Raw genomic sequence first — 243793 nt, 5'->3', positions numbered from 1 at the left:
CTCTTGTGTCAAATGAATCTCTTGTGTCACATGACTCGCTCTTGTTTTTCATGACTCTCTTGTGTCACATGACTCTCTTGTGTCACATGACTCTCTTTTGTGTCACATGACTATCTCGTGTCACATGACTCTCTTGTGTCACAGGACTCTCTAAGGCGCCACCTACTGAGCATAATATATATGACACTGTTTCATGAAGCTTCATCAGTAGGAAGATGAAGTGACAAAAAACAACATTAAATTTAAAAATCATTTTAAAAACCTTCTAGATTCCATAGTGTTGTTAAATCCTCTTTATTAGAAATTCAGTTTAAAAAGACGCTCTAGAACAAACAAGAGAAGAAACACTGAAATACTGCTGGCATTATAAAACTAAACACGTTAAAAACATCAAAACGTTCCGTCGTTCAGGGACTGATTTCTTTTAGAGAAGGATGTGATGCGTTCACTGTCAGACACTTTCATGGGTTTTCAAAACCCCTTCCTCCCACACACACACACACACAACACTCGGCCTTCAAAGTAAACGACAAAACAGTCTCTTCTTCCTCCGACAGAAAAGCGCTCAGAGGGAAGATGGAAATGCAAGACCTTCACCGTTCAAGATGGCGTCCAATCAGATTCAGGAGAAGGTGCGACATTAAATCACTGGTTTTATTGAGTTGATTCTAGCGTCGGATCTCGACCGACAAACGGACAGAAAATGAACCGTCGATTAACGCTCCATATCTCGGAGGAAACGAGGCTCGTTCACCAACCATTCTCCGCCATCTTTTTAAAAAAACTTTATTTATAATGTCGACTAATGTATTGCCACGCCTTCCTCTTCGTTGGCACAGGGGCCACATTATATACTGTCAGGGGCCAATAGAAAGAAGAAAAAAAAACTTGGAAAAAAACGAAAAATATGTCATAATGACTTTAAATAACAAAGCTAAATACGCTACAGGGTTTTATTTTTTATAAAAATAGCTAGGCGTTGCCTGGAGTATATTATAGGATAAAAAACTGCAAAAATATTTAGCGTCATTTTTCGGTGGATCACATCGGATTTTTTTGAAAAATGACGCAGAAGCTAAAACAGCTAAAAGTAGCCCAGAAACATGGGAAAACTTGGGAGTTTTTAAAAGGCTGCAACTTGGTAGTTTTTTGATCCTCAGAGCTCTTATTTGGTTTTAAACCTGTCTTGGAATGAGATGGAAAAAAAAAAGGTTCATATTATTTAGCAGACGACTCACACATTAAAGTAAACAAAAAATAACACAACATGAAATTGTACGTTGGCACTTTATCTGAGTCCGATCTAATATTTAAGATCAACCGTTCCAGGTGAAGTTTGTAGGAAAACCTTTGCACTCGTGATTTTGTTTCAAGCATCGTTATAAAAGTTGGCAAAACGCTGATTCTTCCCAGAAGCTCCCAGTTTATCGCAAATAATTGTGCCATGATTCAACTGTACAAAGAAGACGGAACTGATAGACCCTGAAGTAAACTGTACATTTAAACTAGTGTACATGTGCACAGACTTAATGATTTCATAAAATGCTTTGAGACTGTGCGTCAAATTATCATCTACGTAAATAAGTTGTGTTCTTTATTACGACGCGTTTCCCAGATCGCGATCTCCCGGATCGTGTATCGACACTCCTTACAGTTTCCCATTAAAAAAACATGTGGGATCATGTGTCCAAGGACCAGATTAACGTAGCGTGTACTTTCTAGATTATATAGTATATCGTTTATTTGTCCGAATTAGTTAAGGCATCAGAACCATCAAAACAAAGCAGATCATGCCGTCACACATGCGTTCACAGTTGGCGCACACTTCCTGCGTCTTGTACTCGAAGATACTGAACTCGAAAAACGGTCGGCCATAGAAACACTGCCGATCATAACATCGCGTTAGGATAGTGTAGGTTTCCCAGTTCATATACCGACCAGAATATATTCGACTCTTTGTTAGTCATTACTGGTTGACCATTCAAACATGGCGGGTCAAACCATTATACAGGATTTCCTGTATCTTGTACACAAAGACACCGAGCTCCCGTTTTTCTTGTCTGCCGTATAAACATGGTGGATCATACCATTGTGTAAGCGCTCATTGATAGTGGAGATTTCCCGAAAGATACAGCTCCTTTTTTGGGGGGCGGGTTTAAATTGGGCTCCCATTAAAACATTGCGGTTCATATCATTGCACATGCGTTCACTGGTTGAGCAGATTTTACAGAATTTTGCACCGACACGAAGATGCGAATCGGTCTGCCATAGAAACATGGCGGATCATACCAATGCGTAAGCGCTCATGGATGGTGTAGATTTCAGGGATCGTGTACTGATTCAAAGATACAGTACTTTTTTCTTTTTTTTGTACAAAATTGGCGGATCATACCATTGCGTAGACCCTTAAGTGGTCGCGAATATTTTCTTGGATCATGTACTGACCTGGATATATTGTGCTCTTTTTTTTTGTTGCCATAATTGATCGTCCATCAAAACATGGTGGATCATACCATTGCATTCATGGATCACGCAGACTTCTTGGATCGTGTACTGATTGGAAGATACAGTACTTTTTTCTCTTTTTTGTACAAAATTGGCGGATCATACCATTGCGTAGACCCTTAAGTGGTCGCGAATATTTTCTTGGATCATGTACTGACCTGGATATATTGTACTCTTTTTTGTTTTTAGTTGTCATAATCGGTCGTCCATCAAAACATGGTGGATCGTACCATTGCATTCATGGATCACGCAGACTTCTTGGATCGTGTACTGATTGGAAGATACAGTACTTTTTTTTATTTTTTGTACAAAAATGGCAGATCATACCATTGCGTAGACTCTTAAGTGGTCGCGAATATTTTCTTGGATCATGTACTGACTTGAATATATTGTACTCTTTTTTTTTTTTAATTGTCATTATTGGTCGTCCATCGAAACATGGCGGATCGTACCATTCCATGTATGGATCACGCAGAGTTCCTGGATCCCGTAGTGACACAAAGAAACCGTACGTTTTTCTCCAAATCAACTTCCCGTAAAAAAAACGTGTCGGATCGTATCGTTTCACATTTGATTTACAGGATCTCGTCCCCACAGGCCGGGAAATCCGCGACCAGATTTCCTCACTTCATAAACCTTTTTGGTGCTTCCTTCTGGCTCGACTCACAGCGTAGTTATTTTCTGCTCGTGCTTTTAAAAAACCTTCATCAAAAGATTTGCAGTTCTGACAGAGAAACTTTGCAAAAAAAAAAAGGGAACTTTCTTTTCTCGCTCCCTCATGAACAATGTGCTCGCGACGGCTTCGCTTTTCATCTCTCGGCAGTAGCTGTGGGAGCGAGTGCCATCTGGGCGTCCCCCCAGGGACACGCACAATCCCTTTTTCTTTTTTTTCCTTTCGGTCCGATTCCTCAGTCCGAGTCGTCGCCGTCGTCCTCGTCGTCCGAGTCGTCTTCCTCTTCCTCGGAGGAGCTGGAGTCGCCGGTGCTGGGGTCCGAGATCATGCCGTCCGAGCTGTCCATCTCTATGGAGGTCTGGGACATGTAGAGGTGGAAGGACCGGGACGGGTGGCTGAGACACAAGGGGGTGCGGAGGTGACGTTTAGGAATCTTTTCAGGCCCAGAACAAAGGGAGCAGCGAAAAGGAGGGGTCGACGGCAAGAACTTCTGAAGGAGCGTGGAGTGTGTTTACCGGTCGCCATCAAGATTCAAGAAAAACCATTTCCTCCCTCGGAGAGCTCGGTTTGAAGTGGGATTTGAATGAATCGACCTCGTCTGTGAGAGACTTTTGAAGTTTTTAACGTCTGCACGCAGATTTAAAATCCTTCAACAGACAGATCTGAAAACCCAAGAGAGACCAGACAAAAGTCCCGGAAAAAGGATATGACATCATAATCAAAAACAGGCAGAGAACACTTTGGTATGGAAGTATATCAGTGTGATCAGAATATTGAAGTATTTCATTTAACATTTCAAGTATTGATACTTTTAATGTTGTTTTTAAGTATTTCTTTTTGTTTTTTATTCAATTTAATTATTTGCATTTCGAGAGGTTGAACTTGTTTGGGTTTTTTTAACAATTCAAAATGTATGATTTGTTTACACATAGTCATAATCTAATATTTCAAAATACATTTTTTACCTACTAAATAAATAATCTTTAACCTTTTAAATTCTATATTAAAAACTTTTTTCTTTTACATATTGGAATTAAAATAAAAAAAATCTTAGTTCGGAAATTAACCGAATTTCATATTTATGAATACAATAAAAATAATTTAATCCAAAAATACATTTTATAATTTCAATATTTTTTATTGTAATTTTAATTATTATTGAAAATAGAATGTAAAACTCTGAGTTTAAAAAAAATACATTTATTTTCAAAATATTTGATTGTGTGTCACAAGAGGATACAGTGATGACTGAGGACAAGAGGATACAGTGATGAATGAGGTCGAGAGGATACAGTGATGACTGAGGACGAGAGGATACAGTGATGAATGTGGACGAGATGATACAGTGATGACTGAGGACAAGAGGATACAGTGATGAATGAGGTCGAGAGGATACAGTGATGACTGAGGACGAGAGGATACAGTGATGAATGTGGAAGAGATGATACAGTGATGACTGAGGCAAGAGGATACAGTGATGAATGAGGACAAGAAGATACAGTGATGACTGAGGACGAGAGGATACAGTGATGAATGAGGACGAGATGATAGAGTGATGACTGAGGACAAGAAGATACAGTGATGACTGAGGACGAGAGGATACAGTGATGAATGAGGACGAGATGATAGAGTGATGACTGAGGACAAGAGGATACAGTGATGAATGAGGACAAGAAGATACAGTGATGACTGAGGACGAGAGGATACAGTGATGAATGAGGACAAGAAGATACAGTGATGACTGAGGACAAGAGGATACAGTGATGAATGAGGACGAGAGGATACAGTGATGAATGAGGACGAGAGGATACAGTGATGAATGAGGATGAGAGGATAGAGTGATGACTGAGGACAAGAGGATACAGTGATGAATGAGGACAAGAAGATACAGTGATGACTGAGGACAAGAGGATACAGTGATGAATGAGGACAAGAAGATACAGTGATGACTGAGGACAAGAGGATACAGTGATGAATGAGGACAAGAAGATACAGTGATGACTGAGGACAAGAGGATACAGTGATGAATGAGGACGAGAGGATGCAGTAATATATGATGACGAGAGGATACAGTGATTACTGAGGACGAGAGGATACAGTCGACTCGAGCAGCTTTTAAAGCTGATGTTTGGACATATTTTGGTTTGAAATGTTTTTATCAATTCAATTGTTTAAAAAATCCATCGTTCAATACAGAAATTGTTGAAAGAAATGATGATCAAATGCTTAAAAAACTATTTTTCAATAAATAAATTGATTCCGGGTTTTTAAAATCCAGCGATTCAATGTTCTGTCGGCACTGATATACTTCCATATTCTTCGACAGGTAAACTTCCGATTAAAGTGCTTTTCAAATTTGGATGTTTTAAGTTTTGTTTTGTTTTTTTATTTATTTTTTCAAACAGAAACGTTTCAGTTCTTTTTGAATCTGCGTGTTTTCAACAAGCACATCTTTGAAAGCACATTAACATCGTTACAGTACATCTGCACCACAGTGAACCAACATCAGCAGTGAAACAAAACAACCAAACATTGACTCAAGAAAAAGAAAGCGTTTGGAACAGATGCTTCATATTGTTCCATTGTTAGTCAGAATAACAACATATTGCTCCATGTTTGGAATATATTAGTAGGGAAGTTCACAGCAGGAATAAACCATTGTTTCGCCTCCACAGTACAGAAACACTCGCTCTAAACAGGAAATGTTTTAGGGACGCATTAACTTCAAGTCCAAAAAGGCACTTTGTGACGTAAAAAAAAAATCAGTCCGTGTTTATAAAAAGCTTCTAGAAAAAGGCACTTTTGTTAATTTGTTTTTGTTGTTTTTTTAGATTTTAGCTGCCCTCGATCCTCTGTTTGGGATTCAGAACGAAGATGAAGAGATCAAGTCCCAGGAGACACCACAGGCCCACGTCCCAAGAGTCAGAAGGAGAGAGAGGAGAAGATTCCCTTCTTCTGCGGCTCCCGTCGCCTCGTTCTTACCACGCCGTGGGATCTTTCCTCTCCTTCCTCGGGACCTCCTCCTCGTCCCCGTCCCTCCTCTGGCTCTTCTTCTTGCACCTCCTGCACGACACGATGAAGATGAGCAGAACCATCGCCGCCGTGATTCCTCCCGCGATCATCAGAGCCAGCTTCACGATCCCGGAGAAAGAGGCTGGAGATGGAGACGGAAAATATGTCTTTTATTCAGGAATACTTGGACTAAGACTTCATTTTATTGTCATTGCACAGAAAAGAAAAACAGTGAAACTGGCAACGAAATGTCTTTGCTCGGCAACCATTAAAAAACACAGCATAGAATTAATGTATATTAAAAAATATATAAATATAAATAAGTTAAAAATCGTGCAATATAGTATAAATAGAATAAAGAAAAATGTTTTAAATATTGCATAGAATGAATGTATATTAAAAAAGAGTATAAATATGAAAAAGTTGGAACGAATGTATATAAAAAAGTGAAAAAATAAATATTCATATTTTAAAATTAGTGCAATATAGTATAAATAAATGATGTTTTAAATATTGCATGGAATGACTGTATATAAAAAAGTATAAATATGATTATGAATAAGTAAAAGATTGTGCAATATAATATAAATAGAATAAATACATTTATTTTAAATATTGCTTAGAATGAATGTATATAAAATGTATCAATATAAATATGAATAAGTTTAAAATAGTGCAATATAGTATAAATAGAATAAATAAATAATGTTTTAAATATTGAATACAATGAATGTATATAAAAAAAAGTATAAATATAAATATGAATAAGTTAAAAATAGTGCAATATAGTATAAATAGAATAAAAAAAATAATGTTTTAAATATTGCATACAATGAATGTATATAAAAAAAGTATAAATATAATAATGAATAAGTTAAAAATTGTGCAATATAATATAAATAGAATAAATAAATATGTTTTAAATATTGCATAGAAAGAATGTATATAAAAAAGTATAAATATAAATATGAATAAGTTCAAAATTGTGCAATATAATATTAATAGAATAAATAAATTTATTTTAAATATTGCATTGAATGAATGTATATAAACAAGTATAAATATAATTATGAATAAGTTCAAAATTGTGCAATATAATAGACTGACAGACTTGTCAATGAATCTTCCCTTTTTTTTATACACACGACTAAAGCAAAAAAAGCCAAGCTCTTTATTTTAATTTAAAATCAATCTTTAAAGGGAAAAAAAGTTTTTGTTTGAGTTTCTGTCTGAACCGTTTACGGCCAATAAAAGAAGAAAGAAACTTCACTATTTGAACCAAACATTTCACAGGCTCAGGAATTTTGTGGAAAAACTCCAAGAAGACAACAAGAAGAACATGTTTGTAAAACTCTGATTCCTCGAACGATGATTCAACGTATCCTGAGGAAAACTGATGACGATATAAAACTCAAACGTCTGCAGAAGGTGAAGAAGACGACGAGCAAAAAGATCAAGAATTCTGTGTGAAAATGTTGCAGAAACTTGAAGAACACAAGTTCGAAAAAACGTCTAATTATTCTTAAATGTTTAATTATTCATATTCGAATAAGAATAAAATGGCTTCTCTTTGGGAAGAAACAGCTGTTGAAAAATAAAATGTACAAATTTGAGAATATTCCAACAAGAATTGACAAGATTATTGGTTAATATGCTAATAACGTGTTGTTCTTCTTACTATTTGCAAACATTTTATGTCCATTCATTAGTAATGCATCTTTTTCTACTTGACATTGAAATGTATTTATTATTAAAACTTATTTTAATGACATATTTACATAAAGACCAACAAGGAGAAACCTGTAAACCAACCAAACCTCAAGAGGGTTATTTCTTCACCGAGAGTCTAAAAAAAAACGTCCTTGTTTGTGCGACTCGTCGCATGAACGTCGACAGCGTGATGTTCTGACCTGTGGTGACGACTCTGAGTTTAATCTCGCCGACGGATCCGTGAACGTCCGGAGGATTCTTCACCTGGCAGATGTAGGTGCCGTTGTACGTGAACTTGACTTGGCGCAGTATGATGGAGGCGTCGCGGCCCATGATGTCTCCCGCCCACGCCGCCCGGTTCCTGAAGATGCCTTCCACGGGCGGGTACGGCCGCTGCTGGTAATAGAACACCTGGATGCGGGGAAAATGTCACGGATATAAATACATACGTGAGTAACGAGGAGGAAGACGGATGGCGCTCCGAGGTCGCTCTATTTCTCACCGATTCTTCTCTGCCGGGTTTGAGCGGCCGGAAGCTCCACGAGATCATGATGGCGTTGGGGTTGACGTTAGACGAGCTGTGGAACGTGCACTTCAGACGAACGTCGGTCCCGTTGACCGCCTCCACCTCCCCGGACGTGTAGATCCGTATCCCGCTGACCATGCCTGAGGGAGAACGGTTCAGAGATCCAGGTCATTTGAGGACGAATCATTGGTCTGTATTAGGGGCTTTATCGTCAAGAATCTGGAGATATAGTGATACTGTAGTAACAAGTATACATGTGTAATATTGTCCAGTACTTGACTCTGGTGTTGTGATAGTGTAGTAACAAGTATATATGTGTAGTATTGTCGAGTACTTGACTCTGGTGTTGTGATAGTGTAGTAACGAGGATATATGTGTAGTATTGTCGAGTACTTGACTCTGGTGTTGTGATAGTGTAGTAACAAGTGTATATATGTGTAGTATTGTCGAGTACTTGACTCTGGTGTTGTGATAGTGTAGTAACGAGGATATATGTGTAGTATTGTCGAGTACTTGACTCTGGTGTTGTGATAGTGTAGTAACAAGTGTATATATGTGTAGTATTGTCGAGTACTTGACTCTGGTGTTGTGATAGTGTAGTAACGAGGATATATGTGTAGTATTGTCGAGTACTTGACTCTGGTGTTGTGATACTGTAGTAACAAGTATATATGTGTAGTAGTGTCCAGTACTTGACTCTGGTGTTGTGATAGTGTAGTAACAAGGATATATTTGTAGTATTGTCCAGTACTTGACTCTGGTGTTGTAGTATTTACAGACCACATGACTCTTGACGAAGTCGTAACTGCTTTTATTTGTTTTGAAACCAAAATATGTCCAAACATCAGCTTTTAATGCTGCTGGAGTCACTGTATCCTCTCGTCCTCAGTCATCACCAGTATCTTGCAGAATTTAATTGTTCCTTTAGCTGCAGAGGACGTAATGACTGCCGCCATCTAGTAACCCGTAATTTTAACTGCCACACAAACATGAACAAACGCGGTGAAATATTTGCATTTTAATTATGAATAATATATTATTATTTTAGTTCAGTTCTGTCCTTGATTTTATTTGCAACAAGTACAACGAGATTTTTTTAAAAAAGTGTCAAACAGTTAAAATAGAGGAAAAATACCAAATGATTGTTATTAAACTGTAAATTACATGTTATAAACTACATTAATACATAATTAAATAAGAAAAACAGTCTACACAATCCCAGTACTGCAGTAAAACACAAGCATATCACCCTTTATACTGTCCTATTAGTATATTACTGTATACTGCACGGTCCGTATAACATTGTGCTAATGTTAATTGACATGTAAACAATAAATGAACTATGATGAAAATAAATGTGATTAAATAAATACATTTTGAATTAATACAGTGCTGTTGAATGATCGATACAGTATCGTAAGTCAGTAAGTCATTTATATTTGTAGAGCGCTTTTCCAGACCAGGGTCACAAAGCGCTTACACAAAAATCAAAATAATACTCAATAAAATAAATGCTTAAAAGATCAAGATAACACCGAGACAAACACAGGAGTTTCAAAAATCAAGGAAAAGCCTGAACAAACAAAAATAAATATCAACGTATCGATATTTTCTCACAACCCTAGACTCTTGTTTTCTTAAACTATATATATTTTTTTTTAAATTTTCAACGATAACTTCTGTGTGCAAAAAAAAAAGAAGCTAATTCCTAATGAGTCACCGACAGCCGAAGAAAACCTCTGTGTATTCTGTCGACATAAGAGCGAGTCGAGCTGATTCTATATAAAGAATCCGACGAGGAACTCACGAGTTCACGTCTTCGACTTCGCTCGGTGAACCCGGTGACGCTCCACAGCGTGCTGCAGGAGAAGCTCGCCAACTTGTCGCTCCATCAAATATTTACTCCTACATCCTCCTCGACCGATGCGTCACACGCCGGCGCTGACCTCCCGTCAACCGGCGTCGTCATTGCATTATTGATTTCCGATAAGCAGAGAGAAACCTGCCACGTTTTAATGAGCGATGGCCGCCGTCGCCCGGGCGGCCGCGATGCTACACGAGCGTGGACCGCATCAATCTCTGCAGAGTGTGGTGGACCTGGACCGACAAAGCACGCCGACGGATATTGGCAACAATTTGGCTCCTGCACGCCGTGATGGATGGATGGACGCACACTTAATAAAAAACTTTTTTTTAAGGATGTGTTAAGTGGTGACAATCCGACCTTCTTTGTTGAAAGTGTGTCTGGGACTGAATCACCGGAGCTATTTATAGACGCTTCCATACACCTTGATACCAGGAGAATTGTCTAGACTTATTGAAGTCGAGTGTGCGGCAGATGTAAAGTGCAGTCGCTGCTGCTGCTGTTGTTTGTGTCTTTATAGTAACAAGTATATATGTGTAGTATTGTCGAGTACTTGACTCTGGTTTTGTGATACTGTAGTAACAAGTATATATGTGTAGTATTGTCGAGTACTTGACTCTGGTGTTGTGATACTGTAGTAACAAGTATATATGTGTAGTATTGTCGAGTACTTGACTCTGGTGTTGTGATAGTGTAGTAACAAGTATATATGTGTAGTATTGTCCAGTACTTGACTCTGGTGTTGTAATACTGTAGTAACAAGTATATATGTGTAGTATTGTCGAGTACTTGACTCTGGTGTTGTGATACTGTAGTAACAAGTATATATTTGTAGTATTGTCAAGTACTTGACTCTGGTGTTGTGATACTGTAGTAACAAGTATATATGTGTAGTATTGTCCAGTACTTGACTCTGGTGTTGTGATAGTGTAGTAACAAGTATATATGTGTAGTATTGTCCAGTACTTGACTCTGGTGTTGTGATACTGTAGTAACAAGTATATATGTGTAGTATTGTCCAGTACTTGACTCTGGTGTTGTGATACTGTAGTAACAAGTATATATGTGTAGTATTGTCCAGTACTTGACTCTGGTGTTGTGATAGTGTAGTAACAAGTATATATGTGTAGTATTGTCCAGTACTTGACTCTAGTGTTTTGATACTGTAGTAACAAGTATATATGTGTAGTATTGTCCAGTACTTGACTCTGGTGTTGTGATAGTGTAGTAACAAGTATATATTTGTAGTATTGTCCAGTACTTGACTCTGGTGTTGTAGTATTTACAGACTACATGACTTGACGAAGTTATAACTGCTTTTATTTGTTTTGAAACTAAAATATGTCCAAATGGTGCTGCTGGAGTCACTGTATCCTCTCGTCCTCAGTCATCACCAGTATCTTGCAGAATTGAATTGTTCCTTTAGCTGCAGAGGACGTAATGACTGCCACCATCTAGTGGTCATAAGTTTAAGTTTTAAATGCCACACAAAAAATGAACAGACACGATGAAATATTTGCGTTTTAATTATGAATAATATGTCATTATTCTAGTTCAGTTCGAATGTAAAGTGCAGTCGCTGCTGCTGCTGCTGTTGTTTGTGTCTTTTAAACCCAGCAACACAACATTTCTGCACAATCAACTCCACATGTTGTCAAGACTGAACCAATAACAGTCGCTTTGAATCAATCGGTTCCAGAACGAAACGACCGCTGCGGAAAATCGTTAACAAATGTTCACCGTTTTTTTTATTTTGTTTTGCCTGAAAACAATGGTGAGGAATTCAGTCAGGTTTAGTGATCAGGGCTGTAGGAAAATATCAATAATAATATATTGATATTCAACTGTATCGAGTTTTTTTGGCTTTCAAATCATATTTTATGTTTATCATTTGTGATTTATCTAACAATAAAGTGTGTAGAGAATAAAAATGGCAGCAGTCGTTCTCTGCGGATATAAAATCTTGCAACATCCTGGTGATGACTGAGGATGAGAGGATACACAGATGACTTAGGACGAGAGGATACAGTGTTGACTGAGGACGAGAGGATACAGTGGTGACTGAGGACGAGAGGATACAGTGTTGACTGAGGACGAGAGGATACAGTGTTGACTGAGGACGAGAGGATACAGTGTTGACTGAGGACGAGAGGATACATTGACTCCAGCAGCTTTTAAAGCTGATGTTTGGGCATATTTTGGTTTGAAAACAAACGAAAGCAGTTACGACTTCGTCAGAAGTCATGTGGTCTGTAAATTCTGCAACACCAGAGTCAAGTACTTTAAAATACTATACATATATTCTCGTTACTACAGTATCACCTTATATTGAATTGCTGCCCTTGTATCGTGCGTGATACGTATCGCTGAGATTCTTGACAAAAAATACCCAAGTTTCAATCCAAGAAAGAAAGTAAATTAGACACAGATTTTTGATGGTTAGAATGTTTTTAACGATTGTTAAAACTATGTTAGATACAATGGTAATATTTTTATTTGCATTACTTTGCACTAGTCTGAGAGAAAATAAAAATGTATACAAAGAAAATATAATATAGAACAAAAATATATCTCCTGAAAAATAAAAAAGGATTTAAAAAATGTAATATGAAATAATAAATACAGTACAAAAATGTCTGGTTCCATATGTGTAAAGTAGATGTTCTTTTTATTTCATACGTAGAAATGTATAATTTAAGCTAAAGAAAATCAAATAAAGTGACACAATATTGAGAACAATAAGAAAAACATTATTCGAGTTAATAGATAAAATATATAATTAAGATTAAGTTCTATTGAAATGTCTTGAAACAGTTTTGTTGGTGAATAACAAAATAAATTATATTAAATCTAATAAATTGGCTATAGTGTATTAAGATAAGCTATGGTGTCCCACAAGGTTCTGTTCTTAGCCCCATCCTGTTCATAATCGATTTGCCTCCACTATAAATGTGATCAGAAATAACACTTTTATTGTTCACTGTTATGCTGACGACACCCAATTGTATGAGCCAGATGAAAGTAACCAGCGTAGACAACTACTTGTATCACACATAAGTCCTGAATGACCAAACACCTTCTTTTACTGAACAAAACCGAGGTTCTACTACAACATCTTAGACATATATTCATCTAAAACACATATTTAATTTCCTGTTTCTGCATTCCTTAAGCCATTAAAACACAATTTTGTTCATAAAATAATAATTACAAGTGACTTACTACAGGCTGTAACACATCGTTTGCAAATTCCCCGCAACCAACCCGGTGCATGAATCCAAACAAGCGTGGCTAATCTCCCCCCGAACAACAACTCGGACGCCGTCGACTGTGCCGTCCCTAAACGCAAGCTCAGCGGATTCAGAATTAAGGGTAATGAGGACGTTTTGAAGACGAGATGAATTAGCGGAGCGAGGGTCTTGTTAGAGTTATGTATACAGTGTACCCTGCAATTACTGCGCTAATGTCTCCCCGTAGCTAAAAGTACACAATCGCAGTTTAATCAGTCATTAGCTGGAGCTAATAGCTGCGGGGGAAGCTGCCATTACGTCGTAATTTCTGTTCATTTAGACAAAGAAGGGCGAGATAAGTGACGAGGAGGGTCGGGATGAAGGAGTGGCATCCATGATGATGGGTGGACGCGTCCACACTACGGCTCGGGATAATGACGTTAAGTTTGTTTATCGGTTTTCCCAGTCAATCTCCACGTCTTGGTATCTCCAGTGTTTACGTCTGAGCATCCTGGTCAGCGCCGACCACACCCAGGCTTCCTACAGACGGAGAGCACTTTTCAACACGCCAGACCAGAGCCAACGATCGGGACGGCGATCGCAAACCAAAACATACATCATCATTAGCTCGTTCGGGAACTCGACGCGGTTTTTCGAAATGTACTTTCTCAAACTTTTCATCTCCGCTCGGGTCCGACCCGCCGTCACGAAGCCGGGCCGCGGCGCCAAGAACCACATTACGCTCTCGTCGAGTGAGGGATAATCAAAACCTGCCGGAGGGTCGCTCGGCTCGCTTGACTTGGCAGTTTTCCAGGAGCCTTTGAAAGCTTTCGGAAAATATCAAGTCGTATTTGACCCGCACATGTAATAATTCATCCGATGTCAAAGACTGTTGGCGGAAGATTTAAGTACTTTGCACTCACTTCCTGTCGCGAAGGTGATTTTAAGAGAGTGTTTATTCGAGGCTGTTGGACGGGAAACTTTTCTTCTTTCAACAGAAACAAACGCAGACATGAATAGACGTTGAAAAAGTGTGAAAAGGTTTGTTTCAGAAGGTTTTATAATGAGCTCAGTTTGCGGGTCCCTGCTCAAGGACAGACATCTGCATAAGTTAACTGATGAATTGATTCTCTCTAAAAGAGATCAACTGCGGTAACTTTCCACCACGACTATGCGGCCATCTTAGAAGCCAATTGTTTAGAGTTGCTGTCCAATGATACAAACCACACTATAAAAGATCAAGCATTCAGTAAGAACTTTGCGCTCGGCACTCAAAGACGTCTCTGCTTTGACGAGGCCCATGAATCGTGTAAGTTGTGTCAACCACGTATCAATACCGGGGTGCGTTCGGTTCTTCGGAACGAATCCCTGACAAAGTTTCAATTATTTTCTCCATTACATCCGATAATAAAGGAGAATTGATCGCGATAATTCCAAACATTGTGTTAAAACATAAGGCTTCGTAAACAGAACAAGAAAAAGAAGAAATTATAGTACGTCAAATGTTAACTTGGATATAAGAAACAATTATTTTTTACTGACTTATTTTTCACATTTTCTATAATGGTTGGTTTTAATTTAAAACATTTAAAAAAAAAACGTTTTTTGCATTTCTATAATAATGCAAATATGGTGAATTTGCAAAAACCGGAACAGAGATTTCATAACATTGCCAATGTACGTTTTCGACACAAGGGGGCGCCAAAAATAAAATGATCAATATTATGTGTTTGGGCTTTATGACACATGTAGATTTTGGTTTATTTACAGAATATATACCTTTTTTTTTAATTATTCTATTTTGGATGGTTCTGCATCTTGTCCCAGCTTCATAGGAAGTGACACAAGGGACACTCAATACAAGGAGTGAGTAAATAAAAGTGCTACTCTGTGTGAAACGTTGATTTACCTTAGATCATTGCTACGATACAGCAGGAAAACATTTTTAACCGTTTATTTTAAAAATATATTTCTGGTTATATTTACTTAACATAATAATTTAACAAAGATTTTTTTGCATATGCAATCCTTAATTCATATAATTCCATAATCGTGAGTTTCGAAAAACAAAACTTCTTGTCAGCAAACATCACACATTATCATTTTTTTTACATTTAAAACCAGATTATGAATCCAATTCTCTGAAACTGATAACTTGTTTATGGATTTATTCATATTTCTGTTTGTAAATGTTTATATTTTAGGTTCTCTGTGGCTATAAAATCTTGCAACATCCTGGCAATGACTGAGGATGAGAGGATACGCAGATGATTGAGGATGAGAGGATACAGTGATTACTGAGAATGAGAGGATACAATGATGACTGAGGACGAGAGGATACAGTGATAAATGAGGACGAGAGCATACAGTGATGACTTAGGACGAGATAATACAGTGTTGACTGAGGACGAGAGGATACAGTGTTCACTGAGGACAAGAGGATACAGTGATGACTGAGGAAGAGAGAATACAGTGTTGACTGAGGACGAGAGGATACAGTGATGACTTAGGACGAGATAATACAGTGTTGACTGAGGACGAGAGGATACAGTGATGACTGAGGACAAGAGGATACAGTGATGACTGAGGAAGACAGAATACAGTGACGCTTTTGGTTTGAAAACAAGTGAAAGCAGTTACGATTTCGTCAAGAGTCATGTGGTCTGTAAATACTACAACATCAGAGTCAAGTACTGGACAATACTACAAATATATACTTGATATTACCCTATCACAACACCAGAGTCAAGTACTGGAGAATACTACACATAGATACTTGTTACTACACTATCACAACACCAGAGTTAAGTACTGGACAATACTACACATATATACTTGTTACTACACTATCACAACACCAGAGTCAAGTACTGGACAATACTACACATATATACTTGTTACTACACTATCACAACACCAGAGTCAAGTACTGGACAATACTACACATATATACTTGTTACTACACTATCACAACACCAGAGTCAAGTACTGGACAATACTACACATATATACTTGTTACTACACTATCACGACACCAGAGTCAAGTACTGGACAATACTACACATATATACTTGTTACTACACTATCACAACACCAGAGTCAAGTACTGGACAATACTACACATATATCCTTGTTACTACACTATCACGACACCAGAGTCAAGTACTGGACAATACTACACATATATACTTGTTACTACACTATCACAACACCAGAGTCAAGTACTGGACAATACTACACATATATACTTGTTACTACACTATCACGACACCAGAGTCAAGTACTGGACAATACTACACATATATACTTGTTACTACACTATCACAACACCAGAGTCAAGTACTGGACAATACTACACATATATCCTTGATACTACACTATCACGACACCAGAGTCAAGTACTGGACAATACTACACATATATACTTGTTACTACACTATCACGACACCAGAGTCAAGTACTGGACAATACTACACATATATACTTGTTACTACACTATCACAACACCAGAGTCAAGTACTGGACAATACTACACATATATACTTGTTACTACACTATCACGACACCAGAGTCAAGTACTGGACAATACTACACATATATACTTGTTACTACACTATCACAACTGTCATGTTTTGGTGCTTTCCTGTTTTATTTTGAAGTCGGTTTCCTGTTTTGGTACGTGTCTATGCTTTTGTTTGACAGACGCGGGCAGGTGCGCGGCTGGGGGTGATTGAATGGCGGGTTCTTCCCACAGAAAAGGAGCGTCGCGGACCTGAAGAACTCGCCAGAGAATTGAGTTTCCAGACTAGGTTGGCATCGCAGATTCTCTATGCTCGTGTTCCGTATTAACTATTTCCCGAAGACCCCTGACGTTGTCAGCGCCTTGTTTTGCTCACGTGAGTCTTTTTTTCTCTTTTGTTTTAGTTCCGGATCTGAGATCCCGATCTCCAGCCGCGTCCTGCCTTCGTCCCGAGTTCCTGATTTGTTTTTTGTTTCAGTCCTTTCCGACCGCTTGGAGTATTGAAAGACTTTGCTTGAACATTTGCTCCGAGGAGATTTGTCCACTTCCGCTTCTGGGTCTCCTGCCGAGTTCCACCCGTGACAACAACACCAGAGTCAAGTACTGGACAATACTACACATATATACTTGTTACTACACTATCACAACACCAGAGTCAAGTACTGGACAATACTACACATATATACTTGTTACTACACTATCACAACACCAGAGTCAAGTACTGGACAATACTACACATATATACTTGTTACTTCACTATCACAACACCAGAGTCAAGTACTGGACAATACTACACATATATACTTGTTACTACACTATCACAACACCAGAGTCAAGTACTGGACAATACTACACATATATACTTGTAACTACACTATCACAACACCAGAGTCAAGTACTGGACAATACTACACATACATACTTGTTACTACACTATCACAACACCAGAGTCAAGTGCTGGACAATACTACACATATATACTTGTTACTACACTATCACAACACCAGAGTCAAGTACTGGACAATACTACACTATCACAACACCAGAGTCAAGTACTGGACAATACTACACATATATACTTGTTACTACACTATCACAACACCAGAGTCAAGTACTGGACAATACTACACATACATACTTGTTACTACACTATCACAACACCAGAGTCAAGTACTGGACAATACTACACATATATACTTGTTACTACACTATCACAACACCAGAGTCAAGTACTGGACAATACTATTGCTGCCCTTGTATTGTGATAAGTATCAATGAGATTCTTACCAAAAAATACCCAAGTTTCAATCCAAGAAAGAAACTAAATGTATTCATCTTTCTGTTTGTAAATTTTTATATTTTAATCATGAAACCATTAAAAAAATCAAATAAAAACATTATCGATGAATTTCAACTACCTTTGCTTTAACTCTGTGTTTAACTGATTTCTCTCCAATCACACTTTGATTGACGCTGCCTGTCATGTTGAATTTGTCGTGGAAAAAAAAAGCCGCTGGAGCTCAGAGGTAATAAAACGAGAGGCGAGGATTTGTCTTTTCTCCGTCGATCCTGATGTCTCTGGCAGCAGCGAAGCATCAGGACCTCGTGTCATAACAGCTCCGCAAACATTCCCTCTGGTATCGTCAATATATTCTCTTGGAAGAAATATTAAAAACACTGCTATGGTCTGGAGCTTGGATTCTTTTCCAGAATGTTGAATATGGTTATGTTTAGTATCAGGTTTCCACACAGTAAACACCTGATGTTTCAAGAATAAATCCAGCTCAACCCAGGAAATGGTTTCGCCGCATTATTTCCTGAGTTTGTGCCTTTCCTCACTTCATTATGTCTCGGGAACAAACGGTTCCTCCCGAAGGAAACCGCCGTCTCAGTTACTCCGGCCTCGGGAGGAAACACTTCGGACGGTCGTCCGACACACAAATAACCGCGGGTTCTACAAAGTCTCTTCTGTGCTCCGGGGGGGTCACACGGACCAGAGCCTCTCAACAAAGAGGGTCTCTCAAAGAGGGTCTCTCAGAGATGGTCTCTCAAAGAGGGTCTCTCAGGAGCAGGTTCAGGTGACAGGGTCTTGCAGAGGAGACAAAATGTCCAAGAGTAATAATGGAGTGTTGTAAACAATCACCGACGGCTACGAAAAGACGGTTCAATACAGTCATCGACTCAATTTTTCCTCTTTTTTAAATTAAATCCTATAAGAAAATATGCATTTCGTAGACCATGTTTACGATAAGACTCACTTTCAGAAACTCTGTTCGTAGAACATGTAATCAACACGACATAAGTACTGTAACGATGCATATAACATGTAATAAACACGACATAAGTACTGTAACGATGCATATAACATGTAATAAACACGACATAAGTACTGTAACGATGCATATAACATGTAATAAACATGACATAAGTACTGTAACGATGCATATAACATGTAATCAACACAACATAAGTACTGTAACGATGCATATCACATGTAATAAACACGGCATAAGTACTTTAACGATGCATATAACATGTAGTTAACACGACATAAGTACTTTAACGATGCATATAACATGTAATAAACACGACATAAGTACTGTAACGATGCATATAACATGTAATAAACACGACATAAGTACTGTAACGATGCATATAACATGTAATAAACACGACATAAGTACCGTAACGATGCATATAACATGTAATCAACACGATATAAGTACTGTAACGATGCATATAACATGTAATAAACACGACATAAGTACTGTAACGATGCATATAACATGTAATAAACACGACATAAGTACTGTAACGATGCATATAACATGTAATAAACACGACATAAGTACCGTAACGATGCATATAACATGTAATAAACACGACATAAGTACTGTAACGATGCATATAACATGTTATAAACACGACATAAGTACCGTAACGATGCATATAACATGTAATAAACACGACATAAGTACCGTAATGATGCATATAACATGTAATAAACACGACATAAGTACTGTAACGATGCATATAACATGTAATAAACACGACATAAGTACTGTAACGATGCATATAACATGTAATAAACACGACATAAGTACCGTAACGATGCATATAACATGTAATCAACACGATATAAGTACTGTAACGATGCATATAACATGTAATAAACACGACATAAGTACTGTAACGATGCATATAACATGTAATCAACACGATATAAGTACTGTAACGATGCATATAACATGTAATAAACACGACATAAGTACTGTAACGATGCATATAACATGTAATAATCACGACATAAGTACTGTAACGATGCATATAACATGCAATAAACACGACATAAGTGCTGTAGTGATGCATATACAGTATCATCTCTTCACCAACACAGTTTATTTCTCTGGCTAATATCCATCTACTCCCAGCATCTCATCGTCTCACATCGACCAACTGTTCTCGCAGTAAAAATGCAACTTGGCTGACATTCCTCCGCCGACACGTCGACTTATACGAGATCTTTACGATCTGTAGGACAAGTTATAACAACTTTTATCGACACTATGGTTCGACGTGTTGTTTAACGACCGACGGCTACAGTAAGAAGTTTTTTTTTTATTCACCGTCTTCTTCTTCTGCGACACAATGTAACTGTAGGTTTTCACCAGTGTTTGAACTCATTGTAGGATTTGACCTTTGAACGATTGTATTTCTGAGAGAAGAAGGTCTGACCCTTAAAATATTCAGCTGCTCTGGGAAGAACTTTCAACATCTCTGGATCGTGAACACTGAAGGTATTTTGTCAAACAAATACTTAAGAGTGTATCTTGGTTTCAGTGTTGGATCCTCGAGGTGGAAAAAACCCATAATATTTTCATGAAAGATATAAATGATCAAAGGCAAGAATAAATGTTCAAAATAAACATTAGTGTTAGTGTGAAGCAAATAGAAAAGAATAGAATGAACAATGTATTCAATCTGTATTTTTCAATCTCTAAGAATGTTATTATATCTGTTGATATTTTTTGATTATAGTTAAAAATTGTTTGATTATAGTTGAAAATTGTTTGATTATAGTTGAAAATTGTTTGATTATAGTTGAAAATTGTTTGTTTATAGTTGAAAATTGTTTGATTATAGTTGAAAATTGTTTGATTATAGTTGAAAATTGTTTGATTATAGTTGAAAATTGTTTGTTTGAATTGTTTGATTATAGTTGAAAATTGTTTGATTATAGTTGAAAATTGTTTGTTTGAATTGTTTGATTATAGTTGAAAATTGTTTGATTATAGTTGAAAATTGTTTGATTATAGTTGAAAATTGTTTGATTATAGTTGAAAAGTGTTTGATTTTAGTTGAAAATTGTTTGATTATAGTTGAAAATTGTTTGATTATAGTTGAAAAGTGTTTGATTTTAGTTGAAAATTGTTTGATTATAGTTGAAAATTGTTTGATTATAGTTGAAAAGTGTTTGATTTTAGTTGAAAATTGTTTGATTATAGTTGAAAATTGTTTGATTATAGTTGAAAATTGTTTGATTATAGTTGAAAAGTGTTTGATTTTAGTTGAAAATTGTTTGATTATAGTTGAAAATTGTTTGATTATAGTTGAAAAGTGTTTGATTTTAGTTGAAAATTGTTTGATTATAGTTGAAAATTGTTTGATTATAGTTGAAAAGTGTTTGATTTTAGTTGAAAAGTGTTTTATTATAGTTGAAAATTGTTTGATTATAGTTGAAAATTGTTTGATTATAGTTGAAAATTGTTTGATTATAGTCGAAAATTGTTTGATTATAGTGGAAAAGTGTTTTATTATAGTTGAAAATTGTTTGATTATAGTTGAAAATTGTTTGATTATAGTTGAAAATTGTTTTATTTTAGTTGAAAATTGCTTGATTATAGTTGAAAATTGTTTTATTTTAGTTGAAAATTGTTTGATAACAGTATAAAATTGTTTGATTATGGTTTAAATTTGTGTGATTACATTTGATATCCGTTTGTTTTTGAATGTTTGATTCTGAACGATTTAATTGTACAACTTTTAAAACTTGCAAATATTATTTAAACAAGAAGAGATTTAAATCAACTAAAGAGGATCAAAACACTGCAGAGATTTAAAGTCCTAAACCGTGAGCTGAAGAATCCTTCAAGGATTCAAATGATCTCAAACAGTTTCAAACAAGCGTCAACCACGTCGTCCATCATCAGGCTGTGAGAGAATCAACGTAGAAAACGTCTTCATTTGTAAACAAGCTCTTCCACTGAGAGCGATTCATCAGACGTCTGCATCCACTCGCCGAGTCTGAGCGAGGATAAGAGTTTAATCCATCAAACGCTCCCGACGCCGCTGACTCCACAACTTCCCTCCTCTCTGGATTACCAGGAGCGTCGCGGCTGATGGATCCGACTCCACAAGCTGCTCGTGGACGGATCCCTGAGGCTCCGAAATCAAACCAAATACACTAACAATTGATCCGTTTATGGAACTTGAACGTTACCATGTCTGTCAATCAAGTTCAAAACCTTAAAACTGAAGTATGTGACTTAATAATAATCTTAAAGGTATTTTTTTATTCATGTTCTATCAGTCGTTGACATCTTCGTTTCGGACTTAATTTACTTAATATCTTGATCCGACAGATAATATTAAAACATCTTTAAACTCTCAGGGAAGGCAGACCTCTGCCAAGCAGCTCCACCCGTATTATCGTCCGACATTTTGTGTATTTTATCAGTATGATTTTAGAACCTTTTTTAGCATTTGAAATAAGTGTCGATATGGTCTATAGTTCGGTCAGAAACACTCGCACAACCCAGTAGAAACACAGCGAGATCTGCCCGACGATTTCTCTTGTATCGATTAATTGCGTCTGAAATATGTTTTAGTTTGAAAAAACAACAACATTTTCTCCAAAATAAGATCAGCCTAAGATACTTTAAGACTATTGAGTCTGTCCATAAATCAGCCTGTTTATACTGATGACCCTGAGACAACAACAGGGATACCACAAACGCATTTGTATTCAGGCCTTCAGGTCACCTTGACCCAGAAACAACACAAGGGATACCACAAACACATTTGTATCCAAGCCTTCGGGTCACCTTGACCCAGAGACAACACTAGGGATACCACAAACACATTTGTATTCAGGCCTTCGGGTCACCTTGACCCTGAGACAACACAGGGGATACCACAAACACATTTGTAATCAGGCCTTCGGGTTACCTTGACCCAGAGACAACACAATGGATACCACTAACACATTTGTATCCAGGCCTTCGGGTCACCTTGACCCAGAGACAACACAAAGGATACCACAAACACATTTGTAATCAGGCCTTCTGGTCACCTTGACCCTGAGACAACACAAGGGTTACCACAAACATGTTTGTTTTCAGGCCTCCGGGTCACCTTGACCCTGAAACAACACAAGGGATACCACAAACACATTTGCAATCAGGCCTTTGGGTCACCTTGACCCAGAGACAACATAAAAGATACCACAAACACATTTGTATTCAGGCCTTCGGGTCACCTTGACCCAGAGACAACACAAAGGATACCACAAACACATTTGTAATCAGGCCTTCGGGTCACCTTGACCCTGAGACAACACAAGGGTTACCACAAACACGTTTGTTTTCAGGCCTCCGGGTCACCTTGACCCTGAGACAAGACAAGGGATACCACAAACACGTTTGTTTTCAGGCCTCCGGGTCACCTTGACCCTGAGACAACACAAGGGATACCACAAACACATTTGGACAAATAGGTCACAGGATCAACATGAACATGTATCTCCTTTGATATCAAACACATTCAATAACTAGTAAAGTAACAACACAGTAATAATGAAGTCGATCCTCCGGTCAGTTCTCAGGAAACACGATTGTTTCTCTGACAGGAAACACATCATCATCAGTTCTTCACGACAAACCCACGGAGAGTATTTGCTCCTCAGTGACGCTCGGTGACGCCTCTGACATTGTCTCTCGCTCCCGGACACACCCGACAACCTCTGACACCTTCAGACAGTGTTCAGAGGAGGCGTCAACACTGATGTGACGGCAGATTAAAGAGGTTTCAATGAATTATTGATCTGTGTTTAGTCACGATGCCAGTGATCAGGTTAGTCCAGTAAGAACTGGAAAATTAGTTCAAAATGATTTGATTATAGTTGAAAATTATTTGATTATAGTTGAATATTGTTTGATTGAACTTCAAAACTGCTGAAGTTGTTGTTTAACAACATAAATTTAACAATTTATCAAATAACTCTCAACATACTTTAGTTAAACGATGAGAAAGGACGATAGAAAGAGTCAAAACAGACACTAAAACATTAACTTAAGAACAAACACACACTAAATTCGATGTGAATGAGCTTCAACACAAATTTCTAGTCATTCAGCATTTTTTTTCTGTTGAATTTTACGATCTGTGTTCACTTCACTGAACACTTAGTCTCTGAAGTTGTTTTACATCATCGTCCTTTTGTCCCGAAAACATTTTTACTTTTTTTTTTAAAAGACAGAAGAAGAAGAAGCTGTTTTTAAATGATTCTCATCTTCCTAAAACTAAAAGATTAAAGAAACAGTGTCATTGTAAGAGCCACATGTTACAGTGGTGTACTGGAAATGTTCTGATGCTTTTATTGTAAGAAAATACTTTTATTTAAAAAAGGTAAAACTCAGTCAGGTGTTGGTTCTTTTCGGACTTATGTTTCAATTGATCAAAATGACAAAAAAGTGTAGATTAAATTAACTGTGTAATAATAACGATATTAAACAAGTTTTATGTTTTTCACAAACAAAATTCACTTTTTTTTTCCTAAGAGATTATAGTATTTTTTACAAAAAGCATCAGGTTCATACAATAATCTGGTTATTGATTGATTTATTATTTTACACGCAGTTACATGTCGACTAGTGGTTGAAAATATGTTTAACATATTTTGTGTAACTTAGAGTTATAGGGGTCAAGACGAGTTATAGGGGTCAAGACCCTTGGGTTAAGGTCGACAACCTCCCTGGTTTCCATTTATACATATAAGGTGGTGGCGGTCATTCAACTTGACCCAGAGACAACACAAGGGATACCACAAACACATTTGTTTTCATGCTTTCGGGTCACATAGACCCAGAGACAATGCAAGGGATACCACAAACACATTTCTTTTTTCAGGCCTTCGGGTCACTGTGACCCATAGACAACACAAGGGGGTACCACAAACACATTTATTTTCAGGCCTTCGGGTCACCGTGACCAATAGACAACACAGAGGATACCACAAACACATTTGTATTCAGACCTTCGGGTCACATAGACCCAGAGACAACACAAGGGATACCACAAACACATTTATTTTCAGGCCTTCGGGTCACCGTGACCAATAGACAACACAGAGGATACCACAAACACATTTGTATTCAGACCTTCGGGTCACATAGACCCAGAGACAACACAAGGGATACCACAAACACATTTGTTTTCACACCTCCGGGTCACCTTGACCCTGGGACAACACAAGGGATTTCAAAAACACATTTGTTTTCAGGCCTTCGGGTCACCTTGACCCACTGACAACACAAGGGATACCACAAACCCACTTGTTTTCAGGCCTTCGGGTCACCTTGACCCAGAGACAACACAAGGGTGTCACATCATGTCACATCATTTCATCTAATGCTTTTGGTTTCACTAAATAAAACAGTGTCATTGTAAGAGCCAGTTTACAAACGTCTCAGTGGTTTCCGACAAACGTGGAGCGAAAACAAAACAAATCCTTTTTTCTACACATCGCGCTCAAGTACGTTAAGCTCCAGGCCTTCGTGTTCAAACACTTCACACACTTGTCACACACACACACACACACACACACACACACACACACACACACACACACACACACACACACACACACTCCCTGCGACAATCCCATCAACACAAAAGCTCGACCTCGTCCGAAGGTGTGTCGACACCAGCGGCCCGTCAGGGACTCGAAAAATGACCTGAAGATACGTGTGTGTGTGTGTGTGTGTGTGTGTGTGTGTGTGTGTGTGTGTGTGTGTGTGTGTGTGTGTGTGTGTGTGTGTGTGTGTGTGTGTGTGTGTGTGTGTGTGTGTGTGTGTGTGTGTGTGTGTGTGTGTGTGTGGAACCTGTCGGTCAGGACGAGCTGCCGCTTGTCATGAGAGTCGAGGCGACGATTGTGAAAATGTGAAAACTTTTTGTGACTGAAGCTCATAAATATTGAGCTGGTTTTGTTCTCAGCGTATAAAACTAAGACTTGTTTTTCTCAAAGTTAATGAAGACGTTTTTAAGCTTTTCGGTAAAGACTCTGGATCTCTAGTGCGAGACACGTTCAGTTTTTGTTTGAACCATTTGTGACATTTTTGTTTTCTTGATTAATCCATTAAAAATGTTGAAAGTCTGAACAACAGATGTTAAAATCTTTCAAATAAAACATTATTTTTGTTCTTAACAGCAGAAAATATACGTTTCAGTTTCTTTTTCTGTCGATGAAACTCCTAGAGACTAGTTTTCGAGTCCAGAGACAACACAAGGGATACCACAATTACATTTGTTTTCATGCCTTAGGGTCACATACACCCAGAGACAACACAAGGGATACCACAAGCACATTTGTTTTCATGCCTTAGGCTCACAAAGACCCAGAGACAACACAAGGGATACCACAAGCACATTTGTTTTCATGCCTCTGGGTCACATAGACCCAGAGACAACTCAAGGGATACCACAAGCACATTTGTTTTCATGCCTTAGGGTCACATTGACCCAGAGACAACACAAGGGATACCACAAGCGCATTTGTTTTTATGCCTTAGCGTCACATAGACCCAGAGACAACACAAGGGATACCACAAGCACATTTGTTTTCATGCCTTAGCGTCACATAGACCCAGAGACAACACAAGGGATACCACAAACACATTTGTTTTCACGCCTTCGGGTCACCTTGACCCAGAGACAACACAAGGGATACCACAATTACATTTGTTTTCATGCCTTAGGGTCACATACACCCAGAGCCAACACAAGGGATACCACAAGCACATTTGTTTTCATGCCTTAGGCTCACAAAGACCCAGAGACAACACAAGGGATACCACAAGCACATTTGTTTTCATGCCTTAGAGTCACAAAGACTCAGAGACAACACAAGGGATACCACAAGCACATTTGTTTTCATGCCTCTGGGTCTATGACAACTCAAGGGATACCACAAGCACATTTGTTTTCATGCCTTAGGGTCACATTGACCCAGAGACAACACAAGGGATACCACAAGCGCATTTGTTTTTATGCCTTAGCGTCACATAGACCCAGAGACAACACAAGGGATACCACAAGCACATTTGTTTTCATGCCTTAGCGTCACATAGACCCAGAGACAACACAAGGGATACCACAAACACATTTGTTTTCACGCCTTCGGGTCACCTTGACCCAGAGACAACACAAGGGATACCACAAACATATTTCTTTCCACTCCTTCGGGTCAAAAAAGGTTTTAATTTGTGAGAATTTCCCCTTAAATCAAATTAAAAATAATCCATAATAAACCAAAATTCATTGTTTGTAACCAAATCAAGTATCAAAAACTGAATTAATTTAAAACCAAATTATGTAAAACTAATAAAAACTAATAAAGGCTATTATTGGAAGTTTATTTTGAAAAGTAAGAGGGTTTTATTTAATATATATATCATTAAAAAAAACACATAGAAAAAAGGAGATAAATTGACAGGATCAAGAACAAATTTCACAGCCAAGAAATAATAAATCGTACGAACTTCGTGGCTAAGAAATATTAAAAACTTACAAATTTCGTGGCCAGGAAATAATTAAAAGTATGGATTTCGTGGCTATGAAACGATAAATCGTACGATTTTAATGGCTAAGGAATAACAAATCATACGAATTTTGTGGCTATGAAATAATATATTGTAGGGTCTAAAGTTAGTGGAATGTCAAAATGGTGAATGTCAACAATGTGGTTTCATGAAAACATTTCGACGCTATCGTCTCTGGTTCCATCCGAGGCTCCTGAGACGTTACGAGCCTGAGATGTTTCTTTCTTCTTCTTCTTCTTCTTCCTGTTTTCCTCAGTCTCGGCTCTGATTGGTTAACACGCGGTGAACTGGTCATGTGACTAGGTTTGTCTCTTGCCACAAAAAGTGGCGGCCAAAAAGTGCAAAAACATTTTCCCGATATTTGTGTGTTTGATATTTGTGAGGTTTTAAAAAAAATAGTTGTTTTCATTATTCATGGGTGGATGGATGGATGGATGGATGGATGGATGGATGGATGGATGGATGGATGGATGGATGGATGATGGATGATGGATGGATGGATGGATGATGGATGGATGGATGGATGGATGGATGGATGGATGGATGGATGGATGGATGGATGGATGGATGGATGGATGGATGGATTGATAGTTGGATGGATTGATAGTTGGATGGAAGGATGGATGGATGGATGGATGGATGGATGGATGGATGGATGGATGGATGGATGGATGGATGGATGGATGGATGGATGGATGGATGGATATAGAAATATATAAATCGTACAAACTTTGTGATTAAGAAATAATAAATCGTACAAACTTTGTGATTAAGAAATAATAAATTGTACAAACTTTGTGATTAAGAAATAATAAATCGTACAAACTTCGTGATTACGAAATAATAAATCGTACAAACTTCGTGATTACAAAATAATAAATCGTACAAACTTCGTGATTACGAAATAATAAATCGTACAAACTTCGTGATTAGATGGATGGATGGATGGATGGATGGATATAGAAATATATAAATCGTACAAACTTTGTGATTACGAAATAATAAATCGTACAAACTTCGTGATTACGAAATAATAAATCGTACAAACTTCGTGATTAAGAAATAATAAATCGTACAAACTTCGTGATTAAGAAATAATAAATTGTACAAACTTCGTGATTAAGAAATAATAAATCGTACAAACTTCGTGATTAAGAAATAATAAATCCTAATTTCACGGCGAGAAAATAATACACTGGACAAATTCCATAGCCAAGAAATAACAAATCATACGAATCTTGTGGCCATGAAATAATAAATCGTACAAACTTCGTGGCTAAGAAATAATAAAATGTACGAATCAAGTGTCCAAGAAATAGTCAATTGCACAAATTTTGCGGCCTGGAAATAATTACTTGTACAAATTACTTGTAGAAATTATCAATTGTAAGAACTTCGTGGCCAAGAAAAAACAAATCAGACCAATTTTGTGGCCAGGAAATAATAATTCGTTCAAACTTCGTGACTATGAAATGATCGTACAAATTTCATTGCCAAAAAATAAACAATTCGTACGAGATTTATGGTAAAAAAAAAAATGAATCATACAAACTTTCCTGGCTACGAAAATATAGATAATACGAATTTCGTGGCTAAGAAATAATAAATCGTACAAACTTCGTGACTATGAAATGATCGTACAAATTTCATGGCTAAGAAATAATTAATTGTATGAATTTCTAGACATAATAAATCGTTCAAATTTCATTGCCAAGAAATAACAAATCATAAGAGATTTATGGTCTAAAAATACTGAATCATACGAGCTTTCCTGGCTACGAAATCATAAATAATACGAATTTCGTGGCTAAGAAATAAAAAATCGAACTTTTTGGCCCCAAATGAGTTCCAATGTCACGTCCGGAGTAAGAAACAAAAACACAACTTGACTCCAAGAAAACTCTCAAAACATTACGACAACTCTACGAGACTCGTCACCCTCAGATGACGTCGTCTCTCTCCCTGAAGAATAAACAAGGATTGTGGGTAAAAAATAAATCCGCCCTGGAATGAGATGTTCCTGATGTGTGTTTGGTTTTTAGAGAAAACGATTGAACCAGATCCTCTTGTGATCACGTGACCAGGAGAGTATTTGTGTCTCCATCTGCGTCCACATAAGCAGCTTCTTCACTATAATCCACTTATTTACCTCAAGGTTAACCGACGTGCACGGATGACCAGCGACGCGCGGGATTACAGAGGAAAGTGACTTCAAGCATCTGTCAAGGGAGGGAAAGTTGGACGCCATCCTGGGATCTGGGAGGCGCGGATGCGCATCGGCGGGGGAGGAAAGAAAGGCAGGAAAACACAACGTCGTTTGGATTTTTGATGGAGTTTTATGGCTTCCAAGGAAGAGGAGGAAGAGGAGGAAGAGGTTCTGAGAAAAGCCATCGCAGTGACGCACGGAGCTCGGCTTTAGAGGTCCCTGGAGCCCCGGACTTGAGGAGGTCTTGAGTTCAAGAGGATGTTTGTTTGTTTTTGTTTTTTTTGGGTTGGGTTGAACTTTTAAAATTCTTCTCGAATACAAGTTGTTTTTTAGTAAGAAATAAAAACGTGTCTCACCTGTGAGTCCAAGCAGGACGAAGAGAAGATCAAGTCTGTTCCCGCACATGGGGATTCGAACCAAAGACCCCCCTTTAAAAAAAAAAATTGAAAATAAAAAGAACTCCTTCTGGGTCGAGTCTGTGGTGGGAGCTCGAGGGTCTCCTCGGTTGTTTTTTTTTTTTTTCCTTGTGAGATCCAGAGGAAAAGACGCGTCTGGACTCGTCGCCTTCAGGACTGGTTTGAGGATCAGATCCTCCCACCGAGGAAACGAGTCCAGCGAGTCTCGGGTTCGAGTCTCTCTCTCTCCGCGCGTCGAACCCAAGAATCTCAGGATTCCTTTGCAAAAGTCCTCGAACCTGTTTGGCTGCTGCGTCAAACTTTTTTTCTTTTTTTTTTCTTCTTATCGTTCAAAAGTGTTACACAACTTTGACAAGGATCAGTTTTCACACAGCTGTGATTGACACTTTGATAATAAATCGTACAAGATGTAAAAAAAATATTAACTTAAATTAACGTTAATTATATCGTTTTTTTAGTGTGTTTTTGTCATTTATCATGTTATTATTCTTTTGATATTATTTATATTGGAGCCGGTTCTTATGTTCCAAATTATTCTTTCATTCATATTTATATATTTTTATTTATTTTATTTTGTAAACCGAGGTTCACTTAATCTCCTTGGCAGGTGTAATACATATTTAAGAGGAGGAAACCATTAAACTAAAGTATATGTAGTCGCAAAAAGGTAATATATATATATCACAGAACCCACGAATGAAAAATGATTTACAAACAACTGTGATTTACAAATATATAACTTATATATATATATATAAATGTATAAATATATATATATGGTATATTTGTGGTGGGAGCTCAAGGGTCTCCTCAGTTGTTGTTGTTTTTTAATATATATATATATATATATATATATATATATATATCACGGAACCCACGAATAAAAAAGTACAAAGTACAAGTACAAATATATCCCTTTTTAAAATAAACTATTAACTTAACATGTAGTTGTTAGTTTTACTCTCAATCTCGATATTATTTACATTGTTGTCGATGCTTAGGTTCCAAATTATTATTACATAATTTGTATTTATTTCTATATATTTATAAATATATTGTTAACAGATAAACAGACAAAACACTTAATAATCTCCTTGTCAGATGTAATAATCTCTCATAAATAATTCAAATAAAATATTTAAGCGGATGAAAACATTTTAAATAATAATAAAGTATGACTACTTTAGTACATGTTCCGCAGAAGATAATACTGTCTGTTGTGTATTCGCTGATATATATACTATATATATATACTGATAAAAAAAGTTGTTGATAGAATTTTTGGAAACAGTGATTGTATATTTTCATTAAAACAGTGAACAGTGAACACATGAATCCAAAAATGTTTGCATTATAACAAAGATTGGCGTTTTTTTTCAAATAAAATATTAACTTAAAATATATATTTGATTCTGTTATATGTGTTGTTGTTGTTTTTATTGTCTTTTGGTGTGTAGTTGTTAGTATTACTGTTGATTATATTTTGTGATCATTTTTGATAAATTTTGGTCGATGCTTATGTTACAAATATTGGGAAAATATTAGAAACTGAGTTAATATTTAAACAATGAACACATTCTTACTTCTATGAATAAACAAGTAAGTGTATTTACAAGTACTATAGTATTTATGGTGCAAAAGGTGGTAAAAATGAAACGATTTTTAAATATAATATATGTATTTATTATAATATATATATATATATATACATTAAAAAAAACAATTTTGTTTCAAATATTGACATAAAAATAAATTATTGAGAAAGAAAGTAAATAAAGTTTAATGTATTATATAGAATTAAGACAGTGAGTTAAGGACACATTAATTATATCTTAAAGGCTAATAAACCGGCTTGTTACGAACTTCACGATGAACAGTTAATTTTAGTGTAAGTTATTGTGTAAATTAGTAAAACAAACACATTATTTTCTTATATCTGGGCTTTAATGAACGAATGTAATGCCACGTTTTCGCCACTTGGAGGCGAACCAGGACCTCGAGTCATGGACTGATGTTTCTAAACACGTTACTTTAAAAAGGGTTTAATGTCAAATTATATTAGTTATTGACGGAGTTACTACAATACAAGTAGCTTGTAGTTGTAATAACAGTAGTAAACCATATAAGTGGCATCAGCAGATGTGTTAAAAAAAATGGTTAAAAGAATTATGTTTGTATTTGCTGTTGTTTTAAAGTTTCCTCGTCATATAACCTGACAAGATATTATTTTAAATGATTAACGGATTTGAAATAAATCAAAATATCTTGTTGTCGTTATACATTAGTAGCAGTTCGTCTCATGTGGCTTTTCACCATTTTTTTCACCTGTTCCATTTTATTTATTTTCTTCAAAAAAAAAACCATGAGAGATGTGTGCGATAAGCATCTGAGTTTCAGGTCTGAGGTCTAACTGTGACTTCCTGTGAGGTGTTCCACACGTGTGTGATGGACCTGAGATCTTCTTCTTCCTCCGTCTCAACACACAACGTATTCTAAACTCTTTCTCTCGCTCGGAGACACAAAAACTTCTTTGACTTGGAACCGATACATGCTTGAGTATGAGGCGGCAGACCGGGGTCGTCTTGCTCTTCTTCACCATCTTCAACATCGGCCTGGTGAACGCAGTGGATGGAGGTCGGTATTTGTGTTTGTTATAAATAACCGTTAGACTTGTTTTAATCCACGATTAAGTTGATGTCAACCATTCTCTTGTTCTTCTCTTTAAAGCTGATGTATCTTTCTGGAGGGAGACCTTCAAGATGACATACCCCAAGAAGGGAAGCTGGTTTCAAGCTGGGAAAATAAAACAAAATGGCACAGAAATGACCCTAAAATATGATGAAACCAACAGAGGTCTTTACAAATGGCAAAGTGGTGACAATAAATATTATTTCTACGTGGAAGGAAAAGGTGAGTGAAAGTTACTCTTAACACGCTTTTTGTATTTTTAGTCGACATAGAGTTTGTTCAATTTATTCTTCTCGATGTGTTTATAAAAAATACTTTTACCAGTGTATAGTCGTATAGCTTTATCGTTAGCGTAGCAATAATACTTGCTTCTGATATTATCGTTTTAATCTGCTACAAGAAAATATCTTTCAGGTTTTCATACTTTGAACCCACGTAAATAAAATGATTTCTTAAGTCATCCTTTACACTCTTTCTCTTCGCCATACGTTGTTTTTTTGGGTTTTTTTGTCACGTCCTCCTCGATTGTTTCCGAAACAATGACACTCGGCTCATCGGATGAGCAACGGCGTTCCCCTTGGCTCCGTCTCTGGGCCTCTGCTATTGATCTGCCCACGCTGAGCAATATTTAGAAGAAAAGCTTGACTTTGTTTTGTTTTGTTTTTTTGATCAGTGCCCCTGAAAAAAACACATAAAAACCAAGAATGAATAAACACAAATAATGCGTTCAAGCTATCAGCGAAGCAAAAGACCAATAATCATATATTTTCACACGCATTGGGAAAGTCCAAAATATGATGATTCAAGCTGATACTTATAGGACAAAATCCAGGCCCGGGGGCCAAATCCGCCCCCCAACTCACTTTATGTGGACCAAAAGAAATTTCAGACCCCAGTTAGAGGGGGAAAAAAGTGGTAAATGTTCTTCTCTTCAAGATGCAGTCATTTCCTCATTTTGACCAAGTTTTCCAATTATAAGTTTATAAAGTTGCTCTGAAATATGGGCGAACGAGAGGTTATGAGAGTCCATAACGATGCAATAATGGCTTCACTCCTCCTCTCCTCCAGCCAGCTGTAATCACACCCCGCTTTGTTTATACAACGAGTCCCTTGGAGGTGCAGACTTCCGGGGGTTGATGACGTGCGGTGACAAACCTCCATGTTTGACCAACCACGGCAGAGTGGGTGTGGTTATGGTCAACAAGATTTGATCTCCAGAAGTGTTTCAAGTTGGTGGAGCTTAAGATCATTTTCCGATGTCAATATTTCAATGAAAAGAGAGTTTTGTACAAACACACACTGAAGAGGGTGAAAAGTCACGATTCCTGCTCATTGGCAGAAAATCCAAACTTTCCAAATCATGATGTTTTGCCGTAAATGTTCAGTTCTACACTCTTTCATTTAAAAGACCATAAAAAAAAACACGAAATCATCATTTATTTCAAATCTATTCTTCAACAAAATATCAACTTCCTTTCGATTCTCACGTTAACATGCGAGTTGTATCCACGCCTGCAGGATCCAAACCTCTGCTTCCTCTTCTCAGTCTGCGACAACTGTTTCGAGCTGGACGGCCTGACGTTTCTCGCCGCCATCGTTGTGGACGTGTTGTTCACCGTGGTCCTGATGGTCGTGGTCTACAGATGCGGTCGAGGCAAACGCACACAAAGTGAGTCAAACAAGGGTTTTTAAAAGTCAAAAAATGAGGCGATGTGTTGTCGCGCGCTGGTCACAACGAGTCTAAACACATTTTTTGTTGAATTCAACCGAGAAATAACATGTATTTTTCTTTGTTTCGTTACGAAGAATCGACCAGTTCTGGAGGCCGAGTGCGGCCGACGCCGTCGCCTTTGTACGAGGTAAAGTCTTCAATCTCTAGAAGTTAAAATCATGATGATGCTGCCAAAATAAATGATTGTAAGTTTATTTAATAAAGACAAGGATGTTATGAAAGGGTAAAAAAAAAAGATATTTGAGAGATAAATGTCAAGCAAACGGTTGTTTTCCAAAGAAATCAAAAGTATAGTTTGTAGATTAACGAATAGATGGAAGTTATTCAAATTAAAAGAAAAGAAAGGAAGAAAAAAAAGAGAGATGTAAACGATAAACGACATTATTATTATTGACATACCTTTACCAGAGACAAAAATCGAAATAAATATATTGGATCGATCCTGCCGTGAGGTTTTCATGGTCAACACAAATGTTTCCATTAATAGCAAGTTAACCCATAGTTAAGTGAGTAAGTGAGTAATTATTATTGTTTAGGGGTTTAGTAAAAGTGTCTTGAGATGTTTCTTGAAGGAGTCAGTAGATCATCAAACACAGATGTTTCTTGAAGGAGTCAGTAGATCATCAAACACAGATGTTTCTTGAAGGAGTCAGTAGATCATCAAACACAGATGTTTCTTGAAGGAGTCAGTAGATCATCAAACACAGATGTTTCTTGAAGGAGTCAGTAGATCATCAAACACAGATGTTTCTTGAAGGAGTCAGTAGATCATCAAACACAGATGTTTCTTGAAGGAGTCAGTAGATCATCAAACACAGATGTTTCTTGAAGGAGTCAGTAGATCATCAAACACAGATGTTTCTTGAAGGAGTCAGTAGATCATCAAACACTGATGTTTCTTGAAGGAGTCAGTAGATCATCAAACACAGATGTTTCTTGAAGGAGTCAGTAGATCATCAAACACAGATGTTTCTTGAAGGAGTCAGTAGATCATCAAACACAGATGTTTCTTGAAGGAGTCAGTAGATCATCACACACAGATGTTTCTTGAAGGAGTCAGTAGATCATCAAACACAGATGTTTCTTGAAGGAGTCAGTAGATCATCACACACAGATGTTTCTTGAAGGAGTCAGTAGATCATCAAACACAGATGTTTCTTGAAGGAGTCAGTAGATCATCAAACACAGATGTTTCTTGATGGAGTCAGTAGATCATCAAACACAGATGTTTCTTGAAGGAGTCAGTAGATCATCAAACACAGATGTTTCTTGAAGGAGTCAGTAGATCATCAAACACAGATGTTTCTTGAAGGAGTCAGTAGATCATCAAACACAGATGTTTCTTGAAGGAGTCAGTAGATCATCAAACACAGATGTTTCTTGAAGGAGTCAGCAGATCATCAAACACAGATGTTTCTTAAAGGAGTCAGTAGATCATCAAACACAGAGATGGTTCCAAAGCTTAGGAGCAACAGTCTGGAAGGATTTCTCTCCTCTGGTCCGGAAGTTCAGGAACCATCAGTAGATTCTGATCCACAGACCTCAGAGCCCGAGCTGGGGTGTAAGTCTGGATCAGATCACTGATGGAAGGTCTGACCATGAATAGATCTGAAAGTAAGAACCAGAATTTTAAAATGATCCTGAAAGAAACTGGAAGCCAGTGAAGAGTTTTAAGGATCGGAGAAATGTGAGTTCTTCTACTAGAGTGGCTCAGAATTCTCGTTATCGTACAATAGTTTTTGTTGTTGTATGGAAAATAATATACTCACAAATGCTGGTTTGATTGTCTCGACTTGCGTCATCGTCACAATTTAAGACATGACTCATGATTAACACTCGTCCTGACAACTACTGTTTTCTACAGAATAAAAAACAGGAAGTGTTGACATGAAAAAAGCAAATCAAGAGATAAATGTAAAGTTTCTGTAATACTTTGTTAGAAATGTGACGGTTAGAAGAAGGAAATCAACAAAATAAAAGGAAATATAGTTTTGAAAACATAGACAAATATACATAGATTAGTTAGTTTTTTATTATATAATAATAATACATTTTAATTAAAAGCACAAGAAACTCAAGTTCTGTGGTCTTCTCTTTATCCTTCATCGTCTCCCTGAATTCCATCCCTCTCTCTTTCTCTTCTTCTGTTCTGAATCTTCTGTCTTTATTACAGTTTCCTTCAATCGTTTTCTCCGTTGTTTACTATTTGTTCCTCCTTTATTTTTCCCTCCTTTACCTTAGACTTCATCATTCTCTCCTTCTTTCATTGATTATTCCATTGACGATTTTAATCTAAATCTTAATTAAAATTGTATTAAAAAACTTTTTTTTTTACGTAACAAAGTAATGGATGGATTAAAGTAGGAAACATGAGAAAATTGTTAAAGAAAAAAAGGCATAAAAATGAATAAAGAAGGACTAAAAGCTAATGTGGAAGATGCAACTGGAAGAAGGACGAGACGTGAACTGAAGACGCAACGAAGGTGAAGTTTTGAAAAACTGAAAGAAATACCAGAAGTAGTTTTCAGGTCTCAAAGATATGAATCATAGACAGTTAAAATACTAGGTGAACTAAAAATTCCAGGTAAAAGAGAAAACAAAAGTAACTATTTACAAATAAGAGAAAGAAATAAAACAAGTTGTCTAGAGACGAAAACAAAAGTAGGATGAAAGGAAATAAAAAATTCAAGACGGAAGATGGAAGAAAAAGAAACTGCTGAAGGATCAAAAGAAGGAAAGAAACCAATGAAATAATCAATGAAAGAAGGAGAGAATGATGAAGTCTAAGGGAAAAAGAAAGGAGGAACAAAAAGTAAACAACGGAGAAAGATTGAAAGTAATTTGGTAGTTGAGAGCAGGAGAAAATCACTGGTGAAAAGAAGTGACTTTGAAGGATGAGATCAAAGGAAAGATGGAGTTGATAGTTAGTTTTAGTTCTTAGTATTTTATACTGTATATTATTACTTTTTAAATTTTAAACTCACATTTAAAGACCTTGAAACTACTTCTGTTGTTTCTTTCATTTTTTCAAACCTTCACCTTCGTTGCTTCTTCAGTTCACGTCTCGTCCTTCTTCCAGTTGCATCTTCGACATTTGCTTTTAATCTTTCTTTATTCATTTTTATGCCCTTTTTTCTTTGACAATTTTCTCACGTTTCCTACTTTAATCCATCCTTCGCTCCTTCCAATTATTCATTATTACTTTGTTACGTAAAAAAAAAGTTTTTTAATGACATTTTAATTAGGATTTAGAATAAAATCATAAATGGAATAATCAATGAAAGAAGGAAAGAATGATGAAATCCAAGGTAAAGGAGGAACAAGTAGTAAAGGAAACTATAATGAAGACAGAAGATTCAGAACAGAAGAAGAGAAAGAGAGAGGGATGGAATTCAGGGAGACGATGAAGGATTAAGAGAAGATAATGATGAAGAAAGGATTCATAATAAATGATGGAGGGAGAGCAGGAAGAGGTGAAGGAATCATCCGTCAGATAGAAAAGTGAAGATAAACAGACGACAAACGAACAACTGATGTGTTTCAGGGTCTTTCTCCTCACACTCGCTCCGACGACCCCTACTCTATGAGGACCGGCTGAGGAACCGACGGAAGGAAGATCATCTTGAGAAAAAAAAAGGACGACGAGATCCTGGAGAAGAAGAAGAAGATGTTGAAACGAGCGACACAAGCGTTTATTCTAAGAACAGATTTGTTTGTAAAAATGTTACTTTTTAACTTGTATTTCCGATCGTGTCCGAGATGGAAGGAAAAACGCAACATTTGGATCGAGAGGTTCTCGGAAATGATCTGTCGCTCGAGAGGAAGTGGCTTCTGTGAGGTTTGAACAAACCTTTGTCGCAGTCACTCGTGCTCAAGGTTTTGTGTGGGAAGAGAGTTTGTGCGACGTCTCGTCTCCTTTGTTTGTGTAACTGAAAGTTTGGTTGTTGTGAAATAGTGTCTTTTTGATTTTCAACTGTGTGTCAACAGTTCCATGGAAAAAATCTAATGTAAAATTTCAATAGAAAAAAATATACATAAAGAAATTCAATTTTTATGTAACATTGATTTAGTTTTAAATTGAATTTATTTAAAAGATGTTTCATTTTTTGGCACATTGGATTTTACACTAAATGTTTTAATGCATGAGCAAAAAAAACAACAGAAATTAGAGGCTTTTTTAAATTCAAAGTTTGAATTTGATGCTGTAAAAAATAAGTGATACAAATTCATATCAACTCAATCAAGTGCAGAAAACATGATTTAAACCTGGCAACAGATCGAACATGTCACTACAGTATACATCGATAGGTCGATCGTAACCGTGGAGACGGTCGATCACACGGCGTTCAAATATCGATTCGATCATCTATCCTAACTATACCGTTTGTCACTGTGGCAAAAACACTTGTTGACACGCAGAGATTTGTTTCCTAAACGGAGGACCTGGAGAATTTCGGTTCTTCACGGAAAAAAACACGACAACTGAGGCTCACAGCTTTCCTAGTATCTAGAAACAAACACCATATATTTTATGACACAAACCACAGACGAAAACCTGTCATAGTGAACCACAGTGAAGGAAAACCTCAAAGTGATCATGTGACTAATTAATAACGTAGTAAACGACGCAACACGTTATACTTCAACAAAGATGTTCTCCTGAATTTATGCCAAAATTTATGGCGACAAAGAACCTGCTGTAGTTGTCGCGCAAGAATATCTGGTGCAGGCAGATTTTTTAAAAAGTTTTTAAAAAGTAAACACAAGAAGAGAGAATTAAATCTTTGTCATTTTATTTGTTGATCAATTGAGACGGAAAAGGTGAATCTATTTACAAAATAATTCAGGTTATTACATGTACAAAATAAAGTTGTGTTTTTCCAATGGAAGTAAATGTGTTACATAAAAATTTTGATTTCAATGTTTATCACCAAACTTTTGCAGCATCAAAATCAGACTTTGAATTTGTTTTTTAAAATTAAAATTTAAAATGTGTAAAAAAAATCTTAAAATTATTTAGTGTTAACAAGTCAGTTAAATCAAATGTGATGTAAATAAATTCAATGAAATACATTCGGTTTAACAATGATTTTATTTTACAACAAATCTCTGACAATTAATTTTGTTTACATCGATTTTTTTCTTCCATATTCAATTTTACACTGAATTTATTAATGTATTGTGAAAAAAAGTAAACAAAAAATGCTTGAAATATGATGTTTTTTCCAATAAAAAGTGATTTTGATCCTGTAAAATTGTTACAAATTCATATTCACAGTCCGACGGAACACGTTCATCATTCGTGACTTCATGTGATTGTCGAGCGTTGCTAGGAGACGATTGATTCACCACAGAGCTGTCACTCAAGCTCACCTCATCGTAGCACAGAACGGAAAACTTGACGCTCAAGAGAAGCAAACAAATCGATTTGGTTTCGATAGTCATTTTTCAAGAGCAGCTGGAAGGATAAAGTCTCAAAGCAACTTTTTTTAATTCATCATTTCTTTAGTTTTCTTTTTAATTTTTGTGTGATTTATCCCGATGTAAACTTTGGATTTCTAACTAAATGCATCTTCTGTTACCAAAAGATTTCAATTTCATTATTTTAAGATTGTATTTTTGTTTTCGATTAAACATATATATATGTATTCTTGTTTAGATTATTGTAACAGTTTATGTTTGTGTCTAAACAAGAAGGATCTGTTTCGCCTGCAGTTCATACAAAACTCAGTGAGAATTCTGAGCTGCTCTAGTAGAAGAACTCACATTTCTCTGATCCTTAATACTCTATCTCTTTTCTTTGTCTCGGTGTATTCTTGACCTTTTAAAGTATATATTTTATTGAGTATTGTTTTGATTGTTTAAGCGCTTTGTGACCCTGGTCTGGAAAAGCGTTCTATAAATATAAATTTCTTACTTATATACAAGAAACAACTTAAGACTCACACGGATGGAATTCATGTGTTATTCAGTTTGTGGCAGATTTAGTCTAAATCTTTAAAAGACAAAAACAAACACATCATTTACAGTTTTAATCAAATCATGTTTTTTATTTTCATTTCATCCCAACATGAGTCAAATATACTGGCACCCTGTTGGTTTTCAAATATAAAGATAACGAATAAATGTTGGCGAAAGACAGAAAAGGAAATTCAAGACGAGTAAATGGAAAGAAAACTCTTCAAGAGAAAGGAGAGAAGATGTAATCAAGTCTTTCATTTGACTTCAGGTTTGCGACTCCGCTTGGGTTTGTCGTACGTGTCGGTGCGCTTGACCAGTTTCTGAGGGAGAAAAGTTCCGAAAATTATTTGATTAAAAAAACTTTAAAAAAAAACTGTTCACGAGTCAACGTACCTGGTAATGACCTTCGGAGCTCGACCCGGGCGTCGCAGCTCCGCCTGCTCCTGTGGAGGTGAATTAAAACTTTAAACATCGTAAAAATACTTAATTTTATTATTTTATTATTTTATTATTTTTTAGTCATTTAAAGTGAGCTTTGGAAGAAAGGAAGACAGGAAGACAGCAAAGGGAAGAAATAAAGAAAGAGAGAGACAGAGAGAAAGAAATACACTAAGAAAGAATGAAAGAAACACAAAATTGGGAAAGACAGGGAAGAAAAAAGGCGGAGAGAAAAACTGAAAAAAAGAAGAACAACAACAAAGAAGGAGGAAGTGAGTTGAGAGAATTATGGTTAATACGTTTGTAAAAAGTGTGATGTAGGCGTGAAAGAGAGAGAATGAATGAATGGAGGGTAAGAAAACAAACTGTAATAAAGAAGGAAAGAAGGAAAGAAAGAAAGAAAGAAAGAAAGAAAGAAAGAAAGAAAGAAAGAAAGAAAGAAAGAAAGAAAGAAAGAAAGAAAGAAAGAAAGAAAGAAAGAAAGAAAGAAAGATAGAAAGAAAGAAAGAAAGAAAGAAGGAAGGAGAATGAATGAATGGAGGGTAAGAAAACAAACTGTAATAAAGATAGTAAAGAAGGAAAGAAGGAAAGAAAGAAAGAAAGAAAGAAAGAAAGAAAGAAAGAAAGAAAGAAAGAAAGAAAGAAAGAAAGAAAGAAAGAAAGAAAGAAAGAAAGAAAGAAAGAAAGAAAGAAAGAAAGAAAGAAAGAAAGAAGGAAAGAAGGAAGGAAGGAGAATGAATGAATGGAGGGTAAGAAAACAAACTGTAATAAAGATAGTAAAGAAGGAAAGAAAGAAAGAAAGAAAGAAGTAACACCAGAGGACGTTACTTATTGGGGCTTTAAAGGAAGTGAAAACAACGAACCCTTGGACGCCACCAGATAAACAGAGAATCCGATCATGATCGTAGCAACAAGGTTTCCAACGAGCAGACCTGAGATGGAGGCGACGTCTAGTTCCACACAGTTGTCACAGGCTGGACACACACACACACACACACACACACACACACACAAACACACACACAAACGCACACACGCACAAACATGCACAAACACGCACAACCATGCACACAAACACACACAAACGCACACACACCCACATATACAAGGACGCACATACACACACACACACACAAACACCCACACACGCACAGGCAAACATGCGCACGCACCCACACAAACACACGCACAAGCACACACACACACACGTACACAAACACACACACACGCATACAAACGCACACATACATACACACACAAACACGCGCACACCCACACAAGCACGCACCCACCCACACACATAAGCACAAACGCACACACACGCATACAAAAGCAAACACACATACACACACAAACAAGCACACACCCACACAAATACGCATACAAGCGCACACACACATACACACACAAACACGCGCACACCCACACAAATACACATACAAGCGCACACACACATACACACACAAACACGCATACAAGCGCAGACACACACATAAACACAAGCACACACACAAACAAACACACACGGGACGTAAAGACAAAAGTGTACATTAGTTATAAATCTTAAAAAGACACAACATGATAGAAACATAAACTCTATTGAAGGAACAAAACAAACAAACTTACTCCTGAACTTGACAAAGATCTTTGTGTTATCCCCTCTCTTGTCGTTCTGAGCACATTTGTATTCTTGACTGTTCTCGTCCTTGAACTCCAGCAGGCCTTTAACTACTTCTTTGTCACCATTCATCAACGTCCTGTTGCCGTCGCACACGATCTTGTAGCCTCCAGGTACGACCGTCACCTTCACGTCGAACGACTCGGAGGCCTTCACACCTGGGTCAGCGAGGTGGGTCACTTCATGTCGTTAATCGTCCGACGTCTGGTTCGAGACGCAAAACTCACCGCCGAGGCTCCAGAGCAGCAGCAGGAAGACGTGAAGAAGACGCTTCATCTCCTCCGAGGGCTGCCGACGACTGGCGCCGACAGGAAGTGAACCTGCGAGCCACTTCCTGTCACTTCACTCGCGGCGCACAGGAAGTAGAACGAAGAAGACACGTGAGCGTCACTCTTCGCGACAGATGGTGTCAGGAGGAGGATGGACGCGAGAACGCCGACGCTGAAATTGATGGTTTGCTTTTGTGTCAAAATCCCTCGTAAAAAGTTCGTAAAAATCCAAAAGTCAAATAAAAACCACAAAGTGTCGACCAAATCCTAAAAACTGATTCATTTATTTTTTGTCATCAGGTTGTCTTAAAAAAGATGTAATTTAAGAAGTAGGAGTTAATATATGGTCAGGGTAAATTATACACAATATTTTTTACCAAAATGAAAAGTTTTTCTTGAAGATTTATCACTCAACTTGCAATTTGCTGACTCAGGAGAAAAAATACACACATATTAGGTATGTATTTGGTGTTTTGTCAAGAATCATGCAATATGATACGATATATCTTGATTTTGTTGGATTACTACTGGAAGGGCTTTGCTGTTAGTGGGATCAGTAGGTGTTTAAATAAAGACAGATCCCTCTAGTGGTTGAATAGCGCTATTAAAAGTATTACTTACCATAGCATAAGCATCTGGTGATCATCATAATACAGGTGCAACAATACGATATATAGCGATAGTGTAGTAACAAGGATATATGTGTAGTATTGTCCAGTACTTGACTCTGGTGTTGTGATAGTGTAGTAACAAGTATATATGTGTAGTATTGTCCAGTACTTGACTCTGGTGTTGTGATAGTGTAGTAACAAGTATATATGTGTAGTATTGTCCAGTACTTGACTCTGGTGTTGTGATAGTGTAGTAACAAGTATATATGTGTAGTATTGTCCAGTACTTGACTCTGGTGTTGTGATAGTGTAGTAACAAGTATATATGTGTAGTATTGTCCAGTACTTGACTCTGGTGTTGTGATAGTGTAGTAACAAGTATATATGTGTAGTATTGTCCAGTACTTGACTCTGGTGTTGTGATAGTGTAGTAACAAGTATATATGTGTAGTATTGTCCAGTACTTGACTCTGGTGTTGTGATAGTGTAGTAAAAAGTATATATGTGTAGTATTTTTCAGGTGTTTGTATTTGTGTCAGACTCACATATAGCATGTGATGAGAAGAAATAAGCAGGATGCTCCCAGAATGCATCACTTTTTCCGGTGTGAAACATAAAGAATACCGCATAACCTCGTGACCCACAAGCACACACACCTGCACACACACACACGCACACGCCCTGACAACGAGCTCTCTTTTGCTGGCGCCCTCTGGTGTAGAACTGGAGAATAACAGGTGAAGAGATGAAATTCAACAACACGTTTAATTACACATTCTTTTATACACATTATACATGTTTTTTACATTATTTTGTGCAAGATATTTCATGAGAATACATTCAATCCATTTGATGAGTTATACATGAAGTAGATTTGACGTCAGGCCTGGAAGGACCGGATGCAAAAAAATATAACATTTGTAACGACTGATGCAAAATCAAACTTGTTAAAGTTTTTGTTGCTTCCGTTCAGAGCGACCGAGGCGTCGTTGTGCATGCAGACGGGGTCTGGGGTTCAGAGCCAGATCTCCTCGCTGCTGGTGCTGCTCACCTTGTAGATGTAGCCCACCATGGGGTATCTGGCGAAACCTGCAGACCAGAGAGAAGAAGAAGAAGAAGAAGAGAAGAAGAAGTGAAACGACGGGAGGGAAGACGAGTGCGTGACTCACAGCTCGTGGCTCACGAGTCCAGCATGAACGTTGAAGGTGTCCAGAGGATTCTCCTGACCTCTGGCAGCGTAGGCTAACGACAGATCCTCGTCCTCCTCCTCCTTCTTCCTCTTCTTCTTCTCTCCGACCACGTTGTGCTGAGCAGCTTCTCGAGCTGAAAATCAAAAACACATTTCAGAGTTCAACGAGTGACAGATTTTTAAGCTGTTTGTTTTAGCTTTTGACCGATGAGTGTGACGTGGGAAAGGAGACGATACAATTTGACTGATAACTACTGGAAGGGCTTTGCTCTTATGGGATTAAGTAGGTGTTTGAATGGAGATAGAATCCCTTAGTGGTTCTATAGTGTTACTGCAGCGGAGCTACAAGACGGCTACAAGTCTCGACAACACGTTTAGCAAAAAATTGTAAACCGTCGCATTAGCATTAGCATCTGGCGACACTATACGTATCAGGATACAGGGTCAACGATACGATATATAGTAACAAGGATATATGTGTAGTATTGTCGAGTACTTGACTCTGGTGTTGTGATAGTGTAGTAACAAGTACATATGTGAAGTATTGTCGAGTACTTGACTCTGGTGTTGTGATAGTGTAGTAACAAGTATATATGTGTAGTATTGTCCAGTACTTGACTCTGGTGTTGTGATAGTGTAGTAACAAGTATATATGTTTAGTATTGTCCAGTACTTGACTCTGGTGTTGTGATAGTGTAGTAACAAGTATATATGTTTAGTATTGTCCAGTACTTGACTCTGGTGTTGTGATAGTGTAGTAACAAGTATATATGTGTAGTATTGTCCAGTACTTGACTCTGGTGTTGTGATAGTGTAGTAACAAGTATATATGTTTAGTATTGTCCAGTACTTGACTCTGGTGTTGTGATAGTGTAGTAACAAGTATATATGTTTAGTATTGTCCAGTACTTGACTCTGGTGTTGTGATAGTGTAGTAACAAGTATATATGTGTAGTATTGTCCAGTACTTGACTCTGGTGTTGTGATAGTGTAGTAACAAGTATATATGTGTAGTATTGTCCAGTACTTGACTCTGGTGTTGTAGTATTTACAGACCACATGACTCTTGACGAAGTCATAACTGCATTCTTTTGTTTTCAAACCAAAACATGTTCAAACAGCAGCCTTAAAAGAAATGCTGGATTCCACTGTATCCTCTTGTCCTCAGTCAAGGCCGAGATTTCATTGTTTCTTTAGCTGCGCAGGACATGAAAGCTCCATATAGTGGAGTGGAAGTTTAATTTCAACAAAAAATTGAATGAATTATGTTGATGTTTGCAGGTTAATAATAAAATAAATTAAATAAAAAGTGTAACTTTGATTTCTGTTTTTTAAATGCTTTGTTTCTTTTCTTTTAATTGATTGGATTAACAGTTTTATATTTAGGAAGTTTTAACTCGTTTTTAATGAATAATTAAATTAAATTGCTTTTGTTTTAATCAATTAATCTTTTATTTTTTGCAAAATTCATTCATATTTTTGTTCAGTTAAATAATGGAGGTCAATCCAAGACAAATAAAAATAAACTGAGGTATTTAGAAAAACAAAAGCATCATCTTTGTCGTCTGTATTTGCAAAGTTTAACTCAATATAACTCGATAAACAAAGAACGTTCATTGAAGTATTTTGATGTACTCTGTGAGATTCCATAAAAATATTTTTTTTAAAAAGTAAATATTACGTGAACTTTTCCCTAATATCTGATTTTTTTCACTTAAATCTTTCAGCCTTGAAGATGAGAATAAACACCAAGAAGGTGTTTATTATCATCTTCTTGTTATCGTTAACAATCAAAACGTCGATAAACTTCTGTTGAGATACATATGGACAGGTCCAGGTCTCACCTCTCCTCAAGGTGCCGAGGTCGTGGAGCTTCATGTTGGCCGGCAGAGACATGTTCTCTCGGGGGAGGCGAGTCTTCTCTCTCCTCAGGTTGGTAGAGTCACTGGTGAGATCAGATCAAACATCTTGTTTCTAACGTGGAGCGACATCAAGTATTCATGAGAGAATCACTTTCATCCGCTCACTAGTGTTGCCGTGGCGATGATGATGATCATCATCATGTGAGCGGCTTGTTCGATCAGCTAAGGTAAGGTAAGGTAAAACTTTATTGATCCCTTGAGTTAAATATTTGGTAAATGGTTATAAAAGCACATTAATGTGACCCTGGTCTGGAAAATCTCTCTACAAATATAAATTACTTACATTAATGTTTTTATATTTTTTGGTAATTAATGCAGTTCTCATTTTCACCATCGTGTGTCGCTAAAACACCATAAAAGACTTCCTCGGTTATATTATAATTATTTTTCTACGGAAGAGGATTAAGACAAAAAAAAACATAATTAAGAATAAAGTAATAATTTGGATTTTTTCTATTTATTATGTGAAATCTTTATTTCTTATCTAATACAGAGATCATTTTTATATTTATTTTATTTATTTTTATAATATTTCTTGGGCTGCTTATGTCTGGCCTTGAAACAGAAACTTGAAAAAGAAATCGGCTGAAAAATAATAAAAGTATAAGTTGACGTAAAATAAAAAGAGCAGCTAAATGACAGAAAAACATCATGAAAAAGATTTGACTTTTTAATTTTTATTTATTTACGCATTACTTTGTGGTTTAACTTTAATACGTTTTTATATCCAACCTTTATATTTCTAATTCCAGTTTATACTTAAATTCTTATCCCATACGCATGAATCATTTTTTTAATACCTTTTTTACAAAAATGTTTATTTAAAATGAAGCGTTTAACACAATCGGACACAAAAATTATAATTGTATTTACAAATGTACTACTGTATGTGATTGTGTTATTTATAGACCCTCACGAGCTCCAAGTTCACATAGAAACTAAGGATTTTTATATTGTATTTATGTATATTATTCATTCTAAATATGACTTTAGTGTTTCCACTCCCTCGTTTCTATGAGTATCTATTGTCCTTCAAAAAGATTTAAGAGAATAAAGAATATATTGTTGCTTGAATATCAGATTGTAAAGTTAAAAGATACAAAAAATACAATAAAATATGTTAAAAAAAAGGAATGTATTTATGCATATTTGGCTCCATTTTATTCATTTATTTTGTACTTTTTGTTCCATTTCTGGCACTTCACTGTGTACAAGTGTGGCTCCTTGAAAAGTACTGAACTCATGTCAATGAAATCATCACTGAAATGATGTCTATGAGACTAAAGTGACAACATGTGTTTTTGGTCATTTGAAAAACAAGTTTTTGTGCCTTGATAGTCGAGATCTTCAGAGTTTAAAACGTGTTTAAGTCAATGTCAGGAACCAGATAATTGCCGAGTCGACACTATTGTATGTTTCTGTGAGATGAGCTTCTCCTGTTTTACTTCCAGACACTTGATTCAACATCTTCTCACCTTTTCCTGGTCATCAGAATCTCCACTGGTTCATCTAAGACACAAAAACAATGTCACTCTTAAAAGTATGACATTTAGAAGCTGCACAGATTTGATAGTTTATCAGAGAAATCGGAATATTTAAGGGTTGAATTTCAACATTTCAAATGTTAAAAACCTTATTATTTCTTTATTTCTAAGAATTTAATTATTTTTTGAATAATTAAAAAAAAAGGAAAACTGTATAGATTCATTTTGAATTCGTTTTTCAGTTGTTTTTTTTGTATCACTGAACTAAAAAAATATATATATATTATTTTATACATAATTCAGTTTATGTTCAGTTAAATAAGGAACTTCAATCAAGCATCTACAGTTTCTTATTAATATTTATTGTGGGGTTTTAAGAAACAACAGCATCAGCAAAATTGTTTAATAGAAGTAAATAATAATAAATAAATAATAATGGAGGCTACGCTGTAGGTCCGTGGGATACTTTTGACAAAAGAAATAAAATGGGAATATTAAGTTTTATTATATCTTATTATATTAATAAATTATATGTCCCTTTTAAAATATAAACATGAACCATTATTAACCGTTGACAAAAAAGTAGAATAAAGTTCAACATCCATGACCTTAAGGTCACAGAGGTCAGAGCAAGATGGTGTTTATTCTCATGTAATGAAGGTTTCATTTATTATTAATTATTAAAAGAAATATATATATACATATAATAACAGTTATACAGAGATAATAAGCATTACAATTATATTTATTAAAATAACAAGACATTTGTACGATTTATTTTCTTCATATTTATGTGTCGACAATAATTTCTATACTAAAATATTAAATCAGTTGTTTAGTTTTTTGTAAATAATTCAATAACAAAAAAATAGCAGTTTATTTTATATTGAATCTCAAAGGAAATACAAATGTTTGACCTTTCAATGAAGAAATGAAATTGAAAACCATTTTAATAAAACAAGTTTCTACATTTCAAATGTGAAATCCTTCACTATTGTGACGACACTGACACACTTACACACACTTACACACACACACACACTTCCACACACACACACACTTCCACACACACACATACACTTCCACACACACACACTTCCACACACACATACACTTCCACACACACATACACTTCCACACACACATACACTTCCACACACATACACTTCTACACAAACATACACTTCCACACACACATACTCACACACATACTCTTCCACACACACACACACTTCCACACACACATACACTTCCACACACACATACACTTCCACACACACAAACACACTTCAACACACACACACACTTCCACACACACATACACTTCCACACACACACACACTTCCACACACACATACACTTCCACACACACACACACTTCCACACACACACACACTTCCACACACACATACACTTCCACACACACACATACTTCCACACCACACACATACACTTCCACACACACATACACTTCCACACACACACACACTTCCACACACACATACACTTCCACACACACTTCCACACACACACACACTTCTACACACACACACACTTCCACACACACACACTTCCACACACACACACACTTCCACACACACATACACTTCCACACACACATACACTTCCACACACACATACACTTCCACACACACACACACTTCCACACACACACACACCTCCACACACTTCCACACACACACTTCCACACACACACACACTTCCACACACACACACACACCTCCACACACTTCCACACACACACACACACTTCCACACACACACTTCCACACACACACACACACCTCCACACACTTCCACACACACACTTCCACACACACACACACGACACTCACCGAACGTCTTGCTCTTGTTCTTCTGCATCAGACACAGAACGATCAGGCTGAGGATGAGGACGACGACGAAGGCCATCGCGCCTCCCGTCACGATCCCCAGCATCGGAACCTCCACCCGCGACTGAAGGAACTCTGAGGACCACAAGTCAGACCTTCAGATGTTTGGCTGACACGATGTAAGTGAGTGAGTTAATAAGTAAAGTTTATTTGTAAAGATCTTTCCAGACGAGGGTCACAAAGATCTTTAACGATCAAAAACAATACACAGTTAAACATACATACTTTAAAAGATCAAGACAACATAAGACAAACACAGGAGTCTCAGAAAATCAGGGAAAAACCTGCAGAAATAAAAAGGTTCTAAAGTTGACATTTGTTGTTGTTTAATGTTTTGACAGAACTTTATTTACACCTGCTGATTGACACAAAACAACAATATTCAGATGAGTCTCAAATATAACAGGAGGTAAATCAATAAACTGCATCTGTTCAAAATGATTGATTACTTCATGAAGACACTTTTCTAATCTAAAATACTTGGGATTTTCCGCTATTTTTATGTGAGATTAAAAACACGATTAATTCGATTAATCGTCTGCTGATGAGGGTGACATTATACGATAGCTCATAATATTCTGACCTTATTCCAATAAAATGAAAAAAATGACCAAATAAAAACAGAGTAAAAACATATCACTGAACTAATAATGAGTTTAAGTCTATAGTGAGAAAATATTTAAGTGAGATTAAAAACACGATTAATTCGATTAATCGTCTGCTGATGAGGGTGACATTATACGATAGCTCATAATATTCTGACCTCATTCCAATAAAATGGAAAACATGACAAAATAAAAACAGAGTAAAAACGCATCACTGAACTAATAATCAGTTTGAGTCTATGGTGAGAAAATATTTAAGTGAGATTAAAAAGACGATTAATTTGATTAATCGTCCGCGGATGAGGGCGACATTATACGATAGCTTATAGTATTCTAAACTCATTCCAATAAAATGGAAAACATGACAAAATAAAAACAGGGTAAAAACAAAACATATCACTGAACTAATAATGAGTTTAAGTCTATGGTGAGAAAATATTTACGTGAGATTAAAAACACGATTAATTCGATTAATCGCCTGCTGATGAGCGTGACATTATACGATAGCTCATAATATTCTGACCTTATTCCAATAAAATGGAAAACATGACAAAATAAAACAGAGTAAAAACGCGTCACTGAACTAATAATTAGTTTGAGTCTATGGTGAGAAAATGTTTACGTGAGATTAAAAACACGATTAATTTGATTAATCGTCTGCTGATGAGAGTGACATTATACAATAACTCATAATATTCTGACCTTATTCCAATAAAATGGAATACATGACAAAATAAAAACAGAGTAAAAACGCGTCACTGAACTAATAATTAGTTTGAGTCTTTGGTGAGAAAATGTTTACGTGAGATTAAAAACACGATTAATTCGATTAATCGTCTGCTGATGAGAGTGACATTATACAATAACTCATAAAAAAACTGCCCTTATTCCAATAAAATGGAAAACATGACAAAATAAAAACAGAGTAAAAACGCGACACCGAACTAATAATCAGTTTGAGTCTATGGTGAGAAAATATTTACGTGAGATTAAAAGTGCGATTAATTCGATTAATTAATCATAGATTATTATTTATGAATCTCTCTATAAATCCACCTTTTAATCTCTTGATAGCACTAAACAGTAGTTGGTATTTTATATATTATTTTACTTTCCTGAACCTAATTACCACCGAGGAGGTATATCTGTGATCTGCATGCAACTCTTCTTCGCCTACTGAGCGCTCTCACCTAAATTCAATCAAATGCCGGAAACAGTTTTGAAATTATACGCAACAATATTTGTTCTGGTCCGGCTCACCCGCCAGCGTCAGGTTGCTCTGCACGGCTCCCACGCTGTTGCTGGCGTTGAGCGAGACGTTCCCTGATAGGCTACTGAGCGCCACCCTCAGCGTGTGATTGGTCGTCCGGGGATAGCTGCGCGAGTCCACCACCAGGAAGTCGGAGGTGTTGGCCACCAGCCGACCCGACTGGTCCACGAAGGTGACGGTGGCCGGCGGGTTGGACCGGACCAAGGCGAAGAGGACCAGGGAGAGACCCGGGTCGGAGGTCTCGCCGTAGAGGGCGTTGACTCGGAGGATCTCTGGCTGGACTGGAAGAAGAAGGCGATGGGTTCATAGTAGTCTAAGAACTTATTCCATTAAATATCGCAATTTCATTTCATTGATATTCAACAGCACTGAATTGATTATTATCATGTTATATATTTTATTTAGTTTTTTGAGGATTATATTTCATTGTTGTTTTATAAGTTTATATTTTTCACTCAGACTTTATACAATTAAAAATATATATATTTTATTTATTTAACAATTAATATGAATATATTTACACATTTGTTTATTTTTGTGTTGCAATAACATTTCCGGCCGCTTGATGGAAGCAGTCATTATGTCCTCCACAGATAATGAAATCCCTCAAGATCCCGACATTGACTGAGCACAAGAGGATACAGTGTCAAAACTAGGAGTTTAAGAAAATATGGATACACTTAAATATCACAATTTTTTTCACAATACAATATCAACGACATGTATGTATATATGTGAGGACTGAGGACGAGAGGATACAGTGGCTCCAGCAGCTTTTAAAGCTGACGTTTGGACATATTTTGGTTTGAAAACAAACAAACGTAGTTACGACTTCGTCAAGAGTCATGTGGTCTGTAAATACTACAACACCAGAGGCAAGTACTGGACAATACTACACATATATTCTTGTTACTACACTATCACAACATTAGAGTCAAGTACTGGACACTACTACACGTATATACTTGTTACTACACTATCACTACACCAGAGTCAAGTACTGGACAATACTACACGTATATACTTGTTACTACACTATCACAACACCAGAGTCAAGTACTGGACAATACTACACATATATCCTTGTTACTACACTATCACAACACCAGAGTCAAGTACTGGACAATACTACACATATATACTTGTTACTACACTATCACAACACCAGAGTGAAGTACTGGACAATACTACACATATATACTGGTTACTACACTATCACAACACCAGAGTTAAGTACTGGACAATACTACACATATATATTTGTTAATACACTATCACAACACCAGAGTCAAGTACTGGACAATACAACACATATATACTTGTTACTACACTATCACAACACCAGAGTTAAGTACTGGACAATACTACACATATATTCTTGTTACTACACTATCACAACATTAGAGTCAAGTACTGGACACTACTACACATATATATACTTGTTACTACACTATCACTACACCAGAGTCAAGTACTGGACAATACTACACGTATATACTTGTTACTACACTATCACAACACCAGAGTCAAGTACTGGACAATACTACACATATATCCTTGTTACTACACTATCACAACACCAGAGTCAAGTACTGGACAATACTACACATATATACTTGTTACTACACTATCACAACACCAGAGTTAAGTACTGGACAATACTACACATATATACTGGTTACTACACTATCACAACACCAGAGTTAAGTACTGGACAATACAACACATATATATTTATTAATACACTATCACAACACCAGAGTCAAGTACTGGACAATACTACACATATATACTTGTTACTACACTATCACAACACCAGAGTTAAGTACTGGACAATACTACACATATATATTTGTTAATACACTATCACAACACCAGAGTCAAGTACTGGACAATACTACACATATATACTTGTTACTACACTATCACAACACCAGAGTCAAGTACTGGACAATACTACACATATATACTTGTTACTACACTATCACAACAACAGAGTCAAGTACTGGACAATACTACACATATATACTTGTTACTACACTATCACAACAACAGAGTTAAGTACTGGACAATACTACACATATATATTTGTTAATACACTATCACAACACCAGAGTCAAGTACTGGACAATACTACACATATATATACTTGTTACTACACTATCACAACACCAGAGTCAAGTACTGGACAATACTACACATATATATACTTGTTACTACACTATCACAACACCAGAGTCAAGTACTGGACAATACTACACATATATATACTTGTTACTACAGTACCAGGATATAATGGTCACTCACACTGGACGTTGAGCGTGACAGTGGCGTTGTAAGTCTCTCCGGACCGAGGGTTGGACGCGACACACACCAGCTCTCGGTCCCACTTCCGGGCCAGTAGAGAGAAGGTACTGTTGTGATGAGACCCTCGGTCCACGACCCACGAGTCCTCCCTCGACGCCTTCGTCACCAGTCGACCGGTGTTCGGAGCCGGGTCCCTCTGCTGCTCCCCGTTCAGGTACCAGCTCAGCAGGGGCGGAGCTCTGGGGTCCCAGCCGTCTGATTGACAGATGAAGGCGTGAGTCCTGTTCTCCTGCAGGGTCACCAGGGCCTGGTGCTGTCCGTCAATGGTGGGCTCCTGCTCTGTCGCTCCTGTGGAGACACTTTTAAATGATGCTCCACAGAGAACTACATGCTCTGGATGTTGAATTAAATACAATATAATAACTAAAAGCAGTAGTAAACAATAAAAAGGAAAAGGAAAAAAAAGTAAGAAAAAGACGAGGAAAAGGGAAGAAAAAGGAGAACGAAAAAATAGAAGAGAAAAATTAATTAAAAGAGAAAAAACAAAGAGAAAAAATTATGAAATATAATAATACAAATAATTGAAAGAGAGAAGAAAAGGAGAAAGAAGAAAAAGGAAAAAAGAGAATGAAAAATGAAAATAATACAATGAAATAAAATAGAAAGATGAATTAAAAGAGAAAAAACAAAGAGAAAAAAATAATGAAATATAATAATACAAATAATAAAAAGAGAGAAGAAAAGGAGAAAGAAGAAAAAGGAAAAAAGAGAATGAAAAATGAAAAAAATAAAATACAAGAGAAAGATCAATTAAAATAGAAAAAAAGAGAAAAAGAAAATAATCAAATGAGAAAAAAGAGAAAAACCAAAAAAATCAAATATAATAAACAAAATCATAAAAAAGAGAAGAAAAGGAGACAGAAGGAAAGGAAAAAAGAGAATGAAAAATCAAAATAATAAAATTAAATAAAATAGAAATAATAATGAAAAATAATAATAGAAATAATAAAAAGAGAGAACAAAATGTGAAAGAAGAAAAAGTAAAAAAAAAAAAAAAAGAATGAAAAAATAAAACAGAAGAGAAATATGGATTAAAATAGAAAAAAAAGAGAAAAAATAATAAAATATAATAATGAAATAAAGAGAATGAAAAATAAAAAAAATAGAAGAGGAAGATGAATTAATAGAGAAAAACAAAAAAGAGAAAAAGAAAATAATCAAAATGAGAAAGAAGAAAGAGGAAAAGATAAAAGCAAAACAAATGTAATGGGGTAAGAAAAAGGAAAATAATGAGTAAAAAAGAAAGAGTAAAGGGAAATACTAAAAAAGGGGGCGGGGCTACATTACCTGTCCAGGACAGGGTAAGTGTTTGTAGAAACACGACAACAGATCCTGAGATCCATCTCCTCACACCTGGACGCGCCATCGTTGTCCAGCACATCAGACAGAAGTCTACCTGCAGGAAGAGAAGATATTCGTATTGTCATTTTTTTTTAAATATTTTTTTTATTTATAAGATAATTGTCGCAGTCAATTAGTGGCCCCCGAGCCACACGATCCTTTCTAACCACTGACATGTGACACAAACGTCAACATTACTTTTATTGCTCCTGAAACTCAAAACATATAAAATATAAAAACATAAAAGTCCTGAATTAAGTCCATCTACACACTTTTACATATAGACCACAATGCTCCCTTCTGACTACTACAAAGACACGATTTCTTTAGGTGACATAAAAAAGCAGGTCTTTCAAAACTATTAATTTGTTTTCAATCCAAAATATGTCCAAACATCAGCTTTAAAAGCTGCTGGAGTCAGTGTATCCTCTCGTCCTCAGTCATCGTCGGGATTTATCTCTCCGATCGCTGAAGAGGACCTAGTGACTGCTGCCATCTAGTGGCCGGAAGTTTAATTTCAACATAAAAAATGAACAAAATAATAAGAATACTAAATAAATGGATTTTGTTTAATACAAACATTATTGAAATATAAACCTTAAACAACTATTGGTTAGGTTAGGTAGAACTTTAAGTAAAATAGAGTTTTAAAAGCCATACATGAAAATGAATATGTTTTTTTTTAATTTAAATACATTAAATGCTGTTGAATATTGAAAGAGAATCTTGAAAATAAATGTTTTCAAGTGTTATCTATTTCTCAAAACACTTAAATTCCTCGTTTTTATGAGAAAAAATGTCAGTAATAAAATTAATTCAATTATTAAGTAGGGTTTAAGTCAGAAATGGCTACAGATTTTTGCTCTAATAATTGATAATAAATTATATATTTATATTTAGATGAATTGAAAAAAATAGAAAATAATTTAGCAGCTAAAATGAGAAAAATAAAGAAGAATATTAAGTAGTGTTCATGTGAGAAGTGGTTAAAGATTGTAGTTATTATAATTAAGTTTGCAAAATGTAAATGGATTTTTTTTAAAAAGCTGATCTTCTACACTTGAGGTCACCAAGAGGAAACGACAACTCAACGCGTGACGACAACAAAGAGCAGCGAGATCCGGTGTCAGAGTTTTTAACATCCTTTCAACAAAAAAAGAAAAGAAAAAAGCCTCTGACTTTCATTTGTGTGTCTCTCTCTCTCTCTCTCTTGCAGGCAGAACGAACATTATTAATAGACTTCACATCTTAGAAGGGCCTCTTGCTTAAGACTCCACTGACAGTAATGTGATACAACACACACACACACACACACACACACACACACACACACACACACACACACACACACACACACACACACACACACACACACACACACACACACACACACACACACACACACACACACACACACACACACACACACACACACACACACACACACACACACACACAGTACCTGAGCAGTGGACTGTGCTGTGATGCAGCCTCCATGGCAGCAGAGAGGAGATGAAGATGATGATGATGATGATAGTGATGATGATGAAGATGGGACCAGCACAGAGATGGGAAACAGCCTCTTCTCCTGACTCAGAGACTCTCCCATCTGCGTCCACTCACACACGCATGTGTTCACTCTGCAGGGCACAGCAGCTCCGATGGCAGCATCCACTCGCTGGCAGGGATGGAGATCTGATGACGTAGGCAGTCACGCTGACTCCAGGTCTGAGGATGAGGATGGGGGGGTGGGATGCGAGGAGAGGTGGCTGAGAGGAGGAGGAGGAGGATTCTCTGGAGAAGAAATGTCAAGTGAAAGGGGGATTCACTGGAGTCATTGAATGCATCGCATCATCTCAGTGCAGACGTGTTTTACACAAAACCAGGAGATGTGACTTTTCTGAGCTCGATTATTCTGGTCTGAGGAGCCTCTGCAGTGTCGCTGCACAGACCAGAGCAGCTGCTCACAGAGCGAACACTCACTTTGAAATTAAAAATTAATTAATTTGTGAAGAATTATAGTGTAGAAATTGAAAAACGATGCTGTGATTACTTCACTGGCAATGAAAGTTTCTGATTGGATTTTTAAAATATATATGAGCAAATAGTTTTCCTTAAAGCTCCAAGTTATGACAGGAATGAATAAAAATAGTGTTAATTTAATGAATCAATTCGAATTTAGAATAGAATAGAAAACGTTTATTCATCCACAGGGAGGGGAAACACACTTTTACAACAGCAGCAGCAGGACAATGAAAAAAAAGTGCATGGAAAAAAAAGAAATAGTAAAAGAGATAATAAAATAAAATGATCTTAAAAATATACAAATTATTTACAGTATTAGAAAATTAGCACTATTAACAGAATAAAATAAAGTAAAATAAGAAATAAAATAAAATAAAATAAAAAATAAAATAAAATAAAATAAAATAAAATAAAATAATATAAAATATAAAATAAATTAAATTAAATTAAATTAAAATAAAATAAAATAAAATAAAATAAAATAAAATAAAAATTAAAAATGAAATGAAATGAAATGAAATAAAAATAAAATAAAATAAAAACAAAAAATAAAAACACACGAGAGGAAAAACACACTACGGATAAGCATCAGGATATTTAAAGTAGAGAGTTAAATATCCTGACACCAGTTGGGATGAAGGACCTTCTATAACGCTCCGTCCTACACTGGGGGTGCCTGAGCCACTGAAGGAGCTGCTCCTCCACGGTCAGGTGCAGTGGGTGGAGAGCGTTGTCCCTGATGGAGGATAGTCTGGAGAGTGTCCTCCTCTCTCCCACCTCCTCCACCGAGTCCAGCGAGCGGCCCAGGACAGAGCCTCGTGACCAGCCTGTTCAGTCTCTTCCTGTCCCGGTCCGTGATGCTGCTCCCCAGCAGACAAGAGCGTAGTGGATAGCAGAGGCTACCACAGAGTCATAAAAGGTCCTTAGTAGTGGTCTGCACACTCCGAAGGACCTCAGTCTCCCCAGGAGGTTACATTTGCAATATTGTGCATTAACAGTTCATCTGACGGAGAAGTGAGTCTTCATTTCACACTCGGGGGGGAAAAAAAAGTAATATTTATATTGAATAATATAGATTTATAAATATATGCCTCAGTGATTTGCTGCTCCATTTCACCTTCACAAACATGTTTTTACATTTATTTACATACAGGTTATTATGATAGAAAACACCTCGAATATGTATATATTATATGTATACATATGACTGCACATTATATGCTTGATAGTACCATTTAAAAAAAAGTACTTTTAAATGGCTTAAGAATGTCATGCTGGTGAAACAAAATGCAATTTATTAAATAACTATTTTTAAAATAGCAGCTGTGATTCTTTTTCAACACCACCAAATAAAAAAAATATCCATTTTATTTTTGCATTAGAAGCCATTCATAGGAATTTGTTTTAATATAGAAATAAATATATTCTACTTACCTGTGGGATGAAGGTAAAGTTTTGTATGACTGCAACATCCCTGCTTAAGAGCACCATAGCAGTCATTTTAAAAGGCAAATGTTATGCTGGTGAAATATATATATATATATACACCTTATAATAATTAATATTTAAAAATATTGTGATTGACCGGCGTTTGCCACTTTACCAAAAAAAAATCCTGTACATGTAGTACACAATTCTGTTATCTGGGGCTGAAGGTAAGGTCTGATATAAATAAATAAATACGATTCCTGCTCTAGTGTACTATAAAAATGTACCTTTAAAGGGCTTGAGAATGTCATGCTGGGGAACAAATAATACAATTTATAAATATTTAAAAAAAAAAAATGCTTTTGTGATTTACCAGCTTTTTCCAATCATCACACAATTAAACCCATTTTATTTTGCATTGGAGGCAATAAACATACTATAATACTTTAATAAAATACATGGCAAGTGTATTGAAGTGTACTATAAAAATGTACCTTTAAAGGGCTTGAGAATGTCATGCTGGGGAACAAATAATACAATTTATAAATAATTATTTAAAAAATATATGCTTTTGTGATTTACCAGCTTTTTCCAATCATCACACAATTAAACCCATTTTATTTTTCTTGCATTGGAGGCAATAAACTACTATAAATACTTTAATAAAATACATGGCAAGTGTATTGAAGTGTACTATACAACAAAAAAACATTTAAAAGGCTAAATAATGTTGATGCTGGTGAACAATTACAATTCATTTAATTAAATAATACATGTTATAAATAAGAAAAAGATACTCGTCAGTTTTTCACTTTACTACAAAAATAATCCTGTGTCGTTTTTACCTTAGAGGCAAAAAACAGGAATTATTTAATAATAATATTTATAAATTCTACTTACCTGGTACAACTGCAACCTTCCTCGTGTACCATTGAAAAGATTTGGCTCGAGAATGCACAGAGATGCATAAGTCATCATCATTTTAAATTATTTCTTTATTTATATATATATTTATTCATCTCAGTTTGGTTGATATTCTTTTTAAACATCGTTGTTGCACTTTAGTATTTTTGTACTGAACAGAAATAAACATAAAAACAAGGAGGCAAGAAAAAAAGAAAAATGTAACCCATCAAAAAGAAAAGAAAAAGTAACAGAAGCAGAGCTGGCTTGTTGAGGTGGATCTGGAGAAGAACGATGTTTTGGGAAGTCTGTAACACAACAGTTACTCATCGGCGTGATGGTTTTAAAGCAGCTCTCGCCTCCACATCGAGCACAATCATCTTCCATCGTCTCTTCCTGCGAGCCTCCTGTGATTTCCACACACACGGTTCGAACGAGACGACACACCTCTGCCGTCTTTACCCGACATTTGGAAACAAAAGACTGGAGCTTTAATTTGCTTCCTGTGACGACACCCCGGGCACCTCTGATCTGTTTTGACAACAGAAAAACAGGTTCAAGCTCGACACCAGAGGTCACAGGATTTGGAAAGAACAAAAGATGCACGTCTGAGTAAAATGTCATAGGTCCGTCTAGATTCATCGCTCGATCCGAGCCGCCCCGACAAACAGGAAATGTCGTGGTGCAAACCAAAAAAAAAAAAGCACTGCATGACGTCAACAACTTTTTTTTTTGTTTTGTTTTGTTTTTTAGTTTTAAGCATATAATAGGCCAACCGTGCAAACAGGATCTGGATTTTGGCGAGATCTACTCTTTGTACTCACGTTTATCCGGCTGGCAAACTACAGACTTCAACACCGAGGGGGTGATAATAAAGCAGAAATGACGGAGAGTCAAGGATGCTTGTTTTTGTTTTTTTTCCCAGTCCCTCAGTGCTGTGCTTTGGATCGACTCAGGGAACTGAGTAGTAGAGATTGTGGTAGTCCAAGACCGGCACGCTTTTTTTTGTTTCTCTTGCTCGAAAAAAGCTTCTTTTTTTTTTTTCTTTCAACATCCATGGAAGTCCAATTCGATTCATCTCCGTCCAAAGACACTTCCTTTGACAGGAAAATCCAGAAAAATGAGATCAAGTCACTGTTAATAAAATGCAGCAAATCCTCTACTTCCAAAGCTAGTGGGAAGAAAGGCAGACATTTAAAGAGGGGGGGGAATAAAGACCCGACGGTCGGGTACCGGTCGAGTCGCTCTCTCCGCGTTGAGGCTGGTCCAGAAGGGTTCTAGTCCACGTGATCCGCCGAGGTCACAAAATGTGGAGGATCACGGCGGGTGATTGAAGTCGGATTAAAGATGTGGGGACGTCCTCCTTCGCACTTTGATATGTCAGCTATTTTACAGGTTATTCCCTTTGTTTGTTTGTTTTTTTTCTCCTTCCAAGTCTTGTGTAGCACCCGAACAAAGCCCGACCCTGTAAAGCCTGCGACAGACACGCTCATAAAACAGAAAAAACGGGCTCGACATGAATGACAGTCACGACAATAACAGTTGAAATGATTCTTTTTAAAGCAAAAAAAAACAAACTAGAACTTCCGCCTCGTATTCAAGTGTCAATAGAATAATATTTAAACAGAACAATCCTTTTTTTAACGACACAGAAAGAGCCACATCCCTTCTCTGTCCTCTCTCTCTTTTGGCTAGAAATCTCAAGGTTTTACACAAAAGAACAAACTTGCAAAACATCAGAAATGAAGGATGATAAAACGATAACACTGTAAAAAAAAAAAAACTGCCAGGAAACATCTAAAACAGTTAAAAAACAAAAGAATACAGAAAAGCAACAGCGTTCTATACATGGCGTAACTGTACAAGAAAAGGAGGAAATGCACGACAAGGATGAGATGGATTGAAACAACGGGGGTGGGGCGGGGTCAAAGGTCATCGTAGAGGGGAGATAGCTTGAACCCAAAGTGCAGAATAGATAAAACGATATTCTCTTGCTTTCAACAAATAACATCTCTCTTCTTTAATTATAATAATATCCATTAGAATAAAAACATCTTGTACAGAATACAGTAATAACAACATGAGTAACAATAATGACCTCATGGACAATAAAACATCAAATAAAAGAGTTTTTTTCGCGATAAAAACGTCAACTGAACGAGAGCTGGTTCGTCACCGCGATGACTCTCCGTCTTTGGAGAAGGTTTGGTTTCGCTCGGGAGCGCCGGGAGGTTACAGCTCGCTCCGGAATGATCTGCTGCAGACGACGAGGAGCGGACTGAACCTCCACCCCCCCACCCCGGCCCCCTCGCTTCATCCTCAGCTATGAATGCAAAAAAACATGTGTGTGTGTGTGTGTGTGTGTGTGTGTGTGTGTGCGCACGAAACAAACACGCACAATACTTTGGATCGGTGGCAGCGCTGCTTATGTTTTCCTTTGTGTCGTTGAACTTCATGTTCCTGTAGGTGTGACGGTCCTTTTTGGCCTAAGAGGCACGTAATGACGCAAACGTGGGAGACCATGAAGAGCGGGGTCAAGGGGGCGCAGGGGGGGGCGGGAGGGGGAGGGTCTCGGGAAGAAGGAAAGGTCAGAAGGGGGGGGGAACGACGACACGCACGCAATCGGAGCTGGGATGAAGATCCACGCGGGGATGATTGCTGGATGTCTTTGCGGAAAGAAATGCTGGCACTTTGACCTTCGGTATCCCAGGTGGCACATGTGACCCCCCCCCTCCCCATCTCCCCACCTCCCACCCCCCAACCTACCTACCTACACACTGCCACTCTCTCATACTGACTGCCCTCCCGCGGTACAGATGGAGACAGACAGATGAACGTAAGACGCCCCCTGCTGGGGGCAGGCGGTGGCTGTGGTTTGGCGTGATGCTAGTCAACTCAAGTCAACACAACTTAAGGATGGTTGATACGAACCAAAAGCTCACAGGGTGAACCTGCGGGGAAGACAAGGACAGGGTTAGATTTGTGATCAAAAGGTGAGGTCGATTCGTTCCACAGTGGGAACGTTTGAATAGGTCAGGGTTCAAAGTTAAAAAAAAATCCATTCATGATCTTTCGGTGTTTTAAAGACCATTAACATGCAGTTCAAGGTATGTTAAAGCAATGTTTTTCAACCTTTTTTGAGCCAAGGCACACTTTTTCCATTGAAAAAAAAATCACGAGGCACACCACCACCTACAATGTTGAAAAAAGGTACTATGTAGATCCCTTTTTACGACTGCACATCAACCAATCGGGCCAATGACCATTTGATTGACATACATAGCAGCCAATCTCAGCTCTCTTCTCTTTTATTTATAGATAAATAATTGTTTTTGACTAATTAGGTCAATTTGATATTCTCCCACGGCACACCTGACGATCTCTCAAGGCACTTGGTTGAAAAACACTGTGTTAAAGTATTATTTTAATTGACAAAGCTCGTGAACAAATGGTCAATAGAGACACGATGACGTATTGACGACTCACCTGCGCTAGACCCCTGCTTGCTCCATGCTGTACTGCAGGTCAGGGGGCTTGTAGGTGAGGAGCATGTCACTGGTGCACGAGGAGGGGTAACAGGACGCTGCATGGAGCTCCTCTTCCACGTCACACACTGTGGGGGGAAAACGCAATTCATTTAGGGTTGATTTTCATTGGTTAATAACAAGAGTCTTCTTGCTTCGCCGACCTGATTCTTCCCGCTGGCGCAGCTGCTGACTTCCCGTCAGCGAGGTTTGGCTGAGAATGTCCGACATGCGAGCGGAGCTGAGAGCTTTGCCGGCCAACAGGCTCATCCCAGACATGGGCTCAGACTGATCCTGGAATTGATTGAGAGTGACGCATTGAAACATGGACTCGGCGGCAGGTTCGCAAGACAAATAAAGGGGAAAAAAAAGTTGCCTTTTGAGATCATTTTCAATTGTTTTATCCAAATAGTCGGATGGTGTTTTCGATCTTTTAGCCGTCTGAGTTGCTTTTCAAACATAAAAATTTGACATTTGTGATGTGATTTTTTATTCTATGGCGTCTCAATATATCTTAATCATCAACATGTTTGTCCTCTATCACACACTTACCACACAAAAATCCTCTAATTCAACAGAATTATTTTTCTATTTGTTCCTTATCTTGAACACTAAAATCTTCATAAGTCACTATATCAACAGACACATTAATCTACGTGATCGCTTAAGAAGACAGAATGTTAAAAACATGTTTAAAAACAACAAGTGATGTTTTTGTAAAAATAGGAACCGCGATGTTTTGCCCTCTTATTACCATGTTTGATCAACATTAAAGAACACGGTCACCTAGGGGTGCCTAGAATACAGTTTATGTTGCACAGGAAAAATAATCATAAAAGTATTATAATTGAATCAGAGCTAGTAGGTTTATAGTTTAACACATTAAGAACATTTTAAAATGACATTGACGCTTATTCGTAGCTGGTAAAAAGCTGTATGTTCCAGTAGAAACATTTTCATTACCTTATTTTACATTTATATATCGTCACGGTGAAGGGATTTATTTAATACACGCGTATTAATCCCAGGAAAGATTGTCCTCCTCTCACTCACATAGGCGTCATCGCATGTCTGGATGGTGTGGTGGCGCTGTAGCTGTCCACGGGATCTGTAGTTGTCATTTTGGGAACCTCGCGAATAGCCGACGCCGTTATGATCGGGCACCTCCATGGCCTGCCCCTGGGTTCTGCACTCCACATGCTCAGGTTCTGAAAATAAAATGAGTTTGGAAAATGTAGTTAATAATAGTAAATGATAAACACAGAAGACTATTGAAATAAATCAGTGCCATAAAAATATTGGATTTAACATTAAAATGTTTTAAAAATATAAAGTTTTCAAGTATTAAATTGTTGTTGAACTGAATTTAATTTTTAATTTTTAAATAAATTAAAAAAAATGAAATTAAGGTTTTTTCACATATTATGTTATACTTATTCCAATAATATATACAGTATATATATTTTTCAATATTTTTTATTCATAGCCTTTTGAATTCAACATAAGAATGTTGTTATAATTATGCCATAAGAAAATTCCAGAAGAGCTACTTTAAAAATCAAAAATGAACTAAATACATTTTTAATATACAAATTATTGAATTAAATTATCCAATACATTTAAAAAAAAAAAAAAATCAACCTCTCAACGTATAAATTATTGATTAATAATTGATTAATTATTTAAACACTGTGTGATTTTAGATAAAATACCTCAAAGTTCGGACATTTGAAATGTTTAATTCAACCATTTAATATTCCGATGGCTCTAATATAAACCCATAAAACTATAAAAATGATAATTTCTTGTTGGAAAAGTTTACCTCTGCTCGCAGAAGCGGGCCTGATGAAGCCATGCCTGTGTGTTGGGGAGTTGTAAGGAGGGGTTCCTCCTCGCGGCGGCCCGAGCAGCTCATGACCTTCCACAGCCTTCACCAGCAAACCCTCGTGTGTGTGATGGTAGCCGGCCGGCAGGTCGTCGTCGTCGTCCTCCTCCATGCTCTCGGAATGGGGCAGGCCCTGCGGCGGCGGCTGCTGCTGGACTTCCTGGGGCTGGATCTGGAGGAGGTGGTGGTAGTGTTGGTTTCCCGGCGCCCCCCCTTGAGCCGCCGCCGGCTCCAGCGTCTCCCCTTGACTCAGCTGGCGCAGGAGCAGCAGCTCGCCGTACTCCTGCGGCGAAGCGCTGGGGGTCGTGGGCGGGACGGGTCGTGGGCTCTGTCTCTTTAAGAGGGCGGCCAAGTCCTGGGGCGACAGCCGGGGGTCGGCGTGGCCCGTCAACGAGTGGCGGGGGGACAGGAGACCCTGGAGCGTGGGAGTCACGTGTTGCTGCGGGGGACGGTATTCCAGGGGTGTCGGGGAGAGCAGGGCCTGCTGTAGTGTTGATGGGGTGCCATAGTTGACGGAGCCTACAGCGCCGCTCGGGAAGCCGCCTTCCAGGCCGGGGACGTTTAGGGTGCCCTGTATGTAGGGGTTGTACGAGCCGACGACACCGCCCCGTGAGCCGACGTCCCCAGAGAAGATGTTGGGGTTGAACTGGGCCTGCTCGTAGGCGGACGTGAAGCGACCGAGGCTCCGACTGAATGGAAAAGCAAACGCCGAGTTAAACGGAGAATTTCTAAACGACATTGATCAACCGAGGTCACGAAAGGTAGAACTAAAGATTTCTTTTCACTGAGAGGAATAAATATAAAGACGGTGTGATTGCTTAAATCAGGAGTGTCAAACTCAATCACACAAGGGACGAAATATTTGAACAGTCCAAGTCGCGGGCCAAACAAAATCTATATCTACACACCAGGAAGTGTGAGTGATTTTTTCTTTTCATTGTATATAAGGTTCAACTTATTATCCCAGTTTCCAGTTTTACTCGTTTAATTAACACCCGTAATCTCTCTCTTCTTGTTTTTTTAATTTATTGGATTATTTAATTCAATAATTGGTATAATCTGTATATAGTTTATTTTTATTTTGTATTTTTTAAAGTAGTTCTTCTGGGATTTTCTAACTATACCTTTGTTTTTTAAAAATTTAAAAGGCTATAAATACAAAATATTGAATTTAAAAACATTTTTTTTATTATTGGAATCAGTAAAACAAACTATATGTGAAAAACCTCAATTCCTTTTTTTTTAAATTAAGTTAAAAATTAAAACAGTACCATATGGAAGTCTATCAGAGTCATGAGAAAATTGAATGTTTTAATTTAACTGGATTTCAAATCTAGAACCTTTGATTTTTTTTCATTAAATATTTATTTTGTTTTTTAGCATCGAATTATCATTTTTTAGTTTAATATAATACAACAATTTCTTTATTAAAAGGTTACATTTGTCCGTTCTTTTTAATACAAATTCCAGCCAATCGATCACGTGATGAACCTAAAATCCCACAATCAAGTAGCTCTGTACTCTGTGCTGTTGGTTTTGTTTGCTGGCTCTAAACTTTTGATAATGAATTATAAAAAAATTGAAATAAAAAATAAAATAGAAATGAAATTATGAAACTGAGTATAAAAAAATAAAATGTTGAAAAGATTACCTTTTTTTAATTCAATTAATATTTGCCCCTTGGCCATGAGTTTTGACACATTTGTCTTAAATCATGGAGGAAAATACTCCCTCTACGCTAGAGTCTTAAAGACTTTCCTCAGGGAAAAGAAAAGATGCTACACATGGAGGCTAAACGTCTTACTGATGGACAAATGCACCACCGAGACACAAACATCCAGTCACTCACCCAAATACAATGAGGTGTTGAATGAGTTGATGAAATCCCAACGAGCCACGGGAGACATTTATAGTATCATGTCAACACAGTAAAGTCAAAGTATATTGAACGGAGGATGATGGAATTGAAGGTGAAATCATGAATTTAAGTTTGAAGCAGCAGCGAGATATACATTTAAAAAAAAAAGAAAAAAAAAAAAAGTTTGGCAATCATCTGTAGGTGGTGAGATGGGGGTTCGGGGTCACCTGTGTGTCTCAGCGTTGTCCGCACTCAGCTGCTTCCCAAGAACTCTGTGTCCGCACGGTGTTGACAAAAACCCCTGCCTCTGTGACCCTCCTCCCAACTCCACCTCCTGCACCTGAATGGTCACCTGTTCCAACAGTTGCCGGTCAATAATCAACATAAAAAACAAAACATTTTAAACATAAGAAGATGAGAAGTGAACCTGCTGCTGTTGAGGAACGCCCTGGGTGAGCGGGACCGTGGGCCGCACAGACGCTGCTTGCTGATTGGGCGCCAGGGAGCCTCTGGGAAGGCTGTTGGGGGGTGGACTCGCGCTCTGACCCTGGTACAGTGCCGAGGCAGCGTGCTGGTATTGTACAGGGGCTGGACCTGTCGGAAGATAAATGCATGTCAAGAAAAAGTGAATCACAATTAAACCAAGAGGAGAGAAAAGGTTTGTTAGTCGCTTTTTCCATCTTATCGATAGTATTGATTAGAAGCACCAGTGGCGAACAGGTGGGATTCGTTATTCAATCAAATTCCTCAATAAACTGGAGATACTTGCCTGCACGCTACAACTTAAAAAAGTAAAAAGAAAGACCTTTTGGAAAAAAGGAACATGATCCACTCAGTAGAAAAATATTGATAAACTTAAAAATCGTTTAATATCAATATGGTATCATGACTAATAGTATTGCAGAACTGTATTGATTCTTGATGAACCACTTACAGGCAAATATTGAAGGAGGAATTTTAACAGTCAATAAATATTTAACTAATTTTGTTTATCCCCTAGAAATCCTGCTAAATTTCTTTATTGTAAAATACAAACATATGCTATGACAATGCTGCTATGCCAATTTCATACAGTGAAATACCTTTAAATAAATACACATACATAAATAAATAAACATCATGTTGTTGGACCTGTACCGTGATACGAATCATCCGATTTCTGCCAATACTCGAGATAAAAAAGAGAGATAACCAAGCCTGCTCATTGTTAGAGGCGTGTATCGGCAAGAATGTGGCGAAACGATACGCATCACGATACATGGGCAACGATACACTATATTGCGATATATTGTGACACTGTAGCAACAAGGAAATATTTGTAGAATTGTCCCTAGGACTTGACTCTTGGCATATTTTGGTTTCAAAACAAATTCTGCAACACCAAAGATCATCTTCAAAAACTGCTGGAGTCAACTGTATCCTCTTGTCCTTAGTCATCAGCTGACAGGACGTAATGACTGCTACCATCTAGCAGCTGGAAGTAAACAATTTATTGAATTGTAAACCATAAAATAACTATAAAATGGGATTTGAAAGCTTAATAATGAAATAAATAAATGATTAAAACAAAACGGAGCGCTGTTGAATATCTATACTGTGAAAAAAAGATTGGGTTTAAGTGCATCTTTTTTTTGTTACACCCTTACATATTAAGTCTGACTGTATACAAATAGCTACTTGTTGTAATCTGCAATGTTATATTCTTTAAATGGTTATAGCAGAACTTCTTATTTTATTTATTTTTTATTATTATTTAATGTTTTTTATTTATAAATATGCTGGGTTGGAAAATTTAAAGTTTACATTTTTTTTTGTTTGGTCAACATAATTATCCTTCAGGCCATTTCAACTTTTCAACTCTTGCTCCAAAGTGAGAAAACATGTTTTACACACTGGTCCAGTAAATACACATTCCTTTCAATGGACACAAACACACTCGACACACTCAGGAGAAGCAACAAATCATCGCGGCTTCAAGGCGTGAGAGAGCATAACTACATTTTTAAACCTCGGGTTCATCACTCAACTTTGCAGTTAAAGTTAACAAACAAAAACCTGTCTCTTCAAAGTGAAACCACACGTTTAATATGTATAACATGGAGGAGCTACAAACCATGCGCTTGCATCATCCCTGCAGAGCTGGGTGGAGAGTTCTGGTTGGGCTGTCTGAAGAGGTGGTTGCTGGGATGTGTGGGTGGAGGGCTGGATGGCTGGATGTGCAACCTTTGAAAAGACAACAGAGTTTTTACTCATCACAACTCCTCAAGTATGAAGGTTTTCACTTGAAATTCAGAAGCAAGAGCTTGCCTTTGCAGCTGGTGGGTGAGGTGACTGGGCTGGCTCTCTCCGTGGCCTAGAGACAGACCCTGAAAAATCAAGTGACAAGAAATGTTTGGCCATTATTTATATACTGTGAAAAAAACGCAATGAACACTGAAGCCTCTATACAATTGTTGAAATCTATAATCTCTTCCCTGAACTTATCTTACATCTGTATGCATCAGAATATCAACATAAACATTACTTTGATTTAACGACAACCATTTAAGTAAGTAAGTAAGTAAAGGGCCACACTTTGGCCTTAAGTTTGACATATTTATATGAAACGGTTTGTTTAAAATTGTAGTTATTTTAGGAAAGGTAGCGAAAAACTTGAATGCAGATATAATTATTGTTTCATTTTTAACATCAACTGCGGTTAAAGGACTTGTCAACTTGTGTCATATTTTTGCCCCCGAGCGACATGTTTGAAGAAAGGACAATATAAAGCCACATTTATTATCATTGAGCTAAATTTAAACATCATTTAAATTGTTTCCAAAAAAGGTTCACCAATATTTAATCTGGAAAAGAAAAGTTAAATTAAATAAAAACCTCTTAAAATACTGATAATCATTGGAACCCAAGTTTTTAAATTGTATGTAACGCAATTGATGTGAGGCAATAGAAAAATGAATTTTGTAAAAAGAAAAATCATAACAAAGTCCTTTTACAGCAATATTCGATTTTTTTTTCTACGACCTAGGCAGCATTAAATGTTGACATAAACTGCTATATTTCCTTCCTACCTGGATTTGCTGGTGGAGGATTTGTTGCTCTTGCTGGTAGAGGATATGCTGTTGCTGGGTGTGCTCTAGGAATCGCTCATCCTGCTGGGCAGCATACAGTTTCTGGAGCTGCTCACACTCCTACGGGAAAAAGAAAAAAAAACATTAATCCAGCAGGAAACTTGAATCTTTTACTTCCTCTTAACTTAAAAGGCAGCAAATTAAAAAATAATAATAATTTAGAGTATACATTTTGGAATTATTGTAATTAAAATATCAAACTCTACGTTAAAAGAAAAAAATCATTAATTTAGAAAACGCATTATTTTGATTAAATTATAAATATTATTTAATAGTAATGAAAACCTTAGAATAACGTATCAATTTTAATAAAAGGTTCAGCCTCAACATTTGAAATGTTAAATTAAACGATTAAATATCCTGATGGCACCGATATACTTCCGAAGATACAGTTTAGTAACAGTAGGATTTAAAAAGTGTGTCTAGCGCCGCTGATTAGTAAAAAAAACCGGTAAAACAATTAATAAATACAGAAAGATCTCCTAAGTACTACATTTACAAGTCATATGTATTTGGCAGAAGTGAGACAGGGGCGTTTAAGGTGTCTTTCAGTGATAGGGTTGTAGGTGTAATCTCTCTTTGACCATATTATCCTTCTTAGCCCGGGGTCATGATCCGTGTGCGTCAATACACGCATCCGCCGTGAACACGGCGACCGTCTTATCCTTACAAATTCCATCCACCTTGGCGAGCTAATCCCATTGCGCCGTCAGCGACAAGGATGAAAGGTCTCGCTCGGGCGAAAGGCGTTTCCAGGCCTCAGACCTGAGATGACCTCGGCACAAGTGCTACGTGTGAGGCCTGAGGTGCTGACGCAGCAGTCGCCTGATGGAAATGATTGACTTACTGCCACCACTTACTGACTTAGGGAAGTTACTTCTTATGTAGTGGCGGATCACCGTCTGCAGTCTCACCTTCGTTTTTTTTTAGTTTTTTTTTTTACAAGCAGTACTATATGTTTTAATGTATTATAGAAAGCTTCAACATTGAAGCTCCTCTTCTTTGTTTACACTGTTACAAATTGTATTTGAACAGTGGATAAATATTAACAATACATAGCACTTATAAACTGTATTAACTGCAGTGGATACAAAACTCTGCAGCCAGAATTCTGAGCTGCTCTAGTAGAAGAACTCACATTTCTCCGATCCTTAAAACTCTTCACTGGCTGCCAGTTTCTTTCAGGATCAACTTTAAAATTCTGGTTCTTACTTTCAGATCTATTCATGGTCAGACCTTCCATCAGTGATCTGATCCAGACTTACACCCCAGCTCGGGCTCTGAGGTCTGTGGATCAGAATCTACTGATGGTTCCTGAACTTCAGGACCAGAGGAGAGAAATCCTTCGAGACTGTTGCTCCTAAGCTTTGGAACCATCTCTGTGTTTGATGATCTACTGACAACAATACTGTTTAAATTATACATCCATGTTGCCATGTCATGAGTGACCGACAGCTGCGATTGGTTGGCTGGGCGGCAAAGCATCAACGTAAGGTAACCGTTACCGAGAAGGTGTCAAAGATGGATGGTACCGCAATTTGAAATTTGCAAGTAAATGTTATAAATATTAAATAGTGATAAATAAATGGTCACTAGTTCACAGATTTCCGAACCCCCGCAATAAACGAGGGGCCACACAATCTTAACATTTCACCATTTGAATAGACTCATTCACATGAACCATCACATATGAAGTGGTACCTGCTTCAGTTGCTTTATGAGGCTGCTGTTCTCTAATTGAGCCTTGAAGGCCTGGATGGTGGCGGCGCCGTCTGAAAATCTTCTGACAGGAGAGAAGCGCTCCATGGGCAGATGAAGGGTGTTGCAGTCTTTATAGCTGGATCTAGCCACACATGACATCAATGAGACAAACACGCACACACATGAAAGGTTTGACAAGCAGTAACACTCTCACCTCAATTGACCAACCTTGAATGCTTCAGTTAACGGTTATATCACCATTTTTTTTTTATCATTTTTTACTAAATTCGATGAGTGAAAATTGCTATTTTACCAATTTAAAAGTACAATCTTCAAATGTTTTATACATAATACAATGACAATCTGTGTTTTTGCCCAAACAATGATTTGTATTTGCTTATAAAATGTTTGCAAAAGCCTCTTAAAATTATAATCCTTGAAATCTATGGAGAGGATGAAAAAAAAAAAAGAAAAAAGGCACATGATCTAAAAGTCCAAGTTACACCCAGCCGCTATTAACTTTCAGGACAAATTTAATAATTAAATTCAGGCTTAGTATTTAATATTACATCTTTCCAAGATATTTTAATTCAATTTAGTTCATGGTTATTCTTGTTTGACTGTTATCTCCAATCAAATTCTTCGTTTTTTTTTAATGAAATATGAAATATAAAATATATATATTTTCTTTATAATGCCGTTATTAGAGTTGAATACATGCTGAAAAAAATGTAGGCACACACACACACACACACACACACACCTGAAAGGTGAGAGAATCAGTTGGTAAACACTTTGTAAACATTTGGACCTACATTTTCTAACTTTGAATGATCCAATAAACCGTAATAGAATAATTTTTTTGTGTTAGTTATTTTAAGTCCAGAATAAATGTAAAACAATGTTCCCCTTTTCAAAGTAAAACAGTACATTCTGTAAATATAATATATAAATGACAAAATATAAAAAATATTTTTCTGGCCAATGAAGGTTTTTGGTTTTGAAAATGTCTGCAAAAAGACTCGTATGATAAAATAAACCCACAAGATGTCTTGTTTAAACCCATTGAAAATATGAATATCCTTTATTCAAAAATTACACTTACCTTCTATTGATTTTTTTGCGAAATTCAATTAAAAAACAAACACTGTTCTAATAACACAAATACAGGCTTAACATTTAATATCTTCCAAGATATTAAACAAAATGTGTTTGTTGTTTGACTGTCACCATCTACTATCAAATTCAAAAAATCTGCTTGATTTCCTATATTTTTTAAACGTGTATTTTCTTCCTTTTTCTTTCTTTTTAATACTTCTAAATCTATACATATTCTGTATCGTTTAAAAATACATTTCCGTCATTAGACTTCAAGGCGTGCTTTACAAAATGTTACGTCATATGTGAAGGGTCATAATCTTTCTGCTAAAACAAAGGTGTTGTGGTACCCCTTGTGTCGTGCTTTACAAAATGTTACATCATATGTGAAGGGTCATAATCCTTCTGCTTAAACAAATGTGTTTGTGGAATCCCTTGTGTCATCCCTGGGTCAAGGAGAACGATCTCCCTGGCTTCCATAAATACATATGAAGTGGCAGAGGTCATTCAGCCTTGACCCAGAGACCACACAAGGGATACCACAAACACAATTTGTTTTCGGGGTCTCTTGGTCACCTTCACTCAGTAATTCTAACCCTTATGACAGCTTAAATTTAGAATAAAGGTGCATCAATCATTTTAGAGAACCGTTTTTAACGCACAATCCTAATCCTATTTCACACTGATTCTGTGAGCAAAAAAATTAACAATGAAATACATTTAAAAATACGTTATAGTAGTGATGGGTTGATGAAGCCTCATGATGAAGCATCAGTTGCTGAATCATGATTCCGTGTCCTAACTTTGAAACGCCACCAGATGGCGCTAATATTTGGCTCTGATCTACAAACTCAATGGCCGTCATGTTTATCCTGAGACATACCGCTCGACCGCAACTTGAAAAAATGGCGTCAAGCACTTTCATAATCTTTGCCCCCCTTTAGGTTTCTTTGGTGTCTTGTTGCACAAATTCATCTCAGACAGAGAGCGGGTGTGTCCCCTCACCGGGTGTGCGAGTCGGTTGCCCAGACCACCCTCTGGCGAGGGCCCTGGGGTCGCTGTGACTCTGCGGAGGGCTCGCCATGCGATGTGCTCATTAGCGGGTGCGTTGTGTGCCGCTTGGAGCGGTTCGCCAGGTACCTGGGCCGCAGGGAGGGAAGAGGGTGGAGGTTGGGGGGTGGGGGGGGTGAGGGTGATAAGACAGGAAGCAGCGCTGGTCAGCTCTCTGTCCTCATTGGCTAACAGAGAGGGGAGAGACCCACCTCTTTCTAGATTTGCCAATGGGTGCCATAATCAATATAAAGCAGCCAATCCATATAAAAGACATATAACAGCATTTCTTCATGGACAGAATCCAAAAGAATGAAGAAAGCTTTTTTTTTTGTCATTTAATGTTTGAATATATGAATTTTTGCAAGCTTTTTAAATTCAGGAAGGCTTTGTTGAGCTGAGAAAGGAGAGTTTGGCACTCACTGGAATAAGAAAAGGTCAAGCATTGGGCTGAAGTGAGCAACAGCAGGGCAGGGCTTGGTGGCAATAAATCCAGTTTTTTGGACCGGAGGAAAAAGGCAGGATGGTAGAGGGAGAGATGGGCTAAAGCACCACAGTCGAGAGGACACCCCCGCGGAAATAAAGCAGAGCAGCCAAACACACTCAGCAAAGACTACAGGAAGTGCTGTCGAAACGAGGTTGACCAGAAGCGACTCTTGAGGGCCTTACATCACCAAAACACCACATCAAGAGACACTTTTGACAAAAAAATAAAAAAATAAATGATAAAACTTTTTTTTTTCCCCAGTAGTCAGGAGTCCCAGCAAAACCAGTCTAGACAGCACATCTGTGAACTAGATCCCATCACCAAGAAGCCAAAGGGAAGTGTTACCTCTGGACTGCTTCTTGATCGGGCTCTCCATCAGAACCTTCTTCATCTACAGGAGCTACAGCAGGGATTGGGTGCTGTGGAAAAAGGATGAAATTCAGAATAAATAAATGAAATTTGGTATTTTACGTTTTTAGAAAATATATTTTTTAAATGCAACAGTAGTCGTTAACACTTGTTATCGTAGTAAGATGTTGATTTTATCCAAGTAACCCACTAAATGACTCAAATATATTTATTTATTCAACATATTTTTCGCACTGGAGTTAATTTAATTTTAATGAAATTCATATTGTAACAAAAAACAATTTGGGTACCAACCACTAAACCAGTCCTGCAGTTTGTACTCACTGGACTTGCAACAAGTGGTGATGGCCCCCGCGGTCTCTTCAGGAGCTGTGCATGCAGCTGGATGTTAGCCCCCCCATCTGAAGCTCTCCGACCCAGAGGACCCATGCCATTGAGCAGCTGCAGAGTGGGTGGCTGCAGTAAACTCTGCTCCTGGAGAACAAAAATCCATACCACGATATTAAAGCACAAAATATTCAAAGGTTCTTTATGGTGTGCAGGTTTGATCGTTCATATCAAATGACCTTGTACTCCAGCTGCTGTGTAGGCTGCAAACTTTGTGTGGGCATGAGGGTGTGCATTTGGCCCATTATAGGAGCCAGAGGAGGAAAAGGAGGCTGAGGCGCAGCACCTCGAGGGAAACCTGGTGGTAGTTTCTGCATGTCCTCCGGCATTTCAGTCCTGTTATGGAAAAAGACAACAAAAAACCCACATAAAACATCCATATACTGTATTTTCTGGACAATAAAGTGCACCTAATATCCTTGAATTTTCTCAAAAAATTTAGGTTTGTCGCTTTACTCCGCGAAGGCCTCGCCGTTTTACTTCCGATACTTCGCCGGGTTATCCTGTGAGGATTGGCCGTATTACTTCGTGAGGCTTCGTCGCTTTACTAAGCGAGGCTTTCCCATATTATCCTGGGAGGCTACGCCGTTTGTCTCCACGAGGCTTCGCCGTTTGTCTCCACGAGGCTTCGCCGTTTGTCTCCACAAGGCTTCGCCGTTTGTCTCCACGAGGCTTTGTCATGTTATCCTGCGAAGCTTTGCCATTTTATTCTACAAAGCTTCGCTGTTCGGCGCTTTACTCCGCAAGGCTTTGTCGTTTTATTCTGCAAGGATTCGCCATTCCGGTACTTTACTCCAGAAGGCTTTGCCGTTTAATTCTACAAAGCTACGGTGTTTTGGCATTTACTCTGCTAGGCTTTGCCGCTTTACTCCGCAAGGCTTAGTCGTTTAATTCAACAAAGCTTTGCCGTTTCGGCGTTGTACTCCGCAAGGCTTCGCCTTTTCATTCTGCGATGCTTTGGCATTTTCTTGCGCTAAGCAGCGCCGTTTTACTTTGCAAGGTTTCATAGTCCGGCGCCATGCAGTAATACTACAAAGCCATACCACGCTTAAAGCCCCTCAGGGTATGGGAAATACATTTCTTAATTAACAAACTCCAGGCAATGATATATACATGTATATAAGAAGGTTCAGAGTAGACTATACTTTCTGAGGAGGCTCAGATCATTTCACATCTGCAGGAAGCTCCTCTGCATTTTCTACCAGTCTGTGGTGGCCAGTGTTCTACGCTGTGGTGTGTTGGGGTGGGAATGTGTCCAAGAGTCAACAGGTTGGACAGGTTGATCAGAAAGGCTGATTCTGTGGTTGAAGCTGGACTCACTGGTGACAGTTGCTGAGAGGAGATCATGGACAAACTACTGTCAATCACTGATGATGACATCATCCTTTGAACACTGTCATCAGTGAGCAGAGAAGCAAATGGAGCACGAATGCTCCTACCATGATGCAACACTAATAGACTCAGGGAATCATTCATTCCTCGGGGCTATTGGATTGTACAAGTTCTGAGTTTGGGGGCAGGAGTGGAGTGAAAGTATAAAGTATAATAGACATTCTGTACTATGTTAATCTTTGTATCCTTTTTCTTTGTCATTTGTCTTATCCATGTTCTTTATTACTTTATTAAGACTTAGATTGTATCATCTTTTTCTTTCTTTTTATAGCAACTATGTTCTTGTTCTTATTTTTATGAATTATCTTCTGTATTGCGGTGTATTGCTATTTGGAAAAACAATTCAATGAAGTTCTATCTATCTATCCATCTATCCATCTATCCATCTATACCATATTTCATTTCTACCACCAAATAATAATCCAGAGAAGTACTAACCTTTGGTCTGGTACTCCGACAGTGTGCCGCCTCATAGAGAGGTACCGCGCCATGGCCTCTGGACAAGGCTCCTCTCCTTCATCGCTATCCAACGCCATGCTTCCATCAGTCTAAGCAACAAAAATGAGACACGTGTTAAAACAAACTATTAATGTGGCTAAAACGTGACCCTTTTTTTCCATCATCACCTCAACAATCTGGTTCTCCGGGTTGATGAGTTGAACATGGGGAACCGTCATGCTGACGGGATTATTCTGAGCATCCACCTGCCAACACAGAGGTCATTTGATGATTGCACTAATTTTCAAACAATCCTCTTAGAGCAGTAGGATTGGGAGATGTGGGTTAAGCTGGAACAGCCCATCACTATGACCCGACATGAAGACCACAAGCCGAGCTGATGGCAACCACGTAAAATAACGCTAGCTCTTATTTCGTTCCACCATTATATTCGCAAAACGCACCTGAATGGGATTGAGGGGATAGCTGATCGATCTGGGTGTCGGCGGTGCAACTCGGAGGGTCTTGTGTTTCTTCAGCCGGTCAGACAATAAGCTGTAGATGGCACTGTAATGATCATAGGCATCTGTCTGCAAAGACTGATGAGAAGATGCACAGAAAAAAAATGGGTAAATACATGCAACACGATTAAACTCAGCATTTGTGCTCACTTGAATTGTACGCTCTCGGTCCAGGCCCATTTCTGACATGGCAAGAAGCACCTGGTCATTAATGAGTTCAGTCTCTCTTTCTGTCTTGACTTGCTCGCACTCAACTATCAACTATGAGAAGAAAAGGAAATGAAAGAAGGAAGGAAGGAAGAAAGATGGGAATTAAAATAAGTTAAAGACCCACACAGAAATAAGCATAAAGAAACACTAATTTTCAGCACTTTATTCTGTTTTTCTTAACTCTAAAGTAGAAAGGAGGAGACTTACCCGGTCGAAGTCTGGGTCCGGATCACCTTGTCTCATCCACTTGTTTTTACAAATCTGCTCCATCGTCAACCGTCTGCTTGGTTCCAGCACCAACATGTGTCTGATCAAGTACTCACAGTCTTGTGGAAAACAAAAGTGGCAGATTAAGAGTGTGAAACGAAGCAAAGTTGTTTCTGGGATTATTAACAACAATTGTATCCGAGTCCTACCTGTGGACATGAAGAAGGGAATGCGGAACTTGCCACTCAAGACTCGCGCTCGCAAGTTCTGTAGAGTGCTGCCGTCGAAAGGTAGGGCCCCACACACCAAAACATATAACACAACACCTAAGCTCTGTCCAAAACAAAAGAGGAAACATGTTAGTTTGTTTGATGTTTATCTAATATCTACATTGGAAACTTCAGTAAGCTTGGTTCTCTCGTATGTGCTACAAAGACCTTCTTGGACTAAAAATGGCTGTCATGAGCGGCTCTCTTTGTAGAGTGAGCCTTTTTCATTTTCGGCCTCATTTGTCGGGAAAGGTACATTTTCTCATTCCAAGGGACGTTTTTAACTAAATTAGAGGTATTTAACTCAAATATTAAGCAGGTTACAGCCTCTTAAAAGTCCGAAGTCATCCAAAATGTTTATCCTTCTTTTAGCTCTTAGCAGCCTCGGCATCATTTCAGTATCAATGTTGATTAATATAATGCTAAACAGAAAATGTATATACATTTAAATAATAGTTACATTATTTATGCAAGCATATTAAAAGGAAAATACAATATTTAAAGCTACATTACATGGCCTTAAATTTTTTATTATAAATATTTATTAGCGGTTTTGTATCTTGTTAAAATCCCAGACAATGATAGTATCCGTAACCAGATGCCAAATACTAGTGAACCAGAAGAAAAAAAGCTTGACTATGTTTTGGACAATTATTTTGCACATCAGGCATACACCCCAACACACTAAAAAAAAAAAATCTAAGGCATACGATGGAGATAAAAAGGCAATTTAACTCAACAGTTACTGTACTAACTATTGTTTTATATGAATAATTGTTTTTTATGTAGTTGGTGCGACTTTTATACAGGCCAGATTTATCAACATCAATGATCTACAGTATATGAAGAATGTAACGGACAGGAAGTAGCAAGTAGTTCTACAGGTCAATTATCGTGAAAACATATTTTATAAAACAATCAATTTTATAATAATACTCTATGATGTAGGATTCATATGAAAGCCTCAAGAGGTGCAACATATCTACTCACCCATATATCTACTTTAGGTCCATCATACTCTTTTCCCTCAAACAGTTCTGGTGCTGCGTAGGGAGGACTCCCGCACCACGTCTTCAATAGTTGGCCTCTACTAAACAGGTTGCTAAAGCCAAAGTCTAGCAAGAGAGAGAGAGAGAGAGGAAAATATACATTTGATTTCGATTTCATCTTAAACAGGAAAAGAGTGTATCCATTCTACATGCAGGCAGTTTTTCACTGACCTGCGATTTTGATGTTGAGATTATGATCCAAAAGGAGATTCTCCGCCTTCAAGTCTCGGTGAACAATGTTGCGGCAGTGACAGAAATGGACAGCTGCCACAATTTGTTTGAACTTTTTCCTGGCGTCTTTTTCCGCCATACGCCCATGAGCAACTAAGTGATCTGCACACAAGTTAATATTTGGAGATTAGGTGTAAGTGGTAACTAGTTTTGCCTCCTTGTAGAACACTTCAAAGTTTACAGCATTCTAATTTACTAAAGTTTTTTTTTAGACATAAAAATGAGTTAGAATTTCTGTCAAACTGGAGTCAATAAATAGCAAATTAAAATAATAATTTTCTTACCAAATATTTCTCCACCACTGGCATATTCTGTAACTAGATAGATCATTCTCTCAGTCTCCATGACCTATAGAGGAAAACAAGAAAAACATAACCACCAGAACATCAAGCCGCCAACCGTCAGCACTGGGTGGTTCACCTGTTACACAACAGTATGAGTAAGAGTGTATTCAGACAGATGGATCTAAATATACAGACGTGTTAAATCTACCACATAACTTGTGGTAATAGCTAATGTCTCATGATTATATGATCTATCATGGATTGCAATTTGTATTTTCACATCAACTTAACCATCCAAAGACAAAATAACTTGGAAAAAAGATTTTCGGTGCACAAGAAATATAAAGTTAATTCGTCGGTTATTCATGTGGCTCTAAAACCACATATGCCTTTTGTACAACGATGACTTGTTACAAAAGATAATTCGACTCAACTCTGCAGTGTTGGAATACTAGTCATAATCGTGGCACATGTGGGTAAGAACAAGTGGGTACCTGGTAGAGGCGGATGATGTGGGGGTGCTTGAGCAACTTCATGATTTGTACTTCTCTGAAGATCTTTTTCAGGTTCTCGTCATCCAACTGGGTCTTGTCCACTATTTTTATAGCCACCTAGAGATAGAGGGATATCGTGATTAATATGAGCGACAAAGAGCCTCTAAATTTGCAAGGTGCACGTTTTGGATTAGTCCGGCAGAATGAAATTCCTGGTGTCGAAGTTTCAAATTAAAACGAAGAATTACCGAATTTGCTTTGAAGATTACACACAAAGGATGTACAAAAAAAATAAAAAATAAAGCCAAATAAAAAACATAAGAAAAAATATATTTCGCAAAAGGAGTAGGAAGAATTAAAAACATTACTTTATAATCCATAAATCTATGCCTGATATTCATGGATCAATGTCATTTTGCAATATCTGTGTCAAACTGTTTTTTAAGAATCAAAAATGTTTTCCTAGAGCTGGTGGTCGTAAAAATTGTATTAACTCAATATTTACCTTCGCCCAATAATTTCAAGAAAACACACGCTTGCTGAAAGCAATAGATGTTTTTATTTTTGCCGTCAGAACCCCAGGGGACTAATGGACATGACACCAGTCCATTGCACAAGCAAAACAGACAACCAGCCTGCTACTGCCAAGTCCGTATTATTTATCATCGTTTAGGTATTCAGCAAAAATGCTCAGCATCAGAAATATTTTAAAAGATGAAGAAGACAACAACACATAATTGACTTACTGCTCTTGTCCGATTCTAGCACGTGAAAAACGCTGTAATACTTGAAGTGCATAAAAGGAATGTCAACAATTTGAGAAATGGGAATTCAAAAATCACTTTGAGGGGATGAAAACCTTTAGCAAAAGTAAAGCGTTGCTTAGCTTATTCTTCATTTGCCTTTTCCTCTGCGATCACAAAGTACTATCTTTGTAGTGACTTCACCGTTGCATTGTCTACCAACTATATACTGGCTACTACATAACTGCAAAATCTAAGACACTGGTTGCGAAAAAGCTAACACACACAACATCTTCCCTTTTTAGTGATCTCATTTGAATGCTAACCCAAAAGTACTTCATCTTGATTGGCGGGAAAGGACGTGAGCACTGACACTAGAAGTTTATTTAGATTATTTTTTTGCAGCCGATGCACATTTGTAAAAGCCAGGAACAACAACACACCAGTAAGAGGTTTGGTTCTATGGCCAGACACAAAGATAATTTTGCATCAAAGTGGCTTAGAATAGTAGCACTATTATTAACTACTTACTAGGTTGCCTTCATATGTTGTCTTGTTTGTATCTTTCATCTTTACCTTATTAACGCTGCACAGTTGTACCATCTCTGTGCGAGTAACCTTATTCGACTCTTCAAACCAGTTTGACAAAAGTTAAAAACATGCATTTATGTTCTGAATGTTACTCACAGTAGAAAACTAAACAAAACCATGCTTAAGTACAGTCAAGCTGAAAATTGTATGGGTAAAATGTATTTCAGTTCAGCTACCTTATACTAGATATCAATATCCCAAAACATTGACATTTTTGTTATAATTGTATTTTTTTTTTTAACTACTTATTGGAAATAGTTCCTTACAGACTTCAAAAAATGTACTAGTCTTTTATTCTTAATTACAGCACATCATCCTCGAGTCCGGTCCAATCGGAGTTGTCCCTTGGACTTCTCGACTAGAACGTTCTTAAATCAATGACAGTTGACAACCATATGACCAACAGAAGCAGGTCACAAACACATTTTTGTTAAGTCAAACAAATGTATATTTTCTCAAACTAGACAAGAAGCGTGAACCAAATTGAATGTATACAAAGGTTATCCTTGCAGCTGTCGCAGATCTGATATGAACTCTTGAGAGAATGATCTTCCTAGTTGTGACCGATGACCCCGTTGTCGTCTCTATTTCCATCATGTTTGGGTTTACACGTTCCCGTCTAAAGCTTCACTACAGATTTGTCTGGACACTAAAGATGACTTCCGTCCTCCTGGCGAAACAAGAAAGGGAAAAGACCAAACCAAAAAGGTCTCCATGGCAGCACAACATTATTCTCCACCCTTCACATTTACAAAAAAGTCCAAAGTATCAGGAGCATACACTAAAATGTGGAGAAGGAAATAGCATATTGTTAGAGAAACATCTGCTCCAGTCTAGACATCCTTCTAAAAATCTTATAATCAAGAAATTGTTGTCCACATTACTCAGAAAATAGGCTTTTACTGATCTAACTGATCTACTTTTTCTCACACCTCCACCCGCAATGAGTGATGAAAGGGCTGAAACTAAACCTTCGACAGTTGCTAAAGCTTTTGCACAAACATTGAAGTCATTTGTTCACAGTTGGAAGTTCTGCACCATGAAGTACACCACACTTCTTGGTACAGAGTCTTACTTTTTACTCAAATAAAAGTTCCAACTGGTGGTTAAAACTCATTTTATCCACATTATTTTACTGTCCAGGAACTTAGTCCTACTGGGGTTATCATTGTGCCAGAGACATCATCGATTAGGAACTCAGGATAGTAAGTAAGTAATATTTGTAGAATGTTTTTCTATACCAGGGTCACAAAGCAATTAAACATAGCACACCTTCATCCGTGTACAATCCATAGACGGAACATAATACCTCACTTGTTGCCATCTGCCTTATCAACTGTTCCATCAGAAATAGGGATTAGTTCCAGTTTTGGAGAAAACTAATAGAAAAATGTATCAATGGGAATATTGTTTTTTCTCCCTCAGTAATTTTAGATTCTTGATCATCAGACCAAGCGCCTCAGGTCAACTTTTATCACATAACGGTAAAGCATATAACACACACGTTTCAAGTCAAGGTTCTGCTATTAAGGCTCATATCAAAACCATAACACAGACATTTAAAAAAGAAAAATGAGAACTGACAAACAATATATAAAAGTTACAAACATTCCCTCATTAAGTTGTACCATTTGCTATCCTGCTGGCTCTTAAGAGTTTGTTTCTTAGATGTTGTTTTAGATTCGAAGCTTTGAGTGACTTGATTTATGGGTCTTGCCCAGACTAAATGTACAATCCACTGCTTCCTGCCTCACAAAGTTGACCTTGATAAAGCACAAATCTAGCCTTTAAACCTTCATTTTCATCTTAAGTTAGAATGTTTTGACTGTCCTCATCTGCTGCTGGAGTTAAAAAAATAAATAATAACAATAGTTTTTCTTGGGCTATGTTGACTGTGTAAACATATTTAGAATGCCAATTCCAGTTCCAAGTTTTCAAAACAATTAAAAATAATATGAATCATATTGGCCTTTTCATGAAATCCATCATTAGTTTTTTTTTAAACATTTTTTTTTATGACTTGAAAAAAGATCCAATGATCCCCTGAATTTCTTGAAGTTTATTAGCATTCAAGAGTGTTATGTCTGAAGTGCAGAAAACAGACTAGTGCAGACATAATAATTGAGGTTAACCTTCATCAACAGGTGACGGGGATTACCGAGGGGGTGTAATGCTCAGGATTAACCCACACCGGTAACTGAGGCAGGAGTGCGAGCACAAAACCTTTCCCTTTAACAAGACGTCTTTACCGACTCGACCCATCGGGAATTATCTGGCCGTGTCAACCATGCGTCGGAAAGAGGTCAACGAGGGCCGGGCCAGTACAAGCCGGGCCATGAGTCCCTTGCGCTTTTGCACGTGCAAACAGTAATGAAAGCACGATTGACGTATGAGTCAGCAATGCCTTGAAGAGATGTTCTACTAGCGTGTTGTGCACTAGCGTGTGCTCGGAAGTGACTCAGCCAAGGGTGCCTTCGCTGGTGACAGTGAGAGGAAAACTTGACAAGACTAATCCATTTAAGGGTTTTCTTTTGTAAACGGTCACGTTGAACATTGTAGTGGGGAATGCTAGCTAGACCAAGTCAAAAAAACTAGAAATCAATAGACAAGAAAATTCAGTTCTACTGTAAAAATGATAGTAGATGAGGTATTGGTGTAATTACTAGGTGTGTTAGAAAATATTACGCTTAAATATTGTGCAGTTTTTTACGTAATAATGTATTAGTATTTACCACCACTGCATCGATTTAATAAATAAACGTACTGTTGTTTCATTGTTTACATTTAAGATAATGTACTGGTTTGATTAATTATAATTTGCTAAAAATCTCTGTCAAGATAATTTCAGCAGTTTGTAAGTAAGTAAGTAAGCAAGTCATTTTTATTTATATAGCGCTTTTCCAGACCAGGGTCACAAAGCGCTTAAACAATCAAAACAATATTCAATAAAGTATATACTTTAAAGGTCAAGATAAAACTGAGAACACAACAGGAGTTCCAGAAAATCAAGGGAAAGAATCTGTCAATACAGTACACATCATGAAACGTTTTTTTTTTCCCCTTCGCGAAATTGTATTTCCAAATAGCAATACACAGCAATATAGACGATAATTAATAAAAAAATGAAAAAAATAAGAACAAGAACAAAGTTTCTAATAAAATAAAGTACAAGATGACACAATCTTAGTCTAAGATAAAGAACATAGTACAAAGACAAATAAAGAAAAAGGATACAAAGATTACCATGGAATAGAATGTCATGATACTTTATACTTTCGCTCCTCATCTGCCCCCAAACTCAGAATTGTACGATGACAAAGTCAATACATCACAAGCAGCTATGGCAACAATGAAATCCTGGTAGATTCCGGCGATGACTGAGGACGAGCGGATACAGTGGACTGCAGCGATGTCGGGGCATGTTTTGTTCTCAAAACAAATTGAAGCAGTTACAACTTCGTCAAGATGCGTGCGGCCTGTAAATTTGGCACAGCCAGAGTCAAGTACTCGACAATACTGCAAATGGAACAGTATCACAATACATTGCATTGTGGACCCGTTCCATGATGTGTGCTGTATTGACAGATTCTTTCCAATACACACCAATACAAACTGCTGAAATAATCTTGACGGAGATTTTTTAGCAAATTCTAATTAATCACACCAGAATATTAGCATAATAACTCACCACTGACTAAAAGCCTTTGAAGCACTGAGGCGACGAGAGCAAATCTGTTAATGTTAACTGCCAGAGAAAGTTCTAACACATTAAAGTACTGGATGGTTCCAAATATCACAAGGACAACTAGCACATTACGCTTGCAAAGCATCCGTGTAAAAGCAGTTCACACTGTGACAGATTTTCCTCAGAGGTACGCCAACTAGCATCTGGTTGATGTCAGTTCCTGTTTGCCAGTCTGAATTGATAAGAGTCACGGGAATTTCACAGATATTTTTGAATACGGTTACATCCCTCATGTCAACATCAAATGGTGTATTGGTGTGTAATTCTGCAGTCGATGATATGGCAGTGAACCCAACATGAATTTATGGGACACAAAACTCACTAGTTTTTGTAATGCAGTAGCCCGCCTAATACAGCATCAAGGTCTACAACAACCATTAGATGTATTTGCTAACAATCATCCTGGTCCAGTTCAGATAAGACTTAGGGCTCAACGGTCAAGTTCTGTCTCCAAATCATTCCTCGGGCTATTAGATTGAACAATTCTGAGTTTGGGGGCAGGAGTGGAACGAAAGTATAAAGTATCAGGACGTTCTATTCCATGTTAATCTGTGTATCCTTTCTCTTTGATCTACGTTCTTTATCTTAGAATTAGATTGCATCATCTTGTACTTTATTTTTATAGAAACTTTGTTCTTGTTCTTATTTTTATTAATTATCGTCTGTATTGCTGTATATCGCTATTTGGAAAAACAATTTCCCGAAGGAGACCTCCTGAGGGATCAATAAAGTTCTATCTATATATCTATCCATCTATCTAAATATAGGTTTGTTGGTCCAGTTATTTCTCATTGGAAAATGGAGCTTGGTGCGTCAGACATTCGGTTTTACTGGTTAATTCTGAATCTTAAGCTACATGACTTGGAAGGCAAGGGTTACAGTTACTCGTCTAGCCTTAGACTCCAAGTCTCATGCAGAAAAAAACCCTCCAATTCCTCTGATCGAAAATTGCTTACCTTTTATGGCATTTAAAATAAACTAACATGCACTAGTATTCAGTGACAAACCAAAGTTGTTGTATTTTCATACATCAGACACTCTATGAAAATTTGCTGGACAATTTTTTTGTGTAGTTGCATAAGAATAGTACTGTACACCCCAGACCACAGAGCTGGGCAAAATTGCTCAAAAATCAAATCTTGATTATTGTTATTATTTATTTACATTTTTAATATACAAATTACACATTTTTTTAACTGAAAATAAAAGATAATTCTGTCCTCCCGCATGAATTGCCCTCCTGGTGTTATAATATATAAAACAAAACAAATAAAACTACACAACAATAAAATTGTCCTTTTTTCTAGCTTCAAAAAACAAAAATGCAATGCATTGTACTATTAGCAAAATAAAGTTGTTATATCAATCGCACTTTATCTAGTATTAACATAATAATCAAATGGTTGCTCTGATGGGAAAAACAACAGTCTTGTAAAACAAAAACCCCACACGGAACTGAACTAAACATTACATTCAATAAATATAATTTAAATAACTTCAACACCACAAATTATCCGTATCGTAAACTTAACTCTCAAATATTTACAGTGCAACTTGTGCCACTGAATATATGAACAAAAATAAAATTAATTTGCAGGACAAAACTCGAACTTGTCGATTTTATATTGAATTTATATTAAAGTTAAAGAATCTGGAAATATTCCGGACAATGTGAGGTTAAGATCATTTACATGGTGCATTTAAAGACAAGACTAAATGTAATACTTGCTTCAACAGATACCACTGAGTAAACTTGTTCATTTGGAATATGAATTATGTTGAACTTGATTATATTATTAAAAAATGAAGTAGAAAAAAAAGTGCTGTCCACAACACAACCAACAAAAGTGCAGCTGATAAAGAGTTGTAGTAACACGAAATACAAATCTGTAAACACCCTCTTGTAATTTATGAATAACCCATGTACAAGAATTCATTTTTCTCCATGTATTTTCCTTCTCATACACTGAACCAAGAAACATTTGCATGAGGACACAGACAAACATAGTGTGGTGTCATTCTCAGACAGCAAATCCCTAATTATATTTTTGGACCGCCTTGGATTCTGAACCGTCTTACCAGTCATGTTCCCAGTAAATTACATGTTAGTCATAACAGGCTATCAAGGACCTTCAAAAAAAATAAAATAATAATTGCCACAGGACACATTGACCCAAGTTTGTTTTGGCATTAGGGACAATGCTGTGTAAATTCCTTGGAATATTTAGTACAAAACAGACAAATGGCCCATGTCCGCCCCGCTGTGCTCAATCTGACAAATCCAAATACGTGTCCACATATCACACGATTGGTTAGGTTTTCTTATTCAAACTACTGTTAAATCTAGGGATAAAAGCTATTGCAGTTAGTGTTAGGACATTCATAATAATACATATTGGGAAAAAAACAACTAAGACTTCCTTTCTCATTAGCCACCATAACTTCCAACAAAAAGGCCTGTGTATAAAAAAAGAAAAGAAAAGTGGCTTGTGTACCGTAAGAGTAACCTGTGATATTTCACCTAAACCATTTCATACAGTAGGTATAACACTACCTTGTTATAAAAACATTATACAATTCAATTATTCATCTTATTGTCGTAATTTACTCCCAGTTTTCTTCTAATCTTACATGTTCTGACTTAATGTGACAATTTTAAACCTGTGAATGGGCGGATGTAGTATTCTGAATACAAGAGAGTGCAACAAAATACACGCGAGGCTAGTGATAAACAATAACAAACTGTGGTGATTGTGGATTAGCGTAATTCCATAGTTGTCAACACTTGTGTTTGGAGTTCACCCTTTTTTAGAAACACACAATTTAATGACGTATGTTTTCCTAGCCCGATACAAACGTCATCTGACAATTACGAGCAAGCCTTAGTGTACTTCAGAGGATCACCAGTAAATGTATATAGTCCTTTAGTTGCACTATGAAGTAAGGTAACGTAAGGTAAAACTATTGATTTTTTTTCTCCAATAGCCACAGAAAATACAGCAATTTTTCATAATAAATTATCAAAATAAAATAAGAACAAGAACAAAGAGAAAGAACAAGATGATACAATCGAAGTCTAAAGATAAAGAGCTAAAGTAGCAGACATAGATATCTTAATTTAATTTGAAGACAACATTATTGTACGTTTTCACGAGCGTGACAGGATTATTACATTAGTTGAACATGTAGTTGTGACTAACTGGGTGTGTGTGTGTGTGTGTGTGTGTGTGTGTGTGTGTGTGTATCCGAGGCGGTGACTGAGGACGAGAGGATACAGCTTTCAACACTGTTGTTTGGACATATTTTTGATTTCCAAAACAAACCAAAGCAGTTACGACTTCGTCAAGAGTCGTGCGGTGTCTGTAAATTCTGCAATACTACAAATATATCCTTACAGTATCACGATGCATCAGTGGCCCCTGTATCGTGATGCATTTATCGTATCGCCAGACTTGTTGCCAATACACATCCTTACTATCAAGACCAACAACAAAAACATGTTCCAAAACAAATCCTGTGGTTTGTCATCTCACTAAAGCTTAAGAGAACCCTGTGACCGAACATCAAGGTTCCAGGGTTCGTGACAGGTCCACGCTGGTGTGTTGGCATGTAGCAGAGAAATAGCGTAAAAAAGCTAATTAGCTTTAAAAAAAAAAGAGGCTAAGCTAAGTTTTTTTTTTCATCTTCGTCAATACCCTTCTCTGCGTCCTCTGTGCTCCGACACAAGGTGTTTGTTCAGTTATACAATCGTTTATTGGATGCGTTTCTCCCAAGTTTTGACTAAAATAGAGGGTTTTTTTAATTTTAACTCAGGCGTGATGCCAGCGTTTATCTGGACGCCTGACCGGGCAAGCGGTGACACCAGAGCGCGCTGGAAGCCTGAAGGCCTCGACGTCATCCTCCGTAAATTAAGGGGAAAAAAGCCTCGAAATGCGACCATGACAGCCTCGTCGGACGCGTCGACACGGCTTCGTCACCGGCTCTCTTACCTTCGCTTTGGTTATGATGTGCGTGGCGAGTTTAACGACCGCGAAATTCCCCTTCCCGATGGTCCGCTCGATCTCGTAGTGGCCCACTCGGGCCGGGGGGGGCCTGGTGGTGTGGACCGGGTTGGAGATGCACCCGCCGGCGGCGGCGGCTGCTGCTGAGGCGGTCCGAGCCGGGTGGCTCATGCCGGACGGTGGCTGCTGGGCCCTGTTCTGAGAGCCCATGACTGCGTGGGTCGGTCGGGCGCTCTGCGTAATCCCGGCCGCGGCGGACCCAGCCGTAGCTCCGCTTGACACGGCCGCCATCTTCTCGCCTCTCTCTGCGGGAACAACAAGCCAAGCTTGCGCAGCGCGCGCCTCTGGCCACGCCCACCCGCCCCTGCGTCATTTCACGTCGCTCCTCCGCAGCGCCCTCTCTAGGTTGTCACCATGGCGACGGTGCGGTGTAACAAATGACTTCATTCGCAGGGACGTGTTGTGGTTGCCATGGCGACGGAGAAGTGCGCATTATCACCCAGCTTCTCGTGATTCGGGTTTTTTTTTTTACCTCCTCGCGAACTGCTGCACAATGTTTGACGAGGAGGATTCACAACAAAATTCATCACACAAATAGACACACTACACGTTCAACACACTCAGACTCGTGAAAGCAAACAAAATAGAGATTTTTAAGAATCCCTTAAGGAATTATTTTATCAATGATGGAAGATTGAAAAAAAATATTGAAATGTTTTCTTTTGCGATACAGTTTATGTATTAAAGTTTTATCTATCTATCTATCTATCTATCTATCTATCTATCTATCTATCTATCTATCTATCTATCTATCTATCTATCTATCTATCTATCTATCTATCTATCGATCGATCTATCTATCTATCTATCTATCTATCTATCTATCTATCTATCTATCTATCTATCTATCTATCTATCTATCTATCTATCTATCTATCTATCTATCTATCTATCTATCTATCTATCTATCTATCTATCTATCTATCTATCTATCTATCTATCTATCTATCTATCTATCTATCTATCTATCTATCTATCTATCTATCTATCTATCTATCTATCTATCTATCTATCTATCTATCTATCTATCTATCTATCTATCTATCTATCTATCTATCTATCTATCTATCTATCTATCTAGCTATCTAGCTATCTATCTATCCTTTTAAATATACTGAACTGAACTATAGATGGATAGATAGATAGATAGATAGATAGATAGATAGATAGATAGATAGATAGATAGATAGATAGATAGATAGATAGATAGATAGATAGATAGATAGATAGATAGATAGATAGATAGATAGATAGATAGATAGATAGATAGATAGATAGATAGATAGATAGATAGATAGATAGATAGATAGATAGATAGATAGATAGATAGATAGATAGATAGATAGATAGATAGATAGATAGATAGATAGATAGATAGATAGATAGATAGATAGATAGATAGATAGATAGATAGATAGATAGATAGATAGATAGATAGATAGATAGATAGATAGATAGATAGATAGATAGATAGATAGATAGATAGATAGATAGATAGATAGATAGATAGATAGATAGATAGATAGATAGATAGAACTTTATTGAATTGTTTTTCCAAATAGCAATACACAGTAATACAGACGATAATTAATAAGAACAAGAACAACGTTTCTTTAAAAAGAAAGAATAAGATGTCACAATCTAAGCCTTAAATAAAGAACATATAACAAAGAAAAAGGATACAAAGATTAACATGGAACAGAATGTCATGATACTTTATACTTTGACTTCACTCCTGCCCCCAAACTCAGAATTTGTACAATCCAATAGCCCGAGGAATGAATGAGTCCTTGAGTCTATCAGTGTTGCATCATGGGAGGAGCATTCGTCCTCCATCTGCTTCTCTGCTCACTGATGACAGTGTTCAAAGGATGATGTCATCATCCGTGATTGACAGTAGTTTGTCCAGTGATCTCCTCTCAGCAACTGTCACCAGTGAGTCCAGCTTCAACCACAGAGCCAGCCTTTCTGATCAACCTGTCCAACCTGTTGACACTTGGACACATTCCCACCCCAACACACCACAGCATAGAACATATTATTTATGATTATGTTATATTATTATATTTCATTGAGAAACCTGGGTGTTGTATTTGATAAAGACATGTCTCTAGTTCAACACTGCAGAAAACCGACCAGAAACTGTTTCCTTGAACTGAGACAAATCTCTAAACTTCGGAAAATGTTGTCGGAACATGATCTGGATCTTATAATCCATGCGTTTCTGTCTTCTCGTCTGGACTATTGTAACAGTCTGTTTTCATGTCTTAACAAGAAGGATCTGTCTCGCCTGCAGTTAATATCGAACTCTACATCCAGAATTCTGATCCGCTCTAGTAGAAGAACTCACATTTCTCCGATCCTTAAAACTATTCACTGGCTTCCAGTTTCTTACCGGGATCATTTTAAAATTCTGGTTCTTACTTTCAGATCTATTCATGGTCAGACCTTCCATCAGTGATCTGATCCAGACTTACACCCCAGCTCGGGCTCTGAGGTCTGTGGATCAGAATCTACTAATGGCTCCTGAACACGGTTCAGGACCAGAGGAGAGAAATCCTTCCAGACTGTTGCTCCTAAGATTTGGAACCATCTCTGTGTTCGATGATCTACTGACTCCTTCAAGAAACATCTAAAGACACTTTTATTTGTGCTTTTCCTTGATTTTCTGAGACTCTTGTGTTTGTCTCTGTGTTATCTTGACATTTTAAGGTTATATTTGATTGAGTATTGTCTTGATTGTTTAAGGTAAGGTAAGGTAAGGTAAAACTTTATTGATCCCTCAGGAGGTCTCTTTCGGAAAATTGTTTAAGCGCTTTGTGACCCTGGTTTGAAAAAGCGCTGCACAAATACAAATTACTTACTTACTTACCTATTAAAATCCCAGTCCTCCGCAGTTAAAGGAAGAATTAAATCCAGTGAGACCCTAGCGATTACTGAGGATGAGAGGATACAGTGACTCCAGCAGCTTTTAAAGCTGATGTTTTGACATGAAAACAAATGAAAGCAGTTACGACACGTCAAGAGTCATGTGGTCTTTAAATCTGCAACACCAGATTCAAGTACTCCACAATACTACAAATATATATTTGTTACTACACTATCACAAATACGCACACACACCCAGTCACAACAACATGTGATAAATGAAGTACAATAACCTTTTTTAATTATATTTGTAACAAATACTGCGAGAGGAAAGGCCGAGAAATTGTAATTTATTCTTGTTACGTTTGGATTACAATAATAGGTGTGTGGACACTACCACACTCTGGCAGAAAAGTGTTACTGCGTCTCTACCGGCTTAAGGTCAGTGTATTTGCAAAGCAAAGAAGCACAAACAACTTTGACATTAGTTCTAGGATTTTATTTATTTTAAAGCTGTCGTAAGAACATTATGATAAAGACTAATCGTCCCCACGTAAATGGACCATTTAGAACTTTAAAAAGAAAAGTCTTAAAAATGTTTTTAATATATATATATAAACCACAGTTGTATATTGATATATATATATATATATATATATATATATATATATTGTATATATTGTATATATATATATACGACTGTGGTTTGTGTAGTAGTTTGGAATACACTATTTATGTCCCAAATGCCAACATTATACAGTGGTTATTTATAACCATTCAAATATTTTTCCTCAGAAAGAAAGAATTCAATAAAGAAAGAAAAAAAAATAAAAGGGAAGCAAAACCTGATAGTTTGGATGCAAAATGTTTTGAAAATGTATTAGTACATAAAACAATCTCAAGCAGTAAGACATTGCATCTTCTTTTATTAATTATTATTAATTTTTAAGTGTCAAATAATGCATTTCGCGTGAAATCTTTTCCCTTGATGGAGTCTACTGACTCTTTCAAGAAACATCTTGACGTTTTTATTTGTTCAGGCTTTTCCTTGATTTTCTAGTATATACTTTATTGAATATTGTTTTGATTGTTTAAGCGCTTTGTGACCCTGGTCTGGAAAAGCGCTATATAAATAAAAATGACTTACTTACTTACTTTATTGCCAAATAAAATGGACAATAGAGCTTTATATCTCAAATTCAACTAGATAAAAGGCAGAATAATATAAATTTAAAGAGGCTGCAGCATAACCCACGTTATTCCTAGACTGTTAAATGCCCCAAAACGTAAACACAGCATTTTTATTTATGCTGTGGAATAAACTTTCCTTGATAAAAATGTAATTACATTCTAGCATAAGTATCTCGTCGAATATTTCCAAACATAAATGTATTTTTAGAATTTAAAAAACGCTTCCCAGCTGGGGGGGCAGCGCCGTGACGTCATGACGTTCCAACTTGTTTACCGTGTGAGCGTGGAGGGGCCAATGGAGCTCCCTCACTGTAAACACTTTTTCACCGTCGTGGCAGGAACGAAGGATGTATTCGCCGTCCACGTTGGATATCACTTGTGACAGTCGAGGCTGTCGCTGGACGGTTCCGACGAAATGCTGTTTCTGACCCGGAAAAAAAACGGTCCCGCAACACAGAGCTGCTATAAAAACATGTAGCATTCTAGGAGCTAAAGATGCTAACGGCTAACAAAACAGTTATCGAAGAATATCACAGTTTCTGGACGATTTAAAAACAAAAATCGTATTGTTTCTTTATTTCCCGGTTGCGTAGTATTGTCAAGAAACAATAAAAAGTGTTGATTCGCTGGATGTAAACATCCTGCTGTCACTGTATACTTCCCGTTATTCTGGTCAGAACTGAAAGTGGGTCAAACTGGACAACACGACGCCATGGATCATGGGGTGGAGTTCTGACCACTCTCACCGCTAGACGAACGTTATTTCTCCTTCTTCCGCCAGCTGACGAGGAAGATGGTGTCCAGGAGTCGCTGGAAATCTCGACACAAAGCTGTCATCTTCTTCTGGCTGCTGGTCCTCGTGACCCGGTTCGGCTGCGGCAGCGGCGACTTTGGCGACACCAAGAACGTGATCCAGAAAGAAGCCCAGTTCGACATCACCTACAATGACACGGTGAACAGCGAGAACCAGACCATCTATGCTTTCAACCACACCGTCTCCTGGAACAAGGCGAGTATCTTGGCCATAGGATGTGAAGTGTATCCTTGACTTGAATCCCTGTGTCATTCTTTTTTAGACCGAGGGAGTCCGGGTGTCCGTGGATGTTCTGTCCCAGGAAATAAGGAGTCCCATCCTGTTTGTGATCCGGCAGAAGCAGGCGGTCCTGTCTTTCCAAGTACCTCTTATCCTCAGAGGCCTGTGAGTGACCGTGTTCCAGTAGTTTTCATTCAAATCTACTGTTTTATCTGAACGTTTTAACAGTTTCAAGATGACAAACCTGTTCCCACAATGACTGTAAGAGCACATTCAATATACTTTAGGTGACCTGACAGTCACACCTAGAGCTGAAAACATAGTGGCTCTAGTTTTAAAATTAGTTTTAGTACCTAGTTTGAGTTGTAAAAAAAAGAAAAGTTTCAAGTCTAGAGCTGGATATCAATTGATAATTCTCAATACCGGTACAGAAACAAATTCCTTCCCTGACTGGTACTTTTTTTTATTATTACCAAGACCAATTCCTTAAAGAAAAGAAAATTACATTACACATTTTACAAATCTTGAGTTCAATTTTACAGCAATCATTTTAGTGGGTACTACAAAATATCAAACGTTTTGATACCCAGACCTTAAGTCCTAGTAAAATAAATGTTTTTGACATTTTAATTCCCATCAATTGATATTATTTTCTTCTTAATTTCACAATTAGACAACTATAGTTTGTGGTAAACAGACTTGAATTTGTCTCTTAACTAAACAGGGTCCTTGGAGTTATGTTTGTAACATTTGTATTATCATTAATTACATTTCATATGTGGTTTTATCTAACAATTAGACAACTATAGTTTGTGGTCAACAGACTTGAATTTGTCTCATAACTAAACAGGGTCCTTGGAATTTTGTTTGCAACATTTGTATTACCATTAATTACATTTCCTATGCGTTTATATCTAACAATTTGACAACTTTATTTGGTGGAAAAGAGACTTGAATGTCTTCAGTAACCATAGAAGGATCTTGGATTTATGTATCATGACGTAACCGGATAGAATTTCACGTGAGACAGCAATTGAAGCTAATGTTTAACCGCTGTCCCACTCTACACTCTCAGTCCTATGACTCTCACAAACTTTTTATTTTCTATTTTATAACCTCACAGTGTAACTTCCCTTCTGTTGTTCTCTAAGTCTGAAATGTTCACTCAACCATAACAAGCTCAATTTGTCGCAACATTTATGGAATAAATTGTATGTTCACAAGGCAAGATGTATGTGTTTTGTCACGAGAGATTTTATTCGGTGATGGGAATAATCGTTGAAAATAGTTTCATTAGGGAAACCACACTGTGCAACGAGAGACTTCTTGGAATTGTTGTGTATTTCTTGTGTTGAGCAACAGCTTCAAGAGCCCTCTTCCCCTTATGGATTCCTGCACAGTTGAATCTGTTCACGTCACCTGACTCTGTAAATATATACCGCAACTAAATATCACGAGGGGCTGAAAATCTTTCAGCTGTCGCCATCGCATTCAAACAACATGTTTATTTTAGCAAACTTTCTTCAACAAGAAGTCTGATAGTAATATTGTCTGAATTTTCTTGAAGGTTCAACATCTCTCGGTTTGACATCAAATTCCTATCCTTCAAAATCAGTCGTATAATCGTTGACATCCATAATCTATTATCTTAACTTAAACAATGGCATCTTTATATGTCACAGAATCGATATTAGAGTAATATTTCAGCCAATCGTTAAGATCGGGCCACAACATACAATAACATGTGCCTTCATTTAAACTCATGTTCTCTATGGTAACTATAAGAAAATGTTTAAAATCTATTAAAGATTATTCATTTTATTGTTTGTAGTCTGTTTTCTTTGGAAAGCAAAGTACTATCTGATGTAAATATTTAGTTTTGCTTTTCTTTTTGGAAATAGAAATCGTTTAATAAATGAATATAAACGATTCTGGAGGCTTTACAAAGAGATATTTGTTTGCTCATTAAACTAACTTGCATTCATTCTAAATGGAACTATTTCTCTGCAGATACCAAAGGAAGTACCCTTACACTCATGTGGGTCGGACCTTGTGTCAGCCTCCGACCAAGGCCGTGTCGGAGACTCAGTACTTCTTCGTGGACGTGTCCACCTTGTCCAACGAGGCCACGAACTACAAGCTTCGCGTCAGCCGGGTGGAAAGCTTCACCCTCCAGTCAGTGCTCATCCACGAAAAAAAACTAGAAATAATTCTATAAAGTAACATTTAATTGACTAAATAACTTGTATTTCAGGACCAACACAATATTCAGCTTCACTGCTTCTCCATCACAACCACAGGTATGTATCAAAATCTACTTTAAATTAACTTAAACAATAATAGCTGAGCCCCCTATTTTATTTATGTACATGTATGTATGCATGTTGCTTACATGTGGAGAATATAAGTATTTTTTTTTATTTTACTTTTTTACACACAGGGTTTAAGATGAGCTTAACATGTCTTGAGTGTTAAGGACGACAATTTAAAAATTGGGATGAAAGTCACATACTCAATGTCTAGGGGCCAAACCTGGGCTAGCAAGTCTAGCAAGATTAATGTCCATATCAGGCACTTACGTTCTTGGTTCTATTTTTTTATTGCTTATTTTGTGTGTTATATTATTTCATCCTTTTATTCTGTAGAAACCATGTAGATGGATGGAACTTTATTGATCCCTCAGGAGGTCTCCTTCGGGAAATTGATTTTCCAAATAGCAATACAGACGATAATTCATAAAAATAAAAATGAGAACAAGAACAAATTTTCTATAAAAAGAAAGTACAAGATGACACAATCTAAGTCTAAGACAAACAACAAAGGATACAAAGATAAACATGGAATAGAATGTTTTGTTTACAACACTGTCAATAAAAGTTTCTGATTCTGATGTTGGTATCGTGTGCTATAGAGTGGCCTGTGTCATAAGATAAGATAAGTGGTTGTCTACAAATAGATGGGGAAATTCCATAGGCTAAAGGTGAAGGAAAGGAATTTGTTGGGGGACAAACGCAGAGATGAATAATAATCCAGAATAAATATATAATTTCACACTCGGTCTTAAAATATACCTTTTGTTTCGCCTGCGACCTTGACTGCTAAAATATTTTCCTCTCTTGTTTGATTAAAGTGGTCCATGTAAGGATATCAGTGCCATTTGAATATTGAATGGTTGAATTAATATGTTTGATTTAATCATTTAATCTTTTAAGTAGTTGAATTAAATATTTTTCAAATTGAAAGGTTGAATTGTATTTATCGTTTATGTCATATTATTACATTCTTATTCTGTGATGTTGTTATTCTTAACCCTAACGATTCCAAATCAAATGTTTCTAAATTCAATTTTTAATTTGTAGGCTTTATATAGAATAATAAACATGTTGGTACATAATGGTGCCGCCAGAGAAGAACCAAATATGAAAAAAGTTTAGAAAATATTTTAATAATATATTTATATAATTTTTACCAAATGCTCTAAATGTAACATTATTGTTACATGTAGTCTTTTAAATTAAATATAAAATGTTTGTGTTTTTTCATTTGATTATTTAAAATAATAATAATTCAACACTTTAATTCGAAAATTATTAAATTCAATTATTCAAGCTTTTTAAAGCTTGAATTCAATTAAAATCATTAAAAAGAAAGTAATTGTTCCAACATTTTAAATGTTAAATTAATTCCTCAATATTCTGATGGCACTGATATATATTTCCATTTAATGTAGATATTCATGTCTCTACTCTCCGATAACAAAAATGCTATTGCATATTTTAATTTATGTATTTCAAAGAATGCTTGTTTTGTTTCCTCCTCTATAGTACTTCAAGTATAACTTCCCAGATGGCGTGGACACGGTTATTGTCAAAGTCAGCTCAGAACTTATCTTTCCCTGCTCGGTTATGTCCATCCAAGATATTCAGGTAACATCAAATACTGATATTGTCAGGATGTGTCTCACAAACGAAATCTTCTCGTCGTGCTTCAGTGTCCTGTGTACGATCTGGACAACAACGTGGCTTTCATCGGCATGTACCAGACCATGACTAAAAAAGGTGCCATCACTGTGCAGGTATGTTCCACCTCCCAGAACGTTCCAACACAAACTTAACCGGAACATTTTATCTCCTGAACTAGAGGAAAGATTTCCCCCTCAACAGCTTCTACGTGGTGGTCGTGGTCAAGTCTGAGAACGAGGCGTGTGGAGGTCCTCTGCTTTTATACCCTCTGCACCCGGACGAGCTCATAGAACCCGGGAATCAAACCAAGACTCTCGACATCGTGGTCTCTCCTGCCATCAAGAGTACGTTTCTTGACCAGTCTTGAAAATGTGATTTTTTCTTTTTTGGATGTTTGACTTCAAGCTCGTATGTTCAAGCTGTTGGCTTAAAAGTTGCTGGTTAAATCTAGATAACATTGTGACGTCGTGTCCATGAGCAAGACACTGACGGCGACTGACGGTGAGCTTACGTACTGCGTCACAGCCTACTCCCATCAGTGTGTGATGTTCTGAATGGATGACTAGAGAAGTCGTTGCTTCGGAGAACAGTGTTATTGCTAAATGCTTGGATGTAAACGTATTTATAAATATGTCACTTTTTCTCTTATGTTAAATAAAAATATTGAAGAGAAAATACATGGAGACAATTATGGAATAGTTATAATTAACATTTCAAATGTTTAAACTTTTTTTAAAACTTTGAATTTAATCCTTTGATTAATCAAAGGTTTAATTTGTTTTTAGTTTCATCTAATTGTATTAAATCAAATATTTTTAAAACTAAAGTTTTTCACCCACATTTTTATTTATTTAATTCTAATAATTAAAAAAAAAAAAAAGATTATATCAAACAATAAAACGTTTACTTTTTTTATTGAAATGCTTTTCATTATTTAGTTTAAATAATTGAACTCAATATATATATTTTTTTAATGGTGGAATTATTTTTTTTTATAATTAAAAAGATAAAATTTGTTTGTAAAATAATTAATAATTATTTAATTAATAATAATTAATAACCTTTTAAATTCAATATAAAAATGTTGGTATAATCGTGTCACCAGACCATAGCAAAAGATAACCGAGCTACTGGATCTAATGTTTGGCCAATCATGCGAAGCACAGACAGTCATGTGACAGTTTTTAAACGTCATATATACTTGAATATTTTCATTAATTCATTTTCTACCGCGTTATCCCTCGTTGGGAAACTGGAGTCTATCCCAGTTTTATTGGGCATGAGGCAGGGGACACCCTGGACAGGACGCCAGGGCACACAAAGACGGACAACCATTCACACACACACTCATACCTACGGACAATTTCCCCAATTTTCATTGAATTGAAATATTGAAAAAAATTGTTAAAAGAAGTTAAACCCTTAAATATATACATTGAATTAAACAATTCATTAAAAACTAATATAGAATTTTTTGAAAACGATGATTAAAAAATATATTTAATGCTTTAAATAAAAGACTCATTTTAAATGTTTAATTGAACTATTCAACATTCTGATGGCTCTAAATATTCTTCAATCGAATGATGTACACATGGATAAATAATAATGGTTTTGTATGAGTTTTCATTTAATTTCTTTATATTTTTTTTAATGCAAATTCATTGTTTCTAATTCATGATAAATCTCCTCTTCCAGCTGAAGTCTATGTGATGGGGATGCTCTTCTGTCTGGGGATCTTCCTGAGCTTCTACCTGCTCACGCTGCTGGTCGCCTGCGTGGAGAACAAACGGTTGGTTCCATCCTCTCGCTCTCCACCAAACATGACGTTTACACGCGTGTGAGGATGAAACTCACGCTCGTCCTCCTGTCGCAGATCCAAGAAGAAGACGGAGGTGTTTGTGAATCCACCCGACATGTCGCCCGCAGAGACCGGTAACCTTAGCGACCGACATCGTTTGAGACGAGACCGATGTGTTCTTTGAAATATTCGAAAAGATGTTATTGTGTCATACTTTAGCACTTTAGTCTTCCTCTCTGTTTACTGAACATTTCTTTCACTCTCTCTCCCCCTCGTGCTAACCTGTGGTGCAGCTTCCCTGCTTGGAAAAAGTGCAGACGGTACAATCGCAGACACTTTTCATGCCTCATGTCACTGCTGTTGCTGTTTTGTTGCTGAGTCAGCAGTCGAGTGTACACGCGTCACATCTTCAGGTCATTGGAACTTCCTGACAGTTTGACTGGAGCGTCAAAACTCATAGACTGTGGACTAAATCCAATTCTATGTGGCTGGCAAGAGTTTGCAACTTAATAGATATACACTGAGTGATGGTATGATAGAAAGAAAATATACATTTCAATCAGGAAACTGCATAAAAAAAATGTAAATTATTGTCTGAAGTTAAGAAGGTAGATTTGTTTCTTGTTACTGTTCAAAAAGTATTTTATTTGCTAAATTAAAATAAATATAGAAAAGAGAAATATACTTAAATATTTTTAAATACATGAATACAATGAGATTAATTATATACGATACACTTAAGTGGGCATATACGGTTGTGTACCCTCCGTTCATTCTACTTTTAATTTTGAAATGTCAATCCAGAAATAAGAAAAGTTTTTTCAATACGTGCGGCAGATTTTTAAAACGGAAAAAAGGGTATTTTTTAATCAACATACAGCCATTCAATTGTATTTTGTCTTGTTTTCCTATAATGGATTATTGTACAGGAGAAAGAATGTATGTTAATCAAAAATTCCAAAACATATTGGTTTTTGAAAAGATGCCGTTGAATTGGATTTTCAATATTTGTTTCAAAAATGGAAATAAAAAAAATGGGTTGCGTTTCAAGATACAATATTGAATGAACAGAAATTACACAGACCATATATAAATGACATTATATATCATTTTGATTTTTGATATTCAATTAAATTAATTCAATATATTACGTGTTCATGATCCGTACAGCAGACGGTAGAATTACGGGAGAGAAATATTCAGGATTTTTTTTTTAAATATGTTCTTTAATTAAAAAAATGATTTGCTAAAATAAAATAAAAATACATTAATCAAAAAATAATATTTTCAATCCATAAAAATGTCCTGCCTAGAATATGGCTCCAACACAAAAAACATTACTTTATTCAAAAAAATTATATATTAATTTCAATTTCTTAATTGAATTTTTATTTATTTTATTGAAGCGTCTCGACTAATAAATCTACCTTCATAGAAAGTGAACTAAATATAAATAAAGCGATATAAAGCCTGGCGTAATTTGGGTCTGTTATTTGTTTCTGGTCAACAAGTGAACGCTCAATTTCGTTTGGTTCACGTGGTTTTAAAACATGTTTAGTCCTGAGGTGTCGTTGAGTTCGACTGACCTCGTCTTAGAGTAAAAGACCTTCTTGTCAGATTCTTTTGTGAGGAGTTTGAAATGACCTGAAGACTCACTCGGGCTAAAGGAACATGTAAAACAATTTAAAAAAAAATTACACAAGAATGAATTGCACACTGTTGCTTTAATATTTTTGATTTAATTTTTTTTCTTCATCACTGAATCTTATTAACACCTTTATATCCTTCTCTTTGTTCTGCATTTCTTGGTGTTCAATGTTCTTTTTTCCACATACACGCATGTTTTCATACTTCCATGTTTTATCTCATTATACATTTTTTGATTCCTGGATGTGAATCATTGTTACAGTAATTTAAACTTATAATATTTGATTGTCGTGTCTCCTGCTGTTTTTACCACTTTATATATATTTTTGTGTATCAACAGGCAAAACTCCAGCGTCGCCGTACGAGTATGGCTCGATGGGTGAGTTGATACAAACTAACGTCTCTTCTTATTCTACCTTTTCTTCTGCACGGATCATGAACAATTTAGTTAATTTAATTTAATTTAATTTAATTTAATTTAATTTAGATCAATTTTTTTTATGTTAATTCTATTTTAGTTTCCCACTAAAATGTACAAATCAATCATTTCCTTCTGTTTGGTGATATTTAATTGTATTAATCTCATTTTATATATGTATTTATTCATATTTATTTGATTCATTCATTCGTTTTATATCCAAAACACAACAACAAATGTTGTTTTTACCCGTTTCATAAAATTATTCTTTTCACAGCCGACAACTGCAGCACCCTGAGTTCAGAGGCCGTCACAGAAAGTGCCACGTCCACCGACAACAACTACGGCTACATGGGTATTAAAACACATGAGTTCATCTCAACCAGAACCCATATATCGAATAAATATCGATATCGCAATATTGGCACGTGCGATATGCATATGGAAAACATGTGCGATAAATTATATATATTTTATTGTAGAAATCAAGTATTTCTTAAATGCGAACTTTCGACCAATCAGTGTCACGTTATGTGAAGCTGAAATGTGTACTTCTATGTCTCGTTGACGGGAAGTAATAATAACTTATGATCTAGTCAAACACTAGTGATCCAGTCACTCGTCTCTTTCAACCTCCTTTGTTAAAGCTACAAATTGTAAGAACTTTTCATCTCGTCTCAGTTGTTTTCTTATAAGATCGTGAACTTCCAAACAAACCTGTCCGTCTTCACCGTATGCTAACGAGCTAAGTTGTTAGCGTCATTTATAAAGTGTTATGTGTGCGTCTTCACCGTATGCTAACGAGCTAAGTTGTTAGCGTCATTTATAAAGTGTTATGTGTGCGTCTTCACCGTATGCTAACGAGCTAAGTTGTTAGCGTCATTTATAAAGTGTTATGTGTGCGTCTTCACTGTATGCTAACAAGCTAAGTTGTTAGCGTCATTTATAAAGTGTTATGTGTGCGTCTTCACCGTATGCTAACAAGCTAAGTTGTTAGCGTCATTTATAAAGTGTTATGTGTGCGTCTTCACTGTATGCTAACAAGCTAAGTTGTTAGTGTAAGTATAAAGTGTTATGTGTGCGTCTTCACCGTATGCTAACAAGCTAAGTTGTTAGCGTCATTTATAAAGTGTTATGTGTGCGTCTTCACCGTATGCTAACAAGCTAAGTTGTTAGCGTCATTTATAAAGTGTTATGTGTGCGTCTTCACCGTATGCTAACAAGCTAAGTTGTTAGCGTCATTTATAAAGTGTTATGTGTGCGTCTTCACCGTATGCTAACGAGCTAAGTTGTTAGCGTCATTTATAAAGTGTTATGTGTGCGTCTTCACCGTATGCTAACAAGCTAAGTTGTTAGCGTCATTTATAAAGTGTTATGTGTGCGTCTTCACCGTATGCTAACAAGCTAAGTTGTTAGCGTCATTTATAAAGTGTTATGTGTGCGTCTTCACCGTATGCTAACAAGCTAAGTTGTTAGCGTCATTTATAAAGTGTTACGTGTGCGTCTTCACCGTATGCTAACAAGCTAAGTTGTTAGCGTCATTTATAAAGTGTTATGTGTGCGTCTTCACCGTATGCTAAAGAGCTAAGTTGTTAGCGTCATTTATAAAGTGTTATGTGTGCGTCTTCACCGTATGCTAACTTGCTAAGTTGTTAGCGTCATTTATAAAGTGTTATGTGTGCGTGTACAAGGAGGTGGATTTATTATTGATTCGGTGATATCGTGACGCGCCGGCGGCTCCTCTCTGATGTCGCTCAGTTTCGCGGAAACCGATGCAAGTCACGCGACACTGAGCGTTATAAGTGATATTTTACTACCATCATGTCGGCACCGAAATAAACGAAAGGGAAATATAGCACAGCTTCCCTTATTTGAACCCCCGGACCTCCTCTACAGTACTCGCAGCTACATTTCTAGGTGAAAGAAAAAAATATTGCATTAATATAAATATCGCAATTCAAGACACCAATATGGAATATCACACTTATTTCCAATATCGTGCAGCCCTAGTTCGTGGGAAAAATGAAACAATGTCTTCTTGTTTTGTTTTCTTAAAAGACAGTGTTTTGAGTGTTAAATAATGTATGCTCGTCCTTCAGAACGGTCCTTGGAAACCGTGGGATGCGGCAGACGCGAGTCCCTGAGCTCGGTGGAGGAGGACGACTACGACACTCTGGAGGACGTCGACTCGGACAAGAACATCGTACGGACCAAAGTACGCGAGACTCGATGACGGATTAGTATATTCCGTACCAGTATGTCAGTGTGATCAGAATATAACGGTTGAATTTAACATTTGAATTGTTGAAACTTTCCTCTTTTTGAATTGAAATTTAGATTTTTAATCATTTAATTCAATAATTTGTTTATTGAAAGATTAATTTTGTTTTATTATTTAAATTAAAATCAAAATGAATGAATGTTCGTTTACACACAGAGTTTGATATTTTAATTTCAATAATTCAAAAAGAAATGTTCTAAATTCAATATTTTTTTAATTCGTAGCCTTTTTAATACAATATAAAAATGTTTGCTATAATAGCATCACTAGACAATACTTTAAAGTACTCGAGCTACCTGATCAATTAAAAACAAATTATTCAACTATACATTTTTACATACAAATACAAATTTTAATATAAAAATGATTGAATACGATTATTTAACAAGATAATTTAATGCTTAAAAAAGCCATCAGTACAAATGTTAAATTCTACAAATCAATATTCTGATGACACTGATAAACTTCCGAGTCAGACCGATGTCTCAACTCGTGTCTTTTTTTTCAGAAATATCTGTTCGTGTCAGATTTGTCGCGCAAAGACAAGAGAATCCTGAGCAAGAAATATCAAATCTACTTCTGGTGAGGAAACGCGTCTAAAGAGCCGCGACTCAAGAGCTGTCGCTTCATTTCTCCTCAACACCGTCTGTTCAGGAACATTTCCACCATCGCCGTGTTCTACGCTCTGCCCGTCATCCAGCTGGTCATCACGTATCAAACGGTGAGCGTCGCAGTCGGCGACTCGTCGTCTCCGATGCTGAAAGATTCCTCCGTGTTTCCTCGTCAGGTCGTCAACGTCACGGGGAACCAGGACATTTGCTTCTACAACTTCATGTGCGCTCACCCTCTGGGCGCCTTGAGGTGAGTGATGAGCCCGGAGGATGAAAGTCAATCATTTCCAAATAAAAGCAGATGTTATTTGTATCTAAATAGGTTTAAAGCTTATCTGTGGAACACATATTATAAACATTATTCATGTAACACAAACAACAATGTTGAAGATAAGCTATTTGACGAAGACAAACTAGATTGTTAACAAATTGATTGAGCCTGACGCCCCACAACAATCATTGAATAAATCGATTAGAATAAATGATTCTTTATTGATTTCAATGTTTTTATTATACATCATGAAAGACACAAGACATGTAGATATTATTTAAAATTTCGAATTATATTTAATTTCATATGAAAATTAAAAAGAAACTCGATAAGAAAAGATGGAAAAAGGAGGAAATTACATTTTAAAACAAAGTACTTTGACCAGTTATAGTTAGTCGACTAGTGGGTCATTTATCGTGTATTTTTTTACTGAATTTAAACGTAATAATGTAAAAACACTGTGAGTCGACTGAGGTTCTGTGTGGTGTGCTCGTGGACAGTGCTTTCAACAACATCCTCAGTAACGTGGGCTACGTGATGTTGGGGCTGCTCTTCCTCCTCATCGTCCTCAGGAGAGACGTCGTCCACAACCGGGCTCTGCTGCGCAACGACACCAACGCTCTGGTGAGACTCTTTGAATCCACCATATTTCCAAATTACCGTATTTTCCGCACTATTAGGCAGCAGTGAAGTTGAGCGCATGTATGACGGCTAGAGTGTGCGTGTGTGAAATGTGGAACGCACGTGTATGACTGGTTGAGCGCGCAGCAGAGTGATTTTGCGCAAAAACTAAAATGTTTTGAGTGTACAACAACCAACTCACTCGCTCAAACCGATGGCAGTAATATCACTCCATAGACCATGATGTGACCTGCGTTGTTAATCCCACCCCGTGATGACGTAATTCCGCCCATGGCGTGTCGGCTCAGTTGGCGCAGAGTCATGAAAGTGTTTGTAAACAAGTCCCCTACCAGGTAATGTTCATATATATGGTGCGCTGGATTATAAGGCGCACTGTCGTTTTTTGAGACAATTAAAGGCTTTTAAGTGCCCCTTATAGTGCGAAAAATACGGTAATGAATTATATTTGCAACCCCTCAGGAATGTGGAATCCCAAAGCACTTCGGTCTGTTCTACGCCATGGGGACGGCTCTGATGATGGAGGGTCTGCTCAGCGCCTGCTACCACGTGTGTCCCAACTACACCAACTTCCAGTTCGGTGAGATCGTCGTCGTCGTCGCCTCCTTTCACGCTCGACCACGAGCCTGACAACCTTGTCGTCCGTGCAGACACGTCCTTCATGTACATGATCGCGGGCTTGTGCATGTTGAAGTTGTACCAGAAGAGGCACCCGGACATCAACGCCAGCGCCTACTCGGCCTACGCCTGCCTCGCCGCCGTCATCTTCTTCTCCGTGCTGGGCGTGGTACGTTCACTCAACCTGCCTCTACGTTGGTTTTTCCACAGGTTTTAACACAATGTGGGGAAAGTACAGAAAAAGTAAATCTTCAAAGTACAGAACACACACAGATACAGTGGGTCCATCACTCTATGGCGCAACTTTCGAGGATATCCCCTTTTTTCGCTGTTTTTTCCTTTGCACACCGCACTATATATATATTTGAACAAGATGCAATAATGGCAACGAAACTCTTTGTTTATTTGAACAGCAGGTAAACTTCAATCACAGCACTCGGTGACACTAATAAGGACACCCACCGTACTTATGGTGCCGACAAAACAGTGAACTCCCATGATGCCTTTCTACACTCTGCTCTATTTAGTGAAGTCTGATGCTACGTCAAAAGCTATCGACTGCTGTGATTGGTTGGCTGGGCGGCAAAGCATCATGGGAGCCGTTCATTTCACTCTAACTGAGGGGGTTGAATGTTAACAGTTTTTGACACAGTTTGGATTTGATTTATAACGAGGAGTTTTCATGACGTAATAAACAAGGGACCATGGAAGAAATTTACTGATAAATTTGTCTAAATTGAGTAGAATATTTCAATGTTTATCCAGATTTAACGCAGAACTTGAATGTGGAATATTATCACCCCAAGATATTTTCTATTATTCCATGCTTTTTTTATCACCAGGGAGTGTGAAGACGATCCTCGTCTGGCCTTTATAATAATAAAATAACAATAACTTTGTCGCCTCCAGGTGTTCGGGAAAGGAAACACCATTTTCTGGATCATTTTCTCCGTCATCCACATCCTGGCCACGCTCCTGCTCAGCACGCAGCTCTACTACATGGGCCGGTGGAGACTCGGTGAGATCTCAAGGTTCAAGTCCTTCAGGGACGAGAACAACTTGTTGTTGTCTTGAACTCAGTGTCTCTCGTGCTGGTCTAGAATAAATGAGCTTAACTTACGGTTTATTGTCGCTCCATTACATTTAGTTGCATGTTTCTGTTACTGGCAACATTGAAACAATCTAAAAAATATATTTATCATATATATTTGGATCCTCAGAAGATTTTACTTGTGACCAGTTAACAAAACTATACGAACATAGTAACACAGGTTTGTTTAATGGTAAATATATATTTCTTGATCTCTTGACTTACTCATGGGACTAATATTGTCGTACGTGAAACTAATAATATTTGAGTGAAGAACTGTTGAGTTAAAATGTTTATATGACATCAAGTCCCTCCATTGAAAAATAGTATTGAACTTAATTTAAAGTCATTCAGAACTTTAACAATATATATGTTTAAAGTTCAACCAGTAATTAAAACTAGATTCATCGTCTTTATCGTGTCATTCTGTTTAATAAATATAAATCAATTCAATAATTTGACTAAATTATTTTGATTGAATGTTGTCTTCAATTCAGGAAATCACATAAGTTTAAAGATGTTTTCCCAGATTTGGAGAATTTTCTTGTATTATTTTGAATTTTATAGTAGAAAAAAATAATAAATAAATATATATATGTATTTATTATGTTATTTTATTGTTTCACTCAAGTCACCTCTTAGTTTAAATTAAAAAAAAATCTTTATTAGTATTAATTTGTTTATTTGTTTTTATTATTAGTATCAGTAGTTTTCCAAGATATAAGAAGTTGTTTCTCTTTTGAATAACTTGTGTTGTTGTTTTAACATCTTAAAACAAGAGTTTAATCTATCAGTAACATCACATGTGTACAGTGCAAAACTTTATTGATTATTGTATACTGACGACTATTAAACGTCTTTGTCGTTCCAGACTCTGGAGTTCTTCGCCGGATGGTAAACATCGTCTACACAGACTCCATCCGTCAGTGCAGCGGACCCATGTACATCGTGAGTATTTAGAACAAAACAAACCCATGTACATCGTGAGTATTTAGAACAAAACAAACCCATGTACATCGTGAGTATTTAGAACAAAACAAACCCATGTACATCGTGAGTATTTAGAACAAAACAAACCCATGTACATCGTGAGTATTTAGAGCGAAACAAACCCATGTACATCGTGAGTATTTAGAACAAAACAAACCCATGTACATCGTGAGTATTTAGAGCAAAACAAACCCATGTACATCGTGAGTATTTAGAGCAAAACAAACCCATGTACATCGTGAGTATTTAGAACAAAACAAACCCATGTACATCGTGAGTATTTAGAGCAAAACAAACCCATGTACATCGTGAGTATTTAGAGCAAAACAAACCCATGTACATCGTGAGTATTTAGAGCAAAACAAACCCATGTACATCGTGAGTATTTAGAGCAAAACAAACCCATGTACATCGTGAGTATTTAGAGCGAAACAAACCCATGTACATCGTGAGTATTTAGAGCAAAACAAACCCATGTACATCGTGAGTATTTAGAGCAAAACAAACCCATGTACATCGTGAGTGTTTAGAACAAAACAAACCCATGTACATCGTGAGTATTTAGAACAAAACAAACCCATGTACATCGTGAGTATTTAGAGCGAAACAAACCCATGTACATCGTGAGTATTTAGAGCAAAACAAACCCATGTACATCGTGAGTATTTAGAGCAAAACAAACCCATGTACATCGTGAGTATTTAGAGCAAAACAAACCCATGTACATCGTGAGTATTTAGAGCGAAACAAACCCATGTACATCGTGAGTATTTAGAGCAAAACAAACCCATGTACATCGTGAGTATTTAGAGCAAAACAAACCCATGTACATCGTGAGTGTTTAGAACAAAACAAACCCATGTACATCGTGAGTATTTAGAACAAAACAAACCCATGTACATCGTGAGTATTTAGAGCGAAACAAACCCATGTACATCGTGAGTATTTAGAGCAAAACAAACCCATGTACATCGTGAGTATTTAGAGCAAAACAAACCCATGTACATCGTGAGTGTTTAGAACAAAACAAACCCATGTACATCGTGAGTATTTAGAACAAAACAAACCCATGTACATCGTGAGTATTTAGAGCAAAACAAACCCATGTACATCGTGAGTATTTAGAACAAAACAAACCCATGTACATCGTGAGTATTTAGAGCAAAACAAACCCATGTACATCGTGAGTATTTAGAGCAAAACAAACCCATGTACATCGTGAGTATTTAGAACAAAACAAACCCATGTACATCGTGAGTATTTAGAGCAAAACAAACCCATGTACATCGTGAGTATTTAGAGCAAAACAAACCCATGTACATCGTGAGTATTTAGAACAAAACAAACCCATGTACATCGTGAGTATTTAGAACAAAACAAACCCATGTACATCGTGAGTATTTAGAGCAAAACAAACCCATGTACATCGTGAGTATTTAGAGCAAAACAAACCCATGTACATCGTGAGTATTTAGAGCGAAACAAACCCATGTACATCGTGAGTATTTAGAACAAAACAAACCCATGTACATCGTGAGTATTTAGAGCAAAACAAACCCATGTACATCGTGAGTATTTAGAGCAAAACAAACCCATGTACATCGTGAGTATTTAGAGCAAAACAAACCCATGTACATCGTGAGTATTTAGAACAAAACAAACCCATGTACATCGTGAGTATTTAGAGCAAAACAAACCCATGTACATCGTGAGTATTTAGAGCAAAACAAACCCATGTACATCGTGAGTATTTAGAGCAAAACAAACCCATGTACATCGTGAGTATTTAGAGCGAAACAAACCCATGTACATCGTGAGTATTTAGAGCAAAACAAACCCATGTACATCGTGAGTATTTAGAGCAAAACAAACCCATGTACATCGTGAGTATTTAGAGCAAAACAAACCCATGTACATCGTGAGTATTTAGAACAAAACAAACCCATGTACATCGTGAGTATTTAGAGCGAAACAAACCCATGTACATCGTGAGTATTTAGAGCAAAACAAACCCATGTACATCGTGAGTATTTAGAGCAAAACAAACCCATGTACATCGTGAGTATTTAGAGCAAAACAAACCCATGTACATCGTGAGTATTTAGAGCGAAACAAACCCATGTACATCGTGAGTATTTAGAGCAAAACAAACCCATGTACATCGTGAGTATTTAGAGCAAAACAAACCCATGTACATCGTGAGTGTTTAGAACAAAACAAACCCATGTACATCGTGAGTATTTAGAACAAAACAAACCCATGTACATCGTGAGTATTTAGAGCGAAACAAACCCATGTACATCGTGAGTATTTAGAGCAAAACAAACCCATGTACATCGTGAGTATTTAGAGCAAAACAAACCCATGTACATCGTGAGTATTTAGAGCAAAACAAACCCATGTACATCGTGAGTATTTAGAGCGAAACAAACCCATGTACATCGTGAGTATTTAGAGCAAAACAAACCCATGTACATCGTGAGTATTTAGAGCAAAACAAACCCATGTACATCGTGAGTGTTTAGAACAAAACAAACCCATGTACATCGTGAGTATTTAGAACAAAACAAACCCATGTACATCGTGAGTATTTAGAGCGAAACAAACCCATGTACATCGTGAGTATTTAGAGCAAAACAAACCCATGTACATCGTGAGTATTTAGAGCAAAACAAACCCATGTACATCGTGAGTGTTTAGAACAAAACAAACCCATGTACATCGTGAGTATTTAGAACAAAACAAACCCATGTACATCGTGAGTATTTAGAGCAAAACAAACCCATGTACATCGTGAGTATTTAGAACAAAACAAACCCATGTACATCGTGAGTATTTAGAGCAAAACAAACCCATGTACATCGTGAGTATTTAGAGCAAAACAAACCCATGTACATCGTGAGTATTTAGAACAAAACAAACCCATGTACATCGTGAGTATTTAGAGCAAAACAAACCCATGTACATCGTGAGTATTTAGAGCAAAACAAACCCATGTACATCGTGAGTATTTAGAACAAAACAAACCCATGTACATCGTGAGTATTTAGAACAAAACAAACCCATGTACATCGTGAGTATTTAGAGCAAAACAAACCCATGTACATCGTGAGTATTTAGAGCAAAACAAACCCATGTACATCGTGAGTATTTAGAGCGAAACAAACCCATGTACATCGTGAGTATTTAGAGCAAAACAAACCCATGTACATCGTGAGTATTTAGAGCAAAACAAACCCATGTACATCGTGAGTATTTAGAGCAAAACAAACCCATGTACATCGTGAGTATTTAGAGCGAAACAAACCCATGTACATCGTGAGTATTTAGAGCAAAACAAACCCATGTACATCGTGAGTATTTAGAGCAAAACAAACCCATGTACATCGTGAGTGTTTAGAACAAAACAAACCCATGTACATCGTGAGTATTTAGAACAAAACAAACCCATGTACATCGTGAGTATTTAGAGCGAAACAAACCCATGTACATCGTGAGTATTTAGAGCAAAACAAACCCATGTACATCGTGAGTATTTAGAGCAAAACAAACCCATGTACATCGTGAGTGTTTAGAACAAAACAAACCCATGTACATCGTGAGTATTTAGAGCAAAACAAACCCATGTACATCGTGAGTATTTAGAGCGAAACAAACCCATGTACATCGTGAGTATTTAGAGCAAAACAAACCCATGTACATCGTGAGTATTTAGAGCAAAACAAACCCATGTACATCGTGAGTGTTTAGAACAAAACAAACCCATGTACATCGTGAGTATTTAGAACAAAACAAACCCATGTACATCGTGAGTATTTAGAGCAAAACAAACCCATGTACATCGTGAGTATTTAGAACAAAACAAACCCATGTACATCGTGAGTATTTAGAGCAAAACAAACCCATGTACATCGTGAGTATTTAGAGCAAAACAAACCCATGTACATCGTGAGTATTTAGAACAAAACAAACCCATGTACATCGTGAGTATTTAGAGCAAAACAAACCCATGTACATCGTGAGTATTTAGAGCAAAACAAACCCATGTACATCGTGAGTATTTAGAACAAAACAAACCCATGTACATCGTGAGTATTTAGAACAAAACAAACCCATGTACATCGTGAGTATTTAGAGCAAAACAAACCCACGTACATCGTGAGTATTTAGAGCAAAACAAACCCATGTACATCGTGAGTATTTAGAGCGAAACAAACCCATGTACATCGTGAGTATTTAGAGCAAAACAAACCCATGTACATCGTGAGTATTTAGAGCAAAACAAACCCATGTACATCGTGAGTATTTAGAGCAAAACAAACCCATGTACATCGTGAGTATTTAGAGCGAAACAAACCCATGTACATCGTGAGTATTTAGAGCAAAACAAACCCATGTACATCGTGAGTATTTAGAGCAAAACAAACCCATGTACATCGTGAGTGTTTAGAACAAAACAAACCCATGTACATCGTGAGTATTTAGAACAAAACAAACCCATGTACATCGTGAGTATTTAGAGCGAAACAAACCCATGTACATCGTGAGTATTTAGAGCAAAACAAACCCATGTACATCGTGAGTATTTAGAGCAAAACAAACCCATGTACATCGTGAGTGTTTAGAACAAAACAAACCCATGTACATCGTGAGTATTTAGAACAAAACAAACCCATGTACATCGTGAGTATTTAGAGCAAAACAAACCCATGTACATCGTGAGTATTTAGAACAAAACAAACCCATGTACATCGTGAGTATTTAGAGCAAAACAAACCCATGTACATCGTGAGTATTTAGAGCAAAACAAACCCATGTACATCGTGAGTATTTAGAACAAAACAAACCCATGTACATCGTGAGTATTTAGAGCAAAACAAACCCATGTACATCGTGAGTATTTAGAGCAAAACAAACCCATGTACATCGTGAGTATTTAGAACAAAACAAACCCATGTACATCGTGAGTATTTAGAGCAAAACAAACCCATGTACATCGTGAGTATTTAGAACAAAACAAACCCATGTACATCGTGAGTATTTAGAACAAAACAAACCCATGTACATCGTGAGTATTTAGAGCGAAACAAACCCATGTACATCGTGAGTATTTAGAGCGAAACAAACCCATGTACATCGTGAGTATTTAGAACGAAACAAACCCATGTACATCGTGAGTATTTAGAACGAAACAAACCCATGTACATCGTGAGTATTTAGAGCGAAACAAACCCATGTACATCGTGAGTATTTAGAGCGAAACAAACCCATGTACATCGTGAGTATTTAGAACAAAACAAACCCATGTACATAGTGAGTATTTAGAGCGAAACAAACCCATGTACATCGTGAGTATTTAGAACAAATCAAACCCATGTACATCATGAGTATTTAGAACAAAACAAACCCATGTACATCGTGAGTATTTAGAGCAAAACAAACCCATGTTAAAAATAAAGCAAAAGTACAAAATAAAAGGAAGGTTTATTGTATTCATTTCTACAGAGATCAGTTTATCTGTTTAACTTTAATATAAAGACGAATTAATTAAAAAAGTATAAACTTCAAAATAGAAATAACCAGTACAAGTAAACGTAAATGTTATTTTGTTTCCTTTGATATTTATTTTGGGAGAAGAAATAGAAAAAAGACAATAAAGGCGTAAAGAAAGTTGTAAAAACAAAGTATTTAAAGACATTTTTTAACTTAATTTGGAGTTAAAATTGTAATAAATCGCCTAAAAGTAACTAATTTAACTAGAGTTCATGTCTCTGTACTGCCGCCTGTGTTCCAGGACCGCATGGTTCTGCTGGTGATGGGAAACATCGTCAACTGGTCTCTGTGAGTAGAAGCGTCGGCGGCGTGTCGGAGCAGTAGTTACCTCGTGCGTCCACAGGGCGGCGTACGGACTCCTGGAGCGACCCAACGACTTCGCCTCGTACCTGCTCGCCATCGCCATCTGCAACCTGCTGCTGTACTTCGCCTTCTACATCATCATGAAGCTGCGCAGCGGCGAGAGGATCCAGATCCTGGCCCTCGTCCTCATCCTCTTCACCGGCGTGGTCTGGGGCTCGGCGCTCTACTTCTTCTTCCAGGGCCTGAGCACCTGGCAGGTAAGGAGGCTCCTCCTCCTCCTCCGACGCCACGGCGGGTTTTTAGCCACTTTTTTGTTCTTTTGCTCAGAAAACTCCGGCGGAGTCTCGCGAACACAACCGCGACTGTATCCTGCTGTCGTTCTTCGACGACCACGACATCTGGCACTTCCTGTCGTCCATCGCCATGTTCGGCTCCTTCCTGGTGAGACTCTGAAGGTTTATTGAAAATGTGTCATTTTTAACTTTTGACTTAAACCGTTATTATAGTTATTTACACACTTTGTAGTTTTACCGTGAAATTCACATTTTTCATAAAAATGACGTTTTCAAAGTTTATAGTTTAGTTAAATGTAAAACATTTACATTTTGAAAGAACATTTTACACAATTGTCTTTTTTCAGAAATGTAAATTTTACAAAAAGTCAAAGGTTAAACTCAGCGTAAAACTATAACATAAACATTTTTTTCCCAAAAATTTACATTTTGCCAAAAAAATGTCAAAGAGCAAAAGTTTTATTTTGGCCTCATGATGGTAAGAATCTGGTGCTAGTATCACGATACAGGATCAACAACACAATATATTGAAATACTGTAGTAACAAGGATATATGTGTAGTATTGTTCAGTACTTGACTCTGGTGTTGTGATAGTGTAGTAACAAGTGTATATGTGTAGTATTGTTCAGTACTTGACTCTGGTGTTGTGATAGTGTAGTAACAAGTATATATGTGTAGTATTGTTCAGTACTTGACTCTGGTATTATGATAGTGTCGTAACAAGTATATATGTGTAGTATTGTCCAGTACTTGACTCTGGTATTGTGATAGTGTAGTAACAAGGATATATGTGTAGTATTGTCCAGTATTTGACTCTGGTGTTGTGATAGTGTAGTAACAAGTATATATGTGTAGTATTGTCCAGTACTTGACTCTGGTATTATGATAGTGTCGTAAGAAGTATATATGTTTAGTATTGTCCAGTACTTGACTCTGGTATTATGATAGTGTCGTAAGAAGTATATATAAGTGTAGTATTGTCGAGTACTTGACTCTGGTGTTGTAGTATTTACAGAACACATGACTATCGAAGTCGTAACTGCTTTCATTTGTTTTCAAACCAAAATATGTCCAAACAGCAGTCACTGTATCCTCTCGTCCTCAGTCATCACTGTATCCTCTTGTCCTCAGTCATCGCCGGATTTCATTGTTGGTTTAGCCAGAAGCTTAATTGCAACAACAACAAAAAAAAAAGAACAAATGCTGTGAATATTTTCATGTTATTTTAAATTTAAAAATATATATTTACATATTTTATTGAAATATAAAACAAAAGTCGATACATTGTTGAAATATCAACAGATGTCTTGAAGGAAAATTATCGTCGAGTCCATATTTTCTACCGACTAGCGAAGCCTATAGTGGTGTAGTTTGATGACCCGCTGCTCTCTGGCTCCCCCTGCAGGTCCTCCTCACCATGGATGACGACCTGGACGGCGTCCCGAGGGACAAGATCTACGTCTTCTAGACGAACGTCTGCCTTAAAAACCACGAGTCGGAGACACTTCTGTGCCAACGAGCGTCTCGTCCTCCGCCGTCTCGTCGTCCTTCGCTCGCGACGCTCGTCTCCAACCTTTTCTACGCCGACGAGTCACGACGCTGCATTTTTGATATGTTTGTAGATCATACGTCCTGAGTATCCCGCGCTGTGATTGGTCGACTCGCACCAAGACATCCAAGATTGTACTGTATTGTTGTTTTGCACTGAATGAGAAACGAATAAAAAGTTAATTTTCACTCGAGGCCGGAAAATATTCACTCGGAGCAGAAAACTGTAAAAACACTGTTTTATTCAAATATTTGATAGAAAAATACTTAATACATGACAAAAATACTTCAGGATGGAAACATCAAATGTAAACCTGAAGACGAAGATAGCACCGAGATTTATTTCACATCGTGACGACCTTCCAATGTTTTTAACGTCGGACGCCATTTTAACGTGATCGACGGTAACATGATTGACAGGTGATGGCGGTCACATGATTGACAGGTGATCGACGGTCACATGATTGACAGGTGATGGCGGTCGACGCGTAAACAAGATCCGTCTCGTCGAAGAAAGTCTTCGCTGACTCAGCGTTTTCCCCTGAAAATCCTGCCGAGTCGGCGCCTCCGTCGCTCGCGGGCCGGACTTTTTCCCAGAAGAACCCTTTGGACCGAGAGGTCACGTGACTTCAGTAATGGTAGACGCGGAGATGCTGGACCTCGTCCAGACCCAACTGGACCCGAGGACTCTTGGTGGGCGGAGCCTGATAGAGCGGGAAGAGATTTCTGAGGAAGTCAAAGAAGACACGAGCTTCTGTTGTTGCTACACTCGATCATTCCAAACATGTTAGAGCAGGAGAAGCTAACTGATACAAGCTAGCACCTAGCATGCTAAAGAATACAAGCTAGCCTCTAGCATGCTAAAGGATACAAGCTACCACCTAGTGTGCTAAAGGATACAAGCTAGCATCTTTGCTGTTCATGCGTTTGTGTTAAATCAAGTGCTAAAGTATACGATGCTAAAGTACACAACCTAGCACCTAGCATGCTAAAGTATACACGCTAGCGCCTAGCATGTTAAAGGATAAAAGCTAGCCTCTAGCATGCTAAAGGATACATGCTAGCATCTTTGCTGTTCATGCGTTTGTGTTAAATCAAGTGCTTAAGTATAAGACGCTTAAGTACACAAGCTAGCACCTAGCATGCTAAAGTATACAAGCTAGCACATAGCATGCTAAAGTATACAAGCTAGCACATAGCATGCTAAAGGATACAGGCTAGCATCTTTGCTGTTCATGCGTTTGTGTAAAATCAAGTGCTAAAGTATACAACGCTAAAGTATACAAGCTAGCACCTTGCATGCTAAAGTATACAAGCTAGCACATAGCATGCTAAAGGATACAGGCTAGCATCTTTGCTGTTCATGCGTTTGTGTAAAATCAAGTGCTAAAGTATACGATGCTAAAGTACACAAGCTAGCACCTAGCATGCTAAAGTAAATAAGATAGCCTCTAGCATGCTAAAGGATACAGGCTAGCATTTTTGCTGTTCATGCGTTTGTGTAAAATCAAAAGCTTAAGTATAAGACGCTAAAGTACACAAGCTAGCACCTAGCATGCTAAAGTAAATAAGATAGCCTCTAGCATGCTAAAGGATACAAGCTAGCATCTTTGCTGTTCATGCATTTGTGTAAAATCAAGTGCTAAAGTATAAGACGCTAAAGTACACAAGCTAGCACCTAGCATGCTAAAGTAAATAAGATAGCCTCTAGCATGCTAAAGGATACAAGCTAGCATCTTTGCTGTTCATGCATTTGTGTAAAATCAAGTGCTAAAGTATACGACGCTAAAGTACACAAGCTAGCACCTAAAGGATACAGGCTAGTGTCCTTCTTGCGCGTCTCCAGCCACCTGGTGTTGCTGTCGATCAGGCCCTGCAGCCTCTGACCGTCCATCTCCACCGACTTCATCATGGATGGTCTGCTCGGCCCAGGCTCGCTGGAACAACACACACAAAGTGAAGAGGTAACAAAGTGCAGATGAAAAGAACAAAGTTCAAATAAAAAGAGCAAAGGGCAGAGAGAACAAAGTTCAGATAAAAAGAACCAAGTAAAACCAAATAAAAAGAGCAAAGTGCAAAGAGATAACAAATTGTTAAGTGAAATATATCTGCGTCACTATCAGTCGATCTAAGAAACAATTAAAAATATCCTCGACAGCCTCTGTGTGAAAACTGTCAATCAAAGTCGAGCTGCTGTTTGTGTCACGAGCAGGAAGTCGAGGATCAGAAGATTTGATTCATAATTTAGAAACGTTTCCAAAATTTCCAAATCCTCGTGGAGTCGTTAAGACTTTTAATTGCATTTTCCTCTGATCGGTTCCTGGTGAAGTTTGACTCTGACAGCACCAGCTGTGTGTTCATCACAACACACACACACACACACACACACACACACACACACACACACACACACACACACACACACACACACACACACACACACACACACACACACACACACACACACACACACACACACACACACACACACACACACACACACACACGTATAAAAGGTCGACTTCAACATGACGATAACAACGAGGTAATGACGACGTACGTTGTTGTCGTGTACGAGGAGTACCCGGAGGAGCTTCTCACGCTGCCGGACGCTGCTCCTGCAACAACGACAACAGGACCAGGATGACATCACTGGATTATTATTGGGGTCACAATCTGAGGCGTACCCGGGAATATCTGGCTCCATCTGCTGTGGGCGAGCGAGCTGGACGCTCTGAGTGCGGTGCTGATGGGGGCGCTGTAGAGCGGCGCCGCAGAGGAGCTCCAGGCCGCCTCGGGCCGCGAGCGCGTCGGCGCGAGCCTGGACTGAACGAAGGACGAGCCGGACACGAAACTCTGGCTCCGGGGATTCAGAGCCGCCAGGACGACGTTGAGGTCGCTGGTGATTCTCTGCAGAGACTCCGCCAGCTGGTGGACGTCGACAGGTAGTGCAGCTGCAGACAGGAAGTCAAGTGAGCGACAGGAAGTCAAGTGAGCGACAGGAAGTCAAGTGAGCGACGGACGAGCCGAGGAAGACTTCCGGCGTCGGGTTCTTTACCGAGTTCTTCCGTGTGTTCCAGTGTGCTGAGGTCGGAGTCTGTGACGTCGAACATGACCTTCCTCTCTGTGACGCCCGGCTGTACAAGTACACGTTAGTATTTGTTTGGTACACATTAGTTTGTACAAGTTAGTATTTAGTTGGTACACATTAGTTTGTACAAGTTAGTATTTAGTTGGTACACATTAGTTTGTACAAGTACAAGTAAGTATTTGTTTGGTACACATTAGTTTGTACAAGTAAGTAATTAGTTGGTACACATTAGTTTGTACAAGTTAGTATTTAGTAGGTACACATTAGTTTGTACAAGTACAAGTAAGTATTTGTTTGGTACCCATTAGTTTGTACAAGTACAAGTAAGTATTTGTTTGGTACCCATTAGTTTGTACAAGTACAAGTAAGTATTTGTTTGGTACACATTAGTTTGTACAAGTAAGTATTTGTTTGGTACACATTAGTTTGTACAAGTAAAAGTAAGTATTTGTTTGGTACACATTAGTTTGTACAAGTACACGTTAGTATTTGTTTGGTACACATTAGTTTGTACAAGTTAGTATTTAGTTGGTACACATTAGTTTGTACAAGTTAGTATTTAGTTGGTACACATTAGTTTGTACAAGTACAAGTAAGTATTTGTTTGGTACACATTAGTTTGTACAAGTAAGTAATTAGTTGGTACACATTAGTTTGTACAAGTTAGTATTTAGTAGGTACACATTAGTTTGTACAAGTACAAGTAAGTATTTGTTTGGTACCCATTAGTTTGTACAAGTACAAGTAAGTATTTGTTTGGTACCCATTAGTTTGTACAAGTACAAGTAAGTATTTGTTTGGTACACATTAGTTTGTACAAGTAAGTATTTGTTTGGTACACATTAGTTTGTACAAGTAAAAGTAAGTATTTGTTTGGTACCCATTAGTTTGTACAAGTACAAGTAAGTGTATTATATAGTATTTGTTTGGTACACATTAGTTTTATAAATACAACTTAGTATTTGTTTGGTACACATTAGTTTGTACAAGTATAAGTTAATATTTGTTTGGTACACATTAGTTTGTACAAGTTAGTATTTGTTTGGTACACATTAGTTTGTACAAGTACAAGTTAGTATTTGTTTGGTACACATTAGTTTGTACAAGTACAAGTTACTATTTGTTTGGTACCCATTAGTTTGTACAAGTACAAGTAAGTGTATTATATAGTATTTGTTTGGTACACATTAGTTTTATAAATACAACTTAGTATTTGTCTGGTACACATTAGTTTGTTCAAGTAAAAGTTAATATTTGTTTAGTACACGTTAGTTTGTATAAATACAAGTTAATATTTGTTAAGTACACATTAGTTTGTAATAATACAAGTTAGTATTTGTTTGGTACACATTAGTTTGTATCTATACAAGTTAAGATTTGTCTGGTACACATTAGTTTGTATAAATGCAAGTTAATATTTGTTAAGTACACATTAGTTTGTACAAGTACAAGTTAGTATTTGTTTGGTACACATTAGCTGAGAATATTTGCGTACTGAAGGAAAGGATCTAGTATAGTTTCTGTATTAAATGTGTATTTTGTGTAAATGTGGTGGATTAAACATGTTTTTTGAACAAACGTGTACAAGTACTTCTCCAGACCTCGTCCACCATGGAGCTCTCCAGCTGCTGCAGATGTTCCTCCTTCCTCTGGAGCAGATCACTTCCTCTCTGGACCGTCTGCTGCATCTGCTCCACGTTCCTCACCTCCTGACGCACAAGAACAAGTTCAGAACCTGTCGATCCACCAGCGGTTTCTTCACACCTCTCGTAGGTTCCTCATGACTTCCTCCGTCAGAGCGTCCTGCAGGTCCTGAGAGGAGCTGGTCTGAAGCTCCTGCAGATCTGACCGTCTCTCGTCCAGACTCCTCTTCTCCTTCTCCAGGAAGAGCTTGACCTTCTGGCAGGAGTCACCGTGCGAGGAGATGTACATCTTGAGTCTGGGAACAGGAGGAATGAAGATCATCGACAGACTTGAGGAGCGACGTTCAAGAAGGTCTTCTCACTCGTCCACACTGCTGCGAGTGTCCTGCACCGGAGACAGTGTTGGGTCCTCCATGTTGTCCCCATGCTGCGATGAGTCCTTCCAGTCGCTAGAGGGCGGTGTTACCTTCAGGTTGACTTTATTCATGTAACGATCAGGTTCTGCAGCTTTTCCTTCTTGACCTTCCTGCGGCCTTTTGGCGAATCAAAAAATATAGAATAAAATTATATTAATAAATCATTGCCATCAGAAATATTGGTTGAATTCGAAATGTTGAAAACTAGATTTTTTTCAGTAAAATTTAAATGTTTTCTTTTGTTTAATCATTTCTATATTTAAAGGTTGAGGTTGTTTTTTTTACACATATTTTTATTTCCATGATTAAAAAAAAACATTAAATATATTTTTTTAATTGATATCCTTTTGTTATTTTGTTGCATGATTGGCTGTAAGTCTGATCACGTATATACTGTATATATATACTGTATATATATATATATATATATATATATATATATATATATATATATATTTTTAATCTTCATTTTATTTTCATTTTCCATTTCCAATAATTCAAAAATATTTTTTCTTAATTAAGTATATATATCTATATATTTTTATATATATATATAAAAAATATATATATATACAGTATATATATAAAATATATATATATAGATATATATACTTAATTAAGAAAAAATAATTTTGAATTATTGGAAATAGAAAAAGAAAATACATTTAATTAAATAAATTAATTTAATTAAAATCTTTCATTTTGAAAATGTGGAATTTATGAATTAAATTAATAACAAATTAAATTCAACTTTTCAATAAACTAATTTAATTATCCAAAAAAAAATCAATACTTTAAGAAAATGAATCCAAAGTTTCAACATTAAATCTCTAAACCCTGACATTCTTACACACTTCTTAACGTAACGACGTGAAACACACACCCGACTCTGAGGCTCCTCTCCTGCAGCCACGCCACCTTCCTTTCCAGTCGCTCCTTCTCCTCCCTCGCCCTCCTGCTCTCCGCCCTGGCCTTGTCTCTCTCCAGCCTCAGCCTCTTCTCCTCCGTCTTGAACTCGCTCTTCTCCTCCCTCGCTTTCAGGAGGACCTCTCTGGCCCGAGCTCCCTCGTCTCTGGCCTCCTGCAGCTCCTGCTTCAGCCTCTTCTCCTCCTGCGAGGCCCTGTGACTCCTCTCCTCCCTCTCCTCCCTCGCTTCCAGGAGCAGCTCCCTGGCCCGAGACTTGTCCTCCCTGAGCTGCTGCACCTCCTGCTTCAGACGCTCTCGCTCCAGGACCAGCTGTGGGAGGAAAATAATGCAAAAAATCACACAAACATGATGATTTTATCGATGGATTCTCACCTCAGTCTGTCTGTCAAACTCCTCTTCGTCGCCCACGAGTTTGATTCGTCTCGTCTTTAAATCTGACGTCTGAACGAAACAAAGTTGGTTTTCAATGAAGGACGTCAGAGAATTTTTACATTTTAAACGTTGATTTTTGTTTGGAAACTTTGTCGTTTCATTCACTCTCTATCGCTTTATCCCTTGTGGGGGGGTCGCGGGGAGACTGGAGTCTATCCCAGTATCATAGGGCGAGAGGCAGGGGACACCCTGGACAGGACGCCAGTCTGTCGCAGGACACACACAAAGACAGACAACCATTCACACACACACTCATACTCTACGGACAATTTCCCCAAAGTTCTCGATCAACCTGCGGTGAAGTATTTGAAGAATTTAATTATTTTTTTAATAATAGAATTCAATGATTTCTTTATTTAAAGGTTCATTAAATTAAATTAAAAAGGTCAATTTAGTCAATTTAGTAAATCTTTTTTAAAGTTTTTTTTGCTTTTTTACACAGACCTTTAATATTATAAATTGAAAATGGCAATTTTCTGGATTCAATATGATTTAATTTGTATTGTTTGAAGTTAAATATAAAATAAATAAAAAACAGATGATCACGTGACTATTAAATATTAAATGATGAAATGTATTCGTGAATAATGGGAAAAGAAATATAAAACTAAATGTTTTGTTTTTGCAGAATTGAATAAACTCGTTTCTATACTGAAACTAAAGGAAAATTGTTGATTCAATCAATCATTAAAACAACAGTCATGTGATCGCCTGCGTGTCACATGATTGGATGAACATTTGAGTCGCTCTGTACTCAATATTTATGTTTTATTTAAAGGGACACAAATACAAAATATTGAATTGAGAGCATTAATTATTTAAATTATTGGAATATCAAACTCTACGTGAACAAAAAACAGAATTAATTTTTATTTCAAATTATTATTATTATTTTTCAAAAAAACATCATTTTAGTAAAGAAATGATTTAATCAATAATAATATTATTAATGAATTATTATTATAATTTAATTCAATTATATATATATATATTAAAAAAAACATTTAAATATAAAAATTCACAAGTTTCAATATTTGAAACGTTAAACTAAATTGTTAATTTTCACACGTTTCTTGATGAACCATCAGAGTCTGAAGACAAACCTGGCTCTGAAGAAGATCCTCCTGGTTCTGAATCTCTTTCCTCCTCAGCTCTAACTGACCGACCCGAGCCTGCAGGTCCGACTCCTGCCCGAGAATTAAAAAAACAAAGAGTTTATCGTTTGAACCGCAAATCATAGAGACGAGTGAAGCAAAGACACGATCCCGGCTCCGACCTTCTCCGAGTGCGTCGACTGTAACTCTTTGAGTCGAGTCTCGAGCTGCGAGCGCAGTTTCTCCAGCTGGAGTCTGTGCGACGACGACAGAGTTTCTCGTTCCTTCAGATGAGACGAAAGCAAGAGTTCCTTCTGGAAGGTTTGCAGAAACAAACGCCGTCACAAAAATAGATTTTCATTCAAGCAACGATCACATCATCCACCGGCTTGTTATCGTCTTTTGAGACTGTAGGTGTGACACGTGTGGAACTCATGGAGTTTAAGATACAGTTCATGTACATCAACAGTTATATATACACACATATAAATATATACTTCCTATTAAGGTAAAAATGATTTCATAGGAAAGGTATTTGATGGCAGTTTTGGGTGAAAACCACAGAAATAAATACGATAAATAAGGCCCAATAAATATGAAACAAAGTTGGTTTTGAATGAATGACAGAGAATTTTACATTTTAAACGTTGATTTTTGTTTGGAAACTTTGTCGTTTCATTCATTTTCTATCGCATTATCCTTTGTGGGGGGGTCGCGGGGAGACTGGAGTCTATCCCAGTATCATAGGGCGAGAGGCAGGGGACACCCTGGACAGGACGCCAGTCTGTCGCAGGACACACACAAAGCTGCTGTGAAGTATTTGAAGAATTTAATTATTTTTTAATAATTGAATTAAAGGATTTCTATATTTAAAGGTTCAATAAATTAAATTAAAAAGGTCAATTTAATCAATTTAGTAAATCTTTTCTTCTTCTTTTTTGCTTTTTACACAGACCTTTAATACTATAAATTGAAAATGGCAATTTTCTGGATTTAATATGATTTATTGATTTTTATTGTCTAAAGTTAAATATAAAATAAATAAAAAACAGATGATCACGTGACTATTAAATATTAAATGATGAAATGTATTTGTGAATTATTGGAAAATAAATATAAAACTAAATGTTTTGTTTTTGAAGAATTGAATAAACTCATTTCTAACTGAAACTAAAGGAAAATTGTTGATTCAATCGACGATTAAAACAACATTTCAGTGAATTATTATTACTATTAAAGTAAAAATTATTTCATAGGAAAGGTATTTGATGGCAGTTTTGGGTGAAAACCACAGAAATAAATACGATAAATAAGGCCCAATAAATGCTAAAAACTAATGTAAAAATGTGCTAAAAGTCTGATGTACACATTTATATTTATGAGTCAATAATAAATCACACAAACTTCAGAGTAAAGAAAAAAGAAGTCAAAGACTCCAAAAGTTCTTCGGCATTATGTTTGTCTATAACGTAATTGAGTTCACTGTGTCTTTTGCTTAAACAGAAAATAAAAAAAGAAGCGTCTTGAGATCACTTTGTTATCATTTGACAACTTAAATCAGGTGTATTTGTGACACTTACATTTGATTTTTAAGTTATTATGTTTGCGGGCCGAGCGATGGCTTCCATCTTGGTCAGTTATAATATAGCTTTGATTACATTTACACAGTTCTCCGAGTAAAAAATAATAATAATCAATTTTGGATCAAATATGTTTAGTAAAAAAATCTGAACGATGCCCCCCCCGCTAGCAGATGAAGTGCACGAATGCCCCTCCCATGATGCAACACTAATAGACTCAGGGACTCATTCATTCCTCGTGTTATTAGCTTGTTTAATTCTGAGTTTGGGGGCAGAAGTGAAAAGATGATTCTATTCTATGTTATTTTTGTATCCTTTTCTTTGTGTTATTTCTGTCATCTATGTTCTTTAAAATTGTACTTTGTTCTTTTGTTTGCACTTTGTTCTTGTAAGTAAGTAAGTAATTTGTATTTATATAGCGCTTTTCCAAACCAGGGTCACAAAGCGCTTAAACAATCAAAACAATACTCAATAAAATATATACTTTAAAAGTCAAGATATATCTACATCTAAGAATGTACTTCTGGAGGCCTACTTTGCAATTGAATGTTTTATTTACTCGCAAACACAAACAGCAATTGTTGAACTACATCTTCGTGCCATTTGGAATCAGATTTCTAAGGCTCTCTGAGGACATTTAAAAGTCTGATTCATTGTTGTGGCTCATTACAGAATCCTGGATATTTTGGCATCAACATTAAAAATACATATATTTTAGTAATATGTTGTTTGTAAATCATTACTGCGGTTCAGCAAAGGCTTCTATGTGGAGTATTGGCTCTTTTAATTAAGATGACTTGAGGTTCATTCTCAGCCTCAATGAATCCTTCAATGAACCGCCAATACACATCCTGAACAGAAATGTTTTTTTTCCATCTCTTGGATCAAACACTGAATCCTCAGGATCAGTTACTACTATTGTTATTGAGAGATTTTGTACTTGAGTTTTATTGACCCAGAGTGTGTCAAGACTTACTGTAATATCCAATCTTTAAACTCTGGGCCACAAAAAAAACTAAAAAGAAATTAAAAATAAAAAGCAAAGAAATGTTTCGACATTCTGACCTCATCCATGTTTTGCTCTCTGACTTTGTTCATCTCACGTCCGTGATCTTCTCTGAGTTGCACTAGTTTCCTCTCATGTTCACGTTGTACTTCCTCCCGCACTTCCTGCAGCACTTCGCCCAGCTGGTAAAATTTAAAGTTAATTATTTTAAAAAAAACTTACAAAACGTATATAAAATATCTTTGATACACCAGAAGAAAAAAAAACATAGAAGGATTGTCACAGCATAATATCAGTCATTAATACGAGTATAAAAGCTGGTTATATTTGGCTTGATTTAAGTTTAAACTCACTCAAAATACTCAAAGAAATCTCTTGATAACCGTGTTTACCTCTTTGTGATAGTTGGCCAACTGTTGCTCAGGTCGTGGACTCATCAGTTCCCGCCTACACCCCACGCTGTTGACCTTTATACACACAAAATACAACAAAATGTTTTAGCCTGAATGGTTCACGTCACGAAATAGCCTCAATTGTTACAGTGAAGAAATACCCTAGATTGTTACATGAATCCATTTAAATAAGAAATAAATGTACAAAAAAAAGTTTTAAAAAGTAAAGAAGCTATTTTTGATCAGAGTCTGTTATATTTGTAATAGGTAAATATTTGGAGACGGACTCAAAGTTCTTGTGCAACACTTCAAGGCCACAAACGGCTGAACTGCTGTGGCAACTGAAATGTAACCGATATGAGAAGTATAAAGGTTTATCTTATTATATCTATTGTTCTCTCTCATCTGGGTAATAGGTTTCCTATGTGTTGTAGGAAGCAGTAAACATTGCCAGTTCACTTCCCTGGTCTTAGCACGTTGTCATCTCATCAAAAGCTTTCAAGGGTTTAGTTATTTCTATCTTCAGTGACTCCCGAACAGGAGGTTGACGACTAAGACATGTGTTGTTTTAGCAGCGCAAACAATTGCACTTTCTGGATTTTACCTCTTGCTTTAAGGCGTTAACTTTCTCCTCCTTTTCACTCTGGAGTTTCTTTCGCTCTGCTTGCAGCTCAGCTTCCGACTCCGCCCTCAAGAGCTCCAGGTCCTTCTCCTTCTGGGATTTCAGTTCCTCGCACTCGGCTCTGCGTTCTTTCTCCAGCGCTTTGAGAAAATCTTCCCTGAAAACATGTTATTCGCCAGCGTTCAGTGTCAGAACTGGATGATGTTTTTTTTTTAAATATATTTTTCGATGGTGTAGATTCTGACCTGAGTTTATGCTGTTGCTCCTGTAGAGATTCTTTATATTTGTCCAGCATCCTGTTGGACTCCTCTTCCAGAGTGGCCTCCTCCTTTTTTCTTAGAGCTGTGAGGCGCTGTTGTAGATCCCTGAAGATTGAATGACAAAATATTATTTATTAAATCACCATCTCGCAGTTTTTATTCTTTTCCTTTTATTCGGGTATTTTTTGATTGTTTAAGTGCTTTGTGACCCTGGTCTTGAAAAGCACTCTATAAATACTAATTACTTACTTACTTACCATCATAGGATATAATATTATACATTTTCAATACAATAAGATAGTGATACCATAGTAACAAGGATATATTTGTAGTATTGTCCAGTACTTGACTCTGGTGTTGTAGTATTTACAGACCACATGACTCTTGACGAAGTCGTAACTGCTTTCATCTGTTTTTAAAACAAAATATATCCAAACATCAGCTTTAAAAGCTGCTGGACTCCACTGTATCCTCTCGTCCTCAGTCATCGCCAGGATTTAATTCTTTTTTTTTTTGGATTGTTTAAGCGCTTTGTGACCCTGGTCTAGAAAAGCGCTATATAAATATAAATTACTTACTTACTTACCATCATAGGATATAATATTATACATTTTCAAATCTAACACTTGAAAGGAAACTTTAGCACAAAACTAAACAATACAACAATAAGTAGGTTTGTGTATTTTAAAGAATCTGGAAGAATGATAAGTATCACGATAGCTGGGCAACAATTAGATATATAGTGATACAGTAGTAACAAGGATATATTTGTAATATTGTCCAGTACTTGACTCTGGTGTTGTAGTATTTACAGACCACATGACTCTTGACAAAGTTGTAACTGCTCTCATCTGTTTTTAAAACCAAATATGTCCAAAAATCAGCTTTAAAAGCTGCTGGACTCCACTGTATCCTCTCGTCCTCAGTCATCGCCAGGATTTAATTCTTCTTTTTTTTTTTGATTGTTTAAGCGCTTTGTGACCCTGGTCTAGAAAAGCGCTATATAAATATAAATGACTTACTTTCTTTAGATGTGGAGGACATTATGACTGCTGCCATCTAGCGGCAGGAAGTTTAATTGAAACACAGAAATGAACAAACGCAGTGAATAGTCGACTGCATCCGCTCGTCCTCAGTCACTGCCAGGATGAATATTTGCATGTTAATTGATAATAAATGAATCAATAGAGTAATGTTAAATATTGATACAGTATCTTGAAGAAAAGGAATCGAGATATTTAAATGTATCAATATTTTCTCTTTAAGTTTAATTTCAAATATTACAGTTTACCTGTGAAATACCATTACGGTTAAGAAACTACATGAATGATGAAAGACATAGAATTTTGTCATAATTGTCCAAAACATTTTCTTTCTTCAAAGTTTGTGATTCATGCAGTATAAACTTTTTGGTGAAGGTTTTAAAACATGTTTTTTATATTATCGTTCTTTACTTTACCTCAGTCTTCTTTCATTTTCTTCTTTCAGCTTCTTCTCTTGCTCTTCCAGTTCCTCCATTAGCTGCGACTCAAGCTCAGAAATGTTCTTTTTCTTTTCATCCATCAAGCGTTTCTTCTCCTCCTCGAGCTCCAGTTCAACGTGTCTTTTCTCTTCGACTTCATACATGTTCCTCCCCTCTTCAGAAACACTCTTAATCTTCTCATCTCCACTTCTTGACTCCAGGCGTCCCCAGTCCGACTCCTCGTCTTCAAGAGGACTCTCCGAACGCCGCGTCGGTGGTTCCTTGGCTTTGGAGGCGAGGGCTTGTCGACCTCTGGAGGTCTCCGGCCTCTGCAGGCCGAAAGAGTTGACGTCCGCCTTGGTGGGATGTTTCCGGACGCGCTCGGAGAGAGAGTGACCCGAGAGAGACGGGGACGAGCAAGTGTCGTGCAGCACCAGTCGCTCGACATTTGGAGTTGGACTAGTTTCTTTGTTTGCCGGACGCATAAACCTAAAATGGACAAAGGAATTGGTCAGTATGAGTCTAAGTTAGAATACTTGATTTGTAATACACTGTTGTCATGGTCACTCTTGCATTTAAGTTAAAAACTTGAGGGTAACTTTTGAGGAATCACTTTATAATAAGCGCTCGCTGAGTTGTTTCCGCTTTCGACAAACCGGTTTAAATGTATTTACATGAACAGAAATGTTAATGTTAACCTCCATAAATGAGCAAAGAAAAAGCCCTTTTCGTATTTCCTGAGTAGTCAATTTATAGTAATATATGTACCAATGTATATGTTCTCCCCGTGGTGCGTGGGTTTACTCCAGGCACTCCGGTTTCCTCCCACAGTCCAAAAACATACAGAGGTTGATTGAGAACTTTAGGGAAATTGTCCGTAGGTATGAGTGTGTGTGTGAATGGTTGTCTGTCTTTGTGTGCCCTGTGACAGACAGGCGTCCTGTCCAGGGTGTCCGCTGCTTCTTGCCCTATGATACTGGGATAGGATCTAGTCTCCCCGCGACCCCGGTAAGGGATAAAGTGGTAGAAAATTAATAAAATAGAAAATAGAAAAATGAATGAATGAATGAAAAACAATATATCAATATATCAATATATATATATATATATATATATATATATATACCAAGACAAAATATAAACCTTAAGATAAACATAAGGTTATATAACAAAAATATGTAACATAGAAAGATGAAATGACACCAAAGTGTGAAAGTACACACCGTTTCAGAGCTTCAGCTTTCTTCTCATGTCTTCGTTCTTCATGCCCGTCCTCCTCTTTGTCGTGGCTGAGTAGTGGACTTCCAGCAGGAGACAAATCGTTGATGTCCAGGACTTTCTCCGACAGCTTCACAAGATAAAATGAGAGTCATGGATTAACACCTGAGTGGAAAAGAGCGAGGGGTCCGAGTGGCTTCTGTCTTACCTTCGCTCCTGAGGAGGAAAACTCTTCCATGTGTTCACTATCCTTCGACTCCTTCAAAAACAAATATATGGAGGAGATCAGTGTCATCGGAATATTGAATAGTTGAATTTGACACTTCAAATGTTGAAAGTTGATATATATATTTAATCAAAATATCTTTCTTTATTTAGCATTTAATTATTTGTTTGTATTTTTTGAGTAAGTATATATAAAGTATTGAATTTAATAATTTAATTAGATCAGACATTTTTATATTTGTTGAAATCAAATGTAAATATGATATTCTATGATATGAGAGAACTTCCTTTATTATAATATATTTGGAATTACAATATCAAATAAGTAAAAAAAAAAAGTTCATAAATTTAGAAAATAATCACATTCTTTAATTATTAAAAACAACTTTTGAATACATAAATTAGTGAATTCAATGATCCAAAAAAAAGATGCGAGTTCTCCTACTAGAACGGCTCAGAATTCTCGCATCAGAGTTTTGTATTAAAATGTGTATTAATATTACCTTTTTAATTAAAAGCTATACAAATGATAAAATTCGTTGAGAATTTCTTTATTTATTAACCAAAATTGAGTCCCTGGACAATAAAGAAATTTAAAGTTCCAACATTGTGAATGTTAAATTCAATATTCTGATGGCACTGACTCACTTCCTCACACATGATCATGGTCACAAGCTCAGCAGTTAAAAAAAACACGAACACACATGCCATTGACAACATGCTCCGACAGACACACAAACACAAAGTGCCGAGTACATGACGACGGAATAAATGCAGCCGACGAGAGATCGACTCATTACGAGGGAGAAGCCAGAAGCTGTCAAAATCAAACCCCTCGTCAGGAGGTTGATTTTGTTTAATCGACTAAAATGAAAGCACAAGAACCAGCAACAGTCTGAGTTCAAAGGGGGAGCTTTTCAAACCTCAGGGGCTCCAACAATAACAGGGTCTAATGAGATGTTTTCGTCTCCGAGGGTGAGCCCCTAAGGTTGGATCGACCACCTGTACATGCCTGAGATGAGAGGGGAACCAACACTACCGCGTTCTACAGCGACCCCTACCTCCTCTGGAAGACATCCTTTATCACTCAGATGTTCCTTCTTAAGGTCACGCAGCATCACCCTCCTCCTCATCTTGGGCGACTGGACCACCTCCGTCTCAAACAGAGCGACGACCTCTCCGTCGTTTCCCGACGCCGATGGTGGCCTGTGGGCGTCGGATTCCTCCTCTAGCTCCGTCCCCTCGCCCTCCGTCGGCCCCGGGTGGCTCCGCTCGGACAACTCTTCCTCTACACCTTCTTCCTCCACTTTCCTCTGGCTGAGGGAACACCTCTCGACGTCCACCTCGCTTTCAATTTCACCCTCTTTTCTCGCATCGTCAGACTTGCCCTCCTCACTGCTCAAGTATTCCAGAACAAAGTCGTTCCTTTTCTCTTTTAAATCCAGAAACTCCACCTGTACATGTTGATTCTCCTTCAGACTCTCCTCTGGATCAGTCACATCTTCCTTTTTTCTCTTTCCTCTCTCATCTTCCCTCTCACAACATTCATCCTCTCCAGACTCTTTTTCACTCGGCATCTCCTCGTGTTCTTCCACCTCTTCTTCCCCGGGAACAGAAGAGCGCGAACTTCTGCCCTCCACTCCTCCCTCTTTCTCACTTCCGTTCTCCTCACTTTCATTCATCACAGCCTCACGTTTTTGACTCGTTTTAACTCCATTTTCAATGTCCTTGTCCTCAACACTCTCCTTTGTTCTCCCGTCACTATCGCCGACGAGGTTTCTGCCGTCCGTCTGAAGGGACGGGTGGACGTGTCGGCCCCTCAACGGGTCCTTGTCGAGGTGCACGAGATCCGTCCATTGGAGAGGGAGACGAGACGGACAAACAGAGGGGACAAAGAAAAGTGGAGGGCAAGTGAAGGATGCAGGCAGGCAAAGTCTGTGGTAAATTTGATCATAGGGGCGAAACTACCGTCGACATAAATGCATGCGTTTAACGGGAGGATTACAGAGAGGAAAACATATTTGATTGACATTTTAACAAAGCAAAAACAACTTAAAACTATTTAATTTGCGACATTAAACTCTTAAGGAAGTACACCGGTGTCATCAGAATATTGAATGGTTCAGTTTAACGTCTCAAATGTTGAAACTTTGAATTTTAATTTTGAAAATGTATCAGGTTTTTTTAAGTGCTCAATTATTAATTAACATTAATGCAATAATTTCTATATTCAAAGGTTGAACCTGATTAATTGTATTCAATGAGTATAATAATTTATATTGTAAGATTGATTTTGTGTTAAGTCAATTATTAAACACAAAATCAATATAAATGATTAAACTTATTATTTGTATGGAATATTTGTAATGGTTTCAACCTGATTTTATTTTCATTTTACACACAGGGTTTGATATTCTTATTCCTATTAATTGTTTTAATTGGTAGCTTTTCAAAATGAATTAAATGTTGGTATAACAGTGCCACCATTTTTCTATTGAAAAGGCGAATAATAATCATTTAAAAAAAAAAAACACTGAATTTAGAAAATGTATTTTCAGAATATCAAACTCTATGTTTTTAAAAAAAAAGCTTTTTTAAACACAAATCATTCTATTAAATATAATAATAATAATAATAATAATAATAATAATAACATTACAAAAAAAATACAACATTTTCATTTAACCATTCAATATTCTTATGTCACTGATATACTTCCATAAACTGTGTACCACTATCAACCCTCAGTGTACTTTTAATTTGGCTACATTATGTGATCTGATTGAATAAACACGATAACTTAATAAAAGTAGAGAAATGATAAGTCATGCTGCCGGGGCTCAGACAGCGAAGCAGTAACAGTGACAGTAGGTAGAGAGCAGGACAAAGAGGAGGGTGCAGTGGCAGCCGTGACCGTAGGACAGATTCCAGCAGCAGAGCAGCTGCAGAAAGACGTCCCGGGTCACAGAGCGAGAGGCAAAGAGAGGCGTGACGTGCGACAAAGAGATGCAAAGAGAAGGATGAAGTTACATCAGACAACGGAACAATCCCGCTACAGTAGTCACAGCCACTGAAACGTGTAAAACATGGAGACCGTTAGAAATCCTCACAGGCACCATCTTATTTATAGTCTCTGTTAGAGCGGGACGTTAAATCTGAACCAAGTAGATCAGTGTCATCACAAGATGGAATGAGTGGATTTAACATTTCAAATGTTTACTTTGAAATGATTGAATTTGATATCTTCTATATTGAAAGTTTGTTCAATAGTTTATTATATATAAATATATATATTATTTTTCCACCAGGCTGTCAGGAGACTCAACTCCCTCCCTATTTAATTTATGCTGTATGTCTCAATACATGCATATTTGACAATAAAATAACTTGACTTATATATATATATATATATGTTTGGTTTGGTTTTAATTAAAATCTAAAAAGGAAAATTATTTAAAAATGTTTGTTTTTATCCACATAGTTTAAAATTGTAATCACAATATTTAAAAAAAATAATTCTAAATTCAATATTTTTAAATTCATAACCTTTCTGTCCAGGGTATTTTTGAAAATGAAGATATTTAAAGAATAATCATTTTGAAAACATAACATTTTTGAATAGAATTAATGAAAAAACTAAAACAAATTTTACCTTCTTATATAAGATGATTCAATTATTCAATTCAAACAAAGTTAAAGTTTTAATACAAATAAAAAATAATAAATGCTTAATCAATTCCTGATCATTTATTTGATTCATCATTTCTATAATTTAATAAATTATATATTAAATATAATAATTTAAATAATTTCCCGAAGGATCCCTGAGGGATCAATAAAGTTTTACATTACCTTATAAATAACATTTGAATTGTTAAATCCAACAGTTCATTATTTTGATGGCACTGACATACTTAAATATTTTCAAATATACATCTTAACTTTGACACAAAAGAAAGAGAAAGAATGTGTATTAGTTACAGACGTGAAGCTGGAAACCACTTCAAGAATGAGGCGACAGTTGAAACGAGCAGGAATTATGCCGTAAGTGTTTCCATCCAGGGCCGTACCTGTTGAGACGGGGGCTCCGGGCTGTGGTCACCAGAGAGAGCCAAGTCTTGCAGCTCTGGTTCAGTCTCCTCAGCTGGAACAGCACTGCTCGCTTCACTGTCCTGCACGAGAAGAATGTAGGATTTTATACTCATTTACTGCACAATAAAAGAAACATAATTGCTCGTTACATCCTGTAACATTTGGGGCCCGTGACATTATTCTGGTTTATTGTCTCAGTTTTTATCATTGAAGGCAAATCCAGGGAGTCAATTTTGTATAATGAATAAAAATGTTCTCATCAAATTTTATCATGTATATAGCTTTAAATAAAAAGGTAATATTAATACACATTTGAATACAAAACTCTGAAGCGAGAATTCTGAGCCGCTCTAGTAGAAGAACTCATTTCTCCGATCCTTAAAACTCTTCACTGGCTGCCAGTTTCTTTCAGGATCCATTTTAAAATTCTGGTTCTTACTTTCAGATCTATTCATGGTCAGACCTTCTATCACAGATCTGATCCAGACTTACACCCCAGCTCGGGCTCTGAGGTCTGTGGATCAGAATCTACTGATGGTTCCTGAACTTCTGGACCAGAGGAGAGAAATCCTTCCAGACTGTTGCTCCTAAGCTTTGGAACCATCTCTGTGTTTGATGATCTACTGACTCCTTCAAGAATCATCTGTGTTTGATGATCTACTGACTCCTTCAAGAAACATCTGTGTTTGATGATCTACTGACTCCTTCAAGAAACATCTCTGTGTTTGATGATCTACTGACTCCTTCAAGAAACATCTGTGTTTGATGATCTACTGACTCCTTCAAGAAACATCTGTGTTTGATGATCTACTGACTCCTTCAAGAAACATCTGTGTTTGATGATCTACTGACTCCTTCAAGAAACATCTGTGTTTGATGATCTACTGACTCCTTCAAGAAACATCTGTGTTTGATGATCTACTGACTCCTTCAAGAAACATCTGTGTTTGATGATCTACTGACTCCTTCAAGAAACATCTGTGTTTGATGATCTACTGACTCCTTTAACAAACATCTCTGTGTTTGATGATCTACTGACTCCTTCAAGAAACATCTCTGTGTTTGATGATCTACTGACTCCATCAAGAAACATCTGTGTTTGATGATCTACTGACTCCTTCAAGAAACATCAGTGTTTGATGATCTACTGACTCCTTCAAGAAACATCTCTGTGTTTGATGATCTACTGACTCCTTCAAGAAACATCTGTGTTTGATGATCTACTGACTCCTTCAAGAAACATCTCTGTGTTTGATGATCTACTGACTCCTTCAAGAAACATCTGTGTTTGATGATCTACTGACTCCTTCAAGAAACATCAGTGTTTGATGATCTACTGACTCCTTCAAGAAACATCTGTGTTTGATGATCTACTGACTCCTTCAAGAAACATCAGTGTTTGATGATCTACTGACTCCTTCAAGAAACATCTGTGTTTGATGATCTACTGACTCCTTTAAGAAACATCTGTGTTTGATGATCTACTGACTCCTTCAAGAAACATCTGTGTTTGATGATCTACTGACTCCTTCAAGAAACATCTGTGTTTGATGATCTACTGACTCCTTCAAGAAACATCTGTGTTTGATGATCTACTGACTCCTTCAAGAAACATCTGTGTTTGATGATCTACTGACTCCTTCAAGAAACATCTGTGTTTGATGATCTACTGACTCCTTCAAGAAACATCTCTGTGTTTGATGATCTACTGACTCCATCAAGAAACATCTCTGTGTTTGATGATCTACTGACTCCTTCAAGAAACATCAGTGTTTGATGATCTACTGACTCCTTCAAGAAACATCTGTGTTTGATGATCTACTGACTCCTTCAAGAATCATCTGTGTTTGATGATCTACTGACTCCTTCAAGAAACATCTGTGTTTGATGATCTACTGACTCCTTCAAGAAACATCTTTGTTTGATGATCTACTGACTCCTTCAAGAAACATCTCTGTGTTTGATGATCTACTGACTCCTTCGAGAAACATCTCTGTGTTTGATGATCTACTGACTCCTTCGAGAAACATCTGTGTTTGATGATCTACTGACTCCTTCAAGAAACATCTCTGTGTTTGATGATCTACTGACTCCTTCGAGAAACATCTCTGTGTTTGATGATCTACTGACTCCTTCGAGAAACATCTGTGTTTGATGATCTACTGACTCCTTCAAGAAACATCTGTGTTTGATGATCTACTGACTCCTTCAAGAAACATCTGTGTTTGATGATCTACTGACTCCTTCAAGAAACATCTGTGTTTGATGATCTACTGACTCCTTCAAGAAACACCTGTGTTTGATGATCTACTGACTCCTTCAAGAAACATCTGTGTTTGATGATCTACTGACTCCTTCAAGAAACATCTGTGTTTGATGATCTACTGACTCCTTCAAGAAACATCTGTGTTTGATGATCTACTGACTCCTTCAAGAAACATCTGTGTTTGATGATCTACTGACTCCTTCAAGAAACATCTGTGTTTGATGATCTACTGACTCCTTCAAGAAACATCTGTGTTTGATGATCTACTGACTCCTTCAAGAAACATCTGTGTTTGATGATCTACTGACTCCTTCAAGAAACATTTGTGTTTGATGATCTACTGACTCCTTCAAGAAACATCTGTGTTTGATGATCTACTGACTCCTTCAAGAAACATCTGTGTTTGATGATCTACTGACTCCTTCAAGAAACATCTGTGTTTGATGATCTACTGACTCCTTCAAGAAACATCAGTGTTTGATGATCTACTGACTCCTTCAAGAAACATCTGTGTTTGATGATCTACTGACTCCTTCAAGAATCATCTGTGTTTGATGATCTACTGACTCCTTCAAGAAACATCTGTGTTTGATGATCTACTGACTCCTTCAAGAAACATCTGTGTTTGATGATCTACTGACTCCTTCAAGAAACATCTCTGTGTTTGATGATCTACTGACTCCTTCGAGAAACATCTGTGTTTGATGATCTACTGACTCCTTCAAGAAACATCTCTGTGTTTGATGATCTACTGACTCCTTCGAGAAACATCTCTGTGTTTGATGATCTACTGACTCCTTCGAGAAACATCTGTGTTTGATGATCTACTGACTCCTTCAAGAAACATCTGTATTTGATGATCTACTGACTCCTTCAAGAAACATCTGTGTTTGATGATCTACTGACTCCTTCAAGAAACATCTGTGTTTGATGATCTACTGACTCCTTCAAGAAACACCTGTTTGATGATCTACTGACTCCTTCAAGAAACATCTGTGTTTGATGATCTACTGACTCCTTCAAGAAACATCTGTGTTTGATGATCTACTGACTCCTTCAAGAAACATCTGTGTTTGATGATCTACTGACTCCTTCAAGAAACATCTGTGTTTGATGATCTACTGACTCCTTCAAGAAACATCTGTGTTTGATGATCTACTGACTCCTTCAAGAAACATCTGTGTTTGATGATCTACTGACTCCTTCAAGAAACATCTGTGTTTGATGATCTACTGACTCCTTCAAGAAACATCTGTGTTTGATGATCTACTGACTCCTTCAAGAAACATCAGTGTTTGATGATCTACTGACTCCTTCAAGAAACATCTGTGTTTGATGATCTACTGACTCCTTCAAGAAACATCTGTGTTTGATGATCTACTGACTCCTTCAAGAAACATCTGTGTTTGATGATCTACTGACTCCTTCAAGAAACATCTGTGTTTGATGATCTACTGACTCCTTCAAGAAACATCTGTGTTTGATGATCTACTGACTCCTTCAAGAAACATCTGTGTTTGATGATCTACTGACTCCTTCAAGAAACATCTGTGTTTGATGATCTACTGACTCCTTCAAGAAACATCTGTGTTTGATGATCTACTGACTCCTTTAAGAAACATCTGTGTTTGATGATCTACTGACTCCTTCAAGAAACATCTGTGTTTGATGATCTACTGACTCCTTCAAGAAACATCTCTGTGTTTGATGATCTACTGACTCCTTCGAGAAACATCTGTGTTTGATGATCTACTGACTCCTTCAAGAAACATCTCTGTGTTTGATGATCTACTGACTCCTTCGAGAAACATCTCTGTGTTTGATGATCTACTGACTCCTTCGAGAAACATCTGTGTTTGATGATCTACTGACTCCTTCAAGAAACATCTGTGTTTGATGATCTACTGACTCCTTCAAGAAACATCTGTGTTTGATGATCTACTGACTCCTTCAAGAAACATCTGTGTTTGATGATCTACTGACTCCTTCAAGAAACACCTGTGTTTAATGATCTACTGACTCCTTCAAGAAACATCTGTGTTTGATGATCTACTGACTCCTTCAAGAAACATCTGTGTTTGATGATCTACTGACTCCTTCAAGAAACATCTGTGTTTGATGATCTACTGACTCCTTCAAGAAACATCTGTGTTTGATGATCTACTGACTCCTTCAAGAAACATCTGTGTTTGATGATCTACTGACTCCTTCAAGAAACATCTGTGTTTGATGATCTACTGACTCCTTCAAGAAACATCTGTGTTTGATGATCTACTGACTCCTTCAAGAAACATTTGTGTTTGATGATCTACTGACTCCTTCAAGAAACATCTGTGTTTGATGATCTACTGACTCCTTCAAGAAACATCTGTGTTTGATGATCTACTGACTCCTTCAAGAAACATCTGTGTTTGATGATCTACTGACTCCTTCAAGAAACATCAGTGTTTGATGATCTACTGACTCCTTCAAGAAACATCTGTGTTTGATGATCTACTGACTCCTTCAAGAATCATCTGTGTTTGATGATCTACTGACTCCTTCAAGAAACATCTGTGTTTGATGATCTACTGACTCCTTCAAGAAACATCTGTGTTTGATGATCTACTGACTCCTTCAAGAAACATCTCTGTGTTTGATGATCTACTGACTCCTTCGAGAAACATCTGTGTTTGATGATCTACTGACTCCTTCAAGAAACATCTCTGTGTTTGATGATCTACTGACTCCTTCGAGAAACATCTCTGTGTTTGATGATCTACTGACTCCTTCGAGAAACATCTGTGTTTGATGATCTACTGACTCCTTCAAGAAACATCTGTGTTTGATGATCTACTGACTCCTTCAAGAAACATCTGTGTTTGATGATCTACTGACTCCTTCAAGAAACATCTGTGTTTGATGATCTACTGACTCCTTCAAGAAACACCTGTTTGATGATCTACTGACTCCTTCAAGAAACATCTGTGTTTGATGATCTACTGACTCCTTCAAGAAACATCTGTGTTTGATGATCTACTGACTCCTTCAAGAAACATCTGTGTTTGATGATCTACTGACTCCTTCAAGAAACATCTGTGTTTGATGATCTACTGACTCCTTCAAGAAACATCTGTGTTTGATGATCTACTGACTCCTTCAAGAAACATCTGTGTTTGATGATCTACTGACTCCTTCAAGAAACATCTGTGTTTGATGATCTACTGACTCCTTCAAGAAACATCTGTGTTTGATGATCTACTGACTCCTTCAAGAAACATCTGTGTTTGATGATCTACTGACTCCTTCAAGAAACATCTGCAGACATTTTTATTTGAGCTTTTCCTTGATTATCTTGTTGTTGCTGTGTTTGTCTTGACCTTTTAAAGTATATATTTTAACCGATTAATCTTTTGATTGTTAAAGCTCTTCATGATCCTGGTCTGAGAAACATCTTTACAAATAATTGCTTTACTTACTATTTTTAGCAGCAAAACATGGACGATACCTCATATTGTTGAGCGCCTGTGAGATGATCCAGATCCATGTAGATGTTTTTCAACAGCCGGTTCGGGCCGTCTTCACTTTGCTTTAGAAAGAAAATCAAAAAGACGGCGATGATTAAAACTCATCTCTACATTTTGAGTTCTGCTTTACTTTTTTCTTCTTGCTTTTCTCCTCTTCAGCAGAACCACCGTCGGCGTCGGCGTCATCGTCGTCACGGAAGCCAGGGAGGGAGAGCGACACCCTTTCCTCTTGCCTGCCGCCCAGAACACTCGCCGCCCCGTTGCTGCGAAGACCCTGGAAACGTTCAGACGTGTGTTAATATTTCATAACATTTAAAACGTTTATGACTTGAAGCCATTACTCCACGTGACGTCTTGAGGGGCTCCAGACCACCAGAAGTCCCAAGTGAGCGCCGAAGAGCAGCAGCGGGAAGTGGTCCTAGTCCAGGAGCATCTAAACTCCTGAGAGGAGCCCGACTACCCAACGGTGATAATGGACCGAGAGTAGAACTAAGAACCTTAACAAGGAGCAGGAAAAAAAAAGGAGCTTATTAGGTTAATCCAGTAGAAATAAAAGATTTAAACACGAGCAAAACCAACATTTTAAGTTCTTAAAATCTTTAAAACGTATTGAATATTGTTTACAGTGTACAGTGTTTACATGGTTGGCAAAGGTTTGAGTAAATACAATTACCACGGGGTGTTAGAAAATATCGATAAAGTACTTTATTTCACAATAGTCTAGTGATATTCTTAAAAATTGAAAATTATATTTCATTTCCCCCCCTTCGTTTTTTTAAGGTTATGATTTCATTTTTGTCAAGTGTATTTAAAATAGAATCACTAGATTTACAATTAACAGGCCATTTATTTTGTTTATTTTTGTGTTGCGATTAAACTTTTGTCCACTAGATGGCAGCAGTCATTAAATCCTCCACAGTTTAAGGAACGATGCAACCTGTGAGATCCCGGCGATGACTGAGGATGAGAGGATACAGTGACTACAGCAGCTTTTAAATCTGATATTTGGACGTATTTTGGTTTGAAAACAAATTAAATCAGTTACGACTTCATCAAGAGTCATGTTTTCTGTTAATTCTGCAACACTATAGTCAAGTACTCGACAATACTACACATATATACTTGTTCCTACAGTATCACTATATACCACAATATATTGTATTGTTGTCACTGAATCAGTACACACACTACAATAAAAATCACAATATTAAGAAAGTATTTTAGCCCAAAAATCCACATTTAACCAAAATATTGAACCAAATATAATATATTTACTCCGGAGCTCTTAAGAGTTTCCTTCTTCTTTTTTTCCTTCTTGTCCTTTTTTTCTTTCTTCTTTTTTTTATCCTTGTCCTTCTTAGCGCCCATGGCCGCAGAAGCCCCGGCTAGCTTGGCACGCTCTCGCTCCTGGACCACGAGTTGGCGGTAGTGCTCGTCACAGGGATGATCCCAGGTGGACTGACCCGAGGAGAAGTTAAAATAGTAGATGTCTCCCGTCACATCCTGGCTACAGAGAAGAAGAGCGTCAATCGTCTCATGTTCGAATCCCTTTCAAGAATGTTTTTTTTGTATTTATTCCAGCTTAACCAAATGGTTTTTATGCATCTTGATAAACATTTTCTGAATTCTTATAAAAGTATTTCAAACTAATTTTGGGGGGAACTAAAACCTTCTGAAAATGTTATAATGTGAGCAGTTATTAGTTGACATGCAGCCAAAGAGTAAATGAGATACGAACGATCATTGTATAACTTCTGTTTGTGATGTGAAAATATTGAGCTGCTGCTGCTGACATGTGCTATTTAAAGAAGTAAGTAAGTAGAAATCCACTTATAACCGTCAGGCACAGATTTAAACTCTTGATGATCCTACACTGTTTTCATTCTAGATCACTGAATGTCAACTATAAAATAATGTGCTTGGGAAAAACTGTTGTTGAATTAATTTCTATATTGAAAGGTTATATTTGTTTGTTTTTTTAATAATTGAATATAAAAATGAAAATATTTTTTAAATGAAGGAATATTTTCACCGTTATACCAAGAATTTAATATTGAATTTAAAAAGGCTTTAATAAAAAAAAGAACATTTATTTTTTAATTATTATTATTTAACTCGATGTGTTAAAACATTTTTTTATTTTATTTTATTTTATTTTTTTAATTAAACCAATTCAACCTTATAATATAAAAATCCTTAAACGTAATTTATTTAAACATATAATTGAATGCTTAAAAAACACTGCGACCACAAAATAAATTCCATGTTGTTTTTAAAAAACTAGCAATAAAGGATTCTGAAACATTCGAAAAAACAACATTTTAATTTTAAATTCAACCATTTAATATGCTGATGGAATTAATTTACTTATTTTTTATAAAACCTCAAAATAAAATATGAATCCATTATATTTTCTGATTTCTGTTTGACAAAACGTTAAACTTACGAACCGACAGCCACACTAGAGGCACATTATGTTCTTGCAATGATATTAAATAAAAAACAACAAAATAGTACCCAATACCGACTTTATAATATACGGCACGAATAATATTCTCCAGCGGCAAAAATACAAACATCTTACCACGGCTTCCACTCGGGAGGCAGCGGCGCTTTTACGCCTTCCTTGGCCAGCCACATGAGATCCGCTTCATTTTTCGGATCAATGCCGATCTCTCTTGCGTAATCGTGAATCTCTGATAATGAGAAAATATGCGAAGGTTAATTTAAAAAAAGGTACTTTATTTAAAAGACAACAAATATGGTTAAAAGTATTACTGATTATTCTAACTTATCTAAAGTTTACTTTATATTGATGACGTTGTGAGGGGGTGGGTGGGTGTGATGTTTGACTTCTTGTATTGCCCTTTTCTTTTCCTTCTATTTTTGTAATATTATTGTTTTGTTTTTTAATTTATTTTATTTTTGTTTTCTTTGCAATGTAAAAAAAAAAAAAAAGTCAAAGGAAGTTTTTTGATGTACACTGTGATCTAATTTGTCGTTTTCCAATAAAAAAATATTGAAAAAGAAATATAAATATGGTGAAGGATTTGGAATATATCTGTACATGTTTTTTTTATAAAAATGTGTAACTTAAAAATAGGTTTTCAAACGTCATCAAGCAGCCAAGTTGAAACAAAAGGCCAGGAGATCATGTTTTATCCATTTATTTTCTCTTCAAAAGCTCACAGCAACCATTTCAGCAGTGGATTCACAGCTAATGAGCCATATTTTTTATTCTCTTCTGCTATTTTCCTGGTTCAAATTGGCAAAACAAACGTGTATGATTTGGGTTGAGGGAAAGTTGCAGGCAGAATGCATGCCAGGTACTTGCCAAAGCCGTATCAATTAAACGAAAGTGACTTGTGATTGTTGCGGTTTCACAGCAGTCTCGTGACTAGTGCTGTGTCTCAAATCACATACTTCTCGAAGTATACTGGCGGTTAATATGCATCAGGATAGTGTTCGTACTAACTAGTAACTAATTCTCCACAGATAGTATGTCTCAAATCACTGGAAACAGGAAATGACGCGACGGCTTCTTTTTCTACTACTATTTAAGGATGATTTCAACCAGCTGTAGGAAAACTATCGACACCTGCTGGCAGAACGTTTGGTTTCAAGAAATATGAGAAATATTGGCGAAATATTTACGACGGTATCCTCAGCGTTGACGTGTCGTCCGCCTACTGCTGCTGAAAATGCACCTGTAAGTATATGAATATATATATATATATATATATATATATATATATATGACGTAACTTCTGTTTACAACGTCAACGTCACTAAGATGGAGCCGTTAAGGGTAGATGTGATCGATCCATACTCAGTTTTGAAGGTGTTTCAGTAACAATTTAGTGTGTATGGAGCACTACATTTCGCATACTAAGAATTGAGACGCACTCATGCACTAAAAATACTAAGTTTAAGTACGCAAGTATGCCACTTGAGACACAGCTCTGGTCATTTTCCATTTATTCTTAAAAGACTGACTTGCTTTGTCACCTTTTATTAGTTGCTTTCCAACGATCCAATGTCAATATAAGACACTTGTGTGATACACTTGTTTACCTTGCTCTGACGGAACATAATTCTCATCATAGTCCTCTTCAAGAATCAGCTGGTCTCCAACCATGGCAGCTGCAGTCATAGTAACTGGGGCCAAAGACAACACAACAAAACAATTAAACCACAAATAAGTATGACATGGAATTAAAGGTGTTGGTGAGAGCAAATGTATTTGCTGGAACCATTACATTTCCAGTTGTTTACGTTCTTGCTTTACGCACAAACGTGTTCATTATATTTTTTATATGATTATTATTATTCTACAGAGAGAAGCTCAACATTAAATGAGTATATAAATAACATTAAAGGATCTAAAATGGTGAGAATAAGCCGCAGGGGTTATTTACATTTTTTTAACGCCGATATTTATTCACGATACGGCTTGTTTTACACAAACGAATGACAACAGAAGCCATTTAAACGAGAGTGACTTTGGTAAAGTTTATGATTTAATAAAAAACAAAGAGGGGGATAAAGAAAGCTAGCAATGCTAGTTGCTACACGAAGCATTATCTGGCGCCATTTCGGCTACTTAAGCCTTTGACGCGACATTTTTCTTGGGCTGAATTACCTTCTGTAATCCTGTCTGTCAAGTTCTCAAAGTGTCACTGAAATACGGGGGTACATGGTGGACAGAGGTTGGGGGTAAATCACGAAAGTTGATGGTTCCAGCAGCATCTCCAAGGACGCTCAGCGCCTGCATCCATTTCCTGTTGTCGGTGGAAACGACGCTGTGAGTGGCTGGCGGACACGAGAGGCGTTCACGGACACTCGGAATCCAATGTGTTCAACGAGAGGGTTTATTTTTGAAATCACCGCGACATTTTTGATGAAAAGTTTTCTCATGGCTTGATACAAATAAAGATGTCATTATTTCAAGCACAAAAAAAACAAAACAAAATAATTCATTGTTGATTAAAAGAAGGGGCATAAAAATAATTTTATATAAATTATTTAATTTGAATTTCTTGAGGTTCAAAGCAATGTGAGATTTAGTTAAGGTTGTTCTTAATCATTTTATTTAAAATAGAAAATCAATTAAGAAATGTTTTTTTTAAACAACATATTAATTGCTTTTGTACATCGTTTGGTTTTTCTTGAATCGTACAGACAAACTCTTTTTAGGTTAGGTTAGTTTAGGTAGAACTTTGATGGATTGAAATTGTTTTTTTTTCCAATTAGACACAGCAATACAGCAATTATTCATAAAAGTAAAAATAAAAATAAGAACAAGAACAAAGAGAAATAAAGAGAAAGAACAAGATGATACATTAGACTTAATAACATTAACATAGAATAGAACATCATGATACTTTCACTCCACTCCTCCACTTTTGGCTTTTTATGTCATCTATAAGTTCTCTCTGAGACAACTAGATCTTCTCCCCATCATCCTTAAACACAATTTGAATAATTTGATGCATCGCTCAATTGTTTACCAAAAAAAAAAAGAAGAGAAAATGAATTTGTTGAGTGGAAAGACAAAGATAAGATAAACCTTTATTTGTCTCAAGAAAAAATTGCAACACGGCACCAGCGACAGGACAGACAGGACAAAGGTGAAAAGTGATAAAGAGGGTCAAGAATCAGACTTCCTGGCCGTTCGTTCAGTCTCTTCCTGTCATCGGCTGGTGAAGATGGCCGACAGCACCGGGATCCTAGTCGATCGAGTCTCTTGATGAAAAAAACTTGTGTCTTCTGGCTTTTTTTTTCAGTTAGAAGTATCCAGTTTGTCTCAAATGGTCACTTATGGATGCCAACATAAAGGGGGGTGGGGGGCGCTGGGGGGTCCTCGGTCTTCCTGGCTTCGGCACAAATCCATAAAGTCAATGTTCAGTTCTGTGCTCTGTCGTCACCATCAGAGACGAGGCCGTCGACCTCAGAGTCACCAGAGATTCGGAGGTTCTTTTTTTTTTCGTTGTTTTTCTGACATAGAAACTTTGAAAAAAAAAAAGAAGAACATGTCAAGTTATATTATCTTAAAAAATCTCACGCCCCTCGACTAATCTCCCGTTTGGCAGCCTGACTCCCAATTAACACCTTGTGGTTAAATACCCCCACCCTGCCCCCCATGGTCCATTTGTGGAGATCCTGTCGTGACTTCCTCTCACCGCGGGAACGACATGCCTGGTCCGTGCTTACAAAAGCAACAAATGGCTTCAACAGTTTAAAAAAAATATAAAAAAAATAGAAGTTAAAATATATTTACGATCCAGGAACACAGAATCTCTTAAGAGTCATTGACATGTAGCTGTTTTTATTCCATGCCGTGGGTGGATCATTTCTGGTAACAGGGTGAATAACCTCCTAATCTTGTGCAATGGTTGTATTTAATTGACAAACCGGCCTTGAGACCCCCACGTAAGATCTGGACCCATATTTGGTTCTTTGTGCTTCTTTCTATTTATTTTGCATAAATAACCAAAAAATGTATTTTTTAACAGAAAGTTTGTTTTTTTCTGATGGAGATAAAATGTTAAAATACTCAGATGTCATGTCATGAAGTTCAATTTAATTAAAGATACTTTCTTTCAATGGAGTGATCGACCAGTTCATTTATACACATCATTTAGAATAAGATGTGTTTATACTTTCAACAAAACCTCAGTTATTATTGAGTAAAAAGTCATTGATCAACACATGAGAGAAAGTTATGATTTACAGTTTTTCTCAGTTGCTTTGGTGTTTTTCTCAGATCAGAATGAAAATTCTCATAACTATTAGTTCGACATTTAGTCATTTGAGCACATCATAGTAGCAACTTCTCCTTCCTCTGAACAAATTGCAAATGCTTTTGAACACGTATCAGTCGCTTGTATACAATTATCTTCTGTTTTATAACTTCGTCATTTGCTCATGTCCCGTCAGTCAAAATTATACTTATGATGCTGAGTAGTCGTTCGCAATAAAACTAATGGTCTTCATTTTATCGCTTGAGTCATTACATACCAAATTGTTGAACTAGTTCAAATTCCGTCAAGCAAATTTTATACCTTTCTTTATAATTTTTTCCCTGGAAATGTCTCCTAAATTGAACAATTCCTCTCAGGTGGACTCAGAGACTCCTAATGAAATTAGGGCTACAATTGTGGACCATGTTGTCAATCACAATGGCTGAGGCTGGTCCGAGTGTGCAACCAAATGTTGGAAGAACCACCATGAATTGAATCATTCAAACGTTCTCATAATATCTCATGTTTACTGTACATTACATTCATTACAGTCATTTATTCTGCATTGCGAGCGATAATATCCGATGTGATTTTTTTATTGCATTGTAAAACAATTGGAATCCAATTGGAATCCAAAGCTTAGGAGCAACAGTCTGGAAGGATTTCTCTCCTCTGGTCCTGAACCGTGATCAGGAACCATCAGTAGATTCTGATCCACAGACCTCAGAGCCCGAGCTGGGGTGTAAGTCTGGATCAGATCACTGATGAAAGGTCTGACCATGAATAGATCTGAAAGTAAGAACCAGAATTTTAAAATTTATCCTGAAAGAAACTGGCAGCCAGTGAAGAGTTTGAAGGATCAGAGAAATGTGAGTTCTTTTACTGGAGCAACTCAGAATTCTTGCTGCAGAGTTTTGTATCAACTGCAGGCGAGACAGATCCTTCTTGTTTAGACACAAAATGAACTGTAACAATAATCTAAACGACACAAACGCATGGATTACAAGCTCCAGATCTAATACTTAATTATCTTAAATTAAAGGTACATTTGTCACTATCTGTGAGGATCAATGAATGAAATACAGTTACTGACAATATCCCGTAATTATAAGTTTATAAAAAACGTTTTTATTTTTGCTATTAACGATCTGTTTTACTTTAATCCACAACAACATCCTCCATGTAATTTACAGCCAATTATCCAGAGAATTATAAAAACTATTTCAATGTAATAAATGTATTCGTTATTTTCCCTATACCTTGACTTTTACTAGTATTTGGACTATTATTTGTATGTTTTGTCATTATCTTTTTAAGGTTAATAAAGGTCAAAATTGAAGTTAGACCCGTGTAATAATTTCGAGACTTTCAGGGATTATTTCAGTTCAGGAAGGTTGTTGTTGTTGCTGAGATTCCCGTCCTGCGGCGCGACACAACCTACAGTCACACAGTTTAACCGCGGCTCCGATCCAAATATCTACAGAAGACGTGACCTCGGCAGATGTTTTGTTGCAAAACCGCCGGACCGCGGATAAGTATATCTTTGTGAAGTGTTTGTGTGTTACGGAGAAATCAAGCGGACTGTTGATTACAGCTGAGATAACCTCCCCTGCTGCTCCGCAACAGTGCTCCATCACCGAGTCAGCTGCAACAATGACGCGACCTCTGAACTTCGACCAGGGCCCATCAAATGGTGCGATTTATGATTAAATATTTATCAGCTGCGGTCGCTTGCAACACAATAGTGCGAGCGTTTTTAGATTCTTTTTACCTTATTTCTACATTGTGTCACATGTTTGCTGAGACGTGTGTTTGCCTTCCAAAGTCTCTTATATTCCTCGAAATATAAATCAATGTGGTTGTTCAAGCAAAGCAGCTTAAAAAACAACTCGAACCACGTTTTAAATCGACATAAATAATTCGTCGATCCATTTAAAAACTCAAGTACGTTGTTGTTGGTGTGATTTACTTCAGCTTTTCGGTAAAATCTTCAGATTACCATTAAAATATTTCTCGTCGCACAAAAAAAAATAAGATGCACTGTCGCCCTCGTGTTATCATGTAACAAAGGAATGATGCCGACTTGTGAACTCTGAGGTTCTTCACTTGATAAAAGTTATGGATGAACCGGTTGACCCAGATAATTCAGTCAAAATGCGACATCAATGTGGTGCAATGCGTCTCAAAGGTTGCTGTTCCAGATAGACGTCAATGCTTTGACAAGGTCCATTTGAGTCACATAACAAACGGGTTTAGACCTCACAAGTCTGGACAAATCCCTGGACCTGATGACATCAACATGTTGGAAACATTGATAAAGATATAGCGCAACATGTTTGTTCTTAAAGTTCAATAAAGTGTGTTTAAAATGTGTGTTTAAAACAAAATATATCAGTACAATGAAAATATTTGCAGCGTTTGTTAATTTTCTCGTTGCGTTTTTCCCTGCGACGACTGAGGACGAGAGGATACAGTGACTCCAGCAGAGCTTTAAAGCTGATGTTTGGACAAAATTTGGTTTTAAAAACAAATGAAAGCAGTAAAGATTTCGTCAAGAATCATGTGGTCTGAAAATTCTGCAACACCAGAGACAAGTACTGGACAATACTACACATATATACTTGTTACTACACTATCACAACACCAGAGTCAAGTACTCGAAATACTACACTATCACAATAATATATTTGATTGTTGCCCCTATATCGTGAATACTATATCCAGCTTTTAGCCAAAACTCTCACCTAATATATACATTAATTAATTTGTTTTTTTGCTTAAAATTTAACTAAAAAACTGAATTAAATAAAAACTTTATAGAATGACTTATTTTATCAAAATAAATACGTTTTTGAATGGCCAAAATGTCAGATTCATCAACAAGTGATGCCTCCCTTTTCTATCATCAACTTATGATCGCAAATCTTGTTTTGTTTGCATGTTTAGTCATAAGCGACAGCAACATAAAACATTCAAATCCTACACAGATTTGACATCCAGTTATATATGTATATATTTTTTCTTCTTAAATTGTATTTATTTATATAGCCTTTGAATTCTACGCAGACACTGACTTCAAACAAATGATTTCATTTCAGTGACAATTGTTGCTGTTCCGTTATAATCCGTTATATATATATATATATAAACACATTTACAGCAAACCTACAAGATTATTTCACTGTAAAGAGTTTCCAGTCAATTAACTTTCTCCCTTTTTCCTGAATCTTAACTCTCCGCCTTGTCTCCGCAAGCCAACCTTGTCCTTTGTATTTTCAAATCGGACTATGATGGCCGGTGGAGTAGGTTTGTTTTTTATTAATCTGAGGGAGCGTACGACAGGCAGAGATATGATTGTTGTGACTATACAGTAAATATCCAAGCTACTGAAAAAATTGATAACCTGAGATTCCAGGGTCTAGGTATTGTGTCTTGAGCATTTCTTCCAGCCGCGGCACTAACACGGTGGAGAGTTTTCAATCCAGAGATATAACAATATCATCGATGCGAGATGATGTCATCCAGTCTTTTTTCTAGTTCTCTACTGTGTCTCGTCTTTCTTCTTCAGTGAAGCTTCATAACCACTTGAGTTTGCAAAGTGTGTACATGTTGCATAAGATTCACAATCTGTTTGTTGGATGCCAATTTTGCCGACTTCTCGTTGGATTGCGGCCAGATTTTTTACAACCTCTTCCAATCGAACCATTTTGACAGCTTTTTTAGCTAAAAAGCTAGCTGCTTTAGCTCACCACGGCGTTGCTTCAGAGTCTCAGTCGGGGCAACGCCCCGCGAAGCTGGATCCGATGGTCACTAGCTGTAGCCCTAGACCTGGTCCTGCTGGTTGCAGCAGGCCTAGGCCTCAGTCCTGGATCAGTCGATAGCCGGAGCCTGAGCTTGTTGGCCGAAAAAATGGTCCATGAGTTTACAACTGCAAGGTGCTTGGTTGAACCACTTCTTAGATAACATGTGTTTGCAACACAGAAGTTCCATAAAATCAAGGAAAAGCCTGAACAAATAAAAACGTCTTAAGATGTTTCTTGAAAGAGTCAGTAGATCATCAAACACAGAGATGGTTCCAAAGCTTAGGAGCAACAGTCTGGAAGGATTTTTCTCCTCTGGTCCGGAATTGGTTCAGGAACCATCAGTAGATTCTGATCCATAGACCTCAGAGCCCGAGCTGGGGTGTAGGTCTGGATCAGATCACTGATGGAAGGTCTGACCATGAATAGATCTGAAAGTAAGAACTAGAATTTTAAAGTTGATCCTGAAAGAAACTGGAAGCCAGTGAAGAGATTTAAGGATCGGAGAAATGTAAGTTCTTCTACTAGAGCGGCTCAGAATTCTGGCTGCAGAGTTTTGTATCAACTGCAGGCGAAACAGATCCTTCTTGTATAGACATGATAACAAACTGTTACAATAGTCCAGGCGAGAAGAAACAAACGCATGGATTACAAGCTCCAGATCATGTTGTAAGCAGGAAAAGGCTAAAATACTCTCTGACTAAGAAAAAAAACACACATTTGGATTGATTAAATCATGTATTTAATATCTGGAGGAACAAACTATGAGGCAAAGAATGATGCACGACACGGTTTCAGTGCAACACATGTGGAAAAGATGCAATGCAGAGTTGGGACGAGCAAATATTGACAGTGGAGTTTAAGCTCGGTTATTTTTCAGAGAATTCTATTGATTGTAAATAACTGTATTCAATGTAACTTGAACCTTTGAATCATCTGTGTAAAATATCAGCAGTTAGAGTGAATGTCAATATAATTATTTAACTCACATGAGGCCAGAATTTCAAAGTCCACGAGTGATAGGATAGCAAACAAGCCCACATCATAATCTTTGACCTATTAATCACAAAACACTCGAACACTGACATCCACTCTAAGGCCTTCGGTCAAAGACTGGCATATGTTAGTTTTAAGTCTACAATCCTGCTCAGGATAGAAGATAGTCTCCAAATGTACATGAAAAGATTCTCTCTTGACTTTATTGTTTGGCTCTTGCCTGTTGTTCTTGGCAGCCATTTGCCTAATAAGGTGATTTTCTTCACACGCCACCAAATGTCTTACGAGGATCACAGCGGGAGGGCGACGGCATCTGAGGACAGAAACTGAAAGTGTGAAAAACAGTGAAAGAATGCGAGAAACAACACGAACAAAAGGGATTAAACCATAAGAGCCTCTTTTTTTTTGCAGCAATCACTGTCATTCCTTGTCAAAGGTGTGTTTCTGCGATTCGTGGATAATTGGAGGAAAATAGTTTCTTCATGGCATTTATTAAAGCAATTGAACAGCCAGACGACCTGGAACAATGGACACAGTGGTTACTGTTGACCCTTGAACCCTGAACTCAGCCCCCTGCTGTGGGAGATGACTGAGGGGTGAGGTCCACCTCCACGGAGACACCTTCCCCTCCTCCTCCCCTCAACTCTCCCCTCATCCGGGGAACTATAAAGTCGCCTCTTGCTGAAGTTTTTCAGTCTCGTCGTCAACTGCACAAGGTAAGACTAAACCTTCCTAATACGGTTCTTTTCTACCATTTTTCTACTTTCTTTTCTACTTAAACTGAACTTATTTAAGGTCTGGGATAGTCCAGAAGTACCGCTAGCTAATACAAAAGCAATCTCCTATTGTAAAACCCGGATCAGGATTAGCAACCCTAAAGTAATCTGCTCCAGTTGTCTCCTGTCATCTTATCCACCAGGATTACAGTCAGGCTTATGTTTAAAGGTTTACTTTTACCTGCTGTCTCTTATTTCATTGAAATGTATTTGAAACATAAAAGCCTAAATTGTGATGTTGTTTTTCTTTCTTTGTTAGGCCGCCGTCATGAAGTTCTTGACTCTCGCTCTCGCCCTCCTGCTGGCTGTTGGTGAGTAACATTGTTTTAGCGAATTGTACACACAACCTCAAGTTTTAAAGCAAAATGTATTCGCTTTTTACTTTGAGTGCATATGTCTTAGTTGACTTAACCATGAGCTCGATTCACCTGACATGTCGAAAAATGCTCATATTTTATCATTTTAAAATACAAAAATGCTCAGAATTACTTGTTGATTGTCAAAAAAATATATATCGTCCAATGGGGTGAGAAACATTTTCTTTTATTGGTTTATTGGATCAATCTCGATCCAATAAACCAAAATGTTTTCACACACGCAGATTTTTTTCTTTTATCTGTCGACAACCAATTCAAGTAGGGGTTAGAGTTAGGTTAAGGAATATGCTTAAAGTTAGGTTAAGGAGTAGGGTTAGGGTTAGGTTAAGGAATAGGGTTAGGGTTAGGGTTAGGGTTAGGTTAAGGAATAGGGTTAGGTATGGGTTAGGGTTAGGGTTAGGTTAAGGAATAGGGTTAGGGATAGGGCTAGGGTTACATTTAGGGCTAGCCTTTTTACTTAAAACAAGACTTAAATACTTGCTTAGATCTTTGCATACTTTGGTTAAGAGTTCAAACACTACTGTGCAAACCTCCTGGCTACTGTGATTATGCTAATCAAAAGCAATTCTCTTTATTTTTATTGTTCAGCCTCCCAGGCAGCACCTACTGACATCAACCACCTGGACCATGCCCGCACAGTGGTTGACATGGGGCTAACAAGGGCCAAAGAGAGCATCAAGAAAGCCTTGGCAGAGCTGGATGGAGGCCCATACGCAGAACAGGGGTAAGTCTTAGCCACACTTTAAAAATAAATCAATTCTCACTTGTTTATTTTAGTTTAATAGCCAGTGAAATGCAATCCCTAATGGACTTTGTTTTTTTAACCCTACTAGGCAAAACATGATTAAAAAGCTGGATGACATGCATAACCAGCTCAAAGAATTCCAGACTGGCGCAAAGGCAACCACCAACCAAGTGTACGAAACCCTGGTCGCTGCCACCGAGAACTTCCGTAAAGAGATAATGGCAGATATTGAAAAGTTGAAAGCCGATATTGAGCCCAAAGGCGAGAATCTGAGGCTGGTTGTGGAGAAACACATCAACGAGTACCGTGACTTGCTGGATCCAATCCTGGAGGAGCACCACAAGAAGAACACAGAGGAGATGGCACTTCTGAAGGAAAAGTTGTCACCAGTCATGACTGTTCTGGAGGGTAAAGTGGAAGCCAATGTCGAAGAGACCAAAGCAGCCCTGCTGCCCATCCTGGACTCTCTGAGCAAGACCCTCAGTGAGCGTGCCAAGCTGGTTCATCAAGCAGCCAAACCCTACGCTGACGAATACAAGGAGATCATAGTGACGGCAGCTGAGAAGATTAGAAATCTCACCCCAGACCAGATCACTACTATTAAGACAGGCTTGTCAGAGAAAGGTGAAAATGTCAAACAGGCACTCACAGAATTGTTCGCTACATTGGTGGGCAGCCTTGACCTTTTCTAAAAAGCTTTCTGCTTTGGCGTTTAAACTAACCTCTTCTATATAGACACATCCCAGCTCCAACCATTTCCTCTCTCTTTGGATGGACTTTTTCCACAAAATGTCCCCCCACTCTCTGTCGCCCTAATTTGTACACACGAGAACAGCCGTCCATGATGAAGTGCAGACATTTGCAGATACAGCCGAAGCAACGCCAGACACAGGGCTGGAGTGTTGCTCGGGGAAAGTATCTCAACCATCTTTGTAACAAAGCCTGTTTGGTGAAAACAACAATAAACATCTGGCTGTTTGAATTATACTGATGCTCGAGTCTTTGTCTTGTTTCTTGAAAGTCCTCTTTTGAAAATGATATAAAAATATAATATACTTCGCTGGTTAGTATGCATCAGGATAGTGTACGTACAAACTAGTACATAATTCTTCACAGAAAGTATGTCTCAAATCAAACTCTGCTGCTACACACTAACAGGAAATGACGCGACAGCTTCTTCCTCTACTACTATTTAAGGATGATTTCAACCAGCTGTAGGAACACTATCGACACCTGCTGGCAGCACGTTTGGTTTGGATCAAGAAATGTGAGAAATATTGGCGAAATATTTACAACGGTATCAGCAGTGAAGATGTGTCGTCCTCCTACTGCTGATGTAAATACATCTGTAAGTATATGCATATATATGCATATATATATATATATATATATTTACAACGTCAACGTCACTAAGACGGAGCCGTTTAGTGTAGAAAGTGTCCATCGATCCATACTCAGTTTTGTGGGTGTTTTAGTGGTAATTTACTGTGTATTGAGCACTACATTTCACATACTAAAAATTGAGACACACTTATGCACTAAAAATACTAAGTTTAAGTACACAAGTATGCGATTTGAGACACAGCTCTGATTGATTGAAATTCTAATATTTACATTGGACTGGTTAGCATGAAGGCTTTTTACTGATCATATTTAACCCGTGATAGCCTCAAACACACCGAAAGTATCTTCAAAATATACCAATCATCTAATCTTCAAACACCAAAATGAATAAAACTTCGTCTATAACAGAACGTTTTTTGGGGGGAATTGACAACATTAACTTCTTTCGATGTAATAATTCTAACTTATCATAAATGTTTTCATTTTTCACAATTTGAAATATGACAGAAAAGAGAGTTCAGGTTCATGAAACATGGGCCGTACGTGATGATAGAGCCGTGTTTTATACAAGCGCACATTCGATGTTACTTGAACGACCCAACAACAACATTCTGGTAAAAGTCTCGTCCAAGAAACCACGCCCACTCTGCTCTGATTGGTCACAAAAACACGAGTTGCATTCAAGGACTCACGGAAATTTTAAATTCCCCCCCAAAACTCTGGTTTTGTACATTAAAAAACGAATAATAAAAATAAGGTTTGCTGCTTAATGTACACATTACAAAAACACCTAAAGGCAGAAGTAACTCTCACCACGTTTACATAAATATTTATTTTGTTTATTAACATGTAGGTTCTTAACCGATTTAGAGCTTCTAGGGGAGGACACCTGCACCAGAGTGATGTCAGAATGTTTCATTTAAACCGTGATCTCGTTTGGTGAGATTTCAGACGAGAACTTTATTAAGTAATAACTTCAAAACGGAGCAACGTCATGATTAATGAACTACTGCATTTTGAAGTGGACGACTTCAACTCTAGAACATGTGAATAAGTCGGGAGAGTTTTCACATTAGGTTCCCTTTAAGGTAAGAGTGAGATTAGGATTAGAAAACCAATTGAAAATGCAATAAATTATGCAATTTGCATAATTATGCAAGTAATTGTTTAAACTGTAGTTAAAAGTTGCGTAATACATCTTGGATGCTAGCTTACACCCATTTCCAATGGGTGAACCCTTGGCCTGGGAGAGAGGTCATCAGGTGATCCCCGACCTTCTCTGGGCGTTTTCCGAAGTAAATATACTTAAAACAAATTTTGAAAAATAAGAAAATAAAAAATCATTTTTTAGATTAAAGTGTTAGCATTAGGGCGAGAGCTGGGTCACTAAATCTAGCGTTAAAACTCTGAGATTATTACGTGCTTTATGAATGTCTTTATTCCAATTTTGATCAATATAAAGACATTTTCTTAATTTGTACTGTAAAAAAAAAGAGGAACAGTCAAAGAAATGAATCAAAGTAGGATACGATTTTTAAAAACTCACAGAATATTATATATATGTTAAGATTCCCCAAAAAACATGGCCTGACTGAGCTAAATATGTAAGAACGCGGTGACTCTCTGCCCCGGGACAATACACTTAATGAGATGATGAATCATGGACGTCAATTGTCCTATTGGCATCCTGGTGTTTTTTTTTTATTAGGAAGTCACCGTCTTTTAGCTTCTTTTGATCCCTTAGGCCATAACCCTTCAACACGGTCCCATCGCTGAACGGCTAATGAACAACATTGTTATTTAAACATGAATTACATGTTGATCATGCCTGGAGAATCACTTTTTGGAAGATCTACTTGATTATTCATTGATTTAAAATATCTATCTATCTATATATATATATATTCAATAGTTTAAAGTAATGAATCTGGGGCTGAGACTCTCTGGAAACTGCCGATGAATAATAAAAAACGTTTCTCCTGTCTTTGTCTTTCATCGCCTGCTAACACAAGAATGTTATTAACGTGTTACTGGTTGTTCCAGAATAAAGGCTCAAGGCTAACAAGCTCTTGGGGGATTCTGGATTGTCTTAAAAAAGGGGGTGTTTTTGCTGAAAACATTTTTTTTTTTGGGGGGGGACGGGGGACGCAGCTGGGCTCAGCTCTTGTCATCGGGACGTTGAGAATCGTAATGGATGAGACTTCATGGCGGTCCCTGGTGAGGGACCCTCGGCGTATAAAGCCGGGGACGTTCCCGGGACCAAAGCACTCGACGTCGGTGGAGCCTGGAAGTTAGAGGGTCGAGGAAAGCCTCTCCATTTCAAAAGATTTAAACTCAAAGAAAATCCAACATGGAAGGTGTGTGACTTTTACGCCGACGATATCTGAGGTCGGTGTTGATTGAAGAGTCTTTTTTTTTTTCTCCATGTTTCTTTAGGAAGCTGTGAATCTGTGCCGTGTTGCATTGGTGGGATCTCGCTGTCCAGCATCAAGGTGCCCCAGGTCAGCGAGGTCCGGGTGCAGCTGGAGATGCAGACGCTCTGGCAGGAATTCAATCAGCTCGGCACGGAAATGATCGTGACCAAAGCCGGAAGGTGAGCTTCTTATCAGCAAAAAGGGACATTATTTATAAAAGTCTTTAATTATGGTTATAGATCCAGAAGATATTTTTCCTGGCGTCGTATCTTTGTTTTAAATCAAAGAAATGACAAACAATCCAACAAAAACAACATTTAAAAACTATATCCATGCACAAAAAAACGAAAGATCCTTTAATCTTGATAAAAATCCACCTTTTCCTTCTCAATAAAATAAGAAAATGTACTTCCATGATGATATTTCCTAAATTTTACCACCTGAAATACCAAGTATTCCAATTTTTTTGTATTTAATTCTTGCACTTTAGTTATATTTACATTCCTGTCTTTCATATCTAGTACCTTCTCAGGCATGTATTTGTATGTTGTGCTGAGGATGATCTGTTCTCTTATAGGAGGATGTTCCCAACGTTCCAGGTGAGGATCTCAGGGATGGATCCTGCAGCTGAATATGTCCTGCTCATGGATTTTATCCCTGTCGATGATAAACGATACAGGTCGGATTTATTTTTTACAACTCAAGCATGTATATATATTTTTTAAACAAGATTGAGAGTTGATTTGTATTTATTAATTTTAATTTGGTTTAATATTTATTTATTTATTGTATTTATACTATATTGCACTATTTTTAACTTATTCATATATATATTTATACTTTTTTTTATACATACATTCAATCTTAGCAATATTCAAAACAGTTTTTATTTATACTATATTGCACTATTTTTTACTTATTCATATTTATATTTATACTTTTTTTTATATACGTACATTCATTCTATGAAATATTTTAAACATTATTTATTTATTCTATTTATTCTACATTGCACTATTTTTAACTTATTCATATTTATATTGATTTTTTTTATATACATTCATTTTATGTAATATTTTTTAAAATATTTATTTATTCTATATTGCACTATTTTTAACTTATTCATATTTATATTGATTTTTTTTATATACATTCATTTTATGTAATATTTCTAAAAATATTTATTTATTCTATATTGCACTTTTTTTTAACTTATTCATATTTATATTTATACTTTTTTATATACAGTCATTCTATGCTGTTTTTTGATGGTTGCCAAGAAACGGAATTTTGTTGCCGATTTCACTGCAGTGTTCTTCTGTGCAATGACAATAAAATAAAGACTAATTCTAAACATGACAATATTATATAATTGTGTATTATTAAATACAATAAATTATTTTAAAAATATTATATATTTTCATATTTATTATATTACTATTCTATATATATATATATTACTATATCTTGTCGTGTACATAAAGATAATGTATATTGATCCGCTAAATAAATAAGAACATCAAAAATATATATATATACTGTATATACATACATACATACATCTGGAAAATATTCAAAATAAAAATGAGCTTTTATATGCTAACTGGACATGATATATCTATTTATACATATATATATATATATATATATATATATATATATATATATATATATATATATAGTCAAAATAATAATGAGCTTTTATATGCTAACTGGACATGATATATCTATTTATACATATATATATATATATATATATATATATATATATATATAATTATAATCATTTTTATTTTGACTATTTTCCAGATATTCCTTCCACAGCTCGTCGTGGCTGGTCGCAGGTCGAGCAGAGGTCGCGGCCCCCAGTCGGATGCACTTCCACCCCGACTCCCCGGCGCGAGGATCCCAGTGGATGAAGCAGACGGTGTCGTTCGACACGCTCAAGCTCACCAACAACCTCCTGGACGACAACGGACACGTATGGAAAATTAATGTTTTCAAATAAGAACAGAAAACTACTTTTTTTTTTAGCAAAGCTGGTTTGTAGACGGAATAAAAGATGATATTTGTGAATCAAAAATCAATTTGAATCACTAGAAAATAACTGATTAAAAGTCTCAGGAGTGAAAATCATCCAAATTTGTAAATTAGTTTGTAATTAATAAAAATGGTAACTTTAACCATTATGTTATCAAAATGTTTTTAAGCATTTAATTAAATTTTGTGGAATATTTATCAATAATTTCTGTATTGAAATATTTTTGTTTTTGTTTAAATCATTTTATTTAAAAAATGTAATAAATTATTATTTATTTTTATAAATAAAATTAATAATAAAATAAATCAATTTAATATATTTAAATGTGTAGCCTTTTAAAATTCAATATAAATAAGTTGCTATAATAGTTGCATCTTACCAGACAAAACCAATCGAGCACTGAGTCACTCGCACGTCACATGATTGTCTGCGCATCGCATGATTGGCCGAGAGTTTGATCCAGTAGCTCTGTGATCTTTTGGTAATGTCTGGTGACTCTATTAACGTTTTTTATATTGAATTTAAAAGGCTACGAATACAAAAATATTGAATTTGTAAAATTTATTTTTCAATAATTTTAATTAGAATTTCAAACTCTATGTGTAAATCATTTATTTATATTATTTTTATCATTTTAATTTCATCATTTAAAAAACATTCGTTCAATATGGAAATAATTTAATTTAATAATGAAAAGATACATAAATAATAATCTTAAAACTAAACTAAACTAATAATTAAAGCCTTTTAAATGTTGATGTTCTCGTCCAGATGATCTTAAACTCCATGCATCGATACCAGCCTCGCTTCCACGTGGTGTTCGCCGACCCGTCGCCGCACAGTCACCTCAACGCCTTCCGGAACTTCTGCACCTTCTCCTTCCCAGAGACCCGATTCATGGCCGTCACGGCCTACCAGAACCACCGCGTGAGGGACTTCAGACTCCATCACGGAGCTTAAAAATAATGCATGAAAATCTAGTTTAACCTGAATCTCTTTCTCCCAGATCACCCAGTTAAAGATCGCCAGCAACCCGTTCGCCAAAGGCTTCCGCACGGCGGACCACCAGGACTGGTGAGTGACGTGGGGTTAGAGGTCGCTCTCCATAGATGATCCGTGACCTTTGAGAAGAACTGGTTTGGTGTTTGTAGGGGGGATCACTCCAGACCTGGAGCTGTGTGGTGTCCACCAGAAGAGGAGTCCGTCAAACCCGGAGAAGAAGAAAGAAACTGGAGCTCGAAGATAGTCAGCAGTGAGTGAAGACGTCTTTAATAACCAAACTCATTATAAAAAAGCTCATTTTTTCTATTTAACCTAAATCAAAATGTGTCACATGGATGAAGGCTCACTGTTGGCAAAAAAACTTAAATTAGAATTCACCTTTTAAGTAAAAATGTCACATTAATATATATTATTATCAATACAAATGTTTAAAAACATCATTATTATTATTTAAGTATTCAAAATAATTGGTCTATATTTTTCTTTCTCACCTTGATTATATGCTATAATATTTAATATACTATTAATGCTAGGATTGTTTTTATTTAATTATATATGATAATATTCAATAATATATGTAATGATTTAATGTAGATGAAGGCTCACTAACAACTAAATCTTAATTTTTTTAAATTCAATTTGACCATTTGTTACAGTTTACCCTTAAAATAAACATGTTTTATTAAATTAGAATTCACCTTTTAAGTAAAAATGTCACATTCATATATATAATTATCAACAAAAAAAATGTTTAAAAACATCATTATTATTATTTAATAAATATTATAAAGTATTCCAAATAATTGGTTTTGTTTTTTTCTTTCTCACCTTGATTATATGCTATATATTTAATATGCTATTAATGATAGGATTGTTTTTATTTGATTATTTATGATAATATTCAATAATATATGTAATGATTTAATGTGGATGAAGACTCTAAAAAAACTAAATGTCCATTTTTTTTTATTCAATTTGACCATTTTTTACCCTTAAAATAAACATGTTTTTTTTTAATTAGAATTAACCTTTTAAGTAAAAATGTCACATTGATATATATTATAATCGATTAAAAATGTTAGTATAAAAAATATAATTATTAATATTTAATAAATGTAATAAAGTATTCCAAATAATAGTTTTTCTCTTTCTCACCTTGATTATATGTTATAATAATGAATATGCTATTAATGATAGGAATGTTTTTATTTAATTATATATGATAATATTCAATAATATATGTAATGATTTAATGTGGATGAAGGTTCACTCTCTGGTAAAAAAAAATACGAAAGTCACATCCATTTTCATTTTTCTTCCATTTTTTTCATTTTAATGTATTAAAACATATTTATTATTTTTATTATTTTTATTTATTGTAATAAATATCATACAGTAATTCTAATGACTCACGTTGGTTACGTTCGTCTAATATTACATTTTTATCGGATTGTTTTTATTACTTATTATATTATTCAAAATATTTTCCAATCAGATTAAATAAAACATCTGTTGCTAAACAAAATCTAATCTCCATTTTTTTTTCATTGTACAATTTTAAGTAATTAACACAAAAGTATTATTATCACGATGGTTATTAATAAGTTTGTCAAAATTGTGTCGTCTATGATCAAATGGCTTAATATTGAATCTTATTGTTTTTTTTGTCAAGGAATATTATATGTCATGTTAGCGTAAAGATAAAAAAAACAAACATAATTGATCGCAGTTTCTTAAAATATATTTAATATTACAGTCGTTTTTTTATTTAGAAGAATACAAATATATTCAATAAAGGACTTTTGTCATCAAGTAAAAAAACACCATTTGGCAAATAAGATTAATGAAATAAACTACTGGACAGTAAACCATCTTTTTGTCTTCAAATATTACATTTTTTGTAACAATTGAATGAAAAATGTCTATATTTTAAGGTTAATTTTGTTTTTATTGAATAATTATATATATTTGTTTTTATTAAAATACAAATAGAGTTTGATATTCTTATAACAATGATCCAAAAATCTTTTTTTTTAATTGAAATGGTTTTTTTTTTAGCATTGAACACCATCTACTACAGGGGGGGGGGATTATAATTCTTCAAGGGCCACATTAAATGATGTGAATGTCGTTAGGGCCCGTCAAGCAAAAAGAAAGACGAAAAAATCCCTAAAAAAAAAAGGACATTCGTCATTAGTCATTTATTAAGATAAATAAGCTGCAATATGAGTTTTTTTCAAAACATTTCTTCAACTAATTAAAAAAAATGTTTTGAGGGATTAATATATACTCTAAAAATGACACACAAAAGTAAATACATTAAATTCTGTGAATGTCGTTAGGGGCCGTCAAGCAAAAAGAAAGACGAAAAAAAATCCCTCCTGTATCTCTTCTATATGAGTTTTTATTTGAAGCTATTTTCGTTCTTGATCTGCAGTATATACTGTGTATACATAAGAACTTTATGCCTTATTTCTTCCTCAGGACAGAAGCAACTCACCTCTCCTGGGCTGGAGCAGAGACAACTTTTTCACTCCGAACCAAAAGACGTGGAAAGTTTACTCCCGTCTCCGAGTTTACTCCCGACTCTGTCCACCTACTGGGACTGAGGTCAGAGGTCGTCTCACGAAAGCACAGACTTGCCGTGAAAACGCCGTCAGCTTGACCGTCACGTGACCTCTGAACTATAGAATTAATAATAATAATAATAAGACATTTTATTTAAAAGACTCAAGGTCGCTTCATATTCTAGTATGAATGGTTATTGATCACAAGTATCATTGAATTGTTTAAATGTGTCAGAACTGATTGTTCTAGTTAATAAACATATTCAAATATTGACAGTTTTTTGTGTTGTTTGTTGATTAATGTATTTTATTTGTGGAGTTCTTCTATAATAAATGTGTTGTCGGGATTTATCCTTGAAAACTACGATAGTCAACGTTGCTGTTTTTTCCTTTTTTTGGGCGTAAAAATCCAACTCATGGTCCTTGGGAAACAGAAAATTTCACAGTAAACAGAAAAACTAAGAAAAGAAAGATGAGTAAATATTGACACACTACTAAATATTGACACACTACTAAATATTGATACACTACTAAATATTGATCGGTTCAACATCGCAACCTTTTTTTCCCCCAGAGTCATTTTTTGATATGAAGTCACATCTTATTTTATCATAGTTAAATTGTTCATTTTTGGGTTGCAATCCAACTTTAAGCCGTTAGATGACAGAACCTCCGCAGCTATAGAAACAATGAAATCCTGTGAGACTGAGGACAAGAGGATACAGTGACTCCAGCAGCTTTTAAAACTGATGTTTTGACATATATTTTGGTTTGAAAACAAATGAAAGCAGTTACGACTTCGTCAAGAGTCATGTGGTCTGTAAATACTACAACACCAGAGTCAAGTACTGGACAATACTACACATATATACTTGTTACTACACTATCACATCACCAGAGTCAAGTACTGGACAATACTACACATATATCCTTGTTACTACACTATAACTATATATCACCAGAGACAAATACTGGACACTACTACACATATATCCTTGTTACTACACTATAACTATATCACCAGAGTCAAGTACTGGACAATACTACACATATATACTTGTTACTACACTATAACTATATATCACCAGAGTCAAGTACTGGACAATACTACACATATATACTTGTTACTACACTATCACTATACATCTCCAGAGTCAAGTACTGAACAATACTACACATATATACTTGTTACTACAGTATCACTATATAACACCAGAGTCAAGTACTGGACAATACTACAAATATATTCTTGTTACTACACTATCACTATAAATCACCAAAGTTAATCACTCGACAATACTACAAATATATCCTTGTTACTACACTATCACTATATATCACCAGAGTTAAGTACTCAACAATACTACAAATATATCCTTGTTACTACACTATCACTATATATCAGCAGAGTCAAGTACTCGACAATACTACAAATATATTCTTGTTACTACATTATCTCTATATATCACCAGAGTAAAGTACTCAACAATACCACAAATATATTTGTGTTACTACACTATCACTATATATCAATATATATCGATTGTTGACCCTGTATCGTGATATGTATCTTTCTCCCCAATAAACCTATTGACAATAAACACACTTAAGTATTTAATTGTAAATATGTAATGTAATGTAAATATACATTTTGCTCAACCCGTGACATGAACTGTTAATCATTTTATTTCCCCTTTCCTGGTTGAGTTTGAAACTCTTGCTTTCCGGTCACAATTTCTTCGTTTGATGGTTTTATTTTGAAAACCGGAAGCATCGCTTCCTAGTCCCGGAGTTGTTGGTCGGTGATGCTCGCGGAGCTCGGAGGGCGGATGGAGGAGAAGGAGGAGGTGAAGGACTTCAGGGAAGAGGATGGACGCTTGTGTTGATAGAAGGACGACAGCTTGTCCAGCCTGGAGGCTTTTTTTTCTTTCTTCTTCTTCTTCTTCTTCGTCTGAGATTATGAAGTGTCACCGGAAGTACGACGCCGCGGGCCTGCGCTCGTGTTGACAAGTGACACTACCGTGTGGATTAATGGATGGAATGACGTCATCGATGGTCTGAAAGATAGATTATAATCGTGTTGGACGTCATCATGGTCGCACTTGTCACTCGAGCATCTCCGGCTGGTTCTTCCGCTGCTGCGGTTTCTCTGCCGCGCTGACAAACGGACCGAAAAAACCTGCCTCGAAAATAACAAAAAATCCTCTCATCAAAGATGGAGAAACTCTCTTTATTCTCATGGACGTTCTTGTGTCTGGTGCTGAGCTCCAGTCAGTCATCGCCGGGCCCGCCTTTAGCCATCCGCGTCCCGCTGCGGCAGGACGCCCGCGCGGAAAAGCCGCTCCAGACTCCCGCCGCTGCCGCTGCCGCTGCCGCGTCCGGATTACGCGAGGGCGGCGACGCGGCAAAGACGCGCAGGCGGCGGGGAGCGGCAGCGGCGCGCGGCCGCATCAGCTTCGTCGATAACATGATCGATAACCTGCGAGGGAAGTCTGGTCAGGGATACTACGTGGAGATGGCTGTAGGTTATCCTCCGCAGAAGGTAATTAAATTAAATCGAAATAATCGAAATATAATATATTTTGTATTAAATAACATATTTCTTTTACGTAAAAAACACCATTTGGCGAATCAAACTAATGAAAAAAACTACTGGACAGTAAACCATTAGATTTTTGTCTTAAAATATTACATTATTTGTTTTCAATTTACAACGAACAAATATTCACAGTTTTTGTTCATTTTTGGGTTGCAATCCAACCGGCTCTAGGAACAATGAAATCCTGTGAGACTGAGGACGAGAGGATACAGTGACTCCAGCAGCTTTTAAAGTTGTTGTTTGGACATATTTTGGTTTGAAAACAAATGAAAGCAGTCATGTGGTCTGTAAATACTACAACACCAGAGTCATGTACTGGACAATACTACACATATAAACTTGTCACTACACTATCATAACACCAGAGTCAAGTACTGGACAATACTACACATATAAACTTGTCACTACACTATCATAACACCAGAGTCAAGTACTGGACAATACTACACATATATACTTGTTACTACACTATCATAACACCAGAGTCAAGTACTGGACAATACTACACAAATAAACTTGTCACTACACTATCATAATACCAGAGTCAAGTACTGGACAATACTACACATATAAACTTGTCACTACACTATCATAACACCAGAGTCAAGTACTAGACAATACTACACATATATACTTGTAACTACACTATCACAACACCAGAGTCAAGTACTGGACAATACTATACATATATCCTTGTTACTACACTATCATAACACCAGAGTCAAGTACTGGACAATACTACACATATATACTTGTAACTACAATAAAGTTTTACCTTACCTTACCTTATACTTGTAACTACACTATCACAACACCAGAGTCAAGTACTGGACAATACTACACATATATACTTGTAACTACACTATCACAACACCAGAGTCAAGTACTGGACAATACTACACATATATCCTTGTTACTACACTATCATAACACCAGAGTCAAGTACTGGACAATACTACACATATAAACTTGCATGTGTGTGTGTGCGTGCAAGCGTGTGCGTGTGTGTAGTATGTGTGTAGTGTGTGCGTGTGTGTGTGTGTGTGTGTGTGAGTGTGTGTGTGAGTGTGTGTGTGTGTGAGTGTGTGTGTGAGTGTGTGTGTGTGTGTGTTTGTGTGAGTGTGTGTGTGTGTGAGTGTGTGTGTGTGTGTGTGTGTGTGTGTGAGAAAGAGTCAGGTCTGAGTGACAGCGGCTGATAAAGGGTCCATTAATCCTGCAGACACAGTTGGCACAGAAGAGAAGAGAAAGTGATGAGCAGCAGGAAAAGAGGAGGAGAGAGGAAAGTGAAAAGGTGAATGAAGAAAGGAGGAAAAAGGTGGAGGAGATGAACGTAAGCTGGAGACATAATTAAGCAGTTTGATAGTATGTTATCAGTCAAGCTTTTTTACTTGAATCTACCTCATAACAGCTGGTTTGTCCAGTTCCTGCTCATTATCTTTTCACATCAGTCAAGTTATCATTTTTATGTGATATCTTTGGCTTTTTTGTGCCAATAATTAAGACAAATATCATCAAAAGAAACTTTTAAAACTATAAAAACAATAATCGAGGCTGGTACGTTCAAATTTATATTTATTTTTATATTTACATTTACATTTATGTTAAGGTTAATATTTATATTTATATTTATATTTATATTTATATTTGCGTTTACATTTATGTTTATGTTTAAATTTTGTTTATATTTATATTTACATTTATGTTTATTTTTATGTTTATATTCATGTTTAATTTGATTGTTTATATTTACATTTACGTTAAGATTTATATTTATAATTATGTTTATATTTATGTTCATATTTATATTATGTTTATGTTTACATTTATGTTTAAACTTTGTTTATATTTACATTAACATTTATGTTTAAATTTTGTTTATATTTATGTTTAGATTTGTATTTACATTCACATTTACATTCATACCTATGTTTATGTTTATATTATGTATATATTTATATTTACATTTGTGTTTATGTTTAAATGTAGTTTATATTTTTGTTTTTGTTTATATTTATATTTATACTTTCAAGTGTTTGTTTCGTGTGGAATATATGAATGAATGAGGTTTTCCTTCGTCGCTTCATTCATTCATTTTTTACCGTATTGACTGACGATGCAGAATCCGAGAGGCAGACGGGATGAGAGGAGGAAGGAGGAGGAAAAAGGAAGGAGTAGGAAACCTGAGAGGAGTAGAGAGTTCAGGCCAGACAGTCAAGGACATTTAGGGCGACAAGATACAAAACTAAACCCTTTGTATGATTATAAATGAATGAATAATGTTGGACTGAGGACGAGAGGATACCGTTGATTCCACAAGCTGTTACTACACATATATACTTGTTACTACACTATCGCAAAACCAGAGTCAGGTACTCGACAATACTACACATATATCCTTGTTACTACACTATCACAACACCAGAGTCAAGTACTGGACAATACTACACATATATACTTGTGACTACACTATCACAACACCAGAGTCAAGTACTGGACAATACTACACATATATACTTGTGACTACACTATCACTATATATCGTATTGTTGCCCCTGTATGTTGATACGTATCTTAGCGACAGATTCTTCCTGCCAATACACAACTTTAAATATTGTGTTAAAGTGGGAAAACTTTATATAAATATATGATAATTTTCCTCTCAGCAAATAATTGTGATCAAATTGAAATTAAATAATATCTATTTAAATCAGTGGTATATTAATGTAATGGTCCATTATTTATCCATTTTATATAAAATAGTCCTTTATCCCTTGTGTTATCTCAGGGTCAATGTGACCCAAATGGTTGTTCACCTTGACCCAGAGACAACACAAGGGATACCACAAACACATTTGTTTTCAGGGCCTTCGGGTCACCTTGACCCTGAGATAACACAGGGGTTAAGAAAAATAAATCCAACTGAAAAAAAAAATCTTGTGTTTGCTCCTCAAGTCAAAATACACAAGTCATGTGATCATCTCCGGCTCACATGATTGGCTGAAAGTCCAATTGTCATACCAAAGTTTTTATATTGAATTTACAAGGCAACGGAAAGAAAAATATTACATTTTTAAAATATATTCCCTGATTATAATGAACTTATTTGAATATCTGTGTTTATCTCTAAAGATAAAAGAGTATATTTCATAAGTTTATTAATCATCTTCCCTCCCTCTGGCTCAGCTCAACATCCTGGTGGACACTGGAAGCAGCAACTTCGCCGTGGGAGCAGCTTCTCATCCCTTCCTGCGCAGATACTACCATCGCTCTCTGTGAGTCGCCGCCACATACTGACGCTAACATGTGGTCCTGTCCGTGACCCCTGACTGTCCGTGACCCCTGACTGTCTGTGACCCCTGACTGTCTGTGACCCCTGACTGTCCGTGACCCCTGACTGTCCGTGACCCCTGACGGTCTGGTCGCTCCTCAACATACTGACGCTAACATGTGGTCCTGTCCGTGACCCCTGACTGTCCGTGACCCCTGACTGTCCGTGACCCCTGACTGTCCGTGACCCCTGACTGTCCGTGACCCCTGACTGTCCGTGACCCCTGACGGTCTGGTCGCTCCGCAACATACTGACGCTAACATGTGGTCCTGTCTGTGACCCCTGACGGTCTGGTCGCTCCGCAACATACTGATGCTAACATGTGGTCCTGTCCGTGACCCCTGACGGTCTGGTCGCTCCGCAACATACTGACGCTAACATGTGGTCCTGTCCGTGACCCCTGACGGTCTGGTCGCTCCGCTACATACTGATGCTAACATGTGGTCCTGTCCGTGACCCCTGACTGTCCGTGACCCTTGACTGTCCGTGACCCCTGACTGTCCGTGACCCCTGACTGTCTGGTCGCTCCGCAACATACTGACGCTAACATGTGGTCCTGTCCGTGACCCCTGACTGTCCGTGACCCCTGACTGTCCGTGACCTCTGACTGTCCGTGACCCCTGACGGTCTGGTCGCTCCGCAACATACTGACGCTAACATGTGGTCCTGTCTGTGACCCCTGACGGTCTGGTCGCTCCGCAACATACTGATGCTAACATGTGGTCCTGTCCGTGACCCCTGACGGTCTGGTCGCTCCGCTACATACTGACGCTAACATGTGGTCCTGTCCGTGACCCCTGACGGTCTGGTCGCTCCCCAACATACTGACGCTAACATGTGGTCCTGTCCGTGACCCCTGACGGTCTGGTCGCTCCCCAACATACTGACGCTAACATGTGGTTCTGTCCGTGACCCCTGACGGTCTGGTCGCTCCCCAACAGGTCCACCTCGTACAGGGACCTCGGCAAGAGCGTCTACGTCCCGTACACGCAGGGCCGGTGGGAAGGAGAGCTGGGAACGGACCTGGTCTCGGTTCCTCACGGTCCCAACGCCACGCTCCGGGCCAACATCGCCGCCATCATCCAGTCGGATCGGTTCTTCATCAACGGATCCAACTGGGAGGGGATCCTCGGACTGGCGTATGCGGACATCGCTCGGGTAATTACAGTTATTATTATATCGGAATATTGGATCCATTTAACATCATTTTATTTGTTGAAACATATCTTTTTCAAATGTTTTATTCAAGTTTATTATGCTAAGAATTGAATTCAATATGTTCTATATTGTTAATATTTAAGTTTATATTTATATTTACATTTATGTTTATATTTACGTTTATATTTATATCATTTTTATGTTTATGCTTATATTTATATTCATTTTTAATCTTATATTTATATTTATGTTTACATTTACGTTTACATTTATGTTTAAATTTAGTTTATATTTATGTATTTGTTTATATTTACATTAACATTTATGTTTATGTTTAAATTTAGTTTATATTTATGTTTACATTTACATTTATGTCAATGTTTGTTTTACATTCACATTTACATTCATACCTAAGTTTATGTTTATATTATGTATATATTTATATTTACATTTATGTTTAAATTTAGTTCATATTTATATTTATGTTTTTGTTTATATTTATATTATTCATGTTTATTTTTAAAATATTTTATTTTATTTTATTTTTCAAATATTTTATTTATGTTTATTATGCTAAGCATTGAATTCAATATGTTCTATATTCAATGGTTGCATTATTGATTAATTGAATTAAATATTTTCAAAACACTCAAAATTCTTTGATTTGTGGAGCACAGATGTTGAATTTAAAATAATTAAAACATTTATAATTTTTTTAGAATGATTGGTTATATAATAATATAATTATTATTATAATATAATTTATAATAATAATATGATTATTATATTCAATAAAATGATAAAAACAAATATTAAATAAAAAAAAAAAAAGATTTAAAAAACATTTAAATAAAAAAATAAAAATCTAAGTTCAATATTTAAAATGTTAAACTCTATCATTCAATACTCTGTTGACACTGTAATACTTCCATAGTCATAGTTAGTTTTATTTGACCAGTAACTGGTCAAATCTCTAACATTTCCTTTAAAAATACTCATTTATAAAAGTTTGATTGGTTTACAAGACAATATATTGATAGATATAACTTCATTAATCTCGTTGCAAGTAGAATGAAACACCTTTTAATTTCCTTTTCATGCTAAAATGTTCTATTATTTCTTATTTATTTTATACAGATAAAAATGGGGGTAGTTTCTTACTTTGATATTCCTCAAATTTACTATCATAAATATTTTATTTCAATCCAACCATGATAATGAAAATATAAGTGATATGTGAAAACAGGTTTTTTATTACAAAAGGAATAAAAAGCTACATTTTAATGCAATACAATATGAAAACTCATCTAAAAACACACTTTAACTCTTTGGCTTTTAGCACATAAATGATTGTATTTTATATTGTTACAGCCTTAAATTAAATCATGCTTTATTTTTCTCTTAGTTCTTTCCAGTATTGTATTTCAATTTATTGTGTCTAAACAATTTTTTTTTATTTACAATTAATATGCAATTATACGCACGTTTGGCCACTTTTGTGTTGCAATTAAACTTCCGGCCTCTAGATGGCAGCAGTCATTACGTCCTCTGCAGCTAAAGTGATGTTTAATACCCGTTTTTTTGACGATGACTGAGGACAAGAGGATACAGTTGACTCCAGCAGCTTTTAAAGCTGATGTTTGGAGATTTTTTGGTTTGAAAACAAATGAAAGCAGTTACGACTGAGGACGAGAGGATACAGTCAACTCCAGCTGCTTTTAAAGCTGATGTTTGGAGATTTTTTGGTTTGAAAACAAATGAAAGCAGTTACGACTGAGGACGAGAGGATACAGTGACTCCAGTTGCTCTTAAAGCTGATGTTTGGAGATTTTTTGGTTTGAAAACAAATGAAAGCAATTACGACTGAGGACGAGAGGATACAGTCGACTCCAGCAGCTTTTATAGCTGATGTTTGGAGATTTTTTGGTTTGAAAACAAATGAAAGCAGTTACGACTGAGGACGAGAGGATACAGTCGACTCCAGCTGCTTTTAAAGCTGATGTTTGGAGATTTTTGGTTTGAAAACAAATGAAAGCAGTTACGACTGAGGACGAGAGGATACAGTGACTCCAGCTGCTTTTAAAGCTGATGTTTGGAGATTTTTTGGTTTGATAACAAATGAAAGCAGTTACGACTGAGGACGAGAGGATACAGTGACTCCAGCAGCTTTTAAAGCTGATGTTTGGAGATTTTTTGGTTTGAAAACAAATGAAAGCAGTTACGACTGAGGACGAGAGGATACAGTCGACTCCAGCTGCTTTTTAAAGCTGATGTTTGGAGATTTTTTGGTTTGAAAACAAATGAAAGCAGTTACGACTGAGGACGAGAGGATACAGTCGACTCCAGCTGCTTTTAAAGCTGATGTTTGGAGATTTTTTGGTTTGAAATCAAATGAAAGCAGTTACGACTGAGGACAAGAGGATACAGGGACTCCAGCAACTTTTAAAGCTGATGTTTGGGGATTTTTTGGTTTGAAAACAAATGAAAGCAGTTACGACTGAGGACGAGAGGATACAGTGACTCCAGCAACTTTTAAAGCTGATGTTTGGGGATTTTTTGGTTTGAAAACAAATGAAAGCAGTTACGACTGAGGACGAGAGGATACAGTGACTCCAGCAGCTTTTAAAGCTGATGTTTGGAGATTTTCTGGTTTGAAAAGAAAATGAAAGCAGTTACGACTGAGGACGAGAGGATACAGTCGACTCCAGTTGCTTTTAAAGCTGATGTTTGGAGATTTTTTGGTTTGAAAACAAATGAAAGCAGTTACGACTGAGGACGAGAGGATACAGTGACTCCAGCAACTTTTAAAGCTGATGTTTGGAGATGTTTTGGTTTGAAAACAAATGAAAGCAGTTACGACTGAGGACGAGAGGATACAGTGACTCCAGTAGCTTTTAAAGCTAAAACTCAAAAACTTAAACCGTAATAAACTGAATTAAACCCACTGTTTTTTTGTTTTTTTATTTGATTCTTTTTTTATTTCACTTCCCTTCAAATATTTTAAAGCGTGTTCGTTTAGTTGTTGCATATAAATAAGATTCACTCATTTTACCATAAGATTGTATCTTGACACCTTTGGAAACTTAATATTAATCTTTATTTTTCCAGCCCGACGACTCGCTGGAGCCGTTCTTCGACTCCCTGGTCCGTCAGACGTCGGTTCAGAACCTCTTCTCCCTCCAGCTGTGCGGCGCCGGCTTCACCCAGAACTACTCGCTGGGCAGCTCCACCGTCGGCGGCAGCATGGTGAGAACGATGTGGCGTCATGGCAACCACGTCTCTCTTAACACCATCTTCTGACGATCCAGATCATCGGAGGGGTCGACCCGTCGCTGTACGTGGGGGAACTGTGGTACACGCCCATCCGCAGGGAGTGGTACTACGAGGTCATCATCGTGCGCATCGAGGTCAACGGGCAGGATCTCAACATGGACTGTAAGGAGGTGTGTTATCATGGAACAACTCTTTATGTGACTTTTATTTCTTCGGATCAGGGAAATTAACAATGTCACGTATTTACAATATTTATTTCTCCTTACGTCTGATAAAATACATTTAAAGCTTTTAAGGAGAGATTTTAAAACTTGCTTGAATCATGACTTGTAGTATGTATTAGTGACGGGTTGATGAAGCTTCATGAAACAGTGTCATTATTACTGTTTAAATATGTTATGTTATAAACTACTTTATTGTTTTGTTTTATTATATTATATTATATTATATTATATTATATTATATTATATTATATTATATTATATTATATTATATTATATTGTTTTATTGTTCTTTTATTGTACTGTATTGTTTTTAAATATGTTATGTTATGGACTACTTTATTGTATTGTTTTATTATATTATATTATATTGTTTTATTGTGTTTAAATATGTTATGTTATGGACTACTTTATTGTATTGTTTTAATATATTATATTATATTATATTATATTATATTATATTATATTATATTATATTATATTATATTATATTATATTATATTATATTGTTTTATTGTTCTTTTATTGTACTGTATTGTTTTTAAACATGTTATGTTATAGACTACTTTATTGTATTGTTTTTATATATTATATTATATTATATTATATTGTTTTTATTGTTATTTAATTATTTAATTGTGTTTAAATGTTATGTTATAGACTCCTTTATTGTATTGTTTTAACAATTTCACATATTAACGATATTTATCTCTCCTTATGTCGAATAAATTACATTTTAAGCTCTTCAGGAGAGATTTTAAAACTTGCTTGAATCATGACTTTTATCGTATTAGTATTAGTGATGGGTTGATGAAGCTTCATGAAACAGTGTCATTATGTTCAGAGGTCAGTAGGTGGCGCCATCATTATAAAAATGACGTTTCATTAGAACAGTTGTTCAAAATAAATAGTGCAGAGACGCCATCTAGTGGACATCACTACTGACAGACCTTGTGTTAAATCATTTATAATACTTGAAAAACCCAACGCAGGATTTTAAGTATTATATTTTAAGGCGAGTTAAGTGAATAAAAATGAGAAGGTTATTCACACTTTACTGGGTTAACTATTGCATCAACTATGCTACAGCGAAAGATAGTTTAATTTCATTGTATTTAAAGTTTGAAATCATCACAGAGTTTTCACAAGACGCTTTAAATAAAACTTTATTCATATGAGCAAAACGGGTTCCATTGAATCTAAACAGCGACAGCGGTGAGTAAAAATTCCCTTTTAAATGGCAGAATCCTGGAGAAGAACCAGACCCACAGTCAAGCGAGTTAAGAAAGACTGGGACAAATGTTTTAAAACTACATTGTGTTCTTGTATGACAGGGATTGTCAGACTTTCATGTCAGAAATGAATTCTGTGATGTGTCTCGACAGTACAACTATGACAAAAGTATAGTAGACAGTGGAACAACAAACCTGCGACTGCCACGGAAAGTTTTCCAGGCTGCAGTCAAAGCCATCGAAGCTGCTTCTTCAGTAAGTTTTTATTTGTCATTTCTCTTTCTCTTCTCTTCTCTTGATGTTTTCTTTGTTTATTCATCAGCAAAAAAATACTTCATGACTTGTTCGGTTGTTAATTCAATACATATAGTATTTGATCATATCAAAAACATTATTGTAGTTTATTGTATTTTATTGTATTACATGATATTATATTATTGTATTTTATTGTACTGTATTGTGTTTGAATACTTTATGTTATAGAGTACTTTATTGTATTGTTGATTATATTATATTATTTTATTTTACATTATATTATATTATATTATTGTACTGTATTGTGTTTGAATATGTTATGTTACAGAGTACTTTATTGTAATGTTCTATTATATTTTATTTTATTTTATTTTATTTTATTATGTTATGTTATGTTATGTTATATTATATTATATTATATTATATTATATTATATTATATTATATTATGTTATGTTATATTATATTATATTATATTATATTATATTGTTTTATTTTTATTTTATTGTACTGTATTGTGTTTAAATATGATATATTAGGCGCTATATAAATAGAGATTATTATTATAATTATTATTATATTATATTGTTGTACTGTATTGTGTTTTAATATGTTATGTTACAGAGTACTTTATTGAAATGTTCTATTATATTATATTATATTATATTATATTATGTTATATTATATTATATTATATTATATTATATTATATTCAATTATATTATATTGTTTTATTTTTATTTTATTGTATTATATAGTTATATTGTATTATATAGTTTATATTATTATATAATATATTATTATATATTTTATTGTTTTATTATATTATATTGTATTGTGTTGTATTATGTTATTTTATGTTATGTTATGTTATGTTATGTTATGTTATGCTATGCTTTGCTATGCTATGTTATGTTATGTTATGTTATGTTATGTTATGTTATGTTATGTTATGTTATGTTATGTTATGTTATGTTATGTTATGTTATGTTATGTTATGTTATGTTATGTTATGTTATGTTATGTGTTGTATTTATTAACTACATTTGTTTTGTGTGCTTCAGACGGAGCAGTTTCCGTCCGGGTTCTGGCTCGGGGAGCAGCTGGTTTGCTGGCAGGCGGGCACGACCCCCTGGCACATCTTCCCCGTCATCTCCCTCTACTTGATGAGTGAGAACCGGAACCAGTCCTTCAGGATCTCCATCCTGCCTCAGGTAACTGGATTGAACATAGATAGATAGATGGATAAAACTTTGACATGAATGAACGTGATGTTTGAGATGAAATCAGAGGGTTTTTGGAAAATAAAGCGATTTTTCTGTATGAAGAAATTACATTTTTAAATGTTCCTCCGTGAGAATCGGCCTAAAGATGCTTCTTTTATGATTTATTTTAATGATGATAAAAAAATAACCATCTAGCGCCATCTAGTGGGAAAAACGGTTAGGTGTAAGGTAAGAAATACAACTGTAAATCAATTTATTTTCTCAGATTTTCTTATCTAGTTCCTCTGCACCATTTCTTGTTAACAAATATTAAACACGGTTAACATCCTAATGGTAACAAGCAGCATAAACCTACATCTTTGTAGAAGTATATCAGTGTCGTCACAGTATTGAATGGTTGAATTGAATATTTCTGATATTAATACCTTGAATTTGTTTGGTTTTGTTAACCTGTTGTTGTATTTTGATATTCCTATTTTTTACACATAGAGTCTGATATTGTAATCCCAGTAATTATTTTTATATTTTTTTTAATTCATAGTCTTTTAAATTCAATATAACAATGCTGTGGTATAATAGTGACCAGTAGTAATCAGACAAAACCAATGGAGCTCAGAGCTACCTGATGGAACTTGAAGTCTGTTGGAAACATTTTTATATTGAATTTGAAAGGCTATTAAAAAAATGTTTATAGAATTTTATTTTATTTTTTAATTTATTCAAAGAGTATTAAACTCTTTGAGTAAAAATGTTTAATTTTGACTTTTTTTTTTTAAGTTAATTAATTAACAACAACAATGAAAAAAAACAATATTTAAAATGTTACATTTAAATAATTTAATCATGTCTATCTATTATTTTATTCAATATATTTAGTTATGTGTGTAAAAATACACGGTTTATAATAATCGATAAATTGTTTCCCCCACCAAACCAAAAAGCAACAAAGAAAACATAGTAACAAGAGTAAATATTGCAGTAGTACTAGACAACAAACATAAATAAACGTAACGTCATAAATAATAAACGAAAATAAAAATCAATACAGTAGAATATACAAGACTTGTAAACTTCAAGAAGGTCACACAGGGGTCGGATCACAGTCTATATCTTGTGTATCTTGAACTCTGGATCTTCTCTCCAGCAATACCTGCGTCCAGTGGAGGACGTGGCGTCCGCACAGGAAGACTGCTACAAGTTCGCCGTGTCTCAGTCCAGCACCGGGACAGTGATGGGGGCCGTGATCATGGAGGGCTTCTACGTGGTCTTCGACCGCCAGAAGAAGAGGATCGGCTTCGCCGTCAGCACGTGTCACGGTCAGACGTTAAATAGTTAAATACCATATATCCTTTATTATACTTGTATTAGAAGTATTAGGGCTGAGTATTGGCAAAACACTGGAGATACGATACATATCGTGATACATATTGTGATACTGTAGGAACAAAGATATATTTGTAGTATTGTCGATTACTTGAATAATATTAATAATAATAATAATTAACGAAGATATTGAAATATGTTTATGCAGTGAATGATTTTTAATATGATATAATTGAATTAAATTACTTCTATATGGAACTAATTTAATTGTAAACTAAATGTTTTAGAATTTTATTTATTTAAAAACAGTGGTATAATAATTCCACCAGACGATACGATACACGGTCAACGATACGATATATTGTGATACTGTAGGAACAAAGATATATTTGTAGTATTGCAGAGAACTTGAATAATAATAATAATAATTAACACAGATACTAAAATATGTTTATGCAGTGAATGATTTTTAATATGATATAATTGAATTAAATTACTACTATATGGAAATCATTTAATTGTAAACTAAATGTTTTAGAATTGTATCACAAATACTTTAATTTTCTGATTGCAATAATTAAAAGACAATTTATCTAAATTCAATATTTTTTATATTTTTAAATTCAATTTAAAAACGGTGGTATAATAATTCCACCAGACGATACGATACACGCTCAATGATACGATATATTGTGATACTGTAGGAACAAAGATATATTTATAGTATTGTCGAGTACTTGAATAATAATACAAATAATTATAATAATAAACACAGATATTGATATATTTTATTATAGGCAGTGGATGATTTTTAATATGATATAATTAAATTAAATTAATTCTATATTGAAACTTTGAATTAGTTTATTTTTAAATAATTTAATTGTAAACTGAATGTTTCAGAATGTTTACACATAGAGTTTAATATTCTGATTAATTATATAATCTATATATATACTGTATATTATATAATATATATTATAATTGTCTAAATTCAATTTTTTTTTAATTTGTAGCCTTTTAAATTAAATTTAAAAACGTCGGGTGTAATAGTAACGATACGATATATTGTGATACTGTCAAAACAAGGATACATATTGCTGGAGTCCACTGTATCCTCTCGTTCTCAGTCGTCACCAGGATCTCGCAGGACTTCATTCTTCCTTTAGCTACGAATGACTGCTCCCATCTAGTGGCCGAAAGTGTAATTGCAACGCAAAAATAAAAAAAAAAAAAAAAAAAAGCGGGAATATTTGTGCAAAAGAAAAACAATAATTTAAGTTTTCAACAGACTTTATAGAAATGTACGCCACAATACATGTGAAAAAATAACGAAAAACTTATATTTAATATATAAAAATGTATAAAAAAAGTTGATTGCTGCTGAATTGAATCGTGAAATACATCGTTGTATACACACTTCCTCACACCCCTACTTTTCTGATTTTCTTTACTGATTATAATCTGAAACGTGATCTTTTTTTCAGTCCACGACGAGTTCCGCACGGCGTCCGTGGAAGGTCCGTTCCACGGCGTGGACCTGGAGGACTGCGGCTACAACATCCCGCAGACGGACGAGTCCACGCTCATGACCATCGCCTACATCATGGCGGGCATCTGCGCCCTCTTCATGCTGCCGCTGTGCCTCATGGTCTGCCAGTGGCGCTTCGCACGCTGCCTTCACCCACACGGAGACTTCGCCGACGACATCTCTCTCCTCAAGTGACCGGTGACGCCGGTGGGTCTCACGACGACGGCAGGAACCCGATGGTGTTTTTTTAAAAGAATGCGAGGATTTAAAGGGATGCGATCAAGGAGTCGACGCCGAACACTGTGTCGGGTGAAGATCGTCCTTTGTTCACTTATGCAGTCCAGTGTTCACGAGGAGGCCAGTTGACGAAATGTGCTTATTAAAATATTGTATATACACAACAAAGATGTCTTTAACATGCTGTGACGGTATAACAGTGGCATCGGAATATTGAATTCTTAACAAATTATTATTTTTTAAGATTCAATTTATTTCATTTTAATGATTGACTTCAATCATTTTTGAACGTTGAATTCGTTTTTTATTTAATAATTGTATGTATAATGTGTATATTGAAAGGTTGATTAACTCTTTTTAGTTGAAAAAAATTGAAAATATTTCTATTTCATAATAAATATATTTGTTTAATTCGTAGTATTTTAAATTCACTGTAAAAAGAAATGTCGTACAATAGTGTCATCAGACACTACCAATAGAGTACCGAACTACTTGATCGAACTCACAGACGATCACGTGACTCTGTTTTGTTCCGTGGGAGGAAATCGGGGTTCCCGGAGTAAACCCACGCAAACATAAGGAGAACATACAAACAAAAGTACGCAGCTACTCGCTTTTACTTGTCATGTGATCGTCTGCACGACGCATGATTGGCCGAGAGTTTGGTCGAGTAGCTCGGTGCTCCTTTGGTATTGTCTGGTGACACGATCGCACCAACATTTTTATGTTGAATTTAAAAGGCTACGAATTACAGAGATTTAATTTTGAATATTGATTTTTGAATTATTGGAATGAATATATAGCACTCTGTGTGTAAATCCAAAAAATACATATATTTAAAAATTAAATTAACAAATAAAATCATCCTTTCAATATACAAATTAATATAAATAAATATAAATATTTTTTTACATTTAATTATAGATATTTTATAGAATTCAATAATTAAAAAAAATACATTTATTTCCTTAAAAAAACAAAAACATTTCTATCAAATTTCTTTTTTTAATCTGTTGTGTTAAATCAAACAATTCAATATTCTGATGACACTGGTATACTTCCATAATTGACCCTCAACTCTACTGGTGGAACTCAAACACGTCCATGAAAGCGATCCGTTGGATGTCGTTCAAAACGAGACGGTCGTCATCGAGGATGTGCTTCTATGTCGTCTGGTTATGAATGAGGCTTCGATGAGTGGAAACATTACGTTGTGCAAGCATGCCTGTCTGTATAGCTGTACCGTGAGTCCAGGGAAGTGGAAATATACCTGATTTTACAAAGTATATATAAAGTCAAGACTATTTTAAAAAAACGCCACCAAAGACTTTGAACAATGCAATTTAAATATCCGTGAAATAGTTTGAGAAGATTCTGTATCGTCATGTTTTCCCTCATTCCATGTTGTATTAGTGATGGAAAACCACTGAGTTATGATCATAATCTCAGGTGCTACGAATGGGTACGAAGCCCTCTAACCGTTTCGCTGTTGCCTCGGGAGTAAACCAATGGCGAAGAGGTTAGAGGGCGAGCACCAAATGAAGTAGAAACCCTGAGTTATGATCATAATCTCAGGTTCTACGAATGGGTGAGAAGCCCTCTAAGCGCTTCGCCATTGGTTTACCCCTGAGGCAATAGGGAAGCGGTTAGAGGGCGAGCACCAAATGAAGTAGAACCTGGATTTGTTTTATGTCGATCATAAACTTTTGTTGTTCAGTGACTCGTCGCAAACGTCACAGTCCAAACAAACCTTATAGGGCTTCTCACAAAAAGGCACTGACACACCGGAAAGCCATGTTTTTAATCGCCATCTATGCTCGGACGAGGAAACCAGCCAAACGTGAGACATCCTCTAAAGACACAACGTACAATGGAAGAGTCCTACTTGCATATTAGCAAGATGTATAGTACGATACTGTATATTTATCCGTCACGTACTGGCAGGATTGTTCATCGAATAAAATACTTATCCACACTGTTGAACAGCAATTTGTTTTTCATTCTACAAAATCAAACACAACATTCCGTTAAATGCATTTTTTTCCCCTGAATAAATTGATCAAATTAGGAATATGAAGAGCTACGTCATATTTAAATAAACAAGTCAAACTAAGAGATGTGTGTTTAAATAGTCTTAAAGTGACACTAAAAATAAAATACAATATTACTTTAATTATACTTAAACATGAAAAACTCACTCCGATGGGAACATAAATCAAAATTAATGTTAAAGAAATGTATTTATTTTATTTTCTATTATAATTTTATTTTTGGTAATCAATTCCAATTTTTTTTTTTCCCCCAGACTTTTTTTTTCATTGCCAATTTAAGATGACGATATTCTAAGCCCATGGAGAGGAGAATACATCGTTACAAAACAGTAAATAATAACAATATATCTCAGCGAGTTTGTGTTGACTTGTCCATCAACCCGGAAGCAGTTTAATGATGAGCCCACAGTCAGATGAGATATCGTCATCATTTAAGTAAGTAAGTAAGTAATTTTTATTTCAATAGCGCTTTTCCAGACCAGGGTCACAAAGCGCTTAAACAATCATAACAATATTCAATAAAGTATATACTTTAAAGGTCAAGATAAAACTGATAACACAACAGGAGTTCCAGAAAATCAAGGAAAAGCCTGAACAAATAGAAACGTCTTCAGATGTTTCTTAAAGGAGTCAGTAGATCCATCAAGAGAGAGGAAGATGGTTCCAAAGCTTAGGAGCAACAGCCTGAAAAGATTTCTCTCCTCTAGTCCTGAACCGTGTGCGTGGAACCATCAGTAGATTCTGATCCACAGACCTCAGAGCCCGAGGTGGGGTGCAAGGCTGGATCAGATCAGTGAGATAAGGAGGAGCCTGACCATGAATAGATCTGAAAGTAAGAACCAGATTTTTAAAGTTGATCCTGAAAGAAACTGGAAGCCAGTGAAGAGTTTTAAGGATCGGAGAAATGTGAGTTCTTCTACTAGAGCGGGTTAGAATTCTGAATCAACTGCAGTATCAGTATCAAAAATCGTATGCGTCAGATGGAGACGACCAGAAGCCAATTTTTTTTTTTTTTTTTACAAAAACCTAATATTAAAAATGAAACATTAGTGTCGGGGATGGAAAATGAAAGCAATCGATCAGCTCCATTCATTTTGAGAAGAAGCCAATAAAAAAACATGAAACGCTTTTTTTTTTTTTTACAAAAATATAGGATCATAAAAACATTTTCTAATTGGTGTGAATAAATAAATTAAAAAATTAAAACAGCATTTATATTTTTTATTTTTTAAAAGGTCTCGCTATACAAAAGGCGCCGGGTGTTAGCCAATCAGATGACGCGCCAGGCGACTGCGCAAACGACATGTGACGTAGTCCCGTAGCCTCAAAACACGGAAATGAGATGACATGTCAACGGTACCTCTTATTCTCCCACAAACGGAAGGTGAAAATCGACTTGGTTTCACGGTAAGACACGAATACCTCAAAGTCAAACACGTATACGAGTTTATTTATATCTTATATATCCGGTGACGAGTGAACAAGAGGGTTGGAAACAAGATGTTAGCTTAGTTACTGTAGATACTCGGCGGTAAACAAGTTATACTCTTTAGATATATTTGTATTTGCGTTTCAAAATTTAAAATCGCTCATCTTATAAAATGTACTTTCGTTATTTTTGATATCGAAGAGAATCTCATTCGATGTTTACAGCAGGTACGTGTCAAACCATTGCTGTCGAAACGAGACAAAAAAAAAACTATAAATCAGCAAAAACAACATTTCCTGTTGCTTCACTTCTCAATTGGTTATTGTCGTTATGGCTTTTGTTGTGTAGTGTGTTGGCCTCGTGACCTGCTTTAAAATAGTGTTTTTTTTCTCATTTCAAAATGTGTCATCGTTAAAAGTTCAATATATTTTCATCTGATAACCTTCATTCATATGTCAGACCCTTTAAAAACATTCCTTGTTAAATGAATCAAAATGTAGCAACAAAGGGTTGATTTTTTTTTACACTATCTATAGGATTAAAAGTGTCGAACAATAAAGTTTATCAGTAACGTAAATAATAACAAATCAGTACAATGGGATTTTGGTGGCAGTGAACGTAGGATATTTATCTTTATGTTATATATTTATATGTTATCTTTTAGTTTTTTAGTTTTTTATTTGTGTTTATAATTTACCACTTAAGATGTTCTTATTCTTCATTCTGCGTCCGAAATCTGTTAATATTGTACTTGCACGAATTACTATATGTGATACTGATGTTATAAGCACTGTTTAGTGTCTTTTTAACTTTAACCTCTTAGGTTTAATAACCTCTTAGGTTTAATAGTGTTTAAAACTTTTACTTTAAATGTTTCACTGAATATAACCTGGGCTGTTTTTTAATTATTTTTAATTATCTTTAAGTGTCAGGAATGCACTTTGTGACAAGATAATAACAAGTAAATATATTTTATTTACTGATCCTATGCTCATAAAATGTAACTAGACAAGTATACGCACAAGACTGCTGTTAACATTTGTGTTTTCAGCTGCCACTTAAACTAAATAATTTAAATGCATATGTTCTTATTTTAGAAAGGAATAGCATTTGGTGATCAAATAAATCACGGTTTTAACTCAAACATATATTCTCCACTAACCACATCTTTTATTCCGTCTGTTTTTTTCTTCCAGAGTGATATTCAAATGAGGAGGACTGGCTCTGTTGGTCTTGTGTGTCGCCCAGGATTGATATGGCAACACGCCTCTGCTCCCCATTCGGCCTCTTCCTATTTCTATGCGCTTTTGTCTTTTTGTCGATCTTCATTCTTCCCTCAGTCACTCCCTCGCTTCCTTCTGCCACATCTCTGACACACTCCACCTGTGGCCCCGGGCGCTCATGGGCCGTCCGGCTCTATACGGACCCTGCCAGAAACTCGGAAGAAGAAGAAGATGATGACGACGACGATGATGATGATTTGAAATTTGAGAGTTTGGACATCATCGCAGAGAGGGTAGGCTGTGTGTCTTTAAATAAATCATTTTTGATTCTGGCTAAATCTGAATAATCAACTTAATGTGAACATAATTTAAACTATTGTCTATGTTCTGAAAATGTTTTTATATGCAAGTGGTTTTTTGGATATTTTGATTGTGGAAGGGAGGGGGGTGTATTGGCCAGAATCTGGCGAAATCCCGATACAGGGGACAAAGTTTAGATATATATTGTGATAGTGTAGTAACAAGGATATATGTGTAGTATTGTCGAGTACTTGACCCTGGTGTTGTGATACTGTAGTAACAAGTATATATATGTGTAGTATTGTCCAGTACTTGACTCTGGTGTTGTGATACTGTAGTAACAAGTATATATATGTTTAGTATTGTCCAGTACTTGACTCTGGTGTTGTGATAGTGTAGTAACAAGTATATATATATGTTTAGTATTGTCCAGTACTTGACCCTGGTGTTGTGATACTGTAGTAACAAGTATATATATGTGTAGTATTGTCCAGTACTTGACTCTGGTGTTGTGATACTGTAGTAACAAGTATATATATGTTTAGTATTGTCCAGTACTTGACTCTGGTGTTGTAGAATTCCCAGACCACATGACTCTTGACAAAGTCATAACTGCTTTCATTTTTTTCAAACCAAAATATGTCCAAACTTCATCTTAAAAAACTGTCACTGTATCCTCTCATCCTCAGTCATCGCCGAGATTTCATTGTTCCTCTATCTGTGCAGGACATAATGACTGGCGGCCGGAAGTTAAATTCCTACACAAAAATGAACAAACAGTTAAAATGTTCATGTTAATTTTAAATACAATTATATATAACTATTACAATTGTATTTTATACACACTTGAAATATAAACCTTCAAAAATGTGATATTTCATTCTGAAAAAAAGAGCATACTATATACATTTTATTTTTTATTTGACCTATTCTACATAGTGTTTTTTTTCTCTACATCTAGCAGACATATTTATTACAATTCTCAAAATAATATTTAGGTTAAAGAAAAGTAACAGCAATATACAAGTTCAAGTGTTAATTGATTGATATTTCTTCTTACACTACAGGTTGCAGATTTGGCTGGTTTGCAAAACCAGGGCCAGATCGGAGAGCTGGAAGGCCACTACTTGTTATGCTCTTCAAAAACCCGCTCGTCCTTCATGGAGGATCTGTGGACGAAAAGCATCCGACCTGACGACGTCCTGGCAGCACACCCTGATGTGATGTGGTTCTCCAAGGAACGGGTTCTGAGTCGCTCCAAGCGATCCGTGGCCTTCAATGATCCTCATTATCCTCAACAGTGGCATCTGGTCGGCAACACAACGAGTCTCTTTATTATTGATCTGTTTTTGCTTTTCACTTCTGATGGTTCTATTTTGTGGTGTGTTTGTACAGCACAATGACATCAGGCAGGGCATGGACATCAACGTGACTGGGGTGTGGGAGCACAACATCACAGGTCAAGGGGTTACGGTGGTCGTCGTGGACGACGGGGTGGAACACACACACCAGGACATTCAGCCCAACTATGTACGTCAATATCACACATTTCTACTCTAAAGTGTGTTCTGAATTCTTAAATACAAGTTCTCCTTTTTAGTTTAGAGTTCTGATGTTATCTTGGTTCAGAAGGCAGAACAGTAACACAAAGATAAGAAAGACGGAAGATGTATTTCTCAAGTTCCCTCGCTAGTTTTACTTCCTAATACTCAAGTTTACTGCTTAAACCTTGTCTATAAACTGAGTTCCTCAGATCCTTTAAAAGTCTTAAAAGCCATAAAAGTCATGAATTTCAATCAAAATGTCAAAAGTCTTGTGAACACATGATAAGTCGGATTTTGTATATTATTTTTTAATGATTACAGATTGAAACAAATTCACTATAGCAGAACACACAAAACAGTGGAGCGTTCGCAATTTTACTTCATTTGAAAATCAGCAAGATCGGAGTCGAGGAAAGTTTTTTCAAATGTACTTTTGTTTATATAACTTAAGCAATACATTTTCCAAATGTTATCTTGGCAAGAATGTGTTGATACGATACGTATCATGACACGACATATAGTGATACTGTAGTAACAAGGAAACCTGTGTCGAGTACTTGACTCTGGTGTTGTAGTATTTACAGACCACGTGACTCTTGACGAAGTCGTAACTGATTTAATTTGTTTTCAAACTAAAATATGTAAAAAAAATTAGCTTTAAAAGCTGCTGAAGTCCACTGTATCCTCTCATCCTCAGTCATCGCCGGGATCCCATCGTTCCTTTAGCTGCAGTGGACGTAAGGACTGCTGCCATCTAGCAGCTGAAAGTTTAATTGCAACACAAAATATTCACAACCCCAGCGAATATTTGCATGTTTATTGTAAATTTAAAAAAAAAAAAAAAAAATTATCTTACTTTTAACAAACTCAATATAGAGTTGTGAAAATAAAATTGCGAGATATTGCCGTATCGATATTTTCTTACACCCCTGTTCCTCTTAATTTCAAATGTTATTTTCAAAAGTTTTAAAAAGTCTTAATTTAACTTGTCTTAAGCTTGAGCTGTTACAACCCTGATTAAAGAAAGTCTTCGAATGAATATTTCAACCGTCTGTCTCACTCTCTCACTCTCTCACTCTCTCACTCTCTCACTCTCTCACTCTCTCACTCTCTCACTCTCTCACTCTCTCACTCTCTCACTCTCTCACTCTCTTACTCTCTCACTCTCTCACTCTCCCAGAGTCCAGAGGGCAGCTATGACCTGAACTCCAACGACCCGGACCCCATGCCTCACCCAGACATCCGCAGTGACAACCATCATGGAACCCGCTGTGCTGGAGAGATCGCCGCTTACCCCAACAATAGCTATTGTGCCGTGGGTGTGGCGTACGGCAGCAAAGTGGCAGGTGCACATATTTAACATGGTCGCTGTTTTTATTCTTTAAAAAAAAACAATGGATCTCCATGATTTCAACTTTAGGTATACGAGTCCTGGACGGCCCATTGACCGACAGTCTGGAGGCGATAGCCTTCAACAAACATTACCAAATCAATGATATCTACAGCTGCAGGTAAAAAACAACCAACTTTGTATATATTAAATCATATTTCATTTCATTTCCATTCAAATATTAGGATTCTGGTTTCGCTGCCACTTGAGGCAACATTTGAGTTGACAAAAATTATTTAAAGCACGACATAAAATAAATGAAGTTGTTATTATGTAATGCAAACTGTCCTGTTATACATATATTTATTTTGCTTCAGGCTTACATTTTGATTCTCTTTAAATCTGTTGAATGTTTATTCATATCTTTTTCTTATAGTTGGGGTCCTGATGATGACGGACATACCGTGGACGGACCTCACCCTCTTGGCAAGGTGAGAGAAACGGTCACTTTAATCAATGGTCCAGACTTGATATTAGCCTATAAAGTTATTCACTTGTGTCATAATTAATCCTTGTTTTACCATCATTGCACTGGCTCACTGTGCCTTTAAGAATTTATTTTAAAACAATATAAGGCTGGCTAAGTCTGTGACTTCTCTTGAGTCTCCTTCAGAACACTTTTACAGACTTTTACTTCATTTAATTGTTTACTTTTTACTCCATTCATTAATTCATTATATTATTTTTTATCAAAATGTGCTATTTTATTATTTATTTTATTTATTATTATATTATTTCCAGAGGCAACACAAGGGAAACCATACACATATTTGTTTTCAGGCCTTTGGGTCACATTGACCCTGAAATAACACAGGATTAATGCCTCACATAATCTTGTTTTTGTCGTATTCAATTTTGGTTCTGTCATTAATGTAGTTACATTTAAAAAAAAATCATGTTTTTTTATTCTCTATCTTGTGCTCTATAAATAATAATTATTATAATAAATCAGCATTGTTATTGTTATTATTAAGCTTTTTGTCTTAATCAACTCTTTATATGTAGGATTCAATCTTGTCCTGCAGGGGGCACTATCCGACAACATCTTGCTTTCCAGTTCTTTAGAATTGTCTTCATTCCAATAAAACCAAAAGCCAATTTTAAATCTCGACATGATTCCCCCTTTTCATACGAACTAAAATCCCAATTTGAGCTGTTCTCAATACTTGCTCAGAGTAGCAACTTCAGTGAACTCACGGACATCTTGAGTCAAATGAACCAACTGACTTCTGGTCTCCAGGCTGCTCTACAACATGGCGTGATCGCAGGGCGACGTGGCTTCGGAACCGTCTTCGTGGTTGCCAGCGGCAACGGCGGTCCGTACAACGACAACTGCAACTACGACGGTTACGCAAACTCCATCTATACCATCACCATCGGTGAGATACGGACCCTGGTCTTGGTTTGTCAAAGCGTTACTCTGAGCGTTACCGATGCGTCCTGCAGGGGCGGTGGACGAGAACGGCAGGATGCCCTACTATGCCGAAGAGTGCGCGTCTATGTTGGCGGTCACGTTCAGCAGCGGGCGCAACAAGATGAGGAGCATCGTAAGTGATTACACAACAACTTTTTACACATCAATACACTTCCCACCAAGATCACTTGGTTGTTGAAACTCTGAAGCCACCGCACACTGTTGTGCCGCTGTTTGAAGGAGTCGCCATGGAAACGGCTCTGAGAAGAAACGCCGTCGCCCAGAGAGGGAGAGAGTTTTAGCCACAGTTGGCTTCTCCCCAGAGAAGGTCCACCGCCGACCACAGAAGAAAGTGCTCGACACACAGCAGGCACCAGTCGCGTGTACTTTATCCTGGAAATACCTCGGACAACATTAGTGACTGAATCCTATAATTGAGACAAAGCGGAGTATTACTGTAATGGGTTCTCTTTTTACAAGTGTTTCCAGAAGACATTAATCTGAACCCTGCTGAGAAATCATGTGATTAGTCATGTGGGTCCAACCGCTCTGCTGTTTTTATTTACCTCCCCAACTAGTTACCGTCAGAGCCTTTTTAACACAGTTAGTAAGTATTTAATAGTCATTTGTAAAGAGCCTTTATAGACCAGGGTCACAAAGCGCTTGAACAATAAAATACATCCAATCGAAAATAAATACAAATTAAAAACTCTAAAAGACCAAGAAAACATCAGAAAAACACAGGAGTCGCAGAAATTAAAAGATTGTTCCAAAGCTTAGGAGCAACAGTCTGGAAGGTTTTCTCTCCTCTGGTCCGGAAGTTCAGGAACCATCAGTAGATTCTGATCCACAGACCTCAGAGCCCGAGCTGGGGTGTAAGTCTGGATCAAATCACTGATGGAAGGTCTGACCTTGAATAGATCTGAAAGTAAGAACCAGAATTTTAAAATGATCCTGAAAGAAACTTATGCAGCGATTTAAGGATCGGAGAAATGTGAGTTCTTCTACTAGAGCGACTCAGAATTCTGGCTGCAGAGTTTTGTATCAAGACAGCTCCTTATTGTTTAGATACCAAAAAAATATATACAGTTGATCATCATAACATTTTGAGAGCTCACAAACTCAACTTTCTTCATCATGTTTAAAGTAAAAAAGTTGTAAGGTGTAAATCATTTTTTTTAAGGTCACAGGTTCTAATACCACTTGAGATAGAGCAGGTCTTTTTTTAATTACTAATAATATTATTAAAAATGAGTGTAACCAGGGATAAATAACATGAGAATGGATAGATTGTTGAGTTTTGATCAAACTCTTGCTACACATTTAGTTTATTATAAAGAACCTCCTTATTGACTGTTAATAATCAGCAAATCTGCTGTTGTTTAGTATGAAATTGTGGTAAACTTTTGTTTGTTTATTCAAACGTATGAACTTGCTAATGTGCTGCAACTATTACAAATGAGTAAGATGCTCATCAATGATAATATGTGTTTGATATCTTAACTCTACATACATCTATACTAATGTTTTGTGTGTGTGTGTGTGTGTGTGTGTGTGTGTGTGTGTGTGTGTGTGTGTGTGTGTGTGTGTGTGTGTGTGTGTGTGTGTGTGTGTGTGTGTGTGTGTGTGTGTGTGTGTGTGTGTGTGTGTGTGTGTGTGTGTGTGTGTGTGTGTGTGTGTGTGTGTGTGTGTGTGTGTGTGTGTGTGTGTGTGTGTGTGTGTGTGTGTCTGCACCAGCCATGGAACACTTTAACAAGATCCAAACATTTCCGTAAGAATAAAAGTTAATTTCCCTTCCAAGAGTTCCAGGAACAGGTACCATCCTGTTTAGTTGCTGCACTCACACAGTGTTCGGACCATAAAACCAAACTGTGATTCTTTTTTTTTTTATCACTTTAGACTAATGATTTTACCACAAGTGGCTTCAAGGCTTTTTCTCTTTGTGTGTTCATGTGTGTTTTGTGAGACTGTAAACCACAGAAATCAGTTGTTGGACATTTACCAAATGTCTTTAGCTGCTGCCACAGCCTTGAAACATGTTGTCGTCCAACTTTGAAATATAACTGGAGAACTGGACTTTGTCTGCTCTCCGTTCTGGCAGCCGTGCATATCATTTCTCTGCGGATTTGACATCTTGGCCGGAGTTGCTTACATAATGTCCTGCCTTCTGCGCTCGCATTGACAGCAGTATTAAGCTGCCCTGATACTGAGAAAGGAAAAATAATGTCCGCGTAAAATGGAAGTTTTTCAAAGAGGCCAATAGTCTGAAGCTTTTATTTTGACGGAAAATCAGTGGCAATTGCTAGTGATGTATCTGAAGTAGAAGTGGACAATAAAACGTCCAGAACGCTGTCAAGTCTGAAGAAACCACGGTTGGAGAAAGAAAAGCTGTTGATGTGAATAAAAAAAACACATCAGCAACAAGCACAAAATAGACCTCAATAGAAAAAAAAGATGAATTGAAGAAATGTCGGATATTATAATTCAGGATAAAAATGAATGAAGGAACTATGTACGGACTTTAAATTCTGAATTTCTTTGCATAGATCAGGAGTGTCAGACTCCATGTTAAAAGTGGCTTAAGAATCTTTTAGCAGTCCAAGTCGCAGGCCAAACAAAATGTATTTTTAACTAACAAGAATAGGGGATTGGGGGACATTTTTTCTTAGTTCTTTTATAGTCTAAATTTTCAAGAAAGTGTGTAAAATAAATTCTTAATAACATTTGGTTAAGTTACGTCCGCGACGGCAAAAGAACACCCAAATTAAGCCAGATGCTGGCGATGACTGAGGACGAGAGGATACAGTGAGCTTCGGCAGCTTTATAAAGCCGATGTTTGGACATATTTTTAGTTTAAAAACAAATGCGTGACAATACTGCAAATATATCCTTGTTCTTTCAGTATCACAATATATTGCAATATCATTGTCCCTGTATCGTGATGCGTATCGTATCGCCAGATTAATTTCAACACCTAATCAGGACGTAGGAGTCTGAATTTTATATTTTCATTTATTTATTTGAGGCTCAATCTATCTTCGTTAACTCAAATAAATCATGTTGTTTTTCTCGTATTGCTGACATTCATAATCTCTGTTCCTTATCTTAAACACCAACATCACCTTATCAACTTGATCATTACTAATACAAACTAAACTAAAACCAAGAGTTGTAATAATATACTTTGATCCAACAACTCAACTATGACCGTGGGTAAAGTAAGAGACGCCAAATAAGAAATAAAATCAACCTGAAAGAAATGTTACACGACGACTATTCCAAGTTTTCCTAAAGTAGTCGGAGTAAAAACTAAAAAAGGAAAATAGCCACATGTGCCTTCCTGGTAGTCCTTTGTCCAGGTCTGGTCTAAGATCTAAATTGATTTGTACTAAAGGAAGGTCTGCATGTAAACACACACGACAGCACCTCTAACTGCTTTGACAGCTTCTCAACACAAAACCATGGACCAGCTGAAACCTTTAAACAGCTGCCTCCTCCTGCTCCTCCTGCACATGTAAACACTGTGAGCTTGGAATTCCTTGGCTCACATGGCTGTTGACTCTGTTTGTGATCATTCAAATTGTGATCTGGGTTTTATATATAACAAAAGCAAAAGCTACACAGAACCCCAAGAAACAAACTTTACAGACGATTCTTCTTTACAGGCCTCGTCTTTATAGGCGTCGTCCATTAAGTCCCTTTTATCTTCCTCACAAATGTCTTTCGCTTCGCTTCCAAAATCCTTAATGTTCCTTCTAAGTTGCTCATAAAGCGTTGAACTCTCGCCCACCCAGTGAAGTCTTCTGCCGACGTGAAGGCTCAAGTTTTGTGTTTGATCGTTGTCATCTACGTCTCATGTTCAACCGCCGTCCTCCTTCAGGTGACGTCCGATTGGTCGATGCAGCAAGGCACCGGGTGCACGGAGGGTCACACCGGAACGTCCGCCGCCGCCCCGTTGGCCGCCGGGATGATCGCCCTCATGCTGCAGGTGCGACCCTGCCTGAGCTGGAGGGACGTGCAGCATCTCGTCACCTTCACGGCCACCAAGGTAAACCTGTCGACGTGAACGTAAGACGATATTTAGAATAACTCCAGGCATCTCGAGATTCTGTAATTTGCAAAACTTTTACAATCCAAAAGTTACACATTAATTGTAAAAATGCAATAAAGGAACATTTTTAATCGTGCATCAGAACAGTTCTACTGCGGGATTAATTCACACATTACAGAACATTCTGAGCTGCTCTAGTAGAAGAACTCACATTTCTCCGATCCTTAAAACTCTTCACTGGCTTCCAGTTTCTTTCAGGATCAACTTTAAAATTGGTTCTTACTTTCAGATCTATTCATGGTCAGACCTTCCATCAGTGATTTATCATTGATCTGTATATATATATATATATATTGTATATATATATATATATATATATCAATTAAGAAATTTCAATTTATATACTGTATGTATATATATATATATATATATATATATATATACATATAGTATAAAGAAATTTCAATCTATATACTGTATGTATATATATATATATATATACATACAGTATATAAATTGAAATGTCTTAATTGAATTTAATCATTAAAAAAAAGGAAAAAAAAACCTTTTAATATGGAAATAATTGAATTAAAAATCCTTAACGTAAAAATATTACAATATTTTTTATATGTTTCGACCAATTGTTGAAAATAATACATTTCACCTAAATTCAGTCCCAATAATTCCTTAATTTTCTGTGTCGCTCATTCCCTATCCCAGTTTCTCTGGGCGACAGGCAGGGGACACCCTGGACAGGAGGCCAGTCTACCTCAGAACACACAAAGACACACAACCATTCACACTCATACCTACGAACAATTTCCCCAAGTTCTCAATCAACCTCTGTATGTTTTTTTGGACTGTGGGAGGAAACCGGAGTGCCCGGAGTAAACCCACGCAACACGGCTAGAAGCCTCATGGAACTCACTGTCAAAGTTGAAATGTAAAAGCACAGGTTTCCTGGGGTTCAGCATGTGTGTGTGTGTGTGTGTGTGTCCACAGTGTGACAGCAGTGCAGACTGGGGCGTGAACGGCGCTGGTTTCCATCACAGCCACCAGCATGGTTTCGGTCTGATGAACGCATGGAGACTCGTGAACGCTGCCAAGGTAAACGCGGAGGCGCTCGAGTGGAGCTTTAACCGGCCGTTTAAAGTGAATCACGATGTTATAAAAGATTTCCCCTTTTCCCTCTGCAAAGGTTTGGGAGTCCGTGCCTTTCCTGGTCTCGTATCAGAGCTCCGTCCTCAAAGAAGAAATCGTCCTGCCGACGTATCCGCAGGAGCTGGTCCGCACCTGGAAAGGTAATTGGATCTTTAAAAACAATGTTACTGTGGCTGGAGTTCAGACGCTGCCCCGAGGCGGCTCCTGTTCCAGTGTCAGTCGGACCATATTTGGAAATGTTCTGGTTCATGTTTGGGTCTGAATCAAAGTACTGTGACTATTACTTTCCCAGCCTGTCATTCGGTTTTATAACGTTCTCGATTCGACTTTTTTTCTCCCTCTCTCTCTCTCCCTCTCTCTCCCTCCTTGATTTGCGATGGTGTGAGCGCAGGACTCGACTCCCTCACTGGGAGGATTCCAAACATGACATCATGCTCGCACGAACGTTCTTTTAAGGTTGGCTCGCCCTCCAGACAGAAGCTTAGCGCGGCGCTGGTGTGTGGTCTCGTCATCAGGGGCTCGTTACGACCAATTACGGGGTCTGTAAAGTGACGAGTACTTCTTTAATACTTCATACAGAGAGGAGACTGAGACCAGGTTCAGTTATTAACTGTCAAATGATCCATTAAAACAAAAAAAATAAAGAAAGTAGATCGATTTTGACAAATCACAATTAATTATAATTTCATTTTCAGTTTTGCGTGAACAAAATGATTCAAGATAGAATGAAAAGAAAGAATATATTAAGACACTCGACTTTCAAAAATATGTTTTAATTGTCTATGCAAACTGTATTTAAATAATACACTCAAACATCGACACTTGAAAGCCCCAAGAGTTGACCACTATGACTTTAGATTTGAAAAAAATTACTAAAAAAAGGACTATTTTTTTGCAATTGGTACTTGCCATAGAATAGGGATTGTTGTTTATTGAGTTAATAATAAATAATAAAAAAATAAAATAAAATTAATCTCTATTTATATAGCGCCTTTATAGACCAGGGTCACAAAGCGCTTTGACAGCCATTCACACATACTGATGGGAGTAGGCTGTAGGCTGCACCACATGGCGCCAAATCTGCCATCAGGAGCAATCAGGGTAAAGTGTCTTGCTCAGGGTCACAACGACACAAGCTTGTCTGGAGCTGGGATTGAACCTGAAACCTTTTGGACTGCAGGCAACCACTCTACCATCTGAGCTACGACGCCCCAGTTATTTATTTTGCCGATTATTTTCTTGGAATTACTGGCTGGTCATTGTTAAGTCGCGTTGGGTCACTTGAGTATTTGAACGCATCATAAGTAGCATCGTATCGTAAGCACCCTTCAGCTAAAATCCACAGGTGGTCTGTGCTCTACTTGCTCCTCCGACCACTGAAGGAAGTCAAAGCTCTACTGAGAATTGTGAAAAAAGTCGGATGTTGGTGCTGAATGTTGATGAGGCGATCTGTGTCGGTGTCGTTGGGAACCGTTGGTCAGTGAATACGACAGAAGTTCATGTGTGTCAATCAAGCGTCACTTTGTTCATCACTTTGTTCATCACTTTGTTCATCACTTTGTTCATCACTTTGTTCATCACTTTGTTCATCACTTTGTTCATCACTTTGTTCATCACTTTGTTCATAACTTTGTTCATCATGTTGATAATGGAAAAGACAGTCCGGCCTCATGTCTAAAATAAATCAATACTAAAGGCAATTTAAGTGACTCTGATCAATATAAATCAAGGGTTTTCGAACTCGATAACAAACAAAATGTTTATTTGTTAAGTTGTGTTATTGTGATGTTTAATTTAGGAATAGTTCACTCAAACTTCACTCTGTTTACACTCATGTCGACTCAGAGTTGGGATTATTTTCAGTTCAGTTATCTGTTCATTTTAGAGTCAAAGACAGAAATGTTTGTTCATTTTAATGTAGCGACCAGAGCTCAATTTTTGGACTAAGACGAAGACAACTGAGCTCCAGTCACTACATTAAAATAAACAAACAAAATGGTCTACTAAATAATCCCAACCCTTAAGTCGACATGAGGGTGAGTAGAAAATGAGTGACATTTAAATTCTGAGTGAACTATCACTTTTAAAATTATTAATAATTATTAAAAAAAGAAAATCACTAATCAAATTTCCATTCCTTGATTATATCGTTTACTGTTACCTCCCTGGTCACCTCCCTGGTCACCTCCCTGGTCACCTCCCTGGTCACCTCCCTGGTCACCTCCCTGGTCACCTCCCTCGTCGCCTCCCTCGTCGCCTCCCTCGTCGCCTCCCTCGTCACCTCCCTCGTCACCTTCCTGGTCACCTCCGTCCCTCCCTGGTCACCTCCCTGGTCACCTCCCTGGTCACCTCCCTGGTCACCTCCCTGGTCACCTCCGTCCCTCCCTGGTCACCTCCCTGGTCACCTCCCTGGTCACCTCCCTGGTCACCTCCGTCCCTCCCTGGTCACCTCCCTGGTCACCTCCCTCGTCACCTCCCTCGTCACCTCCCTCGTCACCTCCGTCCCTCCCTGGTCACCTCCCTGGTCACCTCCCTGGTCACCTCCGTCCCTCCCTGGTCACCTCCCTGGTCACCTCCCTGGTCACCTCCCTCATCACCTCCCTCGTCACCTCCGTCCCTCCCTGGTCGCCTCCCTCGTCACCTCCGTCCGTCCCTGGTCACCTCCCTCGTCACCTCCCTCGTCACCTCCGTCCGTCCCTGGTCACCTCCCTCGTCACCTCCCTCGTCACCTCCGTCCGTCCCTGGTCACCTCCCTCGTCACCTCCCTCGTCACCTCCGTCCCTCCCTGGTCGCCTCCCTCGTCACCTCCGTCCGTCCCTGGTCACCTCCCTCGTCACCTCCGTCCGTCCCTGGTCACCTCCCTCGTAACCTCCCTCGTCACCTCCGTCCCTCCCTGGTCGCCTCCCTCGTCACCTCCGTCCGTCCCTGGTCACCTCCCTCGTCACCTCCGTCCCTCCCTGGTCGCCTCCCTCGTCACCTCCGTCCGTCCCTGGTCACCTCCCTCGTCACCTCCGTCCCTCCCTGGTCGCCTCCCTCGTCACCTCCGTCCCTCCCTGGTCGCCTCCCTCGTCACCTCCGTCCGTCCCTGGTCACCTCCCTCGTCACCTCCGTCCCTCCCTGGTCGCCTCCCTCGTCACCTCCGTCCCTCCCTGGTCACCTCCGTCCGTCCCTGGTCGCCTCCCTCGTCACCTCCGTCCCTCCCTGGTCACCTCCGTCCGTCCCTGGTCGCCTCCCTCGTCACCTCCGTCCCTCCCTGGTCGCCTCCCTCGTCACCTCCGTCCCTCCCTGGTCGCCTCCCTCGTCACCTCCGTCCGTCCCTGGTCGCCTCCCTCGTCACCTCAGTCCCTCCCTGGTCGCCTCCCTCGTCACCTCCGTCCGTCCCTGGTCGCCTCCCTCGTCACCTCCGTCCCTCCCTGGTCGCCTCCCTCGTCACCTCCGTCCGTCCCTGGTCGCCTCCCTCGTCACCTCCGTCCCTCCCTGGTCGCCTCCCTCGTCACCTCCGTCCGTCCCTGGTCGCCTCCCTCGTCACCTCCGTCCGTCCCTGGTCGCCTCCCTCGTCACCTCAGTCCCTCCCTGACCCCTAGGAGGCTCACAGCCCTACATGGTCCGAGAGCACCACGGCTCATTTACCATCAATCCAGGAAATGCCTGCGAGTCACCAGCAGCTTACATCGGACCGACAAGTCCGATGACAGATTAGAGATGGTATCTGGCGTCTCTTCCTCTTGAAATATCTCACATTAGTTATCTTTTTCCATTGGAAATTAACTACAGTCGTGGAAGTATTTAAGTGTCATCAGAACATTTAATTGTTTTTAATAGTTTTATTTAAATTTTGATTTTTTATTGAATAATTGAAACTAAATCATTTGTATATTGGAAGGTTTATTTATTTTTTATTTTAAATAAAATGTAATAATTTCTATATTGTAAGGTTGTTTTAAAAAGATAATTAGTAAATTATTTTTTAAAAACATTCTTTCTACTAATTTTACTTTTTTTATTTTGTTTTTATTTTGTTTTTATATATATATAATTTTAATTCAATAATTTATATTAATTGAAAGTGTTTTTTTGTGAAATTATTTTAAGATATTCAATCTGCTTTTAAATATAGTTCAATATTCTGTAAAAAAAAAAGAAAACGTACTATTTTATAAAGTCAATGTAAAACATATTGCTATAATAGTGCCACCATTTCGTTATTGAATATAAAGGATAACAATTACAATATAATTTAGAAAGAAAAATGTTTAATAATTGAGTAAATCTTTGATCAAAAAAAAAAAAAAATTCATTTTGAGATTATTTGAATTTAAATAATTTAATTAAGGAAAACAAGACCTTTCATTATATAAATGATTGAATTAAACGATTTAAAAATAATGATAAACCTTTCAATATAAGAATGATTCAATTATATGGTAAATGAAAAAAAAAAAATGTTGAATCATTTTGAAAAGTGACCAACATTATATTGATGGATGGATAGATGGATGGATGGAAGGATTGATGGATGGATGGATAGATAAAACTGTATTGATCCCTCTGGATCCGTCTATACGCTGGAGACACTGATGTAATTCCATACTTGTGCTCTCAGTGTCTGCCAGCGACCTGCAGGAGTCTGGGATGCAGACGCTGGAACATGTTGCCGTGACGGTCACCATATCACACCCGTGTCGAGGCAACGTGGAGATCGTGCTGTTGTGTCCGAGTGGAATCCCTTCGGTCATCGGAGCTCGGCGGGCGCTGGACAGGTGACGCCTACACGTCGAGAACACCACCGTTCAAATTCATTTTCTTGATCTTATTCTATTAAGATCCACTTTTGCTTCTTCTGCTCTTGACTTTGTACTGCGTCTCCTCCGACACTTTTGATCCGATTTTAACCATTTTGTCAATTCTGCTCGTTCCAGAAATGCAGGCTATGTTCTCCCTTTCTTTTATCTCTTCAACTCTTTCTTCTATTCCTTCTTTTATACCCTTTTATTCTCCTTTCACTTGAATGTTTCATGTTTCAACTCATTCCACTTTGACCTTCAGGTACTTTCATGTTCTCGCACCGAGAAACTTCATTCAACGCTAAAAAAACTTTTGCCCACTTACTACTTTACTATTTTACTTTTACTACCTTACTACTACTTTACAACTTCTTCTACGACTAGATTTACTACTTCTTCTACTTCTACTACTATTTCTACTACATCTACTACTACCTCTATGACAACTTCTACTTCTACTACTTATTCTACTCCCACTTCTACTACTAATTCTTCTACTTCTATGATAACTTCTACTTCGACTATCTACTTCTTCTACTACTTCTACTTATTTTACTTCCACTATTTCTACTGATACTACTAATACTTATACTCCTTATTCTTCTTCTACTAATAACTCTACTACTCTACTTAAACCTTTGCTATTAATTCTACTACTTCTACTACTACTTCTTCTACTGCTTTTAATAATTCTACTTACACTCCTAATTATACTTATACTACTTATTCTATTACTACTTATACTTTTACTACTAATTCTACTACTACTTATACTTCTAATTCTACTACTGCTTTTACTACTACTACGTCTACTACTTCTACTTGTACTTTTACCACTAGATCTACTTATAATTGTACTACTAATTCTACTACTACTTCTACTTCTTTTTTCTTCTTTTAGTTTTTTTTCTCCTCAACCTTTTTCCCTTTTTTTCAATGACTTCTCATCAGTATTTTTTTCTTTATATTATCATTTCAACTGTTTCCCCTCATTTTTACTTTGAGTACTAATACTTTCTAGCATTTCAGTTTACATATGCAGCATTCACACTGCATTTTCTTCTGGAAATGCAAATGTTCTAGTTAATAACGTATTTTTTAATATGTTTCCATGCAGAGACTCCTCTGGCTACACGGACTGGACCTTCTCCACGGTCCGCTGCTGGGGCGAGCGAGCCGAGGGAGAGTACCGCCTGAAGATCTCTGACCACAGTGAGTCCTCGGGCACGTGAGCGCCCCCTAGTTTTACCGAGCGTCTCATCCTTTTCGCCGTCCTGCAGGAGAACCGTCGTCAAATCAATGTGCCAAAGCTGGAGTCCTCCGGAAGTGGAAGATGACCTTGTATGGCTCCTCGATGACCTTCGAGGACATCCAGGAGAGGATGGCGTAAGACACTGAAAATCCTCTAAGATATGTTTATTAACAACAATAATGATGATGACTTCATACTGACAGCCTGGTGGAGGATGCCATGAGTGGCAAGTATCTGGACGGAAACTTTTCTCTGCCGTGTCCTCCAGGCCTGGACATCGCACCAGAGATCGTCAGCCCTTTTACCTCCAGCAGCCTCAAGGTAGTCTCCAAGCATGGCTTCTTTTTGCAGCGACTTGACGCTCGTAGACATTTAAATATAATCAGAGGTCCCTTGTTGTGTTCTGAACCATCCTCGCAACCCTGCAATACACTACATCTCTAGTAACCATAACACTTGTTTAATTCAACATTTATTTGCACTTGCAAACTCAATTATGCTTTGCCGCCCAGCCGATCCAATCACAGCTGACCTTTGCGGCGTCCAACCATATTTGGATAATTCTGAAGTTCAGAGTACAGTATTAAAAGTGGTAACGATTAACTAAAAAAAAACTTGTCCCGGATCAGGTTTGTATTCAGCATTATTTTCAAGAGCCAGACAACGAATAAAAACGGTCAAAATAAAATAGCTTGACGGGCAGTTAAAGTACAAATGAACATAGTGTTGAATCAGTAACGACTCCAGACTTGTGTTTCTGCAACAAGATGGTGTCGTGTGGTTTGTTTCTTGTTTACAGGTTTATATTTTGAGTAAACTCCAGTGAAAACGAGTGTCCTGACGGGTCACAGAGTAATGTTAATCAGGTCTTCTTTAAAATAAAAGACCTTTCACAATGTAATAGTCAATGCAACATAAATTTACTATTTGATTTTCTCTCTCTGTGTTTGTTATGTGAAGTGTTATGTGAAGTGTTATTATTATTATTATGTGAAAATGAATAATACATACTAAATACATTTGTTAATGCATTAGAACCATTTATACATGATCATCCTTTGACATTAAGAGGGCCCCATAAATACAGTAAAAGGGCTGCATGTGGCCCCCGGGCCGCACTTTTCCCAGGTCTGTTCTAAAGTAACTAAATATTTTGGACTTCAGCATTTTTCTGACTTTAACTTCCAGCCAAACGTTCCGTCCTACACGTGTTCCTTCACCAGTTCCATGTGTCTTTAGCTTCACTTATGATGACGACGAGAACCAAACCTCCATAAACATTCTTCTCTGTCAAGATTATTTTCTACATTCTTCATGCCTTCCCAATAAAAACCCAAATCCTAGAAAAAAAACATTCCTGCAGCACAATTAAAACTTGGGAAAGTATTTTAATGAACCACCTTGAAGAACAGTCGACGCACACTTCGACTCAGGTAAACACTTTTGGAGATCAAAGGAAAACATAAATACTTGTGTGTTTGTGTGAGAAGATGAGAGATCGATGGAAACCAATGAAGTAAAAATGTAGCATAAAAAATAAAAATAATAGTTAAATGGTGACATGTCTGTCAAACTCAACTGGTCCCGCCCCTTCCTGCGCTTTCTCGCTCTCATTGGCTGTTCCTAGGAGCCCCAAAACAGCACGACCAGAAACATGTTATTGTCATTAAGGCTCATTATGACGTTGTCTGGTATTTCCTTACTTCCTTCTTTACGATGTGTTGATGAGGCTTCATGATACGGTGTCCTTATTTTTTTCAAAACGGCCTCTGGGTGGCGCTCTTCACTCTATTATCTTAGGCGCTGAACCACTTATTCCATAAAACCTCCAAAAGCTTTTTGAAATTGCTCGTGAACCGACGACACTGTATCGTGAAACATCAGCAACTGCTTCACCGACCAGTCGCTAGTTGAGCCATGAGAACAGGAACGGGTGGTTGGTGCTCACTCACTACCTCACCTACCTTAATTATGGTGCCAACAACGCATGCAATCCCATGATGCCTTTCTACTAGGGGGCACGGTAAAGGATTTTTCCCCGTAGACAAGTGCTGTGTCTCAAATCGCATACTAGCGTACTCAAAGTTAGTATTTTTAGTGTGTTAGTGCGTCTCAATTCTTAGTACGCGGAATTTAGTGCGCCATGCACACTAAATTGGCGTACGAACACGCCCACAAAACTGAGCATGGTTCGATGGACACTAAACACACTAAACAGCCGCCATCTTAGTGACGTTTTAAACGGAAGTTACGTCATATATAAATGCATATATATTCATATACTTACAGGTGCATTTTCAGCAGCAGTAGAAGGATGACACGTCTTCGCTGCTGATACCAGCTTAAATATCTTGCGAATATTTAGATTCTCATATTTTTTCTTTATTTCTTTTTCCAAAGTTGCAAAACGTGCTGCCAGCAGGTGGCGATAGCGTTCAAACAGCTGGTTGAAACATCGTTAAATAGTAGTAGAAGAAGAAGCTGTCATGTGATTTCCTGTTAGTGTGTAGCAGCAGTGTTTGATTTGAGACATACTATCTGTGGAGAATTAGTTAATAGTTAGTACGTACACTAAACTGATGCATACTAACTTCTAGTATATTAAGAGTAGTATGCGATTTGAGACACAGCAAAGGTCGGTAACTGTCACCTACGATGTATCACCACTAGAGGGTTCTGTCTCCATTCCAAAAACATTCTAATCCCATTACAGCAAAGCCCTTCCGGTAGTTATCAGAAAACAAATGTTTTATTCTCGCTTCAAAAACTCAATTATAGCCAACATAATGATCTTCTAACTATAAGGCAAACTTAAGATCATTTCATTTTCTCAAAGATCGACAGTGAAAATATAAATACTTGATTTTCTTACTTACATCGAAGGGCTTTTACTGTGATACACAGAGCTGAAAAACTACGAAGCCGCAGCACGAGTTATCCTAGTATTACTCCACAAAGCGTCATAGTATTACTCAGCGAGGTTCCATAGTAGTATACGTCCAGAGCAATACTAATAAATAAATACTAATATTATTGACACCACAGTCTACTTTCTGGGGCATCACATGACCAAAACACACGCGCCTCATTGGTCGACACCATCTCTGTGCCACGGTTTATATTGTAGCGTGTAAACGGTTCAGGATTTTACTAAACGTTTCGTACGAACCAAATGTATAATCGATCACACGTGTAGACGTTGACACCCGGGCTTCCTACACACTGGTCACTACAGTACTGTGTTTAAATTCTATGTTTGTGTTCGGTCTGCTGGGCGGCAAAGCTTTGTGATGAAAAAAAGGTTAGTTAGTCGTGGTTTAACGTCGTCTCTCGACCTCCTGCAGTTCCTGCTGATGCTGGGCTGCTTCGCTCTCTTCTGGTCCCTCTACTACACGCTGGAGGTCACGCTGGGCCACGTGGACTTCAGGGGGCTCCTGGGACTCCGGCGCAAACGCGGGGGTCACAGAGGTCGCTGGACCCGCAGAGGAGGAGGAGGACGAGGAGGAGTGGAGGAGGCGGCGGAGGAGGAGGAGGACGAGAGGAGCGAGGACGTGGAGGGCCGGGACTCGCAGATGGAGCTGCTGACGGTGCTGGACTCCAACACCAAAGTTCTGGCGGCCACGTAGCAGAGACCCCCCCCCCCCCCAAGGACCCCTTTTCTCAGGCGCTCCCTCGTCCCTGTGGAGCTGCAGGATCCAGACTCCCAAGTTAAGTGGCCTTTAATCGAGATCCATGTGTGCTGTGACGGGATGATCGTGATGGATGTGTGAAGAGAAACGACTGTGGCGTGATAGATATGTATATGTATATGTTTATATATATATATATTTATACGTATAGTATGTATATGTATAAGTATATATATATATACACATATATACAGTCTCACTTTTGGAAACAGAATCAAGTTTCTTATAAAACTGAGTTTCCAAAAATAAAAACAGAGTATTATTCTGGTTAAAAACCCCTTCAATGATTTTGTTTTAATAATATGTGAACTTGTGTGTATGGAAGTAAATCAGTGCCTGATATTAAGTTTTTTAATTATATCACATTTCAAATATTTTCTGTCTGAAAAGCTTTGTTTTCTTAAGCATTTAATTATATTTTAATTTTTTTTTTTTCTTATTTATTTTTAAGAAATGAATACTTTCTAAAACAATGTTGTTATTTTTTTTACACATAGAGTTTGATATTTTAATTCCAATACTTAAAATTACTTTTTTATAAGTTTCATATTTTGTGATTCGGAGTCTTTTGAATTCAATATAAAATGTTGCTAAAATAGTCCCAGCAGACGTTATCAAGTATCGAAGCTACTTCGTGGGAATTGTTTTAGCCAATCGTGCGACGTGCAGGAGATCATGTGACGATCAGGGAGCTCGGCGCTCTTCTAGTAATGTCTGCTGGATTATACCATTTATATTTTGAATTTGTAAGGCTTTCAATAAAAACATATTTCATTTAGAAAATATTTTGATTTGATTTATTGGGATAAGAATAACAAACTCTATGTGTAAATAATAATAATAATAATAATGAATAAATAAAAGTAATTTAGAAAATATAAAATGTTTAGTAAAATTCAACAAAAACAATTCAATGCTTAATTAAACGTGCACTAAAAAAAATCAAAATTTGAAATGTAAAATTCAATCATTAAATATTTCGATGTCTCTGAAATATCGTCATACAAATATTGTAGTTTGACACTGAATTCAAGTTAAAAAAAAAGACAAAGAATGTATGGTGTGTGTTGTGCGAGCGAGTACATGAGACTTTCATGAGTGACCTTTAGGTTTGATTCAAAGGATACAAACCTGTGGATATTTATCAAACCGTTAAAGTTAAAACAAACTTGAAGTGGGTTTTATAAAGTTTTTTCTGAAGTGCAATATTCACACGACGTGTGCTGCTGTATTTGTTACTGTCATTCTGTGTTTTTCTACTGTTCTATGTTCAGCTCTTGTCTTTTGTACGCGGAGCAGGGATTCTGGGAAAGTGTGCTTTGCTGTGCAAGGTTAATATATCGGCAATAAAAAGAGTTTGGGAATTGAACCGGCAGCTTTAAGTTTGTGTTGCTTTAATACGATGAATTTCTGTTGTGTCTGAAGAAAGAAAACATCAAACTTTAACTGTATTTCAGCTCAAATATTGTTGTAACTTTTCAAAATACATCTTAATTATTGTGTCTTTTTCCTAATGATATTGATTCACGTCCTGTAATAGTACAGTTTTTATTCAGCATTTAAATTGAATACATTTCTTCCCTTTCTTTAATACAAACATTATGATTTAAATTAAAAAGTTGTATATAGAAAGGTTTATTTTCAATATAATTAATTTAATCATTATTATATTGAAATATTGTTTTTATATATATATAATTGGATCCAATCATTTCTGTATTAAAAAGTTAAATTATAAATATATCTTTTAATAATTTAATTAAATTATTAAAAAAAAAAAAACAAGGCTGAATTTTTTTTTAAAGTAATTTCATCAAAAAAGTTATGTATTAAAAGGTAGATTTTCAAAATATCATTTATTCTATAATTTCGATTTTTGTATCGAATTTCTTTGGCATAATTCAAATCAATATTTTTATATCAATTTCTTTTATGTTAATAATTCAATTCAATATTTTTTATATTAAAGGTATTTTTGGTAATCATTTAATTCAATATTGTTATGAAACAGGTATATTTTCTATGTAATCATTTAATTCAATGACGGTAACGTTATAAAGTCAAATTGTAATTTTTTAAATTTTAAATTCATTCAATTGTTATTTTAGACACATTAAAAAATAAATGTTTTTTTTTATAAATGTATAGTTTATCCCACCTTGACTATAAAACCTCATTTTTAGTGATGAAAATAGTTGTTTTTAACAGGTTTTGGTCAATTTAAGAAAAGCATAATTCAACGATTTGTCAAATGAAAGGTTACTTCTTTTTTTTTATATCAAAGTAAAAAAAATTAATATTAAATGTTAACTTTTTCAAAAATGTATTTTAAGATAAATGTTTTAAGTTTTAAATTAGGTTTTTTTCGAATCATTTCTATATTTAAAGGTAGATAAGAATGTTTTTAATAATTTGTTTATTGAACGGTTGAATTTGTTTTTATTGAATATTCATTAAAAGGTTGATTTAAACATTTATAAATGTATAAAAGTTTTTTTATTCTTTTTCAGTTATTGAAATGTTTTTTTATTTTAATTGTGATTTTAACCTGTTTTTTGGACATTATTATTTTTTACATTTATAACTGAATCTTAAACAAATACATGTAATCGTTGTAATAATAATACAAGAATTTAAAAACACTTTACTATAAGAAAAGGAAGCACTTTGACTATACATTTTTAAATTGTTCTCTTATTTTTAAACTATTTAAAACTTTTTATGGTTTAAAATGTTATTTAGACATTTTCGATGTAGTTACATCTATTTATACCTTATTTTATTTATTTATAGTTTCAAATAAATAGAATTATTGAATACTGAGCCTGTAAAAATGAAGTATTTTTTAACTGATGTTGAAGGAATCGTTTGGTTCGGGACTCGAACCCAGGCTGCTTGGAGATTTGAGCGTGTGATTGACGTGTCGCTTCACAAAAATAATCCCAGAGTTTAATTTCAAATGAATTATTTATTAAGACAATGTACAAAAATATTGCCTCCACACAGCAAGAACAGCATCGGAAGATCGGATCAGAACCGAGTCCTCGGAGAAGTTTGAATCTTTTTCTTTTCTTTTTTTCTGGGCAACAAATCAAGCTTCGATACGATGAAGAATTTTTGGCCTCCAGACGTTGACTTGTACTAAAAAGTGTCGAGGGGAGCAGAGCGGGGGTCAAGGGTCGGGGGTCGAGGGTCGTCGTTACAGGCTGCACAGAGACGAGGATCTAGAGGTCGGTGGTTTCACAGGATCTGTCGAGGTCGTCCGTAGCTCATGCCCTCCTGGCTCGCGCCCTTGTTGGATCCCATCTGGAGGCCGATCACGTTCTTGCCGGCCTTGAGCTGGTCCTCGCTGAAGTCGCGCTTGTTCTCCGACGCTTTCCTGCGCCAGAGTGTTCAGGGTTTAGAAAAACTGACTTGGGTCTGATCATGAATTTATATGGGATTATAATTATATATCATCAGAATTGACTTATTATAATTGTAATTTGTGTATTTAAAGTCTGTATATTTGTTGTTATTAAGTCAATTAATTCAATTATTTATGTATTAAAAGGTTGAATTATGAACATTACTTTTTATAATTTAATTAAATAATTGATTTTTTTTTAAATAATTTTAAGTTGTATATTAAAAGGTTGAACTATAAATATATTTTTTATTATTTAATTAAAAAATGTATTTAACCAAAGACTGAATTCATTTTTTTTAAATTTAATTTAAAAAATTTTTAAATTGAAATGTTGAAGTAAAATTTACTTAATATTTCGGTTTTTATATCCATTTTAAATCAAATTTTGTTGTAATTTAGTTCAATATTTTTTATATTAAAAGTATTATTTTGTGTAATAATCTAATACAATATTTTGTACATGGAAAGGTTGAATTTGTTTTTATTGAATAATTGATTTAATCTGCTAAATTAAAGAATAAATTAAATAATTTGTATATAAATAAAATTAATTAGTAAATCATTTGTATTTTGAAAGTTTTTTAATACTTTTTTTTAACAATTAAAGTTGTATATTAGAGGTACATTTTTAGTACAATTTATTTAAAAAAAAAAAAGTATCGATATTTTGTTTTTTTTAATATATATAGAGAGATAATAATTATTATATATATATATATATATATATATATATATATTGATTCAATACATACTTTTTGTATTAAAAGATCTAACTATTAATATATATTTTTATAATTTAATGAAATTATATATTTAACCAAAGGCTGAATTTTTTTTATTTTTCTTTTAATTGAAAGGTTGATGTTTAAAGTATTATTTATTCAATATTTCAGTTTTTATATCAATTTTAAATCAAATCTTTGCTATAATTTAATTCAATTTTTTTTTTATACCAAAGTATATTTTTTGTGCAATAATCTAATCAAAAGGTTGAATTTGTTTTTATTGTATAATTGAATTAAAAAACGTTCATAGTCAAAGTGAATTACATTATCTGTATATAAATGAAATGAGTTAATTACTAATTTGTATTTTGAAAGTTTTTTTTAATTTATTTTTTTAAATAATTTTTTTCTAATTTATTTATTTTTTCTTAAATGGCTTATTAATTAATTATTACGTTATGAGATTTTCTTTACTGTTAACATTTTCTTTAAAAAAAATGTAATACCAGGTTGAATTAAACAGTTTCTATATTAAAAGTTTGCATTTTTTTTTCATATATATACGTTTTAAATCCAATTTTTCCCTTTTTTTTACACAGATTTTGATATTTTAATTCCAATAATAAAAAAATATATATTTTAAATTCAATATTCTTTCATTCCTAGCCTCTTAAATTCAACCAAACGACCACGAGATCTTCGCTGAAATACTTGGTTCCAAAAGAACTCACTTGAAGAACCAGTTGGGGTCTCCCTGGTACGTTCCTTCTTCCTTGGTGACGGCCAGGCTCCCCAGGGCGGAGAGGGTCCTCTGCACCGCGGCCAGATCCTTCCCTGCTCAACACACCAGGGCGTCAACAACTCAGCTTCGCTCACAACCAGAACCTTCGGGGTCCGAACCTTCCCACAGGTCCACGGTCTGGAACATGTCGGTCTTGGTGACGCCGTACTTCTCGGCGGCGCTGAGGAACTGTGAGATCTGCTCCATCTGCTTGAAGGCCATGGACGAGCTCTGGGTCTTCTTCACGGGTTTGTCTCCCGCGAACAGGCTGTTGATGAGTTCGCCCAAGACCTGCAGCACAAATCCTCCAGCTTTTATTTTGAAATCACCTTTTATTCTTCTCGTCATTTTTTGATTTTTAATTTTTTTTTAGTAAATTTAATATATGTTTTATTTTGTATTATTTGAAATCCATTCAATTATTTTATCAATACATTTACTTTTCACTCAAAAATGATGAATTATTCCACTTTTATTTTGAAATCACATTTTGTTCTTCTTGTCATTTTTTAATCTTACCATTTTGGAGTTTTTTTTGGTAAATTTAATATGTGTTTTATTTTTTATTATTTGAATTCATTCAATTATTTTATCAATACATTTAATTTTCACTCAAAAATGATGAATTATTCCACTTTTATTTTGAAATCACCTTTTGTTCTTGTTTTTACCATTAATCACGTTATAGAATATTTCATTGAATATGTTGTTTTTAATGGTTATATTTATTTTTTGATACCACATTAACTCAATTACTTCTTATTTAATGATTATATTTTTTTCATTTTATTATTATACATTTTTTTTATAATCGTGTTATATATATATATACTATACAGTATATATACTTTATTTCTTCTTCATTAGTGGTTTTACATTTTTTTTTTATACATATAAAAATAAATATTTTTAGTTTTTTACACGTAGACTTCGTCGAGAATTTTAATTCCAATAATTCAAAAGTAAATGTAATGTATTTAAATTCAAACCCATTTAAATTAACTTTTTTTTTTTAAATGTGTTTGTGTTTTAAAGGTATATATATAAATGTATATATATTTTAATACTACCTTGACTTTATTACTTTCTTATATTATTCTTTAGTGTTTTTTAATTAAATTAATTTACACTGTTGACTATTTAACTTTTATTATTTTTATTTTTTTCTAATACAACTTTGACTTTATTATTTCTTCTGTAGTGGTTAAAAAAAATAATATATATATATTATTATTAATTATTGATTATCATTAATCAATTTAAAAATGATATAGAATTGAGATACAAGTGATTTATAAGAAAACGTAACATAATAATAATGTGTTTATAAAACGTATGAATAATAAAGTGTATAATAATAATAATAATAAAGTTAATTGTGGTTCTGTCAATCAAAACACGCTCCAGTCACTCACGCATCCGTCCTTGAGCCAGGCCTGGAAGCCCATCTTCCCGGCCTCGGGTCGACCCACGCCGGCGCCGCACTGACGGCTGATCCACTCGACCAGAACCAGCTCCAGCTCCGGGTCGTACTTGCTGTCGATCTTGTCCTGAACCTGTCGGCTCATCCCGTACGACGGACCCTTGTTAGCCATGCCGACGACGCCCTGCGGGGGGACGACGGGGTCAAGGTTGAGTGACGGGTGTCGTCCGAGGTCACGTGACCCACGACGGCGCAAACGTTTTCCCATCAATCAACGGTGACATGCGAGTCAAACGCGTGGAAAAGAAGCAAAAAAGTTTTCATCGTCGGCTTCTTCTGCAGACGCTTGGTTAAAAAATGCACAATGTCGCCCCCTGTGGGCAGCCGCTCGCAACACACACAGCAGAGTGTCGTCTGCATATATATACACATCAAACCTTTGCTGCCATCTTGGATTCTGGTTCTGGTTCCTACAGGAAGTCCAAACGTTAGAGGTTAAAGGTTAATGGTTAATGAAACCACACGTGTCCACGAGTCATGTTAGTGTAAAGTGCTGAGTCATGTTACAGTGGAAGCTTCGGAATATTGAATTAATTGAACTTTTTAACTCTTAATGAATTTGTTTGTATTAAAATGTTTAGATTTTTAAGCATTTAATATATCGAGGATCGTGGATGAACTTTTATATGAAAAGGTTGAATTAATTTGATAAATAATTGAATACAAATTCATTCATTTTAAATGTATTTTTATTATTTTTAAACATCTAAACATCGTTTTATTTTCTTGTTCCAATAATTCAAACTTTTCTTTTCTTAATTTTCTTTTTTTTTAAATGTTTTTTTTTTTATAAATATATAATTTATAGCATTTAAATTCGATATAAAAACTATTTTAAACCATGTTTATGTATATATTTAATTTAAATGGATTCGAATATATTCAATTTAGAAATTTTACTATGGAATTGTTGGAATTATTAGAATTAAAATACTTTTTTAGTTAATCGAAATTTGTAATTTGAACATTCAGTGTAGAAATCATTGAATTCAAGTATTAAAAAATAATTAAATGCAAAATAATAACAATGATAATAACAACAATCAAAATTAAAAAATACTTAAATGAGCAAAAAGTACATAAAATAAAAATAATAATATTTTCAAGCATTTTGCAAATAGTTGTATATAATAATTGTAATTATTTATTTTACACAGAGTTTGATTTTCTGGATCCAAAGATAAAAAACTAATTCAAACCTTCAATATAGAAATTGTTAAATTAAATTAATTAACAAATAATCAAGTGCTTAAAAAAAAACTTTTCAACATTTGAAATAATTGAATATTCTGATGCAAATGATTGACTTCTGTACGTTTCATTTTACATTCGTATACTTTCACCTCCAGGTTCACGTATAAATACTACGTTTAATTAAACTTCTTTTTCCTTCACTTCTTTTCCAGACCTCAGGAAACTTGGCAATACACAGATGAACACACACACACACACACACACATGTACACACACACACACACGCTCACACGAACACACACACACACATGAACACACACATTCAGTCATTATGTAATTGTGGAATAATGTTTGACTGGAATTCCTTCTTTTTTTTCTCTCTCTCCTTTTTTTCCACTTGTTCTTCGCCTCATAAACGTTGCTTCGACCAAAACACATGAAAACACTTTAACAGTCGAGATCAGAAAAGTTTCCAGCGTGAAGTGAAACTGTTGAAATGTGGAAGTTTGAACATTTTCAAATATTTAAAAAACACGTTTTATGAACATAATGTTCTGTCGTTGACTTGTTTATTATTAAGATCTACAAAAATTACATTAATATCTACAAAGAGTACAATACAAACAAGCAAAAAGTACATCACGATGTACAAAAAGTACATTACGAACAAGCTATAAGTACATTACGATGTACAAAAAGTACATCACGATGTACAAAAAAGTACATTAAGATCTACAAAAAGTACATAACGAACTACAAAAAGTACCTAACGAACTACAAAAAGTAAATAACGATCTACAAAAAGTACAATAAGATAAAAAAAAAAGTACATAACTAACTACAAAAAGTACATTACGATCTACAAAAAGTACATAACTAACTACAAAAAGTACATTAAGATCTAAAAAAAAGTACATAACTAACTACAAAAAGTACATTACGATCTACAAAAAGTACATAACTAACTACAAAAAGTACATTACGATCTACAAAAAGTACATAACGAACTACAAAAAGTCCATAATGAACTACAGAAAGTACATAAAGATCTACAAAAAGTACATAAAGATCTACAAAAAGTACAATAAGATCTACAAAAAGTACATTATAATCTACAAAAAGCTGCAAACGTGACGTGTATTGGGGGAAAAAAAGTTTTTTTTTTCAGCAGGTTTTAAAAAACCTTGTGAGTCGGGCAGTGGTTCGGACGCTACGTGAGATTTGAGTCCGAATGTTTTGTTTTTTTTGCCATAAGCGAAAATATATCTTGAATCATGGAAGTGATTTTATTGATTTTATACATAGTGAGTCGAGTGAAATGAGCTTCTTGGCAGAGGTATGCACTGCTTTTATTATCCAATTTAAAAATTGCTCCAATAAAAAATGTGTGTTTTTTATAAAAATATTTGTTTTTCACAGAAGCAACTTTTTTATTGATTTAATTCCTTCTTTTTTTTCATTTATTTAACCTTTTTTTATTTAAAATATAATTTTTATTGAATGAAGACACTTATCTGCCTTCATACATTTGGGAGTCGATCACATGAATACAATTAAAATTTTAATAAATAAATTTGTCGGCCGACACGACTTTAAAGATAGAGAATATACTTATAGATATAAATATATAATATTTATATATATATATATATATATATATAATGTTCAAAATGTTTTTTTAACAACAAATACGCTTGCTCCGTGTTGCTGTGCAGGAAACACTGCCCCCTGTTGCTCATGAGTCGAGTTGCAGATTTATTCCTTTTGACAAAGAGATTTTCTGCTTCTGTCTATAACTAATAATAACTTTTTAAATAACTGAATAACAGTAATATAAATATATTGAAAACTTACACTGTATATGTATAGCGTAAAAAAAATTTTTTTTAAATTTGTATAAATGTAAAAAAAAAAAATTAAAGAGAAATACCATTATTTTTATTATTGTCCAAAAATGCAACAAATATTATTTTTGTTGTTACATTTAATGCGATGTGTATAAAGTTTATCTTAAAATGATCTGGGTTGGGCTCCAAAATAATTTTCAAAGGTGGCCATGAGCTCAGTTGTGCCCCTTATGGATAGAGTCCTGCATTGACGCATAAAAAAAAATATTTAAAATAAAAAATGCTTTACAAGAGACTAAACCAGTAAAAGAGTGTAAAATAAAAAGTCCACTTGGATTTTAACACGTTTAAGTATCAGCTGTAGATACAAATATAGATCAAACTAGTAAATAAACAACTTTTAAAACATTGTTTTACTATTATTTAGGTTTAATTCCACACATATCTGGCAAATACATATTTAAAAAAACGACATTTATCTTTTCTTTTCTGTCTAAAAAGAGCGATGGATGATGCCTAACAAGAGCAGATGGTGTGGTGAAGATGAACAGATGAAGAAGAGAAAGATGTACTCACTGCGTGAAGGACAAAGAGTGGAGGAACGACGAGGACGAGTGCGGACGAGAGTTTGTCTTTTTCAAGAACCTCCCTCTGGAAAACGCTGGACTTAAAAGAGACGAGACGTCACGTCTCCTTCGACCAGAGGGCGGGAGAGAACGAGGGAGCGAGAGAAAGGAAGGAAGGGGGAAAAAAAAAAGAAAAAGAAGAGGAAACTTCATCCTTACAAGGGCATGGCCTTTCAGCAGCTTCTCTCTCTCTCTCATTCCTCTCCATCCCATCGTCCGTCGGCTCCACAGCCTTATTTGGGAAGAGCTTTTTCAACGTCGCTCTGGTCAGCAGGAATTCTAGAAATTCTCTCAGGAGATTCTCTCTCTCTCTCTCTCTCTCTCGCTCCAGTGTGAAAGGAGGGAAGAAGGAAAAAACGAAAAGACTAATAGAAACTCTGCAGTTTCTGCCTAAGAGCCTGTTTTATGTGTCGAACGTTCAAATTCCTTTCTTACAACGTCACTTTGACACTCACCGGAAGTTTAATAATAACTTCTTTAAGGTATTTTTCGTAGATCGTAATGTACTTTTCGTAGATCGTAATGTACTTTTTGTAGATCGTAATGTACTTTTCGTAGACCGTAATTTACTTTTCGTAGATCGTAATGTGCTTTCGTAGATCGTAATGTACTTTTTGTGAATAGTTATGTACTTTTTGTAGATCGTAATCTACTTTTTTCTTATTCGTAATGTACTTTTTGTAGATCTGAATGTACTTTACTCTTATTCGTAATGTACTTTTTGTAGATCGTAATGTACTTTTTGTAGATCGTAATGTACTTTTTGTAGATCGTAATGTACTTTTCGTAGATCGCGATGTACTTTTTGCTTATTCGTTATGTACTTTTTGTAGATCGTTATGTACTTTTTTCTTATTCGTAATGTACTTTTTGTAGATCGGAATGTACTTTTCTCATATTCGTAATGTACTTTTTGTAGATCGTAATGTACTTTTTGTAGATCGCAATGTACTTTTCGTAGATCGTAATGTAATTTTCGTAGATTGTGATGTACTTTTTGTTGATCGTAATGTTCTTTTTGATTATTCGTAATGTACTTATTGTAGATCTAAATGTACTATTTGTAGATCGTAATGTACTTTTTTCTTATTCGTTATGTACTTTTTGTAGATCATAATGTACTTTTCGTAGATTGTAATGTACTTTTCGTAGATCGTAATGTACTATTTGTAGATCGTAATTTACTTCTTTCTAATTTGTTATGTACTTTTTGTCGATCATAATGTACTTTTCGTAGATCGTAATGTACTTTTCGTAGATCGTAATGTACTTTTCATGATCGTAATGTACTTTTTGTAGATCATAATGCACTTTTTGTAAATCGTAATGTACTTTTCGTAGATCGTAATGTAATTTTCGTAGATTGTGATGTACTTTTTGCTTATTCATTATGTAGATTTTGTAGATCGTAATGTACTTTTTTCTTATTCATTATGTACTTTTTGTAGATCATAATGTACTTTTCGGAGATCTTAATGTAATTTTCGGAGATCTTAATGTACTTTTTGGAGATCGTAATGTACTTTTCTTAGATCGTAATGTACTTTTTTAAGATCGTAATGTAGTTTTTTTAGATCTTAATGTACTCTTTGCTCATTTGTAAAGTTCCTAATTCTAAATAAAAAATAGGGACTAAAATCATTATTTAACAACATAAAGCTTGTTAATTAATCTTATCTTTGATCATCATAAAAGTAATTTATTATTATTATTTGTTCTTTTTTTATATGATTAAAGTCTAAGAAGTAATTCATACTTGTAACACAACCTAAAAAACATTATTATGAAAGTAAATAATCTCAATAACTAGAGTTTCGATGTGTGTTTAGTAGTTTCTAATCAATTACAAACAAATATCACGTAAAAGTTGTTGTTAAAGTCGTTCAAGCTCTTCAAGTACATTTTTTAAATGTTCTACAAGAAGATGAAACATGTATTGTTGATTGACAAGGAGCATGAAAGTAATTTCATGTTCGATCAGTGTATATTTATGTAACTAGATCACCAGAAGAGTGCATACCTCTGCCAAGGAGCTCATTTCACCTGAACCAAACTATTTTGATATACATCTGGTTATTCAAACCTTTTAAATGAATAAATAGAACAAGTGTCATCAGAGCTGTGTTTAGTCAAGAATCTGACGATATGATACGTATTCACGGTCAACAATACAATATATAGTGATAGTGTAGTAAAAAGTATATATGTTTAGTATTGTCAAGTACTAGACTCTGGTGTTGTGATACTGTAGTAACAGGAATATATGTGTAGTATTGTCCAGTACTTGACTCTGGTGTTGTGATAGTGTAGTAACAAGTATATATGTGTAGTATTGTCCATTACTTGACTCTGGTGTTGTGATAGTGTAGTAACAAGTATATATGTTTAGTATTGTCCAGTACTTGACTCTGGTGTTGTGATACTGTAGTAACAAGTATATATGTGTAGTATTGTCAAGTACTTGACTCTGGTGTTGTGATAGTGTAGTAACAAGTATATATGTGTAGTATTGTCCAGTACTTGACTCTGGTGTTGTGATAGTGTAGTAACAAGTATATATGTTTAGTATTGTCCAGTACTTGACTCTGGTGTTGTGTTACTGTAGTAACAAGAATATATGTGTAGTATTGTCTAGTACTTGACTCTGGTGTTGTGATAGTGTAGTAACAAGTATATATTTGTAGTATTGTCCAGTACTTGACTCTGGTGTTGTAGTATTTACAGACCACATGACTCTTGACGAAGTCGTAACTGCTTTCATTTGTTTTCAAACCAAAATATGTCCAAACATCAGCTTGAAAAGCTGCTGTAGTCACTGTATCCTCTCGTCCTCAGTCATCACTGGGATCTTGCAAGATTATATCCTTCCTTCAGCGGCGGACGTAATGACTGCTGCCATCTAGAGGCCAGAAGTTGAATTGCAACTCAAATTAATCCTGGTTAAAAATATGTTAATAGATAAATAAATAAAAATATAGAATAATTTTATTTAATACACGCTTTATTGAACTTAAAGCAATAAAAGAACTACGTCGATATGTAAAATATGATTTGGCGAACAGGAAAAAAACCTTTGATACTCAAACAATATTTATCATCGCTGTCGAATATCGTTACAGTATCGTGGAAAAGAATATCGTAATTTATCTCAATGTTCTTACACCTCTACATACTTTACGTATATATTTTCTAGTTCTTGACGGAGCCAGCAGCAGATACAAGTACAAAACACCACTAAGACGTAACCTCGGATACACTAAGGGAATCTTTTGTCAACACGACCTCCTTGGGGGAGGTAATAAGTTAATATCCTGATGACGTCAACAGAAAAACGGATTTACAAACAGAAAAAAAGACATTTTTCTACAGGAAAGGACTTTAATTATTGGTCTAAACTCACTCTCCGTCTTCAAGTGTCCAACATTATCTCCTTCGCTCACGTCCTGTCGTCCGTTCGAACAAGCCTCGCCCTGAAGTACTTTAATAGTAAGACAGGAACGTGGGTTCTTTGGCGGAGTACAGGTAGTCGATGTCGGCGTACAGGATGAAGCCGGTGAAGGTGTTGAAATCCAGCTCGCCGCACAGTTCCTTCCCGGACTTCAGCAGCACGTAGACCTGGTCGCCCTTCCTCAGCGCCAGCGTCACCATCTGAGGAAGGAACAAAAACACGTTTGTGTGTTTTCGTAGATCGTAATGTACTTTTTGGTTATTCGTAATGTACTTTTTGTGGATCATAATGTACTTTTTGCTTATTCGTAATTTACTTTTTGTGGATTGTAATGTACTTTTTACTTATTCGTAGTGTACTTTTTGTAGTTCGTAATGTACTTTTCGTAGCTCATAATGTACTTTTTGTAAATCGTAATGTACTTTTTACTTATTCATAATGTACTTTTCGTAGCTGCTAATGTACTTTTTGCTTATTCGTAATGTACTTTTTGTGGATCGTAGTGTACTTTTTACTTATTCATAATGTACTGTTCGTAGATCGTAATGTACTTTTGTGGATCATAATGTACTTTTGTAGATCGTAATGTACTTTTGTGGATCATAATGTACTTTTCGTAGATCGTAATTTACTTTTGTGGATCATAATGTACTTTTGTAGCTCGTAATGTACTTTTTGTAAATCATAATGTACTTTTTACTTATTCATAATGTACTTTTCGTAGCTCCTAATGTACTTTTGGTTATTCGTAATGTACTTTTTGTGGATCATAATGTACTTTTTGCTTATTCTTAATTTACTTTTTGTGGATCGTAATGTACTTTTTACTTATTCGTAATGTACTTTTTGTAGTTCGTAGTGTACTTTTCGTAGCTCGTAATGTACTTTTTGTAAATCGTAATGTACTTTTTACTTATTCATAATGTACTTTTCGTAGCTCCTAATGTACTTTTTGCTTATTCGTAATGTACTTTTTGTGGATCGTAGTGTATTTTTTACTTATTCATAATGTACTGTTCGTAGATCGTAATGTACTTTTGTGGATCATAATGTACTTTTGTAGATCATAATGTACTTTTGTGGATCATAATGTACTTTTGCAGATCGTAATGTACTCTTGTGGATCATAATGTACTTTTGTAGATCGTAATTTACTTTTGTGGATCATAATGTACTTTTGTAGTTCGTAATGTACTTTTCGTAGCTCATAATGTACTTTTTGTAGATCGTAATGTACTTTTTACTTATTCATAATGTACTTTTCGTAGCTCGTAATGTACTTTTTGCTTATTCATAATGTAGTTTTTGTAGATGATAATGTACTTTTGTAAGAAACAAAACCAGTCATGGATCGTGGATTACTTGAGCGCCGCTGTCTTGCGTGTCGTCGCGGTTGTTCTCGGCGATGACGACCTGTGGCTCGCCGTTCATCATCAGCACGGCCTGGATCACAATCCACCGTCAAAAAACCCTCGAAGCTCTGCATGTGTATTTGCTGTGGAAAGTACCGTGTGGATGAGTTGGCTGTGTGACATGGAGTAGACGGTGTAGGTGAAGACGAACACGCCGTTCTGCTGCGCCGTGTAGATCCCTGGAAAACCAAAGACGTCGGAAAAAGGTGGAAAGACTCGAAGGACGGTTGTTGCGATTCCTACCGAGAGTCGGGTTGTACGCGTTGTTGTCGTTGACGGGGACGATGGTGTACGGGACGGGAACGTCCGTCGTGAAGCGGCCGAAGCATTTGGTCACTGAGTTGGCGATGCTTGGGTCCATGGTGGCTCTGAAGGCGTATTTCATACCAGCTGAGGTCGGAAGAAAAATACTGGATGAGTTTCTTAAGAGGTTCAAAGAGATAACGCTTTTCTGGACTTACTGCTTATTCTTAATGTACTTATTGTAGATCTAAATGTACTTTTTGTAGATTGTAATTTACTTTTTGTAGATCGTAATGTACTTTTCTTACATCGTAATCGTAATACATTCTCAGTCGTCCTGCCACGCTGAATGAAGCTCTGGAATTAGCTGTGGAGAGAGAGATGCTAAGCAGAGATTTTGATGAGACGAATGGGTCAACATCAGTGAGAATGCTGGCAGTGCCTGGCAGAGGGATGGAGGACCGAGAATGGCAGCAGGAAGTGATCCAGGCAGCAGCTTTGCAGGCTTTGGGTTCTACTCTGCGTCCCCGCCGTCGGCTACAGAACTGCTGGGGGTGTGGACAACCTGGACATCTACTCAGACAATGCTCCAGATTCGCTACACAGCAGGGAAACGATCAAGGGGCCTGTGCACAACCACCCACACACCATCAACAACACTCTCAAGCCAAGTCATCGCGTTGGGTTGGACCCAAGTTGGTGACTTTTGCCACGTTCCAGTGACGGTAGAGGGAACATCCTGCAGGGCTCTGGTGGTCTAACGCAACGCTGGTGCGACCCGACATAGTCCCTGAAGGGGCTTCACTGGAGGCAACGACGGTGTGTCTGAGGACAGCGACTAGCGACTTGGCTCCAATGAAGGGAAAGTGTGTGTTCCAGTTGAAGGTGGGGGACCTGACTGTTCCTTTTACAGCCTGGGTGGCTGATATACAAGATGCCTGCATCCTCGGGTTGGACTTCTTACGCACAGTGGGATGCATCCTGAACTTGGGGAATAGTTCCCTGACTTTTCCAGGAGGGCGCTAACATCCCTTGGATGAATTGGAGAACACCTGTAACCACAGCCAACACTGCCGTCTCTGCTAAAATGAGTGAAGAACCCCATTTGATCGGAGAGGTATAAGAGAGGGAGCTTACACAGGCAAAGAGTACTGGACAATTCTCATGCAGGGCCCTGCAAGTTGTTAAAGCACTTGAGTGGAGAACAAGGCAGGAAGAAGATCCAGATTTTCAGCCAGTGCTTCAGTGGTGCACGGTCAGTCAGAAGCCGTCATGGGATGAAATATCTGGGCTCTCTACTGCCACCAAAGGACTGTGGTCTAAGTTTGATTCATTGCGGCTGAAAGATGGAGTTTTACAGCGGGCATGGAAGGACCCATCGTGGGGAGAGGAAAGGTGGCAAGTGGTAGTTCCAAAATCACTTAGAAAAGATGTGCATCCTGCCTCAGCTGCCCAACCCCCCACAGCCACCTCTCTCTGTTACATCTGAACAGGTGAGGAGAGAATTAAGGCGACTGAAGATCAGGAAAGCTGCTGGACCAGATGGACTCAGCCCCAGACTGCTCAGGGACTGTGCTGATCAACTTTGTGAGTTGGTCACACACATCTTCAACCTGAGCCTCAAACTGGAGAAGGTCCCGGTCCAGTGGAAGACCTCCTGTGTGGTTCCGGTTCCCAAGGCGGTACACGCGAAGGAGCCGAGCCACACCATCCAGCCGGCGCTGCTAAGGAAGAAGATGGAGGACGCAGGAGTTGGGACACAGCTGGCAGCATGGACGATGGACTACCTCACCAACAGGCCGCAGTATGTGAGGCTGCAGGACTGCAGGTCTGAGGTGACCATCTGCAGCACCGGGGTGCCTCAAGGGACAGTGCTGTCACCTTTCCTTTTTTCCCTCTACACGGCGGACTTTACCTATGACTCCAGCAGCTGTCACCTCCAGAAGTTTTCTGACGACTCGGCCATTGTGGGCTGCGTGTCTGGGGGGTGCTGGAGTACAGGTCAGTCATCAAGGACTTTGTTGACTGGTGTGAGAGCAACTACCTTTGCTTAAACACCGGTAAGACAAGGGAGATGGTGATTGACTTCAGGAAAAAGTCCCCACCACATCAACCGGTGAGCATCCAGGGCTCGGACATTGAGCTGGTGGACAGCTTCAAATACCTGGGTGTTCACCTCAACAATAAACTGAACTGGTCCACACACATCAACGCCGTGTACAAGAAGGGCCGAAGTCGCCTCCACCTCCTGGGGAGACTGAGGTCCTTCAGAGTGTGCAGACCACTTTTAAGGACCTTTTATGACTCCGTGGTAGCCTCTGCTATCCACTACGCTGTGGTCTGCTGGGGAGCAGGCAGCACGGACCGGGACAGGAAGAGACTGAACAGGCTGGTCACGAGGCTCTGTCCTGGGCCGCTCGCTGGACTCGGTGGAGGAGGTGGGAGAGAGGAGGACACTCTCCAGACTATCCTCCATCAGGGACAACGCTCTTCACCCACTGCACCTGACCGTGGAGGAGCTGGCCAGCTCCTTCAGTGGCTCAGGCACCCCCAGTGTAGGACGGAGCGTTATAGAAGGTCCTTCATCCCAACTGGTGTCAGGATATTTAATTCTCTACTTTAAATATCCTGATGCTAATCCGTAGTGTGTTTTTCTTCTTGTGTGTTTTTTATTTTTATTTTTATTTTCCCGTTTTTATTTCTATTTTATTTTATTTTATACTATTTTATTTTGTTAATAGTGTTAAATTTCTAATTTTTGTAAATAATTGTATATTCTTAAGATCGTTTTTATTTTATTTTGTATTATCTCTTTTATTATTTCTTTTTCCTTGCACTTTATTTTTTTAAACTGCGCTGTTGTGAAAGTGTGTTTCCCCTCTGGGGATGAATAAAGCTTTTCTATTCTATTCTATTCTTGAGGCCTGCCATGGGGGCACAGGGTCAGGACATTTTGGCGTCTCCAAGACCCTCCGTCGCCTGCGCCAGAGCTACTACTGGGGTTTGCAAAGAAGGGATTTAGAGGACTTCTGTCGTAGCTGTGATGCCCGCTCCTCACACAAAGGGCCTCTAGACAGGTCAAGTGCGCAGCTCCAGCAACAACCGGCACTGCTGATGCTGGGTCGAGAGCTGAGGACACCGGCAGAACTGGCATTCGGGGTGCCACCAGAAGCACCAGTTGCAGCAACCGGTCCTGACTACACCCGGAAACTACAGGGCCGTATGGAGACGGCTCATACGTTGGCAAGGAACCGGTTGGAGAAGGCGGGAATATGCCAAAAGAGAAACTATGACCTGACCACTAAAGGGAGACATTTCTGTTCTGACGAGCTGGTGTGGGTTTTCAGTCCCAGAAGAAATAAAGGTCGGTTCCGCAAATTGGACAGCCACTGGGTTGGTCCTTGCAGAGTCTTAGAGAGGGTGGAGGAGGTGGTTTATCGAGTGCAGTTACCCCCTAAAGAAAGGTGGTCCTACACAGAGACAGACAGGCTCCATACAGGGGACAATTGCAGCCCTCCTTTCAGGGGGAACGTTCAGTGGCACTACCTGCTGCTGTGGATAGGGGGCCCCAGAGTGAACCAACAGTTACCCAGAGCAGCTCGGACCCCCAGACTTTTGAGACTCCTAGTCTTTCGGCCAGATCCAGGCGGCCTAGAAGGCATCGTCAGCTGCCTCCTCGCTTTAGAGACTTTATCGTTTCCTCGGGGTCGAGAAACTAACTGTTGGGGGGGCAGTGTAACGATCCTAACCTGTTGTGTTTTGTAATGTTGCGGGGCACTTTAAGAAGTTGGAGGTGTGCGCATGCGCAGGTGTTGTTGAAGAGAGTTCGCTTACAACGTGTGGTGTGAAGAACGAGCGGCGTGGGTTGAGGCCAAAACAAGGTCACAGGTACTGCTAATTAAAGAAGCCATCTGTGCAAGACAATCGTCTGGTCATTGTGAGGAAGACCAAACGTTACAGTACTTTCCGTAGCTCGTAACTTTTTGCTTATTCATAATGTATTTTTTTTTAGATCATAATGTTCTTTTCATGATCGTAACGTACTTTTGTAGTACGTAACGTACTTTTACTTCAGAAAAATACCGGTTAATTCACAGATAAAACTCTCTCGACTTGAATACCTTCCAGGGACCTGGCGTTGGTGTTCAAAGTGGTGATCTGGCCCCATAATCGCACCATCCGGTCCCAGGACTCGGTCTCGACGTCGAACATCTCGTTCGCGGCGCAGCAACAACCGCGAGGTCGACCGAAGGCGCAGCTACAATCCCACTTCCCGCACGGCAGCTCCGTCTTCAGGTTACCTGAGGGAGTTACAAGATAGAATCATAACTAACATTTATTTGTTATTATGTTTTGTAAAACTCACGCGCTGCATGTTTCAGGTCGTCGAGCGTCTGAGCCGTTGAGCTTCTACAGAGGTACAGCGATCCCAACAGGACAGAAGCTGCAACTACATTCATCTGAGGGGAGGTTTAAAAAAAAGAAATTTAATTTAATTTAAAGCAAAAATAAATAATTAAAACAATTGATACATTTACATATATTTGCAAGCAAAGGTTATTTAGTTCATATTTAAATACACAGTAAAAAAAAAGGTAAGTTAATTTTGATGAAAAAACCTCGTGCATCTCTAGTTCTCCACAATGTAAGATTATATTTTTGTATTTGATCGAGATAGTTTTTTGTAATTCTTTTTTTATCCAGATTTTTTTTTCTATTTTTGTATTTTATCTAGATTTCTTTTTTGTGTTTATTTGATCAAGGTTATATTATTTTATATTTTGTATTTCATCTAGTTTGTATTTTATTTATTTTTTTGTATTTGTTTGAAACAAGGTATTATTTTCTATTTTGTATTTTATCTAGATTGTATTATTTTCTATTTTATCTAGATTGTATTTTTTTTTCTTGTATTTATTTTATCAAGGTTGATGTTTTTTTGTTATTTTGTCAAGATTGTATTATTTTCTATTAAATCAATATTGTATTTTTTTTTTTTTCTATTATTTGATCAAGGTTGTATTATTTTATATTTTGTATTTAATCTAGTTCTTATTTTTTTTGTATTTATTTGATCAAGGTTTTGTTTTTGTATTTCATCACGACTGTATTATTTTCAATTTTTTATTTTATCTAGATTGTATTTTATTAATTTTTTATGTATTTATTTTATGAAGGTTGATTTTTTATTTTATTTTGTCAAGATTGTATTTTAATAGTATTTATTTATTTCATCAATATTGTATTTATTTTTTTATTTAATGTATTTGATCAAGGTTGTGTTTTTATATTTAATCAAGATTGTATAATTTTCTATTTTGAATTTTATCAAGATTTAATTTTATTTGTATTTATTTATTTTATCAATATTGTATTTATTTATTTTTCAATATTTTTTTCCAATATTATATTTTTTGTATTTTATCAATATTGTTTTTTTCTCATATTGTTTGTATTTTATAAATATTTCATTTTATATTTACTATTAATCTTATAAACCTACGCATCCAAGAAAATAAAAATCAACAAAAATTAAAAATCAAAGAAATTCTAATAAAATCCCTTAAATATCCATCAATTAATTTGAACTGCATCAATACATGAGTAAATATTAAAGCGTGTACATATACACACAATACAACTTTCAAATATTTAACAAACCTAGATCCATGAAATGATTATTTTAAATGAATACGTTATTAAAAGAACAAACTTACTTTTCCTCCGAGCTCTTCTTTTACACTGACTCAGGTGTCGTGGGCGTCGAACACTTTTTAAACTCTTTTAACTCGTCCCATTGGTCGAGGATCGTCGACGCCCCCAGAAAAACAGTTTTCGGTAACGGACACTGAAGGTCGGCGTCATTGTGAATCCTATTGTTGCCGCGGTGTCTGGTTCCCGTCCTCGGCGGCGACTCGCGGTTCAACGATACGAACGTTGACAAAGACAACGTGTTACGACGGATCTTATCCAGACATCGCCGGAGACCCAGTTATTCTAACCTCGTTCTCAGGCGAAAACGATATGATGGCCGCCTGCTGGGACAGAATCCATCCCTCGTTGTTTGACGGATATGTTGGAAGATAATCCAGAATAATCCTGGTTCTCAAAGCGTGTTTTTTCACTCCTCATGTTTCCCTGTTTTGACATGAATCCTTCTGACATCAATGAAGACAAGGGTTTGAAACTCACTCACACAAGAGGACAAAATCTTGTAGTACTCTGTATGTGTAGTACCAAGTGGTAGATTAATACCAAAACTATCTTTAACTGTAGTTAATTCCCTTAAAAGAAATTTCGTTCAACCTCAGTTTAGTTATTTTAGTTATTTTAATAAAATAATAAAAAAAATACTTTTTGTAGATCGTAAGGTACTTTTTGCTTATTCATAATGTACTTTTCGTAGATCGTAATATACTTTTTGCTTTTCCATAATGTACTTTTCGTAGATCGTAATATACTTTTTGCTTTTCCATAATGTACTTTTCGTGGATCGTAATATACTTTTTGTTGTTCGTAATGTACTTTTTGTAGATCGTAATGTACTTTTTGCTTATTCATAATGTACTTTTCGTAGATCATAATGTACTTTTTGCTTATTCGTAATGTACTTTTTGTAGATCGTAAGGTACTTTTTGCTTATTTCAAATTGTTCTTTTCGTAGATCATAATGTACTTTTTGCTTATTCGTAATTTACTTTTTGTAGATCGAAATGTATTTTTTACTTATTCATAAAGTACTTTCCGTAGATCGTAATATACTTTTTGTTGTTCGTAATCTATTTTTTGTAGATCGTAATGTACTTTTTGCTTATTCGTAATGTACTTTTTGTAGATCGTAATGTACTTTTTGTAGATCGAAATGTATTTTTTACTTATTCATAAAGTACTTTCCGTAGATTGTAATATACTTTTTGTTGTTCGTTATCTATTTTTTGTAGATCGTAATGTACTTTTTGCTTATTCATAATGTACTTGTTGTAGATCGTAATGTATCTTTAACTTATTCATAAAGTACTTAACTGTTTTGACTCACGTGAATCCTTCCGAAAAGCTCCCGCACATCAATGAAGACAAGGGTTTGAAACTCACTCACACCAGGGGCCAAAATCTTGTAGTACTCTGTATAATATATATGTAGTACCAAGTGTTCGATTTATACCAAAACTATCTTCAACTGTAGTTAATTCCCTTAACTTAGTTCAACCTCAGTTTTAAAGTGAGTCTCTGTATAATTGTTGACCTTCATATTTATTTATTTAATTCATTCATTTTCTACCGCTTTATCCCTTGTGGTCGTGGTGAGACTGGAGTCTATCCCAGTATCATAGGGCGAGAGGCAGGGGACACCCTGGACAGGACGCCAGTCTGTCGCAGGACACACAAAGAAAGACAACCATTCACACACACACTCATTTCTATGGATAATTTACCCAAAGTTCTCGATCAACCTCTGTATGTTTTTGGACTGTGGGAGGAAACCGGAGTGTCCGGAGTAAACCCACACAACTATTGGATATTTATGTTAAACACTGACATCCTAATATGTGACCATATAAACTTAAACATGAATCATCTTAGATTTTTAGCAACACATATAACTTAAAGCTTCTCAAGGTTTTGTGGAAAGTATTGATTCATTTAAATAACATGAGATTTTTTATTTATTTAATGTATTTTTGTCTTTCAAATCATTTTAATTTTTTTAAATGTTCTGGTTTATTCGTCAAAGTGTATTTAACAAATAAAATAATTACAATAATTAAAATGTTTTTTCATTTAACAATTATCCGTCGCATTCATGGAGTTTGTTCATGTTTGTGTTGCAATGAAACATCCGGCCTCTAGATGGCAGCAGTCGTTATGTCCTACACTGCTAAAGGAACAGTGAAATCCCAGAGATCCCTGAGGACGAGATGATACAGTGATGACTGAGGACGAGAGGATACAGTGACTCCAGGAGCTTTTGAAGCTGATGTTTGGGCATATTTTGGTTTGAAAACAAAAGCAGTTACGATTTCGTCAAGAGTCATGTGTAAATACTACAACACCAGAGTCACTGGACAATACTACACATATATACTTGTTACTACAGTATCACTACACCAGAGTCAAGTACTGGACAATACTACACATATATCCTTGTTACTACACTATCACAACACCAGAGTTAGGTACTTGAAAATACTACACATATATACTTGTTACTACAGTATCACTACACCAGAGTCAAGTACTCGAAAATACTACACATATATCCTTGCTACTACACTATCACAACACCAGAGTCAAGTACTCGAAAATACTACACATATATACTTGTTACTACAGTATCACTACACCAGAGTCAAGTACTCGACAATACTACACATATATCCTTGTTACTACACTATCACAACACCAGAGTCAAGTACTCGAAATTACTACACATATATACTTGTTACTACAGTATCACTACACCAGAGTCAAGTACTCGAAAATACTACACATATATCCTTGTTACTACACTATCACAAAACCAGAGTCAAGTACTCGAAAATACTACACATATATACTTGTTACTACAGTATCACTACACCAGAGTCAAGTACTCGACAATACTACACATATATCCTTGTTACTACACTATCACAACACCAGAGTCAAGTACTCGAAATTACTACACATATATACTTGTTGCTACACTATCACAACACCAGAGTCAAGTACTGGACAATACTACACATATATACTTGTTACTACACTATCACTACACCAGAGTCAAGTACTCAAAATTTCTACACATATATACTTGTTACTACACTATCACTACACCAGAGTCAAGTACTCGAAATTACTACACATATATCCTTGTTACTACACTATCACAACACCAGAGTCAAGTACTCGACAATACTACACATATATACTTGTTACTACACTATCACAACACCAGAGTCAAGTACTGGACATTACTACACATATATATTTGTTACTACACTATCACTACACCAGAGTCAAGTACTGGACAATAATACCCATATATCCTTGTTACTACACTATCACAACACCAGAGGCAAGTACTCGAAAATACTACACATATATCCTTGTTACTACACTATCACAACACCAGAGTCAAGTACTCGAAAATACTACACATATATACTTGTTACTACAGTATCACTACACCAGAGTCAAGTACTCGACAATACTACACATATATCCTTGTTACTACACTATCACAACACCAGAGTCAAGTACTCGAAATTACTACACATATATACTTGTTACTACAGTATCACTACACCAGAGTCAAGTACTCGAAAATACTACACATATATCCTTGTTACTACACTATCACAACACCAGAGTCAAGTACTCGAAAATACTACACATATATACTTGTTACTACAGTATCACTACACCAGAGTCAAGTACTCGACAATACTACACATATATCCTTGTTACTACACTATCACAACACCAGAGTCAAGTACTCGAAATTACTACACATATATACTTGTTACTACACTATCACAACACCAGAGTCAAGTACTGGACAATACTACACATATATACTTGTTACTACACTATCACTACACCAGAGTCAAGTACTCGAAATTTCTACACATATATACTTGTTACTACACTATCACTACACCAGAGTCAAGTACTCGAAATTACTACACATATATCCTTGTTACTACACTATCACAACACCAGAGTCAAGTACTCGACAATACTACACATATATACTTGTTACTACACTATCACTACACCAGAGTCAAGTACTCGACAATACTACACATATATCCTTATTACTACACTATCACAACACCAGAGTCAAGTACTCGACAATACTACACATATATACTTGTTACTACAGTATCACTACACCAGAGTCAAGTACTGGACAATACTACACATATATACTTGTTACTACACTATCACAACACCAGAGTCAAGTACTGGACATTACTACACATATATACTTGTTACTACACTATCACAACACCAGAGTCAAGTACTGGACAATACTACACATATATACTTGTTACTACACTATCACAACACCAGAGTCAAGTACTCGAAATTACTACACATATATACTTGTTACTACAGTATCACTACACCAGAGTCAAGTACTCGAAAATACTACACATATATCCTTGTTACTACACTATCACAACACCAGAGTCAAGTACTCGAAAATACTACACATATATACTTGTTACTACAGTATCACTACACCAGAGTCAAGTACTCGACAATACTACACATATATCCTTGTTACTACACTATCACAACACCAGAGTCAAGTACTCGAAATTACTACACATATATACTTGTTACTACACTATCACAACACCAGAGTCAAGTACTGGACAATACTACACATATATACTTGTTACTACACTATCACTACACCAGAGTCAAGTACTCGAAATTTCTACACATATATACTTGTTACTACACTATCACTACACCAGAGTCAAGTACTCGAAATTACTACACATATATCCTTGTTACTACACTATCACTACACCAGAGTCAAGTACTCGAAATTACTACACATATATCCTTGTTACTACACTATCACTACACCAGAGTCAAGTACTCGACAATACTACACATATATCCTTATTACTACACTATCACAACACCAGAGTCAAGTACTCGACAATACTACACATATATACTTGTTACTACAGTATCACTACACCAGAGTCAAGTACTCGACAATACTACACATATATACTTGTTACTACACTATCACAACACCAGAGTCAAGTACTGGACATTACTACACATATATACTTGTTACTACACTATCACTACACCAGAGTCAAGTACTGGACAATAATACCCATATATCCTTGTTACTACACTATCACAACACCAGAGTCAAGTACTGGACATTACTACACATATATATTTGTTACTACACTATCACTACACCAGAGTCAAGTACTGGACAATAATACCCATATATCCTTGTTACTACACTATCACAACACCAGAGGCAAGTACTCGAAAATACTACACATATATCCTTGTTACTACACTATCACAACACCAGAGTCAAGTACTCGAAAATACTACACATATATACTTGTTACTAAAGTATTACTATATACAGGTATCTCAACATATAGTAAAGTTGCCACTGTATCGTGATTCTTAAAACCTCACAAGTCCTCTTGAAAACCTCTCACACGTTTGTGAATCTCACTCTCGATTCGGTAGAAAACCTCTCCAACACCAATTAAATCCTCTCACACATAAAACCTAAGAGAGCGATGTGTCGATGACACTTCGTGAAGCGGTGTCATGTTTTTCCGAGCTCAGCAGGGGGCGCTGCTGCTGTAGAAATGACGTGTCATTAAAACAGTTGCTGGAGTCATCTTGTGTTTTATTTTGACAAAGTCTATGATAAGAATGAGAATCTCGTCCCTGATCTTCGACCCGTTCTTCTGACCTGGATCTGCTGGTCCTGCGAGATGATTGGATGTCACCTGTCCTCAGGTTTCCTCTCACACTGTCAGCATCATTGTTCGCTTCAACCCGATTGTCTGACCGCGGTCCCAAGTCACATGACCTCGATCCAGTGGCGTCAACAAGGGAATGTAGGCGAGTGTCGTTTTACGATGTTTTTTCTACGATCGATCTGTTCTCTCTTAGTCCAGTTCAAACATCTCTCTTTCTTTTTGTGTTTTTTAGCCAAAGAAAATGTTTCTTCCATATTAGTTTATTTTCGTATTTCGTTTGGACGTATATCAGAATATATCAGAATATATCAGAATATATCAGAATATTAAATGGTTGAATCTAACCTTTGGAATGTTGATACTTTGAATTTAAAGTTTGTAGCATTTCATATATAGTTTTTTTGAATAAATACATTAAAAATATCTTTATTGAAAGGTTGAAATAAATATTCTGTTTGGATAATTTAATAAAACAATTTTATTTATATATATATATATATATATATATATATATATATATATATATATATATATACAGTTTTATACTGTAATTACAAAATCCAGAAATATTTTTTTATTCGTACCCTTTTGAATTCAATATAACAATTTTAGTTTCAAAAGGCGGAAATTAAAAAAATAATAACTAAATTGTATTAATTTTAATGACTTATTAATTTTGTAAATATTTCCATTTGCTAATTCAATCATTTAATGACAACAAATTCAAACCTTTCACTGTCTTTCTATTAAATCCAATAATTAAAAAACAAACAAATATATTTCCATATTGCTGTGATTCCTGTCCATCTTTTCATGTCAATCAATCATCTTTATATATATTTAAAAAGTGACTCCATTAATGATCACAATCACTATTTATATTATATTATATGAGTCTCTCTTCTTATCTTAAAACATCTATCTCTTTCCTAAGGTTGTAGAACTGTGGTCTGGGAACAGATACTGGTGTACTCGTGTTTATTCTTGGCACAGACAGAAAAACTATATTATATATTATATATTATACCTTCTATTGATTATCACTGTTTGAAAGGTTGTTTTTTTTTGACCGATGGTAACATATTTGTCTGTGACTCTTGATACGTCAAGACACTTGTTTCAAGTCAAGTTTGCTCAAACAATTCACTTGTAAACTAGTGGAAATGAGGGAAATACAATCATTTTTATTGTGTTTATCTGAAGTTCTGTCCGTAAATAAAACTGGACACGGCAATAAGATAAGAAATATCACTGATCATGATCTTAAAGTAAAAGGAAGAAAAATAATTCTCGTAATTTTCTTCATTTGTCCACAAAACTGATCCCGTTTACGAATTACTTTTATCACCGTTTGCTCTTTGAATCTCTAAACTGTTCATCTTCATGTTGTACTATTATAATAGGATTATTTTAACATTATTTACTCATTAAATCTGAAGTCGTCGTACCCGCGTTATTCAATTTAAATAGTTGTTACAGGTTTTATCATATATTCACGTCACACAATTTCATAAATGCTTTATTTTATTTCCACAATAACAATCATTTTCAGTCAATATGCAACACATTTAACGTCTTTTACACCATTTTCATGGCGTGTCTCGTCTCCAACAGAACGACCTACTTCATGAAAACCTTTCAAACACAGAAGTCTTATTGTAATATCGCTATTTTGTACCAGGATTTCCTTCTGTTGACATCAGTTTTACTCTTATTTGAAGCCTGTGTATCATTTAAAATCTCAGTTCCTTCATTTATCTTAAACGCTAAAACATTTTAAAGGACGAGACGAGGTCGACGTGATCTTTGATTTACGAAGAAACGAATCCGGTCGCCGTCGCTAGTAATCGGCCGTGAGCAGAAAAGCGGTGAAACTGTTCAAGTTGCTGTTGTCGCACAACATGCAACCTTCGGCGAGCACCACGTCCACCTGGTCTCCGGCCTGCAGGTGGAGCAAGAGAGCGAAGCTGGCCATGTCTTCCCTGTCGCTCCCGTGTTGGTCCGCGGCGCCGGCCATCGGCGCCCGGTTGACCCGCAGGTGCGCGCAGGTGTTGTAGGCGCCGCGGACGCCGGTGTCGCTGAACACGGTCACGGCCAGACTGTAGACGCCGGAGAAGCGCACGACGAAGACGCCGATCTCCACGTTGTAGTCGCCCCCCATGTCCAGCAGGGCGTGTTCGTACTTAAGGACCCGGTCGCTGGGGAACGGACCGACGCACAGGATGCGATCGACGGGGTCAGAGTTGATGTATAAGACGTAGGTGAAGGCGGTGCGATGAGCTGTGGGAACAAAAAACACGTCAGTACGTTTAAAATTCCTAAAAAATACTTGGATGGTCACCGACTCAGGAACTTTTCCAGGTTGTGTTGAGTTCGGTTGTATTCGTCCTCCAGTTTGCTCAGTTTGTCCTCCAGGAGTTCCTTGAGGCGACCGACTCGCTGCAACATGGCACAGCACACACAGACCGGGCCGGCCTCGTGCTCAGTGCACGCTGAGATAAACGCCATACAATCAGACAAATTTTAAATAAAAATAAAATATTCATGAAGTCATTTACCGTCCGGACCGTTCCACGGGAGGAACGCTTGGACCTCCAGCAGGCAAACAAGGAGGATTAAGACTGAAATGCATTTTTAAAAAATAGTCGGAACTCCAAAGAAAATCTCGTATCTTAACGTGAAAGTTCTTACCTCGCATGATGTGAACCGAGTCCAACGCGTCTGAACCGAACACAGCGACCGTAAACCTTTTATTCCTCCCTTTTTATTCGCTCCTCCTGTTTCAATCTCCACCCAATTTTTCATGAATCATCATCATGACCCAAATCCTGACAAGTTTTGTTTTGACAACTGAAGGATGTTTTTCCCTTAGATCAGGGGTCTCAAGCTCCGCCGGGGTCACCAGAGGTCAATTCTTTCAGCGTTTTTTTTCTCATTGTCTTCGACAAATTTATATTATATGGTTTTAAGGATTTCTTTTGTTATTTCACTGTGATTTTTGTTCATTTTTGTTTAATTTCACTTGTTATTTTATTTTTAAAACCTTTAGAACTAAAGCTGTCGAGATAAAAAACATTTTAGGATCTTTATTCTTTTAACATCCGATGTTTCTCTTCATGTTCTCATAAAAACGTCGACCATAAATGCAGAATATCAAGACACGACCTGTAAATGGTCCTTAAATATAAGACCCCGGTTTAAGTTAGAATCTAAATTCAACAAATTATTTAATTGTACGCAAGAAATGAAGTAATTTATGAATTTTATTAAATTATTTTTATATAAACTCACTTAAACAAACCATCCACACATTTTTTTTATCTTGTCATATTCAACCATATTCTTTATCCATTTTAATTATTCAAATTCGTTTTTTTGTGTCTTAATATTTTATATAGTACACAATATATATCAATTCTTTAAGCATTTGTCTTCTGATTTATTTTTTACCTTCTTGATAAATGTTTTTGTTCATATTTTCATCGAATGTAAATGTAATAACTGCATTTATGTACTTAATTTAATCTTATATTTTAGTCATTTGTGTTGGTCTGTTGTGTTTTTTTGTGTTGTATTATGTGCTTCACAGTGAGCTTTAAATCAAGAAAGAGAAAAATATATTCACTGTATTAACAGAAAATTAAGGTAGGATAGGTTTGCAGATACTTCAGATATTTATATATTTCATTTTATCCCCAAAAAACACAATATTCTGTTTGTTTCATTGCATCGATTTTATTGTTCAGTTACATTTCAGGTCAATTTCTCATCAAAATAACAACGATTCAAAATGAAGAAAAGAAAGACAAAAACTCATGAAAAAACTGTTTCTTTAAATCAGTGAACAGGAAGTCGTAGATTTTATTTTGAAAATATCTGGCCTTCTAACCGATCATGTAACTATAGAGCAGGAAGCCGGTGAACGAGTTCAAATGCATCTTGTTGTCGCCGATCTCGCATCCGGCCTTGAGCTTGACCTCCACCACGTCCCCCTCGTTGAGGTGGACGACCAGAGTCGTCATGGCCACGTCCGTCTCGTCTTGCTGGTTGTATTCGGTCAGCCTGGCGGCGTCCTCGCCGTTCACCTGCAGGGAGACGCATGCCATGGAGTGGTCGGACGGCGGCTTGCGGATGGTGACGGCGAAGTTGTAGACGCCCGGAGATCCGCAAAGGAATTTCCCGGTCCCGGGATCGTAGGAGCCCTGATTGAGGAAGACGTGCTCGTAGACCACGGTCACGTCGTGGTCGAACGGGCCGAGGTATCTCAAGTCCTCGTAGTCGTTCAGGGAGACGGAGAAGGCGCCGCGACTCCCTGCGAACGGGAAAAAAAGTGAGAAGAAGGATCTCGTCTTCGCGTTGTTAGATTATACACTAGACATATACGCCAAATGCTAAAAGATAATCAAATTATAAAGTATAAATTACTCGCTTCATCTAAGAGCTTAAACGTTTGAATACACATTCACAATCAACATTCCACTCAGACTGTTTCACACTGTTTCGAGGCAAGCTTGGATCAGAATTAGAGATACGACACGGGTTATTTTAAACATCTGCTTATCTATAAATCACACCTTAAATCGTAGATCAAAGAACGAAGCAAAACACACCCGGGAAAGGGGGGATAAAAGACGGAAACCCCCACCCGAGAACATTTGAATGATTAGATTACAAGAAAACAAATTAGGAAGTTCTCTCTGCGTGTGATCGTGACACAAGGGAACTTGAAAGGACCATTTGGCCGGAAAGAGACGACCTCCCGGACCGGAAATTTGCCTAAAATATAGCGATGTTTCTACAGATCGGGACCTTTTCTCCCGGGACTATTGACCTGTACAGTCGCCGGGAGAAAGTGTGCCCGATCGATCGTAAAGCTTGTATTTTGTTTGACTTGGAGCGGCGAATAAACGACCCGTGACACACTCTGGATTGTCCATCTTTCTCCACGAAGCGAAGTATAAGACCCGGGGCGGACGTGACGTTGCGTTGGAGCGACGGAAGCGACTCCGTGTTTTGAACGTTTTTAGCGTCGTGAGTTCGGTCTTAACTGATCATCCTGTCGACGCTCATCTTCGCCGACGCCATGATGAAGTCCAGCTCGTCGATGCTGGTGTTGAAGACCGTCTCCATCCGGGTCAGCTGCCGCTGCATCACGCAGCAGCTGCACGACTGCTCGCTGTAAGAACACTCTGCACGACAACGACAACAACCATTCAATTCCGTCACATTGTCAGAATTTCTACTTGAACTTTCCCCACCATTGTTATTTGGGAGACTTCCAAGGTCGTTTTCCAGGCTCGTCCAGCCGTTGTTGAGCAACGCCTGACCAGAAGCAGCTCCCAGACAGAACAGGAAGAAGAAAACAGCTGGAAGAGAAGATTGACTCACTAACTTCCTGCATCATCTAAAGACAACTCACCCCTCATGATGTCCAGGTCGTCTCGACACGTCCACGTCTGCTTGCGTTAATATCTATTCCCTTTTCTTGACTCCTCCCCCTTTTTATCAATCTTTTATTTATTTTTTTGATCCTGGCGCCTCCTCTCTCTCTTATCTCGTTGTCGTTGATGCCACTCCGGGATCGTGTATCATGAGATTCAAACCACCCTCTGGAAACTAAAGAAAGGCTTTTGTGAATAACCTGGAATCAACTCTGAGACTCGATGACGTTTTTTTTGGCTGAAAAAAAAAAGGAAAAGAGAACTTTTTTTTTCCTTGTTTATCTTCATTCTCCTTGTTTCTATTGTTTCAAATATATTGATTCCTCGTGTAAAGTTGATCTAATGTCAGCTCGCGAGGGTAGTAACAAGGCCTATGCTGTGTCTCAAATCCCATACTAGCGTACTCAAAGTTAGTATTTCTAGTGCGTAAGTGCGTCTCAATTCATAGTATGTGAAATGTAGTGCTCCATGCACACTAAATTGTCACTAAAACGCCCACAAAACTGAGTATGGATCGATGGACACTTTCTACACTAAACGGCTTCATCTTAGTGACGTTGTAAACGGAAATTACGTATTCATATACTTACAGGTGTATTTTCAGCAGCAGCTGCTGATACCGGCGTAAATATCTCGCGAATATTTCGTTTCTCATATTTTTTATTTTTTATTCATTTAAACTTGCAAAACGTGCTGCCAGCAGGTGGCGATAGTGTTCCTACAGCTGGTTGAAACCATCGTTAAATAGTAGTACAAGAGGAAGCTGTCGCATCATTTCCTGTTAGTGTGTAGCAGCAGAGTTTGATTTGAGACATCTGTCGAGAATTAATTACTAGTTAGTACGTACACTATCCTGATGCATACTAACTTCTAGTATACTAAGAGAAGTATGTGATTTGAGACATTCTATCTGTGGAGAATTAGTTACTAGTTAGTATGTACACTATCCTGATGCATACTAACCTCCAGTGCACAAATATAAGTATGTGATTTGAGACACAGCTCTAGACTTCTCCCTTCTGGGAATAAGATACTTTTTCTATATTAATGGTACTGTATATTGGGGGGTTTAAGATAATATCGATACACTTTATCGATACACTTAAGTCAGTGCTTCTTAACCTTGTTGGAGGTACCGAACCCCACCAGTTTCATATGCGCATTCACCGAACCCCTCTTTAGTGAAAAATAAAATATGATTTTTTTTAAATTCAAGACATATATATGTATATGATATTTTTCTGTATTCCCCGTCTAAAGTGTTCCTTTAGTTTTGCTGGTGCGAGACTACTTGCTCAACTTGTCGTTGCAAATCATGCAGATAGTACGCTCACTCATCACATTCTGTGATACATGTGAATCCATGTTGTACATATTCACCCGACCACTTTCTTCTTTTTCCCAACATAGTTAGTATGGATTAAAATATTAACAAAGAAATCACACGACGTACTACCACGACTGTGGCACGTTGACTACTGAGCACTAAATTCACCGGGTCAGTGGGGTCACCAGTGATCCTGATGGCCTTGCTTCTTAAGACGTTTTTATTTGTTCAGGCTATTCCTTGATAAACTCCTTGATAAACTGATAACACAACTCCTATTTATGTTTATGTTGCAATTAAACGGCAGTTATCACAGCTATAGGAAGAAGGCGTACATTTTGGAACATGGTCAGGTCTCGGACTAAGGTGTCAGGTGTCGGACGATACGGCCTCAGACAAAGCTCCGTCAGATCAAAGTTTCTCAGGTCACAGACAAAACGACATCAGATAGCATCTAGGTAAAAAAAAGAAACAAACAATTTTATTTCAAGAGATGTATGTGATAACGAGGTGACATTAGATAAAAAATACATCAGATAGCATCTGGAAAAAAAATAAACGTATGGTTTTATTGCGAATGAAACCAGAAATTAATGTAATAACGATAATATACAAAAAAGACGTAACTTAACTATTTAATCTGGGATCTGGAAATGCATGTGACGTCACTGATTTAAACTACCGAAATTTGATTTAAAAAATATATATATATTTGCTTTGGATACAAGTAAGGTAAGTTGATTGTATTGTTAGTTTTTTTTGTATTATGCGATTTGATTGTTAAGCGACCTTTGTATCTTGAAAGGGGCAACGAAATAATATTTATTATTGTCAAAATGGTTGTTGATTTCTGTGACATTACATGTATTTCCGGTTTCATTTGAAATAAACGTTATTTTTTCCAGATGCTTTCTGATGTTGTTTTGTCTGGTGACTTTTATTTTGAAGCCTGAGAAAGTTCGATTTGACGGAGGTTTGTCTGAGACCTGACGATGTACATTCCCAAAGTTAGCAAGACTTTGTATTCTTGCTTTTCAAATATTTTTAGACGTGTTTATCTGTACATGGTGCTGCTTGAATTGTGAATTTATCAACGGAGATACATAAAAGTATAGATCTAATGTTGTTTTGTTTTGAAGCCTTAGACCGTTAGTCTCACGGATATGATATAAAACCTGACGATGTCCTCGAATGTACACCGTACCCTCGAGATCTGGGCAATGACTGAGGACGAGAGGATGCAGTGGAATTGGCTCCTGCTGCCTTTTACTCCAAAAAAAAAAGTTTGGACACCCCTGTTTTTGTTCAAAGTAAAATTAAAAAAAGGAAGAAACACAATCTGCTTGTTTGAGGACACGAGGTCTCAGGAGGTGAACTTGTAGTTCCATCTGTTGTCGGCCCATCAATCACTTCTTTTTGTGAGACTCATCTCACGTGATAGTTCTTCTTTAGAAATCATTACTCAGCGTAAGAAGTCTTTTGAGTTGTTCACGACGGTCAAGTCAGATTTTGCGCGATACAATGTAGAGAAAGTTTTTAGCCAAAAATGAAAAGATCTCAAGTAGAGGTTTTGGTGATCTTTTTGAACTTCTCCAGATGTTTCTTTTTGGGGGGTTTTTGCATCTTTTTTGTAACTTATTTTTTTACATTTCTTTTTTCTCAATATTTATATTTTTCTTTTTTCTCAAGATATTTTTAAACTTCTCAAGATAATGTTTTTCTTCTTCCATGTTCAATTAATTGATTCTAAACAATTTCCCGAAGGAGACCTCCTGAGGGATCAATAAAGTTTTACCTTATCTTATGTTCCTTTAGGAAGGACATGCACAGCCCAGGGTTCACCTTTGACCTCTGACTGTAGTGCTTCCATCATGAGGTCACATAAAAAACGGAATATGTTGACCAAGGCAATAGGATCCATATTTGTGGAGTTTTATTTCTTAAATCTGTCGTTATTTGAGGGGGGGTCCTTCTAAATATAATAAGTAAGTAAGTAATTTTTATTTGTATAGCGCTTTTCCAGACCAGGGTCACAAAGCGCTTAAACAATCAAAACAATATTCAATAATCAGTAGATCATCAAACACAGATGTTTCTTGAAGGAGTCAGTAGATCATCAAACACAGAGATGTTTCTTGAAGGAGTCAGTAGATCATCAAACACAGAGATGTTTCTTGAAGGAGTCAGTAGATCATCAAACACAGATGTTTCTTGAAGGAGTCAGTAGATCATCAAACACAGATGTTTCTTGAAGGAGTCGGTAGATCATCAAACACAGATGTTTCTTGAAGGAGTCAGTAGATCATCAAACACAGATGTTTCTTGAAGGAGTCAGTAGATCATCAAACACAGATGTTTCTTGAAGGAGTCAGTAGATCATCAAACACAGATGTTTCTTGAAGGAGTCAGTAGATCATCAAACACAGATGTTTCTTGAAGGAGTCGGTAGATCATCAAACACAGATGTTTCTTGAAGGAGTCAGTAGATCATCAAACACAGATGTTTCTTGAAGGAGTCAGTAGATCATCAAACACAGATGTTTCTTGAAGGAGTCAGTAGATCATCAAACACAGATGTTTCTTGAAGGAGTCAGTAGATCATCAAACACACATGTTTCTTGAAGGAGTCAGTAGATCATCAAACACAGATGTTTCTTGAAGGAGTCAGTAGATCATCAAACACAGAGATGTTTCTTGAAGGAGTCAGTAGATCATCAAACACAGATGTTTCTTGAAGGAGTCAGTAGATCATCAAACACAGAGATGTTTCTTGAAGGAGTCAGTAGATCATCAAACACAGATTTTTCTTGAAGGAGTCAGTAGATCATCAAACACAGATGTTTCTTGAAGGAGTCAGTAGATCATCAAACACAGATGTTCCTTGAAGGAGTCAGTAGATCATCAAACACAGAGATGTTTCTTGAAGGAGTCAGTAGATCATCAAACACAGATGTTTCTTGAAGGAGTCAGTAGATCATCAAACACAGATGTTTCTTGAAGGAGTCAGTAGATCATCAAACACAGAGATGTTTCTTGAAGGAGTCAGTAGATCATCAAACACAGAGATGGTTCCAAAGCTTAGGAGCAACAGTCTGGAAGGATTTCTCTCCTCTGGTCCTGAAGTTCAGGAACCATCAGTAGATTCTGATCCACAGACCTCAGAGCCCGAGCTGGGGTGTAAGTCTGGATCAGATCACTGATGGAAGGTCTGACCATGAATAGATATGAAAGTAAGAACCAGAATTTTAAAGTTGATCCTGAAAGAAACTGGAAGCCAGTGAAGAGATTTAAGTTTTAAGAATAGTATTTTTATAATTATTTCTTGTATTTTAAAAGAAATATTACACAATCAAATATCTAATTTAAGTGTATTTCATGATGTCAATACACACTTAATTTCTGCATTTTATTCTTTTTGCTGTTAAAAACATTATGAATTATAAAAGTATATTATTAGAATCGGTTCAGTTAATAAAATTAATAAAATACTGTATAATATGTATTTCATTACAGTGTAAGCTTAGTTTATAAACGTCATTTTTATTATTTTTTATATAATTTTTTTATTATTATATTAAATTGCTCCTTTCTCTCTCTTGGCTTAACGGCCCCTGACAACAGTCACGGTATAAGACGTTTTTATTCGTTCAGGCTTTTCCTTGATTTTCTGGAACTCCTGAGTTTGTCTCAGTGTTATCTTGCAAGAATTCTGAGCCGCTCTAGTAGAAGAACTCACATTTCTCCGATCCTTAAAACTCTTCACTGGCTTCCAGTTTCTTTCAGGATCAACTTTAAAATTCTGGTTCTTACTTTCAGATCTATTCATGGTCAGCCTCCTCCTTACATCACTGATCTGATCCAGCCTTACACCCCAGCTCGGGCTCTGAGGTCTGTGGATCAGAATCTACTTCTGGACCAGAGGAGAGAAATCTTTTCAGGCTGTTGCTCCTAAGCTTTGGAACGATCTTTCTCTCTCTTTGCGCTTGATGGATCTACTGACTCCTTTAAGAAACATCTTAAGACGTTTCTATTCGTTCAGGCTTTTCCTTGATTTTCTGGAACTCCTGTGTTGTTCTCAGTATTATCTTGATCTTTAAAGTATATATTTTATTGAATATTGTTTTGATTGTTTAAGCGCTTTGTGACCCTGGTCTGGAAAAGCGCTCTATAAATAAAAACTTACTTACTTATATAATGTGGCCCCTGAGGGAATACAACTACCCACCCCTGGTTTAAGGGTCTCCATACGTCATGTCCTCTTAATAAAGTTTATTTATTGATGGTTTCGAAGGAGGAAGAATCATCGTTTCAGGTCTGATTTCTTTTATTTCAAGCTGTAGTTTCAGCTCCAGACACAGGAAAGAACAGACGGACGACAAAGATATTCAACTTGAACGCAGACGTCAGTCGGTGGAGTAGAGCAGGAAGCCGGTGAAGGTGTTGAAGTGACTGGCGTCGTCGCACAGGAAGCAGCCGATGGGCAGGTTGACGGACACCTTGTCCCCGGCCTTCAGGTGGATGGCCAGCACGATGGTGGCGCTGTCCTCCTGGTCCTGCATGTTCCTCTCGCTGGGGCCGGCCACCAGGAGCCCGTTGACCTGCAGGGCCCCGCAGGCCGCCAGGGTGTTGCCGGGGGAACCGGCGTCGCTGTAGACGGTGAGCGCCAGGCTGTAGACGCCGGAGCGCGGCACGGCGAAGACGCCGGTGCTCGGGTCGTAGCTGTCGCCCAGGTTGATGAACACGTGCTGGTAGGTGATCAGGCGGTCGTCACGGAAGGGCCCGAAGCAGCTCAGGTCCTTGCTGTTGGTCAAGGCCACGGAGAAGGCGCTACGAGCGGCTGGGGGGGGAAACAAAACAAAAACAGATCGTGAGGATCCTCTTCGGGGGTTTTTCGGGACGAACTCTCAGAATCAGAATCAGAATCCTTTATTTGTCCCGCGAGGCGAAATTCGGTTTAAACAGCAGAGCAATATACAAACAAATAAAAACACCCAGAAATAAAATAATAAAATGAAAAAAAAAATCGAAATAGAATAAAATAGAAATCTGCACCATATTATATAAACGTTATTGTAGTTGTTTGTTTTACATAATAAGGTCAAAATTCTTCCATATCAGAAAATGACTTTACATTGTTTTTTGCTTTAATAAACTTTAAAACGTGTTTTTTTTTAATAGACTATGTCAATAACTTGGACTTCTTACTCAATCAAACATGTTTCACTTCAATGATGTAAAAAACAAACACAAAAAATATAACTTTAAATAAAGAAAAATGGTAAATGCGTTTCTTTATTTCCAATATAAAGGTTTTTCAATAAAAACTTAAAGTTTATATATAAACAGTATATACTGTATATACTACTTATATATATATATGTTACTTAAGCATACTACTTAAGCATATATATATATATAAAACGTTTTTTATTGAAAAAAAATATATATATATGTATATATACTCTCTCCGCTCACATCG

General features: G+C 36.8%; 16 protein-coding genes across 19 annotated transcripts in view; 6 read left to right on the top strand and 10 right to left on the bottom strand.

The window, feature by feature from the left end:
- Nucleotides 1-280: 280 nt before the first annotated feature.
- LOC148074978 (myelin protein zero-like protein 2) lies at nt 281-30785 on the bottom strand. Its single transcript, XM_087795590.1, has 5 exons — nt 30480-30785; nt 8403-8566; nt 8101-8311; nt 6161-6332; nt 281-3573 (listed from the first exon to the last, which is right to left on the bottom strand). Exons 1-5 carry the CDS (start codon nt 30526-30528, stop codon nt 3414-3416), a joined length of 756 nt encoding a protein of 251 aa, XP_087651716.1. The 5' UTR covers nt 30529-30785; the 3' UTR covers nt 281-3413.
- A 2180-nt stretch (nt 30786-32965) lies between these two features.
- On the top strand, nt 32966-40065 carry LOC148074977 (T-cell surface glycoprotein CD3 epsilon chain-like). The gene is made up of 5 exons (XM_087795485.1): nt 32966-33173; nt 33267-33449; nt 34774-34896; nt 35034-35086; nt 38504-40065. The coding sequence occupies exons 1-5, from the start codon at nt 33098-33100 to the stop codon at nt 38555-38557; spliced, it is 489 nt and encodes a 162-aa protein (XP_087651611.1). The 5' UTR covers nt 32966-33097; the 3' UTR covers nt 38558-40065.
- A 916-nt stretch (nt 40066-40981) lies between these two features.
- On the bottom strand, nt 40982-43356 carry LOC148074976 (T-cell surface glycoprotein CD3 delta chain). The gene is made up of 5 exons (XM_087795774.1): nt 43264-43356; nt 42985-43194; nt 42222-42332; nt 41314-41363; nt 40982-41240 (listed from the first exon to the last, which is right to left on the bottom strand). Exons 1-5 carry the CDS (start codon nt 43310-43312, stop codon nt 41175-41177), a joined length of 486 nt encoding a protein of 161 aa, XP_087651900.1. The 5' UTR covers nt 43313-43356; the 3' UTR covers nt 40982-41174.
- Nucleotides 43357-44778: 1422 nt separating this feature from the next.
- Nucleotides 44779-57615, bottom strand: tmem25 (transmembrane protein 25). Its single transcript, XM_087795765.1, has 9 exons — nt 57470-57615; nt 55954-56062; nt 54607-54954; nt 52290-52580; nt 50368-50499; nt 48503-48536; nt 46950-47050; nt 45144-45239; nt 44779-45005 (listed from the first exon to the last, which is right to left on the bottom strand). Exons 2-9 carry the CDS (start codon nt 56045-56047, stop codon nt 44932-44934), a joined length of 1170 nt encoding a protein of 389 aa, XP_087651891.1. The 5' UTR covers nt 56048-56062; nt 57470-57615; the 3' UTR covers nt 44779-44931.
- A 2822-nt stretch (nt 57616-60437) lies between these two features.
- On the bottom strand, nt 60438-90341 carry sik3 (SIK family kinase 3). Of its 2 annotated transcripts, XM_087794860.1 has the most exons (26): nt 90014-90341; nt 80946-81062; nt 80452-80515; nt 80108-80269; nt 79878-80002; nt 78828-78951; nt 78619-78737; nt 78352-78462; nt 78145-78279; nt 77869-77946; nt 77681-77790; nt 76030-76186; nt 75788-75937; nt 75440-75513; nt 74563-74697; nt 72460-72601; nt 70699-70818; nt 69938-69996; nt 69744-69853; nt 68058-68224; nt 67858-67982; nt 65710-66461; nt 64941-65095; nt 64052-64181; nt 63850-63976; nt 60438-63314 (listed from the first exon to the last, which is right to left on the bottom strand). In XM_087794860.1, the coding sequence occupies exons 1-25, from the start codon at nt 90314-90316 to the stop codon at nt 63855-63857; spliced, it is 3846 nt and encodes a 1281-aa protein (XP_087650986.1). In that variant the 5' UTR covers nt 90317-90341; the 3' UTR covers nt 60438-63314; nt 63850-63854. The 2 variants fall into 2 exon arrangements, with proteins under 2 accessions (XP_087650986.1, XP_087650987.1); XM_087794861.1 differs by lacking the exon at nt 74563-74697.
- A 4069-nt stretch (nt 90342-94410) lies between these two features.
- On the top strand, nt 94411-117392 carry sidt2 (SID1 transmembrane family, member 2). Of its 2 annotated transcripts, XM_087795384.1 has the most exons (25): nt 94411-95153; nt 95221-95342; nt 97188-97352; nt 97432-97477; nt 99002-99103; nt 99169-99252; nt 99318-99483; nt 100838-100931; nt 101016-101074; nt 101234-101260; nt 102928-102966; nt 103283-103360; nt 105105-105220; nt 105795-105868; nt 105941-106007; nt 106074-106147; nt 106669-106792; nt 107270-107387; nt 107458-107594; nt 108335-108443; nt 109387-109463; nt 115300-115346; nt 115402-115618; nt 115689-115802; nt 117061-117392. In XM_087795384.1, the coding sequence occupies exons 1-25, from the start codon at nt 94938-94940 to the stop codon at nt 117121-117123; spliced, it is 2535 nt and encodes an 844-aa protein (XP_087651510.1). In that variant the 5' UTR covers nt 94411-94937; the 3' UTR covers nt 117124-117392. The 2 variants fall into 2 exon arrangements, with proteins under 2 accessions (XP_087651510.1, XP_087651511.1); XM_087795385.1 differs by lacking the exon at nt 101234-101260 and having other exon boundaries at nt 94412-95153.
- A 33-nt stretch (nt 117393-117425) lies between these two features.
- Nucleotides 117426-146247, bottom strand: cep164 (centrosomal protein 164). The gene is made up of 28 exons (XM_087795370.1): nt 146078-146247; nt 145510-145593; nt 144020-144131; nt 142711-142942; nt 141777-141932; nt 141566-141709; nt 141417-141497; nt 135642-135743; nt 132633-133400; nt 131555-131605; nt 131352-131476; nt 130126-130617; nt 128652-128771; nt 128389-128563; nt 127785-127859; nt 127452-127574; nt 124989-125120; nt 124816-124899; nt 123653-123721; nt 123237-123589; nt 122300-122470; nt 122059-122233; nt 121896-122003; nt 120262-120340; nt 119891-120157; nt 119764-119821; nt 119021-119140; nt 117426-117929 (listed from the first exon to the last, which is right to left on the bottom strand). The coding sequence occupies exons 2-28, from the start codon at nt 145586-145588 to the stop codon at nt 117833-117835; spliced, it is 4548 nt and encodes a 1515-aa protein (XP_087651496.1). The 5' UTR covers nt 145589-145593; nt 146078-146247; the 3' UTR covers nt 117426-117832.
- A 7708-nt stretch (nt 146248-153955) lies between these two features.
- LOC148074971 (apolipoprotein A-I-like) lies at nt 153956-155859 on the top strand. The gene is made up of 3 exons (XM_087796151.1): nt 153956-154061; nt 154716-154851; nt 154961-155859. The coding sequence occupies exons 1-3, from the start codon at nt 154019-154021 to the stop codon at nt 155562-155564; spliced, it is 783 nt and encodes a 260-aa protein (XP_087652277.1). The 5' UTR covers nt 153956-154018; the 3' UTR covers nt 155565-155859.
- A 2466-nt stretch (nt 155860-158325) lies between these two features.
- LOC148074970 (T-box transcription factor TBX1) lies at nt 158326-164282 on the top strand. Its single transcript, XM_087796164.1, has 8 exons — nt 158326-158573; nt 158653-158809; nt 159208-159309; nt 160440-160611; nt 161443-161598; nt 161678-161745; nt 161823-161923; nt 164158-164282. Exons 1-8 carry the CDS (start codon nt 158567-158569, stop codon nt 164280-164282), a joined length of 888 nt encoding a protein of 295 aa, XP_087652290.1. The 5' UTR covers nt 158326-158566.
- A 1757-nt stretch (nt 164283-166039) lies between these two features.
- bace1 (beta-secretase 1) lies at nt 166040-182605 on the top strand. Its single transcript, XM_087796187.1, has 9 exons — nt 166040-166782; nt 170023-170111; nt 171109-171325; nt 174434-174571; nt 174634-174768; nt 176205-176306; nt 177370-177519; nt 178676-178847; nt 180342-182605. Exons 1-9 carry the CDS (start codon nt 166456-166458, stop codon nt 180578-180580), a joined length of 1569 nt encoding a protein of 522 aa, XP_087652313.1. The 5' UTR covers nt 166040-166455; the 3' UTR covers nt 180581-182605.
- A 1367-nt stretch (nt 182606-183972) lies between these two features.
- On the top strand, nt 183973-206279 carry pcsk7 (proprotein convertase subtilisin/kexin type 7). Its single transcript, XM_087794877.1, has 17 exons — nt 183973-184080; nt 185299-185618; nt 186693-186935; nt 187021-187155; nt 188350-188515; nt 188590-188680; nt 188936-188990; nt 189800-189938; nt 190006-190106; nt 193854-194021; nt 195027-195131; nt 195223-195325; nt 199789-199945; nt 201087-201181; nt 201250-201355; nt 201425-201542; nt 204566-206279. Exons 2-17 carry the CDS (start codon nt 185358-185360, stop codon nt 204845-204847), a joined length of 2325 nt encoding a protein of 774 aa, XP_087651003.1. The 5' UTR covers nt 183973-184080; nt 185299-185357; the 3' UTR covers nt 204848-206279.
- A 1579-nt stretch (nt 206280-207858) lies between these two features.
- tagln (transgelin) lies at nt 207859-215064 on the bottom strand. Of its 2 annotated transcripts, XM_087794875.1 has the most exons (6): nt 214926-215035; nt 211686-211718; nt 211241-211432; nt 209945-210116; nt 209776-209878; nt 207859-208289 (listed from the first exon to the last, which is right to left on the bottom strand). In XM_087794875.1, the coding sequence occupies exons 2-6, from the start codon at nt 211695-211697 to the stop codon at nt 208151-208153; spliced, it is 618 nt and encodes a 205-aa protein (XP_087651001.1). In that variant the 5' UTR covers nt 211698-211718; nt 214926-215035; the 3' UTR covers nt 207859-208150. The 2 variants fall into 2 exon arrangements, with proteins under 2 accessions (XP_087651001.1, XP_087651002.1); XM_087794876.1 differs by lacking the exon at nt 211686-211718 and having other exon boundaries at nt 214926-215064.
- A 3048-nt stretch (nt 215065-218112) lies between these two features.
- Nucleotides 218113-224665, bottom strand: cbln18 (cerebellin 18). The gene is made up of 6 exons (XM_087795943.1): nt 224445-224665; nt 224200-224379; nt 220079-220225; nt 219932-220014; nt 219786-219866; nt 218113-218623 (listed from the first exon to the last, which is right to left on the bottom strand). The coding sequence occupies exons 1-6, from the start codon at nt 224536-224538 to the stop codon at nt 218456-218458; spliced, it is 753 nt and encodes a 250-aa protein (XP_087652069.1). The 5' UTR covers nt 224539-224665; the 3' UTR covers nt 218113-218455.
- An 8721-nt stretch (nt 224666-233386) lies between these two features.
- On the bottom strand, nt 233387-234244 carry LOC148074965 (C1q-related factor-like). Its single transcript, XM_087796163.1, has 4 exons — nt 234238-234244; nt 234105-234167; nt 233892-234038; nt 233387-233826 (listed from the first exon to the last, which is right to left on the bottom strand). The coding sequence occupies exons 1-4, from the start codon at nt 234242-234244 to the stop codon at nt 233387-233389; spliced, it is 657 nt and encodes a 218-aa protein (XP_087652289.1).
- Nucleotides 234245-235430: 1186 nt separating this feature from the next.
- Nucleotides 235431-237037, bottom strand: LOC148074964 (adiponectin-like). Its single transcript, XM_087796162.1, has 4 exons — nt 236966-237037; nt 236805-236912; nt 236595-236735; nt 235431-235858 (listed from the first exon to the last, which is right to left on the bottom strand). The coding sequence occupies exons 1-4, from the start codon at nt 236970-236972 to the stop codon at nt 235431-235433; spliced, it is 684 nt and encodes a 227-aa protein (XP_087652288.1). The 5' UTR covers nt 236973-237037.
- Nucleotides 237038-242717: 5680 nt separating this feature from the next.
- The window catches only part of LOC148074963 (complement C1q-like protein 2), a 2980-nt gene continuing 1904 nt past the window's right edge, over nt 242718-243793 (bottom strand). The window contains exons 3-4 of the mRNA XM_087796161.1: nt 243790-243793; nt 242718-243151 (exon numbers count right to left, since the gene is read on the bottom strand). The exon at nt 243790-243793 is cut by the window's right edge and continues 137 nt beyond it. Coding sequence (XP_087652287.1) covers nt 242718-243151; nt 243790-243793 — 438 coding nt within the window. The remainder of the gene's footprint in view (nt 243152-243789) is intronic.

Source organism: Callionymus lyra, chromosome 7, assembly GCF_982586985.1.
Source record: "Callionymus lyra chromosome 7, fCalLyr1.hap1.1, whole genome shotgun sequence".
In the NCBI taxonomy this organism is placed as follows: domain Eukaryota; kingdom Metazoa; phylum Chordata; class Actinopteri; order Syngnathiformes; family Callionymidae; genus Callionymus; species Callionymus lyra.
Note: the sequence above shows the minus strand (reverse complement) of the source record. Positions and strands in the feature narration are given on the sequence as shown.

What these genes read in the sequence shown, in the direction of transcription:
- LOC148074978 (XM_087795590.1), bottom strand. Translation starts at nt 30,528, where the DNA reads ATGTGCGGGAACAGACTTGATCTTCTCTTCGTCCTGCTTGGACTCACA. An exon ending in CGTCCTGCTTGGACTCACAG is followed by an intron (nt 8,567 to 30,479) that starts GTGAGACACGTT and finishes GTTCTCCCTCAG; the next exon opens with GCATGGTCAGCGGGATACGG. An exon ending in ACTCAGAGTCGTCACCACAG is followed by an intron (nt 6,333 to 8,100) that starts GTCAGAACATCA and finishes CTCCATCTCCAG; the next exon opens with CCTCTTTCTCCGGGATCGTG.
- LOC148074977 (XM_087795485.1), top strand. Translation starts at nt 33,098, where the DNA reads ATGAGGCGGCAGACCGGGGTCGTCTTGCTCTTCTTCACCATCTTCAAC. An exon ending in TCGAGGCAAACGCACACAAA is followed by an intron (nt 34,897 to 35,033) that starts GTGAGTCAAACA and finishes TTCGTTACGAAG; the next exon opens with AATCGACCAGTTCTGGAGGC. An exon ending in CGCCGTCGCCTTTGTACGAG is followed by an intron (nt 35,087 to 38,503) that starts GTAAAGTCTTCA and finishes GATGTGTTTCAG; the next exon opens with GGTCTTTCTCCTCACACTCG.
- LOC148074976 (XM_087795774.1), bottom strand. Translation starts at nt 43,312, where the DNA reads ATGAAGCGTCTTCTTCACGTCTTCCTGCTGCTGCTCTGGAGCCTCGGC. An exon ending in GATCTTTGTCAAGTTCAGGA is followed by an intron (nt 42,333 to 42,984) that starts GTAAGTTTGTTT and finishes GTGTGTGTCCAG; the next exon opens with CCTGTGACAACTGTGTGGAA. An exon ending in TTATCTGGTGGCGTCCAAGG is followed by an intron (nt 41,364 to 42,221) that starts GTTCGTTGTTTT and finishes TCACCTCCACAG; the next exon opens with GAGCAGGCGGAGCTGCGACG.
- tmem25 (XM_087795765.1), bottom strand. Translation starts at nt 56,047, where the DNA reads ATGTGCTGGACAACGATGGCGCGTCCAGGTGTGAGGAGATGGATCTCA. An exon ending in GAACAAGAGCAAGACGTTCG is followed by an intron (nt 48,537 to 50,367) that starts GTGAGTGTCGTG and finishes TTTGTGTCTTAG; the next exon opens with ATGAACCAGTGGAGATTCTG. An exon ending in GTTAGCCTACGCTGCCAGAG is followed by an intron (nt 45,006 to 45,143) that starts GTCAGGAGAATC and finishes TCTGGTCTGCAG; the next exon opens with GTTTCGCCAGATACCCCATG.
- sik3 (XM_087794860.1), bottom strand. Translation starts at nt 90,316, where the DNA reads ATGGCGGCCGTGTCAAGCGGAGCTACGGCTGGGTCCGCCGCGGCCGGG. An exon ending in ACATCATAACCAAAGCGAAG is followed by an intron (nt 81,063 to 90,013) that starts GTAAGAGAGCCG and finishes CTCTATCTCTAG; the next exon opens with GTGGCTATAAAAATAGTGGA. An exon ending in ACCGAGAGCGTACAATTCAA is followed by an intron (nt 78,280 to 78,351) that starts GTGAGCACAAAT and finishes TCTTCTCATCAG; the next exon opens with TCTTTGCAGACAGATGCCTA.
- sidt2 (XM_087795384.1), top strand. Translation starts at nt 94,938, where the DNA reads ATGGTGTCCAGGAGTCGCTGGAAATCTCGACACAAAGCTGTCATCTTC. An exon ending in ACACCGTCTCCTGGAACAAG is followed by an intron (nt 95,154 to 95,220) that starts GCGAGTATCTTG and finishes ATTCTTTTTTAG; the next exon opens with ACCGAGGGAGTCCGGGTGTC. An exon ending in CTTCTCCATCACAACCACAG is followed by an intron (nt 97,478 to 99,001) that starts GTATGTATCAAA and finishes CCTCCTCTATAG; the next exon opens with TACTTCAAGTATAACTTCCC.
- cep164 (XM_087795370.1), bottom strand. Translation starts at nt 145,588, where the DNA reads ATGACTGCAGCTGCCATGGTTGGAGACCAGCTGATTCTTGAAGAGGAC. An exon ending in CGGAGCCCCCGTCTCAACAG is followed by an intron (nt 133,401 to 135,641) that starts GTACGGCCCTGG and finishes CACCTCGACAAG; the next exon opens with GACCCGTTGAGGGGCCGACA. An exon ending in TGGCCAACTATCACAAAGAG is followed by an intron (nt 127,575 to 127,784) that starts GTAAACACGGTT and finishes AAATTTTACCAG; the next exon opens with CTGGGCGAAGTGCTGCAGGA.
- LOC148074971 (XM_087796151.1), top strand. Translation starts at nt 154,019, where the DNA reads ATGAAGTTCTTGACTCTCGCTCTCGCCCTCCTGCTGGCTGTTG. An exon ending in CGCCCTCCTGCTGGCTGTTG is followed by an intron (nt 154,062 to 154,715) that starts GTGAGTAACATT and finishes TTTATTGTTCAG; the next exon opens with CCTCCCAGGCAGCACCTACT. An exon ending in GGCCCATACGCAGAACAGGG is followed by an intron (nt 154,852 to 154,960) that starts GTAAGTCTTAGC and finishes TAACCCTACTAG; the next exon opens with GCAAAACATGATTAAAAAGC.
- LOC148074970 (XM_087796164.1), top strand. An exon ending in CGGCCTACCAGAACCACCGC is followed by an intron (nt 161,599 to 161,677) that starts GTGAGGGACTTC and finishes TCTTTCTCCCAG; the next exon opens with ATCACCCAGTTAAAGATCGC. An exon ending in GAGCTCGAAGATAGTCAGCA is followed by an intron (nt 161,924 to 164,157) that starts GTGAGTGAAGAC and finishes TTTCTTCCTCAG; the next exon opens with GACAGAAGCAACTCACCTCT.
- bace1 (XM_087796187.1), top strand. Translation starts at nt 166,456, where the DNA reads ATGGAGAAACTCTCTTTATTCTCATGGACGTTCTTGTGTCTGGTGCTG. An exon ending in CCACCGTCGGCGGCAGCATG is followed by an intron (nt 174,572 to 174,633) that starts GTGAGAACGATG and finishes CTGACGATCCAG; the next exon opens with ATCATCGGAGGGGTCGACCC. An exon ending in CCATCGAAGCTGCTTCTTCA is followed by an intron (nt 176,307 to 177,369) that starts GTAAGTTTTTAT and finishes TGTGTGCTTCAG; the next exon opens with ACGGAGCAGTTTCCGTCCGG.
- pcsk7 (XM_087794877.1), top strand. Translation starts at nt 185,358, where the DNA reads ATGGCAACACGCCTCTGCTCCCCATTCGGCCTCTTCCTATTTCTATGC. An exon ending in GCTGGTCCGCACCTGGAAAG is followed by an intron (nt 195,326 to 199,788) that starts GTAATTGGATCT and finishes TTGTGCTCTCAG; the next exon opens with TGTCTGCCAGCGACCTGCAG. An exon ending in TTACCTCCAGCAGCCTCAAG is followed by an intron (nt 201,543 to 204,565) that starts GTAGTCTCCAAG and finishes GACCTCCTGCAG; the next exon opens with TTCCTGCTGATGCTGGGCTG.
- tagln (XM_087794875.1), bottom strand. An exon ending in CCTGGCTCAAGGACGGATGC is followed by an intron (nt 210,117 to 211,240) that starts GTGAGTGACTGG and finishes TTTGTGCTGCAG; the next exon opens with GTCTTGGGCGAACTCATCAA. An exon ending in GACCCCAACTGGTTCTTCAA is followed by an intron (nt 208,290 to 209,775) that starts GTGAGTTCTTTT and finishes ACTCTGGCGCAG; the next exon opens with GAAAGCGTCGGAGAACAAGC.
- cbln18 (XM_087795943.1), bottom strand. Translation starts at nt 224,538, where the DNA reads ATGAATGTAGTTGCAGCTTCTGTCCTGTTGGGATCGCTGTACCTCTGT. An exon ending in CAACGCCAGGTCCCTGGAAG is followed by an intron (nt 220,226 to 224,199) that starts GTATTCAAGTCG and finishes TTCCGACCTCAG; the next exon opens with CTGGTATGAAATACGCCTTC. An exon ending in ACAGCCAACTCATCCACACG is followed by an intron (nt 219,867 to 219,931) that starts GTACTTTCCACA and finishes ATTGTGATCCAG; the next exon opens with GCCGTGCTGATGATGAACGG.
- LOC148074965 (XM_087796163.1), bottom strand. An exon ending in CCCGTGGAACGGTCCGGACG is followed by an intron (nt 234,039 to 234,104) that starts GTAAATGACTTC and finishes CGTTTATCTCAG; the next exon opens with CGTGCACTGAGCACGAGGCC. An exon ending in CAACCTGGAAAAGTTCCTGA is followed by an intron (nt 233,827 to 233,891) that starts GTCGGTGACCAT and finishes TTGTTCCCACAG; the next exon opens with CTCATCGCACCGCCTTCACC.
- LOC148074964 (XM_087796162.1), bottom strand. An exon ending in AAGTCTCCCAAATAACAATG is followed by an intron (nt 236,736 to 236,804) that starts GTGGGGAAAGTT and finishes GTTGTCGTGCAG; the next exon opens with AGTGTTCTTACAGCGAGCAG. An exon ending in GAGCGTCGACAGGATGATCA is followed by an intron (nt 235,859 to 236,594) that starts GTTAAGACCGAA and finishes TCCCGTTCGCAG; the next exon opens with GGAGTCGCGGCGCCTTCTCC.